Below are 288,358 nucleotides of genomic sequence, written 5' to 3'. Positions count from 1 at the left end.
GAAAAGAAGTGTGAGAAGCAGCCCTATGATACTAAGGTGAGAGAAGAAGGAGATTCCTCTACAGTCCCTGGAGAAGATCATAGTGAATTTGATTGTCCCCCTGCAGCCCATGGACAATGATGGTGGAGCAGATATCTACACTGCAGCCCGTGAAGGACCCCATACCACAACATGTGGATGTACCCTGAAGGAAGCTTCTACTTGAGGAGAGGACCAGAAAGCTGCCTTTGACTTTTAGCACATTAGGGAAGGACACGTGCAAATGTCCAAGGACTGCTAACTCTAATTTACTTCCTTTCCAGTTATGATCATACGTAAGTAAGAAGATAATATATGACTTAGAAACCTAAATATTTAGAGAAAGTTATGTTGAGGCTCCCACTCTCACCACCCCCCAAAAGCTTTAGTTATATATGAAAAAATAATCAACATAAAGTTCTTAATATTTGAGGTTCAGGTTTTGTAGAAAATAGGGAGTACAAATAATTTTTGTTGTTTTAATTTTTTTTCATTTCACAGAACAAAATTAAAATCACTCTTTTCAGATTTATGAAACACTTTACCGGTAGAGGTGTGTCCTGGTTTTGTTAAAAAACAGGTTTCTCTTTTAGTGAATTTTACCTGTCAGCTAAAGCCTTCATATTAGCTGCATTTTCCTGGAGAACCAGACACATGTTTTGGTTAAACCTAGCAATGGAATGCAAACTTATTGATAAGCACAGATGGACATCTCGCGAGAGGGGCAACGAGAAACCGGTGACCAAGAAACTGACCAACCGGTGTATAACATTCCATTCACGTGAATACTTCATATAAAAGTGGGAGATCACGAGGATCTCGTCCCTTTTCCTTCCCTTTTTCCTCATGGCTCACATTAGGAGAGGACCCTGCTGGTTGTCCCTGCGAACTGAGGCCTAGTGACAGACTGAATCCAGCTCTGGTTGGCTACAGAGTCTAATCCAGGACTTTGGGTGCTGGCTCTGCAGTTGCTGAGAGCAACTCTCTGTCCTTCTTTCCCTCCCGATCGCCTGTCCTGAGTGGGAAGGGGGGAGAGGGAGGGGAAAAAGGGGAAACTGGGGGAAAAAGGAGGTTAACAATACGTCTGCCAGGGTTTGATTGTCACCCCACAATCTAAACCCTCGACAAGGTGGTGAGTATGAAGAGCTCTGTACAAGCTCTGTAGCAGGAACACAAAACTTTTAAACAGATCTAGAACACAATTATTACCTCTGACAACATTTTAATATGTATAGTACATTCAGGTTTAAATAGCTCTATCTGCCTTATAGTTATGACTTACAGTTTAGATTTTATTTGAAAAGCAATATTTAGGATTCAGATCATTTGCAATTCTGAAGCATTCCAGTTGCTGACAGTCTTCACTGTCTCCTGAGGGCAGGAAAATAGTCTTTGCACTAACCCTGAAATAAATTATTTGAGAAAATAATATTTTTCTTTGTTATTTTCTGTCTATTCTAACAGACACAGCAGCAACAACACTGCTATGAATCTGATGTTGCACTACCACTCACAGATGACAAACCTGTAGTGGCTGGTAGTTTATTTGTGCAAACTTCTGATGCTGGTTAACTGTTGTGCAGAAGAATCTAAACTATTTTCACAGGAGGACACTCCTGAATTGCTTTGCTTGTTACTGAACCAGAGAACTAAGCTAGCACTGAATTTTTGAGAACTTGCTGTGCTATCCCCTAAACTCATTTCCTTCAAAATGAATTTTACTTCAAACCAAAGCCTTTCATTAATTCAAGATATAAATGTATTCTTCTTAATGTTCAGAATATTATTTTATAACTGTAATAACATATTCCAGTAAGAAACTATAACATCATTTCTATACTAAATAATTGAAATCACTTGGCTTTGGTTCATGGATCGCAACATCTGTAAGGAATGTAGTTTTAAATAAATGTAGACAGTGGGTAACTGACCACAAGTTAGAGATTCTTTCTCAAATTAATTTTGCTTTGGAATTTACTTCTTGTTATTTCAAGTATACCTTTATTAAAGCAATCAACCATTTATTGCCTATGTACCACAATGAAGAACAATAAACAGTATCCTGCGGTTAATCATCATGCAACAGTTCTGATAGAAATAATGGTCTGAGCCCCTAGTGTAGCACATCGTGCCTGTAATAAAGCCACAGATCTTCAGGACAATATTTGTACTGTGCAGCAGTAGTAAGCAGTTTTAAGACAGAAATAATGCCACAGGCTCCTGCATAAGGAAAATTGTCAGGGTAGGGCATACATATTTATCATAACGCTCACAGACTGGTGTGTCTGTGTATAGCCACACAAAAATACAATTCAATTAAAACATTTCATGACTTTTGCTAGTCTGAAATTCGTGTGGCTTGAAGGTAGCTCAAAGACATCTGATCTCCTGTTGATCTGTGCTGTGTGCTATAGCTGTTGAAAAGCTAACCAGAGGAACATCTTGACACTCATCTGTACTCAAGGCATTAGAAAAAAAAATATGAGTGAGTGTACTAAAGTCACAAATTGACGTGTATTTCTTTAAGAGAAAGCAGGAACAATCTTCCCTAAAATAGGGAAATAGCACACCATATGTCACAAAATACATAACAGTTTGATTCAAGGTCAAATGTGATATAGCAGAATGAAAGAAGAAAATATTTGTGATAGAAGTCCTCTTACTTAAGCCTAAATTTATGATAATATAGAAGTATTTTAATATTTATTTAAAACTGCAAGTTTTGGATTGTCTGTGTTTTTCAAAGAAGTCCAGGTCTGGTCTGTTGCATGGCACTATCCTTAAATCATTTATTGTTCTAGAACTAAACTTCGCTGTACCCAGGACTTTGAAACAATATGAGTGACAATCAGTTCCAGGCTTTATGTGTTGCTATTAGGAATGATCTCCAGCTTGCAGTTAAGACACCTAAGTCCTGTGATGCCATTCAGTTACTACTTTTTAACATATTGGCACTGACTGAGATGTCCTGAGTTACCTGAAATGTCCAGGTGGGGCTAATAGGTATGAATGTCTCTCATTCCTTTTTCATGAACTTGCAACAGCACTTAACTTGGATTTACGGGTTCATGTTTTGTTTGTTTGTTTGTTTTCTTATTGTTGTTTAATAACAGCAGTCTATAATTAAGACAGTCCTACTAGAGCCACATTCGTAGTCTACAAAAACAAATAAGCAAAATGCTCCCCCACCTTGCCCATTCCCCTAAAATCTTTGTGGTGATGAAGACTGAGGAATGACAGAGGCAAGGAGGGAATTGGAAGTAAATATAATGCTTTTCTGCAAAATAACAGTTTTAGGTTAACAATTTTTTTTTGTCTTCTTCCTGGTCATATTTAAAGGAAAACCATATTCCAGTTGGCCATTTCTAAATATATGCTTTAGGACAATATAGTCACAAGCCACTGACTCCTCTTTTGCAGAGAGGAAGAAGTCAACGAATTTCCCAAATCTTCGATGTTTCCCAGGGCTGCATGCAATGCAATCAAAGTACTGGATTTGAGAAATCATAGTCCAAAGTGTTTAACTGTTTTCATTTCATATATATGTTTAAGTTAGCATTGTTATTTCTAGTGGCAGTCCTGGCACTTAAATATCAGATATTCAAGGAGTTTTATAATTTCTTAAGTCTTCCTTCCTTCCTTCCTTCCCTCCTTCCTTCCTTCCTTCCTTCCTTCCTTCCTTCCTTCCTTCCTTCCTTCCTTCCTTCCTTCCTTCCTTCCTTCCTTCCTTCCTTCCTTCCTCCCTCCCTCCCTCCCTCCCTCCCTCCCTCCCTCCCTCCCTCCCTCCCTCCCTTCCTTCCTTCCTTCCTTCCTTCCTTCCTTCCTTCCTTCCTCCCTCCCTCCCTCCCTCCCTCCCTCCCTCTCTTCCTTGCAAACTATGAACTAATGACAGATAATGATTCTTCCTTAAACATAATTTTGAAGTATAAAAATGGATGAATAATAAACTGTGAAGACAGAGGCTTATACAGTGATTTTAAAGTGACAATTCAGGTTATATGTGAAAAATTCAGAAATTTCTGTGATATAGATTACGTTCTCAAGGTTTTACAGAACATATCTTCTGAAAAACTCTTTCTTTAGATAGCAAAAAATATTTCCAAAATAAGGAAGTTAATTTATTCAGGTGAAAATAATATACTCTAAATACTCAACATCCAGTACAAGGGATTACCCTTACATGTTTCATATAAGCTTCATGGGGAACTGTAGCTTCACAGGTACATAGAAGGGTTTTCCAATTGACTGGGAAATCCTAAATAAACAATTTATCTTTGAAAAAAAGACTAATAAATACTAGAAAATCATATACATCTACACTTAAATATATGTTCATTACTAAACATTAGATCTGCTCTGTGGTTGAGTGCACTTCTTTGGGTCTCAAATAAGGATCTTTCTTTTTCCTGTTCAATCTGTCTTTGTTCTCACAGTCAAGAGGTATTTTTCCTGGATTTGATGCCAATCAAATTCTTAAAATATTTGCTAACGACAATCCAAATTACACCTCCTTGTGAAACACTCTAAATTGGGCTGCTTGCATACAATTCTTTTCTGAATATAAAATAGCAATTAAAGAATACTGATGTCAATGATATCTCATCTTTTGTAGGAACACATCTATGGTATGTTTAGCACACACCAATAACATTCATTTTTTACTATAGCGATTTTTTCAATAAGTCTCCCTAGATTTATTTTTTCCTATTATAGAATCCTGGATTCATTAAAATAAGTGGAAGAATTCTCATTAAAACCAAGACCTCTCTTTCCCAAATATGTACTGCTGTAAATATATAAGGTTTCTGTCTGGATAATACCTACCCATTTATTTAACTTGGAGATACAAGTATGAAAACAGAATTAATTTTATCAGAGTTTATATTTTTACAAATATCATCCTTATATAAACATCTTACTGAAAATGGCAAGTTGAAGGAATTGAATAATTATACTGTTCAATGTTCGTGTTTCTAGAGTTGATTCCATATATTTTGACTGCTAATAAGAGAAAAAATCAATTCTAGAAATTTACCTAAACTCATTCCCTCTAAGAGAGCCTTGTGTGAATTGGAATTTAGCCAACAACCTGGTGAGAAATCCATTCAGAAATTACTGACTAGTTCAACATGACCTGATCTGACAAACTTAGAAAATTCTTAAGTGATGTTAGTAAAAAAACAGTTTGATGAAACAGCTTTTCAACTGAAGAAAGCACAGGCACTCATTTGCTGGATTTCTGAAGGTTAATATTAGAAACATACGTACTACAAATACAGTGAAATGCATTTGTATTGATTCTTCAGACCCATTAAAATGTCCAAGTGAGGCTTTGTTTGTAAAAGGTATGTAATAAATACACAATTAAATTATAGACATATACGTTTGAATGGACAAATCATCAATCCATCCTCTTGATAACTAGTACATTCATTGTAATAGAAATTATATGCATAATAAATGGAATGCAAGCTGCTTTTAATTAAAAGGTAATAGTGCAAATATGTCACGTATATTTTTTCAAGATCATATTTCAGTGCTTCAGTCAACTAGAACTACCATCAGGAAAGCTAAAAATAAATACCTTTCATTGCATTTAGTTTAACTACAGCAGTTTTCATAGGAAGCATTTAAATAACCAGCAGTATATCAAGATTCATATCAGGTCTTCGGGATTACTACTTATAAATTACTGAAATGTAGGGACCATAGTATAATTTAAAGTAATTTGGCATGAAAAATATGTTGAAGTGTATATGATACTCAGCCAATATTTTATTGTCTGCAGAATAAGAAAATAGACATTATTAAAACCATACAAATTACAGCAGATGAAACATCTATGCAAAACATGCACCATAAATCCAGGTAGAATTTAGGGTCTATTAAAAATGAAAAGGCTGATAACTGAATGGAACAGACCAGATGCTGGGCTGCAGCACATTGCTACAGTTCTTTTGTCTTCAGCAGAAGAACTAACTGGTGAAATGAGAGATCCACCTATGATCACAATCTTAGTTCAAGCAGTGTTTAAGAGCACATACATTTGATTAACCTTCTCCAGGTCTTTCCATTTCTTCTGTGCTCTTTTGGAGTAGAGAGAACTTAAGCTACAGGCTGCAGATACACTGAGCAGTGGCTAAGTGAAGTTGCCTATCAATTATTTAAAGATAAATGTTTTAAAATTCCCTCTATCCCTCCTTCCTTTTCCTTTGGAAAAATCTAAATTTTGCTTATTGAGCTAGTAAATTCCTCTGAAATAGTCAGGTCATCCATCACAATATTCAATATTTTCAATAAATTATGTAAAAAAAATATTGTTCTCCATAAAGTCCTTATTTTACCCTTTTAAAAACTCGCCTTTCAGTGGGAAAATTCTGGCTATAGTTAAAGTTAGAGAAAATTAAGTTCCTCACTTTTAATAAACAAACTGTTAGGAATTCATTGTGAGAGTGTGCATCTTTGATTTGGACAATAGACCATTCTCTGTAAGATAGAAATGTTATGTGCTAAGTAAAAAACTAGAGTTTTTTCTTCCTTTCTTGGAACTATCTAGTGCTGATAGAAAATGAGGGGAAAAAAACAGTGAGCCTCAGCTAGGGTTCTGAGTTTGCTAAGTATTTGGAAAGTGCATTAAATCTATAATTCTAAAACTGTTTAGTAAGACATTTCATTTAAAGCTACAGCATAGTGATGCCTATTTATTCAGGCAAAATGCAGCAATCAAAATCTGCAATCTGATATATTTAAGGATGTTTTATTTTAAAATTTTGTCATAAGAATGAATAAATACTGAAACTTTTATACCTTTGATTCTAAGTTTCAAATAGGTTCTGATTTGTACAACAGTGTATACACACAGACACACACATATATACATATATGTGTATATATCTTTTATTCCATGTTACACAATTTAATTTGGTTTAAACTATAGAGATATTACTAATAAATATTTTCAATTACAACTCATGGAAGCAAGCACTACCACTTACCTCACACAGCAAACCATGTTAGTAACAATGTTCAGACAAAAATACATTTAGAAGAAATATTCTTTCAAACAGATTTTAATACTTTCTCCTCCTTAAACTGCTAAGAGCTACCTTTACATTCTGAAAGATGAATGGAAAAGCTGGAACTGCATAAACTATTGGTTTGGTTGGTTGTTTTTTGTTGTTGTTGTTTGCTTTTGTTTGGTTTTTTTTAACACAACATGTATATATAATTTATAATATTAAATAACAATAACAGAAGATATTTAGGATTTGGTTTGAAACTATATAAAATTTACAACAGTTGTCATAGAAGTTAGTAATTACCATGCGACATGAAGCAGTTACCTGGAAACACATTTTTAATGTCAGATTTTCAAAAAGAAACTATTTCACTGAAAGACATGACACAACTTTGGAATACAGGTACAAATTACTTAACTGGGAATTTTTTGTTTCTATATCACTAAGGATTCTTTTACTTGGAGAGAACCCTCTTAAGGAGAATGGTGTTTCGGAATCTTGGGTTCAATAGAGCACTATAATCTGGATCACTCATTCAAATTAAATTTCTCACCTTTTTCAGATGTCTTTAAGTAACTGTTGGATCCCTTTGTTTCTAGATATTTGGGACTAAACATTTATTTACAATAGAATTATTTACTCTGGAAATGAAGTAATTTTTTGCAAATTGTATTTTGTAAGTACTTTGGCTTTTCTGAAGATTAATGGATATCAAAATCTATAACAATCCGTGTCTGACCATTACAAATGAATGCACCAGGAAAAAGAAGTAGACAGGAGATTAACAGGTGCACTCATTTTTTCAAGGTCTAGATTCTAATTGATATGGGAACTGCCCTTTCAGCAAAATGGTGGAAATAAATATATTAGCGTGTTCATCTCAAAAACCTGGATGAGAAGCTCTGCATTGATAAAGTGTGAGTGTGTTCTGGGATGCTGGAACTAATTCAAAACTGTCTTTGATTGATGGCTGGAGAAACAGTGTAAGCATAATGGGAACTGTGACTTATTCTATGGCTTTACCTTCTATACACAATAACACAAATTATTAGAGCATGCAATTAGGTCATTTCTGGAAATTTGTGCCAATGTTAAGAAAAGCGTATGCAAATATTAAAAAATAAAATATTTTTTTAAGTTTATCCAAAAAGCATTAAATTATAGATTTTAAAGGCAATTAAAAATGCAAAACTTGCCAATGGGAAGTTAATGGATGGCTAGACATGTATCCACCGGGTACCTGCCTCTAAAGAAATCCTTTAACACTAGATGCCTTTAATTCTTTATATCATATTTCTCATCCACTTTGATATTTTTAACATGAATGAAAAACACAATTAAACACTCAGTACATATATATCAGAGGTTCCTCTTATCTATAAGGCAAATATTCTCTTTGTGATTCTCTTTAAGTTCTACTGACTGCACTACACATTCATTTGCATGCTCTTTTTGTCTCTTCCTGTAGTCAATACTGTGTACTTTGTGCCATCTACAGTGAATATGATTTCTTCCACTTAACAATGAATTTAATCTTTAAGTTTCCTTCATATTAAATTGAAAGAAAAGTTTCCTAGTTTCAGCTAGGATAGAGTCAGTTTTCTTCCCAGTAGCTGGTATAGTGTTGTGTTTGAATTCAGAATGAAAATAATGTTGATAACACACTGCTGTTTCAGGTGTTGGTAAGTAGTCAAGGACTTTTCAGCTTCTCACGCTGTGCCAGGCACACAGGAAACTGGGAGGTGTAGGGCCAGGACAACTGGCTGAAACTGACCAAAGGGGTATTTCGATACCATATGACATCATGCTCTGTAATATATTTTAGGAGAAGTTGCCCAGGGGAATCACTGCTTAGGGATGGGCTGAGCATCAATAACCAGGTGGTGAATATTTCCCTTTCTGTTCTATTAAACCATCTTTATCTTAACCAATGATTTTTACCTTCTTTTTTTAGATTCTCTCCTCCAGCATACTCTGGGGGTGGAGGAGCGTGTGAAAGGGTGATGTGTGATGTTTAGCTGCCTGCCAGGTTAAACCACAACAAAGAGTAATTGATTTGTTCCACCTAACATTGATTCTTTGGGTAGAGTTCACCTTGACAGATTATTTTTTTCTGCTAGGATTCAACTCAAGGACTGAAATAATTATGTCGAGATCACTAGTAGGCACTGGAGTATGGAAAGTCTTTCAGCCTCTGGGGATACATATGATAGAATAAAATTATCAACTCTCCAAACTTCATCAGCTGTGCTGAACTCTGAATATAATCCACCTCACACGTAGATACATTAAAACATGGTCAGATGAATCCCACCTCCTGTTCTTTGAAGATATTTGTATTTCTATTGACTGTTTAGTAAACAGATGACTTCCAGATGTCTAAAGTTAGCTGAGAGGCAGCCCATTCTCAACATCTAGAAAACCCTCCCTATAAACAGTTAAACTCAAAATGCACCACTTCTGTAAAGTTTGCCAAAGCAATGACTATAGAATTTAATTAGATTGCAAGATACCTGCACACAGATATTCTTCAAGATACTCACAACATATTCTTCAAGAGATATTCTTCATGTAGGAAGATTTGAACACGTCTTTCATCTCTTCAATGAATGACAAAACAAAATATATAACATTTTGGAATTTCTCATTCCTTCCTGTTACAACTATTTAACTTTGCGTGGCTTAACTAAAAATAGTTCAATCTAGGGAAAGATGGTGTGGAGGCGGAGAGCTCAGCAAAGAAAATTGGAAAGGAGATACTCAGAGTGTGAGTAGGAATGCAGGGAGATAATTAAAGAGTAAGGAAACAACAGATATGGTGACAATGAGAGACATCCGATGTGTTTCCTACTGGAATTACATGTTATTTAATCAGTGACAAAATTATAAGAGCTTGTACATTTGATGTCGCACCACAAGAACATATTGGCCATTGTGCATGCTTATAATTGTCAAAGAAACATTGCGCATAATAAATATACAGAATAACAGAACTGAGTAATAAAACCTCCTAAATAATTGAAATTCTTGTGGCAAATTATTCAAATAACCATTTATATATTATAAAGCAACAGACATAGACAATCTGGTAAACTGCACGTGTGTATCGCTTGTACTCAGAAATAATTTGTAGAAAACTGAAGATTCTAGTTGTGACCAAAAGTTTCTGAATGTCATGTAAGAAAGTATGAAAATGCAAATCAGAGCATTTGGATGGAGTACCAGGATCTAAAGATCAAGAAAGTTGTCAAGACTGAAAATGTACAGCTGAAACCTCACAAGCTAAGCTTATGCTAGTAAATTAAGTATGACACAGACTTGTCTGTCACTGAAGCCAACTCTGTGGAACAACCTGCATTCACACTGTTAAACCATTAAACTCCCTTATGCTCCAGAGCATAATGAACACCTCCACCTTTTGGGGGTCATCCACAATCAGCGTTAACTCCCAGCCTATCCCAAGAAATGCTTTGGGAGACTGTCACTGGCACAAGGCAGAAGCTTTTCAGGGATCATTCTACTGGTCTGACAGAATACGCAATACAGTGTCCAGGGTCATTTACAGAAACTGTTTTATTTACTAATATACACATATCCAAATGCTACATTACTGATGTTGTTTACCATCCCATTTATTTTTTAAGTCTTTACTTCAAGCTTAGGAAGCTTGAAGACATGGTTATGGTTGGACTTGATGATCTTAAGGGTCTCTTCCAAACAAAATGATTATATGATTCCATGATTCTATAAGCTATATAATTTATGTTATACAGTATTGCATAACTGTGTTTTTAATAAACCTCTCTAACTGGTAATTTCTGCATCCTGTGCCTTTGAATATTAAATGTTTATCTTGCATTCATTAATAACATTCATTTTGGCATGTTACTTCTCTGTACATTAAGGTATACTCTTTGGAAACCACTGCCTATCTCTTACATCAGCCCATAATCCTGGACTAACTGGTGTGGTGTGAAGACTAATGTATGGTTCTGGAAGCCTACATCAGAAAGATCTGTGAGTCCAGCACATGATTTCCATTTTATGTTGCCTAGCAACCCTTCCCTGGTATCAATCCCAGTGTACAGATTGGCAAAAGGCTCTACAAAGGCAAAACTGATAATCAAGAAAAGGGTGAGATATCTGAAAGAAAGATCTACATAAAAAGAGATCCATTTATTAAATTTATTTTCAGGAATTTGTGCATACGTGTTTATTTGTGCACTGATTATTAGCAAAAGAGTGAAGCTCTCATTGTGATCTGTGCATCTGTGCACCTTAAGACGATGTCGGGAATTAATGGATTTAAAAGAAATTAGAAAAGGAGAAGAGAAAAGGATGCATCATGACAGCTGTAGACTGAAGGATCCAAACAAAAAAATTCATCCATTGATCCTGTAAATTTCCTGAAGTGCTATTTAGTTGTTACTTCATACTTTTTGGAAAGAAAATTTCCGAGAGTTAATAATAGTCCCATTTGTAATGCTGTCCAGCTTTTTTGCATTGGTATAATTTCCACAAATAAGAAGTTGTAGAGTTCTAGACACATCACTCACTGCAACTGCTCTAAAGCATAGACTCTAGTATGCATCATATTCTTGAGAACATACCATATTCTTGAAATTTAAGACATTTTTAATTTGTTTTAATTTGAATAGTTATATCAAAGACCGAGCTTTCCGGAATGCCTTGCATATTTAAGTGCAAGCATATGCATCTGCTTGCGAGGATGTACTAATAGATCCTACAACGTATCCTGGAATATTATTGAAATGATCTCTTTATGGTGATCTCTACTTTCATCTGGAGTCTGGCAGCAGCACCCACTGAAGTACTGTACCCAAGACAGCATGTGATTATCAGCTGTTTTGAAACAAAGACCAAATGTCATACCTCTCTTTGATTGCCTTTTGATAAAGGCCATTTGTAGTTCCCTTATGCATCCAGCTGGAGCCTCAACGCTTTTAAGTACAGTTTGCACAGGCCTGGGAACAAATGATCTGAATGAACAGTTCTAAGGCACAGAAAATTTCCAGCTGGCTTCAAAAACTTCCTTCTCAGTATGTGACTACTGTGGATCTCCATCTCAGGTGTCCATTCAGTGTACTCACTGACAGTGTGACAAAGTTTTATTATTTTTTTTTATATGGTACAAGACTGAATTTGGGAACTGAAGACAGTGATCAGAACAAGACACCATACTGTTCAACTCTCACACTCCAAAAATTTATACTGATGATATGGAATGGACTGTGAAGCAGAGACGAAAAAGTATAGAAGTATTAAGCCTCTCATAATTTCTTCTTTATTCCTTAGGAATTCTACTTGTCAGAAGGATATAGATTCATTGCTAATAGCTACTGTGAGATAAGGCATAAATTAGAATGTACTTCAATACCACTTTCCTTTCTAAGCCTTGTGTCTGTGTCTCTGATTTTATTTCTCTATCTTGATAAAGAAACTTACACTTTGTGTTAGTATAAATTCTGACTGGTTTTGCTGTAAGACAAGTGAACTCATGTAAACCTAGGTTCATGATGAAGGGTTCATCCTTGTGACTACCTGAAGCAAACAATTCATGCTTAGGTTAGAATGATTCAGCAATGGCTTCTGTGGCTCATGGGCAGTTGCCCACATTGATGTGCCCCTGAGAGCTTGTTCCATATTTCTGGTTAGCCATGGAACTTGAGCAGCTTACCCAGTTGGAAAGATGTTGGCACTACTACAAGAAAGGCTAGGCATTGCTGTCAGATCTGTGAAAAGATTGTGTCATTGTAGAAACCTGTCAGTATTGACTCGTTGCAGTAAGTGTTTTGCATGATAGCATTCATTGCAAGCAGTACTCCTGGCTTCTATACCTTGATCCTGTACAACTCGTGAAGACAATAGCGAAAGTGGGGAACTATGTATATATGTCTTCTCAGAACATCCTTTATATGTCCTCCTTGACACCCCCAGCTGCTCCTAGTTAGACCCCACTCCTCCACTCTGTGTTGTCCTATATCATAGAGGATCTTCCACCTTAGCGGGGCAAAGTGGGAAACACTACCATTCTATACGCCACTCAGTGAGAGAGCAATCTTCAGCTACCAGTGTCCATATGCCCTCACAGCAAGAAACTAAGCATGTAAATCATGAACTGCATGGCATTGCAGCCATCAACTGTAGTGCATGATCTATCTGCTTTAGTTTTGGCAGTGACTGATTGAAACTTTAGTGTCCAAGTGTACTAGCTTTTGCAAGCTTAGTGCTTCTGTCAGACTAGAAGCTGCAACTTTTCTTTCAGATTAGTCTTACAGACGTCTCACATATATATATATATATATATATTTGGTGTCCGTAAAAACTGTCCCTTCTATTTTCTAGATAGTTCATCTAGGATAAGGGGAAACAAGTCCTGCTAGCAGAGAAGGGAAAATAAACTTCCAAGGTTTGGGGTGTTTTTTGAAAAACAGAGTAATGACATTTCAAAAAGGAGCAAGACTGAGGAGAAAGATGGAAGGAAAGAGTGGGAAGGAGGAGTTTTGGTGTGGTGCCCTGCAGCACTTTTCCTTCATGTTGCTGTACTGTCATCTTGTTAAAGCTGAGTCACCTGAATCACTCCAGCTGAAGACTCTCTATCCATTATATCTTCCATTATGTAAATAGGGGAATAGGATGTCTGTCTTTGGGCAGATATCTCATGATTAAATGCAGTTTGGAAGAAGCACTAGCTTAAATTTAGATCTCTATTTTTAGGCATCTGAATCACATCCCAAAAGAAAGAATTGTGGAAGTACACTGAGTGGTCCCTGTGAACCAAATTATCACCCTGTAGTCCCTCTCTCAAATTTTCTACAAAGAATATGAGAATACTTCACAAAAATATGCTATGGTTGATCTGCTATGGAGATTTCAAGGAAATTAATAACAGGAAAAAAAAAGAAGAAAATAATTATTATGACTTTAATAATTAGCAACTGATGGAGGCTTTGTAAAGCCTCTGCATCCTACCTAGATATTACATGTAAGAAGTGTTAGAAGACAATGTTAATTAGTGCATTATAGATGTTGTAGAGCCATCACATATCTTATTATCACATTTTCATTTGCTGCATTTGGCTGGAGTCTGGAACACTGACATTTAAAACTAATCTATTGGGAGAAGCGCTTCCAAGACTAAAATTAAAATTGTGTGCATACCTTTCAGAAGTGCAGTTGGGAAGCATAATATTTTCTAGCATCTAAATATGTGATTAAACAAAGGCTTCTTAATTATACTATACTCATTAACTCATACCTATGACAAATTCCCATTTTTAATTATTTGTATGATTGAATTCATGTTCCTGAATATTGCACTTCAAATAATTTCTTTTTAAAGAAAAAAACATCACTGTGCATATTGCCGTTGCAAATTTAGTGATGTGGTGATAACTCAATGGATTGAAGGGTTGATGTTTTGTTTTTAAGATGGACCACTACAAATTATATTAGTATACTATGCAAAGTTTTATACTAATGAGGATGACCAAAAAATTGCCTTGCAATAGGGAACCATGGGATTTATTTGAGGGGACTGTTCTCATTAAAAAGTCGTTTCAACTTTTGGTCAAAAGAAACCTTGTCCTTGCAGATCTGGAAACTTCTAGACAGGTAGGTGTTTCTCCTGTCTTATTTTTCAGAATACTCAGTCTTATTTTCATGTTCACTGAGGAGACATATTCACGATGACATATTAACAAAGCATTTGATTCCAGCTAAACTGTTCTAATTCCGTTATTCTCATGTCCACAGCTTCAACAGAAGATTTCATTTGATAGTTATCTCTTTTGTGGCAAAAGGTATGGAGTATAATTTGAAAGTTAGATTCAAGTTTGTTCTTTAACTATAACTGCTGTGTAGCTAAGTATGAGTTCTGAGCCTTTGTGCACACCCAGTGCACTTAAGTCATTAATTCTAACGGTTGTCCAGAAATTCCCCATGAAGTTGTCTGCCTGGTTCAGATAATGGACTGGATTGAGATGAGTTTATTAGCTGAACTCCTAGTCATCAACACAGCACTTGAATTATTTGCAGAGGAGCTCTCCAGGTCAGAATTTCAAACTGTCTCTAAGATTTTCTCAGTTGAAATGTTGCGGCCAGACCAGTCCGGCTGTTCAGTGTGTTGACTGACATCCTGGGTGGAAAACATGTCCCTTTCAGAAACTCCCCAGATGGTTCCTGTGCAGAACTGACCAGCTTTTCCATAGATAAGACTCTTGTAAATAGTTAGTATAAAGTGTTTGTGCAGATACAGAAATGGTCACATATGACAAGTTTTTGCACATACTAAGGATAATCGGGACATGTTTGTGTGTGATTTAAGGTAATCAATAGTAACAGAGCATACACGTGCCAAAGTGCTCATGTATGTCAGGGAGCATCAAGAGCTGGGCTGCTCCCTGAGGCAAGACAAGCTGGGAGCTCAGGGTGGCCTCAGCACAGGCCCTGGTCAATACACATCTTGACAGGTGTGGTCCTGAGCTGGGCAAACAAAGCAGGGGCAGTGATAGGGTGGGTGCATTGCTGGAGGATGCAGGTAATGCTGTCATGGCAATCAATACTTATTTGATACACTCAAGAGCCTGAACACGGGCCAGTTGGATGATAAGATTTTATCAGAAGAGTAGTTTGGGGAGTCTTACCTGAAAACTCTGTTACAAGCACTTATCATGGTCAAAACAGTGATTGACCATCCTGTCTGAGATATTTGATTCCCCATGTAAGTTTTACTCTATGCAAAGACTGCAATAATTAGTCTTTTTTTCATTTTTTTTCCTTTTTTTTTTTTTTCCCCCACAAATACTTTATGACTGTCTGTGGAACACTTACTCACTGCTGAAAAAGGTGCTCTATAATAAAGTGCATTAGCAGAGACAACATTGGATATTAACAAAAACCCACCGGAGAAAGCCTGACATGCTATCAGTAATATGTTAACTATGTTAACTAGCTATACGTATAAAGAAGAAACTTGACTTTTCTTTAAAATATTTATAGTTTTTCAGATCTGTTTCTAGAAGAAAAAGATTAAGGTATTTGTTTTCTTTCTTATATTTATATTTATTTCTTGTTAATAGCTATATTTATTTCCTTATGTTTATATTTGCTGATTGTTTTTATACCTCATAGTTAATATTCAATGATTCTTTTATTTATTTTTCCCCATCCTTTCTGAGAAGTAGGGATTCTGTATTTCTACTAGGTTTTTGGCCTTCTGTGTTATTTTTTACTAGACAATTTCCTTCCATCTTAGGATAAAAAATTATAGAATTTTCAGTCTAAATCCTGTGAGCCGATAAGTTAACAAATAAAGGATTCTATGAAGGTATGACACACCAATAAAAGTTATTTCAACTTCTGAAACATAAATTGCTAGTAAGACAATTAATTATATTAATAATTCATATTCTGAAATAAGTAGAACATGACGAGGTTGTTACAGTCAAAATTTTAAGGTAAGATTTCAATAATATCTCAATTATGTAATGTTACAGGTATGCTGTATTGCTAAACCTGTTATAAAGTTGTACAAATAGATCCTACATGGAAGTAGAAAACTGAATAATAATCACTTAACACAACCGAATTTCCTCTCAAATTTGCTTGTTGAAGTTGCATGCGGGTATCAATGATTAGAATTTATATTGTCTTCCAAGTCTACTAAAGTTTTATTTTTGATCCATAGACTAAAAATAGAGTTGAACATCTCAAATAATACATTAAACTAACACAAACTCTGTCTTGGTTATGATGCAAGCCTATCCTCTTTTCTCCTTTATCAGTATGGTACAGTATGTCCATAACAGATTTCATACTCCTCTATAATTTCATACATCTCTATTGTTAGCAATATTGTGTCACCATTCAGACAAATACAAGCAAAATACAAAGCCAAAATGCATCCTGTTTGATGTGGGGTTTCTTTTGTGATTTAGGTTTTCTTGTGTGTTTGGGTTTTAGTTTGTGGTTTATTTTGTTAGGTTTTTTTTGTTTTATTTCTTTTCAGTTAGTGAAACAAAATAAAGAGATCTTGTCAGGAACAAATTGTTATCTGTACTTTTTTTTATCTGCTTCTTTTCTTACTGAGAAGATGATCAGGCACTGCAACAGGCTTGCTAGAGGGATAGTCAATGCCCTAAGACTGTCAGTGTTTCAGAGTCTTTTGTACAATGCCATTAATAACATGATTTAACTTTTGGTCAACCTTGGTCAGGCAGTTGGACTAGGTGATCATTGTAGGTCACTTCCAATTAAAAATCTTCTTCTCTTCTCTTCTCTTCTCTTCTCTTCTCTTCTCTTCTCTTCTCTTCTCTTCTCTTCTCTTCTCTTCTCTTCTCTTCTCTTCTCTTCTCTTCTCTTCTCTTCTCTTCTCTTCTCTTCTCTTCCCTTCCCTTCCCTTCCCTTCCCTTCCCCTCCCTTCCCTTCCCTTCCCTTCCCTTCCCTTCCCTCCTCCTCTCCTCTCCTCTCCTCTCCTCTCCTCTCCTCTCCTCTCCTCTCCTCTCCTCTCCTCTCCTCTCCTCTCCTCTCCTCTCCTCTCCTCTCCTCTCCTCTCCTCTCCTCTCCTCTCCTCTCCTCTCCTCTCCTCTCCTCTCCTCTCCTCTCCTCTCCTCTCCTCTCCTCTCCTCTCCTCTCCTCTCCTCTCCTCTCCTCTCCTCTCCCTCTCTTCCCCTCCCCTCCCCTCCCCTCCCCTCTTCTCCTCTTCTCCTTTCCTCCCCTCCCCTCCCCTCCTCTTCTCCTCTTCTTCTCTTCTCCTCTTCTTCTCTTCTCCTCATCTCCTCTTCTCCTCTTCTCTTCTCTCTTAGTATTAATAATTTTAATACCTTTCTACCACTAGCAGGAATACTTTGCATGGCACATTTTAAACTTTCACTTTTTCCATTTCTGTATTAATTTGGTAGTGTAAAGTCATGGTCGTTGAAGAGTTTTTCTACTGATAAGGTCTAGGATAATCTAGAAGAAACTCATTCTATAGGTCCCTGTGAACACAACCCTAGTAAATTTTGTCCCATTTCTATTACTTTATGCAGGAATATAATCTCATTATTCCCTTATGATATTCAGGTCCAGTTTTCTATTAATGATGTCTCCCAACTCTGTGTCATGAGAAAATTTGCTCAGAACATTTCCATTTTTATATCAGAATCAGTCATAAAAATATTAAATTTGCTTGTTCTCAAGGCTGAATCTTAAGAAAATGCAGGGGTAGCTTTTATATACCTTTTACTCCATGATTTTTATTGTCTCTTTTTTAAAATCAAGTTTTTTGTCTACCTTATAACCTGTAATTAGCTGCAGCTCAACTAATTTTTTTTTTTGTTATAATAGAAGTTTAAGTAGAATAGGTCTATTTAAATGTATGTTTATATTTGAGATTAGCTTGGCATGATCAGCTTTGTCAACTGGTAGCAAAACTGCTACAGATGTGCAGCTTGTGCTGGTTTTCCATATCAAACATGCAGTGTGTGAGTGCCTATGTCCAAGAATAATCCTCACAGAGGACTGAATTGTCCATCCATCATTCCTAGAATTCAGAACTACAGAGTATGCTGAGAAGTCACTCAAAGGCCACAAAGAAGACACAGGCAAGCGCTTCACAGTGATATGTGGACAAGGGACCATGGGCATCTCTTGAAACAAGAAAAGTTCAGAATCTTCTTTAATTTTCACCAATAAAGTATTAGCTTATCTAAGAACTTCTTTTCACTATGAAGACAGGAAGAGGAATAATCTACCCTAAGACTTTCCGTTCTTTCAGATTTTCAAGAATATGTATAAATCCCTAAGTAACCTCACAGCTAACTCTGCTTAGAACAGGAGGTTAGATTAAAGACCGCCTGAGGTCCTTTCCCACCTGAACCACCACAGGATACTATGATCCTGTGATCATCTGACTTTTTTTTTTTTTTTTTTTACATTAATGCTATTTAAACAAGAAAATGAAGAATAGGAAATTGCTAAGGAAAAGCAAACAAACAAATTCCTAGTAGTGGGAGTTTCTTGAAGCACTTGACGGAAATAATCTTTTGTGATAGAAGCTGAAACAAAATAAGTTTATTTTAAACATATAAAACAAGAAGGAGAAAGTGCATAGATTTGTATAGTTTCCATGTACGGCATGGAAGAATATAAGGAGAATAAGACTGTCCAGCAGGTGCTGACAAAAAAAAAGCAGAAAATAGTGGGTCAGATAAACAAAAAATGAAAGCGTCAATTTTAATAAGATAAACTTGCATACAAGCAATGTAACTGAGAGAAATACTGTTTCTATCTCAACTAGGAAATTGGATGTGGTCAGTAAGAAGCATCTAGTGTTGTAAATTCCATTTTCCATTAGGGGATCAGAAACTGAGCACAACCAATATTTATTAGAACACCCTTTCTTAGTTAAGCTGTTGTTATTAATAGAACCAAGCTGTTACTCATAGTAGATAACCATTTTCACAATGTATTCAGTCATTCTCTCACAAAGTTCCCCCTCCCCACGCCTTCCCCTACCCCCCTCCCCACTCTTCCTGCACTCTTAGTTGCATAGCTAGAGCAACAGCTGGGAGGTCAACATCAGCTCAGGAGTGGAGAGTCGTTCTGATCCTCCAATGGCTTCCAGGTAGGTTTTCAGAAAGACCCACCAGGGTTTCCTTGTTTCACCATCTGTGTATAAGTGTATATACATATATACAACATACATCTTTGCCTGCATAGGTAACCACTGCCCTCTTGGATGTGGTCTGAGTTATCCAGCCCACTGTTGATACCAGTGTGTGCTGGTGGTCTTGGAACAGACATGGCAGATTCATGGTGTCCCACATTTTTCAGTTCTTGCAGATTCCATAGGCCTGCTAGTATTGGGAGACTTTCACATACTACTCCCTCAGCACATACTTCTTCATTCAATCAGCTGTTTTCTGGTATCTCTGTACCCGTAGATACCCATACTACACTGACAAAAACAAAAAAAAGAACGAACTTTTATGAAAACGTAAGTCTTAGATATGTTATTTAAGAATCCTTAATATATTTTAACACACTCTTCCTGGTGTTAGGTCTGTTATATAGCATTTCTAAGAAGCATATGGCTTGCATTCATTTCTTTCAGTGCTCTGTCTGCAGATACAGAACAATAATCCTTAGCTCCTTCCTCCATTACTTTTAAAATGTTTAGCTACAGATCATAAGTTGAAAATTCACATCTGAAATAATCTCTTTTCTTATAAATGCAGACTTGAGAGTCTCCTCAGGATAGATTCTGTGTAATTCTTCCTAATGTATTTGATAAATACAAGATCAAGCAGAGAGTCCCTTAAAGGAAAAGCCCTGCTAGGATAAACAGACTACAATGTATTTAAAGTACACAGTATCCTGATTGTTGCCTTGACATCCATCCCACTTCCCTTCCTTATGGGGCAAAGCAGCAGTGTGTGATAGAGTCTGGGATAGGAAATAGCCAAGAGCTGACAAATAAATCCTGTTCTGCAGGCAGGCTGTTTTAGCACCTGACTGATAAACAAGAGGCATCCTTTCCTTATGCACTGTTATTCAGTCCTAGGGCCTTTGTTAAAAAATTGTTTAGGAAAGGTCAAGATATTAAAGTTTGAAAAATGGTTGAGTGGACATCCATTTGCTAGTCCTCATAATTTTTTTGTGTAATATTCAAAAACATTTTATGAGCCTTATTAAAGCCATGTCCCTAGCATTTTCAAAAACTCATATAAAATGTTATGAATGCTCTATAACAGGACTTTTTACAGGAATCAAATAAGATTTATGAAGTTTTTTAATTTTATTTTTTTAAATCTTCATCACCAAATATTCATAGGAGCTCAAAATGTCTCACGAGGCAGACAGTGCAGTCTAGGAGGAAGGTCAGATGAGTCAGCTCAGTGGTCACAGCTGTGTGGTGCATGATTAGGGGCCTGGGCTGTGGAGTCCCCTGGGTATCACTTTGCTGCCTTCTTCTTCAGCACTGTCGGTCCTGCCCTAGGTCCTCTCCCACGTGCCCCTGGAGTCTCTCTTCTGTCAATGTTTGTCTTTCTGTGTGTCTCCAACAGCACCTCGCACAGCATCTACATGTGTCTCCCCACATGTTTTTCCCCACATACCAGGCACCTTTTCTCCACAAGTCTCCCAAACTACCTCTCCTTGATGTCCCCTCTGTGCCCCCCAGCTGCCAATATTTCTTAAGTACACGTGAGCCCAAGGACCTGCCCACGCCACCACCTGGCTTCAGTTTGGGGTGAAATGGGATGTTTGCAGTGGTGTCAGAGCCAATTTGACCCTCATGGCATCCTGCAGCTCCCAGCTACCCAAACCTGTCATTTTGGTCTGACACATAGACATTTAGCACCAGATCTTACTTTATTTTTTGCTTCCCTTCTCACTTTTTCAGAGCTCGCTCTCATACTTTGCTGCTGAGATTCAATATTTTCTTAATGGACAGTCTTTTCCATTGTTTCTATTATATGTGAAATACATACCTTTTCCTACCAGTAGTCAGGTTTACTGTTTTTATTGACTTGTAAACTGGTTACTTCCTGATCTGAAGCAGAAGGATTGCTTTGGATAGTTTTGGTTGGTTGATTGGTTTGTTGTTTGTTTGTTTGTTTATGAGTCTGGTTTTATTTTGTTGTGGCGGCTTCCTTTTTTTTTTTTTTTTTTTTTTTTGTCATTTCTTTTCCTTCCAAACATATAACTTGCCCTAAGGGGACCAAATCTTCACTTTCTGGGACTGTCTGAAGAAGTGCTCTAGGGCAAAATATCAGTAGCTAGACCTAAACCAGGACAAGAGGTTGTAGATTGTTAAGGTTTCTATTGTCATTAACTATTCTGCAGATACTTGAGTGGGATGTCTTGGCTTTTTTTGGGGGGGGCTAAGATTAACCTAGACATATGCAGTACTACTAATTTCTTAATCATATCAGATGGTTCTTTTTTATAAAGTTTGTGTGTTAAGATATAATTTTTTTTAAAAAAAAAAGGAAAATGGGAGAAGTCTTGTTAGGAATTGATTGGAGCATGATAACATTCATAGATAATCACCATATTTATTAGTTTCTTATTTATAATTTTATGAACAACAAACTCAGAGAAAATGAAAATAAAAGAAGCGGGATAGTATGTGCTTTTCTCAAAAAGTGGTCTTCCTTGCTCTTAATAGTTGTTTTTATTCTGTTTCTGGCATCTGTTTTATTTTTGATGTTCAGCTTATAGAAGCTGTAAATGGCTGACAGGTTCTTTTTACACTTATTTAAGTTCCAGTTGGGACTTTCTCTGTGTATTAGCTCAAGGTCATGATAGGGAGTAAACCGATGATACAGAAATTATGTATAAACCCTTCTACTGAGATTATGTATAAAGCCAATTAAAGGGTCAACAAATACCTGTGACAAAGTTTAAGGAACTGTTACTTTTAGATGCAGCGAGTGACTGGAAAGCTGCCTAGCAGAGAAGGATCTGGGGATGTTGATCAAAAGCCAGCCCATGTGACCAAAAAGACCAACAGCGCCTTGGCTTGAATCCAGAATAATGTACCCAGCAGGACTAGGGAAAAGATCATCTCCATGTATCTGTCACTGGTGAGGCCCCATCTTAAATATTGTGTTCAGTTTTGAGCACCTCATCATAAGAAGTACATTGAGATACTAGAGAGACTGCAGAGGAGGGCAATGAAGCTGGTGAGGGGCCTGGAACACAAGTGTGATGAGGAGCAGTTGAGGGAACTAGTGCTGTTTAACCTGGAGAAAAGTAGGCTGAGGGGAGACCTTATTGCTCTGTACAACTACCTGAAAGGAGGTTGTAGCATGGAGGGTGTTGGTCACTTCTCCCATGTAGCAAGTGACAAGAGGAAATGGTCTCAAGTTGCATCAGGGAAGTTTCAGATTCGATATTAGGAAAAAATTATTCGTGGAAAGGGTTGTGAAGCAGTGGAATAGGCTGCCCAGTGAAGCGGTTGAGTCACTATCCCTGGAGGTGTTTAAGAGGTGTATAGACGAGGTTCTTAGGGACATGGTTTAGTGATAGAGTTAGTTTATGATTGGACTCAATGATCTTGAGGGTCTCTTCCAACCGAAATGATTCTATGATTCTAAGATTTCTGAGTCCATCTATTAAAGAAAATAATTGGTCAATGTGAAGTAGTCTTGCAATGCTTGTCTCTGTTTCCTGTCTTTCTGACTCACTCCAGTTTCCTAGAGAGGCTTAAGACACATGACCATATGGACTTTCCTTAATCTTTCTGTGAAACTCTTAGTTATATCATGAGGATTTAAGCTGTGGATTGAAGGTGTTAACTTTATACACCCAGAAGCTCATCCACCCTAAAGAAAAGACATTTGATAAATCCTCCCTACAGAATGACTGCAACATTCTAGTTTTGAGGTTTTACTCTAAGTGAAAAAGTCATGAAGACATCTAATTTTTAATTAGTTCTCCCCATTTGAGACGTCATCTGATTTTACTGGCAGAATTAGCAAGTGAAATCACTTAAAGGCTGCCATGTAAATGTCCCCTACCCCTAGGGTCTCAGTATATTAAATGAGTACAGTGTTAACCTGGAAACATTATTGATTTTAAATGAGAGCAGCTCTGAAATTTGGAGGAAATTATTAAGTTTAAGTAATTATTTTGATTCCTTTCCTGATCATTGATAAGGGAAATTAGACATGTATATCTCTTTTACGCATAAAAAGGACAATTTTTGTCCCCTTCCAACATTTTTACTAATTATATAATTTAAATTCACTCCAGATATATTTTATAGAGTTTTCTAACAAACAAGATTAAAACCTTGCAGCATATACTGGAGAACAAACAAGGCTGCAAGTTTTTTCTTCCTTGATATTTGTTTTATAAGTTCTTTTGCTAACTTGCACATAGCATGACATTTTACTGAAATAATTTAGAAAAATATTCTGAGATTGTGTGATTAATTTTTCAAGTACCTTTTAAGTACTAAAATTCAGCTATATTTCTGTAGCCAATTTCTGACATTCAATTTGATTACAAATAAAGACCACTTCTATTGTATTAGTATGGAAGCTCGTTTATTGCAAACTCTACAATGCTTATCTAAATTGTGCACGACTGCACCCTGGAGTTATACAGACAGCTACCACATAATAAGCTCAGCCCTCCAAAAGTTCTTGAATAAGGGCCCTAGCCTTGACTAGTTCTGTAGAACTGCAGTTCTAATCACACATTCTTTTACTACTTGAAAACAAACAATGCCTAGAAGTAAGCAGAGATTTGAGTATCTACCTTCTATGTCCCTGTTATTTGCATTGTAATGCTGGTACAAAGTCTCTCTTAAAAAGAATTAAGCATTTCCAGATAAATATTCAGAATTAAAATTAGTTAGGGTAAAAAATAAGTAGTAATAACATACAATTTTTATGTGTGCATATACATGTATATACACATGTAGGCATATGGATTCATATGTAAGTTTTAGAAAGAACACCTTATAGAATAATAAAAAAATACATGCAGGCATAATATAAAAGTATAACTTTCCCAATTCCCTTCCATTCTTTTGTGACAAAGAAAAAGGTGACACATGACTTGTTAAAATAATTATGCATTCTTACATTTTAAAATATAAATTTCTGGAAAAAAAACACTAGCAAAAAAGGGGTTTTGATTTCATAAATCTATTTAAAATCAATGGGGACCAAGCCTTTTAAAATCAGAGAAGTGGTATACAAGTCTCTCTCAATAAAGGAGAAGACTGATTTTAAATGTAAATTTAAGCAGATTGAAAGAGTAAATAAAATCATAGATAAAAAAAAATTGCATTTATTTAAACAAAAGAAAATATAAGAAATAGCTCAAAACTTCCAGAAACTTTGCAGTCCTTAGAAGGATAGAAAACTAGATACTTTCACCAAGGAGGTGGTCATCCATTTTTGACAGCCTCAGGCATATATTCCTTTCTTAATCACTAATGTTTTTTAGAAGTAATGTATAGAAGCAACAATGTCACGAAAATTAATAAGAAATGGAAAAACAAAGCAAAACAAAACAAAAAAACAAACCATGTATTTTTACTTAACATAAATGTTAAGATTACACTTAAAAATCCCAGGTTCAGTTAGAAACTGCATCATTTTCTTAGACAGATTTACTGGATATAGCCCTATCAAATTTAGGGAACCATGCCAATTTTCATTGCAATGGCTTCTGTTATTAATACATTATTAACAGCATTAATATTAATAAAGTAAAACACTTGAGGCTATTCTATAAAGAAAAGCTTTTTATTATTATTTTTAGTACTGCATCTGCTTTCAATGATCAAAATCAATACTCGTCATTAGATAAAACGTATCTAAAAATGGAAATTTGTTTCTAAGAACTGTCAAGAAGGATATGAGAATTCATTAAGAGTTGAAAGACTTCTCTTAAACAAAAGCAGAGTACTTGAAAAATGCTTAGAAATCAGCCTAATGAAATGGATTCTGGAAAAATATATTAGTCAAACAGAAAGGGATAAAATTCTATAGTGCTCTTGATCATGCAGCCGTTTGCAGCTGCAGGATATGGATGTAAATCATTATCATTCTGATATTTCTGAGAATGTAAATTTGTAAGTATACTTAAGAACAAAATCATTGGAATCTGTGATTTTTTACTTCTGAGGCTTCCTTTTATTTATTTCTATTGTTGGAAAAAATAGTATAAATGGAACTCCTTTATCAAATTGTTGGATAATTTTGGTTTGCAAATAAGGCCGAAAACTGTGCAATATTTGGATGACCAATAGTAAATGTATATTTTCTGCGTATTTCTCTGACAACAGTCCTCTTTGCTGCTACTCTCAGATTCTTCTTTATCGAGCTTAAAGAAAGAAAATGTTTTGGCAACTACTTTGCCAATAAGCTTCTGTGAATAATATCTTGGTGAATAATACTTTGGAAAAGATATAAGGAAATGCTATCTGTTATATATACCACCCAAGCATTTTCATTTTGGTACTGACAGCCACAATCTGTCTGATTTACAGGCCGGTCAATATGGTTTTATACAGAGATCGGTGATTATTCGAAGTCAAATCTTTCTTTTCACTGTCTTCATTTCAAACTTGTCTTTATTTTCTTTTACGTTTCCTCACAAAAACTTATACATGTCTAGAAAAGAATAAACGGGAAAATGTTATCCTATTAAAGACATTCAGCTACAAAAGAAAAAAAAAAATCTCCCAATAGTAGGAACTCCTCAAGGTATAATCAAAGAAATGTCTTGAGCAGAAGCTGTTTCAAACAGTTGAAATGTATGGTACAGTTTGTTCACTGTATGTCCTCCACCTTGCTGCTCACTAGTTCCTTTGTTCTTTTGGGTCACTGATTTTCATTCTGTTACGTCAAGTTCCAGCAGAAGTATGCTTTATGAGCCATGGCTATGTTGCAGGACACAAATTGCTATAAATGGGTGCATTGTACACACTTAACTACAGGCTAGCATACTGACAATAACTGTAGTGAATCTTGCTTTTTAAGTAGGTACCATCCTTATGATTCACAAGTTCTGTGAATAAATCATCTAAACTCACTATGTGCTTCTCCAGCTCTGAATTTCCATAGAAGTACTTTGGTGTTATCTCCTGGGAAAACTATTGGTAAAACAGCATGTACATTCCACAGACCTTGAAAAAAAAAAAAAAAAGTATATTTATTTATAAGCCATTGGCAAGACTTGTGACTCTTTTAATTTTATAAAACAACTGCTAGGAGGCAAACTGGAGTCTTGTTTCTATTTTACATTATTTCTTCAGAGTCAGCAGACTGGCCCAGGCTGTCAAAGACTTTCATTTAATTCACGTCTTACATCAAGAGGGTAAAATAAACATCCTGGACTTCCCAGGAAAAAGCTTTAGACACTACACTAACAGATGTTGGGTTAGACCAGATAAATTTTCTTGGTTTCTTCTTTTGAAATGGTGCTGTTATGCAATAAGAATAAGAATATTTAATGTGTTAGGAGAGATACCACAAGTGTGGAAATAACTCCTGTATTTCCTGAAAGCTGGATGATATGAATTTGTTGCTTCTGAAACCAAAGGGATAAATTAATCATAAATTTTGCATTTCTCTCAGCATTTCAACAACTGCACTACTATTGTGCATTAATAAACTAATACTCTACTAATATTCTACTACTACTCTACTGAATAATCACTGAGACAGTGATTATTAATGCAATTTATGAAGGACAAATATGGTGATAAAGTTTTTTTTGTTTTGGTTTGAGATTTCTATATGGGCATTCAGAAGATGCTGGAAGAGGCACTGGATTCAGCGTGCAGCATTGAGGTTCAGGATCTTGGTTGTGCAAACAGATCAGAATGAGACTGCCTACAGGCATGCATGTAAACAAAACACAGTGATACTAGTGATTTTGGTCAAACAGGAGTAGGCTTTATATATTTCTTTTTGCATCACATACTGTAGCCAGATTTTGGGCTTGGGCACAGCCAAATTTCCTGAACCCAAATTAAGGCTTTCAAGACATCTATTGAGTCTTGCTTGTAATCATACTTCAGAGGTTGGCTTCAGGTTAGATCTATCAGTTACTCACGCAGTTACCATTTTGAAAACGCCTCTGTAAATCATTAGTACTTTCCAGTCTGGACACATGGATCTCTGTATCAGTTTGGAGTAGTCAAATCTGTATGCCAGCAAGACATCTAAGAGTGCCCACTGCAGCTAATTCCCACAGCAGATTTTGACAAACATGATTGTGTTCAGTATCAAAAAATGTGAATGGGTGAGAACATAATGAGCATCTTACCTCTACCATTGTAATGAAGAGAAAATATGTCTACTTAATTAAAATGATCTAACTGTAATCTGATGTGGACATTCATTTATCAAAGATTAATTCTAACACACAAATGCTGTTTATAGTTGCAAGTACACTGTTAAGCACAACACAGTATAAAATCCAATGAACATATGGCATTTGCAGAACCAGCAGTGTCACCAAAAAGAACATAACATGTCGTATTTTACTAATCTTAGTATAAACTATCACTGCATTTTAATTATATGAGCAAAACAGTCAGCCAACATCATTATCTGAGCTCCTGTTTTCTTTGAATCCCTTGTAACTTAAAAGTCCTATTGTTTATGAATACTTAATCCTTTTACTGACTGTGAATTATTGAAGGGATAGTGGGTTGTGTTATTCTCCAGTACTATTCCAATATAGAAATTATTTATGTTAGGTATTATTTTTGTCATATTTCATATTGTATCTATTTATATTTAGTTCTTGGCAAGAGTAACTAGCCAAATATTCCTTAGGTAATGAGCTATTAAGTTCAACAAGTGAATTTACAGTGCCCTTGGAAATAAATCATTCACATTTACCTCTCATTCATGTCAGAGTTTAATAATTTCACAAGTTAATAACTTCCATCAAACAGAGATAATCAATATTATTGTTTCATAAGCCAGAATGAACATTAAAATTACCTTAGTAACAGATACCAGCAGCATCTAAAATTAAAAAGAAATCTTTCTCAGTAACTGAGAAACAAGTCACTTCGTAACAATTAAAATACCACTGAACAAGGAACTAAAACCATAAACATTTTAAAAAGGTAGCTCTAACTAAACCCAGAGATATCCAACAGCCAGTGCTATATCTTACCTGAGCTTCATGTTGCAGTGTTGACCACTATTTTGACAAATAATAATTAAAATAATAATACCTCATTCCTATATTACTGATTTCTTCTCAGAAGTAATAGAAATTCAGGAGACTTAAATCTGTTCAGGGTTGTGTGCATAACTTGACAGTGCTCATCTTGCATTTTGTCTCTGAGTACCTTTGTTATTACAATTTAGACATAGCAATTTACTAGTAATTCCTGGGACAAGTTGAGGAGAAACAGAAGAGAGTAACAATAGGTGAGATATTGAACATACTACATCCAAGTGGAAGCCAGGCAGAATTTTGAGCTTATGGGGTAGTCCCATGTGTTCTTCTCTGATAATGCATTGATATAGGCCAAAATTATGTTTTATAAACCCCTTCATTCAGAAGTAACGGGTGCCAATCTGCTTACTAAATGTTAAGCATTTTCAAATTACTTAATTTTGTGTACTCAAATCTATCCAGCTAACACAAAAGCTCAGTTCTCACAGCAGAATCCTTTCTGGAAAGGGCTCTGCAGAGAATTTGTCTAAAATTGAAGGGATTGTAGGAGAAGCTATGGCACGTGCATAAATAAACAAGAAAAAAATCACCTCACTTGAATGAATCAGACGTTTTTGTATCAAAGGCATGTGATCTTTTATCTCAAACTGCATTGATACCAGCACAGATTAGGGGTGGACCTGCTGAAAACCAGCACTGCAGAGAAGGACCTGTGAGTCCTGGTCAACAACAGGTTGACCATGAGTCAACAATGTGCCCTTGTGGCCAAGAAGGCCAACAGTATCCTGGGCTGCATTAGGAAAAGTGTGACCAGCAGGTCGAGGGAGGTTATCCTCCCCCTCTACTCTGCCCTGGTGAGGCTGCATCTGGAGTACTGTGTCCAGTTCTGCACTCCCCAATTTAGGAAGGACAAGGAATCACTGGAGGGAGTCCAGTGATCAGCTACAAAGATGATTAGGGGCCTAGAACACCTTTCTTACATGGAAAGACTGAGAGAGCCAGGTCTGTTCAGCCTGGAGAAGAGAAGGCTGAGAGGGGATTATAGCAATGCTTGTAAATATCTCGAGGGAAGGTGTCAAGAGGATGGGACAAGACTTTTCAGTGATGCCCAATGATAGGATGGTGGGCAACAGGCATAGACTGAAGCATAGGAGGTTCCATCTGACTATGAGGACAAACTTCTTTACTTTGAGGGTGCCAGAGCACTGGAACAGGCTGCCCAGAGAGGTTATGGAGTCTCCTTCTTCTGGTGGTGTTCAAAACCGATCTGGATGTATTCCTGTGTGATCTGCTCTAGGTGAATCTGCTTTAGCAGATGGGTTGGACTAGATGATCTCCAGAGATCCGTCCCAACCACAGCCATTCTTCGATTCTGTGATTGCAGAGGAGTAAACATGGATAATTTCGAAAGAAGTTTTCGTGGGTAGGCAGAGAACTATATCTTAATAACTCATTGGCTTATACTGGACGAATTAAGACACTGCAAAGGACAGGATTAATAGATAATTGGATAAATAAGATCCTCTTCATCCAGTAGCTTATTCATGCTTTTCTCTTTCAGTCAAGACAAACGAATGTCTTCAAGTTGCAGCTTTATTCCACAATAGCCCATAGCTTCCAGGACAACATGCCAAAACAAACAAACAAACAAACAACCCCAACAAAAACAAAAAAACCCAACCCACTATGTTCAAATCTTCCAGGAGATGAAGGACTCTGAATTTCCATCTACTATATCCTAATAAACTGCTGTGTGAAAAAGAATAAAAATTCTTCTTGCTGTGCTCCTGTATTTTAAGAAGGACTGTTAATCATGAGTGAAGAAAACAGCCTCCTTGGCGATCAGTATTGTCTGAAGAGTAATGGCACTGAGTAGATGCTTCTCATTATTAGCTAACTATCAGCTCACCATTCAGCACTCTAGTCTTCTAATCAGTCTCAAATATAGAACTTTGTTTAGGAAGCTAATAAATCTAACAAAAATGATTGGGATTTCAGTCTGTAATGAAGACATCTGAAAACTAGACTTAAAAACTAGGTACTTCAATAATATGCTGCAGTGTCTGAATTCCTTTTGGTATCTAAACCCATATTCATTTCAGACACTTATATTGTTTGTTACTATCTATTAATGGAATATGTTAATCATACTAGAAACGTGTTTATTATAGCAATACTTTGTGACTAGTATTTTTTATTGTTTCAAAATGAGCTACTCATAAACAAAGTATATCTGTAGTAATTATGTCAAACAACAAATTTTGAAACTACAGTAGAAAAGATTTTGCTTTTAACATAATTGAACTAATTTATGTCATGAAATTGGATTGACGTATTTTGGAGTACACAGCCTTAATTGCTTCTGTAAAAGCAAGTAATTAAACAAAAAAAACTGAAACAAACAATCAAGAAGAATAATTCCTAATCTACCCAAGCAATCTGGTAAAAGAGAGAAGAGAGACCTAACTAATATGACTTATCTGAATGACAGCATGAAAAGGGATTTGCGTTCTTTGAGAGCTCAGAAGGCAGTCCTGAGTTCTTCTTTGGACTATACAGCTCTGGATAAATTGTCTGGGATGGTCACAAAAAGAAACATTTGTATGATTGAAAAATGTATTTATTATATCACAATATATATTATTAATTTAAATTTGTATACAGACAGAGTAAATCTTCAGGCAGCTCCAAGAGAATTTTTTTTAAAAATATAATTGAGTGCATTTTTATGATTCTAGGTCATCTTATTAAATGCCAGGCTAACATATTGCAAACCGTTATCCTGTTTTTAATTAAAAAGAACTCCTAAATATATTTCTGAAACCTTCTGGCTAGAAATTTTTATAGGTTAAACCATACTCTTGAAATTAAATTAAAATAGCAGGAAGGAATAACATTCTATAAATCTTCATCATTGAACTCATGACCAACCTTAACAGAAATCATACACAAAATGGTGAAAAGATTTCTTCTCTCTCAAGTCTATTGGCACATTCTTCTAGTTTCTTCCACCGCATTGCCAGGATACCATTCCTAAAAGTGCATGAAGACCAAAAAGAACTTTTAGAATAACAGAAGAAACAAAAACCATTGTCAAACGCCAAACCAAGTGTAGGTTTCTTTTATTTTTTCATTTACCTTCTTAGCCATTCTCCAGCTCATCATTTATATTACTATTTCTGTAGCATCACAGGCTTTCAAACTTACACAGCTCTTACTTCTCAGTTTCACTTGGGCAAAACTAATCCATAAATTATGAAGACATGTCTGGAAGACACATTGCCAAGTTAGATCTCTATCCACTCAGCTAGATTTCCATTGAGAAGGAATGATATGACATGGCAGTGTAAGGATGTCAGGTTTTACTTCAACAATTTATGCTGGACCTTAACTTCATTGAATTTTGAAGTAAGCTTACCTGACTTGTTTGGCTAGGCATTCCTTCTAGCATCCATATAAATCTAAACATACCGGTTACTAAATTACAGGTAAAGAAGTACTGACAAATGAACTTAGTGACTGTGGTGTCATTCAACTTTCAAGTGCAAAAAGGACTCAGACACTACATTTCTCTCTGTCCATATACTACACTTAGTTCAGTTATGAGAGCTAACACAGCATTTAAGAATTTGTTGTGTAAACACATAAACAGAATGCACAGGCAAAATAGAAACTTCTACAGGACTTGAACACACTGTAGCAAGAATAACCTGAAACAGTGCATAAAAAAATCATAATCGGCACTAGTTAATGAAATATGTTAAATATAAAAAAATAGTTATGAGCAGAAGAGAGGCATCTTTAGGTATCATCTTATGCAGCTGTCACTTGAGAAGGGCACAGGGACTGTGCCGTATCTATCATATCTGTCCTATATCTTTGAATGTCAAGGCAACTGGATGGTGCCCAATCTTACCATTGACTGTAACATAAACCACAGTATTTAGCTTTCAAAATCATGTATAATATCTAAGTGCATGGAAATTTTTGTGTCTGCAGTCTGGAGCTAATTCCTACCCTGTGCAACACAGCACTTACTTTATCCTATGTTCTTAACAAATTCATTATTCCGGATGCAGATTTATCCTTAAAAATCTGTCTTAACACCTAAACTACATTTGAAAAGAGATCTGAAGGGATTACACATGGAGTAGAGAGCATAGTGTGTGCATTTGCTCTGTATGTGAGCAGCAAGCCCAAAGAGTTTAACTGTGAGGCACACAAACAGGAGGATCAAGTTCTGGATAATATGTGTACCAGATTTACTGATGTGCTACTTTCACACTTTTAAAACATGTAAATATCTTTTGGAGTTTAATTTACAAATCTTTAATAATTAAATTATCAAGAATGTTTCAGCTATCTTTTCTTTCAGACATAAATTATAAAAAAGTAATATGTGGCTAAATTAGATATCAGTTTTCAGTTCTCAAACTCCAGCAATTCGTAGTAATTTTCTGTATAGTTAAAATGGAGAGCTCAGAAGGAATAATCAATACATCTGAAACTGGAATTGACTTTGATAGCACTTTTTAATTAACTTTTTAAATCACAGTTTGCTCTTAATAACATTTTAACATAATGTAATCTTCTATTCGGTTCATAATGTTCACAACCGTGGACATTTTTTATTTTGCTAAAATCCTTCATTCTGCTACTTGATGGCAAATCTTCAAACAGAAAATACAAAATGAATGGATTACAAAATTTTCAGACACACTTTTGTAATTAGAATTTTTTTCTTAGTCAATTAAACTTTATAAGGATCATTTAAATGAAATGTAAAAGTCTAACAAAATCCGAAAAGAGGAGTTAATTTTTTCTAACAGAAGAGATTTTAAAGTATGGTTTTACAGTATGGATAAATTTCAGTGAGAAAATTATGTCAAAGTTCATAAAGAAACAAGCGATAAGTGAAACATGACAGACTATAATGATGATGGACTAGACATGACAACAGAGAGGTAAACTTTTTTTCGTTAGGGTTAAAGCATTTGAGAAAAGGAATCAAAATGAGACGGTTATAAATAATGCTTATTTGAAGTCTCTCAATGGAAAATACTGTTAATGGTGTTCCTGGAAATGTTAGCTGACAATGGATACTTAGGAAGAGGAGCTCAAAAGAGATAGGCACTTATCACTATTTCAGCTTTAATCAACCTTTTGGTTTTAGTGGTTACCTGTGTTAAAAGTATAATAAAAAGTCTGTACTTAAGTGTCCATAGACATGAAGATTGGCTTGAAATAGCTGTAAAGTTACATAAAAGGTGGAATCTTGTCATGGTTGAAAGACAATGACTAGGCTGTTGCCAAGACCCTGCCCAGAGATTACCTTAGTTGGGTAGGACATGACACAGTATGGTAAAATTCTGGACATGACAGATAACAGTGTGAGAAGCTGACATAAATTACAGAGTGCACCATGAGGCATGGCAGTGGTGCACATGGTTAAGGCAGAACTCCCTGAGAAATGACTGAAAATCACAAGTAATTAGAAGGGAGTATTGGTGACCTTTGAGAAGGCAAGATCTTGCAGGCCAGCAGCGACAAGGTAACCATGTCATCAATAACCTACAAGGCTGAGGTTACCTAAGTAATAGTAACAGAAATATCTGATTTGGATAAGGATGTAGCAAAACTGGGATGAGTAGGGAAAAAGTAATTGAGGGCAGTAGAGAGGAGATTGAGGCAAATAAAGGGAGGTACAAGGGTGGCAAAAAGGAGAGTCAAGATAAAGGAAAAGCAGTAATAAGATATCTTAATCTTGAAATTGGTGCTGTCTGGATGTATCTGGTGGGCAGCCCTGCACTTGATCACTGTAGCATAATTCAGGACCTCAGATGAAGCCTGTTACTATGAGCATGACACAGAAGTCAACCCTGCAGACAGGACGGCTTGAGCAGGGTTTCTCCCTGGCTAACAGGAGCACAGGTGGACAGGCAAATCAATAGCATCTCCAGGTCAGGTCTTGCTCCTGACAGCATCCACATCTGCCCATCAGTTCTAATAAGTATAACATTTTGACACAAACCTTGCCACGCAATGCATGCAACTCAGACTTCATTTTTTTGGCTGCTGATATGATCAAATAAGACAACGACACTCACTGGAAAAATTATATCAATGTTTATTGATCTGGAGAGGTCAAAGCAAGACATCAAATTATTTCAAAAAAATACTGCTATTCATGTTTTGGGATTTCTCCAAGCACAATTAACAATTTGTACTTCTAATAGTATCATGATGATTCCTTCTTTGACTTCCAAATAGTCAGAGATGTGAAACAAGCAAAAGATATCACCAAAGAATGTATATTCAGATTTGATAGATTAAACTGCTAGGGAGAAAAAAAAAAAAAAAGCCTGAGATCTGAGACACTTCATTTCCAGCATCTGAGGAAGAATTTCAGTTATTATCTTGAATTTATTGTACTTAAATGGCACTTTAATTAATGTTTAGTAATGCATACATACACATATACAACATTGCTGCACCGCAACTCTCTTAAATGGTATCAGCAACAAGGCTATAAAACATGAATACATAAAATATACAGATGACAGAAAATTCTGTTCAAAAGTATCCGCTAAATTCCTTATTCTGTTGTTGTTGATGATGATGTTGGTTCATTAGTTGTTTTTTCATGGACTCTTTATGATTTACATGGAGAACTTTCACCATTCAATGACTACTTTGAAAAAAATACAGAATAAACTGCAAAAAATTCAATATACTGAGCTGAGAGTCAAGTGCTACACCTGCTATAGAATCTATTGCTTCAAGAAGACTAAATATGTATTATCTTCATCTTTATTATCAAGTAAACTTCAACAGATCCTAAAAATATTCTGCATACATTCTCTCCCTCCCTCTCTAAATCACATACTTTCTATACAAAACACTTGTGTTCTAATTTTTTATTAATCTAAAACATTTCACATTGTTTACCTTAGAATCCTGCATCTAACTCCACAGAAGACATTAAATTTAGGGAGCAACACCTGATGAATGCAGAGTAGGAAGAACATAAACTTTCAGAAGGAAGCAATTGAAATCTACCCCATTAATGATAATTTCTTTCCTGATTAGAAACAGTTAAAATATATATTTAAGAAAAGGAAAGCCCCCATCTCAGCTTCTATATATTTATGCCCCATTTGGTTCTCTAGGACTTCTGTATACTCAATAAAGAATGAAAATTTATCAAATCATGGAACAGAGAATATTTCAAATTTCACACAGTACAGGGCTAAAAGGCCACTTTGTGATCAAATTGTAGGATAGCATTTAATTGTTTCAAGAGCCAAAAAAAAAAAAAAAAAAAAAAAGAGATAGTATGCAGGCAGATTAAAAAAAATGTTTAAGACATATAAACTCCCCCTCCAAACAAAACAAAACCAGGTTGTTTTAAAAAGATGGACTCAATTTGAACTTTAACTGACAATTATTACAATTTTAATATAATAAAACCAATACCTCCTATACAAATGTACATACAACAAATTACAGTACACTAGTGTAACCCTTGACCAATGGTTTCAGCTGCTTGAGATCAAAGACTTAGTTTCCTGCAGCACAGCTGTGTGACTATGGCACCATTTTGCTGAAAGAAATTAGTTTAAGTGTGTGAAAGCAAGTGGTCTGAAGTTCAGGAAGATAAAAGAAAAAGGCGGGAGGTAGGTGAGAAGTTGAGGTGTTGAGACAGTAATAATCAGCAGGTCAGAGATTCAGTATGCAAAATGCTGACGAGAAAAGGTTTAAAATCTTGAGAAAAATTCAGCCACAGCAAGGATTAGCCTGTTCAAAGAATAAGAAGGCTCTTCCTCATCTGACTACAAACTACCCCATAAACTGAGACTCATCAGGGATCAGTATTAGGGATGGAAGCATATTAATGCTTAGCATGGTAGCTTATTGGTTGCAGCTATCTACCACATGTATTGGCCAATAAATAATTGCTTTTCACTCCTAAGTTGTTCGTCTCTTACTGACAGTCTCTTTGTGATAAAAGGATCCCAAATGAAGTGACCCAGAAAAAGAAGGTTACCCTTGGTAAAGTAAGGCTAACCCAGCCTTCATAAACATCATGCTAAGGAAATTTGAAAGAACTCTACAAACACGGATGAAAACTATTTAGGGTTTTCTACCTTTAAAATGCATTAACATAATTAACATTTCAAGACTTGTAGTTTAAGATAATTCAAATTATAAAAAAATATCTTGTTCGAAGAATTACTGTGATGTGAGTTAGAATTTAACAGAGCTTTAAGTTCTTGAATATAGGTTAGTGTCATGGTGACAGATTTTAATTTGGAAAAATTTTGAGTATTCTTCTGTTTTGTTTTAGGTTTACAGTTTGTTCAATGTATCCTAAATAACATGAAAATTAAATTATAATAGTATAATTGATTTTGTTTGAACTATGCTTTTATACCTCACTAAACATTTCATAAACTTATTTGCTATTACATTATGAACAAAAGACAAAACAAATTTGATCTAATGCCACTCAATAACATTTTTTGATAGAATATCATGTATCTTGCTGCAGCTTTTTTACTTGTGAAGATCAAAAGTATTTTGGGGTTTGTTTTGGGGTTTTTTTTTGTTATTCTTTAAACTGCTAAGAATGTCTACAATATACTTGATGTGAGCCACAATACTGATAAATAGGAATATCTGAATGTGGTTAGTTTTCTTTCACTTTCCCTTTTTACATTAATGTATGTCAGCATTACGTATTGACATTCATATATTTGCAAAAATACATACTGATAGCACAGGCAAAGTCTGCACAGTAACCCCCCTTATCATTTTCCACTGTCGTGTGTAAATTCATATGCTCAACTGGTTTAAGAGTGTCTCTCCAAATAGATAAAATAGCAATTTATTTGCCAGCCAAGAATAGAATAGAATAGATTTCAGTCAGAAGGGACCTTCAATGATCAACTAGTTCAACTGATCAATTAAGGTCTGACCAAAAGTTAAAGCATATTATTAAGAGCATTGTCCAGATGCCTCTTAAACACTGACAGGCTTGGGGCATTGACCACATCTCTAGGAAGCCTACTACAGTGTCTGACCACTCTCTCAGTAAATGAATGCTTTCTCACGTCCAGTCTAAGCCTTCCCTGGCACAGCTTTGAATCATTCTGACATATTCTATCACTGGATACCGGGGAGAAGAGATCAGCATCTCCCTCTTCACTTCCCCTCCTCCAGAAGCTGTAGACAGCAATGAGGTCACCCCTCAGCCTCCTTTTCTCCAAACAAGACAAACACAAAGTCCTCAGCTGCTCCTCATAGGTCATTCTTTCCAGCCCTTTGACCAGCTTTACTGTGGCAGCATTGGTGAGATGACAGTCAGCAGGGACCTTCCCAGGCTCCTGAGACTTTTGGTAGATGACCAAAAAGGGTCCTGCCGTAACATTTGCCAGCTCTTTCAGCACTCTGGGGTTAATCCCATCAGGCCCCATGGACTTGTGAACATTCAGCTGATAGAGCTGGTTCCTTACAATTTCAGTGTCCAGAAAATGAAATTCACTGTTCCCAAACTTGTGGTCCTCTGACTCAGGACCAGGATGCCTGAGGTCCATCAGCATTACTGAAGACTCTGCTTTTTTTTCATCCTATTAGTCAGATGACCCCCTTCAACAAGTATCGGTCCAATGTTTTATTTAGACCTCCTCTTGCTATTAACTTTTTTTTTTAAAGTATCAATTTTTGTCTGTGTGTAATTCATAAAATTGTGATCGTAGGACACATTTTTCCTTGAAGACAGAGTAGTGGTAAAAATAATGTTAAGAAAAAGATGACAAGAGGATAAATAAATGAGTCATGAGCTACTTCAAATGCCTTTTCTCCAAATTTATAATTTTATTCAGATTTTGTACACCACAAACCTTAAACTCAGAATATTACCTAAAATAATGCATTCCTTGAACATTATCAGAGACTCATGTTTAGCATTAAACATAAATAAGAACAACAGGAACAAAATAATTGAGTTGGTTTCATACTTAGAACAACAGTAGAAGAATGGAAATTTAAAAATTTCATTTTCCTGAAAAGTCTTGACCACAGTTAAGAATTTCGGTTCTAAGAAAACAATACCGTTATTCACTTTGTAATTATTGTTTTGATCTGAAATTATTGCAAAACAAATAAGCAAAACCCCTAAAGCCACAAAGAGAACATTATTAGTTCTATTAAAATCAGCAGTATTTGTTAAGTAATGATATTTATCAGTCCATTTTCATGTTATTTCTTCTTCATAATTAACTTCTGTGTACACCTGAACAAAAGAATTGGCTTTCAATTACATGAAATTAAAAAAAAAATAAAAATAATAAAGTTGAAACTTTGGATACAATGAATTTTCTACAATACAGATGTCAGAATTAAAGAAGTTTAAATAACAGCTCCTTACCTTAGTGTACTATTGCAGTTAACAGTGATAACTTCCAGAGATTGGTTCATATCACCCCATACAGATGCTTGAGACAGCTATGAAGAACCACTCTTTGGAAATACTGTCTTCTTCCTACTGATTATCAAGAAAACTCATAGTGACTGGTTCAGACATTATCAGAAAATATTGTAACCTGGTTGCACAGATGAACAATGGCAGGGAAAAGTCAGGGGGGTCAATTACACTCATGGATGAAAGAGGACAAGGGAAAGATTTGTATTCCTGAATGTCTACAATGCTTAACTGCTCTTTTTTGCACATCTGTCATTAGTTATCTCCAAGACTAATCTGTCATTAAAATGGCTAAGTTTAAGCAGTTTTTTTTCCATTTGACCACTGGACTAGTATTCATTTCCTTGCCTTTAGTAAACTAACAGTAGTCAGGATAGCTGAGAAACAGGAAAAATCTAACCAGGAAGTGAAAATATCCTGTCAGTTTATCAGAAGCAAAAGGATAGTAAAGAGAGACTTGAGTCATTACTTAAGGAGCACCAAACACTATTGATGCTGGGAAGGATGAAGTGTTTACACGTTTCCTGCTTCAGTTTTCATTAAGGAGGTTATGCATGAATGGACATCACATCAACATAGACGTAAAAAACATTACTTATCTTAGATGAAATTTCATGAGGTTGATGAAATTTTCCATGAAGTACTTAGAAAAATGGATGTCAAAATCTCATGTTAGCATTGCCTTTGAGAACACAAAACGAATAAATGATCTTCCAGAAGATTAGAAAAGGGCAAACATGATTATTTATTTATTTTTTTTTTAAAGGGGAAAAAAAGGCCACAGTTATCTAAATTCTGTTCATGAAATATACCTTGGTAGAAAGATAGAGAAAATCAAAAGGTGTTTATTGTCAGCCAATAAATAATTGCATTACAAACAAATTTCCTTCAACAGGGCACTTCATCTGATTAGCATCTTAAAAGTAACAGGTATTTCAGATAGTGTCTGGTACTATTGTATTTTCTTAAATGACCTAGAAAATTACAGTTAAGTAAAAACTGCTGCAAGGTGAGTGTATAAATGGCTGGTAAAGTGGACTCAGCTGTTATCAATTGCTCACAGTAGAATAAGAAAAAATGTTAAGCATGTTTATGTATATATTTGTCTTTACTTCAGTACCATTCTACACATTTATCATTTTATAATAGAAAATAAGAGTACACCATTCAATTTGCAGATCACTTCAGACTAGACTTTGGAGACCGCATTAAAATTCAAATGATCTTGAGAAACTGAATTTTTTTCTTTCAGAAAAAACACCCAAACAGAATGTTTGTTGACAGTAATGCTCTTTTGGTTTAAAAAAGTATGAAAGATTGTTGTTACCTTCACTTAAAACTACAGCAAGATTGCAAAACAGCAGATGTCAATGCTTGGGGCAAACAAGAAAATTGCCCAGAAAGTTATCAGAATGATTCTATCAATTAGGATTTTACTCAGTCCCCTTCTTTAGATCATCAGAAATAAAGTTTATTTTTTGTAGGTTCCTTCCTGATCAGTTTCAATCATATCTGAAGATACTACTTTCTACTGCTCATATAACTCCTATTGGACAGGTACCACATGTTCTGGAAATCACAGCAGCCTAATTACTGAACTCCAGTGTTAATTATGCCTCCTTATTGGTTATATGATGTAGAAATCTAACTGCTAAACTCAAGTTATATCAAAATAAATAAAATTCTGTCAGTCCTTATATCATTGGTGACCTTATTAATGTGAGTGAGTGTCACGAGGTTGGAGCCAGGCTCTTCTTGGTGACAACCAGTGGTAGGACAAGGGGTAATGGGTTCAAACTGGAACACAAGAGGTTCCGCTTAAATTTGAGAAGAAACTTCTCATTGAGGGTGACAGAACACTGGAACAGGCTGTCCAGGGATGTTGTGTAGTCTCCTTCTCTGGAGACATTCAAAACCCACCTGGACACATTCCTGTGTAACCTCATCTAGGTGTTCCTGCTTTGGTAGGGGGATTGGACTGGATGATCTTTTGAGGTCCCTTGCAATCCCTAACATTCTCTGATTCTGTGTGATTTACTTGCAGCTACATACAACATATCATATCTCAACTTTACATATATTTTTAATTTATACGCAACTTTCTGTAACTGCCAAGAAATACTGGAATAAAATAGGAAAAATGTGGAATTTTCATCATAAGCATTAAAAAAACCCCAAACATATCCGTCAGAAATAGTAATAGTTCACTCAGCTTTGAGGAGATGGGATTGAAAATTCTTTGTTCTCTAATTCTACACTGTAGCTTATGTGCAGACTTTTCTTGACAAAAAGATCGTCGAAACATGAAGTTAGAATATACTTGCCATGTCAGAAGTTACAGTCTCATGACACTGAAATCTATTACATTCCGCCAGTGTAAAAAAATCTGTGGCTAAGGGGTTAAAAAGATACAGTAGTTCATTAGGTAAAATCAGAGAAAACACAGTAGGAAAACAAATCTACATGCAAGAACAACTAGAAGTATGTAAAACATCAACTATGTAATACTATAAAATACATAAAAAAAAATAAAGTGTCCATACCCTTTCTGCTTTTGTATCATGTGGTTTGAAAGAGGAAATTTCAACCAGTCTGTGATCTTAACTTGTAATGTTAACACTTGTTACTGAAGGTTTCATGGCATTTGGATGGAAAACTATCCTCCCAAATTGTACAAGCAACTACAATAATCTCATCTAAATTAAAAAACATTTTTCAAGGGAAACAAACAAACAAATAAACAAACAAAACCCAAATCACAAACAAAAACAACAGTACACTCACTGGAACACTCAGGTCAACTGAAAATGCAAATAATCAAATTAAAAAATAACATTCTCAAATATCTAATTTGTTAATGTGGTGAAATGCTGAATGTAAACAAATAAAAGACCATAGGTACGCATAATCATAAACAAAGACTCATCTTTCCTGTTCAAAAGGAAAGACAAGAGAAGCATACAAGAGCTTATTTTATGCTAAGTGCTGAAGAATCCTTTTAAAGAAATAACACATTTCTGCAAGAAATACTGTAAATACTTTCTGCAGTTTTGAATAAGTCACCTGAATGTGATGTAAGACAAAAAACAATAATATGCATAGTAAACAAAGATTTCAGTGACATTAACAGTTACTTTAAAATTAAAATGTCATTCAGAGATCTCTACCAGCATTACTCTATGTGCGTTTCCTTGTTAGGTTTCCCAGAAAGGAAGATTGCTCTATTTAACTATGAAGTCAGAAGCTGCCCAAACATCCATCATTACCTGAGAATAACCGAAGCAAAGTCTATGTCACTGCAATGTAAAATTTTCAACTAATCTTACTAATGTAATTACAAGGCTCTTGGCACAAGCAATGAATACCTCAATTGCAACTAGAAAGTTTAATTTTTGTGGGGAAAAAATGTAGCTACCTAAATCTGGAAGCATACAATTTTTCAGAGACTCAGGATCTGTCTATTGAGACCAGAAAATGTGTGAAATATAGGACAGTAGAAGTTTGATGCTAAATAACAACTTAAGGAACAGAACACACCGTTGTGAGGACAGGGGTGTTACATACCATGAGACACACATGAAAACAGTGAAATGCTTCCCCTGTAAGTGCGTGTATTCGTAAGTTAAAGCAGTATGGAAAGGAAGATACACCCAAAGGGCAAGGAGACTGAGCTGGAGAAAAAGTGAGGAGACATCATGATCATCATATATTGCTCATTTTAATACTTCATCTCAATAACAGGCAACAGAGTAACAAGATTTACTGCTTGGGTAATTCTTTGTGAATGAGATGTAGAGGAGCATCTACATTATTTGATTTTATCTTCATGCAGTTAAATTACAGAAGTTTTTCTTGTACTTTTCAATGGCAAAGAAAAAATAGAAGTTCGTTCGTAACATTAATAGAAGTTAATTGTTGTTCTGTACTTCAAAATATTTTACTGGTAGGCTACAGCAGGAAAATCTTTTAGAAGTGCATACAACATTAACACTCAAATAGCAGCATTTTGTTCTTAAGTTTATTTCTGAAATAGCAAAACGCTAATATAAAATTATAAGATTATTACACTTGTTACTACAAGGTGAATCTGAGCAATTACATGCTATTCACTTAGTATTCCTCAAAACAAAACAGTCTACGTGTGTTGTAATACAGTTGATATTTTCTATTTTCCATTTATTTATTTTTCCACTCTGATTACAAAGATTGCCATTTAGAAGGTAAATAATATTGTCAGAGAAGATTCTTTAAAATAATCCAATATCCTGTTACTTGGATAAAGCATTTTGATTTTTAAAGCTAAATTCTATAGGGATAGTATGTTTTCCTATAAAATAAAGCAATAAATGAAATTATAAGTCAGATTTACGAAAAAAAAAACAACCAACCAACCAACCAAAAACCAAAAAAAAAGTTCCTTTTAAAACAACCTATTTACAGAGGGACATTACAAAATCTCTCTTATCAGTTGTGGGGGAATACCAAAAACATGTTTACTGTTGGTCTCAACCAGACAACTTCTTCCCTCCATCCTCAGTGACTTGTCTGTATTCACTTTACTACATCCCAGTGTCTTCTGATATGGATTAAAAATGATGCTTATTCAAATGCTGGAGAAGAACATATCAACTTGAAAAGAAAGTTATGCAAAAGTTAACTTTTCCAGTGATGTGGCATCACAAATCTGCTGTTATCCCAATTGGTCTTGTTCTTAAGAGAAGTCTAGAAGTCTTTTGTTTTCTTTCAAATACTGAAAGGTTTTCAAAGGTGAAACCCCCCTGAAATAATTTGGTTTTTAACTTCAAAAGAACCTATAAACTTAAATATAAGCATCGTAAGGTCATGTCTAGAACAGTAAACAAAATCACCCAGTGCTTGTTCTCTGCTCTGTTCAGCTCTGGGACTCAGGCCAAACGGCATGGCACAATTTACATCCATATGCCTAAACGCTTTTATCCTTTAAAACAATGGCTACACTCAAAGTGCCTATTGAGTATGTTTCCTGACTTTCTAACTCCTGAACTAGTTCACGAGATGCTACTTTGTATAAACCCAAACCATTTTAGAGACAGTGATACTGCCTTATCAGTTACATTGGCTCTGTTTAATGAAGTCTAATTTAATTTACTAGTATATGTGCAGTGGTAATTTCCCAGATATTTCTCTTTTTACACAGCCTGTTTTGCAAACTATGGGTATCTCTATTGTTGTCATTTGCTAATATATAATATTTGAAAGACGTTTTTACTCCGGATTGAAAAATAAATGTTAAATAAAAGATCAGCAGGAAACTGCATCTTTTTTGAACAGAACATGAAAGTAAACCAGTTCTAAGAAGGTTCTGAGTCACAGAAAAAATGATCACAACTATTATTGAATCTAGCTAAGAAAAAATATCTTATTTTCTTTGTATCACCAGAATTTCCACTGAGAAGAGAGACTGATCAAAGTTATCATTCACAGAAGCACTGCTAAAAGCGTTAGATTTAAATCAAAACACAACAACATAGTTATTTTAATAAGAAATTCTATCACCTAAGATAGATAGGAACAGCTTCTATGTGAATCAGCAAATGGGACAGGTGAGCAGCTTCCAAATGGTGAAGTCTAAGGATATAATGTGGAATAAAGCATAGGAGCACAAAGGTGTGTGCTCTGTCAAACCTGTACCAGATGGAGTTCAGCTGTTTCTCTTGACTGTAATTTGGGAAAGAAAGCATGACATTTTTCAAATAAGGATAGTCCATAGCCAGCTTGGGAACTGCAGATCAAAATCAAGTATTTCTCAAGAGAGCTGACAATCATTGCAAACAGAAAACCTGCGGGGACTGATTTTGTAATTGAAGAACCTTAATATTCTATAATTTTCCTACTTTTCTAAATTTAATATTTATTTCTCTGTTTTAATAATTTTATGTTGTCTAGCCTTAGTTTAGTTGTGAATCGTTATCCACGACAAATCATGCAGTGTTCACACTTCTTAAGTGAAATTCTCTGACCATTTAAAAACTGCTTTAGGGTCGGTTTATACAACTGCTTGTTACTGTAATGAAATGGTTTAAGAAGTGACTGTCCCTCAAGCACATATAAGATAACTGACTGTGCTCTTCTAGGCTCCTGCAATGAAGAATGAAACGTATATGTTCAAATCACCACTGCGGGCAATTCATATATCATTATTTTATCTGGCATTGTTAAGGAGGCAGTAAACAACAACTATGGAGAAGTGATTTCTGTTACTCCCTGAAATAAATGCAACTGGTCATGTCATCGCACTTACAGAAATCTATCCTGTGCTTTTCTAACTCATTGTTAATTTTGAGAAATAACATCATTTGATCTTTTATCTTATCAGAAGGCAAAATCATTCTCAAAAGTTCAATTTCAGCTGAAAACTCGCTACAAAGAAAAAAAAAAACAACACAAGAGCTGGCAAGTGGTTTGCTGTTTGCCTGGTTTCTTAATTCCTTTCTTGCATTAGAAAACAATCATATTTAATAATTGTAGATGTAATTACAGTATTTCAAATTTGTCTACCTATTTGTCTATACTGTTATGGGAGGAAAATCAGCTCAACAACTTGAAACTCCCCTTCCAGACTCACAATAAGGCCACAATATTATATGTATACATTATATACAAAATGACACTTCAGTTTCTTACTAGTACAGTATTTTCCCAGTGTTTCATAGTTCACTTATCAAAACCAATTCAGAATATATCTACATTTCATAAAGCTTGTTGAAAGGCTTTATACACAACAAAAGTTTAAAGAATAGGTCTAATACATTATTTATTTGTTTATCACTTAGCATACTAACACTTTCTTCAGCAAGTTTTGATCTCTCAGTGGATGTCCAGTCCCATCAATTTATTTTTCTACTCTCTTTGGCGTGAGTATTCTATGGATCTGTTTCACAGCATCTTTTTAACACCCTCAGATTCTTGCTTCTGAATGTATAATTAACCACTCACAAAATCAGCATCTTTATCGCTGAAGTACCTGTTCATTCACTCATGTGTGAATTCCCACATTCAAGTGAGAATTGTTTCAAAACCATTCATTCTACGATCATCCTTATCCAAAGCACAATGATATCTCTTTTTTTCTTCTTCTTCTTTTCATCAAAATGTAGCGCATTTTGGATTAAAATACATCAGGTTAAAATTTAGTAACAAAATTACCCCTTATACTTTTAACTTGCTAAGAAGTATATCCCTTCTCTTATTAATAGCTATCATTCCACAGTAACACATATGCTTATCACTTTCAGTCTTGCTTTATATCTTTTGACTTTATGTAAATCTAAGTTGGAGACTCACATAGACAAGGACTATTCATAACCTGAAGGGTACAGTTACCAAATTACTTTGCATGTTGGTTCCTCTGTTGCTTGTTTTACCTATCGATAACCACACCTATGTCAGGGAACAACTTAACTTTATTCCTGATCCACCAGCTCACCCTGGGGTACATGGTACAACATGTAAACACCTTAATGTCAACATCTGAAACCTAAAAATAAACAACACTCCAAAGCTTTACAAAGGAAAGAAGGAAAAAAGAAAATGAATAAAATCTGACTAGTTTGGTTATCTACTTCAAGGTTCTTCTTTTTGAAAGAGCTTTTTACTACTTGGAGGATTTATTAAAATGATATATATCCCTAGGCAATTTTTCCTACAAAACATGAGTATAAGACTTCTTGAGGGACATGACTATGCGAATTTAATTCATTTGAAGAGCATTAGAAAGATGAAAACACAAAGTCTCAGGAACCTGACTCATAACAGGGACATAAAGATTAACCACTTTCATCCCTTTGCCTAACTAACAGACAAATAAAAAAGATCCATAAGTACTTTCAAGAAAAGTTCATACAGTTATTCCAGATTTGAATGATTATGAATAATCTGAGGAAACTACAATAAGTGAGGAAGTTCAAAAACATACTGTTTAATAAACAAAACCACGATACGATATGCTATGTTCCAGTGTGCAATCAGCAGACACGGGACAGATTACCCACGTTTATTATTATCTTGGCTGCCCTTTATGGGACATGTAAGGTGCAGATGGAAGTCTGTTAGGCATCAAGATGTTTCCCTTCAACAACTTAGAGATGTGTATTTTCACTTCTGTTCATATGTTTATGTCAACCTCATATGAGTAGACAAGACATGTTTGACTGGTAAGCTAATTATTTTCTTGTAATTCCTATGAGCAAGGTCTCTAGAATTCCAGCAGAGAATCATTTTTGGTTTACTTCTGGATAAAGAAGCAATCTAAAGATTATTATAGTTTATGTGCTAAAATATGAAACAATCAAGTAACATTAAAAAAAATGCTTATAAACAATATATTGAAGAGTTGAGATTTTAATTATTAAAAAAAAAAAAATAAAATCCAAGACTATTTGTTTCAGTTACTGACATAACTGATGTAAGGAAGTATGAATAAGAACTAAAGTAAACTTTTTTTTTTTTTTAATTGGTTGCTAGTTTGTACTGGAAAGCTGATAAAAAACCTGAATCATTTTCTTGGGTGATACTGTAATATGTTCACTGAATGACCTCTGAATCATATTCAGAAAATCTATTTTGTTGGAATGTATTATAATTTATATTTATCTATGTAACTGAAGTAAAGTTAGAAAATCTAACCTATCAGCTGTTCACATCAAATGATCAACTCAAATATTAATGCAGATTGTAAGATATTTAAGATCGATAACATAGCGCGGAAATGACGTACTTCTCCCCAAATCCACATATTTCTGAATGTTCCTTATCAGCAAATACAGAACAGGTAGCACACTCTCTATCTATGTATTCATTGATTAAAGTTATTTCATATGTATATATCCACACCTTTTAGAGCTTGTAACTAGACACTAAGTAACCAGGATTCACTATAGATGGTTTCACATCTCCTAAGAAATGCATTTCTAAAGTCTCTGAAATGATGAAAGTTTCATCTTTCCTTTTCCAGAAGATGACTTTTAGGCTTCTCTTCCCACCACTCTCCCGAGCAGCACATATTTGCTCAGATCACACCCTGGATAAAAATGAACTGTCTTTTCTATTTGCTTTAGAACATTTTTTTGTCTTTTTTTATCACTGAATACTGAGAGCAAAGTCAAGACCCTAGAGAGTTTGCAGTCCAACTGTTGTGGCGTAAATCAATATTTAAAATGCATGGTGGCAATTTTTCTTCCCTTGAAAGTAGAACTTTTGTGTCTGACATTCTTGTTCTGTTAAATCCAGAACTTTACCAACATTAAGCCACAAAACCTAATATGGGTTTGTACCCAGAAGCACTACTTCTGTGATAAACTAAATAAAACAGTAATATACTTCAGTGATCAACTAAATAAAAAAAAGTAATAAAATCGTGAATTAATCTTTGACTTTTGTGTTTCTCTGGAGGAATTTCCAAGCCATAGTGTTTTATGATGAGGAGTTAAAACATTCCAGTTTGCAGGAAAGAATTCCTTCAGCTTTACTTCCTGAATTCACAAAGAGTCAGTATAACAAACTTTTAATAGCTCACAAGTGTATGGGTAAAGCTGGTCAATGCAAAGAGAACCTAGGGGAAAATACAATCTTTTTCATCATTTTCCTAAGGATAAATCTTCTAAACCACTTTTTTTCTAAGGTACAGGTGGATTGCAGGCATTCCGTATATCATGTTATTGCCAGCAACTTTTCATGCATGGGGATTTATGAGCTAGCAGGTGATCATATTCAGTGTATTTTTTCCCCTCTATCTCTCTCCTACATTTCACCATGAATCTTTTAATTCTGTAATTATGTCCCAGATGCATAGTGTACTTCATGACACCCCTCCCAAGTGGGCAGATGTTCCTAAGCATATCTCTCTGTTGTGAATGAACTTCCCTTGGGTTTAGCACTGTCAGACTGCATTAAGAGCAGATATAAAAGGTAAGAAGTAGATGTGTGGTGCTATTTCTGTTTGACACACTGTCCCTCTATCCAATGTTTTCTACTGGTACAGCAACACTGAGCCAACAGGCTAATGAATGGAACCTGCAGAATAAATCGTTAACCTGTAACCTCATCTAGTCTGCATGCAGTCTATTAAGTTTGTACCCTTATAATTCACGCTCTTGTATTTACTGCTGCTGCTGCATTTCCTGTGTCTCTTTATTTTGCTCCCAGCAATACATAGTCTCAGAACCAAAATACCAAGGTGAGAAGACTGGCACTGGAGAAAGGGGAGTAGGAGTCTATGAGGAACAGTTAGTGACCTGCCGACTTACTTGCATGAAGAAGACTGAAGCACCTTTTTTTTCCATCTCTTCACACTGACAGCCCCAGAGAACATCTGCGTCACATGCAGGGGAGGGGGCGGCTTGGTGAGAGGCACTGAGATAGACAGAAAATTGTACAGTGAGGACCTTGACAGCCTCACGGGCGTGATTTTTTTTTTTTTTTCTCTTACGTACAGTGTATATAAAGGAGCCCCGATTTCTATCCGTGCCAGCTCTCAGGCTTTGTCATCCCAGGTAACTGCAGGCATGGGACTCCCCTGAGAAATGGGATGGGAAGGAGGGAGGTGGAGATAGGCTTCCAGGTGACTTTTCCCTCTCCGGCTGCACTCGGTCACGGAGCTCTGAGAGACTGAAGAAGAGCCACCTGCCTCGCAATGTGGCTGCTGCCGCCGCCGGTCCTCTCTAGGCTGTAGCTCCGCTAGCTCCCCCGTTAATCAGATTAGCGCGTCTTCGCAGCATCCCTCACCCGCTCTTCCCTCGCAAGTGCCTGTCTCCCCTGAGAGGTGTCTCTCATTTCTGCCTCTCTCTCCTCCCCTTTCCACTGATCACCGTGCAATTCTCGTCAGCTCTGGGCATCTCTCCCTCTTTCTCTTTCCTGCCGGGTGTCTCTACCTCCTCTCGGCGCTGAGCATCACTCCATCCATCCATCCATCCTGCACTGGTGTTCGCGTGCATCTCCCTCCGCCTGGCGGCTACCAGCCCTCGTCCTGCAGGCGCAGCGCTTCCCGGAGGAGCCGCCGCCGCCGCTGCCGAGAGCGGGGCCGCCTCGCGCTGCCGCTGCCGCCCGGCCCTGCCTGGTCGCCGTGAGTCCCGCCTCAGCCCGCGCCCGTTCCCCGCCCGCCACGGCACCATGTCCGGCTCCGGCAGGAAAGACTTCGACGTGAAGCACATCCTGCGCCTCCGCTGGAAACTGTTCAGCCACCCCTCAACGGCGGGCGGCCCGGCGGGGGGCGGCTGCCTGCCGCCCGACAGCAGCTTCGAGCACTGGGGGCCCAGCCAGAGCCGGCTGCTGAAGAGCCAGGAGAGAGGCAACAGCGTCTTCTGGAAGAAATCCGCCTCCTCTGCCTCCTCTTCGGCCGCCACCATGGCCAGCCCGCCCAACGGGACGCTGCTGCCTGCCGGCGGCCGGCCGGGCGGGGGACTCGGGCTGGGGCACGGGCACGGGCCGGGGCCGCCGCCGCCCCGCACCGTTTTCTACGTGGAGTCTCTGGAGGAGGAGGAGGAGGCGGTGCCCGGCGGGATGGAGGTGGCACGGGAGCCCGAGAAGCCCCTGGCGGCGCCGGAGCGGGAGGAGGCGCCGGGGGGCTGCGCGGATGGAGGCAGCCGGGCAACAGGTGACGGAGACGGGCACAGGTAGGGAAGCGCGGCGACCCCGGCGCAACCTGCGCGGCGTCCGCGGGCCGGGGGAAGCACTGGGAGATCCTTCCCCCACGGCCACGGGGGGCAGTGACGGGAGTGGGAACGCAGATGGGCAAGTGTGCGGGAGGATAGTGGGGCCTGGGAACAGGAGAGCTCCTTCTTTTGAAATGGCAGAGTTTGGGGGCGGAGGGGCGCCCCACTGTGAGGGTAGGGCGGCCGGGGAGGGCTGTCCGGGGGTCCCACGTGAGAACGGCAAGCCTCAGGGTCGGGGTGCCGTGGTGTCGTGTCCTGCCCTGTCCCTGCCCCGCCCCTACCCCTGTTATGCCCCTTCCTGCATTGCCCTTGCCTTGCCCCTACCTCTGTCCTGCCCTGTACCGCCCTGCCCTTATCCCTGTGCTGCCTTTATCCGTGCCCCTACCCCTGCCCTGCCCTGTCCACGGAGCACCTCTCAAAGCTGGCGCTCCGCGCTGGGGATCGTCGCCACACAACTTTCTCAGAAGTTCATTAAAACGCTAGCGGGATGTGGTGGTGTTAGGAGTGTTGGGATGCTAGGAGAAAGCTCAAAAGTAAAAATGCCTGCCTTCCTGGAACTCGGCTACTAAATCTTGTCACAGCCTATCTCAAAGAAAAACAAGAATTTGTGAGTCATGAACTGAGTGACACCTGAGAAGATTTAAGAAAAAGTAAGACACATCCAGGTGCTTGTGATTCATATGAAACTTCACTTCATGTTTAATCGCTTTTCTTTCTCAATCCCTGCCCCCCACCCCTGCTCTCCCGCAGCCCAAACATAAATTGAAATCATTGGAAGAGGGAAATGTAGCTAACATAGAGCTTCCAGAAATACAGTGATGCAGATAATCCTGAAGATAAAACACTTCGTTGCTTTAAGTCTGCTTACCTCTGCCTCCCTATGGTTAAAAAAAAAAAAAAATTTCATTTCCCTTGCCATGTATTACTTTTTCTATGGGAGGAAATGTATAATTCTATTTCTAAACAGAAAAGAATAGCTTGTGTTCTTCATGATAAAAGTAAAGCATATCGTATTAAGTATTTTGTTAGGTAAAAAGATAGCACTGTGCATTTGTTTGCGATAGTATATTATCTATACATGCATGTACATATAACTCTTGAGTATGTTAAGCCTTTCCATAGAGGTCTAAAGCTTATATTATCTTCTTAAAACTCTTCATTGTTTTGTCAATTAGTACAGTTCATTTCATAGGAGCTACACCATTTAAACAGATGTGGAATAACTGATGAATGATTTAGGGTATGTTTTTAAAGAAATGTCAGCGATTCTGAAGTTTCAATGAACATTAGAAGTTATTAATTTCACAAAGAAGATGCTTAACATAGGATTCAATACAAAATGTTAGTAAGATACACTATAAGAACAGGTAAAATAAGAAAAGAAATAATCTCTTCAAGTTTTCTGAACCAGTATATATATAATCTCATTCTATAGATTTTATATTAGGTGTGTTACTAATCTGAGAATCTTCAGAGATCTCCATACTGACAGAAGCTTACTGAATTTTAATGGCACCACTTAATTTGTCCATAAGACCCTGACTTGCTAAAATTAACTTCCTCATCACATATGTACTCTGTGACTATAGAGATCTGATTTGTCCTTACTGATTTTGGATTTTTATAATCCATTTATTCCATGTTCTTTATTCATTGCTACTGGAACAACACATATAGTCATCAGCAGCTCATAGTCTAGTTGAAGCCATATGCTGAAATTTGTTCAGAAGGCAGGGAGATAGCATTTATTATTAATGAAAATGCCACCTTTTGAGATATGAAAATGCTTAAGATAGTTTTAGAGTCTGATACTTTCTCTTTTTTCCATCTTTCATTCACATGTATGAATTTTGAATGCTATGGCAAGAGATGGTCAAGTGCTGCAAAAATGGCAGTGCTGTACTTGAAAGCTCTGTGGTCCAACAATCTTCTTATGAATGCCCTGACAAGTTATGTCTCACTACTTCTGTAGAAATTAATCTTTTTGTAAATGGTGCCTACTTCTTTATTATTGCTATAGGATATGTAAAGTACCGTTCAGTCTGGAACGATAGATACTACCAAATACATAAACAAACAAATACATGGAACTTCCACCAAACCTTTACACATACACCTGGATATTTGGTACAGGGAGTGTAAAATTTTTAATTCCTGGATCTCCTTAATATTTTATCCTGTACGTATTTAGCAACTACTTTAATAGTTTAGGATTATTCAGAAAACTAATCTTTTCTTTTGTGAAAATGATGAGAATTCAGCACTTGGATATGTCCCAATACAGACCACATTCACAATATTTCAGATGTTGTGAACAGGAGATCTCTGGGCAGTATTAGCTAGTAACCCAGCAGTAGGACATAATATGAGAAGCAAGTCTACAAGGCAGCTTTGCTTTTATACTTGGCATTAATAAATTTGTTATTTCTACTATTAATATGTATGTACAAGTGGAAATTACACTTTTTTTTTTCTTGTTCCTTTGGTTTCTGCTTGGGATCCTTTTATCCCCAAAAGAGGTGGGGTTTGTTTGTTTGTTTTCTGGTTGCTCCTATCTGCTTGATACAGTCATCCTGTACTGGAATCCTTTTTCGGCCTATCTCCTGTGTAGAATTCCTGGCTTTGGCTATTTGTGGATTTGTAGTTACTCTGTTTTCACATCTAAGTTAAACATTTAGCTGAATGAACTTGAATTCTTAATTTGACCTTTCATATTCTGTTAGATATTATGGAATTTATATAATGAGAGAGGATGGTTGGGTAAAAACAAGTGTATTCTACTTTATTAATTTAGTTTTGTATACCTCTAAAGAACATCCTTTCATATTTATTGTACAGGTGTACATACATGTAAATAAGATTACGTGCGTAGTCCCATTAGCATTAAGACTGAAGGGTTAGACTATAGGTGTGATATAAAGTACTGACATAATTCTTCTACATTCCATATTTGTAAAAACAAAAAAGTGTTTTGCAGTGAACAATTACTGTTAAAATATTATCTGATTGCTTGAAATTTTTTGCTTGACAACTTGCATAACAAATTGTTTTAGGGTTTGCATGTCAAATTTGGCAGTAACTGCAGTAGAGATTTAAACATAGATTCTATTTTGATCTTAACTATATAAGAAAAGGATGTTAGAAAAAAGTTTCTATATAATGAATTTGCAATTAAGATTTATAAATTGACCACAAAACAGTTCGAAAATACCAGTGCTAAGATTTCCTGTATAGCCAACAGCTCCTATGAGTTCATAATGGAGTTTTTGCATAATCATGATAGCTTTCTTTGTGTGACATATTAATCAACCCTCAACATGAATGGTATTTACTTAATAAGCTGAGTTGGTATTGTCTTTCCTCCTTCCTCAGTGAATGGTAGCATGCTTTACCTGCTTTACACTGTCCAAATCCTATGAAGATGTGATTACTCAGGAGCCCTCAGCATGGTTCACCACTATACTTGGTACATGCCTCACAAACTGTTCATGTGTTTAGCCTTATAACCACCCTGTTTTACAATGAAGGAGCAAAACAGAGTGGGATAAAGCAAAAGAGAGTTGAATTGCTGGTTTCAGAGCATGTAGCGTTTTGCTCCTACTACTTTCTGTGTTCTCAGGTACACCAGTAAATGATGAGCCGTTCCTCAAACCAGTCACAGACTCCTCTGCCCATGTGCAAGAGGAATGATGAACACAAGATTCAATTAATGTTTTGTTTAAGAGACATCTCCAGGAAGGATATAGTAGATGTGACTCACACATATAACACAAGCACTGGCAGAACAGAAGTTTTTGAAAATACAGCTTCTGAAAGAAGGTGGCAAGTCCTCCCTCTATTAGATACTGTATAATAGTGTACTGTAAAGCAAGAAGTGAAAGGGCTGAGTTCTGTCGCTTCCTCACACCGCAGAGTTTCACACTCATATCTTGTTTCACTGGAATAAATAATGAGGAAAAAGCATTTTCTTCTGTTTCTGTTGAATTTGTCACTGGGAAATAAAAAAAAAAAAAAAAAAAATCAGAATTAGTGTGAGTCCAAAAGGTTAAAAAGTGAGAACATAATTTTGTAATGCCAACATTAACTGAGCGATTTGGTTTACAAGACTCTATGCTCAAAAATATTTATTTAACTTATATCAAATCATTATTTGACAAGAAATAATAGTAATGATCAGGGTAGGATCAGGAACATAAAAATGTCTGGTTTTAGCTATAGAATCAAAACTGTTAGATAAACATTTCTATTGTATTTTTCCGTTTCGACCCCTCAAATCTTGTATTTTGATGCTTTTGCCCTTTAGTCTTTCTCACTTACAAGTCTTCCTCCTTTTCTCTTACCAATCCACCACCTTGTGGTTAGAATGCTGCTGTAGAAAGTTAAGAGTTTGAAATTCATCAGGAAGAACAAGAATTTCAGTGCAGATTTCTAATTTAATGAGAAAATATTTTAATCATTTTAGAAAATGTAGATAAAATTTATATCAAAATGTACAGTTTAAGTGCTTGCTTTATGGCTGTATATGTGTCTAGTCTGGAGAGGATTCTGGTTTCTAAGTAAACGGAGTTTCCCGCTTACAGCTTTGACCTCAATACTGGAGACTGCAAACAGAGGGGAATCAAGACACCTTCCCTAGTCTACCTTGTGAACTCTCACACCTTGAAGTATTTTCTCAACTGAACATGGCTATGGCCTTTCTGAGGTGCTATGCTCTTGATACTGTTCAGATATCAAAACATGAACTGTGGGTACTACTGTGATAGCCAGATCCTAGAATTCGGTACTATAGATGCCAAATTTTTGTCTGCTTACATTTTCCATTGACCTGGCTATCTCATATAGACTGCTGTGTCAGGAATGTAATTTAATGCTAGAGGTGGAATACAGATCACACAACTCTGCATTTCTAGGTTATGGAATCCGAAGAGAATAATTCGTTTGTCTTTACCGTAAGCTATCTTTTCAACTCGATTATGAAACATTTAAAAATGGTTATATAATTTTTACGCTTTTTTACTTATACTTTTGCCTTGCACAAGAAAAAAGGCAGAGCTCTTACACAACACAGACCACAGACCTTTCTCCTCCAAAATTCTGATTCATTCTCAGAGGATTTATGCTCTGTGTATGAAATGCAAAACAATCTGGTGATAAAAATAGTACATGATCATATAGCCAAAGACTGTATGTATACATAGATGGCATTCAATTAAATTTACAAAGAAAATCTAATTCCTGAATTTCCTAATTGTGTAGACTTTGGCTTTACTACTATCAGAACAACATTTCTAATGTTGATTGTTTAGCAGTTTTGTTTCTTAACAAAGGAAGCAGAACACACGTCACTTCATGTGCTGTCATTTCTTTTGTCCACCACTAGGATGCAGGACTGAAATGAGGATTCACTGTATAAATCGCTGCCACTTGCACTGATAGAAAACTGAGAGCAAAAGAAAGTTCATATTTCCTGTGTGGATAATTAAACAGTGATTGTATACTCTCCCTGCAGAAAGTCTGGGAAATGTGACAGCTAAAGGGATACCAAGTCTTCAGAATCTTCTGCTACATTTGAGATCCCAGTGGCAAGCACAGACTCACACATTTTAATTCTTGATGCTCCCGAACTTCATTTTGTTTCATACTCCTTAAACTATTTTTTACTTGATTTTGTATTCTCCTTCTGGATCTTATCCTAGCTTTGTTCTCCTTTACAGAGTCTCAAACTATTCCTGGCTGCCTTATTCAAATTCTAGGCTCCTTACTCAGACAGCATTACTTGATTTTACTGACTTCTCTTGCAATCTACCTCTTTGGTTTACTCACCAGGTTACTTACTTTAATGCAGAACTGTCCATTCTTTCCTGTATCTTTTCCTAGGTAGTTTCACAAATCAAGTCCAATTATCCCCCAGTCTTATCAGACTTCTCATTCTTCTGTTTCTCTGCCATTATTTCCCAATGTTTGAATTGCAGTATCCTTTACACCTTCCTCCAGCTCCTTTGTCAGTTTAAATGGAATCCTAATAGAATTCCCATTCGTATGTTTTCTCCCCAGCTCCTAGTTTTACTGTGTTCCTCTGACCTGTTTCCTCACTGCTGCCAAGTTAATGGTACCATTTGCTATGTTTAATGGGTCAGTAAGACACCTAAGTTTGAGTAATTCACTCTGTCAGTGATGGAGATTTATCTTATCTTTTTCTTAGGTGCACATTTTAGAATAAGGTGAATTGTCTTCCAGACATACCTATTTCTCTTCACTGAGTGTAGCAGGAGTCTAAAGTGGCTAGTTCGGATGTAAATGTCCAATTTAATTGTTTAATGTTCAATTAAATTCGACAAAATGAACATAATTTGAAGTCTACATTGCAAATTCAAACTGTTCTAAGAGGACAGACAGAATTAATTAAATCTTGGTAGATTTTCATAGGGCATTAGTAAAGAGCATATCTCCAATCCCAATAAAGGTAAGGGTGCTTTTCTGAAGCATGGGTCCACTAAACCCACTAGAAAACAAGACTTGACAGTTATTTTTCTTGCTGTTATCCATGTACTTTAAACATTGGCTAAACCAACATTTTTTTCCTCCGGACTTATTTTCAGAAATGTTTGCACTGTTTTGCCAGAATATTTCCAAAAGATTCAACATGAAGGAAAGAATTGGCAATGTAAATATCTACTGCACAGAGAGTAGCTAAATCACTAAAATACATCTGAAACTATGGTTGTCTTAAGGATAACATCAAACAGCATTATAAAAAAGAAATGCTGCTCAACCTTTCCATAGTAAGAGAGAAAGCATGTACAGAGAAGAACAGCTATCTCTGGAAAGTCTAATTGATGCTGAATCTTTATAGGTAAGTCTCTGGAAATACTGGTGACCTTAATATCTTTTTTTTTTCCCTCTGATTAAAACAACTTTGTAATAATAATAGTATGGACATATATAGGTCTATATTTACACACAGACATCTAAATCTGTATTAACTGCATTTCTCTCTTTGTATAAACAACATAATACATACATATGTAGAATACATATACATATGCATGCATTATATATTTATGCATATACATGTACTTTTAATATTTGAATTCTTGAACAGTTATTAATAAATTAATTATAGTTGTTTCCCCTATGCTATTTCTGTGAGCAGTGAAGTTCACTTAAATAGTATACATGAAAAAAAATTAGGGCATATTGTTGAAATCTGTGCTAAATTCATAAGGACAGTGCTACTACATATAGGTTAACATATTCTTAGCACGTGATCATTGCTTTCTAAAATCTACTTCTTATCCTTGTGACACATTTTTTTATGCCTTATTGCAAGCAGCTTAAGAGATTGGTCTTTCCTTTTATATCTCAAAGTTGCATTTTTTTAGGTGAAAACTACTCCTTAAATATTATGCTGTGGTGTTTTTGTAGAATTTCCTCATATACAAATTTCCCAGTATTGTTTGAATTTTTTTTTAAGAATACCCTATTGATGACCTAAATTAAGCTATTTGCACTAGGGAAGTAGCTTGATGTATGCCATTGAAAGTTTCTGAGAGGAAATCTCTCCTTTCAAAAGTTGAGAACTGCTGCAGCTTTCACAGAAAGGTAAGTAACAATGTAGTCATCCCCAATAATATTGAAAAAAATGCCAAAATCGTCAATCCTAAACTTTGCCCAAAATATAATTTCAGTAGTGCCTACATTTTCTGATTTTTATTTTAAAGAATCATAGCTTACCAATAATTTAAGACTAATACAGATCCAAAATATTAAAATGTTATGATTTTTTTGTAACTTTTACTTAAGATTGAAATTTTGTTTAGATATTTTTCTAGTAATATTTTTGATATTTTCAAAATATGTAAAAAATTTTAATTTTAAGTGTAATAACAGATTAGAACATTATAATAATATACACTTTTACAACACTAATTTATTAGTAAATAAGAAAAGATTGCATTTTATTCCATAATAAACAAAACAATGTAAGTTTCTCTAAAATTAATGTTAAGATTCATCTGAAAATTTCAATACATATTTTCAATGTAATCAGGTTGGTTTTGCCTGTGGTTTTCATTTATTTTATTACTACAAGAAATTCCATGTTACCTGTAACGTATGTAATTCCATATGTCCTATTTCCACCTTAGGTCTTGTTTATTTGTACCAGCAATGCTGAGGATTACTGTGAATTTAGACAGCGTTACAGTTATATAGCCATAAAGATACATATTCAGAGCAACACAGGTCATTGTCATGTAGAGCCTGGTTTTCCACGCTGCATTGCTATTAACACCTCCTATTTCTTCACTCTTAAGTCCTTTACTGCATATCTCCCTGCCATGTTTTGGTTGTGTCACATGTACCTTTTCTAGCAGTTAGGATCCAGAACCCATCTTTTCACTCACTTAGGCACCTCTCATCTCTATATTTCTGTTTTCACTACTTCATGTGGAATTTGGTCTATTCTACTTGACCCGCCTGGATAGATGTGTCTGGAGGCTTTAAAGTAAAAGATTTACGGTAAGTCCTAGGGGTAACTTACAGAAGTCAGAAGGCACATATCCTAGACTAGTGTCTATATAGAAGCTGCTTTTACTCCAGATTAAGGGTATAAATTTACAGGAGTTCATGCTAATTATATTTTTCACATGAAAAATATTGACTTTAATTAATGAAATAAAATGGGAAATAAAGGATGAGCATGAGTGTATGATTCTCAGAAAGAAACCAACAGAAATGTGCAGATAGAATTAAGACAGTTCAATGTGGTATGTATTCCACAGTTTGGAAATATTTGCTTCAGCTTGTTAAAATTAAACTGAACATTAGAAATTAAGCAATTAAAATTAGATCTGACTGAAAATGAGTTGTTTTCTTTTGGTCTTTGGCATTGTTTCAGCATTTGCCATTATCTCAACATAAGTATTAAATAAAGATGGAAAAGTCTTTTTCAAAAGGCCATTTAAAATTATTTCTTGAATTTAAACCAATAATCTTTATCACATGGAATTGACTGTCCAATCTTAAGGTGTTTTTTTATTGTCTAATAAATGGCTGGGTTCACTGCATGGAATGCATCACATGCCATTCATTCTTTTTCAAAATGCATTGGCCAAGTTTTCTGTTTTACTGTATCTTATCAACATTAAAATGTTCAACCTTTTATAACAGTTGGATTTGCCTGTCATCTGCTTTTATCCTTCTTCCATCTCTAACCATATGCATCAAACAACATTGCTTTGACTGTATGGTATCTTTATTGCTACTATCGTAGTGTTGCTTTGTCCGAAGCTCAAAGAGGAACCCAAAACCAAATCAAATCAAAGATCCTTTGATCTGAATAGGTATAATCACCTACTCATACTCTCTTTGCTGAATATAATCCTAGGACTAAATCCTGTCTTACTCCTAATTCTTTGTAGTGATTCTTCAAGTGTGTAAATGATTCATACTTATATATCGCATGTAGAAATACGTAAAGAGAGAAGATAAAGGATGCATACCTAATGCGTAGGTTTGTTGTACTGAGTGGTTTTGTTGAAACTGTCTCCTCCCAACATGTCTTAGAGTTTAGTGATGAAGAAGATCTTTAAGAGCATAGAAAATGTGTTATATTTCTTCTTCAAGTATGGAGAAAACATGCAAAAAAGACTACTTCATCTGTATTTGGAAGAATATGTGGCACTTTAACTTCAGATACTCTTTAGATAGATTTCTGGCTGCTTATGGAGATGCAGGTTCTTTTTATGTTTTAGACGGATTAGGTGTGTCACTAATCCAGACCTCCATGCCAACCTGGTTTACCACTTTTTCTTAAATTCCTTGTGATTCCTCTACTTATAAATTGAAATCTATAATAATATTAGCATATATCCATTCATTAATAATCTCCACACACACTGTTGTATTTTTATGCTTGCAATTGAAATACAGTAATTTGTGAATGTCTGAAAGATTATTTTTTATGATTTATCACAGAATTTTATAATACTAGTCATCATGCTAAATATGCACCTTCCATGTTTAAGGTCTGCTGGCTTTTTTATGCCAGCTGTTTTGTCTTAATTTTTATTATTAATTTATCCACAATTGCAACCTACTTTTTATATCAATTATCTGAAGTTCAGAACTTCAAAATATACAAGATTCTAAACAAGGAAGGAGAAAGGAGAAAGAAGAGGAGACAGAAATAAAGAATATGCAATAAACTATTCTTAATATTTTCAGTTAGTGGGAACAATTTTAAAAATATTTTTAGGCACCTATGACAGATGTGAGGATTCCAAACTGCTGCCACATGTCAGAAGATTTTTAATAGAAAAAGCTTCAATAATTTTTTGTTAATCAACAATACCTTCACCAACATATTTCATTATAATTAATGCTCTTAAATTGAGTTTTGCATGTCTTAAATCTTGTTATTTTAATTTAGAACATTATTTACTTTTATTTGAAAATATAATAGTTTTGGAAAGGACTGAAGTTTAGATGAAAGTGAATGCTTCTGTTCACCGTTCATCTGGGATGGAATTTATGAAAACTGATATAAAAGGGATGCAAGAGGAAAGACTTGTTCACATGCAAAATTAGAAACAATAGTTGTGTCAGTTGGCATTCTACATATGTTTCTTTTGGGCCCGGTACTTTCATTTTAGTCACTAATGACTAAATAATGAAATAAAGCATATGCTTAAATATGTAAGAGAAGAGTCTTAGAGGATTCATCAATACGTTACAGGAGAGAATTAGAATACAAAATCACAGAATCATAGAATGGTTTGGATTGGAAGGGACCTTAAAGATCATCTAGTTTCAACCCCCCTGCCATGGGCAGGGTCACCTTCCATGAGACGAGGTTGCTCAAAGCCACATCCAGCCTGACCTTGAACACTTCCAGGGATGGGGCATCTACAGCTTCTCTGGGCAGCCTGTTCAAAGTGCCTCACCATCCTCATGGTGAAGAATTTCTTCCTTCTATCTAATCTAAATCTATCCTCTTTCAGTTCAAAGCCATTGCCACTTGTCCTACCACTACATGCTCTTGTAAAAAGTCCCTCTCCAGCTTTCTTTTAGCCCTGCTTTGGGTACTGGAAGGCTGCTTTAAGGTCTCCCTAGAGCCTTCTCTTCCCCAGACTGAACAAACCCAGCTGTCTCAACCTGTCTTCATAGGAGAGGTGTTCCAGTCTTCTGATCATCTTCATGTTCCTCATTTGGACTCACTCCAACAGGTCCATGTCCTTCTTATATTTGATAACAATATTCATCTACTCTTCCTATGAAAGGAAATTTGGAAAAGATCTAAAGAATTTAAATTACACGAGATGATCCTTAAAAAATTGATTCTATGGATACTTATGCACAGGAACAAATTTCCTAGGAGTGGTGTGGACTATTTGATATCCAGGATTAGAAGAACAGCTTAGACATACGTCTGTCAAGCATGACATGTTTAAGCATGACAGCCCATTTGCCTTGAAGAAGGAAAAGTGCATTGAATAATCTCTCACAAACTATAAGTCAATATCTTTCTATGAAAAGATTGGCTACAGATGCTGACAGGGAGTTTTAAAAAAATCCTAACCTTTCATGTGAGGATTAAAAGTTTTTTTCTTATCATCCCATTTTTACAACATTCTTTGAATCTCTTAATTATGCATAACCAAAATCAATCCCCATCATATTAGGCATTTAACAGACATACTGAAAACAATCTTAGAGTTTAAAGAAATTATACTAGCTGGTTAGAGTCTGAGTCCTTAAAGGTAAGACTCTATACCTTCCTCAAATAAATGTTATAGTAAAATAAAATTTATCCATAGTACTCATAAAAGTGATGTTAAAGTGTGTAATCAAAACTTGTGTGTTTAGTTCCTCAAACTCTAAAATTTTAAGTTATATTAAATAGATATGAAATTTAGTGTGTTCCTTTTTTGTGTGTCATCTTCATTGATATTCCTCCAATGAGTCCATTTAATATCCTATTTCTCCTTGTATCATTTTTAAAAGATTGCAGAAAATATCAAGTTTTTTGCTTCCAGAAACAAATAGTATATTAGATACAAAATGAAGACTTAAAAGAAAGACTTAAAAATAGTTTTGTATAGTTTTTGTATAGTTTCCTAATAACACTAAGTATTCTTTAGTACCATCTATCTCCCCACCATCAAAGTTGTTAGGTTGATTTCTCTTCAGGTGACATTGTTTTCATGACAGGCTTCAAGTATTACTAAAGCTCAGAGTTGAAATAAGGTCTTTTTATGTGCTGGATTCTTGACACTTTCATAATTATACAGTACACAGCATTCAGAGTGTAACTCTGGAAATAATCAAACATGCTTTTCTACTCAAGGAGATTACTGTCTGAAGTGTCCTGTTTCCTTTGTAGTGGTGATTGGGAATTACGTAGCAAAAAAGGCAGCAAGTAATTAAGAAATGAAGGAATTTGCCGTGTCTTATGAATCCCTTTCTAAGACGCTTCCTTCTGAAGGGTAAATATCGTCGGAAGGTTTCTTTCCAAATATCATTGACTAAGAATTGATACAGATGTTTCTTAAATCTTTTGTCTGGCATTAAATTTAATTCCTCTGTGCATGACACAAGAACAGTTTGAAAAGATCAGTGAAAAAGTTCAAGATATAGAAGACTGAAAACCAGTCAGATTAATTAATATCACGAATGAATTGTGGGAAGAACTCTTTTTTTTTCTTTTTTTCTTTTTTTTTTTTCCCCCCTGCAGACTAATTGTTGTATTACTACAGAGGCGTATCTAGGCATATGTTATTTTGCAAGGTGAAGTCAAATAACTTCACTCTTCAGGGACTTGTTTTTCTCTCTTGCCTGCTTGTGTAGTCTAAACAGAGCCACCCATGGTTACTGTGCTGTAGGAGAAGCTCAAATATACGTCAGGATTTTTATTTTGTTTTGCTTTTTATGTTAGCATATGAAAACAGCAGTTGAAAAAAAAATACCCAACAGATGGTTTGTGCATTCTGTTACAAGCAGATGATAGGTGCTCTGACTAGTATCACGGAGATAACATTGTTTGCTAGAAGTTTTGAAGGAAGTATGATTGTGTCCTAAATTAAGCAGAAAAAATATCAATATGTCTTTTTTTTTTTTTTTTTAAAGGTGGAGAATCTATGTATTTCAACATATGCACATCTGTATGTTTCTGTGCATATGAATATAGATAGACAAGCTGGGAAACCATGAACTATTCTAATTTCAGAAGTAGTGCTGCCTCTATTCAAATGTCCCAAACTTTTCTCTTGGGGCCACAGCATTGTAATGAAATTGTATCTCAGCATGCTTGAGCATATTCACATACCATGTAGATGGACCCCAGTTGCCTCACTAATTTGTATTTATTTTCATTTTTTAATATTTCTTCATTATTTATCCCATTTTTAACTGGAAGAAATACAGATAATGATATTGCCTTTTTGCCTGCTCATACAAACACTAACTTGGAGGAGACTTTGGTGGAGCTCAGAAAAATACATTTCCTCTTCACAGGCAGGTGAAACTTAATTTATCTAAGATTCCTTACCATTACCGTAACAGGCAGTCTTTCTGTCAGAGACTGAATTCCAGCATCCTTTCAGAGTAAGCAGCAGTTTTAATGATTCCTTTTACATTTTTGTAGATTTTTTTTTCTCTTAAGGGACAGAAAGTGTCTAAAAATGTAAGTTAAAGATTAACCAAACACACACGTCTTGTGTCATGTACAGTAGACAAGTTTCAGAGTTTAAAACTCAGTCTAAAGCTAATCTAATGTAAAAAACACCTCAAAACCAGGTGTTGCTAATGACTATTTCTGTAAATTGTATTTCATATCTTTGTTGTGCTGATTTTCAGAAAATCTTCTAAGGTTAGGTGCCTTTTTGTGAGTTTTTCTGTAACTTATTTATCTGTAATATTAGGTTTCTTTTTAAATTCCTAGAGTTTAAGTCTGGAAAATTTTCACACTGAACTGTGGAAGTTTCAGAATATTGGAAACATGGGTGTAATTGGAAAACCAAAATACAACACACCAGAAATCCCAAGCCAGAGCTTCAAAAATAAATCTCTGACAGCTTCCACTAATTGTATTCTTGACAACTGTTTTAAACATTTGGAAACTATTTTATTTGGGTCAGCTATATGTTATTAAGTTTAAAAGTGTATATACTTTCATGGTACTTGATGTACCATTGAAAACAGCCAAGGATTAAATAGCAGTAATCAGCTTAAATGGATAAATTTTATGGTATGCCTTGCCTTTTTAACAAATATAGTCAGTTGGTCTAATATTAAAGTTTGTAGTTTACTATCAATGTAATATTTCAACCTTATTTTCCATTACTGCTAAGTACTCAGTAAGATGTAGTGTCAAAGGGGAGCAAACCATAGTTGTCTTATATCAGAAATACCATTTTTGTTAAAAGCTTAGTAAGGAAAAAAAAACAGTATTATTCTTCTACTAAGCTTTTTGTCACATTCTGAGTATTGTCCCTGCTGCATGACCTTTAAAAATGGTATTTCTTTTTAAATGTCTGCATTATATTAGAAATTAATTTCAGAAAATAGAAGAACAATTCTTAGATATTATAACTAGGCAACTTAAGAGAAATGACATGCAAGCAAGAGGAAGATTACTAAATTTTTAGTAACCCTCTTCAGACTACCGTAACTTCTCTTAGTATTGTTTTTGTGTATCGTGTTATCAAGTCCAAAAGAATTTAACAATTTTGCCAAATTTTCTTTCCTAAAAATGCAGGCAGTCATCATTGATGAAGCTATTTTAGTCTTTCTTTTAGAGTGATGTATTAGTTTATAAGTAAGATTTTGTCCACTTTAATTTTACTCATTTAAAGAAAGACATGTAGTCCAGTAGTTACCTAGCTAACCTAATGGAATCAACAGCGGAATATAGCTTATCTGAACAAAGATGTGACATATGCTGCAAAAAATGAGTCCTCTATCTGTGTTATGAAAGTTATGTTCATTAGTTTAGAAAGTGAAAACAGAAATTCATTATACAGTCCAAAGAGTTTCAAATGGTTATGCAAGAGCCAGTGTCTGACATTCAACTATTTGGATGAGATTTGGTTACTGATACTCAAACAATACTACTGGTAACCTACTATAGATTCACCACCAAATTGAAGGTGGCAAGATAAGTTTATGAAATAAAAGTGTATGAACATAATACATTAACCACTGAACATTTGGGTGTGTGTGTGCATGTTTTAAGTGTGATTTCCCTTCAAATCACATTTTATACCATCTCAGTATAATTTGCATTGTAGCTCTTGCATCCCAACCTTTTCTCATTATTACCTCAGGAAAAAAAAAAAATATATAAGTACCCAAAATAATTATGGTTATACAAATTCCGTAAACCACTATCATTTGAACATGGCAGCCTACACACCATCACCAAAATGATTTGTTAAAGGATAGAATATATATCTGAAGAGATAACAGAAAATCTTGTTCTAATTCAACTGAAAGAACAAAAGCATATAAAAAATCAAGACTCACTAGCTCTGATGCTCACATATTTGTTTAATTTTATTACAGTGTGATTTTTTCCTGCATATAGAAGAGTTTTGACTTTAAATATTAACAAGCAAGTCTTTATTAAAAACTAACCTGCCACAGGTGTTTGCTAGAACTCTAATGTTTTAATTTGTGACTGTAAATCAGTGTAATGATTTTTTTAACTAAGAAAAAAACAAAAGGACCGGGGAAGTATAAAACGAAACAGCTGAAAAATAGTTGTACGAGAATGTGAACTGCTACTGTTGTCATGGCAGTTTAATTCATTTTACTTTATAGATGCATCAATTTAGGAGCATTTGCAGGGACAGTTATTGTATGTCAGCTGAGAAACAGTAGTATTAATATCTTAAGATAGGTCAACTTATTCACTTGCTACCATCTGCCCATATCCTAATACCGAAATTTTTAAATGTTAAGAGTTTCACTTTATTCAATAAAAGAGAAGAATGAAAGATTTTAGTTGTCCTTTATTATCCAATATTCTTGATTTACATCTAGGTCTGAAAAGTTATGTGAAGGGAGTTGGGCTTGGAAAGAATGGCTTATTTACTTTGCTCAAAAACTTATAGTGAAGAGCTCTGCTCCACACTATTGGTCTGGAATTAAACCAGGATTGTCTACAGATGCTTTTTTTTTTTTTTCTTAGAATATTCTCAGATCTGATGCAGAATATACATTTGGTAAGAGAAGCTACTGACAATTACCCTACTAATTTTGACTAAAATACATTTGAGCTCTAGCGACCAGTAGTGCCTGATTAAATTTTGGGATTGGTCAAGACCAACTAATTGAAAGTTTTGAAAGAAAGTTTGTAACAATTTCATTTTATTGGAACGCAAAGATGTTTTGTTGTTGTTATTTGTTTGTTTGTTTTTAATGTTATGCATTTAACAATAATAAATACAACAAGGGGAAAAATAATCAGAAAAGCATCTCTTTAAAGCAGCAAGATAATATAATGTACATTTCTTTCATTTTTGGTAGATACACTTACTCTCTTTAAAAAAGAACTTATCACAAGCTCAACTCTTGTCTTAATATTTTATAACCTTAAGCCTTATAAAACTTTAACTCTGATATAAAAGTTTAATACATCAGCAGAAGATAGTTGCTGAATAAGAATGTTTTGAAAGGAGTTCTTTAGCACAAAGAAGAAAGTAGTGGAGTCATTTGTGAATATTTCATGTTACAAGAACCAGCTTCAATGTCAACCTTCAGTTTTTTGACAAAAAAGGCCGTCAAAAGGTTAGTTATAACCTTTGGAAAAGGTTACTTTAATAATACCAAGCACAGAACATATTAAATGTTTTCAAGTCTTTGGTTGTTGGTTTTTGTTTTTTTCTTTTCATTTTGCATGTTACTGATGTCAATTAAAAACATCATCACTCAAGGAGAAATACGTTTTGGAATAAGCACTGGTATAATAAAAGCTTTACCTTCAAGAAAGAATTCTTAAGGAAAAAGTATCAGGGTGAAATGATTGGTACGTATCTGAGATTGAAGTCTTTGCAAATCCCATTTTGACATGGGGGTTAAAGGATATCAATTGAACAATTTTTCAGTTAATTCAAACTGTCTCTATGATTTGGCTTGGTTGCAGTGGTCCCACTAAAATTAAAACCAAAACCACAAATGATGACAATAGCAACAAAAAAAAAATTCTAAGGAAGTCTACCTGAAGAATTATCCGTGAGACCAAAAGGATTTGGTCACAGTTGGATGAAGTAGTCCAGTTATGCCAAATTCTGCCAGCTGCAAGTAGGCTGCTTAAAGCTGTTTGATGGTCCTATATTAATAAAATCTTTCCTTGCTAGCATGTATGATTGATGGCTATCCAATGTTTTCGTGTCCAATCCTCAGTTCAGAAAGAGCTTAAAGGACTGAAATGAGAGATGTTCTGTTTTGATTTGTCTTTTCTTTGCTTCCTCTTCATGCCTCAATTGCTCTGTGGTTTACAGTGGTGTGAAATACAGACCACCTTTCCTCTGACTGTGCAAGCATTAATTTGAAGAACAAAGGCAACAGCTTCCCAAAAGATCTTCCTCACTCTCTTCCTCTCACCCTTTCCTCTCCTTTTTCTTCACATTCTACAGCATTGGGCTGTGCTGCTGTCATTGCCTCATGAAAATACTGCTTTATAAACTGCAAACATAATAAAATTGCTAGTCATGCCGAATGACCCAAGTCAGTCTCTCCTGTTAAGTCCATATAATGGCTGTAGTATGTACTGTGCTGTACTGGAAAATAACAGAGTATAGCCTCTACAGGAAGTATACAACCAAGTTTTCCCACAAGTAAAACAGACAGCCACAAATTGTCTTAATCTTTAAGGGTATTCATGGAGTCTTTACTGTGAGCTTTTATGGAGGCAAGTTATCCAGATTTCTGGCACCCTGCGCAGTTTCTGTATACTAGCTTTTTCTTTTATAGAGGTCTGGTTGTTATTTCATTGCATACAAGTTTTCATGGGTGCTTTCAGAAGATTTGATTAAATAAAATTATTAAAAATTGACTTTTCATTTCACACCTGTAAGGAGTGGAGTTGTAAGTTATTAGCAATACCTGACTTACTAAAGGAATACACAATGCAGGAAAAACAGGGCAAGGGATATGATGCTCACCAGGGCATCTGCTCTGCCTCATCTTAAGTCTGTGGCATGTGATTCAAGAGAAGATTGTAAGACATGTTTCTGTTAAGTACAATCAAGTGTGGTTCTATATTATGCATTATAGAGCACATATAGACATGTACACAAAGAGATTAATTTTCCATTATCAAAAAATAAAAGTACTGAAAAACTCTCAGGAAGAAATTGTACCTGTATTTTAAGTTTTTCAAGAAGATAATGACCTTTATTAAGAAAGCAAAGTGTGAATTCTGAAACAAATAGGATCAAAATTAAATCACTATTACATCACCTTTTTTTGAGAAGTTGAAGACAAAAACTTGATGCCAAATAAAGATCTCAGCACCTAATTTAGGAAATGGCTGCTAACATATATTAACATAAGGAAAGAGTATCAAATGTTTTGCTGAACTTCTTATGAAAAATAAAATTATCCACAATGAATCCAGAGTTTTCTTCTAAGTGGTAATATCCAATTTACAATCTACTGTTTTTCATGTGCGGTGATTCTTTTCCAGTCTGCTTAAGTCTACAGTTATGAACACTGAATTTAATCTACTTTTGTTAACATTCAAAAATGTTAGTCAGTCTTGCAGAAATGTGAGATCTTTCTTATACCTCTTTGATCAGGTTAGATTTTATTTTTGTTAATAATTTAAATAAAAGATTTTACATTCTCATTTTTCTAGGGTAAATAATTAACAACAAACCCAGCAATGCAGATTATTCAGGGATGCCTCTGTAGAGGTCTCTTCATTATGAAAAATGACCATTCATTCCAATGCTTTTTCTGTCCTTTAACTAGTTATTAATTCATTAAAGGTCTTCCTCTTCCTTTAAAAATGGATAGGTTCTTTCAGAGGCTTTGGTGGGAGAATTTAAAGTTTTATTGGATAACAGAGTATAAATTGCTAATATCATATTCACATAATTACGGATTCCTTCACATGACTCAACTACAACTTGTAAGGGCAGGATTTCTTCCATGGAAGCCAGTTGGAGACTTCCAGATGTATCTTATATATGTGTGTATATGTCTCACATATACCTCTTATATATGAGGGATATCCTTTATTTTATTTTTATGTCATTTTCACTGGAATAGAATTCAGACAATGGCTAGAGCTTTTTTTAATGCAGATATCACACCGATAGCTTTTGTCCCTTATTCTAATACCAAAGCAGATTTAAGTAATAGCTTAAACTATAGAACTAGCAATTTAGCAGTTTGCTGTGTATTTCATAGAAAATTAGTGGGTGAATACCAAATTAGCTAGACAAGTTATTATTTTCTATTTCATACATTATTCCAGAACATTTTGTTTTAGCAATTTCGTTTTGTGACTACTTGTCAGATTTTGTTTCCAGTAAAAAGAAGACATCTGGTCAGAGAACCTACATGTGTTCCTCTGTGGCTGAACTCTGTTGTAAATAGAAAATGAGATAGAATACATGAAAAAAAAAAAAAACAACAAACCAAAACTGAGTGAAGCATGAGACTTTCCATATTTTTAAAACCTTGATAAATACATGATTTTGTGCAGTTTCTTTTCAGGTATGATCCATTCCTTCAGTGTAGGTTATTACAATATTTCTGCTATCAATTTCTTGTTCTTTGCTAGAGTTATCATCTTTATTTCAAATGAGTCTCTCAAAAAAAAAACAAAACAGGCATTCAAACACATAAAACTGAAAGGCTGTTCACTTTGTACATTGATTCTGTTGAGTCTTTTTAAATGCATCCAAAAAATACCAGTTCGTAATAAGAAAAAAAAAAAATAGAACAGGAAGGTTGACGTTTTTCTATCATAGTCAGTATACAAGGCAAAGTGGGACACATGATAAAAATAGTCTTTTAGTAAGTAAATCTAAAGATTCATTTTTTATAGAAATGCATAATTATTAAATTAGTTATATTTCATTTCTCTTATCAAATGTTTAGTAATGACTGTTAAAAGCTTAGCAAATAGCCTTTTGCCTTCATTAGTACAAAGAGATATTGTGACATCTCACATATAGATCATTTGATGCTCAGTGGAGCTCATTTGAGCTAATGAACTTTTACCATTTATTTACAAAAGGAAAGTATTAACTCCCTCATGATTTTACATTACTTATACATAACAAAGCATCTTTTGGAAAGGAAGAACAGAAGGGAGGAAAATAGGAGTAATTTAAATGCCATTTAAATGTTTTCAGCATTTGGTTGTTCTTCACATGAAAGATCTACTGAAGTATACTGTCTCCTAAGATTAATGTCAAAGTCCAGGAGACAGTCCAAGCTCAGGACATCCAATCAGAACATATGTGTGCGTATTACTGACTTGGTTGGGTATCTAATTTTTTTTTGTTTTAATCTTTTGTTTATTTGTTTGTTTGGCTTTTAAGTTACTTAACAGACATAAATCTGCTTTTATGCCAGAATTCTGATAGATAATACTATTTAACAATATTGTTTCTTGAGTCTTCTGGAAGCTTCTAATTTTTCTTATAAATGCCAGAAATTAGTATGAGAAATTGATTGTCCCTTTTGAAGAGATCAGTTCAACTACTTTGATTATTAATATTTTGATGCCTGTGTTTGTATAACACAGTGATAACTGCAGAATTATAAGAACCTGTAATATGATGGTGAGTTAAGCTGCTAATGAATTCTATGATCAAGATTTTGCTGTGTTAATTTTAGCTAAATTGAACTTAAAAAACCCCACTTAAATAAAAATCAAGACCCTACACTTTAATTTAATTTCTTGTTTTAGGAAAGATTTAAGGAATATCTGAATTATTTGTGAAAGCTTTCATTTATTCTTTATAGGGTTTTTTAATATTATTTGTGCTGAGTAAGAGATAGTAAAGGTCTTAATAAATGTAACAGACCAGATTAAATGCATAATTAGGGATTTATATAATCATACCTCATTTCCAGCTCACTTTTAAATGCACCTGCTAGGAAAAATTCAGACTAACTTGTAGCACACAGCTTACATGAAACATGTATTCAGGCACAGGCAATCTCATTAATATACATTTTTTTCTAGGTTAGTTATTTACTTATATGCATGTATATGTACGTGCAGCCATAGGTGTACATATGATCAGATCATACTTTTTCACTTTATGTGTGGAAACTTTGGATGGGAAATAGGTTTGGATGCAGTAAATGTTCACTTCTGCCCACTAGTGGTCTTTCCTCCACTGAAAGGGAATGGAGGGCTGGAAGGCCGATGACCAGGGGACTGAATAGCTCCATGTGGTTCTGTGAAGAATACGTGAAAGTTCAAGTACATCCCATAATCCATAACTTGAGAAATGAATCAGTTATAGTCAAAACTATTTCTGAAAACTATGCAATGCAATAATACTGTAAACTATTTCTATATCTGGTAAAAAGACAATTACGTTCAATGCAAAAAGTCACACAGCCTTGTAAAGTTTTGAATTAAGAATTAATCTCTACAAAGCCTCACTTATTTCAAAAGAGAGCATAAGCACTGTCATTTCAAAATCAATTTCATATTTTAAAATAGTGGTGTTCTAAAAGACTGAAATATATACATAAAATATCGGAAATTTGTTTGGTTTTGTGCAGTATGTAATATCAACATGTTTTACTGAACATATGAAAGTACTTTAATATATTTATAACATTCATTATTGTCCTGTTTTCAATTATGACAGAACCAATTCTCCTTTCAGTAGTTTTTCCTTTCAGTTAAATTTCTTATAAGTAACTAAACATTCTGAAGTTGACTACATTTTTTTTCCAGTCAGTGTCTGCTCTTAGAATTGATAACACTTGATGTTTACAGTGGTTACTAAGGTAACAGCAGGAAAAGTATGCAGAAAGGCCCATGCTTATACTTATTCCTATAGGAACCCAGGTCACTGATAAATCTCATGTTCCACAAATGAAAGGACATAGAATGGTCGCACATGTGGGGAGGAATGGACAGAACAGGTGACCAAAAATCAACCAGTGGAGTATTTCATCCCATACATGCCATACTCTGTTTAAAGCTGAGGGATTGTGGAGGTTGTGTTCTCTTCTTTCATGGACAGCATCTGTGGAGGACTCTGCCCGTTTTCCTGCCTCTGATCCCAATACGTGCATTCCTGAATCTGGTTCCCACCTGCTGCTAAATCCTGTCCAGGATTTCCAGGGGCCTGCCCTTCAGCATTGGCAGTACCCAGCACCATGGTGTGCAACTTCCTAATCACCATCAGGAAAGCTCAGTATTGGTTTTGTATGTTTTCATTATTTCTGTTCTTATTAGTGGTAGTATTATTAGTAATAGTATCAATATTATTATAGCCTTTCTTATTATTGTTTTATTAAAGCTTTTTAAAATTTTTCAGTGCATAAGTCTCCCTCCTTTTTCTCTTTTCCCCTTCACTTCTGGGGAGGAAAGGGTTAATAGAGAGCATCTGTCATCTTTTTAATTGCCAGACGAGCCTTAAATGGTGACAATCATATAACATCTATTACATTTTGAAAAATTCTAGTTTATATTAGATAATGAAGTAGAATGTTTGGAAATAACACACCAATTGCTTTGATTCTCAGAAAGATATTATTTTATGAATTTATGCCAGCCAAGCAATACTATTTAAGTATCAGTTTGACTTCATTCTGATAAACATTGTTACCTCTACAACACTTTTTTTTTTTAATTATAAAATTCGAATCATATTTTTTTATATTATATTAACTGGAGAAGTCTACTACAACTTTTAAGAAAATTATGGGAGAATGGACACATGCAGGTGTACACAGGAGAGCAGTGACTGTTGATCTATGGGAAACTATGGTCTGACTGATGTAAATCTCAAGTTTCAAGGATATATTTATTCCCACCCAAATATTCAATGATTTTTCAGTCTACCCACTGTTTCCTCTTGTAAAAGCACATGAATTGTTAATAGCAACTTGAACAATATTAACTTGGATAAGTCTATACCACACTGTTCTGCACAACCTGATTTTGTTTCCGAACTTCAAGTTGTTTCAAAAAAGGAAAGTAATTTTTGTGATTGTGTGTAGATGTTCTTGTGTTTTGGACAGACTCAAAAGTTGTGAATTCCAATAAGTAAAACCCACTTTTCTTCTATTTGAAACAATATTTCCTTGGTATTAATATAAACTACATATACCTTTGAAATCCATCACTGAAGAGAAATCAAAAAGCAGAAAAGTGCTGTGTTTACCCTCTTTCTGAAGTCTGAGGCTTCATTCAGGAAATGTCTTCCTGCAAACTTAATGCGGAAGTCCCAACAATTTAAGTAAGTAAGTATTTGCTTTCCTTAATAAGATCTTACATTAATAATATCTTAATTTTGGTTGCTCTGCACTAATACACAGGAAAAAAAAAAAACACCTATCATTCTTTCTAAATTAGATTCTTACAAAACAGCAATGATGTTTTTGGTTTTGCCACAAAAATACTGAGTAAAATTTTACTTATGACTCCTAACCACTGAACCAAACAGAACTGAAGAAGCCAGTCCTCTTCCTTCATGAAAGCTCTATGGAACAGTAGTGTGAAAAAGTGAACAAATAATCGATTGCTTAATGTTTTAAATAGATACTAACATTCAGAGTACTCTGTAAACAAAACTAAAATAAGACTTTACCAGAGAGAGCTCATGAATATACATCTGGAAGTTCTTCTCCTAAAAAAGGTCTAGGAGCTGTTAAAAGTTGCCAATAGTTTTCAGTGTTGTCAATAAGTAAGATAAAATGTGTGTTTAAGTTTGAAGACCAAAAGGAATGCTGACAGTCTTCATTCTGCAAAATCGGGAAGCAAGGGCAAAAGATGTTTCCCTATGATGTCCCTCCCCACTATGTTCACAAAGGAGCCCGTGCTTGGTTCTTAGCCTCAACTAAGCACACCCAGCTATTTTAGTTTGGGCTTCTAGCTGAGGCATAAAGGTGAGTAACATGAGAACTTCCCATACTGATAGTACGGAAAAGTATGTCTAGGTAATCTAACTCATTTTAGCTGCACTAGATGCCACTAATTCAGTGTGATGAGTTTAGCCTTTCCTCATTAGAACCTTCACTATTCTGACTCCTTCAAAGGGAAACAAAAGAAAAATAGGGGAGCATATGGTTGTGTTGTGAAAAGTGTGCAATCGGCCTTCATCTATGGGCATCTGGGATATCACTCCCAGCAGACATTTGCAAGTCTATCCCACTCTAGGCCATTACTCTCAGATCACTTTTAGGCCATAAGATGGGACACCATGTAGAATCCTACTTAAAGGAAGCATACTTGTATACTTGCATAAGTCCAAGATTATTCCAGAAAATTGTATTTGCTGAAGCAATAAATATCTTGTAGATTTCTTTTCTCCTTTTGCCTGTGTTCTATCTCCAGAAAAACATATGACTTGAACATTAAAGAAAGGTGCAAGTAGAATTCAGTATCAGGAAGATTAAGCGGCATTTGGAAACAACTTTATTTTTATTATAGACAAAAATCCAAATAGTTCTAGATTTTTGCCTTGCTAATTTAGAAGCATAAATCTGCTGACCTTCAATGAGAATGTTACTCATGTTACTCATACCTTTTTGAAAAATATGTGAGGTTTTAGATATTTAGAAACAATCTTCTATTTTTTTTTTTAATTCAATAGAACAAATTTGGTGTGTCAGCCACATTTAAGTGAGAGTGTTCTGCATGCATATGAGTTCAATGCTGCAAAGCTGTCATCTGTTGTGACGTTTATTCTTAGCATAATACGAGAATAAACTGAGTCAGTGTGCCTAATGTCAAATGAAAAGGTATTTAGAAGCAAACTGATGTCCTCACACACGAGCATACACAAAGCATTACAAAGAAGGACTCTAAAAAGGCACTCTTTGGAGATTTCCTGAAATGTTGCAATGGTTTTTGCTTGTGTAAACACAGGCTGGCACCCACAATTAAGTATTTTAAAATCAGAAAACAGGTTTATGTACACTTAAATATTACTGAGTTAGTAATTCTAGATCAAGATTGGAAACCCTTGAATAAGGGCCATCAATTAATTTCTTAAAATTTTCTATTCATTGATTGAGGCAAATGAATTCTACCTTCCCTCCTACTATTTTGTTTGCCTTAAGGACTGTTGATTAGTCAATTAACAAGTATTGCCAATACCTCATTACAATACCATTTGTAACTAGGCTGCTTATACTTGAGCATTTTGAGAACTGCACAGTGTTGTACTTAGCCAGCTACACAACAACATGATTTGGTAAGCAGGCATTGATACATCTAAGTCTCTTCAAACATCTCTGCTAGGAGGCTTTAAAAATAACATCACTAATATTTCATTCACCAGAATTAAACACTAAAACATTTGTTGCTATTATTTTACTTCATGGTGTGATTTTTTTTTCCAGCAAGAAAAGCAGCTTTGTGATTCTGACAGAGAGGTTATGCTTTAAAAATATTCATTTATTTATCACTCCCACAAAGTGATGCATGATAAATCATAATATTGCCGTGTGCTTGTTATATAAGACAGCTGATGGTTTGTGTGCCGCTGTCTACCAACTACATGCAAATAACTGTTGAGAAACACACTTGTGTTACTCCCACTTAGGAGATTTGGTGGGACCCTTTCAACTTCAGCAGAGAAGGCATCTCATATCTTAGAGAACATTCATGAGATATGAGCTGTTAAGAGAACATTTATCCATTGATTACCCTATATGTAGCTAGTATAAACCCTATACTCAGCAGTTTCCTAGTTGAAAGGATGAGATGTGGCAATACACATTTTTGCAGGCTTCATACTTTTTTGCAGGCTTTACACAAATCCAAAGCTCTGAGCATGTATTTCATTATTTATAATTCCTATTGCATAGCTGGATGCATGTACCAATCCTCTTCAATGCTGTCCTTGTTTGTTAATTTCATTAAATATATATAAATATATAAATATATAAATATAAAGAGTAAGCTGTAGCAATCTAACTATGAAACTGAAGGAATATAAAACCAAACATTTATTTTGCATTTCATGGTCAAAACAATATGTACTCCAATCCTATCTTCATATATTTTTAAATCTTTCTATGGGCTTTTCAGGAGTAGACTTTAAACTGGGATCCATTTTGCCTGATTTCATTGCCTGTAATGTAGATATTTGAATGTGGTGTAGCAATTGAAGTACACATTATTGTCAGAAGAACAGTTAAGACATCTAGAGAGCTAGTCATCTCATTGGTAAAGTAAGTCCCTATAAATGTCTGCATGAATAGTTCTTTAGTCTCCTGTAATAGATTAGTCAGTTCCCCATGCATGGACAGTTAGTGTCATTTGACATGCACTAAGATGTCTAAGATACGTCCTTCAGCTTAAGAGATGCTAGAGGAGACCATGCTTTATGTGTTGCTGTCTGAAGACTAGACAAGGTGCATGAGAACACCTTAAATTGTTTCAAGATGCCTGTATGTGGGCAGCTGAACTGGTATCTTAAAGCATAAAGAATGCCATAACGTGACATCTTTACATTCAAGGCATAAAGACTTTTGTCAGTGAGGACTAGTTTTGAATGTACAGATTTATCTTCTGTTTACGTAGTGAACAGAGAGTTCACAGATGCACTGCAGAAAAAAATCCTTTCATAATCCTGAGTCTAACAAGATACGTTTTACTAATTTATCTTTATTAAAATAGCATGATAATAAGGTAACAACATAATTCCCAGTTACACAAAATCCTCATTCCTTAGTTAATACTCACTTATAGCAGCCTCTGTTGCTAACAATAATTAAAAAAAAAAAAGAAAAAAAAAAGCATATCAGAGGGAAGATGGACTGTACTGTGATTTATTTTGGACTATTGTAATTTATTTGGGGGAAAAAAGTTATGGACCACATTATATTTTGATTTATGCCCAAATAGCACAACTATAGTGACAAGAATCCATGCTAATTACCAGAATTAGGTACAGTATTTAAGTAGAGAAAGAGAAGTTGTTATTGGTATTGGGGAGAAGAAAAAAAAATATTCCTGAAAATATTTAAGATTCAAATATCATACCTATTTCTATTTCTTCTGTGTTTTTTTCCTATAATCTGGAACCTCTTCTGAAGTTTTGTGGTCAGAAAGCAAAGACATTAATTATTTTTTGCTATACAATTATTTAAATGTTCTAAGTTGTTAATCCTAAATTGATCACTCCAACCTGAAAGAATTGTCTTTTATTTATTTGAGGGAGACTATATTGAACATTTTTCGTGCTATATAGTCACTTAAGATGCTTTGAGACTGCAAATCTGAGGAACACGATTTGGGTGGGAACCTTTCACTTTCAAGAGGCACTGGACTAGAAGAGCTTATTTAACAGGACATTCATTGAATTTGTTGCTTGAAAAGACTCTTGTCCCTTACATCAGGAGTTTGAAAGCAGTGAAGGATTTCTAAGAATTAAATCCAGAAGGGACCATTACATTGACTGAAGTCATATACAGCACCTACAAAGAATTTCACTGAGGTACCTCTATGCAGAATAAATAAACACCAGTGTTATAAGATTGAGATCAAGGGATAAAAACTATCCTCTGATCATCAATAGATGAAGAATAAATCATGTCTAATCAATCTCTTTGTTAGATTGACTGTTCCAATGAATTAAAAACTAGGAAAGATTTTGGTACTTAAGCGTACTTACAAATGAACTAATGACATATGATGGAGGTATAATCAGCCCCTGGTGAGTGTTCAACTGCTTAAAAATCACTCATAGAATAGTTATTAAAGGCTTGTTGTTAAGCTGGAAGAACTTTTAATATAGTTATGACCTAAAGCTTGTTTCAGTCGCAGTTTTAATTGCTTAAATACTAGAACAAAAAACATATGCATACAATCTGCAGGTAAAAGACAGAAGTCTTCAAAAAATATTTGCAAACCTAGATCTGAGCACACATAGATCTTGGATAATTTGGGAAGAAAAAAAAAAAGAAATCTATATGTTGAAACACAAGACTCAGTCACATAAGCAAATTACTCATAGGTACTACTTTAATAATCACAGATGTGTATATCCCAGCAAATGCAAAGCAATTTGAATTAACTTATCCCTCTTGCAGTAAAGAATAAGCTATTTCAGATTTGTAGCATCTGTGGCTAAGATTAGGAATTTTGACCAGCTGATGTGCACTGCCTTTCGGGAACATGTTTGCCTAGAGAGACATAGCTAAACACTGAAAAATATTACCATAGATATCTGTGAATCTCATTCACTAAATTTTGAGTTTTGAGAATTAGGCAGACTTCTTTCAGTAACTGTCTATGTCTGCTTAATTCTAACCAGGCAGGTGGTTAAATAATTTTTTCAAAACTTATTCTATTTTAATATTTACATCATTCTCTGGTTAGTTCTTCTTCCAGTTCTCTTTGAGTTTCCTTTGTGAAATTCCTGAGGAAAAGGAAGCACAAAGAGACCTAGAAAACTGAAGTCTCTCTCTTGTTATTCAGAGATTTTCCTTTGTGCCTCCAAGCAGTTCATCACCTATAGCTATAGCTACTCAGGTACTCTTGAGCTTTCCCCCAGGGAACAATCTCTGTTTCTGGAACACCTTGTGTGCACTGGCTTCACAGTACCACAGAATATTTAGCTTGGTAGAGACCTCTGGAGGTCATCTGGCCCAATCCCTCTGCTTAAGCATGGACATCTAGAGCAGGCTGCCCAGAGGGCTTTTGAATATCTGCAAGGATGGAGACTCCACAACCTGCCTGGGCAATGTGTGCCAGTGTTTAGTCACCATCACAGTAAAAAAGCATTTCTTGATGTTCAGGAGGAACTTGCTGTGTTTCAGTTTGTGCCAACTGCCTTCTGGTCCTGACACTGGGCATGGGTCTGTTCTCTGTATCCTCCTATCAGGTGTATGGCTGGCTCCTCTGGAAGAAAACAGCTAAATTCACACTGTATAAACCCTCAGTTTATCAGTGTTCATCCCATAAACCTTAGTGCGGACTCAGTGACCCACAGGTATCTTCAGAGATAGTACTAAATACAGCGCAGTCATTGCACATCTTTCCTTGTATATCACTTGTATACCACCATGATATTTCTCATTATGGGCTTTATTGTAAATTATTTTTAGCAATTTTTTTGTTTAGTTTTTCATCCTCGTGATTATGTTTGAAGCCCTTAGCACGCAACTGTGCTGTCAAGTTTCTGTCAGCTGTCAAGTCAGATTTTTTGCAGTGAGAAATGGAACTTAGTTTAAGACAAAACTATTTTATAGAACTTTCACAATAGGGTCACATTAAACATTTAAGTATGTATTGCATTTTCTACTTTTATGTGCTTAACTCTGTGGTTTTGTGTGCCTTTACTACAGAATACAATCTGATCAGTTAAAACTATTACCTTTTTGTTTCTCCTCATGGAAACCTGAAGTCCCTCAGAATAATCCAGTCTTCCAGTTCAGATTTTAGTTAGAGAACATTTGAACATGAGTAAAGTGAATGGGGGGAAAAAAATCTGGAAAGTTGATGATGGTAACTTCTGAGTTTTGCTATGGTGTTGGCACTTAGTCTATCTCAGGAGAGCAGCAAGTCACCAGGCTGTGCACTGCTCAAAATTATGGCTGCATCTGTTTCTGCATTTTCACTTTTACACCATTTTTGGTAACTAGTGTCTGAATAATTAAGTGACAGGCTGAATGGACATGGCAGTATGAATTAGAACAGCTCTTTGTTTTGTTATCAGTAAGATGGCACAGAATGGTAATAGTTGGCTTTTTTGGCTCAAGGTGCTTTTCAGCTTTATTAACATTTGTATATTATGTATCCACATATTTGAAAAACTAATAGGAGGGGATATTCAAACAATAATAAACCTGTAGTTTCTCCCTTATAAGTTGCAATTACAAACAGTTATAGCTAGGCTGTCTATACCTTTCTGTTGTTAGCATGGGGTTTTGGGGAAATAAGCAGGAAGAAAAAAGCTACTGTATCTTAATAAAATCTTGTATGAGCAATAGCAAATAGAACTATTATTTACACTACAGTTTAGCTGCTTGTCCCCTATATTGGAATCATATGTCTTCCCACTACAGTTAAGATAATGAGCATATCTAATGTCCCTTTCTTAGCCAAATGCATCGTGACAATTAGCATTGAGCCTGTTCACCAGAACCCCTTTTGAGTTATTCCCAAGGAATGTTTCCTCTGGCCCTCCTGTAGTTTACAGTCACAGAGTCCACCAGGAACAGTAGTGTAACCCCTGTCACCCCTGTTCTGAATTTGTCAGACTACTTAGTGTGCAGTTACACTAGTCTGCCATGTGTTTGTGAATGACATCTGTGTACAAATACTGACTTGTTATCAATGTTATTTGAAAAATATTAACGCTCCGCTCCCCCCAGCAAGCTGATGCCAGATCTCCTAAGCAACCTGCTATGACTCATTTATTCTGCCCGTGCCTTCCATTAGCCTTCACAACCTGCTATCCAAGGACACTGTGAGTGGTGTACTTCTAAAGTGGTACCTCCTGGTGTACAGCTAATGTGCGTGTATGTCTCCTTAGTAATCTCAGGTCAATTTAGAATTGCTCTGTTTACTGATGGTATCATTATGCAAAGAAATGAGCTGCAGCAATAGCATGTGTGAGAAAATAAGGAAATGTGACTGGCAAAACAAATTAGTATCTTCCTAGAGCTTGTTTTGAGAACACAATAGCAGCCTCCCTCTGCTCTGTGTCTTTTCTCATCTCCACATCCCAACTAGCATTACATTCTAGTTTGGTTAGTTTGTGCTGTGCACATTTCACAAGAACTGACCCACAGGTGACAAACTCACAGCTATCATTATTTTTATTAGCCATCTTCCATTCTGAAATCTCAGCTTGTGTTCTGCAGGCTCAACGTGCTCCCTGCCTGTCTACCTCTCAGGATTGCAAGCTGCTACTCAGTTGTCCTCTTCCTTAATGCTGGGTTTCTATGTGCACTTGCCATTAAATGCATGAAAAAGAAGAGCTCATCTTACTGAGCAGGACCCAGACACTGGAACCAGATGGAATCAAAAAAGTGATATAAAAGTATTTAGTGTTGTTATTGTCAGGCTAAGATATTTCCTCATACAATCTCAAAAATGAAAAATGCATTCTCCTTGAAAGTTTGTACAATCCTAGGATCATCCTTAAAAGTCTACCATCTCTCCCAATTTAATGTGCAGTTCAGCACATATGTATCTATGTATATGTACATATGTACACACAAATGTGATACAGAGACAGCCTTTCAGTGTAACTGTAACTAGTTACAAACCATCTTGGCAAAAATTGCTCTCTCCATCTGCATGTGGTCTGTACTGTTGTGGGTTATTTTTAATGAAGGAAAAAAAAACCCTGAAATTATTATTTTTTTTCTTTAAAAATTCAGAACAGTCTATGTAACCAAACAGTTTACCATAAAGTGAAAAACTTCTGCTGCAACTTTGAGAGTATATTCATCTGCTCATCTGCTCTCTCATTCCATAAAGCAAGTGATGATGGAACGTATTTATCAAGAGTATACTGATTTTTTGTAGCTAGCTTTTCTGATTTATTGACATTTTTCAGCTCTGTTAAGGTCAGAGAGGGTTTGTTTTATTTTGGTTGGTTTTTTGTTGTTTTTTTTTTAGCTTATCTCTAAAATCTTTGCAAGAAGCAACCCTTTAATAAACATATAGGTTTCTCCTTTTTAAGATACAGTTAGATTGCTAAGTAAACAATCAATCTCTGGATCAACTGTTTTCTCAGTTCAGCATATTTCCTTAGGAATCAGCATGGTTCCTGCCATAACTGTAGTTAATGAACCAGTACTTCAAAGTCCTTCTATTTATTGTTGTTTTGGCCACTGGTAAGTAGGCCATTCCAACTAAAGCTTAACTGTGGCCAAATCTATCAGAAGAAAAAAAGGTCAGCATAGATGTATGTAGAAAGCAATGAACTTTACAGAAGCTTGAAATCTTTTTTCTAAAAAAATCAATGAGCAAACCTGTATTTTTTGCAGTTGCTACTGTTGTTATATCTATGTTGAATGTTGCTCACCAGTTAAGAATGTAGATCTCACTAGAAATTTAGTTTCTTGTAGCATAAATGCTTTTTTTTTTAATAGGCTATCATTTTCTAACTAGATCATATTAACAACTGTAGATAGTCGTAAGTAATTTATGATACTGCTTGTTCTCATCAAACTCATTACTTGAAACGTCTTTCATCCCTCTCTCTAGCCAGAAATATGAAAAATTCTCATGAAAAATTGCTTTTCATATCTACTCCCTTCCCAACCCCCACACTAAAATTTTGCTATAGAAAGATAATTAGAACAAACTCACAGGATGTAATAAGAACACGCACCGGAGAACAACCTCCAGCTCTGAGTTGTCATTTCTCTCAGAGTAGTTACTTTCTTATGGTCAAAACACAGTTTAAGTGTATGAAGTTCCCTGTGGAGTAGCAACAGAGAACAGGGGACAGTAGAATGGGAAGAATAAAAATAACCTTTACAGAACACTTTTAGATAACTGTGTTTTAGCTCAAACATAAAATGACCAATGGGTTATCTTACCTAATTCGCACCTGACTTCATGAATGGGTCTTCACAAAGGGTCTTATTGTGAAGGTATATCTCATTTTTTGGGGGGAAGCAAGATCAGGGAAGGTGTAGAGGGAGCCAAAGGTGACCACAGTACAGACGGTGAATTCAGTGATGGGACACAGCCCTGCAGTACTTGAGCACAGCAGGCAGAGCCCAGGGCTAGGAGCAGGGACTATTGACATTCCCAACATGGAAAACAATGAGCCAGGGCCAGGATCCTTCCAGGTGCTCAGAAGCAAAAGCAGATGAGGTCAGAGACAGGACTGGAGACAAGGCTACAATATGGACCACAGTGGTGTCTTCCTTCTAAAACAATAAAATTTCATCTTTAACTATTTTTTAAATATGTACTATATTCCCACATGCCTGCAAAATCAGCAATAACTCAGGAATTTCAAGTCAAGCCTATCTGACCACCAGTCTCCATAGACATTATAGGGAAGAATGCTGCCTTAATTCAAATGTTCTTGAAAGGTTCTTGTGGGTCCTTCAATTTACATACAGTCAGAGACACTAGAAAACTGTAGTCAGGAGCTGCAGGCCAATAAAGAAACTTAAAGATATCTGTGAACAATTTTGAGGAGGATTAAGAAAAAAAGGAGACATTCTTCTAAAAACTAGGAAGAAATGTATTTTACTAACATTAGAACTTGATATTGCATATTGAAAACAAAAAAAATCTTATGCATGATGTGGCACACTTGCAAGTTTTTTATTATTGAAATGTTTTCTGATCTGATTTTGGTTTGTGAGGATGTTACTCATGAACTGTTAAAAGTAAGTATTTAGAAAGAAGACATGTTAGCAATATGCACCTTTATTAAAAGTGATAGGTGAATTAGAAATTCCTTGAAGAAATCTTTGAGTTAGTCTAACAAAAAAAAATCAGAATGTTGGGGAAGATCCAGTGGTCTAAGGAAAAGTTTATTTCTTCTAATGTTTAAAAAGGAGGCTACAGGCTAGCTAGTCTCACATGAATCCTAAGATAACAATAAAGTTGATATAAATGAATTAATGCAAAACAATAGGACTTCATGGAAGAAAAGCCTTATCGCATCAGTTAATTATCTTCGCTAAAAGCAGATGGGCACAATCTGATAACACAATAACACATTTTGACACCTGTTAAGATTTTAGATCACTCTTTCATAAGATTAAATTAAACAGAAAGTATTTTTTTCCCAGATAAATGAAGCATAAGTTACATTTATTTAATTAATTTTAGCTACTCTGGACTTTATGCTGTCATCATGATTAAACATGTAATTAGTCTTACCAAAAATATATAAATAATTTATTGATGTAATCTGCAAATAATACAGAAATTATGGAATCATAGTGATACATCTAAGTCGGCATCATTGCTAGTAATGGGATAATGCAAAGCGTGGGAAGAAAAAATAGAGAGAACAATTCTTACTTATCTCTAATTCTTGTCATTCGTTTACTGGGAGACCATAATTCTAATGAAAAACATGGGTCTCAAGCCACTGTACTTTAAAGAGTTTTACTTCTGTTACTCTAGAAAAATATTTAGCTAGGCTTATTCATTCTTATTTGGTCTTAGATAGCTTTGTGAAATACAAGATTTAGAAAAAAAGAAAAGATGGTTCGTTCAGTGAAACATTGTTTTAATACATAGGAGATTAAAGTTCAGTTTTTGGCTTTACCTCAAGCTTTCGATATAGTTTTGTGGACAAGTCACTTAATCTCCAAGCTTCCACATGATCGTCAATATAAAGATATTATCATTTTCTTTGTATTATGCTTCAAGGAAGTTGTTATTCTATTAGTAAGTGATACTTGGCTCTTTGAGAACTGGTTTTGATGTACCTATTATGGAAAAAAAAAAAAATCTAAATCTTTGTAAACTCTTTACATTTTGGTAACCTTTTGTACTATTACAAAAAAAAAAAAAGGATATGTAAAAAATTACTAGAAAAGAATAGTTGTGTAAGAAGCAGTTGCAAACCGGTAAATCCTTCTTTTCATATCAGAGGATTTCTTTAGGATACAGCTGTGAATACTGATGTGTAGATTCAGTTAAGCATCTTGTTTCTGCTCCAGCTTATCTGTTGAAGATTGCTTTAAAGAGAGAAAATCCATAGGATGGTGACATCATGAGTTCTATGAATTACTGGTGAAAGTGTTAATTATTCCAATATATAACTTAACACTGAGAAACATTATTAAGTCATTATGCAGCCCAAACCAATTTGTCTCCAGGAAGTTGTTGGTTTAAATTGCATTTGGTCATATTTTACTTATTTGTCGCTACTCTTTATAACTTACAAACAAATTAGCAAAATATAGTAATTTTCAAATGTGACAGAGGATGAAAGTCTGGTGTCAGTGAAACTGAGGACAATGATTAAACATAACCAGAGGACACTGTCATAATTTTTAAGTGCTGTATGCGTGCCTGCTTTTTGTCCATGTATTGTATGAATTTGTCTAATTCATGTTTGTCATAAATAAAAATAAACTAGAAAGGAAAAACTGGTGTAACATGAGCTGCATCCATGCTTGTACTGGAGAAACAAGACAGAGCATTTCAAGATCCACCAAAATACATTAGAAGGATATTGGAGGGGAGGAATTATTGGGGAGAAATAAAGTAATCTGCTTGTAAGTGTTTATAAATTCATTTCTCCATCTAAATTATTGTTTCCTTTGTTAATTTGTTTTGTTTTGTTTGTTTGTTTAAAAAATAGGTTTTGTTTGTTTGTTTGCTTTATTGTTTTGGTTTGCAAAAATATATATTTATTTTTATTTTAAAAAGCATATTTCAGTCAATGGGGAACACCGCTCAAACCTCACCTCCTCCAAAGAGCAGTGCCTAGCTCAATCTGGTCTGTTGAACAAGAGCACTTGATAAAGGTGTGAAGTCAGACACCCTTAGGGGTGCACCCAAAGAGGTCATGAAGATCTTTACCACTAAGCCATATCATTCAACATTTATGCCAAAACATAATTTTCTATTTTGTTTTTCTAGAGTATCCACTAATGTATTAAAACAGAACTTTGAATTATTTGCATTCTGCCAAAGAATCTTAGGATTTTTAAATATTTAATGATACAGTAATAAGCAAGTCATGTGAGGTAGTTAAAAAAAAAAGAAAGAAAAAAAATATGTGTGTGTAATGTGGCAACTGTGCTGAAAAGTAAATACTAAAGCCATATCTGCTTTAGGGCAGATAGCTTTGAAAAAAAGTAATTGGGAAAAAAGTGTCTTTGGTTAAAGGGATTAAAATGTATTTAAATATGCACAGTATATTAAACAACAAATGTGTCTTTCCAGCATTTGTAAAAAGAGTTGGATTAATTGTTTCCATCAAAGATATGTTTGCTATTGACAAGATGACATGGAACAACTTAAAGAGCTTTCAGAGATTAATTGTGAATACAAGCTTGAATCCTTTAGAATATGCAGCTCATCAATATACATAAAATAAATGCCTCAAACAAACATCTATTAAAAACGCATAAAATGTCGGGGGTAAATTAAACCAGCCAACTGATGGCTGAGGCTTTATTTCTACACAGCTTGAAAGTAATGTATGGACTGGAGTGGGACTGGATGAGGGGAATGCACACTCTTTCAGGTCCTTGGTCTTGAAATGAAGTATCCCAAAAACCATGTTGTTGTCATTATTTTGAGTTTTCTGCTGACAATAATTTGGCATTGTATAGATTAAAATCTCAAGACAATATGTAATGGTAGAGTTGGTAAAAATGCACTGTAATAATAGTTTAATTTTTAAATCTTCAACAATGTGTTTAGGAAGGAGTTTATGTTGACTCAAGACTGTCTTTCAAATGGTTATGGTTTGGAAATGTATAATGAGTAAATGTGGGGTGAAATACACTGAAACAGGCTTTATGTGCTTTGTCCATTTATAAAGTAGGAGAATTATGAATAGATAGCAGAACAGGTGCTGTTACACTTTTATTCAGATAGCTATAATATCACATGTGAATAATACTAAATTTTTAGTTCAAGACTGTATCAAGCCATTAACTGGAATTCTTCCTGCTTCCTGATCTTCTCTAGAGCCATGACTGACACATTTCCATTCCTTGATAAGACATAGTGAGTGATGTGTAGGGAGGGCTTCCAGTCCAGAATGTGTGTTATCAAATAAATAAAAAGCTTTCCTGGGTCAGGCAGCTATAGGTACTAGGTACAGGACCCAGACCTCCCATTGTCTGAACTGGTTCTCCCTGGGGCATTAAGGACTGTTACTCTTCCCAAAGGCAAGTAAGTAGATTAATAACTCCAGATTGGGTATGTATCTATTCATCTCTATATTTATGCTAGTCTGCAGTGGCGAGCAAGGCTTTTTCCGGTCATACAGTATAAGGAAATTCAATCTTGTTCCTTGCAGTGGTATTCTCTGCTGGCTTGATTAGGTGTCTCAACCTCTGGTACCTTAGCTGTTATGAAACAAGCAAAGCTTTTTTGCTTTTTACCACTCCACCTACAGGAAAATTATGTGCACTGCATTAATTTCATTTCTAGAATGAAATAACCATTCTGTTAGGAATCTAGTACAATCTGTGATTGTACTGAACTCTAAGTTGACTTATATCCCTTGGATTTGATTCACCTTGAGGCAGATTTTACCTGGTATTGTTTTCTTCCCAGTTATAGCCCTGTTCAACCAATGAAGTACGAACTGATAAAAGGTTACAATACTTTGTCACTACTCTTGATCCTTAAAATCTGCTAGATGTGTTGTTTTACAGGTGAATCAGGTTGCCTTGTTGCACACATTTGCAAAATTTAAATAAAAGGTAAGTCACTGCTGAGACAGTATTTCCAGGAGTAAAGAGAAAGCGTAAATTTGTGTTTGTTTTGGCAGTTGCTAGGGCATGGCAACAAACAGCTGTTAAGATCATTAGGGGTCATTTCATATACCAGGTTTCGTCTGTGAATGACTATCCATTTGGACAGCATAGCAGAGCTTAATGAGAAGGCTGTATTGGCTCTGTTTCTGTGTGCCTTATGTTTAAAGGGTTTAAAGCTCTAATCTAGAGAGCACTGAAATTTGGAGTTAGGAATTTATCAGTGTAAACTGGAATTGAATTAAGGTGCAAAGCTAATCTTAAAATAAAACATAAATGTACTCTTCTGTTGCATTTGGTTCGAACAGCACAATAGCTGATGATTTGATATGTAAGTATAAGTACCATGCCATGATTAATGTGTGTATGTATTCAAAACACTGTTATGACAATAAGCACATTTTCACAGTAGGCAGGTTCGGGGTCTTTTTTAATTGGAAAAGATAGGTATTTCATTTTGGTTGAGCTTTTTTAATATTTTTTTTTCTTAAAAAGCAATATCTTATATTTCCAAGCATACATATATATATATATACACACATATATATAATATACATATATATACATATATATAATAAAAGCCACTAGCAATTGAATACACATCCATTTTGTCTGAGAGTAGAAATGTTTTGTGTATAATTGTTTTTTCATGACAAAACCTTTAAATAGATTAAGTAACTCTATCATACTTTGAAAATGAAGTCAAATCCTTTTCCAAGGATACTAAGTGAATTAGTTTTAAAAGAAGAATGTACTTCACAGTAGTACAAAACTGTATGTACCTTACAAGTTATCCTGTTGGATTTGCAGCTCTGACATATTGGAATTTTGTTTGTGTGTTGGTCTTAGAATTATGCAAAAATCTATTCTGAGTATGCCGGTTTCGAATTATTCCATGAATCTACATGTGAGATATACGTGTGCCAATGAGTAAGGATGACAGTGAAAAGTGCATATTGGATTGTAAAGGAAAACCTTGCTTCATGGGTTAATGTTATGGGTTCTGAGAAGATGGGAGTCTTTGCTTCCTCCTTTCTAATAACTGTAGCATTCTCTTTTTCCCTTTCTTTCTTGGAGAGACTCCCTGCATGAAGAATGACAGAGTGCCTCTAAAGAAGTGTGAACATTCAAGTATCAGACTATTTTTAAATGGGATAGAGTAAATAAACTATTCTAAGTCTTTTAATGCTATTTAAATGCTTTGATTTTTTAAAATGTTATTTTCCATACATCGCTCGTATTATTGTTCTTTAAATTAGCTCCTCAGCTTAATGTGCTTAAGCTGTTAAAAGTTTGCTTGTAGGCTTTGAAGCTAGTTTGTTTGTAACTCAAAATAATCTACCAGTGTCTTTGAAAACATGGGCTTTCAAGAGCACACAACATGACAGTTCAGATAAATGCTTTTTCTTACAGTAAAACACCCTCAAAGAACTTTCAAAATGCAATCCACCGTGCTGTCAAAAAAAACCAAACCCTACTGCTTCTCACCTCAAGCCATGCTGAAACATGAAGAGTCAGTGTTTTAAGTATTACAAGGCTTTGCAAGACAAGACAAGTGTATTGCTCCAAATATAAATAGCATATATAGAGGTTTAATACTATAACTATTTAAATTGTTCATCAAAATTATGGTAAGAAAAAGAGGGTGTCATTAAAAGAAATACCTTTCATTTGTCTTATTTAAATATTTTAAAAAAGCATCCCATGCTAATAAGTTAATTACTTGTGGGATCTTTCATTTAGCATATTATTTGGAAATCACATTAAAATATAAAGGCAAATTCAGTAGATACATTTTTACTTTCTGTGTGATCTGTGATGAATTTAGGATTTAGTGGGGAACAACAGCATTTGTCTACGTCTGTACTGTAAACAACAAAGATCAAGACACGAACTCAAACAGTTTTACATCACCTATGCCATTTAGTTGCTAGTAAATTTTGTGATATAAGGATGGCCCAGTGTCTCATCATGATGTAAAGAAAAGAGCCCAGGAATGGTTATTGGTAGGGAAAATGACCATACTTTGGGGGGGGTATCAGCTATGCCAAGGATGGATTCTGATATGCTTTGTTTACTAGTTCACATTAAGCCATTTTAATTCATTACATTTGATCACCTAAATTAGATTATTTACACAAAAGAGAGCATTATGCTAAACTCAAAATACCAGTTGGTTCAGTATGGCTTTTATTACTTCATCTTTTATTGTCCAGGCAGTGGATTTTTGGAAATACCACTTCATATGTTGATGAGACAGTTTATTCATTAATAAAATGCAGTTAATAATGACAACATCCTTTTAAGAGCAGTGATGCTGAATGTGGAAAATATGTCTAATATTTAAATTTAATGGAAATATTAGAATGGTAAGAATAGAGTGCTAAGAAATGTCATATGAAGTCTCGATGTGCTACACTAGTGTTAACCCATTTTAGTTTCATGAATAAGAAAATTAAAGCAGACAGTTGCTTACATATTTATGTCCGTCCTAAATGTGTCACATATGAAAATGCATTATATGAAATTATGTGCATTTTTTTTTTTTTTTTTCGGTAATAGGTAAGCAAAAATCTCTGGTTGAGAATAGCTTGACTTAAAATCTGATCAAGATAATCCTGCCATGAGTTCATTAGCTGAACTTGGCTGAACTGATGTACAGTGACTTGCTGGTATCTTCTGAGAACTAATGTCCTAACCATACAATCATTGAGATCCATAATAGCATCTTTAACTGTACCAGGAAGTCAATAGGCAGATGATGCAGTTCACAAAGCAGTTGGGTCACAGTGTGCTGTCTATCCTTGGAAGTTTTTGCTTGCCTTTCAAAGCATTGTTAAGAATAACTAATTATAGCTATCCAGTCTAGAGGAGGTCACAAAGCCAAGCTCTAATCTGACAGCTGTGATCATTATTATTGCACAAAATGCATGTGAAATAGGTGAACTTCGCTGTGAATCACTTGAAACTTCACAGATGATCACTGACCTTATTGAATTCCTCCTGCATGTGTAACTCAGCAATACTGCTAGCACAGTATTTGATACAATTTTACTTTCATTCTTTCTTTTTAATTGCACTGATCATCTTTTGACTTAAATTTAAATTTAACAGAATGATGTGCAATAACAGTTACAATTAGAAAACAAAAATCTGAAATGCAAAAACTTTTGCCGAGTTAATGATATATATGTATCTGTATGTGTGTGTACATGTGTGTACCCATGTATGCGTACATGTGCATGTATATATAAATATGAAAACACACACATACAAAATGTATAGGTATTACACACAAATATATAAACATACATGTTAACAAAATATATAAAATTAATAACAAATGCCTAATGGATTAGAGTCAATAGAAAACACCAAAAGAGAAAGTGTACCAGACTGCTCTCTCTCCATTCAATAGTTTGTTGCAAGTGTGAAAAATCAAAGGTGCAAGGCTAGGTTTCTACCTTTCTTGGAAGAAAATGCAGCGGGTAGCTTCCACATCTCAAGACACCACTGAAAGACCATAAGAATGATGTTAATGCTATATTAGTAAACCTTTTCCTCTATTGCATGAGGAACTCCATTAAGTACAATATGAGGAAATCTGGTGTGTGAAACAAGTACATTAAAAAAAAATAAATGCAAAAGGAGTTAGAGGCCTAACAGTTTCATAGTTTCATCATGTACTATATGTTTGGATGTCTGTTAAAATAAAGTTAGCTAGACAAGCCTTCAGCAAAATGAACAGCTGACGAACACCTCGAACATTAGAGCTTTTGGCCTAAATTAGTGACCACATAAGCCAGTATTTTGTATTTACTCTTGTAAACCTCGGTATGTTTTATATGGCCCTAAAATCCCTGAGCTGGCAGGATACAACTCTCAATGAATGGACTCAGTAGAGAAAATAGCACAACTCTGTCTCTGTTATTCAGGCATGCAACTTGAGGCCTGTAAGATGTCTATGGGTGCAAAAATCTTCTTATGAAGTGCTTATAAAGTGACTGTCACAATAGACTTCTGGGTTGTGGCCAAGGCATTTAGGTAGTATAATACGAACTATCATTAAAATCAATCTTAGATTAAAAGAAGATCAATCTTCATGGGTTTTTACGTATTTACATGTTTAAGTATACTTAAACTATATTTGAGATAGAAGAAGGAAAATAGAATAAAAGTTTGTGAAGTTATTTCATAAAAAACAAGTTTTGGCATTCAGGTCTAGGATATCTAAGAAGATGCTTTTTCTAAAAGCATTGATTGAACCCTGTATTCCCTTTCTCTTTTCAACAGATCATAGAATCATAAAATTAGTTTGAAAAAGACCTTTAAGATCATTAAGTCCAACTATTAACCTAACACTGCCAAGTCCACCACTAAACTATGTCCCTAAATACCACATAAACATGTCTTTTAAATACCTCCAGGGATGGTGACTCAACCATTTCCCTGGGCAGCCTGTTCCAATGCTGGACAACCCTTTCAGTGAAGAAATTTTCCTAATATCCAATCTAAACCTCGCCTGGTGCAACTTGAGGCCATTTCCTCTTGTCCTATCACTTGGGAGAAGAGATTGACATCCACCTCGCTAGTTAGCAATAAAGTCTCAGTCTCCTTTTCTCCAGACTAAACAACCTCAGAGTCCTCAGCCAGTCCTCATAACGATCTCTAGGCACAACACCAGCTTTGTTGCCCTCCTTTGGACACACTCCAGCACATCAATGTCTTCCTTGTAGTGAGGGGCCCAAAACTGAACACAGTATTTGGTACAGTGGCACAGCCACTTCACTGGTCCTACTGGCCACACTATTCCTGATACAAGTCAGGATGCTGTTGGCCTTTTTGGCCACCTGGGCACGCTGCTGTTAATCAACACACCTAGGACCCAGCACTTGGCCTTGTGGAACCTCATAGAATTGGCCCCAGCTCATCGATCCAGCCTGTCCTGATCCCTCCGTAGAACCTTCCTATTCTGCTCCTCCAAGTTAATGTCATTTGCAAATTTACTGAAAGTAATCCTGATTTACTGAAACTCATTCCCTTTATCCAGATGATTGATAAAGAGATTAAACAGAACTAGCCCTAGTACTGAGCCCTGGAGAACACCACTTGTGACTGGCCACCAAGTGGATTTGACTTCATTTACCACAACTCTTTGGGTCCAGCTATCCAGCCAGTTCTTTACCCAGTGAAGAGTATGGCTGTCCAAGCCATAAGCAGCTGGTTTCTCCAGAAGAATGCTGTACTTCTAAGAAAACCATAAAATATTTTCTTGTTTTCTTAATAAAAAAAAATACTATGTATTTCTTGTTTAGTCTGCTTTACTATTATTTGTTGTAATAATAATTAGCACTTTTAGCAGTAATATTAATAATAATAATAGTTTTCAAAAAAAATCATAAGTACAAATACAGTAGTGGATTAGTTTGAAATCTTGATAAATTCCATGTATATTATAAGCTTTCTGTTAGAATTTTGGTTTTATCTCTTTACTAAGACTGCATTACAACATAATCAAAACATTTTTCCAAATTTGTGAGCAACAATTTGATCTTCCAAAGAGTTTTGAGTGCGATTACCATTGTCTTATCTTTAATTAGCTGCCTCTTTTGGGCAAAAAAGCTTTTGCTGATTTTAATTACTGTCAAGATTTTGTTGCTCTGAAAGCTAAAGTTTTCTTTTAAAGTTTTTAAACCCTGGAATTTCTCCTAAGATTATTTGTTTGTTTACAACTTGGGTATTTCTCAAGTTTCACAGTTAAAGTTATGAAATAATACACTAGTCTCCTGTGCTCTATCCCACGTGAATCTTATGGTTTAAAAATTATGTTTGCATTACTTCAAATATAAATATGCCCACTTGATTTCTATTTTTGCATTCTATGTGGTAGGAATTACTTTCTTCTCTTAATCTAAATTTTGAAACATACTTTAGTATTAGAACCAAAGTATTTTCAGATGTTGCAGTTGTATCCTAAATGTAACAATGCAGCATCAGAATTGAAAAAAGCTTGACTGAAATTATTTAAGTATCAAGGTAAATTTGTGATGTGTGATTTACAACACAAGGACATGGAATAGTTACACTTTTCAGTTCATTGTTTAGTTTAAACTTAATCTGCTTTTCAGGAACACCAAAGTATGTTTAACAGAGAATTAAGAATTCTGTCATGTATAAGGGTGACTTCTTGCTAAATACATAAGTGGATTAAATTATTTACTGAATATTTTTATAGTCTGAAATACTTGTGAAATTATGCACTAAATAGATTTTTCTTAATTTCTATTTCAACTGTTTAATAAATCAAAAAAGGTATTCTCAGGGAAACTAGCAAACAAGTAAAAAACCCCAGATACCCTTTTAGTCCTTTTTATTGTAAACAGGATGATATTGTGCATGATATTTTTTTTAGTAACATACTTGTGCATAGCCATACACATGTATGACATAATAATTAATTATCATTAGATTGAACACGTAATGGTAAAGATATCACTAACTTCTTAAGGAAGTGTCGAGGGTTTAGATTGCAGGGTGACAACAAAACCCTGGCAGATCTATTGTTAACCTCCTCTCCTTCCCTCCTTCCCCCTTTTGTCCCTCCCTCTCCATGATTCCCACTAAGGACAGGCGATCAGGAGGAAAAGAAGGACAGAGAGAAGAGAGTTGGAAAAATTAAAAATGTTTTACTAATGCTACTGATAAGAATAGAGAAAATAATACAAAATATACAAAACCAATCTTGAAAGTCTCAGCAACTGCAGAGCCGGCACCCAAAATCCTGGATTGGACCCTGCAGCCAACCGGAGCTGGATTCAGTCTCTCACTAGGCCTCAGTTCACAGGGATGACTAGCAAGGTCCTCTCCTAATGTTGACCATAAGCAGAAGAAAAAGGAAAGGGAAAAAGGGACGAGATCCTCGTGATCTCCCACTTTATATGAAGTATTCACGTGAATGGAATGTTATACACAGTTGGTCAGTTTCTTGGTCACCAGTTTCTCGTTACCCCTCTCACAAAATGTCCATCCATGCTTATCAAGAACTTCGCATTCCATTGCTATGTTTACCAAAATGTGTATCTGGTTTTCCAGGAAAATGCAGCTAATAAGAAGACTTTAGCTGACAGGCAAATTCACTGAAAGAGAAACTTGTTTTCACAGTATCACAGTATCACAGTATGTTTGGGATTGGAAGGGACCTCAAAAGATCATCTAGTCCAATCCCCCTGCTGGAGCAGGAACGCCTAGGTGAGGTCGCACAGGAATGTGTCCAGGCGGGCTTTGAATGTCTCCAGGGAAGGAGACTCCACAACCTCCCTGGGTAGCCTGTTCCAGTGCTCTGTTACCCTCACTGAGAAGAAGTTCTTTCTCAAATTTAAGTGGAACCTCTTGTGTTCCAGCTTGATCCCATTGCCCCTTGTCCTATCATTGTTTGCCACTGAGAAGAGCCTGACTCCATCCTCATGGCACTCACCCTTTATATATTTATAAACATTAATAAGGTCACCCCTCAGTCTCCTCTTCTCCAAACTAAAGAGCCCCAGCTCCCTCAGCCTTTCTTCATAAGGGAGATGCTCCACTCCCTTAATCATCTTTGTTGCCCTACGCTGGACCCTCTCCAGCAGTTCCCTGTCCTTCTTGAACTGAGGGGCCCAGAACTGAACACAATATTCCAGATGGGGTCTCACCAGGGCAGAGTAGAGGGGAAGGAGGACCTCTCTCGATCTACTGACCACCCCCCTTGTAATACACCCAAGGATGCCATTAGCCTTCCTGGCCACAAGGGCACAGTGCTGGCTCATGGTCATCCTGTTGTCCACCAGGACCCCCAGGTCCCTTTCCCCTACACTGCTCTCTAATAGGTCATGCCCCAACCTATACTGGAACTTGGGATTGTTCCTGCCCAGATGCAGGACTCTACACTTTCCCTTGTTAAATTCCATCAGATTATCCCCCGCCCAACTCTCCAGCCTGTCCAGGTCCCGCTGGATGGCGGCACAGCCTTCTGGCGTGTCAGCCACTCCTCCCAGCTTAGTGTCATCAGCAAACTTGCTGATAGTACACTCAATTCCCTCGTCTAAATCATTAATGAATATATTGAATAATATTGGCCCCAGTACTGACCCCTGAGGCACTCCACTAGATACTGGCCTCCAACTGGACTCCGCACCATTGACCACCACTCTCTGGCTTCTCTCTTTAAGCCAGTTTGCAACCCACCTCACTACTCTATTGTCGAGACCACACCTCCTCAATTTAGCTGTGAGGATGCTGTGAGGGACTGTGTCAAAGGCTTTACTGAAGTCAAGGTAGACCACATCCACCGCTCTGCCATCATCCATCCACCTTGTTACATTCTCATAAAAGGCTAACAAAACCAGGACAGGAAGGTACCATCCTATTTTAAAAGTAAGGAAAGTGCTAATGAAATATAATTTTAAGAAGACTGAAGTTGATAAAGAGACAGCATATAATGGCAAAGCATAACCATTGTAACTCAGGGGGTTTTGGGAGTTTAGGTGTACTGATGGAGTTTCAAGGATTAGATTCTTCCAGAGAACCACAAATAGAATAAGATCGAATAAGCACAAGTCTGGAAGGAGCTCAGACTCATAGGCTGGACTTTTTTATTTCATTTTCCCAGCACAACACAAACCTTTGAAATAACTTCTGTTGATGTGCTGTCAATGGTGGTGTTTAAATAGGAAAGGTCTGTCCAAGAGGAATGAATAGTATTTTGCAATGTGTTGCAATTACGTGTTACAATTGAGAGATTTCATATTGTTGTAAGATAAATGGATCCCTCTTTTTGACAGTGAGAAAAAGATTATGTCAAGCACAATGGAAAAGATCCAATGAAATATGATTTCCAGGAAATCTGTGCCCCATCAATAGCATAATGTATACTTGACAGGTGTCCAAATATGACAGCTGAGAATCCCAGAAATTAGTGTGCACGCACATATTAACATTTTAAATTGAACACTCCATCATAGCAAAGCTTGGCAGAAATCAAAGTCGTTAGCAGGTGTAGTTCATTAATAAGAATCAGTCTCACACAAAACCGATATACATTAAGTAACAATTGTGATTATCCAACACACATTTATAAATAACTGCATTATTAAGGTCACACACAGTCTACAGAGAAGATGTACAGGTTCATTGCCCTGTTTATTACTAGCTCTTATTTTACTTTGTGGCTACTAAAATGTAATGATAATTAATATTACGTTTGTCAAAATAATTTGGAAATAAAGACATTGTACTCCACTGTAGCATAAATTAAAAAGTATAGGTGTGCTACCTTAATCTTTCATTAGTGGGGAGTTAAAGATCTTCATGAAGTGAGAAAAAAAGGGTCTAGTTTGGGATTTACTAATGTGGGGGTAAAGATTCTTGAATTTTTGCTGAAAGTGTCAGTCTTTTATTAAGACACCATGAAAGAAATGCAAAATCAAGTAATTAACATTAACATGGTTTCCTGTTGGAAAAAAAAATAATAAAAAAATTGCATAGTGCAATGTGGTAGGCAATTTACCTTAACTTTGGAGCAAGCAGATTGGAGAAAACCTTTGTGTTTGTTTTACAGCACTCCTGATGAAACCCAAGGCATGCTCATAGGTATTGATTTGCCTTCTAAGTTTGTTTATGTAAGTTGCCTAGGTGTAGGAAAAAAGCCAACAGTAAAACACTATTAGCCTGCAGATATTTTTGGCTAAGAGACCAAGCTATAACATTACCTAATTGTCACATTCTGCCCTGAAGCATGTGTAGGATAGTTTGATGTATTCCAGTTATAAAACCTTTTTATACAAATTGGATTTTTAAGTGACAGCTAAATGAAATTAATTCCGCAATCAAGTTCTCTCTAACTATACCTTGTGTAAACTACTAATCTCAGCCAGCAATTTCACTAGTGAAAAATTGTCACATCTATATTGCTTGTAAAGGTAGGCTAGTAATTATGGCATTAATGCCTTCTCTATGTCTTATACCTGCCAAAAATATGGATATGTTTGATCATGAATGGAAATGGGTTTTCAGCAAAATAATCTCATCCAAATAAGGATATATGGCAATAGATAATACTTGCAATAGTTCATGAATATTAGCTATTGAAATAAATAAATAACGAACCTACCAAGACAGTGCACAGGACTAGAAAGGCATCTATACCACTGATAGAGCTATTTAAACTTTTTTCTTTTCTTTTCTCTTTTCTTTTCTTTTCTTTTCTTTTCTTTTCTTTTCTTTTCTTTTCTTTTCTTTTCTTTTCTTTTCTTTTCTTTTCTTTTCTTTTCTTTTCTTTTCTTTTCTTTTCTTTTCTTTTCTTTTCTTTTCCTTTCCTTTCCTTTCCTTTCCTTTCCTTTCCTTTCCTTTCCTTTCCTTTCCTTTCCTTTCCTTTCCTTTCCTTTCCTTTCCTTTCCTTTCCTTTCCTTTCCTTTCCTTTCCTTTCCTTTCCTTTCCTTTCCTTTCCTTTCCTTTCCTTTCCTTTCCTTTCCCTTCCCTTCCCTTCCCTTCCCTTCCCTTCCCTTCCCTTCCCTTCCCTTCCCTTCCCTTCCCTTCCCTTCCCTTCCCTTCCCTTCCCTTCCCTTCCCTGCCCCGCCCTGCCCTCCCCCTCTCCCTCTCCCTCTCCCTCTCCCTCTCCCTCTCCCTCTCCCTCTCCCTCTCCCTCTCCCTCTCCCTCTCCCTCTCCCTCTCCCTCTCCCTCTCCCTCTCCTCCCTCTCCCTTTCCCTTTCCTTCTTCTCTCCTCCCCTCCCCTCTCCTGTCCTTCTTCTCCCCTCCCCTTTCCTTCCTTTCCCTTCCTCTTTTTTTTTTTTTTTCAAGCAAAGACAAAACCAAACCAACCAAACTAGCTAAAAACACAAAAAACCCTCAAAGCAAAACTCCTAAGAAGCTAAACCCACCATTTCAAATCTGCTGATTGTCCTAAAGCTATTCAGATGTAAGTCTAGAAGTGAGCAGTCACAATATCTTTGCATATTAAAAGATTTCTCAGAGATACCCTATGCAAGCACACTCATTTGGGCTCTATATGAAACGTGGGGATACCAGGCATGAAATGATAACTGGTTTTGTTGCTCACTCGTAATAAAAGCAGTTTTATAGTACTCTTATGTCTGTGGATTGACTAGATTTAAAGTGATTGAAGAAAAATTTTAGTTGAGCCTCAGTATTCCCACTCTCTAGATTTCCATGTTTGATTTTTTGAAAAAGCAATTTTTATGTAGGTCTGTGTATCTTATATAAGTAGAACAACTGTTTTTCATCACCATTTTGGGAGCTGTGAAGGTTTATTAAAAAACAAAAGTGAAGCCAGTATACATGCTTAACATTTATTTAAACTAATGTAGGAAAAAATAATCTAAATATAAATCTAAAAGACTGTAGTACCTAGTTTGCATTCTTCCTGATTTTTGTCTGTTTAAGTCCAGAAGGAACTGTGCAGTAGCTTCCTCAAAAAGTCTGAGACACAGAAGATACGCTCTTTGTAGTAGGCAAGGTTTTCCATACCTCCTCACGTGAAGCAATAGCACTAATATATTCCTAGAACTTCACTTATCTAAGTAAGATTACTTTAATCTAAATAGGCTTTAGAATGTAATTTTCCATTTAATTCAGGTAACGTTTAGAATAACTTTTGGTTTATAATATCATTAAGTTGCGTTTATACATTTTTTTTAATGCAGTCAGATGTTGGCTGTTTTATTTGCATTTTAGGCGAAGAATGGCAAATAAATTAATGAAAATCTTTCTAATCTGGTGGTGCAGATGCAGGCAGCATTACAGATATTTTTAAAGTAGCTTGTTTAGAATTACATTTCTATTTTTTTTGTTCTTCACCTTTTGAATTAATATTAGCTTGATCAAGAAAGACTATATAAGTTAATATATTCAAACACACTGTTTTCTTTTATAACATTATTATAATATAATATAATATAGTTAATGTAATATAATTTAATATCTTGTCTTAATGACTAACGCTTGTATAAGATATTCCATATTTTCAGACCTTTTTCTTAAATTGTAGAAGTAATTAAAGATTTAATCTGCAATAATTGGCCATTTTTAAGTATGTTTCCACAGATATTGATTCTGATGGCTATCACATAAATTATATTGAAAGAATAACCCATGATAAAACTATGTAATTGATTCCTGAATAATATAAAGAGTTTGAGAACTTATTCAGAATTTGGCTTTGGTAATCTTATCTTGATGCTATTTGATACCTTTAGGAAGACTGCAGCGTGTGCTTGAAGATGTCATATTTTAAATTAATTTTTTAATGGCTGACATGACATTTAAATTTTTATCTTTTTAAGTGTGGTTCAACTAGACTTTTACTCCAAAGTTAAAGAAATATATAAGTAGGAAAAAACCTGCCAAATCACAGGTCTTAACTACTATTTGAACAATAATATAATTCACAGCTACACTATTCTGTATAGACTGAGTTTGATTCAGATAATTACGGAAAGGAATGCTCTGCAAATTAGTACATATGGACTGGAATTAGCTTGGCATTTGAAGGCACATGTTCAGAGAGCTAAATCAAGCACATTTAATAAAAAAAAATCAAGGCTTTACACTTGAGTAGGCAGGCACATTTTGAGTTGCAAACAGTGACAGTAGATTATCCTGGTTTATAACAAGACTGGCTAAAATAAATCTTTTTTTAATTATAAATTCTCAATTTTGAAGTGTTGTGTCGTTCACTGAAACTAGTTGGAGGTGCATGCTTACAATCCTGTAGACCTGAAAAATTAAGAGATTACATAATTACATATTTTGTTATAGAAGTAGGTGATTTTTCTAACTTTTTACAAGCTCATGAATATTCCACATGTAAAATATAGCCAACTAGTCATTCGTGGGATTCTTTGACCTGAGACAGTAAGGGAATTTGTGTATTTCTTTTATGTCCACAGTCATCAAAAATTTGCAAAATACGTGAATAGTTTTCATCTCCATAAATATGATTTGCAGTCTGTTTCTCTTGTCTTCTATCTAAATAAAATTAGGGAAAAAAAGAATGAGAAAGGCCTAGAAGTACTGCTCTGCTATGACAGACTAAGAAAAAATCAGAAGCATAAGCAGGAATCTTAGTATTGTTACAAAATACTACTGAAGACCCCACTTCATATACATCAGTGCTGCATTAAATTGAATGTAGATACAAGCATAGATGAGAAATCTAGAAATTCCTTTTGTCATTCTTGGAGTTCAGCTTTCAAAGGAGACTTTGTTGCTGCAGTGCTAAGTACTGGAATGCCTAAATATTGGGTACCTACAATTAAAAAAATATACCTAGGTTCCTTAAATCCTTAATGCAAAAAGCTAAGTATCATGAAAGGGTGATCCATAAAAGCCATTACACTGAGCGTGAGACCTCGTGAACTAGCCAGTGTAGGTCAGGTGAGGAAAAGCAATGCCTTTCTTTAAATCTTGCTTTTATTCATATGTATTCCTGGAAGCACCTTCATCTCCGTGGGAGTCACAAGCAAGAGTGTGTAATCCTTGTAAAACATTCGTGTCTGTTGTTATACCTTTGCATATGACTTGTGCAAAATGCCTGCCTAAAACGGTCTGGCTTCTCTCTGCTTTTTGCAGTTAGCTCTGTGGTCAGAGCACTCATGGTCTGAACTTGATTCTTCCTCTGTCTGTGGAGGGGAAGGTCTTACCCACTTTGGGGTCTACAGACTAGTCTGTGGAGTGAAAGTGTCTCAGCTGCTTCAGCTTTCAAGAACAGTTAAGCCACAGACAGAGGGGTACAAAGAATTAAATTTCCTTTGACAGAAACAAACAAACAAACAAACAAACAAAAACAAAAAAAAAAACTGAATTCCAGGTTTTTATTTTAAGTTTGTGTCACACTTTGGATAAAATATGTAGAAAATCTTTAAATCACAAACAGTAATATGGAAAAATCAGTGTATTTTCCATTTTATAAGGTAAGTACTAATTATGCCACAGACTACCCTGTAGCTCTCTGTAAGTGTACATGACATCATGGCTTTGGCTGGAGATTCTATACCTACAATTTTTCTAATTAAGGTCAGTATTTAACTTGTGTGTGTGTGTGTACCTACCTTTTTAACACAGCAGTCTAGCATATAACTCTTATTGCCTGATTTCAGCTTCTGTAGATAATGATTTTACAGATACTGGGGCAGGTCAAACTAATATTAATGGCTAGGTTTTTCTGCTACCATGCATGTGTATGAAAAATTTGTTAGAATACTTTTTTCATAGGGAACATAGTATGAAGAACCTAGCTTAGGTATGTGTAGGGTTAATGAGTGGCAGCTGTTATGGAATATGTAGTCCTTAATTACTTGCTAGTTAAGTTCCCATGGTTGTAGTGATTCTGTAGTGTAGAAACTGAATCCATCAAATTCATCTCAGACAGGATTCAACAAATTGACAGTCTTAATTGCTGTTTTCGAGATTAGCGAAAAATGTATTGGCACTTCAAAACAGTGTGGCAAAATGACCTACCATTTATTCCTTTATTTCAGATGTATGTTTCACAATGGTTTGTAGAGACAGGCAGGCACATCAGGACCATGAAATTTGTGAGCATCACTGAAAGATATGTGACACTCAATAGGGCTATAACAAATAACAGTAAGAAATTGTATGCTGCTTGCTACTGAATGCTGTGCAAGCTCCCTAAAAGCTTGTCTTGCAACAGGAAATGGGTCAAAGCGTCATTCATACAGCCTACTGAATGGGGGCATGGTCGGGTTAGTGTGCATGCATGCATGTTGTGATCTTCCACCTCACCAACCACAGTACTTAACTGAACCAGAATTTTAAACTGAGATTTTTAAAGGTTCAGCTTCCTGTGGTCTTTGACATGATTTCCCTTGCAGTCATAGGGCAATTTAAGCTCTGAGATGCTACCTATGCTGTGGAATATCAGTGCATAGTACAGTAATGCACAGAAATTTTATTGAAATGTATGCTAAATGCAATAGTAATAAAATACTTGCTTGTCGTTTTTTGTATGCCGTTAATATCATTCACATATATGACTCCTTTTTACATAAAGTACCTCTATCATAAATTAAATGCTAGCAGAAAATGTCTCTTAATAAAAAGAGAGATCTGCATCCTTGTATATATTTGTGCATACACTCCAAATGAGTAACTGTCAGCTAATTTACTTGGTTTATCGATATAGATATGGCCATTTGTCATGACAAGATAGTTAACACATGATACTAGCATCCCTCTCAGGCATAATGCAAGCCATCCATTCAGAAAATACAGCACTGGTGTAAGGAAGGAAGCAAAAACAGCTTTAAAGGCATTGGCTGGTGCTGGGGTGGAAAAGCTTTTCTCCTATCACATAACATGGAGTGTGCCCTGCACTTCTTCTCTCTCCTCCCTTATTTTTCCTGTTTTTTGGTGGGTTTTTTTTGTTTTGTTTTGTTTTTTTCCCCCTCCTTTTCTCTCTTTGACATCCCACTGATAAATACAACACTCTTCTTTCATATTCTGAACACTCATTACTCCTGGAGCAGTTATGCGAATAAAGTAGAAAAGGGCTGCTATGTTAGTGACACTGGCGTCAGTTTTATGAAGTTTATGAAGTAGCAGTTGTTGGAGAATTACACACCACTGACAGCAGCAACTGATTTACAGGCAGAGCCACCGGACAGTTATTGGAGCTCCCCCTCCATAGTATATTAGAGGAGTCTTTTAGTCTGTTGTTTGCTTCAGCAATTTCTGAATGTACAGTCTTCAGTGCCTGTATTTGTAGAATTATCATTTTGTGTGGAAGTCTGTGCATAAATGATAAAATGATAAAACCACAAGTTATTTTATGTGCATCACTTCTGAATTAAAATACTAGCTGATGTCAGTTCCTTGTTGTTCCTGTCTGAATCCACTGATTTTAATTGCTCTGCCTCAGTTAAATTGAGTTCAGAGTTATACTGTTTTATGTTTATCATATATCTGTATAGTATAGGAAAGGAAACTATTTAATATTTATTATTTTAATGATAACAATCAGAAAAGTAAATCAATTTAATAAAGTTGCATATATTGTAATATTTGAATGATTTGAAATAATAAAACTGTCAGCGAATGTCATTTTGTATGGTCAATATATATTGTTAAGGCCTTATTATCAAAGGTGGTGAATGTCTTTTAATTTCTAGCTTTTAATTTCTAGCTTTTCACCTTGGTAGTCTTTCGTGTTCTTTCTATTCACTCACTTGCCTTAAAGTCACACTTAGTGAAAGTCTTAATCTTATCTATGACTAAGTAAATATGACTAATAAAAAAAATAGAATCCGTGAAAAAAAATTATGTTTTAAGAATTATTCTGAAATGCTCAGCAGAAATTCTTATTTATTAAATGAACCAAAGTTAGCCCATCCACATTGATTTTAATACTACTGTTTCTTCTTTGTGAAAGTTTTTACCGTTCATTGAAATATCAATTCCAAACAAGACAAAACAAACAAACAAACAAAACAAAAACAAACAGACAGACAAAAAAACCTTTCCATTTTAACTAGCATCATCAGAAGCACATCTGGTACCAGGCATATGACCTGAGTCTCTTTGTACCTGGAAGGGTGGTCTTCCCAGCTACTCACATTTATTCCCCCTTTACAAAGGGTACTAAGACAGATGTACGTAACAATATACATGCACACTTAACTCAGTCCATACTTTATAGCTGAGTTATAAAGTGCCAACACGTTTGGCATTTGCCACCCCGTAAGTGGTAGCATTGAGGGATAAGGGAATTATTTTAATGATGTAGGAGAACTGTTTTGGTATATTATGTTTGGCTACTTAAGTAATTCAAAAAGGCTCAGTGCAAATTGTCATCTGGAATAAGGAATTATGACAACTGGACATCAAGGAAACTGTGAAAGTCGATGTTTTGTAAGATTGCAGAGTCTTTTTTTGCTAGCACTGCTCAGCTGGTAGTGCACAGTGATACACAATACAACATCATAAATTTTTTGAGCTATTAAGAAAATAAAAGGAATCACCTCTCTCTCATTTCCACTATGGCATCTGCTTTTTTGTTTTCTTCCTGCACCTGTCTGCTTTTTGCTGCATCTCAGCCAGAGGAATTAGTAGTCATCATAAGCACTTCACACCTGCAAGAAGATGGGAAAATACATCTCCAATCTGTCTTGTTTAACTGCTCAGGCTGGTAACATCAGCCTCCTTTCCAACAGTGTTTACCCTTTGTCTTAGTCTCCCCAGCTAATAACTTCCACTGTAAATGCCACAGTACACACAAAATTCTTTCTCATCCAACTTAAACCTCATTGGTGGCTTTGTCTGCTACGAACAGCTGCCTCATGAACCTTTGTTATTTGCCTACATCCATTAATGGATAAGATCAAAGAAAGTGGATAATCTGTCCTAAAGGAATTAATGTAGATTATTATTAAAAAAGGTATTAAAATAAACTACAGAAAATTTCATGTATGTCATGAACAATGCAGAAAGGATGTAATTTTGGTGTTACATTTTAGAAATGGGAGGACTTCAACTTTTGCAGGGAAGTAGAGCTTAGGTTAAAACTGCAGTTTTTAATTTCTGAGTCATAATAATATTTTTCATTCAACTTCCGGTTGGTAGAAATGTGGAATCATATGTGCCAGAAAATATTTCACCAAAGTATCAAAAATATTTTGTGATGACAATCTGTCTTCATAATGGAGCGTTTTCCTATTGCATTACTGATTGGTTAATTAAAGTATGAATGTACTGTAAATGCATTGCCACTGCTTTATGTTTATGAGAATGCAAGACACTTTCCTTTTTTCTGTGTTTATCTGCAATAAGAGGCTTGGAAGACTGTAAATGAACAATAATAAAATAAATAATAAAATAAAAATAAGCAAATTTAATTATTTATTTATTAATATTAGGGAGGAAGAAGTCTCAGAAATATGAGAGATTTAATTTGTGCAGTGGCACAAATTTAGTTATTTACTATTTCTACTTGGAGTAAAAATCTTCATTAACTGAAAATGCACAGTGAATGAGGGCAATTATTTTGATCGGGTTAAGAAGGAAGGATAGAAGAATGGCTACCTGAAAAAATAGTAACTTTCATCCTGATCTGAGGTTAGGCTGATTCCTTGCAGTAGGAATTTTGTCTACTTCTCCAACAGTAAATGAAAGAGAGAAGGGAAAGAAAATGAAGAAGCTGGGTCATATTTCAGTGAACGAGGCTCTCTAGAGTTTTGAGCTACAAATAGAGAAGAACTGCTGACAGTAACTTAAGGGAAGGTGATTGTGCTTCTTGGTTGTTCTCCAAAGGCATATGTATTTAAAAACTGAGATCTCCTGCGACATTGTTCCTGGTTTCTATTTTCAAGAAGAATGGCTCTCCTCTTTTCAGGAGGCTGATTCATTATGTATATTTATATGCACCTAATATCTGTTTGCAGGGTTTTGTAAGCTCCTATATCCTCCAAGATACAGAAAATAAATTCAGACAGCAAGATCCAATATGACAAAAAGTTCTGTTAGCAATATGTGAATGTGGAAAATATACCAGTAAGTTTCCAAGTCATTGCAATATGTCTATGTGTATCTAGGAGAACTATAAGTTCATGTAAGTTAATTGTTGGTTTTCCAAAAACAGCTGGAGCAAACTGCTCCCCATATGTGGGGATACAAAGCTGAAAATTCCTTGAGTACACTGTTAGCTGTGGGTGGTAGAGAGTAGTTTAGCAGATAGTGAGCATTTTTTCTCTGTTGTTGCATAGCAAGACTGTTAAGAGGCAGAATAAGTCAAAGATATGGAAAAAACCAGTGTAATTTGTCAAGGAAGTAAGAAGGCTGTTAACTCATGACAGTGGTTAGCAGTGGTGCAATTAGTACTATAGCTGCCAGGTGCCTTGTGTGACTGGGATCATGAACCTTAAGAAGTCAGATCTACTTCAAAAGTTTGCTCTGGATTTGAGGAAATGGTGGGAACTTGAAATAAGTTTTATATAAGGTCTGTTGAAATCAGTTTTGGAAAGGATAATGAGACTGATTTTAGGTATGAATGAATTTTCCACTGTGTTACACTGCAATAAATTGTATTTTGACATGATAAAAAACAGGAGGATGTTTTAGTTATGTTTCAAAGACACCTTAAAAAGCAATATATAGATTTGGTAAAGAAATGCATACACTTTTAATCATTATTATTTTTTTTTTATCCTATGAAGATGAACAAAATAGATTTTAAAAAATTAAAAAAAAAAAAAAAGAAAAAGGTAGTATCTTGCTTTGATTGTTGGAGGTTGTACAGAACATAGACACCGTGAGGCAAATCATCTGTTAGGAAAAAAAAAAAAAAGTTTTATTCTCTGTTATCTATTATTTTTTAATCATGATTCGGAGGTTTTCGATTTTCTAGGGAAAATAGAAACAGTATAAAATGTGTTACTGTTGTATGGTGCAGGATGTGTGGTCTCTTTCTGCCTTTTGCCATTGCAAAAGCTCTCAGGCCACCAGACCTTTCTTTCTTTACTCTTACCCTATCCCAGCCAGGCCTCTTGCAATGGACAAAGGAATCAGACTTTCCAGCCTGCGCTTAACTGAGTGATCTGACATTCTTTAATGTATATCATCTGATAATTTTTCATTGTTATGGAACCACTGTTTCCTTTTAGTTGTTTTATTACTACATTGTCTCTTTTTGTAGTTTTTTTTTCTGAATGATGTCTTATTTGAACCAAATCATTCATCTTTCAACTGACGTTATCTGTATACGTGGACATTACTGAAAGTGTTTGAATATCAACGTCATTTACAAATACTTATAATTAATACTTAAATATAAAATTATAATTACAATTGTTAAAATAAGTATGGAGTTCTTATTTGCAGATGGTGAGAGTTTGAAGAAATAACTTTTAAATTAACAACTGTCAGTTATTAAAATCTGAAAGAACATGAACTAGTCATCTCATACAAATAAAATCACGTGTTTCAAGAGCTGTTAAAAAGGAATCTGACATTCTTAAATTAAAAAAAAAGTAAAAGAGTGATGCAAATAAATTAACATATACAAAACCAAGTGAAGTCAGTTCTACAAACCTATTGTTAAATGGTTTGTTGGGAATTTTGTGTAACTTGAGCAAAACCAATTGCTAACAGTTTTTTTGACATGGAGGGTTATATAAAATGGATATTTTGTCAGTGATGGCACCATTTCTGTCTGAGCTACCTTTCATTTTACTTCTTAGAATAGCTATTCAGGAAAGTAAACGTAACCAGTAGTAGCACAGATCTGGCATTTTTCAAAGGGGCAACTTCTATATCAGAATAATTTTATGTATTACATCTTCACAAGAATGGAATACATAAAGTTTCTCATAAGTGGATATAACTGAAACAAAGCTTTCCTTAAGAGATAAATATTTTGGTATGCCTTTTAAGACAGTTTATAGGTATAATATAAGACAATGATATCAAAATTAAGCTTTCTAACTTTGTCAAACAAGAGCATTACAATGTTGCATTTTTCAGTCTATGAGGGAAAAAAACCCACCATCCCAACCCACTCCCCACCTTTTTCTTAATTAAAAAAAAAAGTTTACACATATTTAAATTTTTTACAAATAATAGTTTATGTAGTTTATATTATTTCAGTATTTTTCCTGAAGTTTAATAACAGTCTGTTAATATTTGTGACTGCTCAATCTCAATCTTTATTTAGAAATTCCATTTCTTGACTCTCAGTCAGGGCTGTGTTGGACTGCTGAGCCCATTTAGTTGTTAATCCGTGGAAGAGTACCTAAATTGCTGGAAGCTGTAAGTATTGGAGAGAGAAGCTGAAAGTAAAATTGACAGAAGGTAGAGCACAATATTAGTAGGCAGGTACTGGAAGTACTAGAGAGAGGTAAACAAAAAATTAAGTAATTTTTAAGACTGGACAGACATGACTGTGGAGAAAGAAGAGATGAAACAGAAAAAGTCTGAAGTAATTGTGTGAAGGACTGTAGAGGATGAAAGGTGAGAAAATGAGAAGAAAGGATCAGTTGAACAGAATACTTAAAACACAAACTCCCTGTTAGTTTAAGTGGTTCCAAGGGCATAGGACATAGAATGAACTCATGTTATTAATAAGAGTAGTAAATTCTGGAAAAAATCGGGAAGACCAAAGGGAAGATAAAACATTTGTCAATAATATAACGGAATTGAGTAAGTATTTTTTTGCAGAATCATGAGATTTTTCACTAATTGTCCATAATTGAATTAATTTTCTTTAACCTTTTATTTTTATCAAAAAAACCCCAAAATAATAAATTTTAAAAGTACTTAATGAATAAAACCCAGGTATTTAAGGAGCCTACAGAATCCATACATATGTTGGTTTTTCAACACTGACATTAAAGAACTTGTAGCTTATGTTAGATAATTAACTGATGAAGGACAATAAATAAGAACAATTCCAACTGAGAGTATTTTGAACTTAATTAAAACAAAAGTCTTCCCTTGTATATTTTATTAATAACCTGGAAAAATCACAGTCTGAACGAACACTTCATTCTCTCACCCTACTTATACTTTTTTTCTATCAGCTAATAATAAAAATTTCTTCTCTATAGTAGCAGTTTAGTATAGCACAGTGGTTCCTTCTTTTTGTCCTTCTGTTTCTGAAGAGCTGTTTGATTTGTCTGAGGTCACGTGATAATCCGGTAGATTATATTTTGTTTATTGCAGCTGGTAATATTCTTAAGATGCTGTTGTGGTTTAACCTGGCAGGCAGCTAAATATCACACACAGCCATTTGCTTGCTCCCACTCCCCAGTGGGATGGGGGAAAGAATCACAGAAAAAGGAACAGCTAAACCTTGTGGTTTAAGATAAAGGCTCAAAGGCTGAATTTTTTCATCAGCACTTTCGGACTCTTCTTAAAACATTTATTTTTTGATGACAGCATGGTGTTCTAAACACTGAAAATTAGCCTGTACAAAGTTGCTGAGGTGGATTTTTTTTTTCTTTTATTAATGTGACATGCACTCTGGCTTGTTATGTCATAAAGAAACATTTGAGATTATGTTTTTTTTGTGATGTTGATAGATTTTGTGAGCCTTTTAGTTTTCTCATCCTGTAGTAATACTCTTCAGTAACGTTGTTATAATCTTGTGAAAGGCGAGGGGATTGGACTAGATCTTTCGAGGTCCATTCCAATCCCTATAATTTTGTGATTCTGTGTTTCCTTCTTTCTGTCCTGTTAACTAAGGCATTTAAAGCTGAAGTGTTCTAGACTGAACAATGCCCGAATGTTTGAAATTCTCACAATAAATTGTGGTTTTGCACTTGCCAACTAAGAAAGATTATGGAAGAAGCCCTTCTGGAGGCTGTTGTATTCACTGATTGCAGGTTTTTGAGGTACACAAGTGCTAAAAAGGATTTTGAAGGACTCAGGGAATTTTCAGGTGCAGTTGTGCTGGAGTTCCTTCAGCATGCACTCAACAAGCATCTCACAGCATGTGTGGTTCAGGTTGCCAGCACTTAAAAAGACCTCCCAATATATGCAAGCAGAAAGTGTTATTTTTCATTTTGCTAATAGGTCTTAAGTACCCATATGCTCCTTTCATGAACTGGTAGAAAATAGCTGGTATTTGCCGGCTGAAGCTCTGTTAGCTAATTTGTATTTTAACACGCTGCTGACTGAATTTAAAGTGTTGATTATGCAGACAGAGCATTTGTGATGAAAACGACGTAGCTCCTGAATAGTATGAGTAGAAGACTTTTTAACTGGGCTTTCTTAGAAAATAAATACAAGATTAACTTATTGTATTCTACTAAGCTTGTTACTTGCCCGTTTACAGGATAGTGATTTAAAATGTGCTTGGCCTTCAGGGCTTGCATTTAAATAGTCATTTAATGACTTGCTAAGTGATAGATATACTGATGAGTTTAAGGGTGGAAAGGGTTTTTTATAAATGGCAATCATGAAAGAGGGCAAAATTTGTGGCAAACACTGTCTAGTCATTCAAGAACAAAATAGACTAAGCTCATTTCAGCCCAATCTGTCTTTGTAGGACTAGTATAAATTCTGTCAGGGTACTTGTCTTTCTCTGACCTGCAAAGTGCAGCCTGTTTTGAATAGCCAAGAAGAGGCATAATTAGTACCTTATCTGTTCAAATGTAGACTGACTTGGACCTAAGTTCTCAATTAACAAACAATATGAACCCATTCAGAATTGCTGTTGTTGTCACTTCTGAATTCCCCAGGGGAAGGGAAGAAATGTGTCTGTTTAACCTTAGCAACCTCATTTATTAAGCGCTGATTTATTTCTTGTAAATTATGTGTCATTCTACTTCTTCAGCAATAAAAGCAGCCTGCGTAGGGCTACATTCAAAGGCAGGGAGATGGGGGGCGGGGGGGAAATGAAAGAAAAAAGCTGAAATATCTACCCACTACCCATACTCTTGAGCTTAGCTCAATCTTTATAATTTTATGTGAAAACATTTGTTGATCATCCAAAGATATGAAAACAAATTTGGATTTCAGATCAATATGGTTGGCAGTCCGGGTTGGATAGCATCACACAAGTGGATTATGTCACACAGAATTAATATGTTTGTTTTATGCTTTTGGAGGAGTTTGCAAGAGGCAGCTAGCATGAACTACTTACTGTATAACAAGATCGAATATAACAGAATTAAGGAAATTTTCCTTTCTAAATCACCAATTCATAACTGTTTTTGTTTAGGAATTATGGTTAATAAAATTCTGCCAGTTCAATTTCCTATAGATAGGCTCACACATATTGTAACCTTACCAGCATACAAATGGCAATATTGATTAATTTAAACCAGCCGATGGTTTCTTGGGATCCAATTTAATGCTGCACAAATGAAGTTACTGTGGGTAATAATTTTAAAAGGTGACTCATTCTAGTAAGTTAGTACCTGTATATAGCATAGTATAGATGGTGGAGTGAGATACAAGGTAACGGAGTTGGTTCTCTGTAAAATTATCTGCAGGCCATTTTCAATAATTCAGGCTTCCAGCTACTTTAAAGTCATGCTGTGAAGCCTAGCAATTACTGAGATAAAAAGATGGACCATCCTCTCGCTTTCCTTCTGGACCTTTGTACAATGACTGTAGGAGAGTATGCGGAACACTTCTGGACAAAAACTAATTTGAAAGTAAATCACTAGTATATGTCAAAAGGCAATACTATTTTTCTGAACTATATTTTACTTTACCGAGAGTCAACAAAAATACTAAAGTTGTTTGTTTTATTTTTGTTTGTTTGTTTGTTTTAAGATAATTGCATTTCATTTCAATAGCTGATTTTTTAATTAATATTCTCCCCTCCTCCCAGTACAAGGAGTGCAGATTGTGTTATCTTACAGATCTATTAATATTATTCTTAGAATATAGTACCTACTGAATTTAAACCTCATATAATGAAACTGTTGTATTATTACTGTGAATTAACAAAATGTGCTCTTTAATATTTATCTTTCAGTATAAAAAAGATTGGTTTGAATGAATTGATAATGTCACCTGAGATGCTGGACTGAAATATGTTCTCCGATGCTCTCATATGGATTATATAAGCCGTTTTTAATGTACCTAGTTGAAGTAAAAACATAATCAGCTTCCTCTATAAAATCCTTCACTTTCAGCAGCACAAGATACATGAAATCTTATAGCTTTCATTTGAAACAGTCTCATGACAATTTTGTAAAAGAAAAGGGTATTGTCTTTGTTGTGAATTATTTTGAAACAATAGCATTAGTTTCCTCAAGGGCTAGTACTTGCTGACACATTTTCTTATTTTCAGTAAAAGTCTGAACAAGAAATACTGAGCAGAGTAAATCTGAACTAAAAATATACAGACAAATATATTGAAAAAATATATTTGTGTTTTTTTCCTGTTTCTTATGTTTTTTTTTTTTTTTTATTATTTTAGACATCACTGCCTTTGTAAGCTAAATACACTTTGAATTAATCAGCCTGATAAACATGCAGTTTATCATAGTGGAATATGCCCAATCATTACAAATTAAGTAAATCAGAGTTTTATTTTTGTTTCCCAAATGGTGGAAAATAAATGTGAATTTGAATAAGTAACTTGAGTAGGCCCTCTTGGAATCATTGGAAATATAGGATTGTTTTTTCCATTATTTATTTTGTGTGCTAATATTAATATTTAAGAAAAATAAATAGTTTATTTAATTCTATAAAATAATTTTCCTCTAAAATGCTTAAAATTTAAAGACCCCAATCATAGTTTAATAATGAAAAACATAGCTATACTATTAACCTTAACATGAATACACTAATTTATGTTAGTTGTTCATATTTATATTTTTAATAACTTTATCAAAGAATACAGAAATCTATTACTCCATGTCTGTGCCAAAAAAAAAAAAAAAAAAAAAAAATCATTTCAGTGCTACAAGACTTAGCATTCTAGTTATCCCTCTGAAGGCAGTAAGATTTTTCCATCTTGTACATGTAGTTATGGGAACTGGGAAGGATGCACTGATTACTTACAGCAGTTTCTAGGAGCCTGTGACGAAGTCTAGACAACTGGCCACATCTTATCAACGTGGAGTTTCTCTTGTGGTTTACAGACTGTCGGGAGCCAGCCACCCCTTGCCACCCCACTGCGACATGGATTCGTGTAGCTCTGAGGAATTCTACCAGGCTGTTCACCACGCGGAACAAACCTTCAGAAAGATGGAGAGCTACCTGAAGCAACAGCAGCTCTGTGATGTTATCCTGATTGCTGGGAATCGCAAGATACCTGCACATAGGTAGGATATAGACATAAGATATTGAAACTATGAAAGTAAATGTTTTGGGAATGCTTATTTCCTAGAACAGTGCTCTTCTGTGGGCCCTTATGCCTGCTTCCCTCTTGCTTTAAACATCACAAATGTGAGTAGCTGGCAAAGATGATATTTGAAGGCTGGGCCTTTGAATGTGTTTTTTCTTTTTTGTACAGGTTTCAAAAGTTCGAGTAGCACTCAACTAGCAGACATTTTATTGTGAGTGTACCAAACATTTCTCTCTGCTGTGACTCTGTCATATGTAAGGAGAATGGAAACTTCTGAAATGTGATGCTCTACAGCTACACTACACAGAACATCTTTTCTAACTTAAGATCATGGTAGTCTGATCAATCTGTCATACAGTCTTTCAGACACTTATAGTGGAATGATACTGAACACTATAAGATTCTCTGGTGTTAAAGCAGCCAGTATAAATGGAACTAATCTTGATTTCAGATTGAATTAGAACTTAAAATAGTTATTCTTCATTGAGATTGTGGTCTTAAGTATAGCTTTTGATTTAGTGCATGCAAATAAATAATCCAGTCCTAGAGTTTAGATTAAAATACAGAGAATACTTTTGAGTTTCCAGGTTAGCAAGTCTTTTTTTGCATTTGAACTCTATATAAGGGTGCAAACTAAGGGTTCCCTATTACCTGCTTGTGCCCTGATTTCTCTGCTGAGGTACTAAATCCAGAACAGGGCTATGGCTCCCCAACAAGAAAACTGAAACACAGCCAATGTATTTCTGAGTTACTAAATTAACTTTCTGGTGTAGAGGAATACTATAAGGTCGTCTTGGCAGCTTGGACATTACAAAGTTTTTCTGCCATAAGTGAAGATGGACATGGAGACTATTCTTTTTTTTCTGTTTTAGAGAAAAGTTGCGTATTCTGTATTTCAATTCAAATTCCAAGAATAATAGTAAATGTGTAATATGCAAGACTGCAAATCCAAAGCTGTTGTTCAAATACTAGTAAGTAAAACCAGGCAGAAACTTTCATTACAATATTTAAATTGCTTCCATCTTTATAACAAATGAAAAAATGACTCCACTTAAGCAGTAACAATTAGATTGATCTAGGTAGTTTGCAACACATGTGAAGCAGAATCCTTTTTGTGTCAGATTAGTATCTGTAATAACCATAGAAATCTTTCTCTTATTTCAGCTTTTTTCATTCTTAATACTTTGTTTCTACTCTCCTGTCTTCTAAGAGCTGCTGGTTTTGATGTTCCTCCCTTGCCTTGATGTACTTGGGTTCTCAGATGCCAGCAAAGTCCCCAGCAATTTCTACCCACTGTCTTGGCAACTGACACAACTTCTGTGTTCCAGGGTTTTTGCCACTCTTAAACGTATTATGCATCTGGCACTTTATGCACCCCTGGTGGTTGTGTAGATCTCCCAAATTAGAAGGGAGATCATAAAACATAATCACCGAGCTCTAGTTCCCCACTTGGAGGCACCATGCCAAACTCTCAATCTTATTAGAGCTGCTTTTCACTGTTCGGGTGACTCAAACAGCTTTGAAATTATAATGTACTTAAGACCTTTGTTGTCTCCTAAACATTGTGTTTGTGTAACCTAATCTTCCACTAAATAGGTTGCAGGTATAATATTTCAAAAGAAAGAATAGCAAAAGGAAGTATAAGCCAACCAAGTATTGTAATGATGAACAAGCAACCAAAAAGGATACTGAGAAAACAGGAAGACCTCTGAAGCAGGCATTTCCAAGGTGCAAAGCAGCTGACATTTTAATTAGTTTGAAAAATTTAGTAAACCTCAGGGTTTGGTTGTTTTGTTTTTGTTTTTTGTTTTTGTTATAGTGCTGTAACGTGTATAGATAACAATCAAATGCAATAATGTAAAATACCTTAAAGACAGAAAAATGCTAAAATAGTAATTTTCCTTAAGCTGTTGCACTATTAACAGATCATCCTAATTTTAAAATGTTATGAACATGGAGTTTGTAGTTTCTCCGCTTGCTCTGGAGATTCATGCTATGTGTATTTTTCTCATTTTCTGTACCTCTCATCTAGAATATAACCTCTTTAAGACAAGAAACATATTGTAACTTCACAATGCCTGGAACAGAAAGAACTCAAGCATTGCTGTTATAAAAGAAACAATTGAATAAACCCAACCCACTATAATTAACTCTCCTTTCTTCTATCCAGCTTACAATCAGCCACATGCAGTGACCTAGAAATCTAACTAATCTGAAGGTAGTAAATGTCATGTGAAGCACAAAAACATGGAAGTAAATTTTATTCAGAACTATAGTGACATGATCAAAGCAAGGTAGAAGAAAAGTCTTAATCAGGTAATAAAATGAAATTAAATATATTTATTCACCACAAATAATTTTGTTGTTTTGAGTGAAGACAACTCACTTGAGTTACACTGTTCTTAAGTACAATAACCGAAATACCATACAGCTGCTGAATAAACATAAAAAAATGCTGCAAAGAAAACAGCCAAAGTCAATACAAATAATAATTTGTACTGGAGAGTTCATTAAAACTTCTAGCCAGGATTGTATAAATATACACAGCTCTAAGTTGAGACTAAGGTTTAAACCTTAAGTTGGATTTTGACTAGGAATGTGCATGTAGCAATATAGGAAGTCAGTGTTGGAGTTAAAAAAAAAAAGTTACATAAGGAGAGAGTTTATCTGTCCCTATTCAAGAAATACAAAAAAGCTCCTATTTAACAGAGACCAAATTACAATAAACCAGAAAATTCATTACAAGCAGAAAATGCAAAAATATAGGAGGAGAGTTACATCTGCAACTCGCAATTCTGACTTTCATTGCATTTGGTGAGAACCGAAGATTGTGAATGAAAAGAAACTGAGAAATCTACTTTTGTAGTTATTTTAATATTGTCAAGTATAGCTGAGTTTATAATGAGAAATCTGAGTTCTTTTTTTGCTGTTTTCACTTAACATCAAAGAAACATGGGCATTATGGTTCATTGTGATATTCAAGATAAGGGTAAGGGAGGATTCTTTCTGTGGTGGAAAAGGTAGCACAAATGAATAGAAAATTACCAGTTATGTATAAAACAGATACATTCTTTAGTCTCCCCATGTCCACCTGAGAAGGGGGAGTGACAGAGCAGCTTGGTGGGCACCTGACATAGAGCATCCTGATAAATGCTGGAAGACTACACATCCAGATAAATTTGATAAAAATCTTTCAGCAAAGTATAATTTACATTCCCTTTTTTAGGTGACAGAGGCCATCCTTTTCAATGTATTTTGTACTATAAAAAAGGTGCAGTTTAAGAAAAAAACAGTGTCAATAAAATGAAAAAAATGAACAGAGCTAAAAGGAGAGATGAAAGAATAAAGAACCAGGCAGAGAAGGAAAGATAGTGTAAAGGCATGGGTGAAAGAAACAGAGTGCACAATATGTGGTCCTAAGACTCAGCTTATTTTCTTGAATTAGTCAGTAACAGATGCTCATGTATAAACAGTACAACTGCCCTGTGTTCACTCCCGGATATCTGTAATTAGGGTTTGAGGAACTTCCTGAGTCAAATATTGCATCTAAACTGTGGTATTTAACACAACCTACTGTCCATGAGTTTAAAAACAAATTATTCAAGTAATATGGTTAGGACAGAACAACAACAACAAAAAATCCTGCTGTCATAAGGAAAGTAGCAAGGCAATTTAGATAAGCTTTTAATATTAACCTGGATGGTTTTTTTCCTTTTAAGAAGAAGGAGTAATAGATCGAGCATATTTCCTGATACTGAGAATAGGATTAATATTTTAAAGGCAAGTTCTGTGATCTCCACAAGGAACTCTTCTGGTTTTATTTGTACCTCTTGAGTATATACCACTTAAAAATTTTGCACATGCAGAAATGAGCCTTGAGTTTTGAAGATCATTTGCGATAATTTAGATTTGGTTTTGACGTGGTCATGTGTCTGATCTTGTAATCAATGGAGCTCTATAGCTTAAGTTACATAGACACCTGTGTCTGATTGTGGTGTGTTGACCTTGGTTGGTTACCAGGTGCCCATGAAGCTGCTCTGCCATTCGCTGTCCTCAGCAGGACAAGGGGAGAAAATAAGATGGAAACATTCATGGGGCAAGACAAAGGCAGGGGGATCACTCACCAATTACCATCAGAAGCAAACCAAACTTGACTTGGGAGAAATTAATTTAATGTAATACCAGTTAATAGTAGTATACTTAGAAATAAAAACAACAATAAAAACACATTCTCCCCACCCCTCTCTTCTTATCAGGCTCAGCTTCACTCCTGACTCTTCTACCTCCTCCCCCCAAGAAGCACAAGGGGACAGGAGACTGAGGTTGTGTTCAGTTCATCACATGTTGTCTCTGCTGGTGCTTCCTCTTCACACTCTTGCCCTGCTCCAGTGTGGGATATCTCCCACATGAGACAGTCCTTCACTAATTTCTGGAGCATGGATCTTTCCCACAGGTGGCAGTTCTTCACGAACTGTTCCATTGTGGGTCCTTTCCATGTGGTGCAGTTTTTCAGGAACAGCCCGGGAGAATGGGTCCTCTGTGGGCCACAAACCCTGCCGGAAAACCTGGTCCAGTATGGGTTCCTCTGCATGGTCTGCATCTCCTGTCAGGAGCCTGCTCCACTATTGGCTCTTCACAGGCTACAACTTCCTTCAGGCACATCAACCTTCTGCAGTGTGGAGTCCTCCACAGGTTGCAGGGTGGATATCTGCTCCAGATAGGACACAAGGAAATGGAATGAAGCTGTATCGGGGAAAGTTCAGAATGGACATAAGGTAAAAGTTCTTCACCAGAAGGGTGGTCTGTCACTGAAACAGGCTCCCCAGTGAAGTGGTCAGATCAGTAAGCTTGTCAGAGTTCAAGGAGTGTCTGGATGATGCTTTTGGTTACATGATTTAGTTTTAGGTAGTCCTATGAGGAGCAGGAAGTTGGACTCAGTGCTCCTTATCGGTCCCTTTGAACTCAAGACGTTCTATGATTCTATTAAACCAGAGTACTAATGCTATTACTTTATGGAGTGTACATAGGTGGAGTAACTGAAATGAACCTTGAAGGGTGAAAGAAACAAGCGTGAGATGTCTTAGGAAGAAAGTAAAAAGCAGTGTTCAGCTGCCTCCTTTCTCCTGAGATGCCTTGGAGTACCCTGCCTGGCTTTCAGTATGTGGTCCAGAAGAGTGCAAGGTTTGCATTGGTCTGCATCAGGCCTATGCTGATGAATCAGATACTCCAAAATCTCTGAAATTGACCCTTGACATCTATGTTTAGGGGATTGGTTCCCCTTTCAAATTGAATGGGTTTTTTTAAACAAAATACAACAACAACAAAAAAACAATAAGCAAACAAATAAAATCAGGATGACAAAGGAGGCTGTACAAGAATAGCTTGGGTCAGTCGGGTCAGCAAGAACTGACAGCCCACTATCAAAAAAGGGGTTAAAGATCACACACAAGGGGTTGACCAAACTGAGCTCTATGGAGGAGTGAGCTGTGAAGATAAATTGATATTGATGCTCCGTTATTTGTTTTTGTACAAAGGAGTACTAGAATAAAAGATAAAAATGGCCAATAGACCTTATAAAAAGTCTAGATATTTAAGCAGTCACTTATTCTAAATGCTTTAAAGATCTATCTCTGTACTTTCATCAAACTTGGGTTTCTGACATTTCTCCTGATAGTTCAAAGGAGCTAAAACTGAAATTTCCTCCTATTGAAAGCTTTTTCCCCCCTTTTTCTTGTGGAGTTACAGTGAATAAATAAAATCATTAAGCCCACAAATAGAGGATCACAGTTGATTGTGTTGTCTTTCTACATCCAAATGTGTATGCTATATCCGAATATGTTTTTTCTTCTGGAGAAAAGTACTGAACTCTCTTTTGTATTTATATTATGATGGATCTTCGTTAACTCTTATCTCCATCACTGCCACATTTTGCCTCTCCTGCCCATTCCCAAATATTTAGAAGCTGCTTGGATTATATTTCTGTCTATTTTTTTTTTCCATCTTCCTACTGATTCAAAACAGCATAGAGTTCAAAATACTGGCCAGCACCTAAGCAACACACAGCTGCTTGCTTACTTCCCCCAGTGAGGGAAGAGAATCAAAAGAGTAAAAGTAAGAAAACTCATGGAATGAGATAAAGACAGTTTAATAGGCAGAGCAAAAGTCGCATGCACAAGCAAACTAAGATGAGGAATTGATTCACTACTTCCCATCATCAGACAGGTGTTCAGGCATCTCCATGAAAGCAGGGCTCCATCACATGTAATGGTTACTTGGGAAGACAAATACCATCGATCTGAACGTCTCCCCCTTTCTTCTCCCCCCAGCTTTATATTCTGAGCATGACATTATATGGTATGGGGTATGCCTTCAGTCAGTTGGGGTCAGCTGTCCTGGCTGTGTATCTTGGCTGTGTAACCTTTTGTGCACTCCCCACCTTCTTGTTGACATGCTGGTAGGAAAAGCTGAAAAGTCCTTGACTGCTTAACCACAACTAAAACATCAGTGTATAATCAACATTCTTCTCATACTAAATCCAAGACACAGCTCTATACCAGCTACTAGGAAGAAAACTAACTCTATCCCAGCTGAAACCAGGACACAGTCATACATATGCCTTCATAAATATGAAAATTTTAAAAAGATGCAATTTAAAGTTTTAAATTCTGAAATAAATAAAAAATAATTTTCAGTGAAAGGTGTAATGATTCACACAAAGAATGTTTTTGAGAAGTCAGTTGAATGCATGTTATTATTGAGACTTAGTTGCTTTTGTGTACTCTTCAGATGACTGATACATAATCTGAGCTTTTTGTCACTACTAATTGGGCCTGTTATTCACTTGTAGTCTACAGATACATGTTTTCATCAATTAATGTCACTGTACAAAGTTAGAACGGGCAGTTCAGCTTTTCTTTCTAACTGCTCAATGTTCAATACTCTCATGGTTTGCAATGGGATAGCATGTATTAGGTACACCATGTTTTCTTTCTTACCCTGAGATACCACCTACGTCCTTTGCCTGTTTACTCTGAAAAGTAAATTATTTCTGCTTTGAAGGAACAAGTAATGACAATGTAAAAAATTGATGTAGCTGACAGTTTGTTGGCAAACATGTCTGAGACCAGAGGAAAACTCAGAATCAAGAAGGAATGGAATTGTTCATGAGCAAGCCGGCGACAATGGGCAGAGTAGACAATGAATGACTGTACATACTCTTCACAGGCAATAGAAATGAGCAGCAGATGCTTTATTAGTTCCCAATATTCTTTTACCAAGAGTAGTTTTTGGATTCCATATCTTCAAACATAGAGAGTGTAAACACTTCAACATCCACTGGTGAATTTTGTCTCAGCATCTTCCAAAACAGAGGTGATACCTCCCTACTATTGTACATAACATTCCTTCCCTGACTACATTGTTGTTCCATAGAAATTGAGTACAATTTTTGTTTTGAAAGAAGATAAACAAAATGTGAATCCTGGAGAGACTGCATAAAGGAACATAAACACTCTTTTAATCTTATTTTTATTGTGTTATCACTTTGGAAATTCCTGAAAATGTCTCTGATCCTCAAATTAGTCAATGAAATGAAAAGTGGCTATACTAATCCACAGGAGAAGGAGGGAAAACAGTCTGTGAACAATGCCTGTTAGTACAAAGTAAAACAAAAGCTTGCAATATATAAGTGGTCAATGGAATACTTTTGTTCTCCGAGACAAGATACACAACATGATTAGAGGATCTTTTTAGAATGGGCAAGCATAATTTATGATGTATCTCATGTCTTTCTTTGCGTACTTACAAATTCAGAGACAGTTATAGCAGTAATAAACCCGATTAACATGTCGGTGTCCTGACTGCAAAGAAAGAAAGGTAGATGGCAAAGAATTCTAGATTCAAAATGCCGACTAGATGACAGGTGGAGGTAGAAGGTACACGTAGTGGCAAATTCCTCAACAGAGAATGGATAGTACACATTTCATGCTGTTCTTAAGTAAAGTGAAATAGGATCTAAAGAACATAGTTAACAGATAAGAAAATAGAAATGAAAATGTTGCAAAACAAATAAATTACCATTGTTAAATATAGAATGGATTAATACCTCAAGGTATGAATAGCTTTTACACCAAACACTATGCACTTACTTTTGCACAGTCTGTTAGGGTACTCCCTAGAGCAATAAGATTTAGGTTTGTGCTGTATTACTGAATCTGAGTTGAAAATGACACCATTTTGTATGTTATGTGTATTAAAGCCAATTGTAGTAGTGTGTGTAGGAAAGGCTGAGTGAAAAAAAACGGAAATACATTGCATATCTGATTCTGAATTATGGTCAACATGAAAGTCAGTGATCCCAATTAACTACAAATTAGAATTCTGAGATTGGAAATGCCAATTTAAAGTTGGCAGGCAATATTTGGTCTCAAAAAAATATTGGCATCTGGACAATTTTTCTAAGGATCTTTGGTACTGAGCAGGAAATAATCTGTGTACTAGATTAAATTTACTGTTAGCTATATTTTTGCAAAGCTCTTATAACTTTTTCTGTGTTTGGTAAGCTGGTGAGGAAGAGTACCACAGTTATGAGGAAGGACACTCACAACCTGGTGTAATGCAAAACAGTTGACCTGTTCCACAGCTTGCTCCTTTTTTGTATTTGACTCAAAAAAGATGGCAGTCTTGATTGTACAGGCAGTGTCTGCTTACTTTTTTTCCTGTATTTTTTCAAGTTCATGCTTGGATATACCTTAGTTCTGCAAGTCCTAAAATTTAAGAAATCATGACGTCTTCTCTATATGTACAGTAAATATTTGCTAGCTGTAAGAAGAGCTGTAGAGCACCACTACCAGTAAAAACACCCAGTGTCAGCTGGTGTCCTCTACAGAGAAATAAATCATATTTAAAAGCAATGAATGTTCAGCTCCTATATGAAATAGCACAATGTGTGTGGAAAAAGTTGTGGCATGTCTATGAGTTTTCAGTCCAAGTAACATCTGAGATTCTATTCGCTTGTCAGTAAAATATCATTAGAACCTGCTTAAAGAATATAAGTGATCAAGGTTTATTTCTTTTGATTGTTTGTTTCTTTAAATTTCTAAACGCACCAACAGGGTTAAGGGAATTCTGTAATCAAAGGTATATGAGAAAACAGTTGTGAAAATTGCAAGGAAATATTCTGCAATAGAAGAAAACAAAATCATAGGACAAAAATGGTCACAACAGGAATCAGTTATATGCTATATTATAAAGTAAACCAGAAATATATCGGGCTGAATTTAGTTGTAGTAAAGCTAGAGAAGTCCCTCAATCTGGCAAAAATCTTTTGGGGTCCATGAACTCATTTTCGCAATGAGTTACCTGCTATGATTTTCAAGGAAGAAAGAGTTTATTGTGTATTCTCACTGCCAGATCAGTAGTTGAAAAAAGGTGACATCCTGAAACACCTGACCTTTCTTGATGAATAGGTCAACATGCCTTTAAACCAAGATTTAGAACTGTTTAGTGCCTTCTGAGCTACAAAAGCAGCAGATCATTACAGATGAATTGATCCCTTTGATTTCTCACTTTTCATTTTCTATCTAAACACTGGAACACAATTAAGATTTGCAAAAGGTGTCACCTTTCAGAATTAAGTTCCCTTCAGTTCAATTTAGCCTTTGAAGCACTTGCCAAGGAGAAAGTTTGTGTCACCAAATAGGTTAACTTTTTGGTTATATCCAGTTGAGGAAGTAGCTGATTCATTATTTCTAGTAACTGTTGATTAACATAAGGGGCTTAAAAAAAACCCCTGCTCTTCCTTTATCACTGTTGAAAAACTTGTATTGCTTGTTTAGGTGAGCTGGTACTTGTCAGAATCTTTCTGTTCACTTAAACCTTCTTCTTCAACAGGTGATGCAAACTGGTAAGAGTAAACCTTAAAATAAAATGGGTAGTGAGGACTTGATATCTGCATTACATGTTTTTCAGGGTTTTTCACTTCACAATGGATCTTGTCTGGTCCTGTAGACTGAATACTCATTTGCAGCTGGAATCCATTAGATAGCTTCTTTGAGATTCCTCACCCCAGAATAATCCATGAGACAAAATGCAGAAAATCACAGATTTTTGTAGAAGTTTGTGAAAGAGATATAATCTTTCTGTTATTTACTTTCTATCCTCCCTTTTCTATTTTTTGAAATTTATTTTTGAGTTGAGAATACATGGATAAGAAGTTTATATAAAAAAATGTTTGAACATAAATGATATAAATTACAAACCTCAGATAATACAGTTTAAAATATTTCAATTTATCATTGACTGGTCTATTAGAACTTCTGTTAATTAATTTGTCCACCAGTATTGATGCAGCAACAGGTTTTAACTTTGTTTTTATCAAGTGACCAAAATGAAGACTCACAGTTGATTTTAAATGGTGGTTAATAAATCTGAAGCAATAGGTGATGCAAAATGCTCTCAAATGGAAATCTTCATCAGAAACCTAAATTACATCTCTGCTAGCTGTGAGAGATTGTATCTCATAGAAAATAATAATTTTGTTGTGGTTTTGTTTGTTTGTTTTGTTTTTACTGTGTTGTGTTTGGTTTTTATTTTTTTAATTTAAATCAAGCATTTAATAACAGTGAATCGAGTCACTTTTAAATAAGCGGTCAGAACAAGCATTTGAGGAAGTGTCACGAGATTTTTATTTTTCTGGAATTCTACAGTTATCTTGGTTGACTAAAGACATACTTGTGATACTCAGTTGAGATAATAAATAGAACACACATAAAAGTAAATGTTCTTCAGTGGTAAAATAAATAAATAAATAATGTTTTGGATGTCTCTAAAGGTAGCAATGAAGTATATTTCTAAATTAAACTTTTTATAGACATCCTTTGTTTTTATTATTTACATTAACATGAATGTGAACTGTTTGTGAATTAAGAGCCTTACTTCTAAAGTTTGTTTTTGCTAGAGTTTAACACAACATCAGAAATGATAAATCTGTGACACCTAATTAGTCATTGTCCATCATTCATGGCAGAGTAAAGTTCATATATCTGTTCTCAAGCTGCCCTACTTGCAGGAAAATATGGTAACTTAAAGCACTGTGAAATTATGAAGCCAATTCAAACTGTCATATTTCACTTTGCTATTGGGGTGAGCTAAGAGAGCAAAAGCAATCAATTACCTCATTGGCTGATAAGCAGTAACTTGTTTATTTTTAGCGTTTGGTTTGTTTTGTTGGTGGGGTTTTTTTGTTATTGTTTTTTGTTAATTTGTTTGGTTTTTGTTTGTTTTTAATTAATCTAAATCAGATCCCTACAGAAGTCATTCACATTTTGTAAGAATTTTGAGATTATTTTCTTTTAGAAATGTTTCTTAACAAAAACATTGCATTAGACAATGACTTTCTTTTTTATAGTCAATAGTATGTTAAGCTATTAACAGTTTTATAGAAGGTTGAAGGATTGTGTAAAGTTTATGAAAAATAGGCCTTTAAGAGCAATGAAGAGTACCTCTAGAGTATGAAATGTGTTTCACTAATAAGTAGTCTTTGATACTGAGAGGTTATCTGGTTAATAATTGGGACATCTGCATGACTTGAAAATTAGCAGAAAGATTGAGCACTAATTTCTATGTCTGTTCTACAGTCATATGCAAATGTACCACTTGGTTCACATCACAGAAAGCAAAAGCAAATTAGAATTAAATGTCATGATGTATTTCGCTGCCTACTTGCATTGATAATATATTGCTCCTGTTAATTTATAATTACTATGAAAAGATTTTTAAAATTTTTTTAACATATATACAAAACTTATAATACGTAAATCAATGTAAATGAGACCAGTTTCTAACTTTTTTGCAGACTTGTCCTCAGTTCTGTCTCTGACTACTTTGCTGCCATGTTTACAAGTGATGTTTGTGAAGCCAAGCAAGAAGAGATCAAAATGGAAGGCATAGACCCCAATGCACTGTGGGATCTTGTTCAGTTTGCATATACAGGTATTGTACTACATACATTATACTTTGTATAGAGAAATATGTTGGTAGTGTTGTTTGCTGAATACCAATGAATTATATTAATTTTCTAAATGTGTTTTCTTTTTAGTCTGAATCAAAACAGTTATATACCATTTCTAGGGGTGAATTCAGATTGTTATCCTTTGTTTCAAAACTGTTAAATATTTCAGGCTTGGTGGGTACAAGAAGGCAGTCTAGGAAGCAATATATATTTGTTGGTTTTCAAATAATTAGACTTCCCTATATGCATATGATTCAATTTACATGAGGTCATTGAAGGAACAGCTGTATTTTTTTGAAGAATAGCCCTATGTTGCTGCCTTAGTAAAATTTCAGTTTAAATAATTACATAAATATTTTAAAATTTTGAATAATAAAACATTTGAACTGGACTTCGTTACTTTCATTTCCTGTTATAGGCTCTTACTCTGTTGTGTAAATTTATGAATGACTCATAATGCAGAGTTAATAACTCAGAACTTCCTTCTGAATAGTTATTATATTTTAATGCGTAATAGATTTGGCTTTCATCCATCTTAAACAAGCTGTTATGCATGATGTATCTGAAGTGCATTAATATGAAACAATAATAAAGTTACAAAATAAATTAATTAAAATAAATGTCAATAATAAGGTTTGCACTCTGAATTTGTCTCCCTTTTCCTATGAATCACAAAAGTATAAAATATAGGCTGGTTTATATTCTCTTTCCTAAAAGACATAGTCATATGTTTAAATTAACAAGATTTTATCATGATGTTTCTAGTGAATATTTGAATTTAGCTTCAATTTAAATGGATAGCCCATACCCTGCAGTTTTAATCCTCTCTAAATACACATATATTAATTCAATCACAAGTTACTGTTTGCTTTGGTATATTTAATCAGGATATTTTATTTTATGACATAATAGCTCTACTGTCTTAACAGGAAACAGAAACTGCAAATAAACATAAATAAAGTTAAAAAGTGTAATTCCAGTGTTTTCTAGTTTACTTCATATGAATTTGAATAGGTAATGTTCTTTCTTTTAAACTGTCATGTGAGACCAAAACTACCGTAAAAATGGTAACATTATGTGACATCATAATGTCACCTTGAAGAATTAGAAACTTAAGATGACAACAAAGGGCTCTAATTTCTGTTACCCGCTGTGATAATCCATCATTATCCTTTTAGTTCTAACACATTTTGGAGACCAATAAAGCTTAAAAAATGTCTTATTATGTTTATACTTGAAAAAGAAATTTCACAAATACTTGCTGATAGGAGAAGAGGAAACGAGTACATTTAGCATGCTAAAGAAAACACATATTGGATGCGATGCATCATTCTGTTTGGATTACTTTGTCTTGTGTTTCTGTTCCGTAAGGGTCTTTGTCCTGACTTTTTTGATTTATCCAGATTTATTCTCACCTTGTGTCCTTATCTCTTGAAATTCATGTTACATTGTTTCTTTCTCTATTCCTTTTCTCTATATCAGATGGCTTATGAAACTCCTAAATTTCCTAGCTACAGTTATGATAGTAAATTTCCTGTTTCCATCCTTGTGCACAGGGCAAGAGCATTCAACACTACTATGGATAATTCAGTGATAACTCACAGGTCACCAGAAAATTCTTAGAATATGGTCCCAAGCTTGTTCAATTTATTGAAATTAAACAGTCTTTACTCCTTGGTTAATCATTCTGTTTTCCCATGTTCTTTGCCAGATCAAAACCTGTCCCTTTAAACCTTTTTTTTTTCCTTTCCCTATCTTTTCAACCATCTCTCATGATTTATCTATCTTCATAATTTCTTATCTCTTTTCTTGCCCTCTGATTCCTTATTTACCACCAGTCTACTTCATGCCCCCTTTTCTTTTGAGTCAGTTCACTTTCTTCAGTAGAACACTGAAAAGTAAAGGAAACAGGCATTATTCTGATACCCAACCATGTAGCAACCAGCAGAAATTCCTGTTCAGCCTTTTATTCTGTAAGCTGGAGCATAGATAGTCTAGACAGAATATCTGGAGAATCTGTCTGCCAAATTCCATTTACTGACCTCGTAATATATGAAAAAGTTTTCAGCAACTCATGTCTGTGCCTTGTTTAGCTCTTTATTCTTTTACCTGAGGGACAGCAAAACATTCTGACAATGGACAGTTATTCACTCTTCCATTTTCTTCCTCCTGCCACTACCTTCTAGCTCAAGGAGATTAAAATAAATACATAAATTCACATATAGTTGCTGCTGTTAGAGATAAATTTTCCCTGGAGACAAGTGAACATTTCAGGAAAATACAGTTGAACATGGGCTTGTTTGCAAAAACTTAGAAATTAAGAATATTATACTGCAAATATTTTTAGATGTGATTTTAAAAAGGAAACAATTTCCACTCTATGTTACCTCTAATTCAGTCAGGTTTAGAATTTTTGGAATCTAGTGAAATTGTTATTTATTTTTACTATGAATCATACATGTTAAGTAATAGTTCAAAAATGCAAAACATACATAATTATGAAAAGTATTGCTATAGATAAATGTATCCTTTACCAATACCAGACCCTTCCGTTGCAGCAATAAGATCAAATACTGTTGTAAAATATCAGAATTGAAGTTGAGACATGGGGAAGTTTTGTACATGAGAGACCTGAAGAAAAATAGGTTTTTTTATCTGAAAGGAGAGTTGTTAACATCTGCCATATCCATTGGTACAAAAAAAAAAAAAAAAAAAAGAGAATAATATTGGTTTGGTAACTAGTTACACTTTGCTTTGTGTATCTTTAGTCTTTGCTTTTAGCTCCTATTAATTAAAATAGTTCTTACCTGTCCTTCCAGAAATATCTTTATGCTTCCAAAAGGACATGATTTTCTAGACAGAATTTCTGAAGTCTCTCTTCAATACCAGATATTCTGTCTAGACTGTCTATGCTCTGTATTACAGACTAAAAGGAAATGCTTTTGGACCTTTTTCTTTTTATTTGTTTGTTTTGTTTTGTTAAAGAAAGTCACAGTAATTAATTATATTATGAAAGGCTTTATACAATGGTAAATTGTTCTAAATAATTGGAAAGGTAGAATTGCAAGGTGACCAGTAAAGCATTGGTCTTGTACAGATGTCCATCAAAGAGTAGTAACAGGAAGACAGAAAATTAGACTACCAGAAATATAGGTTTAAAGATAGTAAAATGTGCTAAAGTTTTGTGAAGAGGCAGCATGATTAATTATAAAGTTGATGTGATAGATGTACCCATAAAACACAATTTGTTTAAACCTGAAAATATGAGACGTGTAAAAATATGTACTATAAACTCTATGTTAGATGAACTTTGGGGTTCTTTTGGAAGTAGTTTTTGTTTTGTATATAAATATTATAACTGAATGACTTAAATTTGTGCATCGATTAATAAAATAGTGGCTGCATATTGTTTTATCTGACATAAGTTTTGTAATTGCATATGCTAAATTAGAATGTAATTACAAGTTGTGTTATTCAAATGATATATATATGATGTAGATTTATGAGTGAATATAGCATCAAAATCCTGTGCTTCTTGTAGTTTGCATAGATTCACATGGGTAAACCACAAAGGTTTTCCCACTGTTTTTTATATGAAGGACATATCTGGCCAGTAAAAAATATACAATTTCAATACAAGGTAGAGGTTTAATCTCTCCACACATTGCTGCATTTGGCTGGGTTATATGAATAAACAAAGGATGATTCATCTGTGAGATAACAGAACTATAACTTAAAAGGAAATAAAGCTTCCTCTTTTGCATGTCAGTTAAATGTTTCATGTGAGCCAGCTGAGAAACTCTGAAGCCAACACTTTTATGCAATGGCTAAAGTATGTTTCATTTTTCAAGCAGCAAGACTACTGATGGCAGAAAATCTAGGACTAAAATCCTAGTGCCCTGGGATACATGGATATGTATTCTTTGAACTTTTAGAATTCAAGATAAGCAGTAATACAGAGGAGTATTTCTTTACCTCACTTTCTTAGGTAGTGCTTATTTCTTGATCTTTAAACTTGAGTTTTCACTGTTTTCAATTATACTTAAATGTTTTAGGTAGGACTGGAACTAGAGATTGAGCTTCTGGCATTTTACTGCAATTGGTGAGTCTGGGAGCCTTCCTTTGAAGTTACAACAGAGCTGTGAAGCTACTGTAGATTTTCTCAGACTGCATCTGTCTATCTAATTAGTATGCATTCCCAACAGCGATCAGAAGAACAGGCTCGTGCTTTCATACCATTAATGAAACTGAAAGAGCAAAAATCAGTTAACTAATAGAAAACAAAAAGTCCTTGATTTATTTATGCACATCTGAAAAAATGAGTATGGATACTACATGGAAGAGGTTCAAGCCTCACTGCATAGATTTTAATTAGATTTTCTTTGGTGGTTTCCTTAATTAAAGGACTGTCAAGTGTCTTCTCTGTCAGTATTATATATAATAACACACAGGGCAGACAGCAGGGATGTAGCAAGAAAGAAGCTGCCTTTGAGCACAAGGACCCTTGGGTTCCTTCAGAACAGAAGCTTTATTAATCAAATATCCCAGGGAGGTTTGTTCTTTTATTTTGGTTTGGGGATTTTTGTTGTGGTTTTTGTGTGTGTGTGTTTTGTTTTCTTTTATTGCTGAAACTCAGTTGTCTATACAAATAAACGGTTAGAATGATACTTAACAGTTTTTGCCTGTGCCTGTTTATGCTGTTCATGTAGTCCATGGGTTGTCATAGCCACAGGATTGTTTTTCAACATGCAGTTTGAATGTAACTACCACAATTCAGAGGACAATAATTTGGTGTACAACTGAGATAATTTCATTACAGTTAGCTTCAGTGATAGAGAGAAATCCCAAACAAGCTTAACTTAATAGATATAATGTAAGGCTGTATGTATATTATTAAAGGCATCTTCTCAAACAGTTCTTGGCTTTTAGGTGATGGTAGCTTGTTTACAGTATGTCAGGCTACTTCGCTCTAGGAGATACTCATCACATTGAGAACTGGAATGACCCCTGGTACCTTCTGTATTGTGACGGTCTTTGCCTCTACCTCTGTGACATGTTAAGTAAATCCAAGAGTTGTTTGTTCTGTGGTATCATATTAGAGACCTCAAGGGAACATGGACCACCTCTATCTAACACTTTTTGCAGGAGACTGTTACCTGCTGCTGTCCCACTATATTTGTTCTGCCATGTACTTGATGATTGACTTTGCACTTTCACGTTTCAATTCACTTCAGATGGGAGGTCAGTTGTTCCAGAAAATCCAGAATAGGTAATAAAAGGACACTTCCAAGATCGTAACATACCTCTGCTCCAGTTACCTTTCTTACTAGTGTTGGAGGCATTGACAAGATTCATTTTTTCCTGTAGTGTTCCTCAATAAGTTCTTATTTATGCATCCACAAAGCCTTAGCACAACATCGAGGATTGTTCCTGGATTGAATTATCAGCTATACTGTCCATATGTGCAATACTAGTTCCTCACTGTAACTGTAGAACTAGATTGTCATTGTCCTCCACCTGTCGATGTCAGCTTACTTGGAGTCTAATGCCTTCCTACACTGAATGACTTTCTGATACTGAAACAAACTATGGGCTTTCATGTAAATCTTGTCTGTGGGAAAGATTTTCGTAGACCCATTTAGCTTAAAGAACTGCAGAGACTGCCCTTTTTTTTTTTCTTCTTTTTTTTTTTTTTATTTTTGAGCAATCCCTGCTCTGACAATCTTGTGTCCAGCCGGAGAAGGTGTTTTCCAGTCCTGTCACTGATACACTGAGTCCTTGCTCATTTCTGGAGTTATACAGTAGAATGAACTGTTACTGTTCCTCCTTTTACTCAGGATACTTCATTAAGGGACAAAATTATGGGAAAAAAATAGGGATTGCAATTATGTATTAGGAACCAGCTGTTTTCTCAGTCTTTTGATACTGTGCATGAGAATTACTTGGAAAAGAGCTCTGAACTGGATACCCATAAATTTTGAGTATTTAGAATGATTGAGGCTGTCATGGTGACATAGCTAATGACTGTTTCCTTGTACTGTGGTGAAACCTGCTGCTCTTAAGAAGTCAGTGGGAATAAATTCAGGCAGACTCAGGGAAGCAGTGAGGTTAGACTGAGTGCACTGCAAGGTGCATTTTTAAATGCCTTCATCTCCAAAGAGGGAATAAACCAAGTGCTGAATGTTAATATAGGATGTGCCTGAAAAGTGAGAGGGTTTATTTGAGTCAAGTGCCATCCCCCTGTGTTGTCATGTAGTGCATGCCATGCTCTTGCCTAAACAGCACCAGTGAAGTGATCAGACCGGCTGATACAACATGGGCTACCTCTTTAATGTGCATTTCTGGAGTTCCTGCAGTGGAGATGTACCCATATGCACTCTTCTGAGCTCAGCTGCCTAGCTGTGTAACCACAGTTCCAAAAGAAAGCAAAAACTTCAGAAAAATCACAATACAGTTCATGAAAGAGGTCCTCTCCTTTCCCACAAATCTCTTCTCCTGTCACTGCATTGTAAAATGTACCTTCATTCCCTTTCTGTTCTGTGCACATGACAGAGACTGTGCTAAAATGTACCCACAGAACAGGATGCAATTGTAATATTCTCTTCTCCCGGCAGTGGAACCCAACCCAAAGCAAAGCAGATTACATTGGACTGTAAGGTGGACTCATAAACAAAAATCTTTTGCTGGCAACAGATGCCTCCATCTCTGTAACCTTTTGTTATTTGCATGTCGATTTGAGTTGCCAAATCATCGCCTGAAAAGTTGAGAAGATTATTTTGGCAGAGATGAGTATTCCTGCTTCTGACATAGCTCCAGATATGGAGAATAAAATACTGCTTCTTCGAACCTGAAAGCTGAGCTCCTTTGTCCTTGGGAGATTTTTTTTTTTAATTTATTTTTTTTTATTTTTTATATCTCCCCAGAGATCAGGGCTTGATTGTGTTCAGTGTGTAGAAAGGCTGTATCTCATTGAGATATAGATACTTAGAGTGTGTATTGTGTTATTTTGATTGCAGCAAAAGGGCTTGTTTGAGATAGGTCGTTTGGGATAGTTCTGGAAATCTGTGTAGTGCGGCTGGAAGCTCAAGGTGGTACACTCCCCTTCACACAATCAACAGAAAATGATCATTGGAATAAAAACTCCCTGAAATGTACCTGCAATACGGCACAGGTCTCTTTGAATGAGATTTCTCCACAGTCCTCAGTATGGGGTTTGCTTTTGTTTACAAGTTGAATTTCTGGAGTGGTTTTCAATGCATGTGGCATGGTGGGCAGGACCTACAGTCTAGGAGCAAACCCAAGTATTGAAGTCCATCGACTAAAAAGAATAAAGGGAAACTAAGGCCTTACATCTAAAATGGGCTTTGGGAATAATTCATGTCATCTCTGACCCTATTTGGCAAATGAGTGTAAGATTTGCACTGTTGGAAATTTAGTTAGTAAATCCTCTTTATATTTGTGTATATTTGAGGTAACCTTTATTGTGAGATTTTTTTTCTTTGTTTTAGCCAGTGAGTTTGTATTCCTCTATTTATATGTAAAACTAAGCTTAAAATTTTCAAATATGACTGTACTAGTTGAATCTTTGGTGATGTAATTATTAATATATCGATCATCTATGCAACTGCAAACTTTAGCAAATAATATCAACAATGAAATCTGTACTTTAACATTTTTTCCATAGCCATTGGAAAATGTATCTTCGAGTGTGTTTCAGAGCACTAACATGTCTTTCTTCACAATTTTTAAAGAGGTTTTATGAAGATTAGACTCACAGCTAAAATTACATAATGTTTTTGCTGCTGTTATTTGTATGTATATCTTACATGCGACTAAGTTCAAATATCTAAGGTGAACTAAGGCACATGGATGGCAGTTACTTCATAAGTAGAAAGTAGTGTCTTAATGTCTCCCTCTAGAAAGCTGATATTTATACCAGCAGATGTATTTTCTTTAAAAACATGACATTTCAATTATGCAACAGAGATGTTTTGTTTGCTTGTTTTGTTCATGTTCTTTCAGACCAAGAGATGAAAAAGTACCACATCATGGCATATTTTGACTAATATACTTTTCTGATCTTTAGCCAGACATTTACAAGAAGGTTTCTGCTCAGGGCATATTTTAATTTGTTAATAAGAATTTCTTATCACTCTATAATATTATAATTTTCCATGCCATTGAAGTACAGTGGACTTTGGCAATACTCAAAAATAACCATGTGATTATGCCAGTTTAAGCAGTTCACTCAAAAAAAAAGTAGGAATAACAGGGTGTAAATAATTGTACATTTTTTTTTAAGTGAAGCTATTTAATTTATAGAAACTCTCATTTTATTGTGATTGAGGAATTTTCTTTCATTTTGGCAAACTACGTATTTTTATGGCTGCAGAATAATTTATGAAATTATTTTTACACATAATACTAAAATACAAAATTCACATACAAATTATTTGAAATTGCAGATTCTCATAATTTTGAAGTCATGTTTTGTAGTGAGTGAAGAGTTTAAAAAATAGCACCATAACTGATAATGTAATTGAGTATCTAATCATAGTCAGAAGTTATGTATCTGAATCAAGAGAATGCTTTCCTGGTATTAACTTTAAATGTTTTTTTAGAGATTATTTCATAGAAATGTAAATCAAAATGTCTTTTTTAAAAAAAAAAAAAAAAAACCACATTAATTCTCCTGTGTGAAGAGGAGACAAAATAAGTTGTCCTTTTCAAGAGCTGAATTTTACCCAGGAGGACTGGAAAAAGAGGTGTTGTATGAACAGAAAATCTGTTCAAATAACATGGCCCAGTGTAGTTTGGAATTGAGGGGGACTGCAGTTGTTCAGGACAGGCAAAATTTTCTGTTAAGAAATTTTTTTTTCCACTGGGGAAAAAATAATTTTCACAGTTAAATCGTATGGTATAACTAATTTTTTATTTATGGTGGCTGATGCCAAAATTGCTGCCAAAGTAATCAAGTGATTAATCATCACCCTCAAGTAAACATATCTTTGGGTCATACATGGTTTTTGTGTTAATTTGTATTTGATTTAGCTTTTGGCTGCTCGTATGTAAGTTGAATAGTCTGATAAGAGGGAGTGGGCAGATCCTACGTTTTTTTCCTGTTGAAATTGCACTATCTGTTTGTGTAGGAGACTACTTACTCCCTTTTGTGGTAGTATTTATTTGTTTATTTGGATTTCTACAGAAAAACGTGAGCTGCCTTTCTAAATTTTTACTGATACTAAATGCCAAACTGTAAGGAAATAAACACAGTCAGCCACAGAGTGCCTGTCTTACTCATTTGCAGCCGATGGCCATGGTCTGCAGCAAATAATTAACACAAAATTAAGAAGAGTTTGATCAGGAGAAGTCTCTGCAAAGTGAATATACTGTCCGTCATGTTTTCTTTTCTGAAAACAACTTCACCTTTTTGAAAAGTATTGGAGATGATACAATATAGAATTTATCTTTTAAGGCACAGGTCAAAATCAAAACCTTAACATTCACTTCAGAAGTCAGACTAAAAGATGTTCTACTACAGAAAAAAAACCAAACAATAACAAACAAACAAACAAAACAAAACAAAAAACCACAAAAACCAAAACAAACCAACAACAGCAACAAACACAAACAAAAAAAACCACAAAAAACCTCAATCTTCTATTGTGTTTTTCATTGGTTACTATTCATAGATGGACATAAGAGGTGATTGCTACACATTACATCATTACTAGGAGTTGACAGTAACAGAGAGAGTGATCATCGGAATTGGCCCCAAATTGTGTTTAAAGGGTGTAAAGTGTTTCAAGACACTTAATCACCTGATACCTTATGATTTTGATTATTCCAGTGCTGTATGTTGGGGAGCAGATGAACTGAATTCATATCAGCAAATATGAATATCAACATTGTCACAGTAAGTCAAATGAAGGTGCTCTTTTCGGAGTTAAAAGCAAGAAATAGCGACTTCTAGGGAGTGATTCATCTCATTCTAAAGTAGTTGACTAAACCAGGGCAGGTGAAAGCTGCTCTAAAGCCTCATGTTTCTCTCAATAGACTGTAAAAAGATATCTCCAATGATTAGCTCAGATGGCTACCTGGAAGATACCTAAGATTTGGTAAGATTAATGATAAGCAATGCCAAAAATGTCTGTTATAACTATACGAAGCATAGCAACTTTTTATAGGCTTTTTCTAGTCTTCACTGGAATTTGATTCTCTTTCCAAAAGGCAACTTTTTCTTGTAACCATAACTGTAAGAGACTTATCTACTATACAAAATATAATATCATTTACTGCCTTTCTTTTTAAAAATTGAGACTTCATAGACAAAGTGCATTCACATGACTGGTTAACCTATGGAAATAATTAAATTCAAAAACTCTTCAAAACTGCAACCCAGCTGATCAAGACACATGGAACATAAAGGTTGAAATTATAAATACTTGATTCAAAGGAATTACTACTAGCTGTTATTTCTAATTCCTTGACACTTCCCATGACTTCATGTGCAATCTTACAGCTCTCTTAAGAATGTTGAAGAGGCTTGCTATGGATGCATAAATGTGTAATTACAAGAGAGAAAAATACTGTGAACATGAGGTAAAATTATATTACCATGTGTTACAGATCTGGGTTAAAATTTATTGCTAATGCACAGAGCAAGTGAGCAGTACATACTGAATGGTCCCACCATATTTTATTGATACCTATTAGTTAACAGCTGTGGGAGACTGATTCCTGTGACACACACTGACCTTATTAACATAATGCATTTGTATCTATTATCTCTGCTTCACCTTTGGTAATGAGGTAATAAAATTTATGTATTCATTCTAAGAATTCATCCTCAATATAAGCATTTCAATTTCTGCATAAGCAATGCACAGCAATACACATAAAATTTGTCACAAATAGAATTATATTTAGAATAACAATTAGCATCTGTTAAAGTTATTTTGTTTTTGTTTTTGTTTTTTTTTAATCCTAATTAATGTAACACAAAATGAGATTTTAAGCTTTGGTTAATTTATTTTGCTCACATTGAAGTACTGTGCAAGCTCCTTGTTGCATAAAAATGTGAAGGGGAGGTAAATTGAAGAAGCAGTAATAAAATTCCCCTTTGAATACCCTAATAAACATTTTTAATAGATGTATGAATCTTCTAATTGTCCGTATGAAACTATCTGAAGAGTTAATATTGTATAAACTGAGCCTCTTAGTAGCTTTTTTTGGAAACTTTTACCATGGTAAACACTTGATATCCCAGAGAACTTGCATAAAAATGTCACAGTGCTCTTCTAAAACAGTGAATACAGCCATCGTGACCAAACTTGCGAAGGAGTCTTGATGTTTAAAAATGAAGATAACTAAGACTTGGAAAGCACTGAGGTGGATTAGATACTTATTGAAGCTTATGCTTTGTAAAAACAGGATCCTGGAGGGCCCTATCTTACTTCTTATAGTGTTTGTACAGAAAAGAAAAAAAAAAGGAGGATTAGACAGTTCTGAAAGAAAAATTCACAGTAAATTCCTCTATAGCTCAAGTTGAGTGTAATTTTCTAGCTCTTATCCTGGATATATTAAGTAGTAAATTGGTGTTTCTGAATAAGTCAAGCTATAATGTATTCATATCCCCAGGTGTCCCAGAAACCATTGTAGGTTTGCTCCCTTGATTAATATGTAAGGCAGAAACTTTACTCTCTTCCATAAAAATGTGAAGGATCTTCTTCAAAATGATCATGTTGGTTACATAAAGAAACATATAATTTATAAAGCAGATAGCAATTTTTATTGAATTAAACTTATTTTAATGCTACTAGTACCCAGGTTTTTCTCACAGAAAAAAATCTTCGATCTGAAAATAAATAGATTTATGTGGCTTCAACTGTTTCCTTTGTGTTCCTCTCCTAAGGCTACATTTAGTGATAAAAGACCAAACTGTGACATTATTACCTTTCTTCATAAAGGGTGGTTATTCTTTCGAACTTCTGTCATTCTGCAAATGTTATCTCAATCAACTTGGCATGGCCAGAAACTTCTCTGAGCTTGTTGTTGAAAAAATAAACAGCATATAAGAAAAGCAGGTGTTTGTTTTGGGTTTTTTTTGTGTGTGGGTTTTTTTTTTTTTTGTATGTGTGTGTGGTTTTTTTTGTTTTGTGGGTTTTTTTTGTTTTTTTGTTTGTTTGTTTTTCTAATTTTGTTTCCATCAACACATTTCTCGATCAATCTGCTTTTTGTGGCTTTTTCACATATTTTCATTTTTCTTCCTTTTGGTACTGGGTCGATCAGTTTAAACCTGAAAACAGGTGGGTTTTGATAGCTTCTACATGACACAGTGGAACTACATTCTAGATAATAGTGTGTTGAGCCAGTGGTTACCTGCAAGCGTGCAGGAAATGTGGGAGTGTCATTGATAAATGGGTAGTGAGGTGGACTGCGAACTGACTGAGGGAAAGAAGCCAGAGCATCATGGTCAATGGGACAGAGTCCACTTGGAGGCCAGTATCTAGTGGAGTGCCTCAGGGATCAGTACTGGGGCCATTATTCTTCAATATATTCATCAATTACTTGGATGAGGGAATAGAGTGTACTATCAAGCAAGTTTGCTGATGTCACAAAACTGGGAGGAGTGGCTGACACGCCAGAAGGCTGTGCTGCCATCCAGTGAGATCTGGACAGGCTGGAGAGTTGGGCGGGGAAAAATTTAATGAAATATAACAAGGGCAAGTGTAGAGTCTTGCATCTGGGTAGGAACAACCCCAGGTTCCAGTATAAATTGGGGAATGACCTATTAGAGGGCAGCGTAGGGGAAAGGGACCTGGGGGTCCTGGTGGACAACAGGATGACCATGAGCCAGCACTGCGTCCTTGTGGTCAAGAGGGCCAGTGACATCCTAGGGTGTATTAGAAGGGGTTGGTTAGTAGGTTGAGAGAGGTTCTCCTTCCCCTCTACTATGCCCTGGTGAGACCACACCTGGAATATTGTGTCCACTTCTGAGCCCCTCAGTTCAAGAAGGACAGAGAACTGCTGGAGAGAGTCCAGTGCAGAGCCATAAAGGTGATTAAGGGAGTGGAGCATCTCCCTCATGAGGAAAGGCTGAGGGAGCTGGGTCTCTTTAGTTTGGAGGAGACTGAGGGGTGACCTTATTAATGTTTACAAATATATAAAGGGTGAGTGTCACGTGGATGGAGCCAGGCTTTTCTCGGTGACAACCAACAGTAGGACAAGCGGTAATGGGTGCAAACTGGAACACAAGAGGTTCCACTTAAATTTGAGAAGAAACTGCTTCTCAGTGAGGGTGGCAGACCACTGGAACAGGCTGCCCAGAGGGGTTGTGGAGTGTCCTACTCTAGAGACATTCAAAACCCGCCTGAATGCCTTCCTGTGTAACCTCATCTAGGTGTTCCTACTCTGGCAGGGGGATTGGACTAGATGATCTTTTGAGGTCCCTTCCAGTCCCTAACATTCTCTGATTCTGTGATTCTGTGAAATACATAGGTCAGCCAAGAATCAGCTGCTAAGTGTGCTTTCTGCCCATGTTGCATAAACAAATAGTGAAAAGAAATAGTGAGAAAATGTCAGATAGCATAAAGAGAAACTCATGTGACATTAATAGATGTATAAAAATTACCAGAGGAAAACCATGAAATTACGCTGTGTACTTGACCTGATGCTCTAACCTTTCCAAAAGGGTGTATTATAACTAAATATAGTAAAGTGTAACTTCCCAGTTTCCATCTTATATTAAAAGCTCCAGATACAGTGGAAGAAGGAGAAAAGGTTGGATCTTCAGTGGTATGGTTATTGTATTTTGAGCTTGGTATTGCAGTATTAATACAAAGCAGCTTTTCTTTTCAATGGCATTCTGTTGTGAATTTTAGAACTGCTCAATACCATGTGATGGAACTATTAAGATTAGTAGATTTCTCTTTATGTGTCAACAGATACAAAATTTGTGTGAGGAGAAGAGTGAGTTTATATAACAGCTGAACTATACTACTTCGAATAGAAATATCAATATACGCTTAATCCTCTTGTAGATTGAAATTATCTTTCCAAGCACAGCAAAATAAAACCAGAAGTGGTAGTTTCTTACAATTTATATAATATTTGCACATTTTAATTTCCTATGCTTTTTTTATGGTTCTCCAAGTGTGATCTTTGTGATCTCTAATTTATAGTTTCTTAAGTTATCAATGTAAGAGAATTTGAAGAGTTAATTCTGTAAAAAAAAAAATTGTTTAAAAATGACAGGTCAAGGGGTGATCATGATGACAAGAATAACACTTATTCCTCACTAAAAGAAATTATTTTGAAGTTTATTTTGTCTGTTTCACCTTCAGTTTATTAAAGTGTATCAGCCTGCAAGATAAAGATAATTTGTGAAATTACAAAATGAAAATATAAGTATTAATGGAATATAAATATTATGCATCCATATATGGCTTTTTAGCTAATATAAAGTCTTTTTGAATAACTATATGCTGTTGGGGTCCTGCCATATATTACTCAGATAAAATGAATCCCAAAGTCATATTACAAATAAGCAATACAAAGTTTGTAGGTCTTAAGGGTAATTTAAAGATAGTTGCATGGTTTTAGTCATACTGCATTAGCCAGTTATTTGATTCTTTGCAGGGAGATAAATGGCTGTGTTTTGCTCTGTAGCAATGTAGATAATGCAAATTTTGTCACCAATTTCAAGTCAAAAAAAATCACAGCCAGGTTGATAGGCAGATAGCCAGATTTTAGTCTCACTGTAGAAACAAAACCCCTTTTCCTGAGGCTTGTCTTCTTTTCCCACACTTTACAGTCTTCATTTGTATCCCTATTACATACTTGAATTAACAGCAGTAATGTTTCTAATACTTTAATGTTCAGGACACTGAGGAGTCCAGTCAAAGAATCCCAGAATCCCAAAATCACAGGATGGTTGGGTTTGGAAGTGACCTCTGGAGATCATCTAGTCCAACCCACCTGCTAAAGCAGGGTCACCCAGAGCAGATCGCACAGGAATGTGTCCAGGTGGGTCTTGAGTGTCTCCAGAGAACGAGACTCCACAACCTCTCTTGGCAGCCTGTTCCCTGCTCTGGCACTCTAAAAGTAAAGATGTTTTTCCTCATATTCAGATGGAACCTCCTGTGCTTCAGTCTGTGGCTGTTGCCCCTCCTGTTGTTGGGAACTTCTGAAAGGGGTCTGGTCCCATCCCCTTGACATCCATCCTTGAGATATTTATAAACATTGATGAGATCCCCTCTCAGCCTTCTCTTCTCCAGGCTGAACAAACCCAGCTCTCTCAGTCACTCCTCATAAGAAAGGTGTCCTAGGCCCCTAATCATCTTTGCAGCCCACTGCTGGACTCCCTCCAGTAATTCCTTGTCCTTCTTAAACTGGAGAGCCCAGAGCTGGACCCTGTACTCCAGATGCGGTCTCACCAGGGCAGAGTAGAGGGGGACGATAACATCCCTCAACCTGCTGGTCACACTTTTCGTAATGCACCCCAGGATCCCATTGGCCTTCTTGGCCACAAGGGCACATTGCTGACTCATGATCAACCTGTTGTTGACCAGAATTCCCAAATCCTTCTCTGCAAAGCTGCTTTCCAGCAGGTCCGCCCCTAACCTGTACCGGTGCATGGGGTTATTCCTCACCAGGTGCAGGACCCTACACTTGCTCTTGTCAAATTTCACCAGGTTCTTCCCTGTCCACTCCTCCAGCCTGTCCAGGTCTCGCTGAATGACAGCCTTCTGGTATATCTGCCCTTCCTCCTGGTTTGTTATCATCAGCAAACTTGCTGAGGGTGCACTCAGTCTCTTCATGCAGGTCATTGATGAACAGGTTAAACAGGACTGGTCCCAGTACTGACCCCTGGGGAACCCCACTAACTACAGGCGTCCAAACAGACTCTGCACCATTGATCACAACCCGCCGAGCTCTGCCGTCCAGCCAGTTCATGAGCCTTCTCACCATTCATTCACTCCTGATAACCTTTTTTACCTCCACATGCTTGGAAATGATGTTCAAAATGAGCTTTTCCATCACCTTTCCACAGATGGAGGTGAGGCTGACTGGCCTGTGCTTTCCTGGGTCATCCTTCTTGCCCTTTTTGAAGACTGGAGTGACATTGTCTTTCCTCCAGTCCTCAGGTACCTCTCCTGTTCTCCAAGACCTTTCAATGGTGATAGAGAGTGGCTTAGCAATAATATCTGCCAACTCTCTAAGCACTCATGGCTGCATCCCATTGGGACCCGTGGACTTGTGGATGTCCGGTTTGTGTAAATAATCTCTAACCTGGGAGAGAGACTAATGCTCCGTCTCTTCACTTTTTTCTAGATATTTATCTAATACTCGGATTATTTATAAAATAGGATTATTTATAAAAGGTGCTTTGATACTGCATGTTTTGTGAATACCAAGTAAATAAATTAGCATGTATTATCAATCTTTTTTTTTTAGGCTGCCTGGAATTGAAAGAAGACACCATTGAAAATCTTCTAGCAGCTGCCTGCCTCCTCCAGCTCCCACAAGTAGTAGAGGTTTGCTGCCATTTCCTAATGAAGCTTTTGCACCCATCCAACTGTTTGGGAATACGTGCGTTTGCTGATGCGCAAGGATGCACAGAGCTTATGAAGGTGGCTCACAACTACACCATGGTAAGGCAGTTTTAGAAGATCTGAATTATGATCTTTTGAATTCTCTATATCTTCTGTAAGCAAAAGTATCTTGTTACTTTTCTGCTTAAAATTGTTCTGTACTTGGAACTTTATTTCATAAATGATCCTCTTGAAACCATAGGAGTGGTGACTCCTCTCAGCTCCAGTATAGTTGTGTGAATTGTCTTGCTACGCTGAATGCACCATCTGCTGAGTCAGAAAAGAATATACCTTAATTAGATGCATGTCCACATACAGGTGATATTATAATAGGAAAATTGTCTCTAAATCCTTAGGATATTTTAATCACTGTTCCTTTTTGTTTATCTTTAGAGAAGCTTTTTAACTGTTGTAGTGCATGGGAACAATATAGAGGCAAGTTTTGGTTGGTTTGGGGGTGTTTTGTTTTTGTTTTTGTTTTGGTCAAGAACTATCCCTCCTTATATTCATTTGTGAAGTAAATTCAGACAAAAAGTTGAAGACATGAAGAATTTTATCTGACAATATATAATTTTTTTCCAGTTATACCTGACAGAACAGGTAGGGCATTAATACTGAAAATTAATCAGAATCAATGAAATAAGAACATGCTACGTATTCAGAAACTAAATCATATTGGTAGCCATTTCATTCTGGATAGTTTGACAAATATACAAACTTCTGGCTCATGAAATTAAGCTTACATATAGACTAGATTGCAAATAATTTCTAAGAAATAATAGACCCTTAAGGTCTCTACTGAAGTTATTATTGAAGCAATATAGAAAGTTTCAATGAATCTGCTTTGCTTGTCCAGCATTTATATCCTTATTTTATTTATTCTTTTCAGTAATTAATACCATATTGTGATTCACAGTTTAGCTGTGTTTATCTTGCCACTACAGCACGGGTAGTTATATCCATTTTATACTTATGGAGCTAGATCTATGGCTGGTTTTAATTTTTTGTGTATTTAACCATCTAAAATGTAGTTTCCCAGGTCCAATCTAGTCAGTTTAACCTCCTTCTGTCAGTGGAGAAAAATAAGCTGTCAGAGCAGAATTCATATGATCTACCTTAGAATGAGATTGCTTTTGAAGTGGGTAGATATGGGCTGAAAAAACTCAGCCTTATTTATCGATATATTTTTATGTTTATATAGTACTTTGATTTTTATGAGTGAAAAGCAATATAATGAAACAATAGTCAAGATAATGAAACAACAAGGAAAAAAAATTAAAACACCTAATAGAGAAAAAGCTTGAGTTTAAAATATTCTCATTATTCTTTAAATCAATTTATTGAAATAATTTTTGGTGAATGAAATTACTAATTACAATACCTTTGACAACTTCTGACATAGTTATTTGATGCATCACAAAGATTTGTTCCCATTTCTAAGATATTAGATGTTCTATATAATCTATTATTTTTTTAATGTTTGTGTCTAAAATCTGAATTATGTGTAATGGATGAATCACCAACAAAAGATGGTGGATCAAAAAGGAAGTCAGTAGAAATTAATAAGCAAGTTCTGACATAACCGCAGTTATATTTGTAAGCATGCACAATAATCACACTTTCTTTTAGCTCTCATCTATTGAACTATGCAGTTATGCTATTTTTTCTTTACGGGATTAAACTTCTGACACAGTCAAAACATAATCCTAAAAGTTAAGCTTCATAGTGCATGATATTTTAATAGGCAGCATGTTATTGCATTTAAGTTTGAGGCAGCTCACATCTATTTGATCTACTGTTTGGTGTCAAACGCTGTAGGTGAGCAGTTGCGAGTGGAAGAAGGGTGCCTTATTGCCTGTCTTGATTACAACACTCTAGATCAGAAAGAATCTACATAAGAGAAAAGTAAATATTTTTTCTGCATGCATGTATAACTGGGAAAAACTTCTGGAGTGCAAGGTATATACCCTGGAGACTGTGGTAAGGAACAACAAAGACCTTGTAACGGAAAGAAAGGGTAGGAAAGTAATGAGCAGAGCCAAGAGCAGAGGCACAGTCTCTGAGGTGACAGAAAGCTTTATTTTTTCCTTCAGACTCCAGGGAAATAGTGATGGAACTGTGATGAGAGCAAACCTAAAACTAGGAATCCTCTGTCTTATGCAGAGGATTTGAGGGAAAGCTCTCTTTAAAAAGGATGGGAAAATTTGCTTGTAAAAAAATTACAAATAGTTAAGAAGTTCCTGATATGAAGGCAAAATAACAGATTCGTGAATACAACTTTCCAATTTTGGGTGTTTCTGCTTTCTAAGGAAAAATAATTTTTGTCCCTGAAAATTTGAAATGTAAAACAAGCAAAGGGAATTTGCCAATTTTCTTAAATAGTTACTTCAAGTAGTTTTAATATAAATAGTGGACTTACCAGAAAATCAATCTTTCCGATATATGAAAAGCACTTTTAGGGAAAAAATGTGGAGGAGAGAGAGAAGTTTTGACAGCATTTGAGTGAACTCTAATGGTTTTTGAAGAGTGAAATAATTCTTTCTACATTTCTTTTAGTCTTCAGTAATATTGAGTTTCTGGATATTTAGAACTATAGCTCCAGAGTCTTTTAGTGATATATCAGTTCAGTGAATAGGGAATTATAGCTGACTATCTGAATAGCCTGTTCTATAATGCTAATCATCATAACAAACATTTTTTAACAGAGTACAAAACAAAGCTAATGAAGTAGATATACTTGTCCCCAAAGTAGAAAAATAATGGAGGAAATGACTGAAATTATGTACCTTTTGTCTTGTTCTTTGCATCTAGAAAAATATCTACTCTATATTAAGCACAATAAATTATTTTTTACCCCATCAGTTAAATATTGTAGCCAAAACTTTCAAAAAAAAATCAACTAACCATAATGCTATAGAGAATATAGGTATGCCGGATCAGAAATAATAGTGCTGTACCATAAAGTTTCCTGGGATTAAAAAAACCAAACAAAACCACAAACAAACAAAAAACAAACAAACAAAAACAAAAAACCAAAGACAAACAAACAAACAAAACCCCACCAATAATTCTGCACATCTTACAAAAATAGATTTATAGACATTGCATATGCTATAGAATACGTAGTAATTTTGATATATGACTCAAGTTAAATCTCATATTGGAAGTATTTTGCTTCTTAGTTAATTACATAGGTGAAATCAAACATTAATTGATTCCTAATTCTCTGTAGCCCGCAGCTGAGGTACTCATTTAAAGTGGCTGGAACCTTAGCATAAGTCTCTGACTTAATCGTACCTGGCAAATATCTTACACCTTTCCTCCACCAATTATTTTTAATTAGAAAGTCATTCACAGTTGCCTTCACAGTAGCATTTTAGTGAATGTCAATGTATTTTCATGAAGATGGTTTGCTTCATTGAATCTCCATAAATGTTCTTCATTTTTCCAAAGAAATTTTCTTACCTAGTGTCAGAGTTGCTATTTTATAAAGTCTAAATGACGGTGGTGTTCATTAAATAAATAATTTATATATATATATATATATATAGTGTGTATATATATAGTGTATATATATATATCCAGTTTGCTTTGGGCTTTCACATAATGTTATGAGGACAAGACTTGAGGTTGGAATTTTCTTTATATTGAAGAACAAATAGCTGCTGGAGAGCAGATCACTGAATTTAAGAATCCTATTGACTTCAAGAGATATATCATTTCCAACACATGTGTTTTGTCACATTAGATAACTGTTCAATTCTGCTCAACCATGAAATCTGTGGCAGCCATGAATACAAATTTTTATTTGAATAGTTGACACAGGTATGTCTGAATTTAATTCAGATGTGTGAAACTTTTTTCAAAATGCCAAGAGTCATTGTTGAGCCTGGAGAAAGCTTCTAATGGAAGTAAAATTAATTAACTGTACAGTTATATAATCCTTTCTGTAAACAAAAGCAAAATATCCCTGGTATTTATTAAGATATTTGGTCTTTTGTGTCAAATATCATATCGTTCTTTTGGAATGCAAAATCTAAGTGAGGAAAATAGAATGTGTACATGGAGGAAGAGAGACAATAAAGAAAGGAAGATAAGAACACCAGTGTAGGAAAACCAGTGAACATTTGAAAAATCTTTAGAAAATACACTTGCCAAATAAGAAGTTATGAGGGTAGTGAGGAAAGAAGGGAATGTAAACTTAATAAAAAGTTAGTGAACAAAGAAAGTTGGAGATTTCTATCTTTGCATTCCCTGTACTTTTTATAAATGGAACTTGGATATCAGCATTTTAAGTTAGAGCCTTAGAAGACAGAAGTTAAAACAAGAGAAAAAAATACAAAATTTCATTGATTTATTCTTTTAGACATTTAGCTGTGGGATTTTTTTAAATTTTAGTTTTTATTTGTGTATTTATCTATTTATTTATTCATCTGTTTGTTTAAATGAATCCAGCAATTTAAATGGCAGCACAAATATGTCTCACTTGATTTAAGATTTCTGTACTTCTTAATTACAATCTGGGTTTTTACTAGCTTCTCAAGTTCTGTGAATTTTCAATCTGCAAAACCATATGTCTGATAACATTAAACTCCTAATATATTGTCAGAGTTATATGATAGTACAGTGTAATGCACATGTGATGTCTTTAAATAAAAAGCAGCAAAACTGAAAATATCAATAAGCTAAAGCAAATGCTTTCTTTTAACACATTTTTAGTGACAGTTCTTTATTCTTCTAATTATCAGGTGTTTCATCTGTAGGGAGGATAACCTCTGAAGTCAACAATTTATCTGCTTGTCATACTTGCTAGAAATTAGAGTTGTAGTGTATGATCTTACCTGTCTCTTTATAAAACAGAATGAAGTCTAATTCAAAATTGTCATGGCAACCTCATCAAGATGCAATTCTTTTTAGAATATATGACTTCTTATAATGTACTTTGAACCATTATGCATTTATTCCTGAAAGTTTGTAACAGACCATGCTAGTTTAATGAACTCTGTGACTTTAATGTACCATTAGCCTTTCTCACGTCAACTACTTTTCTACATTAGTAAATATTGAGACATGAAAGGTTTGTAATAGTTTTCCTTAAAGAGATAATTTCAGTTTGATTTTAAAGCATGGGAAATTCTTAAAAATTTTATTCATACCTGGTAAGGTTTTGAATGCAACTGTAGTTTGCTTTCTCTCTTACCATAAAGAACATGGTTCTGCTTGTCTTATGACATATAGATTATGCTTAGAAATTTATGGTGTGACATTCCAAGTTATGCTACCAGTTACTTCATCTCAATATCAAGCCATTTGACTGCAGCCAAATTGTTTTAAATGGGAAATTGAAATACCTCATAGATACATGTATTTAATCTGTCAGTGTTTTACCTCTCAGGAAACTCAAACCTCAGTGATCATTTTGCATCTTGAAACGACAGTTTGACAATTGAGATTATAGACCTTGTTCCACATTTTTATTTCGTCATATTCCAAGATCAATTGCCAAACATGAACTTGGAAAATCTTTGAGTTACTTTGAGGCATCAAGTAGGAGGATGACCATAAGTAAAATTTCCTTGTGCAGAAGAACATATATGAATTAAGTGAATGATGTGTCTGTAACCCAGTCAAAATGCAAAAAACAATATATAGATCCCTAACTTATGTTACAGTTCCAAGCCTGGGAGATACAGAATGTTTTCAAGTACCTTACAATGAAGTGTTAGAAGGTGTTTAGTCTCTCATAGATGCAGTTCTGTGCTTCACACTGCAAGGGTCATTAGTCTTAGCAAAGTAAAATATTATTCAAACTTAATTATAAGCACATGACTAATCTCAGTGACATGTACTGACTCTATATAGACCCTTTAACTTACTGAGAATTCTGATTATACTCCAGATGGAGCAACCATTTCATTTATGTGAAGTGTGTGCCTTATGCAAATTTTCAAATGGTCTTTTATGGTGAAAAGCTTCAGTGATCATGTTATGTTTATTATCTAAGCCACAGAATTTCAGAGTTAAAACTTGGTGGGGTGGGGAAGAAGTGATATAGAAAACCTTTCATATCCAGTTCCATTTACAACAGCTCATCCTGAAGCATATTGAAATATTGTAACAAAACTCCATATTGAAATTAAGAAAAATATTATTGAGATATTGATAGATGGTGGTGACAATCATTAATGAGTTGTGGTTGTACATTCAGACATCTGCAGTTTCTTTCAGTGTTAATATGGCTTTAACTAAGGTCAGATAACAAGTGGGGCAAGCAAACTCTCTAGTACTGTAATTTAAGAGTTCTTTAACATATACTGTTTAATAGGATTTATACATAGGGTCATCAGTTGGCTTTCTACTATTTAAAATAGCTGACCAGCTAACAGCTTTGCTAACTTCATATCATGCTTTGTTTTCATGACCTTGACCTCCTTATCACCACATTCATGATATATGGATAACTAGACAGTAAAATGGGTGAAAAGCTGACTGGACAGACAGGCTTAAAGAATCATGATCTGTAGTAAAAAGTTCAGCTGGTGACCAGTAAATAGTGATGTTCTTCAGGGATCATTCCTGTGTTCAATACTGTTAAACAATTTTATTAATTATCTAGATGATAGGGTGGAGTTCTCTCTTAGTAAGTTTGCAGATGTCTCCAAATTGGCAGGGGGAGATGATCAATATTGGAGGACAGAGATGCTATTTAAAGGGCAGGCTGGAGAAATGAGCTGACAGGAACATGATGAAGTTCAGCAAAGAGAAACACAGACTCCTGCAATCTGGGACAAACAACCTGAATGCACCAGTGCAGTCTGGAGAGCAACTGTGCAGGAAGCAGTGCTGCAAAAATGACCTGGGGATCCTGATGAACACCAAGTTGAATAAAAGCCAGCAATGTAGCCTGGCAGCAAAGAAGGCCGACAACATCCTGGATGTATTAGTGAAAGTGAGCAAGTTAAAGAAGGTGACCCTTTCCTGTTTGGCACCCATGACACCACATACGAAGTGCTGTGTCTACTTTTGGGTACCTCGGTAAAAGAAAGACATGGATATACTGGAGTGAGACAAGCGGAGGCCACCAAGCTTGTTGGGTGCTGGAGTACATGGCATATGAGGAAAGTGGGGGGAGCTGGTCCTGTTGAACCTAGGTAAGAGAGGGCTAAGGAAGACCTTACTCCTCTCTATATATGCCTGATTGGAGGATACAGATAAGATGGTGCCAGACTGTTGGAGTTGCAGAGTGGTAAGCAGCAGACAGACATAAATTGGAATATAGAAAATCCTGACTGGATATTACAATTTTTTTTTTAACCATGGGAATAGTCAAATACAACCAGTGGAGTTTTTGGGACCTGTTCCTGGAGATATTCAAGACTTGACAGAAAATGTTGCTGCACTGAGCAGGCAGTTTGACTAGATGACCCCAGAGATCACTTTGAAACAAAATTATTCTATGAGGCTATTAAATATGTCTCCAGAACATTTTCAGTGGTCTTAGATATGAGCTGTGTATCCAGGGTCAACATGAAGCAAAAGTTCAGATATTTTTTATTTTTTTAATTTTGGTTTTTAAACAATATGCAACAGATGGGATTACCAGAGGTAACATTGAATTGACTTTTAGTATCAACAAGCTATTTGTAACATGCTAACAACAAGTTAGCACTAACATACTGAAAGTTTAAAGCATTCTGTGATTTTCTGTTTCTTATGCTCTGTCAGGCATACATTTCTGAAATATATTATTGTACAAAATGTCTTATTTGCACTGTAAATAGCAAATATAAATCTGCAAGAAGGCCTGTGCAGCCTGTGTTCAGACTTTATGGCATCCTACACTTAATGGATGATCTGTAAGATGTTTTTTCTTAAGATAGATAGTGTTCATTGAAAACTAGAATGACTCCAGACAACAACAGGCTTTTTTTTCTTTTGTTTTCTTTTGTGTTTTATTGTTGCTTCTTCAAAAGACCCATTTAAATATTTGTCCAGCCATCTGAGAGGATATTGTGATAGATTACTATACTTGAGTGACTATGGAAGAAATTGTGTCACAGACAGGAACATGACATTGTTAATCATATTGCTGGACATTTTTTTTTAATGTAATATATTATATTATTAATACTTGGAGGAAGAAAAATATGTTTTGAGGAAAATAATTAAATAATTTAAGGAAAAAAACATAAAAAAACAAAAACACGGAAAGAAACAAATCAAAATAAGAAAGTACCAAACATGTTAAATGGGACATTTCCATCCAAAGCAGTATTTATTTGTTTTTTACTTGGACTAATTTATTGCTTACTCAACTGGAAGTGTTTCAGATACTGTAGTGTCATGAGAACACTGTTTTTAGTGCACAATGCATGCACTTTTAAAAGTGAATTGGGGTTTTAAGAACCGTTTAAGCTTTTGAGATTTTCAATTCAAGTTTAATATAAGTTAAGTATGTGCAAGAAATTACCTTAGGACATACTGGTTAAAAAAAAAAAAATCAGTGTAATTTAATTGGAAAATAAAATTACTCCATATACCTATGACTAAAATGGACATACAAATCTATTTTCAAGGGGAGAGAGTATTGGAACCAAACTGTAGAAAACTGTTATTGTTCAGGTTTATGCTTTTTACCTTGTGGCTTCTAATCACAATTTTTGAATATTCAGTATTAAAAAAATAATGTACTGTAAAAAGTTACACATATTCTTAAAGACTACATATTTGTACACATATACAACTTACTATTTGTTTCTGCACCACCACCAACAGAAGTGAGAAGAAAACCTTTCTGAAATGTCACTGATAATTGAGTCTCTGGGACTCTTTCTAAATTAGTAATTTTCCTTCTTTTACACACGGCAAGGTGTCCCTGGAAAATAAGTTATGAATCTTATGCGTTTTGACATAAGGACACAGAAAAGTATGGCTTCCTGTTTTCAAATTGCTTCTATATTTTCCTTTCAAATGAGTTAATTTTAAACACACCAGCTTGGAGTAAAAAGTTTAATTAAGTTTAATTATGTCTCTACTTCTTAGGTCTACAAAGAAGAAATCAGATTCCTTATCTTTTCTAGTTAAATTCTGATTATTAAAGTTGTCATTTTTACACTTTTTTTTTTTTTAAGCTCCTTTCTCTTTCTAACATCCTTTGGACTAGTAAAATTAAGTTGAAAATATTCAAACAAACAGGCAAACCAGAATAGTTGAAATAAATAATAAAATGAGAGATGCAGAGATGAGAAAGAAAAACATCTTTAACTCACTGTATCACTTAGGTCTTACCTGGAAGTATATTTTCTGAGGTTTAGAATTTTCTCCATTTCAAGACATTAAAGCTATACTAGCAATAAATAAAAGTGAAAAATTAAAATATTACAGATCGTATGTTTTGTTTTGTTTTTAATTCATTATATTAAACTTTTATTATGACTATTATTATGACTCTTGCTTCCAATTTCTTTTTTCTTATTTGCTTATTTGAGAAGAAATTGAACTTCACAGATAACTTTTCACAATTCTGCTCTTTTGTAAGATGCTTGCTTGAAAGTAATAATCAGCACTTAGCACAGTGTGCTGCTTTTTTATAAGTTCTCCTTAATACAGCTGTGACATGGCAAGTTACAGTACCACTCCATCAAGACACAGTAGGAGAAGAAAAAAGTAAGAGCATTTCAAGAACTAGCATATGGACAACAAGATAATTAATAGGAAATAGAGAAGACAACTGCTGGTAGTAAAATGCTGTGAAATCTACAGGAAAATAGTGAAGCAAATAGTCTATAGTGCATTAATCACAATTTGATGGCTTCTTTATCATCAGGAACTTCCATTTTATTGCCTAAATGCCACATTAAAAAGGTTAGTACGGCAGAATGTTGTATTATTCCTAGAGAGTGCTGCTATGAAAAGTAGCACTCTCATATGAAGGATCTTTTCGCATTGTACAGAGGACTCAACAGTCTCTATGGTTTTAATTTATTTTTCAAGTTTATCCAATTTCCCAAAACGTGAATATTCAGCAGCAACGTTAGTATCCCATCGAACTAATACTTACTATGCTTCAGAATGCTAGCAGAAATGTAATTTCATGTTAGGGTTACTCTGATATGTCTCTTCTTTCATCAGTGGTTCTGGTGATGGTTTGACTGTCATGTCAGCAGATCTACATCTTAATCTCTCAAGTGAAGAATATATCAATTTAGAAATCCTGCTTCATCTCACTGAGCTGTAGGCATAAATAGAGGTCCATAGAGGTAGCTCTGGGCAAGCAGACTCTTAACCTAAAAAGCACTGGGTGGGTGCCTAAAATCAATTAGCATGAATCTCTGTCAGCACGTATATCACACTAAAAAAGCACTCCAAAGACAGTGGATTTTAAGGAATTTTCTTGGCATTCCTGGAAAACTGTAAAGATGAGAATGGAGACAGCTGAGCTCTGTAGCTGTAAATTCAAAGCCTTTGAATTCACAAACCAGTGTAAAATCAAATACCTGACATTTGCACATGTCTTTGGTAAGACTGAAGGATACATCCCACTACTGGGGATAAACACTCTTCATTTTCACAAAAAGGTATCAAAGAGTGATTAAATTTAAAAACCCTCTAGAATACGTAGATTGTGTTTATAGTAGAAAATTAGAAGTTGAGGGCTAAATTCTTTGAAAATATATTGAAGTTCCAATTCAGGGGTATGAAGAAAGCATTGACAACCTCTGAATGCATTTTCAGTCTGCTATTCCCAATACTTAAGGATTGAGAAGAGGTCTTTTAGAGTAAAAAGGAGGCCCACTATTGCTTTCTGTGGGCTTCTCAGCAGACGAGATAACCTAATGGGAACACACAGATGTTTGGTGAGGACAAAGAAATAATGTCAGACACAATGACTGAACTGAAAGCTCTGGTAGGAAAAGCAGAGGAAGGGAAGACACAGGAGTGGGACATGATAGAAAAGTCGATCTTAGGCATTAGGTGATGATTGAGGAAGTAAACAAAAGAGTATATGACCAGTAGAAATCTTACTCTTCAGAAACTCCATCACCAAGTTTCTCATCTTTAGTCATTGCTCTGCTTTCTGCAGTCACCAGTGACTTCCATTTTTAAAATGGTGCATCTTTAGAGTGTACAACTTAGTTTTAATATTATTTTCATTAAGCTTTGATATACAACACTCACCATTTACAAGATTATATCTTAAGCACTAGGAGGTATACTAAGGATTATTTATTGTCAGTCAGGATGAGGCCATGTGATTTGTCTTTTGAATGTGAAAAGGCATCTTGAGTTACTGATTCAGAGATGGTGCTCCTCATCTCCAAGGGTAAGACATATCTATGGCTAAGTTTTGGTGATAATAGCAAAGACTTCAGAGTGATGGAGTATTCATTCTGATCTTGTCTGACAGTAATGTTTTCAGTACAATGCAGGGCAGACATCTTGTTCTCTATTGACTAAGTTGAGAAAAATAAAGACAATAAAATCTCCAAATAATGATATTTTTTGATGCTTTCAGTTCTTGGGGGAAAAAAAAAAAAAAAGAGAACAGTTCAAAGTTAAGGTTAAACAGGTGAGCCTTGCTCTTCCCTGAAGCAGAATCAGAAACTGAAGCTTTACAAAGCTCAGTCAGGTGCCCTTCAATAAAATAGTGACAGATATTAGAGAATCATAATACAGAGATACTGGGGAAAAAAATATCATCTGCAAATATTTCTTTCTAACTGGAGACAGGGGAACAGAAAGGTCCATGTTCTCACTTAGACAATCTATATTGAAAATATATATATTCATTATTAATAGAGAAGACATGTATCTTTCCATCTCATTGGCATGTTACTCCAGCCTGAGCCTTAAAATTGTTGTGAATGCTGGTTCATAAAATATTTGATTCCCATTTAGAACATTTATTGTGGTATTGCAGACTTTCAGAGAGTTCGAACTTCTGTCATGGAAACATCACAACCTTGCCTTAATAAAGAGTTGTGGGAATATAATGAGCCATGGCTGACAATACAGCACGAACAAAGACAGAGTGTGATAAGCCATGGTACAAGCTGTGGGGCAGCAAGCAAGGGGAGAGCAAAACCCCAAAGTGCTGGAAAGATGCATAACATAATCATGGACTGATTTTATTGACAGGCTCTGCGATACCTCCCCATTAACAGAGATTGGGACTACAAGTGCAGGGGAAGGGGAGTATTGCACAGAGATGAACAGTGTGCTGGAGCAGGTGTTGCATTTCCCCAGGCTCCACTGTGCCAACTCACATTTAGGTCCAGCTTCAGTAACTGGAACTGTATGTGGGTGGTATGTGTGGGAGTGTGAAGTTTTTCCTGACACAGCTTATCCACTGCTTTGGTTCAGTTATTAAATTGAACTTTGCAGCATCACACTGCCTGGTGCTCTTTCTCCCTGCCCCCTCCCCCTTGACAACTGTTCATCATGCTTTTTTCCTTGGCAGTAGGTCTTATTGTCTTATTTTGACTGTAAATGTTCCTTATCAGAAATAATTTTTTTCTTTATTTTTTCTTGATTTTTTCTTCTTTTAATGGAAATATATGATGAAAAAAATGTTACATTTTTAGAACTTATTTAGATTTAAAGGTGTTAAAGATGTAATAGCGGATACCTTTGACAAAGTGGGCCATAGAAAAAAAAATGTATTTTGACATATTCTGAACCATGTACTTTTATTTAAAAATCAGAAAGGCACGATTACCTCTTTATTAAGAAACTCATCAACTGCATTGATGGAGTTGCATTCTTCATGCAACCAGTTCTGGAAAGGAAACAATGAATGTATACAGACAGCACCAATAGGATCAGCATGTGATTTTTATATAACAACATTAAAAGTAATAGAGAAAAGGGTAGACCAAGAATTCTAGCTATATCTGATGAATTACATAATTTCATTTTCTAACTCTCGCTGTCTTTCACAATATCCTCCTTACTCTCTCTTTCCTTCCTTTATCCCTTTCTCCCCCTTTCCCTCTCCTTCCCTTTCACCTTCCCTGTGTCCCTCCCTCCTTCCTTCTCTCCTCTCCTTTCTCTTCCTGCTTTCCTGCCTTCCTGCCCTTCTGCCCTTCCTTCTTCCTGGTTGCCTGCCTTCTTTCCTTCCCCCCTCCCCTTCTTTTTGGTTTCCTGTCTTTACTCTCCTTCATACATCCTTTATGGATGTTTCACCTCTTGGTCACTTAAAGTAGCAATGCACTTTGATAATTATGTGTCGTAATTGTGTGTTACAAAAAGTATATGTAACTGAAACCTTGAACATTAAGCTGGAAAGGCAGAAAATACAGAGAAATCAATAAGGATTACTGGCAGTTACAACATTTGCTAACTTCACTGTTGGGGTATGCTGTTCATTCATTGCCTTCTCTCCTTTATTCTGCTCTTTATGGTAGGTTTTCATTGCCTACATCAGTTTCTTCGGAACTCCAAATGAAATCAGTGGGATTTTTCAATTATCTCTCAATAGCGATGATGCCTTATTTTGAGATTTTCTGGGCAAATATTGATCTTTATCACTATTTGCAACTTGTACACTTAAAACCAAACAGAATTATAAAAAGGTGTTAAATTACTGCATCTCCCCATTATAGCTGAACCTTACAACCTTACCTTACGCCCTTAGTAGTATTTAGTTAAAATCTCAATGAATTAATATAAATACAAGTGGGTATTTTTAACTGAGTGAAGACAAAACCCAGATACAAGTAATTAAAATTACTTGACTTAATCCCATCAAATACTAAAGAATTCAAATATTCTTTCTGTTGAAGTACCACACACTTTAAAAGATATATGACCTCTCATTCTACTGTGACTTTATTCACCTCTTGTGGTTTAACCCCAGCCAGCAGCTCAGTCCCATACAGCTGTTCACTCTCTCCTGGTGGTATGTGGGACAGAATCAGAAAGGTAAAAGTAAGAAAACTTTTGGGTTGAGATAAAGACAGTTTGATAGGTAAAGCAAAAGCTGTGCATGCAAGCAAAGTGAAAAAAAGGAATTAATTTACCACTTCCCACCAGCAGGCAGGTTTTCAGCCATCTCCAGGAAAACCGGGTGCCATCATGTGTAACAATTACTTGGGAAGACAAATGCCATCCCTTCAAACATCCTCTTTCTTTCTTTTTTGCCCAGCTTTTTATTGTTGAGCATGATGTCATATAGTATGTAATATCCCTTTGGTTAGTTGCGTCAGCTGTCCCAGCTCTGTCCCCTCCTAATTTCTTGTGCAGCCCCAGTCTACTTGCTTGGGGGGTTTGTGTGAGAAACAGAAAATTCTTTGACCCTGTGTAAGCCCTGCTCAGCAGTAACTAAAACATCCCTGTGTTATCAACACTGTTTTCAGCACAAATTCAGAAAACAGCATTGTTCAAACTGAAGAAATTTAACTGTATCCCCACCAAACCCAGTACAACCAAGAAGTTTCTAAGTTTCTAAAAGTGTGTGAGAAACTACTTAACCTCATCACTTAAAACAGTCATAAAACTGTTCCAGAATTTTTTTGTAAATATGACCCATGCTGACATGGAATGAAAAAAGTAATTATTTCTCTTGCAAGGGTTTACATTTTCCAGAGAATGGATAACTTCTATCAGTTAGAGATAGCTCGCATTCCCTTTGGGAGAGAAGACACTTTTCAACTGATAATTACAGCTAATCCCTCCTCCCGTGTCTGGAGATTTGTTGTCTTTCTTCATGATGAGGCTTGTTTTATCACTTTATGATCCGCTTTATATGTGACCCCGCTTTTGTGACACCCAGTGAACTTGCAGCCTAGCAGCAAAGAGAAATTGTTCAATAGCAAAAGAGAAGTGACTTAAAAATATAAAAGGAAAGAAAAGAAGGAAGAAAGACAAGACAGAAGAAAAGAATCTTTGTTTATTTGAGTGATGCCCTTAAATGATTTCTAATAATTCAGAATTGCATTTCCAAAAGCCTGTTTGAAGATGACTGCTTCTGAATTACTTCAGAAATTAAAACATTTTTCAAAGGAAGGAACATGAGTGGCTTCTTAGAAGGAAATATGCTTACTTGATTTTGAGGTCACTATTACATCAACTACTAAAAAAGTAACTAGAGTAGCAAAAACCATTTAGTTTAAACTGACATGATTTCATTAAAGTCATTAGACCTATGCTGGTTTATACCAGCTGGCATTTGTACTTCTGGAATCACTCTGTTTTTAAGATTGGTTCAGCTTTTTTGTGTATTGTATATTCCTTCATAGCTCTTCATATATTTTATCTTTGTATGTAACTCCTGGAATTATTTGTTCAAAATGGTGCCATATAAACATGATACTTACAGTTAACTGATTAAGCTAGTGGTTTATAGTGTTGAATTTATTGGTATAATCTGAGTGTCTTCCACAAGGAAAACACTGCCAAGAGGAAGATGTAGAGAATTGTTGGGACATTTCTTATGGCTTTTCTTTGGTATGAAAATGTTTGGGAAATCTACCACTTAGCACTGATGGTGCTAAAACAGGAACATATGAGGATATTTTGTACCACTGTAATGCCCATGATAAAAGACTGACAGTTGACTTTTATGATTAAATTTAATTTGCTTTAGTAATTACTCAAAATTACTCATGCTACCAAAGATTAGAGTCAGTATCAGATAGTTGCATTTCATTCTCACCATACCAGTTTTGGAACACTAGAAATTTCGACTTCAAGTTGAATCCATAGTTACTCAACTCTCACTTTCTTGTCACTAGCTCAACTAAAAGTTTTAGTGCTCGATAGAAAGTGCAAATTATGGCAGTTGCATATTGAAGCTCTTCTTCAAAGGCTTCATGTTTGTTGTCAGTACTCCTATTTTATTAATAGAACTCCCTCTAGTGGATCATTTAAAATATGGACATACTTGATTTATTTTTTTATTATAACAAAAATTATCTCTGAAGAATATGACTCTAGAGGCAAATTTTATGACTCTAAGTACTAAGAAGTTTTCAATTAGCATTTATATATATATATAATTTATCTTGTTAGTGGTTATGATCTAACTTTATAGTAATTCTCAGAATACATCTGAGGTTTTTTGCATATGTATAATGTTGGTATCCTCTACCATGCAAAGGAGAGTTTATTTAAAAACAAACAAACAAACAAAACAAAAAACAACAGACAAACAAAAAAAACCCAGTTCTAATAAACAGAATAATCTAACTCTAGTAACCTGCAAGTAAACTGAGGTACTCTTGACTATGTTTAAAACTTGGTGAAGGCTGATCTTTCATTGATGTTAATGACTTGTTCTAATTAAGGAAAAGAAAGACTATGCCTACTCTTTATGCCAGATTCCTGTTTCTCTCTATCCTTTTCCCATCATACAATTTTGTCTCCATTCCTGCCTGATTTGACAGATAGCAGAGTATTGACAGAAAGACTATTTCCATCCATTACATTTTATGATTCTAAGGTCAATAGAGAACTAAGTTCCTTGAGAGAAAGTCCATTTGATTTTGGTTCTAGTCAACATCTTCATCATCTGTAATTTGGAAGAGAAGTAAAATCACTGCTGATAAAGTCTATGGATGATACAAGATTGGCAGGGCATTAAATAATCATGGGAAACAGCAACCATTGAGAGCAGCCTAGACTGATTACTTAACACTAACTAATTATTTTTTAATGTTCCCACAAGTGTGTCATATACCCTAGAGCAGAAAGATGAAGAATGAAGGGTCTGAATTTGAAATGGAAATGTAGATAAGAAGGGCCAAGTGAAGCAAGCTAGAACATGGGGGATTTTAATGGATAGAAACTCAAATTCTAGTGATACATAATTATTTATGTACCAGTGTTAAGACAGAGCATTTCTCTAGAAAAGCTTTTATTAATTCATGTGTGAAACTAGATTTGATATAGGTAAACACAACTTGTTTATTGTGCACATCTTCCAAATGTGTGAGAGGGTATGGCTTATTCATTGAAGAAAGGAAGTGAGAAATAAAAGTAATAAATGGGGTGACAGGCAGGGAAATAATAAGGGATAGCACATACAGAACAGGTTCTGGTAAACTTAAAAGGGAAGAATATTAAAGTAGGGAAAAGCGTCTGTTAGAGGCTAACAGACTAGATTTGTAAATGGATGCTGTTGTCTGTTAAATTGTAAAAGTGAGAGATGTTAGGGGTTTTCATTATGGAAGATTTGAACTACATTAATGTACAAAGTGTAGGAAATAAATATTGCAGATACAAGTGGGAACCAGTCATTTCTAGACGTAGTAGCTGTCATGTTTCTTTACCGAATAGTTACAAGGCAAATAAATTCATGACCTCATGATGCAGGAGCATCATTGAAACACAAGCTAATTGATTCATATGATGATGAGCAAACTTTACTTAAAATGAAAGATAAATAAAGTGTGGGTGGTACTTCACATTTTTGATTGCAAAAGGAAAAAAGTTATAATAAACTAGTTAACTGGATTCAGCAGATTAAGGACTAAGATCTTGAGGAGATTAAGATCTTTAAATTTTGTACGTATGTATGTATACTCATGCCATATACATATTTAGATGTGTGTATGTATAACTGTACGCATATCTATGTGTGTGTGTATATATATATGCATTAAATGCACAAACACACGAGGTTTTTCAAGGTGAGATCACACCAAACATATTCAACATCTGTCTCTGAGATTTCTTTGAAAAAATGAAAACAGAATAGCAATAATGCATTTGGATTTCAGTAAAACGCAATATGTGCTGTCTGGACATTTTAGCTGCAGAAGATCAAGTGTGGTGCTGTGGCAAAAGAAAAGGCTTATGTCTGGATGTGACAGTGGATTTTGAAATACTTTGTCTAGTTCTTATGTCACCAATTTTAAATAATGCTTGACCTTTAGACACTGTGAAGAAAAGAGACACAAAGGATTACAGGACACGTGAAAATGTCTTGCAACGAATGTCTTAGAGTGCTCAGCCTATTTCAGCTCATTAAAAAGAAGACAATGTACTTGATTTCAGTGTATCTCCACAGGGAGAAACTACTGAGAACTAAAGAGCTGTTTAATGTAGTTGAGAAATCTTAGCAAGAGCAAATTCAGTTTAGACAGATTAGAAATAAGGTACAATTTTCCATCAAGGAGAACATTTAAACACTGGAATAAATGGGAATCACTGCAGAGAAAAGTGTTGAATTCTCCCAATCTAGATATAATCATCTCAAAACCAAATGCATCTGAATAAAATCTAGCCAAAGCAAAAATTTTGCTTAGGCCCAGAGTAACTGGTAATTTTTATGTGCAGAATATATTTAATACACAATAAATTAGATTAATGATTCAACCAGTCTTCTTGGCTTTAATTCTAAATATGTGACGTGCTGATCCATTTGTTTTCTTAGTAGTGCTTGATGTATCTTATGTCCTGTTAAAAAGGTGCAACAGAAAAGCAGACTGCCTTTTTGTTAGTCATGTGTACTGAAAACTGAGTAAAGTGGAGCTGGGTGGGACAAAGGCCAAATTCTCCTTAACAGGTAACTCAGCAGAGGAAACATTTTGGAATCCAGGGTCTCATTAGAGAGATTTTGCAAAACAAGGAATCCGCAGTATCAGAGGGGACAGAAAATTCCTTAGCTGAGTAGGAAGCAGATAGTCACCTGAAGCAATGCATAAAAACCTTTTTTGTCCCAGGAGACATGTGGAATTTGTTGCAGCACATATGTTGCAGTTCAGTCAACAGAAGGATATTTTATTTTGATGCTCTTACTAAGGGAAAGATGCAAGAAATTTAACTCAATGCTCTGCTGATTATCTAGCCTTTCTTACTGTATGACCATTCTTTTGAAGCCTTCATTGCCAAGCTTTCAGTACCACGGAGGTATAATACTCACGCATATCTTATGTAGCTTTAAATAAGCTAAAAATCTTATTCAGTTTAACAATAATTTAATACATGGGGTAAGAAACTTTGGTACAGATATATGTAAATTCATATAAGTCCACATAAGGCTACTACCTCTCCAAAGAATAAAGGATTGATTTTTATGTAAATAAAACATCAGTCTTTCTGATAGTGAAAAGTATCAAAACATATTTAGCACAAAGCTATGAACCAAAGTGGTGGTGATGCTCCCATAATCATGTCCAACTGAGGAACATACCAGACCAATCAGAGCAGTGACAAATATTCCTTAGCTGCCTCCAAAGATGAGAACTAGAAGGCCAACCACCTCAAGGATACACATGGTTGCGGTAGATCTTTCTGCACTCCTCATGAGAAACCTGCATGCCTGAGTAATTCCCTGAAGTGTCTGTACACCAACGTGCATAGCATGGGCAATAAACAGGAAGAATTAGAGATCTATGCATGTTCACAGGGCCATGGTCTCATTGCTATTATGGAGACATAGTAGGACAGCTCACATGGTTGGAATGCTGCCATGGAAGGCTATGCATTTTTTAGGAAAGGCGAGGTGGAGGAGTTGCACTTTTTGTGAAAGAGCAACTCAAATGTCTTGAACTCAGACTTGGGTGGGATGACGAACAAGTTGAGTCCTTATGGGTAAAAATTAAGGAACAAGCTAACAAGGGGGACACTGTTGTGGGTGTTTACTACAGGCCACCTCACCAGGACGAGGAAGTTGATGGGGCTTCCTACAGACAGCTAGAAGTAAACTCATGATCACATGCCCTTGTTCTCATGGGAGACTTCAATCAACCTGACATCTGCTGGGTGGGCAACACAGCCAAGCGTGCACAGCCCAGGCAGTTCCTACAGATCATTGATGACAACTTTTTGACACCGATGGTAGAAGGGCCAACAAAGAGAGGCGTGCTGCTGTACTGTGTCCTAACAAACCAAGAAGAATTGGTTGGAGATGTCATGGTTGGGGGCAGCCTCAGCTGCAGCCACTCTGAGATGGTATAGTTCTGGATCCTGTGCAGAGGAAGCAGGAAAATAAGTAAGACTAAAACCATGGACTTCAGCAGGGCAAACTTTGGCCTCTTCAAGGTCCTGCTTAGAAGAATCCAGTGTGATAAGGCTCTAGAAGGTAGGGGGATCCAAGAGGCTAATATTCAAATATCACTTCCTCCAAGCTCAAGACTGATACATCCCTATGAGGAAGAAACCAAGTAAAGGGAGTAGGAGGTCAGCATGGATGAGTAAGGAACTCCAGTCAAATGTCAGGTAGAAGAAGGATGTTTCTATAATGTGGAAAAAGGGACAGGCCACCTGGGAGGAATACAAGGAGGCTGTTAGATTATGCAGGGATGTGGTGAGGAAGGCCAAGCTCCACTTGGAAGCAAATCTGGCCATGGATGTTAAAGACAATAAGCAGGGTTTCTTCGAGTATATCAATAGCAAAAGGAAGGTTAGGGAAAATGTAGGTCTGCTACTGAATGAGGAGGTTGCCCTGGTGATGGATGACACAGAGAAAGAAGGGTTACTGAATGCCTTCTTTGCTTCTGTCTTTACTGCTAAGACTGGCCCTCAGGTATTCCAGACCCTAGAGACAGAAGAGAAAGTCTGACCAAAGAAGACTTTCCCTTGTTTGAGGAAGAGGTTAGAGTTCGTTTACACAAGCTGGATATACACAAATCCATGGGCCCCGATGGGCTGCACCCATGAGTGCTTAGAGAGTTGGCAGATGTTATTGCTAAGCCTCTCTCTATCACCATTGAAAGGTCTCGGAGAACAGAAGAGGTACCTGAGGACTGGAGGAAAGACAATGTCACTCCAGTCTTCAAAAAGGGCAAGAAGGATGACCCAGGAAAGCACAGGCCAGTCAGCCTCACCTCCATCCGTGGAAAGGTGATGGAAAAGCTCATTCTGAACATCATTTCCAAGCATGTGGAGGAAGAGAAGGTTATCTGGAGTAGTCAGCATGGGTTCGCTAAAGGGAAATCATGCTTGACCAACATGATAGCCTTCTATGATGGTATGACTGGCTGGGTAGATGAGGGAAGAGCAGTGGATGTTGTCTACCTTGACTTCAGCAAGGCTTTGAACACCATCTCTCACAACCTCCTTATAAGCAAGCTTAGGAAGTACGGGCTGAATGAATGAACGGTGAGAAGTATCATGAACTGGCTGTAAGACAGACCTCAGGAGGTTGTGATCAATGGCGCAAAGTCTGGTTGGAGACCTGTAGTTAGTGGGGTTCCCCAGGGGTCAGTACTGGGACCAGTCCTGTTCAACCTGTTCATCAACGACCTGCATGAAGAGACTGAGTGCACCCTCAGCAAGTTTGCTGATGATAACAAACCAGGAGGAAGGGCTGATACATCAGAAGGTTTTGCTGTCATTCAGTGAGACCTGGACAGGCTGGAGGAGTGGACAGGGAAGAACCTGGTGAAATTTGACAAGAGCAAGTGTAGGGTCCTGCACCTGGTGAGGAATAACCCCATGCACCGGTACAGGTTAGGGGCGGACCTGCTGGAAAGCAGCTTTGCAGAGAAGGACTTGGGAATTCCGGTCAACAACAGGTTGAACATGAGTCAGCAATGTGCCCTTGTGGCCAAGAAGGCCAATGGGATCCTGGGATGCATTAGGAAAACTGCGACTAGCAGGTCGAGGGATGTTATCGTCCCCCTCTACTCTGCCCTGGTGAGGCTGCATCTGGAGTACTGCATCCAGTTCTGGGCTCCCCAGTAAAAGGAGGATAAGGAATTACTGGAGGGAGTCCAGCAATGGGCTGCAAAGATGATTAGGGGCCTAGGACACCTTTCTCATGAGGAGAGACTGAGAGAGCTGGGTCTGTTCAGCCTGGAGAAGAGAAGGCTGAGGGGGATCTCATCAATGTTTATAAATATCTCAAGGTTAGATGTCAAGAGGATGGGACCAGACTCTTTTCATTGGTGTCTAATGACAAGATGAGGGACAATGGGCACAGACTGAAGCACAGGAGGTTCCATCTGAATATGAGGAAAAACATCTTTACTTTTAGAGTTCCAGAGCACGGGAACAGGCTGCCCAGAGAGGTTTGTGGAGTCTCCTTCTCTGGAGACATTCAAGACCTACCTGGACACATTCCTGTGCAATCTACTCTAGGTGTACTTGCTTTAGTATGTGGATTGGACTACATGATCTCCAGAGGTCCCTTCCAAACCTAACCATTCTCTGATTCTGTGATTCTGTGTAATGTTCTGTAATTTTTTTGCATAATTTAATCATTTAGGCAAAACCTTCAAATACCAAGCCACATAGAGCATGTTTGGATTTACGTTAGTTTTTTCAGCTGGTTTAGGTACAGTCTTAGAATTTGGTAGATGTGGATGTGAAACCACAATTAACATCGAACCTCCAAGATCATCAATGGGTACTCTAATTATTATATAGAAGATGGCTTCCACATCCTGATTTATGGAGAGGAGCGAGCACTGGTAGTTGCTCCTGGTAGTAATGATTCATTAAATGCCTGCATCCAGATAATTGATAAAAATATTGAAGAGACCTGTCCCTAGAATTGAACCATGAGGAACACCACTGGTGACCAGCCACCAGCAAGATGTAGCCCCACTCACTACAGCTGTTTGGATTTCACTGTTTAGATTGCTAGGTACACATAGAAATTCTAAACATCAACCACAAGCTTCTGGATTGTTCTCAAGGTCCCAGGTATTTAAGAAGTTGCCGAAGTATTTGAGTTCTTTTCAATGTTTTCAGATTTTGGTGGAAAAGGCCATTCTTTGAAACAAAGATTTTAAATTCTCATGATGCATATAGTTCTACATAAACAAGGACAGTTACTACATTTTCATTAGTCGAATAAGCAACAATTTCTTTCTTGCTATTGTGATTTAATATTTATTCAGCACATGTATTTGTTTTGTAAGGGAGCAGCTTATAGCTTCACTCATTCTTTTTTTTTTTTTTATAATAGAAAAGCTCTTGTGGATTGATTTAAGAAAAGTGAGGTATAAACAGTGTCATGTATATTACATTTTCGATTGTCAACAGCTGTGTGTAAAGACTGTACATTGATTTAGCTTAGAACAAAAAATATCCTTTTTATTTCATTTATATATGTCTCTACACAACATACCTTAAATAAACACAAATGTTAGCCAATACCTATAACACAGTAAACCTGAAAAATGTACAGCTATTTTAGGTTTCTTTTCTTATTATTAATGAGATTTCTTTTTTTCAGTATAACACTGTTACATGGTTTATAATTATGCAAATTTTATCTAACAGGTTTCTAGCATGCTGAGATCAGAGATGCCTAGGATGAGAAAGCTTTAGGAGGGAAGATTATGGGTTTATTTAACTAATGAATGCGAGACAAAACCTTCTGTATTAGTTCATGTTAATGTAGATTTAATAGATAAATGTAAACAAGAACTTATTTCCTAGTTGTTCTTTTTCATAATTTTCTTTCTTGTAGACTGTGATCTGTTCTAGGTGGTGCTTCTTCAATGTCATTGTACCAACAAAATATTTTATTTTTACATTGCCCAGTGTTGATTTAATTCTAATTTATGAATTGACTCCAGATAGAATTTTAATTTATGGACTATTCTGTGCAAGATTAAGAGTGTTAATTTGTAAATAGATAAATTCTGTTCAAAATTTTTCATTTCATTAATTCTTTTTGTTATGGATCCAATCTACAGTCCTGGTGCAGAGCTTCTGTCCACTAGAATATTTCATCATCTTTAGATTAAATAGGGAAAAAAGACTCAAAATTCTACCAATTTATTCTATGACTACATGTTCATTAAATTATTTTTTAAAAGTACTCTTTTTCATATCACAATATTTTTTTCTTATTTTTTTAATTTCAGTTCATCAATGATTTGCTTAGTGAAGTCTGTAAATATTTGCAAAGATAATAATGAAAATGTGAAGCAAATTCAACTCATCTTTCTAAACCCCTCTAAGAAGTGTGGTTCTATCAATGTGTGTTGTATTTTATTTTCTTACAACTGCAGTAGGAATCTGTAGTCTTCTTTACTTTCAATGAGTTGCCTAGACAAGGCTGATCAATAAATTAATCTGATATGATTTATAAAATAGAACCTACGAAGAAGACACATATTAAAAATCACAAGATTTTAATCTATTTTTATTATGTTAATTTGATGTTCAGTTGATTGTGACATATTATGTTATACTTTCAATAATTTAAATCAATCTTTGGAAATGCAGGAGGGTTCACATGTATACTCTTAACTTCTGACATAACTACAGGTGTTCTTATGTGCTTATGTGCAAAATTGCATTTTGGAGCGTGCTAGAGAATTCTTTTTATCCTCTCTGGGAGGGTGTGACAAGACAGAACTCTGTTCCAAAATGATTCCAGAACCAGATAGTTTAATAGAATTGCAGAAACTCTTTTCCATTTGTGAAACTAAGGTATTTCTGGCTATTTTATGCATTACTTCCTATTGCAATTAAGGAGTTGAGGTGTGACTTCTGTTTATGTTAGATAACTTAATAAATAAATAAATAAATAAATAAATAAATGAATGAGGTCCTGTAAATTAGCAGAATGTATTTGTTTAGACCTGCGTATTCACAAAAATTAATTGTGCCAGTGGCAGTGATGGATTAATACAGCCTAGTGCAAAGTCTTCAATAGGCCTAGACCTGTCAGATTTTTTCATCATTGTAAGAACAATGTTTAGCGCTTGACAGCAACATAATTGTTCAGAAGGTGAAGTATTGTGCACTGCTAACATTAATAAAAAAAGTCCCACTTTTCAACCTCTTTCACCAGAGTTATGTCCAGTCAGTGCAGCTGCTGTTTGCAGTAGGGTTAAACACAGCAGAGTGAAGTCTTTATGATGCTGCTATCACAGCTAGATGGGTGAGGAAATTGCTTCTCCCAAAAATATAAAGATTAAAAAGAATTAATAGTTTCAATTTTGTTTCATTAAAGATTTCCCTACAGGTAGTGTAGTCCAATCCCCTTCTTCTGTTTTCTACACAGAATTAGGTTTTTAAGACTTTTAGTTACAAGTTCATAACAACAGAATCCATCGCAGTTGGGCACATTCTGTTGTTTACATAAGTATATTTAATATATTTAATAGCATCAGGTAATACAGGTATATGTTTAAATTAGATGACCTTCTGTACAGAAAATATGGGGGACTGCCTTCCAGATTGTATATAACAGTTTTAATAGAGCCCTGTATTAGTTGTTGATACTGTGTTTTTTTTTTTTACATGCATACTGTCCTGAAAGTGTTCTAACTTGACTGATGTACAACAAATAGTAGTAAGTAAGTGGAAAATATATTGACTTAACAGGATAAGCTCTCTTTACCCAGCACATCAGAGCTTTTTAAAATGAATGAGAAAATAATGAAAAAGAAAATGAAAGAAGGTTGCAAGGGCATTTTCAATGGCAAGACAATCTGTTAAGCGGCCTGATGCATGCTTTAGGTTAGGGTAGCTCTGAGATCACTCTAATGGTCCGGTGTTAATTTGGCATCTGAGACCTGTCAGGCACAGTTTCTTTAATTTTGCCCATTTTAAGAGAAGGTTAGTGGAAATAAAAAGACTGATGAGTTTGATTTAAAATTCCTTTCCAATGATTTTTTTTGTTGTTGTTTAGATTGGTTTAGTAATATTGAGGGTTAACTTCTATTTTAGATGAACATGAACTGATCTGCTTGGAATAAACATGTAAGGAGAGAATTTCTCTCTATACTGCACTGGAAATAATGAACTTATTTGGTGCATTTCCATTTTGCAACCATACAGGTCAGTTATTTTGTTCTCTGTTTTGCAGTATGAATAATTTTGGTGGTGTTTTACCTTCAAAGATTTCTACTGAAAATTGTATTGACTAAAAAAGAAAACAAGAGTGTTGAGGTTACTCTTTAAAGTTTTGGGTGTTTGTTTCCATATGTGAATGTGTGAAGAGTGAAGACATTAGGAAAAAATCAAAATAGGACAAAAATAAATAAGTAGGAAAAAACGCAAGACTTTTCTTTTTATTTTTTGCTGCTTTTTGTTTTACCTTTTTTTTTGAAGTGAAAGTAAAGAAAATTTACGTTTTGTTTTAACTATGTTAGTTTTCATGTGGATAGCAGAAAAGCCAAAAGATAATAAAGTGATATGGTTCATGTTACTGAAATACAAAAAAAAAGGGAAAATAATACAGAACTGTGGATATGGATTAAGTAAATTAATAATTGCAAAGGCTTAACCTTGTTTTGGATTAATTCCTTTCTGCATACACATATATGTATTTACATAAATATGTGACGTGTATAATCTCTCCTGTTATTCAGACAAATATATCCTTATTGTGGCATCTCTTAAACTTGCAGTATGTGCCAAGAAGGTGCTGATGCATCATTCCCCCTATATATTTAATTTGCACAGCAGGTTGTTTATTGCCCTGCAGTAATGTTGTAGTTTGCTATGAATAAATTCTAGCTGAGTTCAGGATGGTTTTCTTTTATTATATTTCAGGTATTTTTATGCTTGTTTAGTTGGTTTTTGTTGTTGTTTTGGGGGTTTATCTTAGACTGCTCTTACATAAACTATTTTGCTCTAAGTTTTGATTTAACAAAAATGTATTATACAGGTCTTTATGTTGCCAAATGAAGAGCAACACAGTCTGCAGACCATGTGAATGACATGCAACTCTAGTCAACATTATCAGTTTTTAACTGTGTAGGCTCACTACTGGAACTATTCAGAATTTTTCTTCTGATGAAATTTTGTGTTGCATTTGTGTGAAGACTATACACTCAATTGTATTAGCCAGTGGATTGAAATAAATAATTATTCCCCTCTACCCAGGATGGTGCCTTAACTGGAAAGCATTTTCCAGCTGGTGGCATTTTAATTCAAGAGCAAATTGAACCAGCTGTGCAGCTGAAGCAGGAAGCACATAATATGTGAAGAGAACCTGAGAGGACATTCATGAAGAAATCTAAAGGGGACAGAGTATTTGCAGCTACCTATCAGAGGCTGTAGAAAAGATAAGGTCATTTTCTTCCTGAAGGTACACAATGAGAGGACATTAGGCAACAGTCCTGAGTTGCAATTTCCATGTGAAAAACATTTGTTTACAGTGATAGCAGTACTCCTAGCAGCTTTCTCAGAGAGGCGGTGGAGTCTCTGTGCTTGGAAATACTCAAAACTAGACTCAACAAGGCTGTGAACATCCTGACCTGTGTTTGAAATTAGCCTTGATTTGAGAAAGGGTTGGACCAGATGACCTCCATAGGTTTCTTTCTACCTGAATTATTTTATGATTCTGTTTCATCAGTCAACCTGATGCATTAAGTCTAAATTTACAGTATTTCATTGCTGTCCAATCAAGGCCAAATATAATATTCTCAAAATAATCAGAATTAATTTTTGTACCATTTTGTAATTCTCAATTTTCAATAGAATTTATTCTGTCAGAAGATACCATATTTCCTTTTGGCACATTCAAAGTAGCATCCTCTGTACTGTACAGGATTTTGGCTTGCTGTTTAGTGACTGACTTTGCACATGCACTATGTAGCCAAACCAGTTTGGCTTTTGGATTCTGTGCTTTTCAAAAACATTAAAACCAAGAATATTGACAGAGAATCTTTAAGCTTGAGATAAAACGGGTTTAATATGAATGTTTAAGGCAGCTAAGGTAAGATTAAGAAATTTCGATGAGTTGTTCACATTCACATTTGCTACCGAGTGTCTTAGACCATAAATTAACTTTTTTTAATTAACACTTTTTTTTCAGAAGTAGATAAGTCAGAATGATTATCTCAAAATGATATGAATGCTGACAGATCACTAAGACCATATGGTATTGACCTAAGTATTCTGAAGGAAGTGTTAGCTATGATATGTAACCCAACATCTAAGTTGCCCTTGGTGAGAGAAAGACAGAAGCTGAGAAATGTGACAGCAGTGAGGGAGCATAGAGGAAAAAAAGCAAGAAAAGTCCCACAAAGAGCCAGACACCAGTTAGCTTGATTTCTGTATAAATCAGTTATACTGTAATAAAGGAAAACAGACAGAAAGATGGATTAAAAAGTGTAAAGGAGTGAAAGAAATTTTGATAGGGCAAACCCCATTTCACAAGTCTATGAGAGTCTGGGGAGAAATTTCCTATTTTGTACTTGTATTTCCAGAAGTCTTTTGATAAGTCTATTATTGGCAGCTCTTAAAGAAATGTAGCCATAAAGGCATGAGAACAAAGATGCTGCTGTGAATTACGATCTGGTTAACAATTAGGAAATGAAGGATCAGAATGAATGTACAGATGTCACAAGGGAAGAATGTTGTGAATTACTCGGTTAAAATTTCTCATAAATCGTATGGAAAAAAGAGTAAATAATGAAATAAAATGACTTTATGGGCAGTATAAAATTACTGAGGATAGTAAAAGCTGCAAACTGTCTCTAAGAAGTTGCAAAATGATCTTGTCATGCTAAGTGTGTAATGTCAAATAAAATATTGATAAGGTAGAAGTAATACAGGTGAAGTGATAATCTGCAGACATTTAATGATGAGATCTTAACTATCTCTTATCAGGGAGGGAAAAAAATACAGACAGCTTATATTCATTGAGATCAATTGTCTATTTATGAGAATGTTTGCTGAGCACCTAGGGTGCTTACAAAAGAAGGGTAGTGCTAGTGAGTATAAGGAAAGAAACATGACAAAAGAGGGAACAACAAATCCTACTCTATGGTTTGTTTTCACCTTTAATACTGCTTGTAGATCTAGTTATCTAATCTCACAAATAAAGTATGAAAACTAAAAAGCACTAAAAAAAGGATCGGTGATGATTGTCTGAATCCTCTGCCATCCAGATCAAATATCCTGCATCCTAGATTTCCTTTTCATGGGGGAAGCATGTGAGGTGAGGCTGGTTGGTGTTCTCTCTCCTTGGATCACCTGGAGTGAAGTTATGATCTTGGAGTGACATTGTTTAGTTGTAGCTAAGGATAATAACAAAAAAAAAAAAAAAAGATTAAAAATGTGGGAAAGCCTCCTATCTCTACAAGAAGAAAAGTGTTTTCATGGTGGTGGTGGATTTTCTTGTTGCTGGTGGTTTTTTGTTTGTTCGTTTTTTTTGGGGGGGGGAGCATTTGTTTGTTTGGTTTGGTTTTTGTTCTTCAGTTTTTGGAAGTTTTTAGTTATTGGTGGGTTTGTTTTGGTTGTTTTTGTTGTTGTTGTTTTGTAATGGGAAGCTATGACTGCTAGAGAGGTTATTATGGACACAAAAGATATAAATGGCATAAAAAGGGAGAATGGGATATTTCTCTTATTTCAAGAACTGAGCATTAAATGTATTTGAGTGAAAGATTTAAAAGCAAACAAAAGGAAATACTTACTTTTTACAGCTATGTGCTTAAGTTCTGTAGTTTACTGCAAGGGATTCTATGGAGACTGAACCTAAATAGATTTAAAGTGCGATGTAATAAATTGAAGTCAACAAAGGCCTTATAAACACCTCATATAGAAAATAACTAAAATAAAAAATTTCCAAAATCTATGTTACCTAGAGAAGATATAACATTTACATTTTAAAATTCCTTCTAATTGTCAAGTGACAATGTTTCATGACTGGTCACAATTGGACCTTTGCTTGTTCTAAACCGATACAGCTCTTTTTCTGTTAAGTAACTTCTAGGTACCTAAATTCTGTGCAAGACTGTATCAGCTATCAAGATGCTTATCTGAATAAATACCATATTTTTAATGCAATGAGTACCTTCTAAAGCATTCAGGTACCCATGTTGTTTTAAATTCTTAATCTTCAAGAATATTTATAATTCTGTTCTGCTTCAAAGTCAGCTGTGTGAAGCAGCATAATTTCATATGTAAATCTCATTTAGTAGTGTTCTGTTTATGTCCAGAAGAAATTATGTGTTTATTTGTGTTGATTAATAAAAAAGACAATAATTAAATTAGATTTTAGAAGAGTGATATATATTCTAGGTTTATTTATTTATTTATTTATTTATTTATTTTATTACATAGGGAATGTTTAATTATGTAAAGAAACACCACTTTTGTAGTAAATAGCTTGGGAAGTTGAGTCTGGGCACAGTTTGCTCAGATTATTCTTTTTAAAAATATAAATTATTTTTTAAGTGGTGGATTTTAAAAAGAGAAGAATGATAATGAATTTAGATCTTGAACACAAGCTAATGAAAGTGAAATAAAACAGAAAAAATGCAAAACAACCAACAGTGAGACACAGCTAGAAAGTTCTCTTTGCCTCCTCTCTCTTCCTAACAAAGAACTGATGCTAAGAAATTACTGTATATTATAGTTAGTTGACAGCATGAGATTATTTGATGGCGACATGAAGTCTTAGAGAGAGTGAAACATAATGTCTGTTCCTTCCAAATTTGTAATTTCCAAAACACCAATAAGAGGAGAGTAACTGTCAGTTTAATCAATACTATGTGCAGGATGACAAATGTTTTACAATTTCACTTCAGTCTGATATTTGCCTATTGGGATTCTCACAGTAGGTTAACGTATTTTCAGCATTCATTTACCAGGTTTTTTAAGTGTTCTATCCAAGACAACAACTTAATGTGACAAGTTTTCAGCAGCCTTGCATCTTGACTAATTACTTAATATCTAAATACAGTGTTAATTTTACATTATAATATGTACCATTGTTTTATTGGAACGAGTATGGAAATCAACATTGTTAATTATCAGATATCTTTGTGTGAATTATTCTATTTTCTGAAATACTGTGGACTACAAAACGTTTCTGTTGTCTAGGGGATGGGTGTGTGTGACTATTTTAATTAACTTCTTAGCATAAAATTGTGTCTTTAGAATTAATCTGCATATAATAATGTTCTTGAAGGCTGTAAGTGCTTCAGAAAGTAATTACCATATGAATTTCTTCAAACCTGCTTATGGAGTGGAAGTCATTGGAAGTTCTCTTTACATAGAGAGCCAGTTCTCAGAATCCTTTTTGTGTTCCAGTGTTTTTCTAATTTGGAATATATTCTCTTTATTCATAGTAATTAAGACTGTCAGGAATGCTTCAAGTTATGCTAGATATTAGTTGAAAGGTAGATTAAAGTTAGGCAATGAAAAACAAACTGTGTGAGAGAATGATTCAGGCATTTCCTGAACTTTGTATGTTCTCTATGATGGGCTATATGTTTCCTAGAATGCTCTGGAAAGGTATTTACTTTTTCAATCCTTTGATTTGCTGTAAATTAATCAGAAATGCTGAAGTTTTCATGTGTCTCTGATGTGATTTTTTAAATATTTGGTTTAAGTTAAAATGACTACTGAATCTGAAGTATTAATATTAACATAAACTTCCAGTTTTAAGCATTTCACTCTTCAAACAGAACTGGAACAGAAACGTTCTTCAGCAACCACATACCGCATGTGACACAGAACATATATGCTTTGAGATTGCTGATTAAGACAGAAGAAACACACTTGCTGCAAACTGCAGACAGGAGAGTAATAGAACAAGGCATTTTTCCTCTGTGATCATGCAATTCCCCATGGTTCGTTAGATGCATTTTCATTTTAATGGCTCCTTATTTTTAATTCAAATTTGGAGTACCGGAATATGAGAAAAGATTTCACTCTAATGCTCTGACTGAGGTTTCAATTTGCCTTTTGGAATGTTATCTTAATTATAGTATTTATTAATAATTTATGAAAGTAGAAGCTTTTTTTTTACAGATATGATTTTGCATATGCCTTCAGCCTTTGCTTTGTGCTGTATTCCATCACATTTCACAGGCTAAGCAGGGTCATGATAGGTCTGAATGATTATGAGATTGCCACTGAATTTGTAGGTGCTACCACAAGAAACAGTATTAATGATTAAGTATCTTATTTTCACTCCTGAACATTACAACATGGTGTTACAGGGCACAGTACTGTGAATTAATTGTAAAAACAAGGCCATAACAACTTGACCACTTTGAATTTTTAAAAACCAAAGAGATGATTTTGAGTTTTTGAAGTTTTGGTTCTAATAGACTCATTAATCAGAGTGAGAAATGCATGAAAATACCCAATATGTGTAAGTGGAAGACAGAAGAGTTCAAATGGGAAATTAGACACACATTTTAGTGTTGAGGATGATTACTTCTGAAAGCTAATGCAAAAGTGGCAAATTATCCATCTCCAGATGTTTTTGAGATGATACCTTTATAGGAAGCAATCTTCAGTGGATCAGATGTTATTAGGTTCGACAGAAGGGTAACTGGATTAAAACAAAACTTAAAGAGATGCCAAGGCAGTTTGCTGCTGTCTGGGGAAACCACCTCATGTAATCCCTTTTGTAAACAGCATCTTTTTTTTTTTTTTTTCCTTTCAGATTTTCAGCTTTCTTTTAATAGGATTTGATTTTGGTGAGGTTCCTGTTAGGCTTATTACCCTCCATTTTCCTTGTTTTCCTTTTTTATGCCTGTGGTAAGAGTAAACAAGATGGGGCCTCCATTAGGACATAAAAATACTTGCTTACCTTGACATAAACGTTAAAAGGTTACTCTTGTTCCTTTCTGCATCCAGACTTGGTTAGTGATATGGTTCAAAGGCCAGATTACACAGGTTGTGACACATCTCTGTAACTGAATACCAACATCCTCCCTGGTTGTACATTCTGCATAATGAGCAGAGTAAACTATAGCACAGTGTCTGAAAGTATTACTGACTGGTTTTATTAATCCACAGGCCTTGGCTCTGGCATACACCATGGTCATGCATGGCAAATTACATTAAATAGTGAAAAACATTTGTAACCTTTGTTGAACAACCTGATGCCCAACAGTGCTGCTTCTAAGACTTCTCTAACAGTAATTTTGTTTTTACTCATCTTGCTTAAGATGCTATAAACCACAATTCCTGACTCTTGGCCACAGCCATGGGTGATCTGATATGGTGTGCTGCCTTACCCAATTTGATCAATATGGGCTAACAGTTGCTCTACCTACTACAGAATGTGTATTCATGTATGTTCCCATCCTGACTGAGTTTTAATCTATCCATGGATAGAGTATTCCAGCAATGGCCAGAAGCTGTGGGGAGTGTTCATGAGGCCCTTAGTGGAAGATATCCCTCTTCCCTAAGCTCATTAGTTTACCCTGGTATTATCCATGATGTTGTAAGTGATGATCCTTATGTCCTCCTATCCTACAAAATGGTTCTGTTTCTCCTCTCAGTACCAGTTCTGGAGTGGTTTATCTCCAGTGGTTGCTCCAATGATTGCTTGGGCATTTTTCATATAAGGAGATGTTGAGAGAGTTGGGACTCTTCAGCTTGGTGAAGAGAAAGTTATCGTGTACAAATGCCTGAAGGAATGGACTAAAGATAAGGGAGGGAGCCTCTTCTCAGTAGCACCCACTGACAGAACAAGAGGAAATGGACACAAAAAACCACGGAATTCCATCAGAACACAAGAATACACTTTTTTACTGTGAGGGTGGTCAATCACTGTAATATATTACAAAGAGAGGCTGTGGAGTGACCTTCTGTGTAGATATTCAACACACAACTAAACGGTCTTGGACAACCTACTCTATCTGAACCTGCTTGAACAGGTGCATTGGACTAGATGATCTCAAGAGGTCCGTTCCAAACTAGATGGTTCTGTGATTCTATGACCTGAAGGTTAGGGAAGCTACTGTTGCCAGGCTGTAAATTGGATGATAGTGCTGGATTGGGGCAGCAAACTTGTACCAAAACATAATTATAGGAGCAGGGTGGGGAGGAAAGAAAAGTCATGCTAGGAGAGGGAGAAAGTGCGAGTGTCATGACCACTTCCCTGGAGTGTTGCAATTTAAACCCAGAAAAAATGTTGTTCTGTTATCTAGGTGAGAAGGGTTGCATTTCTGCTGTGCAAACAGCACAATTTAAAATATTTGGCCAGCTCATTTCTTCCAGATTTGAATAGTGTCAAGGGTACATCTGATACAATTAAAAGCAAAACAAGGCAGGCACCAGAGTCAGCACAAGTGTGTATCCACATTTTATAATACTGCACCAGTGTGACATTTTGCACTGTGAGTCTCTGGTTTTGGCCACTTTTAGCTTTTGCAGTCCAAAATACCACAAAATATTCACAGTGTTAGACTCTTTTGCTATTCTCTTGAAACTGTGCTGAGAACCCTTGCAATGACGAGTATCTCAGTCTTTGACAATTCAAGTCATGGAAAAGAAACATTCCAGTATTTTAGGTCCCCAAATTGTCCTCCCTGGTTCTATTAACTTTCTTTTGGGGAGGATAAAATAACATTAAAAATTAAAAAATCAAAAAAAAAAAAAGAATAGGAAGAAAAGAAAAAAAAAGAAAAAAAAAGAAAAAAGGAAGGTAATGAATAACAATATAACTGGTTTACAGGCTACCAGTTTTTCCTAAATACCATGCTGGGGTGAACATGTTATTTATGCACTGGGGCTTAGCACTTAGAAGTTCCAGGCTTTATGGAATACAGGACCTTCCAGAACAGTGTTGGAAGACTCTTTCAATCAGGGAAAGCAAGGTGTAGATGTCTTCATCCATTTAGCAAGTTGTGTCTGTTTTGTATAAAGGTTTAGGCTTTTGGATCTTCTTAGATGTGAAGAAGAATACATGCAGTATGTGTGAGCCAAGATCCTTCAACAAAACAAGAAACAAATATTAACCACTTTGACACAGTTAAGAAAATCTGCAAGATTAAGACTCTCTAGCTTGAAAGTTTTAACCAGTTTACTATGATAAACCTGCATATTGGCAAACGTCTATGATCAACTGATTGTTAACTACATTTAGGCTGTGGTATCTCAGAATGCCGCGTGATACTGAAGATGATTTAGACTATAATCTGGTTAATTCTGCAAACTGATATCCTAAAATATGAAAATTTTGGGAAAAAAAAAAGAGTAAAAGTGGCAAATGAAAAAGGAAAATATTTAGATTGTCCTAATCTAACTTTGCTGGTATCCATAGTCACAGTCTCTTCTGTCCTAAGCTTCCTGTGTGCTCTCCCCAAAAAGCAGCAGTTGCTGATCTCCCCACTGACAAAGCGCGAAGGAGCATACATCTATGTGATCTCTTTCTAGTAGCTGCCAATACTTTGAACACCCCTGCCTTTATATCCCTTTCATGATGGCAACATCAGGTTAGCATCTGATACTGGAAGAGGCATACAGATTTTTGGATTACATAGGGCAGATGGAGCTCACTCTCAGATGAAATCTGGGATTTTGCTGGAGAACCAGACCATAAGCATATGGATAAGTACTGGTCCTTTGTTTAATGGGAGTTCAGGAACCTGAAAAGCGCATTCTCCTTTGGAAAGAAGACACACAGTAGGATAGCTTTTGTAAAGGGGATATGATCTTGTATAAGGAATGTATGTCTGATAAGGAAACTGTAGGTACAGAACAGGAGGGTTGAATTCAATGTAGCACAGCAACAATAATTACAAACTGAAATATTTTGGGGCTTGACTAAAATCAAAATTGACTTTCAGGTCCTTGGCATATTAGAAAGTATAGTATCTGATTTAATATGGAAATTAGATGTTCTGTTTATGCATTAATTTAAATGGTCTCATGAAAACTTAGGTTCTAAAGTAAGAGCAGTGTGGGCTTAAAATGTTCATTGACACTAGTCATGTACTATTTAAATGAAAGGCTAGAGTATAGATATCTTTTTCTTTCAGCATTATTTTATGCATTCCTCATTTTTTTATTGGAAAGGCCACAGCATCAAAATCAATAGAATAAAATTTCTTAAGGAAGACCCCAAAATCCAAAACCAAAAAACCTGCTGAGAATTTCATTGCTATGGCAAGTCTGATGTCACACATTCTAAATAGCACCCTTGGAAGATGATGTTCTTTCTCAAAGTATAGAATTATTTCATATTTTTTCTAATACGAAAAAAAAAAAAAAGATAGGTTCTTCCTTACAATTCATACATGCTGATTAGTGAAATCAGTGATGTAAACATCAATGACAACTAACTTTTACAAGATAATTTGATTCCATATGAAATAATGATCATTACAAGTCTTGATTAAAAAAAAATCAAATTGATTTGTATTGATAACATGATTATAAGGATATATGTAGTAGAATTTATTTTTATTAAATTCCATTTGAGAAAACTTTAATTTCATTAGAGCATTTATGTTTCTATGATGCATAATCTGTCAGAATCAGATTTTCAGGTACTTGCTTAAATACAGATATGTTTTGTTTACATGACTCTACTGTGCTAATATTTTTTGGTCACTTAATTCTAATCCTGTGTGCTGCTGAAAAGGTTTTAAAGTGAAACAGCTCTACCATGGAAATACTATGACCCCACAGCAATGGTTATTAGATGACCATTTTGAGAAAGTGGAAGGGCAACCAAGTGAAACATAGCTTTCTCCAAGTGGGTTCAGAGACTTTCATACTTCCTACTGTAAGTTACCTTTTGTAATTTAAAAGAAAAATCCACTACTCCACTTAATTAAAATGTTAAAATCCTTGCTGAAGGGAAAGGCTAAGTGAATGACCCATGCAGGAGAGGCATTATTCACAGCTCAGTTGATCTTATGGGACTTATGAGACAGTGAAGAGCAGATCTGCAAAGCTTCTTGAGTATCAGAATCAAAAGTTACAGGTCCTGAAAACTCACGCACCTCTGTCACATAAGCCAGGACTCGCTTAAATGCTGAGTACCCTTATTCTCAAAACTAAGGTTTCTCAGCCTGTGAGGACCTAAGCATTTCTAAAAGCACTTCACTAAAGGACGACTGAGTAGCTCAACTCCTATCTTGCACATTAATTTCAAGATAATTTAAAATTTCATTTATCCTGAGAATTTTGACCACTAGATCACACACGTATTTTGTAACCTGTTTCTAAATGCAGAAATTAAGACCAATTATATTTTAAAAGAAAGGCAGATATTTTTTCCACAAAAAGCATATAATAAATTATTTCTGATAAACCAGCAAGCCATTGAAATATGCTTTACTACTCCAAATGAAATGCATCTCAAGAAATTAGAAGGTGATCTAGGAAGTTCTAAACATTCAATAGTTAGTTTAGGAAATGCTAAATACCTGAAGGACAGAGTTTTTAGCACTGAACCTGGATTTTGTGGCTATTTTAAAACATGTATATAAATATACCATCCAAATATATATATATATGCAGAAGTTGCAGTTACATAATTTTTATTAAATATCATTTTCTACAATACTTGACCCTGAGTAACGTCAAACCAGAAGTTTAGAAGAACAGATTTGAGCTCATATGTTTTGTCTGCAAACTTTGTTGGATTCTACTTTCAGTCAATTGCAAATCAGTACAGAGACTGGAATATGTTCTCCTTAAGCATATATCTAAATGAAAAAAACAAGTAAAATTTATTAAAAAACTTAATCAATCTTAAAAATATTATTCTGAATGTAGAGCCCCTGCTCTGAGTGTTATTCAAAATTAATTAAGTTCTGTGAGTTCATAAAAAGTATTCCACCATCACAATGCTTCTCAATAATATTAGGTCTTTGGATTAATATGCTATTGCAAAGTTTGATGCTGGTTCCCATTAAGAAGTAGAGTTATATTTTTTTTTCATAAAGGGATTTATTGTCAGTTTAACCAGTTTTAATTAAACTTTGGCTTATAAATAATTTTATTGAGAAGTGCAATGAAATTTTCTGAGTTTTACAGCTTTTTAATTAAAACGAATTAAGCCATTTTGTGGTTAGGTGCCTGCAAACTAGTTCCCTTACAATTCCAAGCCATTGTAAAATGTTCTAGTCACACAGTTTAGACTTTATCAGGAGTCATCAGCTTAGGCCATAAAAATCTTTTTAGGTACCTATTGACATTTAATCAAGCAATTTTTAAAAAAGAGCTGACTCAAGTTTTTATCTAATTATCAGTCATGTAAAGACAACTAAGCAGCATGGCTAATACAGACGATGACCATACATATATCTTCAGTTGCCTGTTGTGTCAGCATTCTGTTTTGGGTGTTTATGTAGAGCTAAAAAATTACTCATTGAAAGTTAAGTTTTACATGTAAATGTATTCACATTCCTAATAATAAGCATCAATTTCAACTTTATCTAGTTTATTCTATTTGCACATATGTTTTTAATGTGTAATTGCATTACACATTTAAATTAATTTCTGTCATGATTTTATCATGTCTATGTCTCTATTACTCATCTCTGCTACCTTATACAAAATCTTATGGAGTTGATTTTCAATAAATCCTTTTAAACAAAAACTTAAAAATATGACTTTGGAAAAGTAAAACAAAAAATTTTATTGTATTGCATGAGGCAGGGGGGAAGACAACATGTGATTTACTAGGGCCAGAGTATAATTCTGATGTTTTAAGTCTTGCAACATTTTTTTTTTTTCTGTAGAAGTTACATTGTCTCAGTAATACTGTGTTACTTATATTTCCATTCCAGTAATACAGACCAGTCAGTATTTCCCCTGGCCCAGACTCAAACAAGCAATTATAGACAGCGTTAGTATAAATTTTGATATGCTAAGACCTGAATTTAGTGAGAGTAGCGGTGGAATTATCCACTTCCCTTGATTTTGATGTTCTTACAATTAAGTCCTTGACTGGCCTTTTGTCATTCCTTCCCTGCTTCTCATCATGATGTCACAAAATATATCCAAAATATCGTTATGAAGTTCATGATTATATTTTGTCTATCAATCAGAAATTGTAACTTTCTTCTCCCTTCAACACATTTTACACTTCTGTTTTATGTCAAAAGTTAGATCTATTTTTCCAGGAGGAGGGTCTGGTGTCTCCAGTCTATACCTACTTTAGTTTTTTCTTACACTTCTGTATTAATCAAGAATACGAAAACACGTTTGCTGTTTCTCCGCAGAGACTGAGTACCCTAAAAGAAATATTTGGAGAATGATTCCCTGCAGAACTATGATTCTGTTGTGTCCTGGTAATGTAGGGTAGGTAGTTCAGAGAGCACTTAATTCAGTCCTTAGGATTCAGCCAACTAAATGAAACATTTTTGTTTAGTTTATGTAGCTTATATGTTTTATATAGTTTATATAGCTTTTTATAGTTATAAGCATTGTAAATTTCAATACTCTGAGATTAACTGCTCTGTATATTTTGCATGTTAGGTGGATAAGTTTGAGAAATAATTCTAAGTTCATGGAGTTGATATTTGTCTCAGACTTGTCATATGTATAGACAGTCATCATATGGATATCAATAATATAACTGTATATGACTGAGAAGTTATTTAAGAAATAGATCAAATAGTGAAAAAATACAGTATGGATATGCAAAGATTTACGGTATATTGAATGTGCTCAATTACAACTGAGTTTATTAAAATCACAAATAATATACAGATCTGCCCTAGACTTTGTTAATTCTGACAATTTTTAATTACAATATTACCATATACTCTTCATATTGTTTTCTGAATATAGTAATATATGAATTACAGCTACACCTGTTAAATTCTAATAATGTTTGGTTTATTTTTCTTATGAGATGTAAGAGGGCCGATTATAGAAGATATTGACAAATCCTATGGGTGTATTAGCTTTAACAGCTGCCTTTATTTTCTTTCGGTATTACTGAATCTGACTTACTTTTTTCTTCTCAGGAGAATATAATGGAAGTTATAAGAAATCAAGAATTTTTACTTCTACCTGCTGAAGAACTCCATAAACTTCTTGCTAGTGACGATGTGAATGTTCCTGACGAAGAGACAATTTTCCATGCCTTAATGATGTGGGTGAAGTATGATATGCAGAGGCGATGCAATGACCTAAGTATGCTACTTGCTTATATCAGATTACCACTGCTTCCACCTCAGGTATTCTTTTTTCCTTTTTCTTTTTTCTTTTATTTTTTTCTTTTCCTTTTTTTTTTTTTTATCCCTAGCAATAACGTCACCATTATTGTGAAAATGCTTATGAATTTATAATCTGCAACTGCCAAATGCTCTGGGTGTTTAAATGCAAAACTGTTCAGAATTATAAAAAATGAATAACAGCCCTTCATCTGGAGTGACCTCAATAAACTTGAGGATTGGTCCAACAGATACTCCAAAAGTGCAGAATTGTCAAACTGAAGAGGAGTAGCTACAGCTATCGTAACATGCTAAAAAAGACACGCAGAATAGTAAATATTGTGAGAAAAAAATCACTGGGGGTTATGACAGATACCCAGCTGAGTAGGAACCACCAACATGAGCAAGGGAATCTGTGTATTGATTTACATCAGGAAAAATTGTCAGCAATCCACATAAAGTCATTAGTCCTACAATACCTGCTGCTGCTAAGGCTGCAGCTGGAATATTGTTTCCTTTGTTGCACTCCGCAGTTTGAAAGGCATAGCAAGAAACTGTAGAAGATCCAGTGATGGGCTACAAAGATGGTATGTAACATAGGAGAGATGAGCCTGAGGAAGTGGACTTATATAATCTGGTGAAGAGAAGGCTAAATGATGAACTAATGACAACTTAAGACTTCTGAAGGGAAGATCGTGGAATCAAATTCTTCTTGAGAGCACCACAAAATATAAGAAGGGGCAAATGCACCAGCTTGTAGCATGGACATTTCAGATTCGACATTGACTGTCAGGGGAAGTCACTTGGAATGCATTGAACCACTGCAGCAAATTTTTCAGAGGTTAAGCGATGTTCTTCATTGAAGGTTTTTCTGAGTTAGCTAGATCAGGTGATCAACCAATCTAGTGTTGGCATTAGCTGTGATTTGAGTGAGAGTTTGAACTAGTTGACCACTGGAGGTCCTTCGAAGCTCCCTTCCTATGAATGTTTCTGTGATTCTGTGATTCAGGTTTCAGTTACCTCCTTTTTTCTCAGATAAGTAAATAGTAATTTTCTTCTATTTAATACCTCTAGATAATAATTCTGTTTTCAGCTGGTGTACTGGGTCTGGCTGGGGTGGAGTTAACTTTCTTCAAGGCAACCTGTGTGGTGCTGTGCTTTCCATTTGTGGCTAGAACAGCGTTGATAACACACCAATGTTTTGGCTACTGCTGAGCAGTGCTTACACAGTATCAAGTCTTTCTCTCTTCCCTACCCCGCTACCCCTCCAAAAGCCAGTAGATCATAGGCTTATAAATGTATCTGCATTCCTCCAATCAACAGAGATTTTACTTCATCTAGGCATCACATACTTTGCTTGCCTCTGCACTCCTAATTGCATGTAAACCAGTGATCCCCACATTAACAAGCTGAGTGCTGTAGCTCTTAATCCACAGTGTTAAAGGCAATTCCCTTTGTAGTTGAGTAGCTATGACTACACTCCACACTGCTGGTTTTCCTCTCTGTCTCCAATGCATAAGAATACTCTGAGACACTGCCAACAGCGCTGATGTCACTCATTTCTGAAACTGAATTGTGCCCACTTTGTTATACATCATCCTGGATACCTTAAGTTATATGAAGTATCACTGTATCCCATGTTTAGCAACAGATTTAAATCCTAGATTTCTACTGCCTATCATAGATAAGCATCACAAATGTAAACATGTATCATTGGTATTTCACATAATTGACACCCACCTATAAATTGCTAAAACAGTTGTGTTAACCTCAAACTTCCTTCCATTGTGTATTTTTTTAGAAAATTTCTCATAAGATTTATTTATTCAGATTCAAGCCCAGCTTTTAGAGAGAATGAATTTCTTTCTGAAGAGCCAGGAAGCAGGTAATCAGTGAGTAGAGCAAAACCAACCAAACAAAACAACCCAACAAAACAAAACAAACACCCACCAAACCAAAAGCCAAATCAGTAGTACTTTCAAAACTGTTTGTAAGGAGTTTCAAAACTAGTTATTTTAGAGTGATATATTTCTGGCAATTCTAAGTGTTTTTTGTCCAGTTTGATCTGAAAATTAACCCTTATGCACTGGTGCTTGTCTATAACTGAGTACTGCATCATAGAAATATTTTCTATAATGCTAAAAAAGTATTCTAAAAGTGTTTCCAAATTAAGATACAACAAAGTTTCAACAGAAAATTATTGAGAGCTGAAGGTAAAAATTTATTACTTATTACGAAAAGGTGAATTTTTTCTTCCTAGAGTTTATATTTAAGTGTACATCAAATAAAACACACTATCATCACACTATCACACTCCTGAAAATTAACTGAAGAGCTCTCTGGAGAGAAGCCAGGTGAAAATTAAAAGCTATTCATTGCACCTTTGTGAAAACAAAACAAAACAAAACAAAACAAAACAAAACCAAAACCAAACTACTTGGATTCCTTACTTTTAAATTCACTAAAAAAGATGAAGTCATAGACTGCAACAATAACTAACAGATTGAAAATATTGTACTGAGATCCCCTTAAAATTAAGGCTTAAATTTATAGCATGAGTTTTTATGATACCTCATTTCACTGTCACGGTGCAGTAATGATATTGGCAATGTAGTCAGACTTCCATAATAGGATATCAAACAGTGTAATTCAGAATTCAGTAGAACAATTTAGGGGAAGCCAATCATTATTAACATATTAAAAGTATCATGGAGCTGAAAATGAAATAATAGAACTTACAACACGGCCATAGAACTTTATTTTTGCTCCTTTGATTTGCCTGAAACTGTCTGCTAAACTGAACCAGTTCATATTCCTTCATTCAAGTGAAACTAGAAGAGGTGAGATTTAGTGACTTCTTTCAATAGGTCTTCCAAATATTTTGTGTTGATTTGTATAGAAAACATATAAATTTAGTATGTTCATTTTCACTCATAAAGGATCCAGGGGAGTAAACATTTGGAAGTACTCAAGTATTTCAAATTATTTACTTGAATTGTTCAATTATAAACTTATAATAAATATTTTTCTCATGATTTTTAATAACATTCTTCACTAAGTTAACAAACAAACAAGTTAAGAAACAAATAAAAAATATCGTTAAGGTGACATTTTTTCAACTGTGCAAAAACTCTATGAAGTTACTTTTTGTGGCTGAAAGGCTAAAAGGTACCACAGTTGCCCTCAATTTTCAGCAGTATTTTTAAATGAAATTTGAATAAAATAATATTAATCTTTTTAAAAAATCAAACAAAAATGATACATGTAAACAAACCAAATCCTCTAAAGACTGTTTGTGGATCGCTTTTTTGACATGATGTGATATGATAAATACATACGTAATTACAGAATCACAGAGTGGCTGAGGTTGGAACGGACCTCTGGAGGTCATCTCGTCTAACAGCTCTGCTCAGGCAGGGCCACCTAGAGCCAGTTGCCCAGGACCATGTCCAAATGTTTTTTGATGCATCCAAGGACTGTGTCAGGGCCCAGTCACCCTCACAGTATAAAGGTGTTTCTTGATGTTCAGACAGAACCACTTTTCCAGCATATATTGGTGCATGCACCTGCACATGGACATATACATAAACATAAAAAATATTTATTTCATTCCTTTATAGTAGAATATTCTTGTGAACCTTTTACTTAGGTCTGAAAATATATGTTTGTGGAAAGATATACACATTAAAGTCTAGCTGGAATAGCTAAAGGTGTTCTCTCCTAGTTCTCTGATGACTGTCCTGACCCATCATCTAATCATTACTTTCCTGATGATGTGTGATCTAGTGATTACCATCCCCACAGCTCAGGGAGCAAAATGGTTCATCTGAATTCTCACTAATTCTATATGGACAAAAGCCTAACCTTTTCTGCAGTTGAAGCTAACACATTAACTTCTGACCCTCAAGGCAAACAATATAAAAGATTTTACATCACTGAATTCTCCTTGTCTTTCTCTCCTCATTTCCCAAAACAATTTTTTTTTTTTTTTTCTGTGCTTGTACTTCCTATTCCCTGACTCAAGCTATACCTGGAAACATTCAATGCAATCAGTATGTTTGACCCTCTGCCTAGCCCCATTTTGTTTACTACTAATGTAATCAAGGACAACAGAAAGAGCTTCTTCAAATACATGGCAGATAAAACCAACGCTAGAAGCAGTGCAGGCCCACTGATGAATGAGGTGAGTGTCCTGGTGCCAGAAGATACAGAGAAGGCAGAGCTACTGAATGCCTTCTTTGTCTACACTGTCAGAGGCTGTCCTGAGGAGTCCCATACCCCTGAGGCCCCAGAGGAAGTCAGAACAATGGAGGAGTTTGCCTTGGTTGATGAGGACCGGGTTGGGGACAATCTGGACATCCATAAATCTGTGGGTCCAAATGGGATGCACCCACGGGTGCTGGGGGAGCTGGCTGAGGTCATTGCTGGACCACTCTCCATCATCTTTGCCAAGTCTTGGGAAACAAGAGAGGTGCCTGAGGACTGGAGGAAAGCAAATGTCACTCTAGTCTTCAAAAAGGGCAAGAAGGAGGACTTGGGTAACTATAGGCAGGTCAGCCTCACCTTCATGCCTGGAAAGGTGATGAAGCAACTTATTTTTGGTTCCATCTCAAGACATTTCAAGGATAAGAGGGACATTAGGGGCAGTCAACATGGCTTCACCAAGGGGAAGTCATACTTAACCAACCTCATAGCCTTTTACGAGGACATAACCAGGTAGATAGATAATGGCAAAGCAGTGGGTGTGGTTGCCTTGACTTCAGTAAAGCATTTGACACAGTCTCCCACAGAATTCTCGCATCTAAAGTGAGAAAGCGTGATCTGGACGATCGGGTAGTGAGGTGGACTGTGAACTGGCTGAAGGAAAGAAGCCAGAGAGTCGTGGTCAATGGGGTGGAGTCTAGTTGGAGGCCTGTATCTAGTGGAGTGCCTCAAGGGTCAGTACTAGGACCAGTACTATTCAATATATTCATCAACTACTTGAATGAGGGAATAGAGTGCACTGTCAGCAAGTTTGGTGATGACACAAAACTGGGAGGAGTGGCTGACATGCCAGAAGGCTGTGCTGCCATCCAGTAAGACCTGGACAGGCTGGAGAGTTGGGCGGGGAAAAAATTAATGAAATATAACAAGGCCAAGTGTAGAGTATTGCATCTGGGCAGGAACAGCCTCAGGTTCCAGTATAAGTTGGGGAATGACCTGTTGGAGAGCAGTGTAGGGGAAAGGGACCTGGGGTTCCTGGTGGACAGGAGGATGACCATGAGCCAGCACTGTGCCCTTGTGGCCAGGAAGGCCAATGGCATCCTGGGGTGTAGTAGAAGGGGGGGTGGTTAGTAGGTCTAAAGAGGTTCTCCTTCCCCTCTACTCCGCCCTGATGAGACCACACCTGGAATATTGTGTCCAGTTCTGGGCCTCTCAGTTCAAGAAGGACAGGGAACTGCTGGAGAGAGTCCAGTGCAGAGCCATAAAGATGATTAAGGGAGTGGAGCATCTCCCTTATGAGGAAAGGCTGAGGGAGCTGGGTCTCTTTAGCTTGGAGGAGACTGAGATGTTAATGTTCAGGCTACAGCATGAACCAAGAATGTGTGCAGGTTCCATTGGGTGAAACATTATTTTTATGGTGTTTCTTAAGAGTGTGAAAAGTTGCTAATGACAGTTAAGCTGCTAAAGGAATCTACATGCAGGAGGTAGGAGTTAACACATTATACTGAGTGCCTATAAGAGCATGACTAGTAAAAAATGAGCATATTATATTTATGTTTTAATTTTTCTCAGCAAAGATGTGCATGATAAAAAGAGAACAAATATTTACTTGCAGAAATGGTTAAAGATAACTTGTACTCCACCAGTGTGCTGTGTTTATAATGGATGTTTTCTGCAATTGCTTGTAATAGTAAATCATTGGTTAACTATGAAAGCTAAAAAATAGCATAGGGTAAAGCCTTGATATTATTGACTTTCTCTCTGCAACAATTCTAATAATTTCAGTTTCGGAGGCTTGCAAATCACATCAGTAGGATCCTGCGTAGTCTTTGATTATTAAACACACTGTGGCTTAGAGCCAGTGAAACTAATATAGGCATCTAAATTAGGGCCCTTGCCCAGGGGCAGAAACAATTGAGGCCTTATAAAGTGCTTAAATACTCTGTAAGTCACTGGAGACAAAGTGAACTGATCCACCTAGGTTCTTATTTTATTTATACAGAGATGTTGTAGGGAACCTGTAGGAAATGCTAAGCCTCTAAATCCTCTCGGAAGGCACATATTACATCTGGACATACATGATTTTTAAAGTGTATATGAATTTGGATATAATAATCAAGCAGCAATCCTTTAAATCCTAGCTTGGATGATCAACATTGTGAGACAAACTTGTGAATTCCTTCCACAGCTCAGCTGTCATTTGTCAAAGAGGTATTTCTCCGTACCGCTAAAAAAACAACCAGACAGATGTCAGACTGAGGTTGATCAAGTTCTGACCTTTTCGGTATATATTGGGCTAGATGAAACAATTGAAGGATCCTTTGCTCAGCAAAACCAGAGAGTATCCACTCTCTGTCAGTCAATCTCTAACTTTCCCCTTCAGAGCAGTGTGATTGATTATATGAAGTTATAACCTTTTTCAGTTCTCTAACCATCTGTAGAATCACTGAAGAAGTGCAGCTGATGTGAATTCACACCAGATCAGAGTTCTAGGTTTTTTAGATTGGTTCTCACCTATAGGTCTAGGCTAAGTGCTCAGCATGTGCATATATTTAGTTATTCTCTACAATATTTTGTGAATTCTTTGAATAATTTTTAAATGAATTGGATGACAAGAGATTAAAAGTTGCATCTGAAAGGACTGAAGACATGATTCAGTTTCCTATTCACCTGTGGGTGTAGGTTTCTCCACACCAGCTAGATTTCTGACCTTTCACTGTAGACAATGAAGATCTAGTGCAGTTCTCAGTACACAGGAACAGAACCATGTGCTGATTTGAGAAGTGCCATGAATTATCATGCTGCCTGGCTCCCAGCAAATTTTCTGGAAGTGCTCCCACATAAATCCAGTGCCTTATTTACTGGCCCTGTGTGGATTCTTAGATGCCATGTAGCATCTCAGATGGTGCTAATTGCTGGTTTTATGCAAGTGAATTAAGCAATAACTCAATTTGAATGTCGGCCGATATCAGAATAATATAAATTTGGGAATGTGAGGATGTTTGACAATATTTTTAATGTAATTTTTATGTTAACTTCAAGTAAATAGAAATAAATTAATTACATTGAGAATTAGTAATTTGTCAATCCATAATAATAGGAGAGTTCAGGCAAGCTTGTAGAATAATCTCTGTATTCCTCTGTATAGTTTAATATTTAGATGTATTTTAGAAGGATCATGTAAATGTTTGGGTTGGAAGCAACCTTAAAGATCATCTAGTTCTGCTACCCCTGCAATAAGCAGGGACACCTTCCACTAGACCAGGTTGCTCAAAGCCCCATCCAGCCTGGCCCTGAACACTTCCGGGGTGAAGTGGTGAAGAATTTCTTCCTTCTGTCTAATCTAAATCTATCGTCTTTCAGTTTAAAGCTGTTAGCCCTTGTCCTGTCAGTACATGCCCTTGTAAAAAGTCCCTCTTCACCTGCCTTGTAGGCTCTTTTGAAGTACTGAAAGGCCTCTTATAAGGTCTCCCCAGAGCCTTCTCCAGACTGAATAACCCCAACTCTCTCAGCCTCTCTTCATAGGAGAGGTGCTTCAGCCCTCTGATCATCTTCATGGCGCTCCTCTGCACTCACGCTGACAACTCTATGTCCTCCTTATATAGGAGTATCCAGAGCTGCATGCAGTATTCCAGGCGGGGTCTCAGGAGAACAGAGCAGAGGGAAAGAATCACACTGGTCATGCTTCTTTTGATACAGCCCAATATACGGTTGGCTTTCTGGGCTGAAGCTCACAGTATTGGGTCATGTTGAGCTTCTCCTCAACCAACAACCCCAAATCCTTCTCAGAGTGCTCTCAATCTATTCTCCACCAACCTGTATTTGTGCTTGAGATTGCCTTGATGCATGTGCTGAACTTTGCACTTGGCCCTATGGAACTTCCTGAGCTTTGCATGGTGCCACCTCTCAGACATGTCCAGGTGTCTGTGGATGGCATCCCTTCCATCCAGTGTGTCAATTGCACCACACAGTTTCTCATTTGAGGATTTCTTATCCATCCTTTTTACCTGTTTCAAACACTTGAAGATCCTGTTTGAAAAAGGAGAACATTATTTATGGAAAAGATGCTTCTTTTGTATTTCATTTCTTCGTACTTATTCTCTTACAGGAGTTTTATGAAAATGACATCACTTTTGGTAGACTTCAGTTATCTACAGTTAAAAATACAAACCAGTAATTTTCAAATGTAGGCTATTACCTATTATTGACTGAATAACATTTGTTTTCCATTTGCTGACATCTCTCATGCTTTTACCTAATCTTCTACTCAATTTATCACTTTTGAAAGAAAAAAAAAGTAATTTGATTCACAGGAGCTTCAAATAAAAATATCTGCCTTTGAACAAAAGGAGATCAGAAAATAAGAATATTTTGTCAGAGCTCAACCTTTCCGTTACCTGTAGTGTTGGGTGTTATCTCTAGTGTTGGGTTATTTTTTTACTTTTTTTTTTTTAGTGTCTTTTTTTTTTTTAATCATCTCCCTTATGAATGCAGTTTGACCTTTAGAAGTTTTCTTATTTCTTATGTAGTATTTTAACACTATTGCAAAACATGTATGGGTCTCAGAATTATTATATTACTTTTTTCATCAAGGATTAGAGAAGAAAAAATACAAATACTCTGAGATTCATCTCACCTAACATCTGGAAAGTAAATGTCGAACATAGGAGATAGGTATTTGCTTTAAGAAGGCATTTATCTTGAAATAAATATATTTTTCTTCATTTGCTAGAGAACCTACCATGGTGAGGTTAAATGTAGATCTCTGCATCAGTGTAATTGTGTAAAAAGCTTGTATCTTAGATTTTGCACTCCTTATTTCTGCGACTATGTAAAATGCATAGATGGCTAGAATTGTGAAGAGACACACTAGAGGCAAAGGCTGGCTAGGGAGCAGAATAAAACAAACTGAATCACACTTTAATCAGTAACACATCAGGGTGATAAGTAAATTGGTCAAATAAGTTTCACTTTCAAAGACAGGCCCAGTAGTACTAGCAGTCCAACAAAGGTCAGTATGTATGCCGAAAAAGTGTGGGTATATTTATAAATTGAGTTAAAATTCAAACAGTATGATAAATAATAACAAGGGACCACTTATAGGAAATAATATTGAAGAATTTAATAAATGAGCTCATTAAATCATAACGTTTGGGTTCCACATTAATGATGTGGAAGTGATTTCAACACCACAGTTTAATTACTTTCCACAGATGCTACCAATGAATATTCCAATCCCATTACTTAGTTTATTCAATAGAGCTGGGAAAAAAAATCAAGTTTCTTCATTTTTATATCAAAAGTAAAACCTTAGAGAATGTGTATGTGTATGATTATTTGTTTATCTAATGCATTCGTTTTGGTAGCCTAATGATAGGTTAAGGAAAACAAAATTAAACTATGCTATCTTATGTTTTGTTTGTTTTGCTTTTTGTACCCTGATGTTGGGGAGGGATAATGAGTACTAAGGATTACAACTGAAGGGTGAAAGGCCAGTTTAAACTTTCTTCTGAATATGAAATTATTTTAAGCATGTGGGGAAAAAGCTGAAATTACATATCAATTAAACACTGAATACATTTCCTCTGCCAGTGACTGTGATCACCAAAAATACCAGTTTAGTAGATGTCAGAGTTCAGTTTTTAGACAGAAAACACAATCAGATTTCTTTCAAAAATTCCAGTCCAGAACCATTCACTGTTATTGCTGTGTGACTGATGTCTTTGCAATACGTTATCACCTGCATGCATACACAGATCACAGACATAGTCTCATGAAAGTCTGTTGTGTCTAAGTGGTAAATATTAATGTAAATTGTGACAGAAATGATTAGCAGTATGTTTCAATAAAGAACTAGCCTAGAGTTTCTTAAAGATCCTGAAGTCTGCTACATCTCATTGCTGGGGAGAAAATTACCTTTCTCTGAGAATACAGAAATAAGAGGTATTTAGTATAGTCTCTTTTTTGTGAGTTGGTTGAAGCAACTGCCTTGACTAACTCACACATTATGAATAATTAATTCCATGAGTAACACAAATATTGATTTTCAGCTACTGAATATTTGTGTTACTATAGAAAAATGCAAAGAAATCATCTCTGAGCTAAAACAGGTTTACTGAAATCATTAATTAAGCGTTAATAAGTTAGAAAGAATTCCAAACAGATCCAGAACATTTGATGAGCTGAAAGAAGATGGTAGAAAACAAAGCAAAATGAGACATTCTAGACTAGAGAACTTATTAATTGCAAAGACATTTCATTATTTTATTCCTAAGACAATGGTTGTTTGAAAAACAAGTAGAAACTCAGTAAGTTAGGTATAAGCATTATTTACAATTTCAGTTTAAGCCTTCTAGTTACAAAACTGTCAAGTGAGTAAAGCAGATGATTATGTTGGATTTAGCTCAATTCATTCAATTTCTAGCAAAACAAAAAGTTCTTTAAGTAATATCAGTAAGGTTCAGTTGGATAAAATGGGATTTAGAAAAGGAGTTTAAACTTCAGCTCCATACATGATCAGTTCACGACCTTGTGATCTCTACATTTAGGAGTCCAGATAAGATAACAAACTTTGCATTTTCTAAAAGACTTAAAGAAGAGACTGAGGGAATATTTAAGTGATTTAATCGACTTCAGTTAAAATCTATTTGAGAATCAAGGGCTGGACAAAGAATAACACTGTTGGTAATAGCATAGCCTCAAAGACACAAAAAATGGTGGAAAATAATTTTATGACTGCAATACATTTTTATTTTCCTTTCAAAATATACTAATTTAAAATTAAAAGAAGTGTTAAAATGTATTTGGAATAAATTTATAAGATTCCTGAAGCTGTTCATTTTGCGATCCAAAATTAATTGTTTTTGTACAAAACTGGCACAATTTTCAAATTAATATATAATTTCTGATGTGTTTTTCTAAGCAATACTCTAAATTTTAACTGAAATGTGAAAGTTTTCTTTTACTGTATTGTTGTCCTCTGAATATAAAATTTAAACATAGTAATAATGCATGCTTAATTAATAACCCTAAATACTTTCAATATAAACAGTGCAAATGTGCTGTTCTCATTCTTGCTTAGTATTTTTTAATGAAAAATTAACTTGTTATGGACAAAAATATTTTTTTCTTTTTAGAAAATATTACTGATGACTTCAATATCTTACTTGTTTTACTTTAGAATAGTTAATAGTAATAGTGGAAACCATTTTAAGTTGTAATGCTCACATTTAAATTAATATCTTGCATTGTCAAGAAAGTCGTAATTCTTGCTTACTTAAATCTATTATTTTCAAGTACTGATGCTAAGCAGCAAATTCACTCAATTTGGTGAGAGCAAAAATTAAAGTGAAATTGAAAGAAGCAAGCCAAACTTTAGCTCCATTCCTCAGTACATTTCTGTAATTAATTTCACAACTATCTTACATTTTTATCTTGGACAAAGGAAGAAAATTATTTTAGAACTAACCCATAGTGTTGGAGAACTGTGGATTCTGAGATGCTTTTATTCACTTTTTCAAGCATATAAGCACCCTTGTGCAAAAAACTATGCAGTAAGGATCTTTTTATTGGAGAAGGTGGTCAGGAAATGGGCTGTAAATTTTCAAATGAAACAGGAGAAGTAAGAAAAATTATTAAAAAGTGTGATATATTTTCTGCAGAAAACATAAACAAAGAACCAAATCACCCACTAAAAAAATGCCCAGCCAAACAAAAAAACATGTTTTATAGAAAGTTTTGATTCTGAAGATATCAGTCCAAACCTTGAAAAACTGTTAATTTGAAAGTTCTATTTTTTTCATGGAAAATGCCTTTTGTCTTGGAGAGAAAAAAAAAAAAAAAAAAGTTTTCTTTCTTCTTTGTAATATATGGAGTATTATGTATATCTTTTCAAGGCTTTGTCTATGAAAGAGATAGTAAAAAAGGAAAATAACATTTTATTTTGACATACTAGGCAGGCAGAGTTTGATACTTTTTGATCTTGTATCTCATGTCGTTGTAAGCCTATTCATTCATCTTTCTGAGTTCCACAAAGAGTGTCTACATGTACACTTTCATTCTTGGGTATGTGTCAGGGAGTCAAATAATTCAACTGAATCTGCTTGTAATGTCTGGTACATCATTACCATAAATGTAAAAAAACTTACATGACCTCTTAAAAATGTTTGTGAAGACTTATTAGTAACTAGTTAATTCAAGATTACTTATAGCATCATACTTCCTAGCAGGAGGTGCTGAGTTTTCTTTCTCCATATTATGTTTATTTTCAGAATTTTCAGTATGATTTTCCTTCTATATTTTGTGACACTAAGTAGATAAAATTATTAGGATAAAGCTTAACATATTGAGGTTTGGGAATCATCTGGAACGTGTTAATCTAGATAAAAAGTTAGGACTTCTATATCAGACAAATCAAATTAATTCAAGCAGAACCTCTCATGCCTTCCAGAAAAAAGGCAACACCTTTCATATGCATTTCATTTCTCAACCTTATTGGACTTTTAATGAAAAACAAACAAAAACCTTCCATCATTTCTAGAAAAGAAAGTTAAAGTGCTTTATTATCTAGATCATTATGAGCAGCATTCATTCTTTTCTAGCTAGTTTTGAACAGGATTCATAATAATATGAGATCACAATTTAAATGAAACCCTATTATTCCTGATTTAGACCTTCTTAGGGAGATTAGCATTTAAATTATCTGCCCTCAATTTCATTTAAGTTTTTAATAATGGCTGATATCTATTCAATACATGTGGACTAAACCAAAGATCTTGTTCACATCAGCCATCATTTTAATCCTAGAGAAGACATAGATATTTCAATTCAGTCAGAATCCTGAATTAATTGATGCATGACCAAATGTATTAATAAAGAAGTAGATCCATTTGGTATGCTGTTAATGTTATTAACTCAGTATACTGTTGTTTCTACCTATAAGCTTTAGTTTAAGTGGCAATAATTAAGTCTGACATCAGGCTGTTCTTGGAAAAATAAATAAGAAAACTATTTACAATCATTGCAGAATTGTCCTGAGAAACATACTGTCTCCAAGATCAATTTACCTATGAAAACTGTACATGACAATTGCAGATCAACTGCCAGTTGCAGAACCTACATTCAGCTCTCTCAAGGAAGTCTACAGAAATTTTTTTACAATGGAGCATTCCAACAAACACTTAAGATAAAACAAACAAAGAAGTAATTAACTCACTATTTTTTATCACATTGATTCAAAATATTTTAAATAATGATATGAAGTTTAAACATTATTAAACAATAAGTCTTTATAACAATAGGGTTTGTATCCAACAGAAGTAGCTCAGAGATTATTGATTTTGTAAAAAACAAGTAGCATTTTATGGGGGACTTTTTCTTTTTTTTTCCTTCATGTTTTCAGTGGAGCATAAATAGCCTAACTGATATTTTTAAAAATGGGTATATAGAATTTTAATCAGAATAACAATGAACTAAGTTGAAACATGCAGTAGTATTTACAGGCATTTCTTGCAGTTTTCTTATAGACAGAAAATACAAATTGTCAAAAAATGTAGTCCTTTCACAACATCAGGTAACTAAAATACTTCCATTCATTGACCAATGAAATGCTGTAGGAATAATGGCTTCATTTACCAGCTTTAGGCAGAGAAAAATTATTCTAGTCAGAGCTCTGGCTAAAGAGCTACAGCAGCATAAGCATGGTAAGCCTTCGAAAGTGGACTGAGAATTTTTTTAAATAGAGTTTTAAAGCAGGTTTTTTTAATACTTACCAGGAATTCATGCAATCCTTTTATTTGTTTTTCATTTTAATCTGTACAAAGAACAATCATGACCTTACATTTCAGAATCCTCTTTTCTTTCCCTGGTAGCTGCATTACTATGATCATCATCAATAACCAGCCATAACAAATCCATACAGAGAAGACACATAAAAGGCCAATGAAGGTTAATCAAATATCTCTCTTGAAAACCATTCAATATGCAAACTTTAGGTCATTCCTTCTTCAGATTTTTGTTTCATATGGTAATGTGCTTCTCTGACTCAAGGTTGTCAAGTGATTTCAGATGCATTTTGGATCAAGAAAAAGACTCATGGGCTTTGTTAAACAAAATGTACCATAAAAATCTACATATCATTTATTCACAGTTCATTTAAGGGATTTTAAGCTTTTTGTTCTTCTGTTATGATTATTAATACTATAAAGATAAGGCTAATCCTGGATACCACATAACATTGGCATATAAGTTTTCTGAGAACACAGGACTCTAAGGTTTTTTTGAGGGAGAATGCATCCACATACTGGGAAAATTTGTAAAGAACTGGAAATTGCTTTCTGGATATGATAAAACTGATGTGTTAGGGGTTTGAAATTTAATACTGTTCAGGGTAAACAATAATTATGTTTTGGTAAGGGCTATTCAGGATTCTAAATCACAATAAATAAACATGGGCAGATAGAGAACACATAAGCATGATTTTGAATGGTTCTGTGCCATTTTTGGCACTATCACTTTAGATTAAAAAGAAGGTTAAAACTTTTGCAGGTGTTTAGTATCTTACTTTGGCATACAGGGAACACTTTCTCACTTTGTTCAGTTTTATAGCCCTGACACCTGTCCTGGAGGAGCACTGTCCTGAAGAAGCACCTGTTTCCTCCTCTCCCCTTTTGGGTAACAACTGTATCTGAGGCACGTACCAAGGTGGTGGAATTTGAGGTTTAGTTCACCCTGACTGAGCAAATTTTGTCACATCTCACACTTTTCACAAGGTAGAAAACTCTACCTAAGTAACCTGGATGTGTTCTGTGCCTCTTCAGAAGGATGGAGATACTATGAATGTTTTGGTGACATAGTTCTCTGGCTCTGCCATTGTATAACAGGCTCTTCTATGAGTGGGGTACAGGAAAGAGGAGAGTGGTTGTTTCCTTTTCGAGCAGGAGGTATCCTCTTTTTCCCTCATGGTGACTGAATTTCATCCTAGGTGCCACACTTACAACAGGGGAAAATGAGACCTACCACATCTGTCAGTTGATCATTTATATAGAATATCTGAGATTTAACTTAATATCATTCAAATCAAGTAATCAAATCACTAATACCGTAAACAGCATTGTAGCTGCAAATCTATAGGATAAAAGAGGGGCTGCGAACATCTATCAGGAAGCAGCAAAAGTAGAGATGCTCCCCAAGGAAGGAAGATTGGAGCTGAAGGTCACAGCAAGGCAGCAATAAGGGTGCAGTCCCATGGTGCATCCACCATCAGTTACTGCACCAGTACCGAACTCCTCTTGTGGTCATTGGAGTTGACTTTCCTCTTTGGCAATACTTGAGTTCTTTTCACTCCAGATCTCAAATTGAATGTGCTTCACTGAGTTACAGAATCACGGAGTCACAGAATGGTTGGGGTTGGAAGGGACCTCTGGAGAGCATCTAGTCCAACCCACCTGCTAAAGCAGGTTCACCTAGAGTTGAAGCATGCTTGCTCTCTGCAGCATGGTGTTGAAAGTAATTTAGAAATACAGCTCAGAAAGGCCTTGGTGGGGGTTTTAACTGGGGAAAATGGAAAGCATGATGACACAAAGTTGTGAAAAATTCTCAGGATACTGCTAGTCTGAGAAGTTCTAGCAGTACTAGAAGTAACTATGCTAAAGTAGCAATGACGTGCATCTTCTGAGAAGGGACAGCTCTGTGAGTTTCTGTGGGTTACAAAACCCAGAAATCCTAATTTAATGTTAGATACAATTCACTCTTAATGACGTATGTCATAGCCATGGAAGAGCAAGCTAAACATAATATGGTTTCCAAGGAAACATCCTTATTAACTGAATTTCCTGATCAAGTCCATCCTGATTTAATAAAAATGTATTGATTATTTTGATGTAATAAGAAAAGATAACTATGGAGTAGAAAAACATTTATACAACATGAAACTGTTAGCTCTATATGACTTTGCTTCTAAGCTGCAGGTTTAATTTCAAATTTTTTTTTTTTTTTTTTTTCCTCACAGAGTGTAGCCGTTAGAACATTTAGAAATAGAGTACTTATCACAAGTGAGCTCACGTGTTAAAATAAGTAGGCAGTAGGGAGGGATGAATAATGAATAATTTTCCACGAATTATTTTTCCCATATCTTCACAATTGGGAAAAGGCTTTGGAATAATCCATAAGATTTTCTTTCATTTAATTTTATTTTTATTTTTGCTGTTACTTCTTTGGTTAGTTAGTTGGTTTAGGGTTTTTTTGAAAAAAAAAAATGATTTGGCCATTGAGAATTCTTTTTTTCTTTTTTGAGAGAAATGAAAACAGATTTCTGTATGTTTTTAAAGTTTTGTTTCTTTCTTTTTTTATTTTTAACTCTAGTATTAATTTCTAAGAGGAAAAAATGAGATTCTTCCTTTATTTGTGGTTGGTACATGAAATATCAGAATTTTGGAACAGACGGTGTTCACTGATCAATACGTCTTTATTTGAAGCACCTGAAAACTCAGTTAGAAGATCTCATAGAGATAAATATTTGCTTTAGGAGCACAGTTTGGAACATCAGAATAAGGAAGTAGCTGTCTGATAGGAAGTTGCCAAATATGACTGTTGGACTTTGATCCTCACTAATGTAATAAGATTGCCATAAAAACCCGTGTCATCAATTCCATTAAGCATTAGAAAGTATAGATAAATTATTATATTACCTCAAATTTGTGCAGGAGAAACTGATAATTTGATTTCTCAGCTTTCTTGTGCCTGTATTCTATTAAATTAATCGTTGTCAGAATATACTGATTGGTTCAGTAGTCCTAAATGTACATAAAATTGTTTTGCAAGAGAAGAAATCATCCTGCCTAAACCCTGAACATGCTCACAAAAAAACCACAAAAAAGTTATATTAAAAATCATATTATAAAATATAAATTAACCTAGTATTATGAAATATACTTAATGCTGTTTTCTTATTAGGATACTTTAATGTTATTATTTAGTAACATTAGTTGTATAATAACCAACACCAGAACACAGACACACATGCACACAAATCCTTATCATATCTAGCATACAAAATTGCTTGGTTTTTATTTCTTGATAATCTGAAATTTCTGAGCCCTTCCTTTGATGTAAGGGGTGATAAGATTATAAGGATACACTCTTTGGAAGTTATTAAAAATAATAGCTTAAATAGCTTCTGGATAATTGTATTTTCCTCTACACACTAGGGAAAGTAAATGAAATTGAAAATAAATTGGACTTTAATCATAGGCTCAGTTTTCCTGGTCCAGAACCTAGATTAAGAAATATAATAACAAATCAAGTGGTTGTTCTACTATTCTTCTATTGACCCTAGCTAGGGACATTCATGCATTCTTCAGCAGCTGTTGAAGTCCAGATGAAGTAGCTCAGAGTACTTAAAAGGAATCTAGATGTCTGTGTTTAGGCAACTGCAATAGGTTTGCATGTATGTGTCTGTGAGGGAGATACTTCCTTATAGACTCTGGAAATTAAAATTATCCTGCTTCCTGACCTTCAGCCACTTCTCTGAAAATGATTTGGTCTCCCAAACAGATGTTCTGTAAAATCTAGAAATCTACCAGATTGTACAGATATGCTGCCATATGCAATTAAAACCTGCTCTAATTTGATAGTCAGCAGAATATAAAGATCAGCATCTAGAGGTAATACTCTGCTGCCTAAGCATAAACATTGAGAGCTTGAATTCTGATGCCTTAGGATATCTGAAATATCTACATGGGTCTGGCAGGTATGGCACAAAATCTGCATAAGCATTGCACTCTTCCAGCCTGACATCAGTAGGATCAGAGAATCACAGAATCATTTCAGTGGGAGAAGACCTCAGGAGGTCTCTAGTCCAACCTCCTGCTCAAAACTGTGTCAGCTAAGAGGTTAGACCAGGTTTCTTAGTCCAATGGGATCTTGAAAAATTATAGGGTGATTTACAGCATTTCAAAAACTCGTAGACAGGTACATACAGGAAAGTGAACCAAACACTTAAAACTTGCTGCCTTCTTCCTTGGAAAAGTAACAGAATATTCTTTCAGCTGTGTGCACTGAACATCTCATTTGGTCACTACTGATTATAGGGGGATTTTTTTATGTCAGTTGTGAAGATAGGTATATTATCTGGATTATTAATCCTTAATTTTTCCCAATAATACAGCAGAACAGTATATTCAAATATTGTACAAGCAGGTTCCTTTGTTTTCGTCCTTGTAGTTGTTGTAGGGGTTTTTTTGATTGCTTTGGTTTTAGAAAAAAGGTGTTCCTGGAAACTGTTACATAGAATACTGTAGAACGTTGTTTTACATTGCTTTCAAGATCCTTGCAAAGAGATGCCTTTGGATCTTTTCAGCGTTATGTTGGAAACCATTAAAAATAAGTCAGTCTGTAGCCTACAGGTCAATACCTAATATTCTTCAATGTCTTCAGTAAGAGAGTAGTCAGATTGTAGTCTTAGGGGATGGTGAAACAGTGATCTAAAAGTTGTCTTCTAAAAATCAACTGAATATTTACTTCCTGTCCCTTCTCTAAGAAAAATAGCCCTGCAAACATCTGTATTCTACAATGAAGTGATATACTTATGATACCAATTTTGTGATCTCTCATTGCATGATATTGCTTTTCTACAAAATTCCTAACTTTTTTGATTCATTATCGTGTCATTCACAGATACTGGCTGACCTAGAAAACCATGTGCTTTTTAAGGATGACCTGGAATGCCAAAAGCTTATTCTGGAAGCCATGAAATACCATCTTTTACCGGAGAGAAGAACTCTCATGCAAAGTCCAAGAACTAAACCTAGAAAATCTACAGTTGGGACACTTTATGCTGTTGGAGGAATGGATAACAACAAAGGTATTAGAGGATATTACTTACTTTATAAAAGTTATATTTTGCATTTTCTTTATTAGAAAATACTGCAGTCACTTTCTATTCCAATAATTGTCGGGGAGTGTCTAAATCAGTCAAGAAATGCTGCCAAGACCTTTAGTCCGATTAAAATCTACCGATATTTAAGGAAAAGTATTGTACTGTTAGAGAAAAGAAACTGAGTTTTGTGTTCATTCTTTGTTCAAAATGATTATAATTTCCAGAAAGAATATATACAGACAGTGACATTCATTTACCTTAGTTTTAGCTTTCTAGAAATGAAAAAAGGCACTTTGTTATGCAGTGTATTCCATCTGAAATATTATGCAATATCATGGTCTTCCAATGCAGAAATTTATCAATATTGTAGAAAAAAAAAACTATACAACTATCTTAAACTAGATTACTATTTTGTCAACAGCTAAAGGAAGGTAAAGTTATCCCCATTTTACTGTGACGAAAAGTAGGAAACAGTGGCAATTTTATTATTTTGTTGTTATTTCTTGGGGATAAGAATTATGATAGTGTGCTTTAATCTCTGGTAGGAAGTCTAATCCATTGATTTCTTTAATGGAATGAAATAAAACATTTGAACTAAAAGCTAACTGTGTTATAAGCCTATATACTCAGAAAGACTGCTTTTTTCTTGAAATTCACTAATAGTTCTACAGTATCTTACATTTTCATGTCCATATTTAGAATGAAGAATATGCCTTCAGAAAAATTAGTTCTAATATAAAATAGATTACACTCTAAAAATAAAGTATAATATAAAATTAGATATTCAGCATTTCACAACTCTGTTTCTAGATATAGTTATTGCACGGTTTTTTCACTAAATAGCTGTGGCAATATCGTCTGCAAAAGGACATTGCAAGTTTTTTCCCATAAAGTTACACCAATGAGAAAGATGTATGACATCTGTGCTTGTGTGAAAAAGAAATGTTGTGAGAACAGGAAAATGTTGAGGAAAGAACCAATTTGTATATTTTCTTATTATAGCTGTGGATTATTTTTGTTCTTTTAACATTTATAAATGTTTCTGTAGCTAAATGTTAGGCTTGGATTTATACAGAAAATTCCCTTTGGACCATAAAATACCTCAAATACAAATTTTCTCTTACTTTGGACAATTTATGATAAACACTCTAAGTATTCAGGTAGTAGAAATGACCATAAACCTAATCTAGGTACATCTGTATTTCTTCTAGCTTTCTATACAGATCTGTTCCTTGTTCGTATAGCAAATCAAAATATATAAATATTTAGGGAGACAGCACAGAGTTCACCACCATTGCACTTCAACACACAGCCCATTTTACACATTCAGGTCAGGCAGAACCAGTTCATTTCTATAGCAGCAGGAGGGAATGCAGCGTGACAGAGGTTCAGCCCTCTGTCAATGCAAACTGACTGAAAATGAAAGTAACGGGGCTTATATGCATTTACAGCAGAAAAAAAACCCTGCTTTGTGAGGGGGCCTGGTATGACATAACAGCATGTGCATAGTAGTAGCCTCTTTTATAGCCAGTGTGACATTCTGGGTAATTCAGGATCTGCAATTGTGTGGCCTCGACTTGCATCTGCTCAGCTCATCTGTCTTGTGATGCTGCTGTGTCCTTGACTAGCTTTTATGCCCAGTGAGTTCTGCTTCCACATGCCAGATTGGGAGACCTGAGTGCTGGTTGCACGATTTTAAAAGTCATTGAGTCCACAAAGCACACTTCAATATTTGGGCCATGAGATGAGACTGATACTGTACTATCTCTCCTCATTTTTTTTTCCCCACAACTTTCTCCACTGAAATGCTGACATGGATGACTGAGTTACACAATGATGTATTTTTAATGCCTCCTGGTGCTTGCTACCAAATACGAAACAGTTACATATAAGAACTAGATGAGCTGAGGAAATTAGCAATTTATTAGCTAGCATATAAAACAGTGGCTAAGTGCTAGTATTATGAAATTATTTGAAGGTTATGTGTGCCACCACATAAAAAGTAGCCTAGTATGCTAAATCAAGTTTCTTTTGTAATCTGTTCTGTAGTTATCTTCCTTTCCATAAAAAAAGAGGTGACAAACTCCAGCAGTCAGTGATTATACCTGATGTGAAAAGCTAAGGCAGCACAGTACTAACTGGATAGAATTCAAAGGAAGAAACTTAAGTAATTTTAAAACATTTTCTAAATGTACAAAACCTTATTTAAATATCTGTTTCCACACATCTTTGTTATTTATTTATTTTGAAAGGCATATATAAGAAACAGATTTTCTTTATATTTTTACATTCATAGAATGAGATGTATTAATAGATTAGAGGTATATGCATCTGACAAAGTTCCATTCACGTAACCCAATCATATCATTACATTGACTTCTGTAATTCCAATTAGTGGGATTTAATCATCTAGTAGTATACAAAATCTGTCTAAGTCTACATATAAAGGAGCATGCTAGACTGAAGTAAATGAGTAAATGCAAGAACTGCACATGCACCAACTTGTAAGAATGGTAAAACACTGACTTATTGCAGCCATCTTGGAATCCCAAATGCAGAACAAAAGCCATGGGACAGAACATAATATATATGGTCTACATGTTAGACAGTATTCTGGAAAATTAACATGAGGAAAATATACTTGCAAAGCAAGAGGAGATTGGTATAAATAATTGAGCAGTGTTATACTGATGGCAGAGTGCTGATTGATCTCTCATGAGCTTTTCTAACCTGTCTCACTAGTGGTGTGGTTTAACCCGAACTAGCAATATAACCACGATAGCCACTCACTTATCCCCCTCCTCACCCACAAAACAGGGGAAAGAATCGAAAGGGAAGGGAAAAACTTGGATTGAGATAAACACAGTTTAATAAAATAACAAAATACTAATACACTACTAATGTATGTATATATGTATAATAGAAATAGAATATTAAAGATACTCAATGCAATTCCTCACAAACTCCACCTACACCAAGCAGTCAGTCTCAGGAAGCAGCATCTGGTCCCAAAAGGCTGATCCCAAAGAGATAAAAAAGGAAAAAAAAGGCAGAAATGCCTAGGGTCCTCTGCATGGGTCCTCCCCATGCTCCGACAAAAAGAGTGAAGAAAGCTAAGAGAACGTGAGAGAGAGACCGGAAGATCCCGACTCTCCTTAAATATGAAGCATGATGCTAATGGGATGGAATACTCCTATTGATCAGTCTGGATGCCAGTCAAGCTCTGCCCCATCCATGCCCCCCATTCCTCGATGCCTTACGCCTGTGGGCAGAGCGCTCAGAATGTCCTTGACTTTCAGACCAGAACAATTAAAAATATTAACTCTGTCCCAGGGTGTTCTCAAACTAAGTCAAAATGATGACTGTGCTAGCTATGAAAAAGAAAGGTTTCTAACTGCATGAAGAAAATTAACCCATTTTCATTCAAACCAGCACAACTAGCTAGCAGGTAGAACAACAAGGGACAAGGAGATCTGCAGAAAAAGAAAACAAAAGAAAACAACAGAAAACAAAAGTGTCAGGCTAACCATGATTCAAAAACACTGGTATATATTACTTTTGGAATAGTCCTAGATTAGTTCATCAAAGTCTTAGAATAGTTCATTATTTACAGTCTTACATATATACAAGGGAAAAATAAATGAAAAATTATGTCAGCAAGAAACTCGTCCATAAAAATGTGACACGTCATTAACAAAGAGAACGAACAGTTGATTTACTGAAAGATTGATATTAAATGTGTGTTTTTCATTAAACTTGTGTCTAGATATAAAACCTATCACAAAAATTGCTCTGTTGGTGAATAGGTGAGGTGCATCATTAGTCTTTATCAAGCAGTATTAAGAGTCCTTTTGTTATTATTTAGATGCATTTTAGGAGGATCATAGAATCATATCAATGTTCGGGTTGGAAGGGACCTTAAAGATCACCTAGTTCTGCCACCCCTGCCATGGGCAGGGAAACATTCCACTAGACCAGCTTGCTCAAAGCCCCATCCAACCTGGCCTTGAACACTTCCAGGGATGGGGCAACTTCTCTGGGCAACCTGGTGAAGAATTTCTTCCCTATATCTAATCTAAATCTACTCTCTTTGCCAATGTGGTTTATTACTTATACGTCATTGTTTCACAGGAATGTCATCTAACATAGCTAAATGAAGCTTCTCTTTCGCTCTGGTGATTCAAAGATGTCCTTATTTTACTGGGCTTTTTTATTTTGTCAGAGTACACTTCACCTAAACTTATTTTAATTTTATATTTTTCATTCACATATAGACATACTTTTTATATACTGAAAGAAATATTGTACAGCCTTTTGTAAATATTGTAAATAAAGGCAAAAAAATGGGGAAAGGTCATGTTTTTCCTCTTAGGTAATTCTTCTTGCTGTTTCAAATATGTGTCTGAGATGTCCATAACTTGAAAATATATCTACCTCCTTCATCTTCAGTTCAGTGTGAATTAAAAAAAAAAAGTAAAATTGATCAAGACTTTTTATGGCATTTTGCAAGTTGTGGAAATTACTACAAACTACTTTGTCTTCACATACATAAAACATCTGAGAGCATTCATTATCTATTAATTTGATGTACATGACTATCTATCTTGAGAAAACGTATTATCTACACCTTACTTGCATTTTCATTCACAATATGCAATGTAGAGTAACAGAGTTTAATTTTCAGAATGTAAGTGCTCATAATCCTTGTATTTGTATAGTGTACAAACAGCAAAACCTACTTAAGAAGGTATAGTATTTTCTTTTTAAAGCAAAAAAAGGAAAAAAAATGTCCAATGTGTTTATTACAGAACATTTCTTCCCGGTGTGCTTTTCAAAAAGTTTTATATAAGTATGAATTCTTGTAAGTATACATAGATGTATGTGTGTATATATTCATATATATAAGTAATATGAATTATTGAGGTGTTGTCTTAAAAGTTTGAGGCTGTATTGTCACACAGTATCACAGTATGTTTGGGATTGGATAATCATCTAGTCCAATCCCCCTGCCAGAGCAGGAATGCCTAGGTGAGGTCGCACAGGAACGTGTCCAGGCGGGTTTTGAATGTCTCCAGGGAAGGAGACTCCACAACCTCCCTGGGCAGCCTGTTCCAGTGCTCCGTCACCCTCACTGAGAAGAAGTTTCTTCTCAAATTTAAGCAAAACCTCTTGTGTTCCACCCTGATCCCATTACCCCTTGTCCTATCATTGTTTGCCACTGAGAAGAGCCTGGCTCCATTCTCATGGCACTCACCTTTATACACTTATTGACATTAATAAGGTTCCCCCCTTAGTCTCCTCTTCTCCAAACTAAAGAGACCCAGCTCCCTCAGCCTTTCTTCATAAGGGAGATGCTCCACTCCCTTAATCATCTTTATGGCTCTGCACAGGACTCTCTCCAGCAGTTCCCTGTCCTTCTTGAACTGAGGGGCCCAGAACTGGACACAATATTCCAGATGGGATCTCATCAGGGCGGAGTAGAGGGGAAGGAGGACCTCTCTCAATCTACTGACCACCCCCCTTCTAATACACGCAGGATGCCATTGACCTTCCTGGCCACAAGGGCACAGTGCTGGCTCATGGTCATCCTATTGTCCAGGTCCCTTTCCCCTACACTGCTTTCTAATAGGTCATTCCCCAGCCTATACTGGAACCTGGGGTTGTTCCTGCCCAGATGCAGGACTCTACACTTTCCCTTGTTAAATTTCATCAGGTTATTCCTCACCCAACTCTCTAGCCTGTCCAGGTCCCGCTGGATGGCAGCACAGCCTTCTGGCGTGTCAGCCACTCCTCCCAGCTTAGTGTCATCAGCAAACTTGCTGATAGTACACTCAGTTCCCTCCTCTAAATCATTAATGAATATATTGAATAATATTGACCCAGATACTGACCCCTGAGGCACTCCACTAGATACTGGCCTCCAACTAGACTCTGCACCATTGACTACCACTCTCTGGCTTCTCTCGTTAAGCCAGTTTGCAACCCACCTCACTACTCTATTGTCCAGACCACACCTCCTCAACTTAGCAACTAGGATGCTATGGGAGACTGTGTCAAACGCTTTGCTGAAGTCAAGGTAGACCACATCCACCGCTCTGCCATCATCCATCCACCCTGTTACATTCTCATAAAAGGCTATGAGGTTGGTCAAGCATGACTTAGCCTTAGTAAAGCCATGCTGACTGCGCCTAATAACCCTCTTATCCTTGATATGCCTTGAGATGGCACCAAGGACAAGCCGTTCCATTACTTTCCCAGGGGTGGAGGTGAGGCTGACCGGTCTATAATTACCTGGGTCCTCCTTCTTGCCCTTTTTGAAGACTGGAGTGACATTTGCTTTCCCCCAGTCCTCGGGCACCTCTCCCGTTTCCCAAGACTTGGCAAAGATGATGGAGAGCGGTCTAGCAATGACTTCAGCCAGCTCCCTCAGCACCCGCGGGTGCATCTCATCTGGACCCATGGATGTATGGATGTCCAGATTACTTAATTGATCCCTAACCCAGTCCTCATCGACTAAAGCACACTCCTCCATTGACCTGGCTTCATAGTAAAACACACCACCTTACGTGCTGTACTTAAGCACTGTACTGTACTTAATACATCATGCAAATGAATTAATGGCTTAGGCTTCCTGCATTTAAAGATAATTCTTAATATATTTTTGTAAAGATCTTTTTGTGTGTTTTTAATAAGAAAACAGTACATTTTCTTATTCCTGTTCAGATACTAGAATGCAAGTAAATAGTTTCATTCTTACAAACTGCTAAGGAAGTTTGGAGCAACCACTGTCTCCAGCCACCCCAGTCCAGGACCCTCCTGCGCATTTGCTGGAGCCCAACCTGGTGCCTCTTGCTACCTGGGTCTCTGCTTGGGCTGAGGAGTGCATCTATCTGCTATTTTCCCATTAGTGGGTTCAACCAGAAGTGAAGTGTGTATTCCAGAGACAGGCACAGACACACACACAGGACGTGGATATGGCCAGTTACACAGGTGGCCACAGAAAAGGCACTGCCTCCAGCAGCCCCCACATTCAGGACTCACACCAGACACAGGCACAGGCAACCACATCTCCTCCGCCTCTTGGGCTGGCAGAGGCAAAAGTTCACTAGTGCAGCACACACACCACACTCTCCAGGTTCACAAGCACATGCACATTTGCAGATCCCCAGAGCACCAGCACAGCCCCTCTACCCTCCTCACACTGGTCCCCCCCAGCATCTGGTTTTTGGGACACAGCCCCAGTGGCTGGAGGTTAAAGACCCCACTGGTTCCAGTAGCTGACACCACAGACCAGGAATGTCCACAGTCCCTGTCTGGCTCTAGGAGCAGCTCCTATGAAACAGGAGCATAAACATGCTGTTACTACTCATGAGATAAGTAGATGCTCACAGAAAATGAACTGACAAGTGAGAAACGAACTGTCCCTTTTGCAATCTCACTCTTTTTATTGATAACATCATATATCTGTCCACTGTATGAGGCTCTTCTGCCTTTAGTGCTAGTTGTTTTTCACCTGTGTGTTTTCCATGAGGGCATTTGTTATGTCAAATTAAAGAATCATGTAGTCATAGCCTTAGAATACCTCATGAGGATAAGCCAAAATAAATCATACCTCTGACAGTCCAAGCAGCTGTCTGCCTAACACTTTTATTCAAGTATCTACAGCTTTCTTCTGAAATCTTGCCTGCTCTATTTAAGTAACAGTTCTGTCTCAGCCACACAATTCCAGTGTTTTCAAATATTGTGAGTGATTTTACTGAGATAGATGATTGTAATTTGACATTTACTCAGTTGCATGTAATATATTTTAGTATTCTTTCTTATACTTTCTGGAGTCCATTTTTTTCTAAAAAATGAACACATTTAGATTTTTGAGGGGATTTTTTGTTGTTGTTTTTAAATAGAAATAATTGTTGGTATAATTCAGTGTTTTCCCAGCCATTCTCTAACTAGCAATGGGAAATAGTTATAGCATAATTTACATCAATTGTAAAATGCAGTAATAAACAAGTAATATTCCATTAGTTTTAGGTCAAGACTGTGTGCCAATGACCATCTCTGGAAAAGAATAATGGAATATATAAACAGCAACAAAAAATGTCTTGCATCAGAGTCATCAACCTAACAGTAATGAGATTGTCATCATGGTGAATTTTATTGAGAAAATTAGAACACCAAGTTAAGAGGAAAGCAGGCTATCAGTATGAATAACTGTGTTTTTCACTGTCTATGTTGCAACTGTGCATTAAAACTTACTTTTCATTTTATGTTGCTTAAGTGGAACTGACAAAAATTAGCTGTTTGTAAAAAAAAAAATCCACTAAGAAAACAAGACAACTGAATTTAGAAGCCTTAGTTTATCTATTGCAGATATTTTCAGTCATTTCAGATAATATATTCTGAGAGTTTGTCACTGGATATATGTTTGATAAACTACAAAGAGATTATGATTTTAAGTTCTATTCACACAATAATAAACAGAAACTGAAATTAACTGTTTCAAATCCTAAGAACTACAATATATGTTATTTCTAGCTGGCAACACAACATTCTGGAGAGAGAAATCATGATTAATTAAATAAATAATAGTAAGTAACCTCATAAAGTTCAACATGGGGATGTGCAAGTCCTATACCTGGAGAAGATCAACCAGTATATGCTGAGGGCCATCCAACTGAAATGCAGTTTGACAGAAAAGGACCTGACGTCCTTTTGCCCCCTGTGGCAAAGACCTGCATAGCAGTTGTTCAAGATAAATGGAAATGCCAAAAATTGCCCATTCAGGTGTGATCCCTGATAGTAGACCTAGGGAGCAGAGCAACCATACAGAGCAGCCACCCTCTCTGTCCAACTGTTTGAGATATGGCAGAACTTGCCTGGTGAATTTTAAAGCATCTGCTGCCTTCAGAGAGGAAGACATGGGGAGATCAGTTTCTCTTGAAGGCACTGACGAAGATTTGCCCTGATACTCACTGTAGAGGTGTTCCCAGCAATTTCCCCAATGGCATGTGGCAGCATATGAGGTGAGTTTACATACCTCCCTATTTACACAATGCAGTGCACCTCTTTGGTGACTGAGACTAAATGAAGAATAAGGAATCAGTCTTTTCCTGTGTAGTTATCAGAAAAAATGTTGGGCAAAATGCCTCTGTTTTCAGAGGCATTGGGTGATGCTTGGCCTGTTCTGCTGAGTGAGGGGTATAGAGAACATGCATTCACATATTCTGAGAATTACTGACTTAAATTCTGCTGTCAGAGAGTCAAAGTAGTAATCAAAGTTGTCCATTCTATCTTGAAGCACAACACCCGGGACCCATAGCTTGTGGACATTAAGGATAAGATCACAGCAAATTCTTCGTGTAAGGTTCTTAAAATCATTCTTTATCAGCCTTTCATTGTGCAGTTTGATACCTTTATTCCAACTGAGCTTGAGATTATCCCTCTATCCCTTCTCTCTTCAGCCACCAAAAAACTTACTTTTTTCCCAGTCTGGTCAGATCTCACTGGAAATACTTGTCATTCCTTTAACAGATCTGACCTAATTTCAAGTCTTTAAGAAACTCCCCAAGGTTGGCCTTAAACTATCTTGCATGTATTTAATTGCAGCTTCTGTTACAGAGAGATTTCAAAGGGTCTTTAGATACCTTTAAGATGGGCATCAGTGCTGATTCAGGCATGCAATTCTCATGGAATATTGAGGTATTTATTTGCATCTTTGGAGAACTATACATGTGTATCCCATATACTCCCAGTCATAACAAGATTCACCAAGTCCAGCCAACTTTCTTGACCCTCTAAATTGTGTTCATGTGCCAAGAACCACAAGCCATCCAACATACCAGATAGTTCAAGTGAATGAAAATTACATGGGTGATTCAGCCTCTGGAGATGGAAAAATCAGGACCTTACCAAGGATCCCTGCACACTGATAAATTAAGGGCATAGATTTGAGCACTGACAAGTAGGTGACTGAGCTTGAGCGGGGGAGTTGGACAAGATGACATCCAGGAGTCTTTTTCAACCTCAACCATTCTGTGATTTCTGTGGGTCCTGGAAGACACCCAAGTTGAACAGGACTCAGAAGTGTTACGTTGCTACAAAAGGACAAATGATATCCTGGGCTGCCTTAGGCAAAGTATTACCAGCAGATTAAGGGAGGTGATCCTTCCCTTCTCCTCAGCACAAGCAAGGCCACACCTGAAGTGCTGTGTGCAGTTCTGGGTTTTCCAGTATAAGAGGTATAAGGAGCTACTCTAGAGTCCAATGAAGGGCTGCAAAGGTGGTGAAGGGACTGGAGCATCTCCATTATGAGGAAAAGGCTGAGGGAGCTGGGACTGTTTGACCCATAGAAAGCTCAAGGCAGGGATCTCATCAATGTATATGAATAGCTGAAGAGAGGGTGCATAGAGGACAGAAACAGGTTCTTCTCAGTTGTGCCCAGTGACAGGACCTGAGGCAACAGGCAAAAACTAAAAGACAAGAGTTTCCTTCTGAACATCAGGAAACACTTTTATACTGTAAGGGTGACTGAGCCTATGACCCTGCCCAGAGATTGGGTGGAGCCACCGTCCTGGAGATATTAAAAAACTGTCTAGACAAAATCCTGGATAACTGGCTGTAGGTGTCCCTGTTTGAGCCAGGGGAGATGAACCAGATGACCTCCGGAGGTCTTTGCTAACCTCAACTGTTTTGTGATTCTGTAACATGATAATGTGATTGCGTAATTCTAGAGTAAAGGTGGAGCTTGGGTAATTACTTCACCAGAGGAATATGAAATACACTGGCTAATGACTAATGAGATACTTAAATGTATGCATCACACTAAAATTCTCTTCTAGTTCTTGTAAATATTAACTTTATTGTTTGCTTCTTTTCACTCCTGTGAATTTCAATATGTTCCAGAACATTCAGCCTCATAGGGCAATTTGCAGTTACAGTACTTTGATTTACCCGTGCATTTCTGTATAGAAAAAAGTCCAGATTGTACACCATCTGGTAGTTTTTCAGTACTTACTTTACATCCCTTCATTTCTGTCATTTTTTCAGTGTAGTTGACTTCTGAAATTGCTGATTCAGTTACAGTTAGAAATAAAGAGAAGAACCTGAAGTGATCTATACTGAAGCCTCCACAGCTTCAAATATAAGAGAAGAGCCAAAGTTACCACAGAGAAGATAAATTTCATCATCCCACAAACTTCCTGCCTTGCCAGTCTTGGTATTTGCACTAGTTGGTACAACCTGTGGAGTCAAGGAGACAGCACAAAAGGCTGTTGCCCTCATGAGAATATTTGAGGGATTATTCTCCCAAGAACACCCTTGTGTCCCTCCTCATTACTTCCCCACTAACTCTATTTTCTGACATTTCCAGTACAGAGATTTTATCACTGAGTAAAGTATACAGAAAACCAAACAAACAACAAACAAACAAACAAAACAAACAAAAACCACAAACCCAATATTTGATATGATCTAGAGAAGACACATGCATGGCAGCTAGGTGATTTAGAGAACCTCTGCACTGACAGAAAACTTAGCTTTTTCCATACACCAAACAATTTATGTCCCCTGATCACTCAAGTTTCTTTAATCACTGTTACTACTGGGGTTGGCTTTGCAGTAAAGCAAATTATTTCTTTCAGCACAAATTCTGGATTTTGTTCTGGAGGCAGTGCACTGCTGTAACCACCCTCAATAGCCAGCATGGGTAAGACTTAAAAATGTTGGTACCTCCTGCCCTGTGAAGTCCTCCAGCTCTGTCTTCCACCTTCCACCACCTCATAAATTTTCATGCTGAATTCTAGAAAGTGCTCCAAAATGCTGTAGTTTCAGGCATAAGAATGTCCAAGTAAGCTTCACTGCACCTTTCATTTTGTTTTTAACACTCTGAAATGGAAAATGAAATAATCACATCTTTTCAGACTAGAGAAGGCACCATTTAGAGCCAAATGGATACTGGGCATTGCCTGGCTCCTATGCTCTTATGCAGGTTAGGGAGAGCACCCTTTACAACATGTTTACCTTAGATGGAAGTGATTGCAACCAAATAGAATCTCCCAGGAATAAGCCAAGAGCTAAGCAGTGTGCATGAGCCTCTGTACAGCTATCATGATAAGTGATCAAAGAAGGCTAGGAGAAATGGAAAATTGATGCTGTTGCAGCGCCAGACTGCTCAGTTGACATCGTTTAAACCAAATCATGATCAAAACAGCTTATTGATTTATTTATGATACATAATTAACTGGCAATCAGATGAACTATGTGCTTAGGATCAAAAAGAGTCACGCAGTAGAAAAACTGCAGTCCCAAACACTTGCAAAATATGAATTTTCTTCAAATTTCTGAACACCCTTCTTGAGCAAAGCTCCAAAAGTTCTAGTCACAGACACACACACGTGTTCATACACAGACACAAACACAGATATATGCACCCTGTCTCTCCCAGTTTGTGCAGGTTACCGTCACCCGCTCCCCAGCAGTGGGAGCTCTACAGGGTGCACACCCCTCCTGTAGGAGATGCAGTTGTCCCAGCATTTGCTGCTTTCCACATGTAGAACTTCTCTTTTATTGTGCAGACCAACTTATTTTCACAAGTTCCAATGGGAACAGAACTGCTTTTAAAGAAGAGGCATGTGTTATGTTGATAAGCAAAAGTAAACTAGCATTTTGGATTATATAAATCATTAATAAAGGGGACTTTTGTAAGTTTTAGCCTAGACAAAAGCAGAAAATAAAACACGAATGTTTATGTTATTAAACATAACACTGTATTATAAAACAAAACACCCAACACTAAAGGCATTACCTAAAATCATTGTCAAAAAGGTGTCATTTCCAGTAGTCTTTAATGTATAAACATTAGTGGAAAACGTTTGTATTAATTTTAGAGAGTTCTGATAATATTGAATAACTGAATATTCCCGAAGGCTTTCTGATATTTGTTCATGCCACTTTATGGCAAATCCCTGTGTTATTTAATTTTTTTTTTAGTGAGACAATGTAAAAATTCTTGTGTAGAAATTATTATTTTTGAAGTGCTTACAGGAATTTCTTACAGCTTAACTAAAGAGAAGAACTGCTACCCTGTTTTCTGTATAACTCTTTCTTTACCAAGAAATTCTTCTTGATATCTGTGTCAGTAACCTATTTAGGTCACATTCATTCCTCTTGAGTAACTATTTTTTCAGTTCAAAATGTAATGTTGCAGATCACTAGATCAAGGTCATTGTTTCACACCTACTCATAGCAGCAGCTCTAAATCTTGAACAAAATGGTCAAAGTACATGTCAGCAACAGCTTTAGTAATAGCAAAATCAGCAGAAAGTCTTACAGGGAAAAAACAAGTAGAAATTTTGTGATGATAAATATAGAACTCTCACCCTTCTTCCTGGGCTTAAATACTGAATCATTCTAGCTGTGAGAAAAAAAATTAGTGCCTACATTGAATACAAAGGTGGGGTCTGGGGCAATGAGGAGATGTTTAAGCATTTGGATATGCTTCTGAAAAAAAAAAATTTTTTTTATATAAAAATTCCTGCATTTTTACTTAACTGAAGTGAATGCATTGCTCTTGTAGTTGCAGACATCCTTCATGAAGTTTATCTGACTTCATGCAGCCTACAACAGGTTGTTCAAAAATACTTAAGAACATAATCAGAACACAGGCTCTAGATATTTCTGCATTTGACTTAAAACACTGAATTACAAACAATATTGCAACGCATTTATTCTTTTTCATGCAATGACTTTGCTATGTGTTTTTTCTTCAATAATCAACTATGCAAAAATATGAGAATAACAATGAGCTTTATACAAAATTCTTTATTTACAAATCATTAACAAGGAAATATAATATGCTTAGCTTCATAAAAAGAGTGTTATAGAAAGATAGCTAAAAGATCACTTGAAAATGTTCCACCAAAACAATTTCACAATTTGCAACTTCACAAATGATAACTAAAACAAAGAATAAAAATTTGTATTTTGCAATGGTGTACTGATTTGTAGATGAAGGTAGAACTATGAAATCTGGTACTTTATTGTTTCATCAGAAACGCTGGATGGGAGAATTACATACACCCCTGCTGCATACACATGGGAGTTGTCAGCAGCAGTTGGACCTTCGTGCAAAACTACCCTGATCATCTACACTACTTTAATTTCTAAAGTCTTTCTTTGTGAATCTCTCATTACTACATAAACCTTGATTAATCAGAGTTTATAATGCCCATGAAAGTGTGCACAATACACAGAATTAATCTCATTCAATACCCAGCAGAATCCTAAGTAGAATTTAAGTTAAAAAAAAAGAAAAAAGTTGAAATGTATCCAGAACATCGAGAAAAATACTTAACTTCTTATCTGAAATAATTTGTGCTGCCACAGTCATGGTATAGGTTTTAAATTTACTGCACATCACTGTTCACCATGCCTATATCTATTAAATGAATTCTGTTTCACCTGTCTATGTCTTTTTCATATACTTTGTCTTCAGTACTGCTAACTAAAATAACTCAGACTTTTTTAGAGAACTGTTCATCTGAAAACTAGGGGTTTGTATATGTATGTGTATAGAGGAATTGTCTGAATGCATAGTATATTTATAATAAGAACCTCAATATTCTATGTATTTGCCTTCCATTTATCATGGCATTTTCATATCCAATAGCTTAAAGGCAGTTGAATAAGTCATGTTTTTCCTTTTATCTTTAGATGACTAAAAAACCACTGGAGTGGTACATGAGTGAAATAAACTATACTAGAATACTTCTTTAATGTAATTTCACATAATTCTTTATATACTTAGCATTATTTTAAATTGGGCCTCTGTCCTGTGTAACCCCATCTAGGTGTTCCTGCTCTGGCAGGGGGATTGGACTGGTTGATCTTTCGAGGTCCCTTCCAATCCCTGACAGTCTGTGATTCTGTGATTCTGTGTGTTATACTGTGGTATTCCATCTGGTTTGTTTTATAGGAAAATATGTCTAGCTCTGCATAATCAGCACATACACTGCAGCCAAAAATGAATAATGATTTTTTGCTGTATTTAGTTTATTCATATCTTCACATTAAACCTGTATCTCTCACTTCCCTAAGAAAATATAGTGTCTTCCCGGCTGATTCTTTCCGTCTTCCTATTATTAGGAAATTGGATCTTCTGGTTTTCTGAAACGTATAATCATAATTATTTTGGTTCGTCCATGGGGATCAGGAAAAAAAAAAAAAAAAGTAGTTTTCTATAGATCTCTAACATGGGTAAGAAGACATCCTATCATAGCCTGTATAGACTGGGGTCAGCAGTGTTAAGCAACATTGCTCATTTCTTTGAGTTTGCATAGCTTGGAAGGCCCTTCAGTTAGGAGTAGGCTCTGCTGACTGCCATCTAATAGTAATGGCAGAGAGAAGATGACTTTCTGATCTTAACTGGGGAAGATGCTGTTAACTTTTGGTTGTCACTGGAACCAGCATCTCCCTGAGTGACTGTTCCTCTACTGTGCAATGCCTGGGTGGTTTAAAAAAAAACAAACAAAGTTGTTTGACTCTAGGTACTGATCTTGCCTTAGAAGGGGTGAATGTGAATGAAGAGAGGATTCCTTCTCTCTATCTGCTGTCTGTCCAAGGGATGCTGTGTAGTAACTTCAGGCAAAAAGTGTCTCACAGCTCAACGGTGCATACCACACCACAAAACTAGCCTTGTGGCCCTACAGTGTAACTGTTGGTTTATGTATACACTTGTTCAGAGTTAGTGAAATAAAGCAAAGCCTGCATCATAGACAACTGGAATGGTGGGGTTTTTTATCAGGTTTTGGATGTTTAAATTTGCGTAGAGGTACTTGAACTTGGAAAGACTACTAAAAATCTACTAAGTGTCTGGGACAACTGCAAAGGCTGCTGTAAGACGGAAAATACAGACAGGGCATGTAAAGAAACGGATGGGAAGAGAGGTTAGACAGCCATATGCAACTTACAGTTATATAGTTTTTGGGCCAGTAATTAATCAAATCACATAGATTTGCATAATTTAAAAATTATACAACTGTGGGTCAGTAATTTGTGAATAATATCTATGTACAGACTATGATAATTTTATTTGGGGATAATTCTAAGTAATGTTTAAAACAATGTTAAATTCAAAGCCATATTCACTTTATAGCACAAGTAGGACCGTCGCTATGAAGGGTGGTATTAATTTGAAAGTAGAAGAGTTGTGAAATATTAACAAATATGTTTTAAAATTTGCTATGAATTACACTTTGCAAATTGCATACTTGCTTTAAAATTTAGGAATAATTATAGTCACCACTCAGAAGGCAGGGTTAAACTTTCCAGAATAACAGCTTTTCAGCACAGAAAGTTTATCTTCAAGTTCTTTATAAAGCACCTTCCAAATGTTCTGTGAGGTACTGGGAATGAGCAGTCCATTGACCCCTGGGAACCTTGGGGAATTAAACTGGAGAGGATACTGCAACCTACATGTGCAAAATATAGTCTGGAACATTTCAGTTCTCTAAACCAAATAACTACCCCTCCTTTAAAATTAGATATTTTGAAGATGCATCTTTATATCTTATTAATTTTTCGAAGGAAACGTTCAGCTATAGCAGCACAGGAAGAGGGAACATGCTACAACAGCAGACAGTTAAGGAGCTTGACAAAAAACCATTTTATTTTCACACGTTGTAACTGTTTCAAACAAGAAAATAAAAATCTGCAGAAAGTGCTAATGTTGGAATTGTCATGGGTTATGAATACTGAAAGAAAATGTTAAGTTGGTTGCTTTAGGGAACATACAGCAGTGATACTGCATAAAAATGTTATCTAACAATTTGTACTTTGTGAGCATTTACAAATACCTGAAACTGCAGATACCTCCGTTTCATGTTTGAAGCTGTATCCTTTCCCACTCCTAATAGGATGAACAGAATCCATCCTAGTTACCAAACACAGCCAGGAAATTGAACAAAGGAAGAAACCGTGTCTGTTTAGAAAATATTATAGCACTCTGGCTGTAGTGGAATATTAGCACTCTATTATTATTCTTTAAATTCATCTTCTACCTGTCTCTGTGTGTCACATTCCTGTTCTGCAAAAATATGTCTGTTTCCACCATCATCTTATTTGCGCAATCTCGTTTTCATCTATCTGCTTTTATCCTTTTCATTTTTTCCCAATTAATTTACTTATGCCTAGTTAAATCAACTGAATAAGCATATGACCATAGAATAAACCAATATTTTCTGCTCTCACGTTATTTCTTTTGTATGCCTTACTTCTTCTTCTACCTATGTCTGGTTTTCAGTCTGTAATATATAGAGTTGACTTTTACATTAATTGTTACAGCACAACAGGATGTATTTGTGAGTAGTTCTTTACATACTGCCACGGTAAAGGTGGTTATTAATGTAGATAATTCTAGTCCTGAAATCCACAGCCTGTTTAAATCCTGCATTTATTTTGTTTTGTTTACTTAAATCAAAAGTAATGCATTTACAACTGTTGACAGTTCTAAATGCAACACCATATCATTATTAAGACAAGAAAATCACATCAGCATTACAGTAAATTCAACAATAAGCTCTTCATTGATCATTTTGGTTTTCTGCAACTTCAACATAGTTAAGAATCTCTCTTTTCTCTTACAGTTAGTGTTGAATTCATTTATTTTTGTTTCTTCTTTTTATTTCTGGTCTTTTTTTTCATATACTTCTGACAGATTTCTGTAACATCTGAGAAAATCATAATTTCTTGAACCTGTGGCTTAATCTAACGTCATGAGGCCTCCAACAGAACTATCACTGTGATGTGTGCCTAAGTTATTTAACTATACTATGAAAAGACTCCTATGAGATCATATATGTGTGTGTATATTACTGTGAAAAGCCTACAGAGAAAAAAAAGTTATAAAGTTGGTTAGACAATTATAGACCCTTTATGACTTGTAAGCACGTTAGACCATTTATGATCTGTTTCAGTAATGTTTCCAGTTTCCTGCTTTCTTTCTGATATCATACTGGTTTAGGAAGGGACTTGCTTATTTCTTCTTTTTTTCCAGTTATGTAAATATTTTGTTAGTTTCTAGAGAACAAATTTGGTAGTTGACATGACAACCAAGCAAAGGACATGCTTTCTGCCAAAAACAAAAAAGGAACATATTTAAAGATGAACAAGGGACTAAAATGATATCAACTTTCTACTGACAAGTAGGGAGATGGAAAATCAATAAAAAATTGAAGCACATACAAAGGTTAAGTTTAATGTGACTCATAATTTACTCTTAATTACTTACTGATTGCTTTCTGTAAAGATAGATGTTCATCATAATCATTTTGACCTGCATAATCCTGTAATACTTATAATACCACTGACTGCCTAAAGTCACTGGGTGTCCCTTATTGAGAATATATATGGAAGAATGTCCCTCACAGTAAAATGATGTAATACCTGCCATATTTCATATTTGTCTGAAATTCTTACATTATTTTTACTCGTATAAGTACACTTGCAGTCTGTGGTTACTGCTCCACTACTCTTTTAAGTGATAAACTAGTCTTTTGTAAATATTTGTTAGTTTATTATCTAAAGTTTTTTAGGAAAACAAGTTACACTTTAATCCATGATGACAAAGACTATGACCCGGAATTTTATTGTATCTTTAAGGATGTATTTATGACTGGTATACTTTCCTAAAGCTTTGTGCAGTGAGCTTTAGCTGCAGTGTTATGCTGCAAGTTGACCATCAGTTGGACTGATGAGTAACTCCTTTTCTGTTTCATCTTTTTTTTTGATAGCTCTAGTCACTTTAGTATCTCAGGGACTAGACATCAACACCCACTATCAATTTTGGAAGAAAAAAAAAATCACAATCAGGAATTGCTCTTATGACATTGTCTTTTAGGAACTCTTATACTCCCTGTTGTTATATTACCTAATATATTTATCTCTGAAATACAGACTTAAAGGTAGACAAATACTCTATTCTACTTTCCCTGTTTTATTTACAGATGAAAAATTGACATGTATGTTTAAAATATATATGCATATATCTCTATATAAAATGTGTGCTTTATATACATATATATAAACATATGTATATATATATAATATTAATCTGAACTCATGTTTGCATTCAAGTTCAAATTTTCACCTACCTGCATGTCTACACTTGATAAGAAAATGTAGCAATGGCTACATAAGGGTCTTCAAGTTAAGCAAAGGACTTAATGTAGTTCTGTTGAGAATGAAAGCTTGAAAAGGATTGTTAAGGTTTTAGTTCATGACTATGTATATTTTTCAAGTTTAGTTGTTTGTGTAAATAAATAAATAACAATAAATTAAAAGAAATATAGTGGAAGATGAAGAGGATTTCAACAGTCTTTTATTTAATATTTCATTTCACAGTGTTAAATAAAACTGTATCATAGATGAGGTTTTCTCTTACTTAAGGTTAATCATGCCTAGGGAAATAAACTCATGACCACAGACTCCATTCCATATTATGCAATCAGAAAGTCACAGGATGATTCAGATTGGAAGGGATCTCAGGAATTCTCTAGGTCCAACCTTTTTCTCAAAGCAAGGTCAGCTATGAGAGCAGACCATTTCCACCATTTCCATTTGGGTCTTGAAAGCCTTCAAGGATGAAGGCTGCTCAGCCTCAATGGAAGAACTGTTCAGTTTTCTTGATCATCTTAATTAGTTCGTTTGTTTAGACAAGCCCATATCCAGCTGTGTACTAAGACTTCTTTATGACAGGACTGATGTGTTTAGAGAATAGATGTTACTGCAGTTTGTGGTTGGGGTTATAAGCAGAAGTCACAGCTGCTTCATTAGTTGCTGCAGGAACAAGGGAGGCACTGTATATGTTTCCTACGTGGCTATATTCTGTTTAGACTTTGTTGTGTACAGCTGCAGCAGGTGGATTGTTCTGCAAGGTTTACTCACTTTAAAACTTGCAAGCTGATCAATCATGCTGAGGGTTACTGAAGTCAAAGAATGAGATTTTTAACTTGGGTCAATGTTTTTGGAAAAATGTCATGAGAATGCAATACTGATATGAAGTGATGCAGCTGACCTGAATACAGAGTGGTATGTACGCCTGTGCTGTTTAATGATTTCTGATAAGAAATTCTAGTCTTAAGAGCTCTTCCTGTAGGAAAACTGTCATCAAATACTTAAAAAGATGTCACTTCCAAATTCTTCTTCATGTGATCATGCATCGGTGAAGAATCTATGGGCATTCCAGTGCTGGGATCTGAACTGACTGGAGTGCATGAAGAAGAATTCAGCCAAAAAACAGATTAAGAGTATACCTTTTTCCCCATTGGCAAAATTTCTACAATGTTTTAGCTGACTCAATTACCTCTTCTTCATCCATGAGCTGATTTCATCCAGAGACTATGGTAACTTGACATATCTTCTGTTCTTATCCACATTTCAGTCTGAAATGTATTATATTCACGTTCCGGATACTAAGACAATTTTATATGACCAGTACCTATTCCACTTTGTATTATTCTTATTCTTTATTATTATAGATTAGCAAGGCACCTTGCTGAATAAGCAGAGTTCAGGAACTACAGGAACTGTTGGATTAGATGCTCAATATGTAATTTAATAAAAAATTGTGGAAAATTCAGACTTAACCAATATTAGAAAATACATAGTTGAGCATAATTCGAAGACTGTATTTGTTGTGTTATTAAGATTTTCTGGAATCGGAATGACAAAGCTTTTAAACTGTACTCTTTACCATGGAAGTATACAGTGATATAGAACTCTCACGCTACAGTTCTAGCTTTCAAGAGTAATAGATTCCACATATAAATTTTTTCAAGCATTATAACATAACTTTATTAATATGCATCATTATAATATGCCCTGCAGCACCACCAGACAACTGTATCAAATAATCTGTATTTTTGTTCTTTCTAACCTAAAGATTAATGCTTTTACACAGTTCTCAATTTTAAATTACGGGCAGAAAGATAAATAAATATGTCTCTCAAACAAATGCAAAAGATTGCTTCATATATCTTATAGCTTCATAAAACTAGCAGGGGATTTAATACATCCAGTTGAATTGTACATTATTGCCGCTCTGCTCCACTTAGATACAAATTGAATTTAAATAATATTTCTTTTAGTTCAATTAACAAAAGCGTTGCTTTCAAGATGTTTGCTTCCACTTGGTTCACTGCTCTTCTGTTCCAAAGAATGAATGAACCCTAAAAGAATTGTTTCCCATGGAATTCTAACCTTTTATTACAATTCAAATTATTAGTTGCAAAAGCTTAATACTTTTATTGATTCTTTCTGTATGGATATTTAAAAGTTAGAAATGAAGCACTGTTATGTGTATGTAAAACTAGGGGTTACATTTCAGATGAATTATCAAGTATCTCTCTTAAGGATTAGTTTAAACTCATCATAAATATTTGTGCTTTTGCTTTAAATTAACCTTTCCCACACTCATATTACAATTAATGGGGTGCATTACTCTTTCACTTTCTGGACTCTAGTTAAGTCAATTATGCTTCCTTTATCATTCTGTGTGGTGCGTTGACCTTGACCTTTTTTTTTCACCTTTCTTGGGGAGGGAAAAATATTTTTTATATATATATCTGTATGTGTGTGTATATACACATATATATACACACACACACACATATATATATGTGTATATATATATTTAAGTATATATACACAAACACATATATATTCCAGGGACTACTTTATCTAAAGAAACAGAAAATATTTGTCAAGATGTTGGAAGTAATAAATAAATAATATTAAAGTTTTGACTCTTCTATTAAAAAAAAAGTGAGCCAAAGCCAATTTTATATACATTTTGTTTACATTATCCTATTTTGTCTCTCCAGGTGCTACAACTATTGAAAAGTATGATCTCAGAACAAATATATGGATCCAGGCTGGAGTGATGAATGGCAGGAGGCTTCAGTTTGGTGTTGCTGTCATCGATGACAAGCTGTTTGTCATTGGAGGCCGAGATGGTTTAAAGACATTAAACACTGTTGAATGTTACAATCCAAAGACCAAGGCTTGGACTGTGTTGCCACCAATGTCAACACATAGGCATGGCTTAGGTAAGAAAAAAAAAAATATTTTAAAAAGACAGCAAATTTTCCAGATATGTAATTTGTAATGGAAAACTCGGAACTTTTGACCTAACACAAACACATACAAAAAAACCCCAACAACAACAAAAAAAACCATCACCACCACCACCAATGAATAAGTAGTAAAAGCAGAGGAACCAGTAAAGAAACCAGGAAGATTACACAGGTTAGTGAGAAAATTCAGGTTTGTAGGCACTGATTTTGAAAAAGGACATCTCTATTTATTGAACAATCTAGATATTATTTGCTTTTAATCAAATATTATGTTTTTTTCATTTATCCAGTGTGACAGGAAATAAAGGCTATAAAAACCATGTCAGTGATGGACTGATGAACTTTACAAAATATTTGTAACAAAAGTTTAATCATGACTGAAAGCACATTTCTCCATAGCCTACTTTCAGATAAGTTTTGGTGTTATTTATTTTTTTAATGGTATTATCCATACCACTGTCAGCGTTAATCAAGACACGTTGTATCCCTGTTCTCTACTCAAAGAAATACATGTTTGGTTATTTCTTTTTTTAATTGTTTTTAAACTAAGCAAAAGAATATTATATTGTTTCCTTGAAAAAAAAATCTTTCTATTATCAGTATCATATATATACAATAGGAAAAATGTCTAACTTATTACATACATTTTTTTTGATGTTTAAAAAATACCGTTTTTTATTTTAACTATGGAGAGATGAGAGTTTCTCACTTAAAAATAAAGGAACTTAGAATCTACAGAACATACCCACCAGAATATAACTTATATGAGGTATAGAAAACAGAACTGTTCATTCTCTGTTCCGCTAAAACCACCTGGTGTGATAGAATGATAACAACATCATAAAAAATAGATACGGAAAAGACATGGTAGGTTATCATGTCCATTCCCTTGAGTTACAATCAGCAGCAAGCCCTTTAATATACCACTGTATCTGTATCTCACAAAATGAAGGTGCTTTCCATACCTCCTTCCCCCCACACTATTTGGCACTTACATCATAATATGCATTTGTACAGTGGCTAGCATAATGCATTTTTGCTATTAAACATGTTTTACGATAAAAAGTAGTGATGGCAAGCTGTCTCCAATGGCATCAGGTCACTAAATAGCTCTCTTATTGGAAATTGTTCCCTAAGTTTAAATTTAATTATAATGCTACATAAACACACATAATGTCTTTTTTTACCAGTGTTCCAGAATTTTACAGAATCTATTATTAGTTTCAATGGTATTCCCAAGGGTGATAAAAGTGCAAAAAACTTCATAACACAGGAAAGAATTAATAAAACATTAGAGAGTTCTTGATAGAGAAAAAACTTTTCCCATGACAACAGAGATGGCACTATGATCAAAAACTCCTTGTGATCAGTTCAAAAAATATGCATCATTTTGGACTGATAATTCCACAGATGCTTTTGATCAATAGCTCTGGATGTGCTCATTCCACATTGTTTATTTTAAAAGAAAGAATCAACCAACCTCAATAATCACCCTGAAAATAATACAGTCTTTCGTGGCTGTATAGTACAGACCAAATTCTACTGCATTAGGCAATGACATTCCATATTTTCAGATGTGTACAGCTCAGTTGTTGGACATATAAATACTCTGAGCAAATGAGCATATCTGTTCAAATCAAGCTTAAATCAACAGAGCTGTGGGTTTGATCTATTCTATACATGTTAAATCTACAGTATATTCTTCTCATGCAGGAAACCTGAGATGCTTTTGGACCTTGACATATTGACAGTCATACTTTCAGTCATGAAGAACACATGTGTATATTGTATATCTGCTTCATGAGTACAAAGAAAATGTCTGCCATTTTGTTATTTGTGTAACGTGAAAAAACAGTTCCTATCCTGGATCTGTCCTTTCTTCATTTACATTGTTGTACAAAAGTTTATTCACTAGCAATAATTTAATAGTATGATGGGAATGGAGAACAGATCAGGCTCATATCTGGTCACGAAAAGTTTCTTTGAGTCAAGATTGTGTTGGAAATATCTTGCTTTTATGCAGTGGTAAATCTTCCTGGATACATCAACATCTCACAAGGCAATCCTATGCTAGAAATGTGTGATCTCCTTCTCTATGTGGTGGTACCTGTGCATAGCCACAGATATGAAAACAAAACAAAACATAAACATAAACAACAACAAAACCAAAACCCCCCCAAAAAATACAAAAAAACCCCACCCCAAAACCCAAAAATGAACAACACAACCCAAACCTATAACCACTTAAGCATTAAGTAGAGTTCTTCAACATAGACAGCACAGCAATGGTGTGACATAGCTGTATCGTTTATCTTTTCAGAAGCAGCTGTTTAGAGAATAGTTTGAAAATCTTTCTATTATGCAATATTGACTAGTACCGTGTACCTCTACATAGTTAAATTATTGTTATTTGTTAATGTTGAAATCTCAGGAGAAATATGCCATTCCAGCTTTTTCTGTTTGTTGACAGAAGACCTGTGTCATTTAAAGTGTTTTCTGTGCAATATTGATTTGCATGTATATTAGGCTTTTGCTTTGGATTTTTTCTCTTAATCATCAGGAGTATTACGGGGATTTTTTTTTTTTTTCTGAATTATTAAGTACCTTGTGCACCCTTAGTAAGTAGTAGATCATGACCTAATTCGCTAAAGAGCTACAAATTGTAGTAGAAACACTTATAATAATTTCTGAGTCAGGTTCTCTGGACAGTAGCATGACAGGGTTGAAAATCTGGTATCTGATCTACAAAATTGAATGTAAATAAAGAGGCAACAGTAGGCAGATTTTTATTTCTGTACCTTTGCATTATGTTAACATGTCAGTATAATACTGTCTGACCCAAGAGGGCAGGGGTGTTTTTTATAATTCTTTTAATAAGCCTTGATATCTCCCTGTGAATAAACATAGGAATAGGTATTTTCAACAATGTGTCACGGAGTATTCACCAAAAAGGTTAGGTCAGGTCTAAGTTCTCCAGCTTATCACATACCAAATTCTCAGCTTGGCTTATGGCAGCCCTGTATGTAGCATCCAAAGAACTATACTTGTATTTCACACCCAGTTACGATTATGGTTGTGGAAATTTTATTTTTGTTGACAACAGTAATATGGAAGAAAAATGGTTTAAGACTTAGAGAGGGCAGGAACAGAGTAAGGAAAAGCAGCAATGTTAGTTATGATTAGTACAGAATTGTCAAAGTATGCTTCTGTGGATGTGAGTGAGAAAGGAGATTTTTATACATTTACAGATACCTGGAAGCTAAATAAATGCAGAGCTTAAAATGGTGAAGTAAAAACTGGGTGTTACTTAATCAAGTTTGATACTCACTGATTTATTTGTCTCCATACCTTCAATGTCATGATACAGCATATGTCTACCCTTTTCTTAAAAGATAATTTTCTTACTTAAAATATTAGTTGATGGATAAAAGTTTATCCTCCCTAGTTAAAATTCTGTGTCTCTACAAATATCAAAATGCAGAGAATACAGTAAATCTAACACCATAGAATTTCTTTTCTTGATCATTTCAGATCCAAAATTGTCAGTATGAAACTATATTTCCTTTTATTTTATAAAAACTGTCACTTTTAAAAATTTCACTGTGTGAAATGCAGATAAGGAAATGCAGAGTTAGAAATATTATAGGCAGTATTCCAATGTTTTGTAGCATCACAGCAAAGTAATTTAAAAATCCCATTCCAATCTCCAAGTATAAATAATTGAAACTGTACAGATCTTAGCACCTAATTAGACATAATAGTTTTTTTGCTACATAGCTTTGTGAAGGCAATCGAAAGGAAAATGTCTCACATTGCATACTGGACAGTATTCATTTTTAGATCTCATTTAGCTACAAAATAACACTGTTTGCTTTCATAAATTCCTATATCTAAATGCTTAGGAGAATAATTTTCCAGGTAAAAAAAGATTTTCTTCCCAGTATATAGTAACTACCATGGTGGTGCTGCAACTTATTATCTTTATTTCTTGTGGTTTTTAATTTTTTGGGCTTTTTTGTTTGCTCGTTTGGTTGGTTGGGGTTTTTTTGGTCTGTACAATTTGATTTTTTGTTAGTATTTTCAGCATTTTTTTAGTTCAGGAATCTGCCAGTTTCCAATTGTATTAATGAACAGCAATACGTTGAGACACAATTTTGCGAGGACCCTTTTTAATTAAGACTATACATATTCCTCAAAAGAAGCATCTTTATTCCTGGAAATAAAATTTAATAGGTACTCACTTCTTTATGACTGGATAAATAACAAACGTTGAGCTATTAAGGTTTTCACTATTTTCAAGGAAAAAATTAAGATTTCTTTCTACTGTATTTATTGCACCTAACCGATCAATATATTACTGAAAACAAATCTCCCATTAAGAAAAAAATGTTATTTCCTTTCCTAGTAGAAATCCTCATAGCGGGGTTTCCAGTCTCAGCATTCCAGTCACTGTATGCAAACTAGCAAAGCCAAACTGTTCAGAATGTCATGAAAATGAAAATAATTCATTAAAGATGGATAGGATAAATTAGTCCCTCATTGCTAGAATTATTATTTTCTACAAATAAAAAAATGCAAGATCTGATTCCACCAATTTCCAGTTTCTTTATTCAGATAAATGTAATGTAATTCTCTTACAATAAAAGTCTCCCTTTCTGCATGTATGATTGCTTTTCTCAGCAAACAACAATACAGCATGAGTATCATGTGGAACATTAAATCCAAGAGGATATATTTATTTTTTTACTTAAATTGTTTTTCTCAAACTGTTGAAGATGAGGTGCAGGAAGAAGAGCTGCGAGGGCCTTGTGTCCTTTCTCTTCTCTTAGTAAACAGTTGTGAATGAGATGACAATATCATTCTTGTGCGTATTTTGCTTAATGACAATAATTCTTCAAGTGTCAGCTGGAAATTTTCTCATTTAGGAACAGAAAAAATCTGTTCTATAAAATATATTTTAATAAAAACATATACATTCTGAGTGTAAATCTAGATGGATATTTATTATCTAGTGGGTGTAGAACACAGAAAATAAAATTATGTACTCTGACATCTGTTTAGTGTAGGACACTTAGAGTGAACATGGGAGCCTGTTTCCTGAAGTCAAGATAAATAGTGATCTTCTAACACACTGGTCAGTATCTTGACTACAAGATGAATAATCTCATCTCAAGAGAACATGCAGAAATTGGCTGCACCATTTAGAAAAAATGAAATGTATATAGAGTTCAGTACCTTTGCTCTTTAAGAAGGAGGAAATGTACAGTGTGCTAATAGGATTGGAACTCTGACATTTCAACATAGACTACTTAAAATGAAATTGATTTTTTTTTTTTTCTATTAAAACAAATGACCTGGAACATTCAGAAGAGAGAATAGTCTTGTTTCATCAATTTTACTGGAAAATATTTTGCTTTCTGAGCTTGGTAGAATGTGTCCCTCAAGATTGCTATTGTGGTATTGCCATTTGCGGTTATCATGGACTGTTCAGTAACTTCTGTACAGGTTTTGATACAGATGTGAGATGTACTGCCCACAGTTTTGTGTGATGGAAAGTCTAAGAGAAACACCTTTTGGACTATTCCTAAATCCATATGTGTGACATAAAAATCACATAGAAATTCTGGCATCTAAGCTCTGAGACCAAACCATAAGTACCAGTAATGCTTGAACATTGAATTCCTCTTACAAGACACAACATGGTCTTGAATTCTTCATATATGACACAGTGTGCTGTAATGTAAAGGGTGTATTTATTTGTTTATTTGCTTGGGGGTGGTTATTACCTTATCACTACTATCCATTGTATTTTTTTTAAACATATGGTGTAAACACTACCTAATGGTGAGACTGAATATTGCTGTGTTGCTTGGAACTTCTGCAGCTTGGCTTCTTAGAAGACATTACGCAAGAATCAGACTGTGGGATTTCATAGGTAGGTGGGTCTGAGCACAGATAATAGAAGCAGCCAATGGATTCAACAGTTTGTGCAGCAGCTTCCACAAAAGTGGCCCAGAAACTCTACTGAGGGCAATATATGTGGGCTCCAGGGAATACAGCCCTGGGGAAAAGAGTGGCCCAGGAGAGCTGGTTGATTTTTCAAGGATCCCCTCCTTTAAGCTCAGGAAAGTTCCCTCTTGATGTGCAGAACATTAAGAAAAGGTATCAGAAGGCCTACATAGATGGATTGAGGGCTCCTGATTAAACTCAAACTGGAAAAGGAGGCACGCAAGAGGTGGAAAATGGACAAGTCACCCGGAAGAAATACAGAGCTTGTAGGCACCAGGTTAGGAAAGCCAAAGCTCATTTTAATTGTATCTGGTGTGTGGCTGGGAGGTCAACAAGAGATGCTTCCTCAGGTCTTTCAATAGCAAAAGGAAGACTAGGGAAAATGTGGTCTTGCTACTGACTGGGGCAGGGCATCTGGTGAGAAACCACAGAAAAGGCTTAGGTACTCAGTGTCTTCTTTGCCTCAGTTTTTAAGACTGAATTTGGGAATCCCAGGTCCCTGAAACCAGAGGGAAAGTTTGGAAGCAGGAAGACACCCTCAGTGGGGCAGGATCAAGTAAAGGCTGGAGGCTAATTGATGGGAAAGCAGTCTGCAGAAGAGGTCTCAGGGATCCTGGTGGACAAGAAGTTGGACAAGAGCTAGTAATGTGTGCTTCCAACAGGGGCAATGAACTGTATCTTGTGTTGCATTAGGAGGAGTGTTGCAAGCAGGATGAGGGAGACAATCTTTCCCTGCCTCTCAGCAGGGAAGAGACACACCTGGAGTGCTGCATCCAGTTCTGAGCTCTCCAGCACAAAAGAGATATTGACTTACTCAAGTGAGTCCAGCAAAAGGCCACAAAGATGATTAAGGGACTGGAGCATCTCACACACGAGGAAGATCTGAGAGAGCTGGGACTGTTTAGAATGGAGTGGAGAAGGTTCAGGAAGTTCTTATCAATGTATATAGACCTGATAAGAGTAAGTAAAGAAAATGGATCCATGGTGTCTTCAGTGATATCAAGTGAAATAGAGACTGATATACAGCAAATGCCGTCTAAATGCAAAAGACATTGGCACAGATTGCCCAGAGAGGCTGTTGAGCCTCTGTCCTAGGAGCTATTTAAAAGCCATCTGGATGTGGTCCTGGGTAACTGGCCGTAGGTGACTTTGAGCAGTGAGGTTGGTTAGACAATCTCCAGAGGTGCTTGCCAACGTCAGCCACTCTGTGACAGATCTGCTGTAAGTGATTTTAGGAGTCTTCAACTACCATAGGACAATGGGAACAGAATTAAAGCCCACTGAACACCATGTTTCTCATGTTTCAATCAGTTTTCTTTTAAGACTGATGCAAGATCAGAAGACAGTAATACACAGGACTTCGTCAAATTATGATTTTTGTCAGTTTTAACAGTATATTTAAATAACTTCAGATGTTGCTTGTTGAAGACAATCAGTTAACACGTTTCATAAATTTTAGTCATTGTAACTTATACTTAGCACCCATTCTTAAATAACTATTTCATTTTGAAGTGCATCACTGAATCTGATCAGTTGGTGATGATTCAATGAACCAATTTGTTTTCTTAAATGAATGTCATCAGTAATATTGGGATTTTCATTTTCACATTGCTTTATTTCACTGTTATGGTTTAATTTAAGTAGTTCCACACTTAGATTAAAAAGGGTCATCTCATTTAGCAGTTTTTAAAATGTATTTATTTATAATTTGCATTTTGGTGTATTTACTGTAAAGTATTAAATACAAAACCAAAAACATATGTCTCACTAAATCTGTGAAGCTGACTTCATAGAATTTGAGGGACTTGTTGGCCTCATTTCTTCATTTTAAATCAAAATTGGTTCATCAATTGAAATGAAGTTTAGATGTTGATTTTTTCAGTATTATATTTTCATTCTCTCAGAATGGATTTTAGATCTGGTCAGGTAATGTGTCATTACCCGAGAAATGTGTAGAAATATCCCCTGGCTCATATGGATGAGAGAAAGATGATAGAAAAGAGGTGAAATAAAATGAGTGGAGAGGATGATGATGGTAACAGAATTGGCAGAGAGATTTAGAGAGGAAATACAGATTTGTTTCAGCAGCCTTTAATGGTCTTTTCATTTTCAGCATGCTCTTTAAGACTAAGTTGGTATCATCTTAGCATTCCCATATTATATTTGTATTGAAAAGTAAGCTGAAAGTGGTTGAAAGTAAACAAGCTACTGCTGCATATAGAAGAAAGGGAAACTGGTCCAGGTAGTCCAGTCTTTCAAAATGTAACTGCCTAATCTGGAGATGTTTCACTTTCTTAACCAGAAAGCGGAGTATATTAAGGGTTCACAGTCAGTATTTCTCCCGTTTCCTATCATCATCATGAGTGAATGTCTCTTTCTGGGCATTCTTCCTTTTAGGAGAAATCATCAACAAACCAGAATCAACATCATCAGCTTCACTCTAAGAATGGGGGAAAATCAAGGAGACTGTTGTGACCTATGAGACAATAGGCAGTCCTCTGAGTAAAAAGTAGTTGAAGAAATTAATGGTGCCTCATAGCATGACTTACAAGGAATACAAGGAATACACTTTTCGATGTGTGATTAGTGTTTTCATACTGTTTTTAATAATTGTAAAAAAAAAAAAAAAAAAAAAAAACAAGCCAAACCAAAACCAAAAATATATGAGTACCTAGAAAAACAAGAGAAAAAAACCCCAAACATTTCTATCGAAATAAGTTACTGACTGATGAGAATTTGCCTGATTATATTTGCCCTTGGTTTTTACTTGGACCTTTTTCTCTTTAGCTGCTTTTTCTGTCACACAGGCATAGCTGTCTCACATATGTATGAAGTAATTTTTTTCCACCTCTAAAACTATACATATGTCATTATTTGTTGTTATTAACAAATATTGAATATCACTTTAATAGTGAAGAGGTAATGAAAGATTTTTATTGGCATCACAGCACAGGCATAACAGACTTTATTGATTTTATTTTATTAAAATGACCATCAAGTTATTTAATAAAATTATTATTTTATGATTGAAACCATGTATTTTATACATGATTCATAAAGCAAATTATTGGTTCTTTAAAGGAATGAAAGCATATACTAGGGAAAAACACTTATCTTGAACACTCAACTCTACTTTCCTAAGTTTTAATTATACCTGTATATGTATATCCCATTAATAACAAAAATCTGTAGGCATACAGCAAACTCTACAGCAGCTCTGCAGTAGCAATGACCTGAGATGACAACATTTTGAGAGTGATTATTCAGTTTCAATTTTCTGTTGTTAAAAGGAACTATTAATAAATAAATTTTAAAATAAATAAATAAATAAATAAAAGACATCTTAAACAAAATCAATGGAAAAATTATTTTTGGCTGCTTCCAAATGTTGCAAAGTCTAATCAAGAGTACTTGATTCACCAGTATTGCAAGGTGTATCTTAATTTATTTATTTACTTGACTCTCGTAAAGATGTCTAGAATTTAAGTACAATGTTTTTGCTTTGGAAACATTAGAGCTGTCTCTATGAGTCACTAATTTTTCCTGTAAGATTTACTGTTAAATAAAAAGAAATTTAAAAAAATATTATGCAATTAGATTCACTATAGAGGCCTCAAATCTCACTCTCTATGTCATAATACAGTAAATTATGTGCTAAATTTTACACTTCTGTCATTTCAACCTGTCATCAATAGTCCTTCTGCGATTATCAGTTTGATGGGTTTGTCTATCCAGCCTTCAGAGTAATTGACTTGGGAAAAACAGACAGATTCCATCCAGAACAAATACTGAAAGTTAAAGAGACTGATATCCATTCCAAAATTTAGCAAATTTATATAGACTCATAGATTTATGGCCTGAAGGTACTGCTGTGATCATGTAGACTGACTTTCTGCAAGAGAAACACAGAATATCTCCCCATCCTTTTTGCCTTGAGGACGTGCCGCCTCAAGGAGTTTGAGCATGTCTGTCTAAAAGTGTATCAGTGTAGATATGAAAACTTCAAGCAACCCAGAAACTGGCACACTCCTAAATTCATCATTCCAATAAAACCTTACCAGGTTTATTTAAAATATAGAATATTGTTCCAAGGCTTAATTTAACAGGTTACTAATTCTAGTCATTAGATCTTATCATTCATTTTACATATAGACTGTTAATCATACTTTTTTTTTTTTTTTTTTTTAACGCACGTACTTATACAATAGGATTGGGCTATCTCTTGGAAAAAATATCTTTATAAACTCTATATCTTTTATGCTTCTTAGATATCTGATATCCAGATCTGGACCAGCTCTTAAGGAATAAATGTAAGGACGTCAGTGTATTAGGTATTCTATAGAGAAGATAATTAAAAAGTGTAAACCCATAACAAACTAGTATGTACTATAGTCAGCAGCATAGATTTGTTTTGTACAGAAGCCCTTCTGTCATGGTCCTGCATGGAAAGAATGATTTTCCTATAGATTTGACAGTAAATTTTCCTCTTATAGGTGCTATGCAAACTGGCAAACTCAAACAGCCAATCTTATATTGAATCCTTTAAAATTTTCCAAGCAAAATAAACTTCGAGATTTCTTCATATGTGTAGCTGTAACTATATTCACTTCTGGCAGAGGAGCATGACATGAATCTCACATCAAACTATCATTTTTATTTTGACAATTTTCTAACTGCAACATTTCCTTGTGTTAGTGTAACATTAATTTATGTGGAAATGGAATTGAACATCAACATTGCAAAGTATGTGGAAGTTATTCAGGCAACCTCAGAGAACACTCTGGTGAACTTTAAAAGCCAGTTGAATTCACAACAAAACAAAAAGTGGTAAATAAAAAGTAGAAGATATAAGGGGAAAATTCTAAAAGAATTGTGCATCTTACAGGGTTCTACATGCATTGTATAAACCCAGTAAATTTCTCATAATAGAGAGGTCGCTAAAGAGTATTTTCTATATGAAGCCTGTTTAAAGAGTACAACAGGAAATGTGGAGAGAAAAACCATTATAGCAATGCAGTGAGCTTATCAGTTTTCATTGTCATTAAAAAATAAGGCTAAAAAATCCATGAAAACGCAGGAAAAACAGTATTAAGAAGAAAGCAAATTGTCTACAAAAAGTGACTGGAAAAATTGGGATGTTTTAATTTACAGAAGGAAAACAGCTGGGAATAAAACTCAAATACAAAAGGACATGACAAAAAGTGTAAAATAGTGAATGAAATAAAAAGAGTAAATTGAGGACAACTCTTCGTGTTTTAATGAAAGAGCAAACAAGCTGTTCAAGGAAGCAAAAGTGAAAATTTCAAAACTGATTATGTGTTTTGATATTCATAGTTTCACTTTGAAATTTGGTGCGTAAGAGTACAACTTTGCTGATGTGTGAAGGTGAGAGAGTTTGTGTGTTTATCTAGACACTGATTACATATGCATGTGTGTGTATAGAAACATTCACATACCTAAACTTTATTTGAATATTATTACTTTGTATTAATTATTTATTATTATTTATTAATTATAATATTAATTATTTATTATTATTAATTAAGTGAAGAGTATATACATGAAAAGCTAAAGAGTACAGTGTCATTAAAACAAATGGTAGCAAATACCTTTTTGACAATGTAAATGGCTTTGTTCAGTATTTAAGTATATTTCTAGCTATCAGATATTAGGGTAAAAATAAACAAAATTAAAACAATCAGAGAGAAAAAACAAACAAAGAAACAACCCCCAAACAACGTCCCACAATTACAGCATATTATCTCCCATTTTACAGTGTGAACACAGATACATCTTCCCATGTTTGCTACTGGTTGTGTTCTGAGATAAGATATTGAGCTATATAGATCATGAGTTCAATTTAATATCTGCTTTAATATTCTGGAAAAATGATAGCTGAAGCATGTGATTGAATAAAAAGCATTTATAAGCTTTTTGTACCTGAAGAAACTGGGGAATGAGTTTGCAGAAGCTGCTACAGAAAAAAGATGAGAGTCAGTCTTTATAAGAAAGAAAATTTCAGTAAGCGTTAGTAGTTTTGTTTGTTCCCAAGTTTGAAACAAAACAAAACAAAACTGACACTGAAAGTGCAAAAACACTTTCTGTCATCACTGAGATAAGACTTGTCCAAACTCATTGATAAATACAGCTTTTAATGTCAAATCAAGTGTGAACAAATGACTTTTCTGAAATAGAATAAAACACAATTCTGCACAGAAAATAGAAACTTTACATTGTTTTAAATGAAAGATTATTCTGTGGGAAAAAAATAAACCCATTCTCTGAAACTGTTTTCTGACTTTTTGATAAATTTGAATCATGTGAAATGGAGTAGGAAAAAAGAAAAAGACACTGACTTCAGAATAGGATTGGATTTAGCCTGAGTTTTTCAGAACAATGCTCATTTGAAATCTTGGATTCATAGAGTGGAATTACTGAGCTCACTGTATTGTAACAAATGAGGCTTAGCTATAATTTATTTTCCAGAGCTTTCTAAGCTGAAGATACTGTGAGATAAAGAATTCATCAGTTCCTTTGAATGGGTGATTAAAAACTCTCATAGTTAAAAATTTGTTTCTTATTTAAATGTTTCCTACTTCAATTTCCAGTCCATTCTGTTTTACTTTTCTTCACTAGACAAAAGAATCCTTATATATTCAACATTTTTTTTTTTTTACCTGTGAAGGTAACCATTCTCTTGTTATTTCATTTTTTGGTAAGGAAATTGATGAAGCAGCTTAAGTTGCTCGCTGCAAATTTCATATCAAGCCTTTTAATATATTTTTTGAACTTGTGTCAGTCCACTAAGCTTCCTGATAGTGAAAAATTGTATATTTTCTTCTACATAAGTGATAAAAAAGCTGAAAATATCAGACTTCTTTCTTTTCCCTGTGAAACTCCAGTAGAAGCAATTCCATTCAGTGAAATGCCCCTGTAGGTTGACAATAATTTGAGATCTATCAGGTATCCAGTCCATAATTTATTTAAAATGTGCTCTACTGATATCCTAAAGAGCTAATCCATAATCCAAATGTTAGGAGATATTGAGTTAAACAGTATACAGCAGGGGTGTCAAGCTCGTTTTCATTGGGGGCCACATCAGCCTCGCAGTTGTCTTCTAAGGGCCAAATATAATTTTAGGACTGTATAAATGTAACTGTTCCTACATTTGCAACCTCATCTAGGTGTTCCTGCTCCAGCAGGGGAATTGGACTGGATGATCTTTCAAGGTCCCTTGCAATCCTTAACATTCTGTGATTCTGTGATTTATACAGTCCTGAAATTACATTTGGCCCTTTGAAGACAACTGCGAGGCTGATGTGTCCCCCAATGAAAATGAGCTTGACACCCCCAGTATACAGAAATCTAAGACTATCACATCACTGACAGGTTACTATGTGAAGCAATCAGTCTTCTGAAGGAATAAAATTAGTTTTGTTTGACAAGAGCTATTTTTCATAAAGCCATATGGAGTGGCATTAATTTTATTCCTGTTTGTTAATCCTTAATTAATCAAATCTGAAATCAGTTTTTACATTTTCACTTTGAATATGCAAGTTGTTCACTTGTTCACTGCAATTTGAAAATATATATATATATATATATATATTTATATATATATATATTTTTAACTCTTTATAGAGAAAACTTACTTTTACCGTCTCTCACTCCCTTTTCCATTTCAGGAGTTACAGTGCTTGAAGGGCCTATTTATGCAGTTGGAGGACATGATGGTTGGAGTTACCTGAATACAGTTGAGAGGTGGGACCCTCAAAGTCAGCAGTGGACATTTGTGGCAAGTATGTCAATTGCCAGAAGCACTGTTGGAGTAGCAGCATTAAATGGCAAGTGAGTAGGGTATTCTTATACAGTTGAAGCACATTTCTTAGAGGGATGAATAACTGTGACACACAGTAGTTAGTAACTTTTAGCGTATTGTAATAGAAGGTATCTTTTAAAATAGTTGTGCATAGCTTCTTATATCTCATGGCTCTTACATTTATTTGAAGTAAGTAATTTATGGCTATTTTTCCACATAATTTTTGTTTAATATTTATATCAAATGCTTAAGAACATAGACCTGAAATTTCATTGTGTATGGTATAAACCAATTCAGGACAAATTTTCAGTTGATTCATCTGACTTCTATGTGTTGTATATGTCAGTTCTAGTTAACAAACTGAGTTTATCCATCTCATATAGTCATGTACCAAGTGATAAGATTTGTTGTTTATACAGCTTGTACCTTATTTCAGCTAAATATTGACCCATGAAACCTTTTTTTGTCTGAGGGCAACCACATTCACACAGGAATTAAACAGAAATTTGATCCTCGTCAAACCAGTCAGACTGCATTACACATGTAATTCTAATTGTGTTCAGACTCTAAGTTTTGGTTTCTTTTTAATTTTCCATTTCTAAAGTTTTAATGTGACATTTATTAAAACTCATTTTACAGTAATGTGATATTATGTGTTGCTGCTTATTACTTTTGAAGTACTTGCTCTTAGCTATGCAGCTAAAAGGAATATGGTGTGAACCACAATAATTTAGAGATAGGGGAGGAATTAATCACACCTAAATTCAGATATTTTTGTATAGACATCTACAATTGATCCAATAGTCCTAAACTTGCCTTATGGTCAATGGAGGAAATACACACTTTTAGGATATAATTTGTCTTACTTATTTGAGACATTTATGTTAGGACAACATGAAATATGCTCTGTAAGTGCCTGTTTGTTTCCACTAACTATATAGGAAACCTGGAGACTCTGTCTCAGATTCTGACTTCTATGGCTGTGATATCTTAAGTGGTGAAGATGAAACCCCTGTAGACAACTAAACATAAATAAAAGGCAGTCTGTAAAGGATCCCTTGGGAATGGTAGGAGCAATGGAGTAAGGCAAATTTTTGTAATCTTATATTCCACATACTTTATTGCTACTGAACAGCAAGGAAGAAAGGATGAGAAACAGCTGCAGATGTGGGATGGAATTAGGGTAAATGACATTAAAAAATAGTTAATAAAAGTTAGATTAAATGTACCTAGGTAAAAAAAAAAAGGACTTATTAAGGCTATTGGGTTTCTTAGTAGACCATGCTATTGCACAATTCAAAAACCCACTAAATTTTGCCCTCTCGATTTCTTCTAGTTGCACATCATTCAGTTTTGATTATACAATTGGATAAACTCTCAAAAATCTTTTCTATTAGGTTGCGCTTAACACACCTAAGATACAAGCTTGAAATAAGTAGGCTGAGCTGATTTCTGGGATTGTCAGACTCTTTCCTCTGACTGTACAAGTTACTGAATATAAAAGTCAAACAAGGAGCTTAATTTAGCCCACAAACAACAGTTACAAGACCTGTAGGAGACAGTGTACCTTTCTGTAGCAGCAGCAGGATGCCTGACAGAATACCCATAGCCCTATCATTGTGACAATAAGCAGATTTTTTTTCCTCTGTGTGTGTGTAATCTCAAATTAATTAAAACTACAGGCTTTAAAAGTATTGGCTAATTTTATAAGTTTATCATATTACAATTGTGCCCTACTTGCAGAGTAGCTCTGAATTAAATAGGCTTTACCGGATTCATGCATTATTAATATTATATTATTTAATTAATGGTATCATACACTCAGGTGATCTACTTCTCATCCATGACAATAGGAGTTAGTTTTATGTTGTGAAATCATCTGCAAACCACTGAGGCTTAATTGTCATTGCTTTCTGTTACAAGTCACCATGGCATTGAAATGTTCTAGAGCGGATCAAATGGACAAAGCTCTTTTAATAACCCTGTTAGTCTGAAAGAATCTGGTTTCAAAAGTGTATGGGCCATGTAACAAACTAGCAGAGACAAGATCTAGACAAATAACCCTGCAAATATAGATTTAAAATTAGGAAGAGCTCTGTGTGATTATGTATATGTAACTCAGGTATGTTTCTTTTTCACAGTTTAGCATGCATTTAATGCTTCTCAGTTAATAAGTGCTCAGTTGAGTTTTGCATTACTTTCGTAGCAGACTTTTAAATTAAGGCAGTTATCTGTGTCTCAGAAAGGTGAAATGGACACCACTGAAAACTGAAAAGCAGTGGTCTCACTGAAGCAAATAGCAAATACACTACTGATTTTTTATATATATATATTTTTTATCTGAATAACCATCTTTAAAAAACATCCCATATGTCAAGAACTGAAGCTTGAAAACATATGTAAGGACCAAACCTTTCAACTCTCTGTTGCTATTCTTAACTACACTGCTGTTCCACACAACTGACATATGGTGCATTCCTCATCTGAGCTTTTCACTTTGAAATAGGCAAAGAGTTATGGATTTTTTTAAAGTAAATTCTACTAATATTAAAAATGGATCCCTCAATGCAAACAAAGATGTTGTCTTTAATATTAAACAAAGGAGAAACTGTTTTAGAATGGGAGTTCATAGGAGCCTTTTCATGGTTATTCCTTAGGTTTCTTTTCTTCTGCACTGAGTTAAATGAGTAGATAAATAAAATGCAGAAGGGTTAAACTATATTTGAAGTGAGAGAGCTAGAAATTATTTTATGTGTTTATCTCCCACACTGCTTTGACACTTTACATAAAAGGGGTACTATATACCAAATATCTCAGATGTTAACTTCTTTAATAGTTGAATAATGTAGTCTCTTTTGTGTTTTAATGCTGAAAACTATTCCCTTCATGATCATCTATACTGCTATAGACTGCTTCATTGGTTTTCCAGTTAAAACCATTTTAAGCAGAAAAAATTGGAACATTTTAACATAAAACGGGATGAAAATTACATTTTTCTATACATAAAAAATAAACAACAAATTAAAAATAAAACAAACAAGCCCCCAATAAACAAATAAAAACAAATAAAAACTTTTAGATTCTCATCTCCTTAGGCTCTGGATGATGGGTTTTTAAGTAAATGCTTATTAGTTTTTTCTATATTAAACCCTTTTATGCTTATTTATGTATTTGAAGCCCACTTATATAGTCTGTGCAAGTAAAACATCGATTATTTTGCTGCTCAAACAAATGGAAAATGATGTGATCTGAATTTGACAAATAGAAATATATGTTCTTTCACTGAAATACGTTTTTAAATTCAGGCTGAAAATGCTATCAAAATATTTCAAAAAACCTGAAAAGGATTGGTCAACACATGCATCATAATCCAATCTGAAAAAAAAAAAACAAAAAACTTTTAACTGTTGAAGTTACAAAATCTTGATCTATTCAGAAAAGAGAAATATCTGAAGGTTTTGTTTGTTTGTTTGGTTGGTTGGTTATTTTTTAACATTTAGTCCCTTTGACAACATTATTTTGTATAATCCAGTTGCATTATTACATTTTGAGGTTGCAATGCAATATTCCTTAAACAGATTTCTAAACCTAAGGTGCAACTAGAAGAAATAATAAAAGGGATAGGTGGTTTTCTAGATAAAAGTAGGGCACACAGCACATTTATTCTACCAGAATTTCAATCAAGCAGCTGATCTGCTGCTACAAAGGAAAAAATAGCTAAGATGGAAAAAAAGATGAATAGTACAGGGATTTTAAGAAGAACAGAACTGCATGTGACAACTAGGACATCACAAAGTTACTGCTGGAAATTTTAAAGATCAGCCTTGGAATAAAGGAGTGTAACAGCAGGAGCATGCTAGTTAAATTATCAGGCCATTCAAAATGATATGAAAGGGAACATTATCATATGGGACGTTGATCTATTCTACAGAAGTATTTGGATGACCTCAAGAAGCAATACAAATGGGATATTTAGTGGTTTATATGTGAATGAACAAGCTTTGTATTTGAAGAAAATTAATAGTATAAAGTGGCAGAAGAGGGAAAAAGTCTGTACCTTGTTAGTATAGAAAAAGGAGTAGGAGAAATCTGTGAAAAAAGGAAATGCAACTGAAGAATACATAAAATTTTCTTCATTCTGGAAATATTTATGTTATTTGGATTACTGTGTTCAATTCTGGTCATGCGTATTGAAGAAAGTTTAACTGAAAATGCAAAGTTTGAAGAGTTGATTATAAAGGATACCTGTCATACCTAAGAAAAGCAACAGAAGTATTACAATTAGCAAAGGAACAGATGGATACAAATAGATAACATTCAGATGGGGAAGTAGAGATAGAATAACAATGATAGGGAGTAAAGAGGGTGTACACAAAACTCTGTTTAGGTTCTAAATGCATGTTTATTGGTTCATATGAAGGATTTATTGTCTATTTTCGTGTGACACCAAAGATTGGAATCCAATAATTTACCCTTTTAGTAACATGTCTTTGTTTTCCCAAATCAGCAATTGGTGCTGTATAGCAATGATCTGTATTGAGATTTTGGAAATTCTGTCTCCTTAATCTTCATACCTTTTTTATAGTTAAACAATAAGGGAAGTGTGAAGGATGTTAAAGATGTTAGCCTTAGTGTATATATACATATATTTATAAAAAAACAACCAAATAAACAAAAACTTGATGCCTATATCAATTTTTAACATGTTTCAGTAGCTATTGTAGGACTTGCCATGACTGCAGAATTTCCTGGGAGGAATCATGGTCAGTATCTCCTCCTGATGTGGAAATGCAATCTTTTCTGCCTTGTTACTGTTAACAACCCTGTTACATAGATTGGAAGAGAAAGAATGCATGAACTCTCTCACATCAGCAACAGCTATGGGTGTTAAAACATTAATTGTGGACTGGAGACTTGCACTAACTTAGAAGTTTAAATAAATTGGGAAAGGATGGTGCTTTTTATATATGATAATAGGACAAGTCAGAAGTTGGAATGATTAGTTTGAATAGTTCTTTGGGGACTGCCATAAACAACATATAACTAGTATGCAGTATGTACTATGTAACGCTAGTATTCCACAGTTTACAGAATATAATGCTGAAGCCATAGTACTTTTCTGCAGGGTAAGTTAGAAGCACCAAGGAGCCAGAAGTACCAAAAAAAAAATATTGTACTTTCCAGAAGCTTTTAAAAATTGTCATTTACTGTTTCTATTGTTTCATTACTATGTCTTCATTTCTTCATTTTTCAAACCAAGAACAACAAAAAAATCTAGTTGGCAGTTTCAATCCAATAAATACTAATCTTTTCAGTAACTTAAAATGTAGCTGGCTCCAAGACTGCAGTAGTTATTTACTATCTTTCTATTAACAAGTCTCTAGTATATGAAACATGCATTCCCTAAGAACACTGAACCTTTACTCTACTTTGTGATGCAATTTAATTTCAGAACAAATTTTATTCTTAATGGGGAAACTGTAAATAAAAATGAAATTAAGTTTACAAACTTTCCTCTGAAATATATACCTAGAGACTTTCTGTATCATATAGATTTATATTATTACAAATAATTGTGTGACACAACCACAACTGAATCTTTTTTTAGATTTTCCTATTATATGGCCCTAAAAATGAAATTATAAAAATAAACTCCTGAATTTTTACTTGTATGTTGGAAATTATCAACATTCTTTTTATGTAACTATAGTTTTCTCAGCAGAAAGTTTGGCCCTTTAGTCTTGTTCTCACAGATATCAATAAATCTGTGCTACAGAAGGAAAAATTACTCAGCTGTTAATATGATCTGTGGATTGACTTTAAATGGTAGAACATCACAGCACCCCACTGAGTTAAGCATCAAATATAATGACTTTGGCACACATTGGGAAGCAGTTCATTCACATGATAACATCTTGTGGAACCAAGGAGAATGGAGCCCTTTATTAATCCTCAAAGATGTGCTTAAGTGAACTTGATAGTTCCACCTGCTGCTGTTGTTTATATCAAATATCATACCACCTCTTCCCTGGGCAACCTGTTCCAATGCCTGACAACCCTTTCCGGGAAGAATTTTTTCCTAATATCTAATCTAAACCTTCCCTGGTGCAACTTGAGACTATTTCCTCTTGTCCTATCACTTGCTACCTGGGAGAAGAGACCAACACCTTCTATGCTGCAACCTCCTTTCAGGTAGTTGTAGACAGCAGTGAGGTCTCCCCTCAGCCTCCTTTTCTCCAGGATAAACAGCCTCAGCTCACTCAACCACTCCTCATCAGACTTGTGCTCCAGACCCCTCACCAGCATGAGGCAGCTCCAGCCTATTCTCATAGGGGCCCCTGCAGTTCCCCTGCCAGCACCTGGGTGCTTGCAGCCAGTAAAATTGCAATATTGATTTTTCCACACTAAAACATGAAGTATTTTCCACATACTGGACATCTTTGTGTTGAGTTAGGAGATCAAGTTTCCTCCAAAATCTTGTCTAGATAGACCTTGGAAAATAAAGGATTATTAGAAAAGAGTAAGGAAGCCATTTAAATTAGGCAAAAGTAAAAGAAGAAGAATGGGGATGAGCTTCAAGTACCCAAGCAGCAAGTCTACTCTGGGGCAAATGGACGGCTCTGGCCAGGATTCACCTTATTTTTATAGCAATTTTGAAAAAAGCTAAGTTGAACACTTTCAAAACATTGAAGCTTTCAGGAAGCTGGTGCCAAAGCTCTATCAGTGATTCTTGTTTCATAAGTTTGGTACCAAAGGAAACAACCAAATGCTCAAAAACTCTTGAAGAGGAGTCACAATTTATGTTTTCAAGAAAGATGTCAAAATTATGACTTCTGATTTTTTTCTTCAAGCATGAAAATGCAATGCAAGTACTAAAGGCAAGATGCTTAAACTGACCCAGAGGTATTTTCTTTTATAGGAACAAAACCCTGAATATAGATACTCTTAATCCAATCCAACACATTCAACATTGGAGTTGTTTGGGAAGCCTCATCTTTCTCCATCAATTATGTTTCCTTCCTTTTTCCTGTTTATCTTCATCACTGATATTTGAATGTATTCACTTTTCTTATCTTTATTGAAAGATAATCCAACAGTAAAATGTGATTTGGTGTTTTGTCCTTTATGAAATAATTTTTTATCAATTGGCAATGTCAGATTTTGTCTGTTGCTTGATTGTAACTGATCAAATTTAGAATAGTGTCCACATTCTCTGGATTCTAGATAAGCATTCATAGAAATAGAGCATACTAATGATTTTTTAAAAAATATATATACATACACATATTTACTATTTTGTCCCTTCACATCTATGCAAATTCATTTGTTATAAGTTTCACTTGTTATGGGGAGAAGCTTTAATAACATCTAGCTTTATTAAAAAAAAAAAAAAAAAGGTTTTATTTAATTCAGTTACATTCATTCCGTTACACCAGTTTTGCAATAGTTGAATTCATTTAGTAATGGATTTCCATAAATTTGATTATTGTCTTAGCAGTACTTTTCCAGCTATTCTCTTTTTCATGTTGAATGGGGACTGGCCAATACAGATGTTGGCAAATGTGCAAGGAAACATTTTGTTTTCAGGTCATTTAATGAAACAAAGCTGAAATGAAACTTCTGTTATTTATATCAATATTGTGCCTGTGGTAAATAGCAATTGCTTTAGTTTAATGTGTCCCTTTTGACTACTATGCATTATTACAAAGTGAACATCAGAAAATTTAGCTTGCTGAACCTTTATTTTCAAGAAAATAACAAAACTCAAACTAAATTAATAGATGCACAAGAAAGGGTTTCAAAACTGTCTTGTAGCAAGTCACTCATAGGAATGTATTTGCTCTGTACTGACCTCGGAAAGGCATAGGTTAATAATTCCACAAAGTCTTTAATAGCAGTTCAGTGTTTGACACAAGAGAATTAGCAATGTATTACATTCATATAACCACCTACAAAACTTGATTGCGTGGCTGATTACATACTCCTCCAGGAGTTCTGCTTCTTTGCCTTTCATGCATCATATAATAAACTATCTGTGGCATTTTGTCTTAGCAGAATCATTAAGGCTTATTACTTATTCAGTCATGGTCTGATCTTTTGTACTTTTGCACACAAATTAGTATTTCCTATGTGGGGGTCCCATGCAGCTCAGTGAATGTACAATTCAGTTAAATATGCATCATATTCTGTCTTTTTCAGACAAGATTTAACTTTGTTTTTTACATCCAGCTTGTAAACTAGGAGTCTCTACAGAGGCTTCTTTTTATGTGGCTAGACTAGCATTAATAAGGGCTAGAACAGATAAGAGTTAAGTAAATATATGTGAGTCTTAGAAGAGGACAATGAAAAATCATTAAACTTTACAGTAAAACTGATATTTTTCCAACAGTCAGAGGCAGACACATATGCAGACTTCTGAAAGTCTGACTTTTAATTATTATCTTTAGTGGGAGATGAAGTATGAGAATCCCAACCTGTCTCAAATATTACCTAGTGCCTATGTACTGGGACCTGAAGGAAGCTCTTGCTCAGTGCAGTTGGAGAAGTCTAGAGATATTCCCCTGACCAAATGTATGCATTTACTCAAATTACATACACACATACATCCGTGTGTGTATACACATGTGCATATACTTACTTTCTTATTTCCACATGTGTGTAAATCTGGAAGGTTATTTAAACATCTAAATCTTACTGAAATTAAAGAAAGCTAAATATCTAATATGATACTCAACTAAATATCTTTATGGACAACAGCCCTTACAGCAGCTATCAAAAATCTGCTGTAGTCAGCAGAACAAATATCCTGTCATCTCCACTGTTAACTGATATTTCAGTTTTTCTAATTTGAAACTTGATTAACTTCTTAATAACTAATGTTGGGGTAAGATGAAACACCTTTTGATTCAGTAGACCAACTTCAGCTGGATCTTTCACTATTGGTCAAATTCATTGAATTGAGAAGGATTTATTCATTGTGAAGGTCACAAACTAAATGAGCCAAGACATTTTTTCAAGTCATCCATATAATTTCAATGCACTGATAATTTTCATACTTCCGTAAAAACTAGGGATCTGGCTTAACATTATTAGATAAATTAAGTATTAATATGCTGTAATAGTGATTTTTAAAGCTGAAGTAACACTTTGAAATTTCATGCCAAGCTAACAAGATAGAAGAGTATGACTGAAACAATTCTATTTCCCATCAGAACAGGTATTTTATGTTTTGGTTTGGTCTTTTTTTTTTTTTGCTTGAGGGTTTCTTTTCTCTTATGTCTTATCGATGATCCAGTTATTCTTTTACTAGTCCATTTGAACTAAGAAAAATATTATACTTGGCATACCTAATTAGTCATGTGAAAAGAGAAAATGTTTTGTACTTCATGCTTTTTGCCCACAGTATTCTTACTGACTACAAATAACTTTAAAATAAATATTTTATTAATTAATATTTTGTCTTATACTGAAATATGTCAGTGCTTTCTCTTGTTGAAAAAAATAATGCTTTCCCATCTCTGTGTGTTTCCATAACAGATCTTATGTTCTCTACTCAACTAGAGAATAACATGAAATTTGACTTACAATAATATGAATTTCTTACTATGTATGTTATAAATTTAATTAATTTTACAAAACCCTTTTGCAATGGGAAGAATGACAAATTTCAAGGACTAACTCATCAGCCTTAGAATGTTTTTGTAGAAAGTTTGAAAAATCTTATCACTGTTCTTACTATATTTTACTCTAAATATAACTTGACTTATACGCAAAATGTATACATTAATTTAAATTCTATAGAAGTTATTCCAGGTTATTTTATGACAGTTTTGACACTGCTGCTGTTTTATAAATGTGTTGGTTTTATATGCTGTTTTTATATGCTGCTTTTATATCCTGTTTTTATATGCTGCTTTTGATCAAACTCTCTTCTCAAAAGCAGACATTCTGCCTCCTGCTATAGGGAAGAGGGGACATAGGCTGAAAATATTCTTCCTTAGTTGTAGAAACTACAAAAATATGTAGATATTTTTTAACAGTTTAGTCAAAATTGTGCAATAAATTGATACTGAGGCAGAACAAAATGGAACAGCTGTGTGGTCTAAAATTATTAAACCCACAAAGAAGACGAATATTATAAAGACATTAGCTCAGTCTAACACAGAGTAATTCTGTTATTTCAATAACAATTTGTTATTTAATGACAGATTCTCTATTTTTTAACATAAATAAGAGAGCAAATAAAAGTTCTTAAACTCATACTGTATTAAATATTCAATTTACAAAGACTCTTTTACCTCACTGTCTTATGGCCTGATACAGTCAAGAACATTTTTAACTGGTGAAATCTGCATTCAATAATTGGTCTTGCAGAGATAATTTAGTCCATATAACTCTGATTAGAATTGCATTTACTTGAAACAGGTTCTTTCTATTAGGAAACAATACTTTCAGTGTAGTGTAGGAAGGAGAAATTTGTGTAAATATTATCCATGCAATGTGTGTTTTTCTCTTCCTTTAATGGTTACTATTTCTTTAATTGCAAGCACTTACCTTATGGCTTTTTTATCTTCTTTTTTTTTTTTTTTTTTTCCTTGAGCCAAACTGTATATATTTTTTATTTACTCCACTACTGCATTCCTGCACCAAATGCATGAAATACCATTCCACATTTACACACAGAAATAAGACTTTAATGCTTTCCATTCAGAAAATCATTGGTTTTTTCAACTTTCACCAGTGAACTACTGTTTATTGGTATAAGTAAGGCAGCATGGATAGGTATCTTTCCTCTCCTACAGTCTGACTCCCAGATCAGGTATGGACTGATTGAGCAATACAGAAGTCCAGCACCAATTACAATTATTACCTTTCCCTCACTTCTACCAGGCAGATATCCTTTGTGCAAGAGCAATTCTCTGTTGCTCTTTCAGGCATGCTGAAAGGGCAGAAAAGGGTACAAAGGAGCCTAAGGAAAAGACTGGATATGCCCTTTGATATTCACAGTGCAAGAATTTTGAAAGGTAAAACCTCATTAAGAAATGCAGCAAAGGCATCATTCACCTGTTTTCACAAGCCATACTACCTCACATCAAAGACAGTCTGGTCTTTTGAGGTTGACTTGTCAAACTGAATTTAAAAATGGTTTTTCTGATTAGTTATCAAAGTTTTGTAATGATAGCAGTGAGATAAGTGCTTTTGATCCAGTTGGTGATGATTCCTCCAAATGTCTCAAACATCTCCTGCATTTTCTAACCATTTTATAATATATAAACACAGAAATATTTAGGAATCTGTATCCATCTTAATGCAAAAAGAAGTGACCAAACCCTGAAAAGACAAATTTCCAGCACAGAGAAGGCTGAGTTTGGTCAAAATTAATATCTATACACAGTGTGTGAATAAGATGAAATATAGACCATTGGAGAATAAAAATCTATAACATCTCCACAAGCAAAAAATTTGTTGTGATCAGTACTCACTACTGGATGCTTTCTTCTTCATGTAGTTCTTCCCCTCTAAACAGTGATAATTATAGTAGAAATCCCAACAATTTTGATGGCATACACAAGGAGGTACAATTAAGTTGACAGAATATTCCCAAGTCAAAAATGAAACAGTATAGGTATTGAAAAGCTATTAAGAGAGATGACCTCTACAAGAAGTCTACAGACATCAGTAATCAGTGAGAAATAGAAAAAATTTAGCTATGTGTTTGATGCTAAGTTAGATTTTTGAGGATCATATATATATACTATCCTGATAGTAGATGTACAGTAAAAGAACAGACAGAAGAAGTACGTAAGGTAGGGTAAAATTACTAAGATAATATTGTAAATTAACAACATCAGATTAACAAACAAAGTAAAATTTGAGGAACCTGACTTTGCTAAATTCAGACTCACTGGATTATCTATCATGTCTGAATTCTGTAAGTACATGGACATGAAAATGAAAGTCTACTTATAAGTATTTTCAACAAAACATTCAGAGCAGTGGTAGTATCTGATAACTGAAGTTATAGAGTTGAATATAGTTAAGATGTCTAAGAGTAGCACTTGCAATTGCAGGACTGATATCTGATTTCAGTAATTCAAGGTTTTTAGACTTTCTAGAAAAATACATTATAATTTTCCCTTTAGAAAAGTTTATTCTAAACTGTTACCAAGAAAGACACAGCTGAAAAAATTGATTCATTCCAAGTCATCTAATAAAATAGGAGTTTGAACACTAAGAAGGAAGTAAGGCTACTAAATATCTTTGGATGCAAGTGTTGCAAATGTTTCCTTCAGCTGTACAGTATCCTGAATATTCAGCACTGGTTGCAGAGGTGTTCTGCAGCAATTTTTGGCGTTTGTGACTACGTATTGGGAAACTCAGCTTAAGAGTGGAAGTAATTCCTGACTGAGGTGTTCAGGTTCAGCCACAACTGTATCCTTTGCATTTTTTCATATTGTATGAAGTGTTTAGGTGTCCAAATATTTACTTAGAAGTCTATGTGGAAACCTCAGGCTTGTTAACCATGATCTTTATTTTCAGAGATTAAGTCACTTATCTACATGTAATTGTCTGCTGCCATTTGGATGGCCTTAGGATAGCCTGCTTGACCTCTCACAGTTGCTCCTTCTTCTCCTGTGTGGTCTTTGTCATATCTGTCAGCTTGCAGGGAATATCACCATACCCTAGATGTCACAACTAACATCTGATCGCTGTCTTTGGACATCTGAACCAAGTCCCATCTTTGAAAATAAAGATAATATCCTTGCAGACACCTACATGTAAATGCATATATTTACATTACTATTAATGTATAATAGATGTATTTGGGTCACATGCTCAATTTTTTTTAATGCTGTTCTGCACTCCTGCTTAAGAAAAAAGTATAGTTGTGGCTGGTGAACCCAGTCATTCTTTAGGCTAGGTTGACTACCCTGAGCATAGCAGAAATTTAGACACTGCAGACACCCAGGGATTAACACTTACGTGTAGGTGTCTTAATCTCTAAGTACATCCCACCTGGGGCCACAGAAATAGTTGCAAAAAATTAGTTGCTTTGACATCTCTTAAAAAGGTACGTGGATTCTCCTGACTACTTTAGTTGGAGCACAAGTATATCTGTCAGGCAATACCAAAATGTTCTATGACTTCAGTGATATATTCAGTTATTGTAATAGTACTTCCTTACTCATCAGCATCCATGCCAACAAAACATAATGGTAAATGCACATTTAAGTAGATCTGAATTCATGGAGTACTTAGGACAGTAAAAGCTTCCAAATAAATTATTGCTTCACACAGTCAGCCTTTGCATCCTAAATTGCTCAGTGGTTGGACGTGAAAGTAGCCTGTGTTTCTATTAGTTAACCTCCAGGGACTGTAGGAAAGGCAACAGACTGCAAAAGAGTTCATATAAGAAATGGATGCAAGATGGCAATAATGGGAAAGAACAATCATAACCATTTATTCATGGAAACCATTATAAAGGGAGGAAGGAAAAAAGTTTCCTGCCTGCAGGTAGTTACAAATATAACATTTTATTTTGTTAAACCACATTTTTGCTGTTTGGAATTAAAAATATTTTCCGAAGTTTTCAGTGACTTCTCTGCAGAACTCAATCCTCATAATATACTCTGATGAAGAAAACCAACATGCAGTGCCTGGGGGTGTAATTATCTTACTTGCTGAGCAGGCATGTTAGTGTGAGTGTGGGCAAGACTTTCCTTCAGTATAACCAAGATCCTTGAAGCTGAGGTAGTACCTTTTTTAAAATCCATATTTAAAACATAATGGGATATTATTTTCTGCAATACACTACATATTTGAACTCTACAGCAAGTGTAAAATTCATTCTGGACATGAGCGTCCTGTTGACAGTTTTCTGTGTGGAATAGGCTGAATACTAGAGCAAAGACTGACTATAGTTTTCAGTTTTTCATATACTTAGCACTTTACCATATGGAGCTCATGCAGTACCTCTTTGTTTGTTTGTTTGTTTGTTTGTTTGTTTTAATATGGAAGAATCAGAAGTTTGTGAATCTACTCAGTATTTAAGAGTTATACAAGATAGAATATTAAAATACAGGACAGTAGTTGTCAGACTAATTCCCACTACTTTGATGCACAATAAAAACACAGAGAAACTATAATGAATGGATTGCCTATTTCTTGTTTGTCTGGTTTACCAATTAGAGCTTAACACTTTCACTTCCACCTCACAGATGATGAGTGGTTAGGAACCAACCTTGCTTGCATGATTTATAAATCTATAGAGACAAATCTGCGTGTCACTTATGGCACTCTTGGCAGTATATGCTGTAATTGAAGAATGAAAATTTCCATTACCAGAAAGAAAATATTGCTTTTTCTATTCAGGTGGGCTAAGCCCTAAGTAGTGTGTGAATCTGGTAATAATATTATAATAATCTATGTTTGCTGGCCATATGAAATTCGTATGATTTTGAGAGGTTATATTTTTTTCTTTTTCCTATTTGCTGATGTCAGATAAAAAAACCCAGATGCTGCTAGTTTTTACTTCTACAGTTCTGAACTCTTGTTCTCTTAACTTTTTTACTTGTGTGGACTTCCCTAGGTTATATTCAGTTGGAGGTCGGGACGGAAGTTCATGTTTGAGTTCAATGGAATATTATGATCCTCACACAAATAAATGGAATATGTGTGCTCCTATGTGTAAGAGAAGAGGAGGTGTAGGAGTGGCTACATGTGATGGCTTTCTTTATGCAGTTGGAGGCCATGATGCTCCTGCTTCTAACCATTGTTCTCGACTGCTGGACTACGTAGAAAGGTATCCTATTATACATGCATTTTTTTTAATATAGAATTATGTCCAGTAGCATCATTTTCTTAGACAATTAATTGTAAAATTAAACAGATGTTTTACCCCATGAAATGCCAAATCATTATTTATTCAAAAAACTTCATAAAGGTTTGCAGAAGACAGTTTATTTGAAGGTTATTTTCTCTCTTTTTCTTCTTTTTTTTTTTAACAGTGTTATTACATATTACCATGGATACAAAAATTCACTGTTTTCACATCTCATTTAAGAAATCATTGGTTTTAAGACATCTTTGGTTTCAAGACGTAATATTAGACATTGCACAGTCATACACTAAACCTTGCAGAGATAGAAATATGGTCTTGAAATAATTTTATAACACCAGTATTTTGTAATTCTAAAAACATAGCTGCGCAAAGAAGAAATAGAGAACTGCTTAAGTGATGGATATTTACCATACATGACATCGCTTCCTTTAGCCACACTACCACTTCCTGACATGTAAATATAAGCATTAAACACTGTATTTATAGTACTCTGAATTTTATAAGTCGATATTCTACAAATTCAGGAATACCTAGAGAGGTAGTAGGGCACAGTTGGAGTGATTATAGCTTTCAATTTGAAGGTACTCTTCAAATGCTTTATGAAGGCTCGAGATTTTTATGTTTCTGTATGCTTTAAAATAGAATAGGGAAAATATACTCTCTAAATATGTACATGTTCCAAAGGTTAAAGTAGATATGTTTGAGTAGTTGGTTTATCCTAACAAGTAAAGACAGGCACTGAGAGAGATTTATCTATTTAATTATTTTCTAAAGGGGTTAAACTGTAATTAAATGTCAGTTGTTGCTTCTGCTGAATCTAACTTGTCATTTACTGATTACCCCATATGCAATCCAAAAATTATACATAAAATTTACTCCTTATGTTATCCACATGATTTTGCTCAGTCTTAGACTCATTCCCATCTCTATTTGTGAAAGCAAAGATCATAGATCTGCCAAATACTTTACTTCTTGTCTCCAACAGATGGAAAATTCATCAAAGAAATCTGATGATGTCTGTACTTACAGGTCCTACCCTCATGAGCTTCCATTTATAAGAAACAATAATCAGAATTTTCAATTAAATAAATGTATTTTAAGACTACTGGTGACAATATTAATAAGTATAGAATCTTTCCAACTACTTCTGCTTATTGATACTTGTAAGGGAGGTACTCTCTTACTTTTCAGCCCCTGAGAAGAAAACCTTCCTGGTGTTGAAGACAAATCACATCCCATCACATTTGTTCTTCTCAGGGAGGATTATAACAATGAACTATACCACATATCCTTAAACTATTTCATATACTGGTATCTGAATAACATTATACAGTGTTCCTCCTCTAGGTATTCTTGCATTTTTAGCAAAAAATGTGCATAATGTGCTGTATGGGCAGTTAGCTTACACACCAAAAGCTGGGACTACCAAATCAAATCAGAATTTGTAAGGCTATTAGCTAGCATAGAGTGAATGTGAATTAACCACTGGACTCCACTAAAATATGAAAAAACTCTCAGGGGCCTCCAGTGATTTATAAGTCTATAAGGTGGCTGGGATGTGGTTTAGTGTGTCTATTTTTACTTTCAAAAATAATGCTTCATATTCAAAGAATAAAAGCATCTCAATAACTTAGGAAACTAAAGACTAGTAAGTGATAATCAGATCTATTATAGTAAGTTAATTTATATTTCTCTGAAAGTTTTGCTTTCTGTAAATATATAGGGCATCTTTTTTAACTAAGTTTGTTCTTCAGGAATGAGTCTCTGCTTCAGTAATTTTGTCATTCTGATACATCCTGATAGGATGTGCCTTATTCAAATACCAGTTTGTTTCTGGAATATTGTCAAGCCAGACATAATGTTTAAAAATTTATTTTTGAGATCATGGAAATCTAATGAGGACAGATCTGTGTGTTTTAAATGCTAGTGCTGAAATACTATGGATTTCCTATGGATTCAAGCATTCTAAAATAAAATGTTTTTTTGCTCTTCACAAGCTGGGAAAGTACAACATTGTATGCATTTTTAGAAGTAAAATAACTATTTCCTTTTGAAGAATTATAAATTTTTTTAGATCTTTTTGAAGATTTTATAAACTAGATTTCTTTTCCAAATGTTAATCAAAGCTTGACAGCTATAAAAAAAAAAAAAAAAAAAAAAAAAAAAAAAGCAGGTGATGTATAGTTTTTCCCCTCTGTCTCACCTTGATTTCAAATTGACTTCTTTCCAGATTCAGGAACTTTCATCATAACCCCTCTCACCCTAGGGCATACCTGGTTATTATAAAGATGAAATGTACTGTTGTTTTTAGCAGACAAAAGGATATAAGCTATCTCAGACATTTTCCTAGCAATTACAAAAACAAGTTCTTGTGCAGTTCTGTTTTGTTGACAGCAGAGGGTTATAACAATTCTGTTTAGCCTTGCGTATCTGTTTATTAAAAAAATAAAAAGAAGGCCAAACATGTCAATTGTATTTTGTTTCCCTGCTTCTGCACCTCCTCACCTTGGCCCTTGTAATTCTAGATCAATGTATCAGAAAGCCTATTAAAATTTATTGCCTTCAGACAGGTGAAGATATAATACATGCTGGTGCATTTTTCTGGTTGGGAAACTCTCTCAGTTAGAGGCCTACAATGCTATTTTTGAAAAAGTCATAGAGTCATTGAAAAAATCCACTTGACTTTTTGTTTTTTTGTTATTACTTATGCATTTCCCTTCCACATATCTAGATATTTACTCAAATCTTCTTGAGAAAAGACAGCAACATGAAAGAATGTGAATAAATAAAATAAATTTTAAAAATATAATAACACAAACAATTTAATGGGATTTTGAACATAAAAAGTTAAACACAACATTTTAAAATCTTGTTTTCTGAGAAGTCACTATAAAACCAGAAGGATTAGCAGCTAGTAGATGCAAACAATATTTTCCCAAAATGTTTTTAGCTGTCAAGAACAATTTAATAAAGGATAAAACCAATTCTGTTATTGCTCAATTTGAAGGTCATGTTTATGAACCAAAAGTCAGTTACAAGCTAAGCGCTGTAACACTGTTGTTGCAATATTTATATTAAAAAATTTTAAAAAAATTCATTGTTCAAATATCATTTGGGACTTCAGACAGCATTCCTACTAGTTGTTTTTTGAAAAAACAAATGACAGAAACAGTTACAGGTGCTCTTTAGTCAGCCTTCATAGTGAAAGTGTAGAATTTTCCTTTTTGTAAAGCATTTGTATATACAACTTACTGTAGGATTATCTACTTCTAAATAAATATATAAACTTATAAATAAATAAAGTTTAAACTACAAGAAAATATTTGAATGAAATTGACTCCCCCCCAAAAAATGAACTTACACCTAACACTGTCTCTTAAAGGTGCAGAAGAAAGTGGTTTGATGCTTAATTTTATATGAGTATATAGTTAAAGAACTTCTAAATAAAGAAGATTTTCAGCCATTGTAGGGTTCCTTTATAGTTATTTTAGAGAAACTGTCATGGTGTGCTCTACCTTACACTTAAGAAACTGACAAAAGTCAGTCAAAGGATTTGTATCCTTAAACTGTTTATCTACACTGATTGTCAAGTTATTTTACTACATAGTAGAAGTGCTTAAGGGCAGATGAAATTAATTCTCTCACACTGTGATACCGTATTCTCTTTTAGTAATGTTCATCATCTAACAATGAAATAGCTAGTTTAACCTTATACTCCAGACATCTTCTGTAACAAACCAAGTGGCACTATCAAAAGGCAATTCATTTCTATTTTACAGATGTCTAAAAGAGAGAAAATTAAATGGCTTCTGAAATTAACTAATTTTTACGTTGCTAGTGAATATCTAAATTAATGGCATAGGCCAAATATTTAATTTTTAAATGACTATTTTTATTCAAAAGGAATTTTGCCCTCAGTTTTAAAAACTCTTTGGTGATTACACCTTAAAAACAACAGTACTACTCTTTTCATGTGAGGAAATATCAGAAGAGGAATCTAATTCTAATGCATTTAAGCATAACCGCTGAATTCTTTAGCTGTTTTTCTGGCTGTGAAAGTTGTATAGCATAATTTTAGAAATTAAAATATAGTGTAATTAAACTTTAGAAAGAATATATTCTGTTTAAAATATATACATTAAAATGTATACACATGGGAATATTGCTTGTATATCCTTTTAAAATCTATTCTTGTAACACCTTATCCCACAGAAACCTTAGTTTATTACAAAAGGTTATCTGAGAAAAAGTTCCCAGTCAACATGTAGGGATTTGAATTGGTAACGCAATAAATCTGAATATTTTATTTTTGCTGTTAGGAAGACTCTTTTTGGACAGAATGCTAAAGGATTTTTTTTTTCTCCCAGAAAAAAAAGAACCGTATTCAAGTGAATGTGAGCATGAATTTACACTTATCTTCTCCCTGGATATTCAGTTTCTTTTCTCTTTCCTCAGGTACGATCCGAAAACTGATACATGGACAATGGTGGCTCCACTGAGTATGCCTCGAGATGCTGTTGGTGTCTGTCTTCTTGGTGACAGGTTATATGCAGTAGGTGGCTATGATGGTCAAACATACCTCAACACTATGGAAGCATATGACCCTCAAGCAAATGAATGGACACAGGTAATCATAAAGTTGGTTTTTTTTGGTTTGGTTTTTTTTTTTTTTTTTGGCTGTAATATATTTTGCCGGTTGTATATAAAAACTTTACTTTTCTGAAAAAAAAGTATAGTATCTGATGTTGCCATAGCTGTAAAACTAGTCCTAGTATTTTATCAAGTACTATGTCAGGAATTTCCTCTGGAGACAGGAGAGAATTGGATCCAAAGAGACTTGAAAAAGACAGAATAAGCAGTCATTAGAAATATTATCTTGTTACCTTTCAGACAAAATTCTTGTTCTGATCAATTTCTATAGCAAATTAGTTTTTTCATCTTTCTTCGTGCAGAAGAAATGTCATTAAAAGTATCAAAATGGACCGGGAATTTTATTTGGTAACCAGCATACCCTGAAAAGCCTTCATATGAAAATTTGTTTATTTTATGTAGAGAAACAAGTTTTCGTTTCATTTCATTCTTGAATTCCATTTTCTCCCCCAGGAAGCTGGGGACTAGTGATTTGGTTGTAGAAGGAAGGTACTTTATTATGTCACAGTAGTGCTTGGAAAGATTTGGATTTATAGTACAGACTTAAATGAAGGATTGATTCAACACCTTCTTTTACTAATTCTGTTTTAAGACTTTCTGAGAAAACTATATCTGAATTAGTCACTCTAAGTTGCCTTTAAAGTTAATGAAGAAAAGTACATACTTCAGAAGCATGAGCTTATCCTTAAATAAGCATTTAAAATAGGCCAGATGTATTATTCGAAAATGCCTGTTTCTTTTTATGATTGTAAATGGGTTATTCTGTTGTCAAGCTTAAATGTAGACATACATGGTATAAAGTTAATGCAGAAGCCCACCTTTTCTTATCTAATATTAACTAAATGACAAGAGACCTTTTTTATTACATTCTGTAGGAAATAAGAAATCAATTTGGAAAGACTCTTTTCCCAAGTCCACCAGTCTACATGAAAAAAACAGCCAAACAATCAAAAAACTCACCATGAATAATCGTTTGGTCAGATAGTTAGGAAACATGTAACAACTTTGCTTTGATATGTATAGTACCATTAATTACAGTGTACTATTGTTACTATTATTACACAGTGTATAAGCTTACTCTGCTGTGCTAGTTTCAGCAATATAGTACTTGTGTTGTCTTGAATAGTGTCTAAAGCTACCAAAATTATTCTAAAGGACACTTGAAGTTGTTCAGGAATATGGGAACCATATAAATTTGATATTGGTGCCTTGACCTTGCCTCAGGGACCAAGGTGGAAGTATGAACCTAAGCTACAGTCTAGATATTTTACATACTCCTTGCATATCAAGAGTTCACAAAATTGATGACAGGTCTAAAAACACTGTTTTTTTTCTGTTCTTACACTTTCAAGTGAAAAATGTCAGATGTGATTAAGTAACTTTAAAAATACAGTACTAGGAGATTGTGGGTTGTATTTATTTTTAGCAGTTTGTATTCCCATTGGTTTTGACCATTTTAGAATCATGTTGACACATCACTTTGGCAACCTCTTGCATGGCTTGTTCCCGTTCAGTTATTTTGTATCTTCCTTTTTTTTTTTTTTTTTTTGCAGATGGCTTCTCTAAATATTGGAAGAGCTGGTGCTTGTGTTGTAGTCATCAAACAGCCATGAATGTCAGCACTGCTTAGGATTTTACCGATTGTGAATTTTTTTTTTTTTTAATCAGACAACAAGAATGGCAACTTCATGATAAGGATTTACACAGTGAATACTCTGTTGATCACAAACTTGAAGAAGTTTGGCAGTGAGACGGATTAAGTATTTATGTCCTATAAAGTCATAAAAACTGTTCACATTCAGTGAACAAGAAAAAAAAGTCAAGCTGTTGTAGGCACAAATATGTGAATGTGGAGTAGTAAGTTCAGGTACTGTTCTCATGAATGTGTCCTGGAGAACTCAATAATCAAGGAACAGCAGTGGGAAGGAATACAAGAACAGTTTTAGAGTTTTAACATGGAGTCCATTTAATCACTTTTAAACTGTGTTTTTTAAAAGAAAAAAAAAAAGTAGATAATAATATATTTTTTTTCTGTTCAGGTCTTGTCTTCAACTAGGTTATGGCCTTCTCATTTCATCAGGCAGTTTCGTTCTTCCTGAAGGGAAGAGCTAGAAAAGTCTGGCTGTTCAAGTTTCTTTCATAATGACTGAGTTGTTGCTCTGCAGCACGAAGAAGAACAAAACCTCTAAGATGACTTTTTTTGTAACTTCAGATTGTACCTCCTTAACAGTGTTAACACATCTTATAAGTAAGTCTACTGAAAGGGAAGACTCTGTTAATCTAACTACACACAAACTATCCTTTGGCTGCACTGGGGCTTTGTTGCAAATGTGGGAATCAAAAGAAGTTTCCTAACTCTTTCTTGTATTCCATTTAAGCATGTGGGCTATGATGTCATTGTATAATGCATCTTCTGCATGTTGGAAGCTCATGAAAAGCTGGAAAATTGATACTGTTCCTTCACTGCATCATGTAACAGATGAATCATGACCAGAACAGTCTAGAGAGCCTCTTCTGACATGTCAAGAACGGTAAAAGTCCTACGTTTTATTCCCTTCTGATGCTCATACATACACAACTTCACCTAATTAGACTTTCTACTTATGACTGAGAATAGCTGCAAGTAGGAAATTCAGAATAAATGCAAGTGGAATAAGGAAAACTAGACCATTTGATCTACTGAAGTTCATATGATAAATATAGTAGTGTCATTTGTGCTTTGCTTTAGGGCTGATCATCTCTGACAGTAATGATACTTTGAACTTTTGCCTTGGCAGTAGATTTGACGTTGATGGTTTCTATCTGCTCAGCTGAATCAGTTAGCATCCTAAGGACACTAATGGATTATGAAATTCGACTGCTCAGGGAGGCAAAGGCTCTGGGAACAGGATTACCAAGTATGCCTCTTCTTTGAAGTCTTGCTGATCCTCTAGGAAACTTTTCATGGCCCAAAAGTAGAAATCTCACAGTCCTCTATGAGTAGCAATTTTGGGAAGGAATTCTGGTTGTAATTAAAACGACTTTCCTAGTGGAAACCTTTGAAGACACTTGAGATGAAAAAATACGTGCGGCCTCCTACTTGGGACATTTGATTTGAAGATGTCTTTCCTTCTAACAACATCAGCATGCATGGAGATCTTTGTTTCCTGGTATAAAGTGGACCTCAGTTCACTGGTTTAAATCTTTTCACATGCTTCTCTGTCCTAATTAGAAATAAGCCACAAAATATTCAATACTAATTTTCCACAGTCAGTTGGCTTTTGAGTTGTAATTAGTCTTTCTTCCACAGACAAGCATGCCCATTTTGCCCAGCTATTACAACTGCTTGAATAAAAGATGTTTCTCTCTACAAATATTACTTCACATAAACATAAGCTTCCGAGACCAAAACGAGAAAATTCTATAATATAATTGCAGTTAAATATAGACAGTAGCTTTCAGTTCTACTAGACAGATACCTAATGAACTTAGAAATTGAATTTTAATTCTGTTCCCAGAACTTCCTTTTGATTACATTCATACACAGTAGTTATGATTATTTTACCTATATACTGACCTTCAAAAAACTTCTGTTAGTTGCAATCCATGGTAGATTTTTTATGTGCCTTGATTATTTTTATCTTAAATTTATCCTCAATTTTATTTATATTCTCAGTTTCCTTTTACACAGTTTCAATTTGCCTTTATTTATCCAAAATGAAACAGTATTGTCATGTGAAAAAATTCAGACTACTCCTCTTATGCTGAAAGAATAAAATTACTAACTTGTTTTATTTAGATTATGTAAAATCTAGCCAGAATAAGAGCTAAATTTGTCATTCAGTTTATTTTTATACACCTACATCAATAGGTTCTGGAGATTCTTCTAAACAGAATTTAAGGATCATTTTTTTATTATTTTTTTTCTTGCCATTGTGTTTGCTGTTATATAAAAAAGTAATACTTTTACTTCTGACTTCAAAGGGAATGGATTTAAATTGAAATGGTATCTAATCCTGGTTTCTGTGATCTATTGAGATCCTTTTTATGTGTATGAGTTAAAATAACTTCCGATAGGCTAAGTTGTGCTAAACAGTGTTACATTTACAGGAAAACCAGCTGTCTTTTCATAAACCAGATTATCTCATCATTGTTAATTTAGCATGGTACCTTTTCTCTCCAGTAATTCCTTTGGTTTCACAGTATGAAAGTAACAGTGGAATCAGATCTGCAAGAAGTATTAATTTTAGTGAAATCAACAATTAAATTTCTCAAAATGCTGCTTCTAAATTTTGTAGTTTAATATTCTAAGTATGTTCTAAAATTTTAGCATTTTCTCTAAATTTCCAAATTTTTATTCATTGTAACTTTATTTTCTTCTAAAACATCAATCAGTTTTACTAGAAAGTCTTTGTTTCACATTGGCCTGTCATATCCATTTTTTCCTGCTGTTACCCATTCTTATATATGAACATCTTCTGTATTTATCTAACATAAGTAAAAGAATTTAAAATTAAGCTCCTCTGTGGTAATTAAATTTAAGGTCCTCTGGAACTACTGAGAAGCCTCACATTTCTTTGTTCCATGTGTCAGAAAGTCCTGTTTTGTTTGTTTTTATTGTTTATTAGATATTTTATTAATTTTCTTATTGCTGCTACTGGTTTTGAGATAGGAGCAAGGTTAAGCACATGATTGTTAGAAAAGCTGCTTTTAAATGAATGAGTCTATATGTATTTTTATATGAAGATAAAGAAAACGATACTGGCAGAAAGTGGTCATTCTTTTGCCTAAGGATTTATATTCAAAAGCTTGGATGAATGCAAGTTTCCCTCCCCAACTCTTTTCAAATACACTGGGACATTACAGATCAATGTCAGCCAGTTGTGATGTAGAATTTTTGTTTTGTTTTTCTTTTTATTTATTATTTCTCTAATGAAAATGAAACATTTGCTGCTCACACACACACAAAAAAAAGGCAGCACAAAAGACAAAAGTCTCCTAATTGCTAATAGAAATAATATCTAAAAGATAAAACAAGTGGGTTCCCCACAAGAGGGAATAAACTAATCAGTCTTATGGCTGTGGCAGTTCTGTTAGTGTTTATTAGTACAATTATTAAAGAAATCATAGAAGAAATTACATTTTTGCAGAATTTTGATTGGTTATTTAAGAAAACAAAATCAAGAAAAATAACATATGTCTCTGTTTTTCAAATGAATTGGTCTTCCTGATATAATTCCTTTCAAAACGCTAGATAGTTAAACTCCAATAATATAGTTTTCTGGAGAACGTTAGAGGCTTTATAAACATGATATAGTAGAAGTTGAACTCAATACATAAACTAAACAAGCAAAATAGGTAAATATTTTCGTATGACTCTAAGGGTGCCATTTTTTCTACCAACATAGTAGTGTTAAAAAATCCACTTTGCAAAAGAAAGACTAATATTTTGATCCACTATTGTTTATGGAACTGTTGATGACCTTGAAGTTTTGGAACTTTCCTTTAAGTTTCTTTTACATTTACAGTTTTTATTATTGACAGTGAGGGATGCTAGAAATATAACCAGTATTAGTAAAGATCTACAAAGACAAATTTAATAGTCATTATTGATAGACCTCTTTGTTACTGACATTTTTTGGTCCAATTTTATTCAAAAGTTGTGCACTGAAATCAAAGTTACATATGAGGTGACAAAAAGATCTGAAGCTAAGACTATTGTTACTTTTACTTCGATGATATTTGTTCGACATATATTTGTATATGTGTCCCTTGCAATCAAAATACCAATATTGTTTAAAAGCAAAAGTAAATTTTAAAAAATCCTGTTGCACATAGAACAGACTTTCAGTTACATGAAACTTCTCAAATTATTGAAGCAATTTAAGGCTTCTTTCAGGGAGTTCCCTGTCTCCTAACGTTACTCTGTTAAGCTAACATTGATTGTCGTAAGGGTAGCATTTTGGCATAGACCAAGGATGACTTCCTTTAGTGTCATTCTATTCTGCAGAGAACTGCCATCAATTTGCCATTATTTAAAAAGTTGATCATGTTATAATGTATCTAGAAAGCACTATACATTATTCAGATTTTTTTTGTATGTTTAGATGACACAAGTAAATTGTCTTGAATACATTTGTCAATAATGTAAACACTTTTCAATGACTAATAAAAATAATTCACACATAATTTTAAAGTTATGCAGGTTTTAATGGCTGAGACCTTATGTCTGTGACTAAACAGTGGAAACACTCTGAATTGTGGTTATGAATGAAAAACAGGTTTCCCACAACAGAATTCACACTCTTTCCTTATTACTGTTCTCATGATGAACTGGGAATAACAAAATGTATCCATAATGTATGACTTTGCATTAGTTATTTTATTAGGAATAAATAGAAAAGACATTTCCGCAAAAGCTTAAAAGAAAAAACAAAGTTATTGTAACTGTAATCAAATAGCTATAATAAATTACGTTATTAATTTTGTAATTTTGTGGGAAATGTAGACATTTGACTATGTGCATGTATGGAATTTGATGGTACAAAGCCAAGTATAAAACTATTTACCTATTTCAAATTCTGGATATAGAATGGTGCACTTTGTTGCCATTGACATCTCCCATACATACACTTGACTTTCGTGTTCTCACAGTCCCGCTTTGCATTGGCTCTTTGTACAATACCACTTTCTCACTTTTCTTCCCTCCCACCTCCAGTTTCTGTTGACATAAAAGAGGTTTTCTACCATTAGGGACATTTTCCCCACAAAATTGTTTCTGATGGAAGCAGCAAGTATAATAGTACACCATACTGGTAAACAGCTCCTTATCCCATTATATACAGAGTGGATGTGCATGACATAAAAAGGAAAGGGTTATTCTTCTTTTCTGAAGTAAACGTTTTGGATATATCTTCAGTCTTTTGAAGATATGCACACTGAAAAAAAGAAATGTAAACTTTCTAAGAATGTGAACATTTTTGATGGAGCGCTTCATATACCACTCCAGCTTCACAAAACTGTCTTTAGCCATACATATTTATGATCCCAGTGCTGGCATCCAGATCTCTTGTAGATGTTCAGGTTTGTGAATGTGTCTCAATGTCTCCAATTTTTTTCTAATCCAAAGCACATCTCCAGTTGAATAAATAAAATATAAAATGCAATATTTACAGCTCACATTTGAAGCTTCTATATCGTATGCACAAATCAGAAATGAGAATCCCAGATTGCTCACAGAGCATGTTTTCAGCTTTGGTAGGAGTTTATTTCAAAGTTAGCTTTTCTACCAAATATAGCATCCAGTGTAATCAGTATAATGTTTATCAAACTATCAGAATAGAAAATATTATGTGAAGGATAATAAGTAGAAAAACAGTAGCTCAGAAATGTTAAAAAAAAAAAAAATAAATAGGGAAAATATGTTTGTTACTTGCAAGAAGACATTCCCCAAAGGTACTATATTTTATTCCCAACAGAAGCAATTTGATTTTAGGGAAAAAAATTTACAACCAATCTACTGGCTCATAAATTGAAATGCTATTTGAAAGCAGTCATTTCTTATATCCTTTCTTGTAAAACAGGGACTTGAATTGTACATTCACAATAAAAGAAGAAAAATTGTTATTTATGCCAAAGTAAAACTTAAAATGTCAGTAATGAAAAACAGTAGTTCAGATGTATCTTAGAATTCAGTAACTAGTTACATAGTTAAAATTTGGAGATTATCAAGCTCTCAGACATTTTTGCATCTACTGTTCCAAGCGAATGTACATATACTAGTTAATACAAGTTCACTGCCAGCTCAGAAAAGAATCTCATTATGTGAAAGTAACTTCAGAAGTATTTATGTTTAAAAATAGATTATCCTTGCAATATATCTGTCCTAACTTAAATGAGAATGTATAAAATATTCAACAGAATAATTTTTCTCTGGCCTTATTCTAAATCCAGTGTAAAGCTGCTCAAATTGGCATAAACTTACGTTTCATTGCAAATTCCCTCATTATATTTCTGCTTCATAGCACATGGGGATCAGGTACACTTAGGGGCAAAGAGACTGCTCAAAATCCTTAAATCAGAAAAACTTTGATTTTCATGTGCAGGACTGCAGGTGTTGGAAATTAAACCATGAGGAAAATTACTAGCAAAGGTAAGAAATGCAATTACAGGGATCAATACAGCCTGTAGTCACTGGCTATCCACAGCTTCCCCTTGCAGATCTATGGGGAGTCCAAATCCATCACCCTCTAAGGGAGGGGTTCAAACTCATTTTCGCCAGGGGCTACATCAGCCTCACAGTTGCCTTCAAAGGGCCGAATGTAATTTTAGGGTTGTATAAATGTAACTACTCCTGCATTTATACAGTCCTAAAATTACACTCAGCCCTTTGAAGGCAACTGTGAGGTTGATGTGGCCCATGACAAAAATGAGTTTGACACCCCTGATCTAAGGGTTTCAAAAGCAATTAATGATGAGGTATAGGTAACTTAGACTTCCATCACCCCATATTTTCCCAGATTTTCCATGATGACATGATGCTTAATAAATAAATAAAATAAATAATAAATAAAATTTAAAAATATGTTCTTGCAGAATTCTAGTACTCTTCCGAATTAGGTCTGTGAACCACGATCATATTCAGTCTTCTTCCCATGGATGGCTAAATTGTGTGTAAAGTCTGATATTCATAGTGAACTATTTCAAATGCCTATCCCCCAAAAAAGTCACTGGAGAGGGCTGCCTTTGAAGGCCTCCAGGAAGAAATATTGTTCCAAAATGGAGATATTTAAATTAAGTATATGAACTTTCAGTTTAGTTACCCCCACATAAGTGTTAAATATAATCTGAGATGCCCCAGATTATCTAAGACCTCAACACCAGGCTGGCAGGTGTGACACGGATGCAGTTTTGGAGTGGCAACAGAAGTTCAAATGGCAAACTCTAATGTATCCCAGATGATATTAAGTTGTAGGCAATTAGAATCCAATGTAGGCTTATGTGTAGGCAATTAGAATCCATGATCCCTCATATATATATGTATATACATAAATATATATATATATGTTTTTTTATATATGCATCCAATGTCACTAGATTGAAGGTGGCAACTTCCAACCCACTTGGGTGATAAGAAAGGCTGAATTTAAATATGTCTTACTTCAGTTGCTTTAGTGTGAAAATATTAACATTGATGATCCAGTGACTGATGCATGTAATGAACATAGCTATGAAAGCACAGTCAACTAATACCCTTCAATACTGGCATGATAAGTATGGGGAATGCTAACTTGGAGATATTCTCTTTATCATGAAAATTAGCTTTTGTGCATCACTTCAGTCAGAAATCTATTCTGTAAGAAAGTAATAGGTAAGTTACCCTTACTCAGCAGTTACTATTGCCTAATGTAGAGTTCTTTGGTTTGTTTTTCTGTTTAATGGTAAAATGTTTCTGAGTGCGATTCTGCAAAGGTTTGGATGGTCTATTTGGTCACATAGTGGAAAATCTCATATGTAGGCATAGTGTGGAAAGAGAGTATATTGAGTTTTAGGTTTGTTGGTTTTGTTGTTTGTTTGGCGTTTTTGTGTATGTTTTTGTTTGATTGATTTGGTTTGGTTTAGATTTTTTTTCTTGTTTCTACATCTGTATACTTTCCAGAATATCAATGGATTTTAAATGATCATTTGTCCCATATGAAAGCAAAAAAGATAAAGAAGACTTGCAATAGCAAACTAAGTGAATATCCAGTTTTTTATTTCATTAAGAGTGTTCTTAAATATAGATATGTACTGTGTAAATGTCCACATAAGAATTATACATCCTAAGATTTTTCTTTTATGAATAGCTAGAGTAGCAAAATCAGTATTTCTAGAACACAATTCATATCATTCTAAAGGTGAAATAAATCACACTTTAAAAGTGTGTTTGTCTCCATTGACTGTGAAAGGTGCCTAAAATGACTAGTTTGATGCAGACATTCACACTGTGGACACCTACATTTCTGAAGATAAATATTTAACTTGGGTGATATGAATCTATAAAATCTGATAAATGCCTACAAGGAACTGGTCACACAAACATTTATTTCAGATAACTATGACAGAAATTCCATTTAGAACATAACTGCAAGACTCAGCTACATACTGAACAAATACCATTTCCCTGCTCTGAAATCAAGCAATGCTATGGTCTTCAGAGAGTGGATAATTTTGAACTGCCAAATGACATGCAAAAGAACACATAGTCTTTTAAAAACATTTGATATGGCAGGAAAATAAGATATCTTCGTTTATGTTCAGCTGACGTTGGGGAACTGAATTAGAGGTGTTAAATTATAAAGAAGATGAAGCCAACATCTTTACTTGCTTGACTGCTGTCTTTCCCTTCTTCCTCCTAAAAAGCAACCATAAAAAAAACTAACCAAAAAGACCCCCCAAATAATGTCCTTTTTAATGTCGATGTATGTTCACTAATTTATATTGTCATAAATCATAATTAATTGCAAAATTAGAATTAGACAGAGGAAAAGCAATAACTAAAATGGCAGAGAAGTAACTGTTATACATAGAATGGAGATATTCATTAAACGGAAAAACAAAACAAAACAAACAAACAAACAAAAAACACCACACGCCAAACCAAACCAAAATCTTTTTTTCTAGAATGGTCAAATCAACATACAGTGTCAGCAGGTTTATGCTAATGGATGATTTATTCTTTAACTAAAGAGCTTCTGCCATCACCTTGCATACCAAAAGAGTTTGTATCAGATGATGGCTGCTTGCTCTGTGTAAGAGGCTGGAAACTGAGGGCTGAGTCTTCCCTGCAAGTTAGACATAGTTGAAGTAGAAATGATGTGATTAACAGTGTCATAAATATGAACTTCCCAGTGCTGTCATACAACAGTGCAACTGTTTGCAGATGTATTATATGACTTTCATGTCAAACTAGTCCAGTCAGAAGTTTTGAAATTTTAGTTGAAAACAAAACTAGTATTTAAGAAGTATCTTGGGTATAATTAGTATGGTAAGGAACTACAGAGCAAAATAAGTGTACAATGGTTTGGAATGTGAGAGAATAAATACATTATGAAAATGTACAAATATGGTTGTAAATATATTAAATTAAGCTGTCTTAAGTTTTGCAATATTTGCAGAGCAGTTTACTGAATGTTATGCTTTTACCATGATTCCCTTATACCTTGGACATGTGTGTATAGAATGCAAATGAAGAGATAGAGCACAATGTTAAACTTGTAACCTGGCTTTGTTTGACACAACTTGTTTATAAGAAATTTGAATCCTGAAAATGTCACTGTGCAAAAATAAATATGCCTGTTTTTATGTGTTGCAGAGGTGATTCTTTTACGTGGATATAGTAACACAATTAGAGTTTTACCTTACATGTTTTAAACTCGACCATACAGATCATCAACAATTCAGACTTCCAACTTTTTTTATCTCCTTTTACTGGAAATATAATTTAAGGACTCCTCAAAAAGAAAAAAAAAAAGTCTACATGCACAACTATGTGGTCCAGGACCTAATTACAGTAAGAGACATGAACTACAAGTCAGTCTGGTTGCTGTTTAACATGATGAACAATAAGAAAATAAATTCTAAGTGGCAAAAAATATACCTGTTCAGGCAAAAGAGCTAGCTTGAATCATGCACAGTTGGAATGGGTCAGTGTAAAAATATTAACCTGGGGTATAAAACAAATCTGTGTTATAGGATATAGGAGTACTTCGTATTTCTTTGATCAACCTGTACCATCCAGATCTATTCTGACTTCATCCTGCAGTGAGAGCCAGCTACACTCTCAGCTGTATGGGTAGACAGTTTTGATGGTTGGACAGTTCAGACTGACCAAGATTAGATATATTTGTTTTCTCTGTCTTCATGTGTAGCCTGGAAGAATCATGTATTCCTTCTTCTTAAAATACCCACCCCGTGAAACATGAACCATACTATTTATTTCACATACACAGAATTCATGAGAAGATATTCTAAAATATGTTGACGAAGATATGAGAGAGATGCATGACAGATAGACTAAAAGTTCTGCTAAAGTTAAATTTGAATAGAGGCTCCTGAAGCATGAAGAATGCATATACTAGAATTTGCATTAAGGGATTTCAGACTCCTCGGAGGGACAAATACTTTAGACATGACTGCATCAATAAGCATGAAATTTAAATAATGGACATCAGACTTTCTAAGGTGAACAGTTTAAATGCAGAAACTTTGCTGAGAACATACGGCTCTTTAACATTTGTCTTACTCTATCTATTATAGACGAGGGTTGAAGTGTCTTTTTTTTTTTTTTTAAGATTTTAGAAGATATTTAAGCGAGGAATTGTCTCTGTGATCAGCTGAGTTTAACTTTTGATATGATGAACCTTTGCCAAATAAATATTTTTTCTCATGAACTCAACATTTCTCTTGAGTAACATACAGTCAAACAATTGGTAATTTTTTATAATTCAAACTGATGAACAAAAGTGGCCATAAGCTACATTCTACATCCTGTTATTTCATGTAATTTTGGATTTACCAATAAACCACCTGGTCAAACATGTCTGGCATGCTAACATAACTTTCTAAAAGTAATGATAGGTTTTGAGCCCTGAACACTGAATTGCAGATCATAAATAAAATCATATACCAAGGGTCTTAGAATCTGGGTCTTGGTCATATACCAAGGGTCTTAGAATCTGAGTCTTGGTCATATACCAAGGGTCTTTAGAATCTGAATCAAGGGTCTGTTATTGGAAGACAGCTTTTATTTATTAAGCAAGACATATTACATTATTTAATACTTTGTGGTTCAAGACTAAGTTTTGAATCCTTGCATAGAAACGTGAGTCCTGGAAAAAAACAACATTTGTGCTCTCTTATGATTTACTTCTTTAGGAATCTTTTCTTCCTTTTCTTTATCCATGTTACATCCTACTCTCACTTCCACTTTCCCATTCATATCATAATTTTCTTCCTTGTAATAGGTTATACTGGTTTCTATTTTCTTCCTGTTTTCCAATCTTCTTCTTATTGTTGTGTTTTACCCAGCCTCCAGGAACCTTAATTTTCTTACTGCTTACTGGAGCTCATAGCTTTCTTCCTCTCAGTACTTTTCTTTTAACTTTCTCTTGTTTGCACATATATACTTCATTAAGTCCTGCTTACTTTGTATCAGAAATGGATGTTACAGCTATTTATCCTTTAAAAACCTTTCCTTTTCTCCTATTACAAGCATTTGAGAATTATATTTATTTTAATAAAGATTAATTATTTGTACTCTTGACCTACAGAAAATGAAAATAATTGCTAAATATGCCACCATAGAGGCTTTTTCTTTTTTCTCCTACTGTTCAGAGGTCGTGGACCGATATTGCAGAACACATTGCATAATTTCCTTGTCAGAAAGATTTAATATGTGTAAAGAACAGTTATTACTGTATCTGTACATTTCCCCATCTGATAATTCATGTTTAACAAACTATTATTTCATGCTGCATCAGTTGCAATGGGGTGGAAAGGAGGATTCAGAATCCACTGTATGAGGGGTCATTGTTGAGTACAGTGAGATTGAGATAGACTATGACCATGGACTGCAAACGGAAATTTGGAAAAATGGATAAACAACAGAGAGAAAATTATTTACAGGATCATATTGGGCATGGAGGGAATACATTTAGAATGGTTAAGAATAAACTGTAGAGAAAAACTAAAATAAGATGTTTAAGTAGGAGAAGACTGAAGATATGGAACTACCTTCTAACAAGAATGCTTAGAAGCTAACTGAAAAATTGATTCGTCAACTCCATAGGGTATATAACACACCCTCTTACTGTCTCAGAGCTCCTTACTCCTGCTACCACTAAGCCAATTTCTTACCACATTTTGGCCAGGCCCCCAAATGTCCTGAGAGTACTCTTATCACTTTGCAACTTTGAAAAGTAAATTATGAGAATGAGAGATATCACAGAATCACAGAATGTTAGGGATTGGAAGGGACCTCGAAATATCATCTAGTCCAATCCCCCTGCTGGAGCAGGAACACCTAGATGAGGTTACATTGGAAGACGTCCAGGCGGGTTTTGAATGTCTTCAGAGTAGGAGACTCCACAACCTCCCTGGGCAGCCTGTTCCAGTGCTCTGTCACCCTCACTGAGAAGGAGTTTCTTATCATATTTAAGTGGAACCTCCTGTGTTCCAGTTTGAACCCATCACCCCTTGTTCTCTCATTGGTTGTCACCGAGAAGAGCCTGACTCCATCCTCGTGACACTCACCCTTTATATATTTGTAAACATGAATAATGTCACCCCTCAGTCTCCTCTTCTCCAAGCTAAAGAGACCCAGCTCCCTCAGCCTTTCCTCATAAGGGAGATGCTCCACTCCCTTAATCATCTTTGTTGCCCTGCACTGGACCCTCTCCAGCAGTTCCCTGTCCTTCTTGAACTGAGGGGCCCAGAACTGGACACAATATTCCAGGTGTGGTCTCACCAGGACAGAGTAGAGGGGGAGGAGAACCTCTCTCAACCTACTAACCACCCCCTTCTAATTCACCTCAGGATGCCATTGGTCTTCCTGGCCAGAAGGGCACAGTGCTGGCTCATGGTCATCCTGTTGTCCACCAAGACCCCCAGGTCCCTTTCCCCTACGCTGCTCTCTGATAGGTCATTCCCCAGCTTATACTGGAACCTGGGGTTGTTCCTACCCAGATGCAAGACCTTACAATTTCTCTTGTTGTATTTCATTAAATTTTTCCCTGCTCAACTCTCCAGCCTGTCCAGGTCTCGCTGGATGGCAGCACAGCCTTCTGGCATGTCAGCCACTCCTCCCAGCTTGGTGTCATCAGCAAACTTGCTGATAGTACACTCTATTCCCTCATCCAAATCATTGATGAATATATTGAATAATATAGGCCCCAGTACTGACCCTTGAGGCACTCCACTAGATACAGGCCTCCAACTAGACTCCACCACACTGATCACATCTCTCTGCCGCCTTTCCTTCAGCCAGTTCGCAGTCCACCTCACTACCCGATCATCCAGACCGCACTCCCTCAGTTTAGCTGTAAGGATGCTGTGGGAGACTGTGTCAAATGTCTTACTCAAGTCAAGGTAGACCACGTCTAACACTCTGCCATCATCCATCCATCTTGTTATGTCCTCATAAAAGTCAATGAGGTTGGTCAAGCATGACTTACCCTTGGTGAAGTCATGTTGACTGCCCCTAATGACCCTCTTATCCCTGATATGCCTTGAGATGACACCAAGGATAAGTTGTTCCATCACTTTCCCAGGGATGGGGGTGAGGCTGGCTGGTCTATAGTTACCCAGGTCCTCCTTCTTGCCCTTTTTGAAGACTAGAGTGACATTTGCTTTCCTCCAGTCCTCAGGCACCTCTCCCGTTTCCCAAGACTTGTCAAAGATGGTGGACAATGGTCCAGCAATGACCTCAGCCAGCTCCCTGAGCACCCGTGGGTGCATCCCATCTGGACCCATGGATTTATGGATGTTCAGATTGCCTAACTGCTCCTTAACTCAGTCCTCATCAACCAAGGCAAACTCCTCCATTGTCCTGCCTTCCTCTGGGGCCTCAGTGGTACGGGGCTCCTCAGGACAGCCTCTGGCAGAGTAGAGAGACCAAGAAGGCGTTCAGTAACTCTGCCTTCTCTGTATCTTCTGTCACCAGGGCACCCACTTCATTCATCGGTGGGCCTACATTGCCTCTGGTGTTAGTTTTATCTGCCATGTATTGGAAAAAACACTTTCTGTTGTCCTTGACTCCTCTCCCCAGGTTTAATTCTAAGGAGGCCTTAGCTTTCCTAGTTGCCTCCCTACGCCCTCTGACAACAACTTTATATTCTCCCCAAGTGGCCAGCCCCTCCTTCCATGATCTATAAAATCTCCTCTTCCACTTGAGCGTACCCAGCAGTTCCCTGTTCAACCACACAGGTTTCCTGGCTCCCTTCCTTGACTTCCTACATGTCGGGATGCTCTGATCTTGTACCCAGTAGAAACAGCCCCTGAACACTAACCAACTATCTTGGGCCACTTTACCTTCAAGCAGCCTTGCCTATGGGATTTCCCTTAGCAATTGCCTGAAAAGGACAAAGTTTGCCCTGCTGAAATCCAGAGTTGCAATTCTGCTTGCTATCCTGTTCCTTTCACATGAGATCCTGAACTCCACCATCTCATGGTCGCTGCAACGAGGGCAATCCTCAACCTTTACCGCTTCAACCAGACCCTCCTTGTTAGTGAAGATGAGGTCCAGCAGTGCACCTCTCCTAGTCAGCTCCTCCACCCTTTGCATCAGAAAGTTATCATCAAGGCACTGGAGGAACCTCCTGGACTGTGGCTGTCTGGCCAAGTAGTCCTTCCAACAAACATCAGGGAAGTTAAAATCCCCCACCACAGCCAGGGCCTGTGATTGTGAGGCTGCTCTCAGCTGCCTGTAGAGGCTTCATCAACTTCCTCACCCTGATCTGGTGACCTATAATAGACACCCAGAATAGTATCACCCTTGACAGCCTGCCCCTTAGCTTTCACCCATAGACTCTCAACTCGCTCCTCATCCGTGCCTGGACAATACTCGATACATTGTAGTTGCTCTCTCACATAAAGAGCAACTCCATCACCACTCCTGGCTGGCCTGTCTTTCCTGAAAAGGACATAGCCATCCATGACCACATTCCAATCATGTGTGCTGTCCCACCATGTCTCCGTAATTGCCACTAGGTCATAATCTCCTGCCCTAACACAGGTTTCTAACTCCTCCTGCATATTCCCCATGCTGCACGCATTGGTGTACAGGCATTTCAGAGAGTGAGCTGAGCACACCAATTTCACCCTAGGGGTATGGGAGGCCTCCCAGCCTTCATGAACTCTAGAGTGATGCCCTACTGATGCAAGCCCAGCTACAACCCCATCCCCTTTCGAGTCTAGTTTAAAGCTCTCCAAATGAGCCCTGCTAATTCCTGTCCCAGGAATTAGCAGGTACCTAAAACTGATGACATTCTTTACAAATTGTAAAATTAAATCAAGATTTGTAAATAAATATAAAAGCTAGTAATCTCCACAAAATTATCTGTTGTCCTCTTTTCACAGCAACATAATAATTCTACTCAAAGAAAGAAGAAATAAATTACATTGGAAATTTGATCCACAAATTCCTTTGACCCAAGGACTGCAAAATGTGTTACTTTTGTGAATTCATGACGTAATATTCTCTCTATAACCTCATGTTTAACTTTTAGAATTGCTATACCTATCAGCTTTGTACTTGGTTCACAAACTATGATTAGGGGATTTCAGAGAACAGAATCTATACGCTGCTGCAAATGTGTCATTAGGCAGTAAAGAATGAAAGGTTCATTGGGCCAGAGAAAAAGAGGATAAGTACAAGTGTGAGAAGAAATATGGCTTTCTAATCTATTAATCTGGGCATTCATCATACAAAATTTCTGGGTTTTGGCTCTGCATAAGATGTTTTATAGATAACATTTTGTAGTTTATGATCCTTTAACGTTAAAAAGTTATTAGGCAAAATAGCCATCAATGAAACAAAGTCCTGGATCTTCCCATTTTCAGCATTTCATCTCTGCTAATTCAGATAGTTCTCACCTGCATGCTCATTGTGTTTCTACACTGCAGTTTTAGCCTAGATTCCTGATCCTTGGTAGCTCCAGGTTCATGAGCTTTTGTTTACACCTGCCTGGACAGATATGTTCTTGCTCTACTTTTTCTACAAATTACTTAAAGCAAATTGATGAGCCTAAACATAAATATTTGACTTTCAGGAGATTAGTTAGTAGAAACTCTAGGGCATTCTAACACAATACCACAGACCTGCACTTGATCATAGAAATTTCATGTACACACAATACATATTATACAAATCTATTCTTAGCAACCATCATCCAAAAAATCTGTCTTTCATTGTAGATGTGAAGTTTAAAGTTGGTATAGTGTTATATTAAGTAGCCTGACAAATTCATAAATGGACAAACACAGGGTAAAAATGGCAGTTTAGCAACAAGTAGTCCTCTTACATGTGTAAAGAAGTTTCCAAGAATTTTGAAGGCCTAAGAAAATTGTGGGTAGAGTTCTAAACATAAATATGCTAGCTTTGAAGTGTTGGAAGTAAATTTCCTTGACTTTATCCAAAGTAGATGAAGGTAAGACCGTGTTTTGTACTCGTCATGCTTTCATGCATTTTCTAGCCTACATTACTATGACCAGGAGACTGGTAAATCTCTAAAGCAAAGAAAGATTGTTTGAACTATAAAACCTGCATAGCAGTTGAAAAAAAAAAAAAAAAGTTACAGAAATTGAAGTTCTTAATTTCTTTGTATTAAAAGCTATGAGTTCTCTCAGCTATAATGGCGTCCTGTGACCCTCTGTGAGCCAGAGGGCTAAATGGGTATCGGGGTTATTTTTGGTTCTGTATTGTGTTCTATATAGCCTAACTACTTATGTTCCTCACTCACGCAGGTGTTATTTGTGCTAGTTTTAAAACAAAACCAATTCTTCTAATTCAGCACATTAAATGGGATAAAATTGGTGTGTCTTTCTCTCCTCTCCCTCTCCCTCTCCCTCTCCCTCTCCCTCTCCCTCTTCTTCTTTTTTTCCCCTCTTCTTTCTGTCACGGAGGCACCCCAAAGTCAGTTTTAGGAGAACAACAAGTTCCAAAACAGACTTTATTTTAGCCAGAAAAGTTAAGCAAATAAATCGACTAGAAACAGGGTTTATACAATTAGTTAGCACTCCGACAACATAAAATACAGGTTGGATATGAGTTGAGGAGATTATTGGGGTACAGCAAAATAAGAATAATGAGGATCTACAGTGTACATGCACACATGTATAAAACAGAGCCCTCTGACTCCAGGGTACCACAATAAATAATCACTCACCTGGGCTAGGCAAGGACTCATTCAAGGATATATCCAGTAGATAATCACTCACCCAAAGAAGGAGGTGAGGTGCTCTCAATCCCAGGAAGCCTCCTTAGGTGATGTCCCAGTCCAAGGAGAATGCTACAGTTCACAGACCAGCTGTCCAAGAAGACCGCTCCAAAGGGGGCCTTTGGCAGGAACCCCGTTTATAGTCTGGTCAGATCTGGCTGTGGGCATTACAACATGGTCCAGAAGCTTTGCAGCTACTCTGGGCACCTCCTCTGCTAACGACCCTGTCAGTTGACTCAGAGTCCCATTAAGGACCCGGTCAATTGACAGAGGGTCCCACCCCTCCTGCCCCATCAGCTGGTGAGGGTGAAGTCACACTGCCCCGGGGTAGGGGAGGATGTGACTATCAACACCTTGGTACCACCCTAGGTGTGTATGTGGCCACAGGCACAATGGGGCACAAAAGGTGCTAAAAGAGCCATCAACTGCCCCATTGAAGGATTCAGATCTCAGGGGGATGTGCAACTGCCAGACTTTCTTTTCCTTTCTAATATTACATTGCAAGTCAAGGACCTTCGTCAAACAGGCAGGCACAAGAGAGAGGTTGTCTGACCACAGGCAAAGAAGTGCTCCAGACCTTGACAAATGTCTTCATCTGATGCTTGGTACCATTGCACCAAAATATATTTGTGGGACAAACTAAGAACACAGTCAAAGTTCAGACTCCTTCAAACTACTTTTGAAGGGTTTGAAGAATCCCATGATTGTATAACGTAAACACAATAGTGATTGCTAAATTATGTCAGAATTGCTTAGTATGATGGCAGGAAGGTGTCTAGACCTTTACTGAGTAACACAGTCCTGTGTTGAACAGTTTACAATAAACATCAAAAGACATCTGCTGATGATACATCTGTATTACTGGTAAAATACAACAAAATTTCCTTATACAGTGGCTCAAGTGTATAAGAAAGAATGAAATGGAGGGCTTCCTGTTGTCTCAGAAATGAAAATGTAGGCTGTATGATGGAATAGTTAGATAGATGGATGGATAGTTACTTAGATGGATAGTTAGAAATGCACCATCACTGACCTTCAACAATACTGAATGTTTAAAAAAAGAACAAAAAAAACCCTGCCTGTCAGAACACAGAAATAGCTGCACAAGTTCTGCTGGAAGGACCACTGATCTCCAAATTTTACCTTTGACTAGTGACCACCAGCAGCAGTTTCAGAAAAAAAAAAAAAAAAAGAAAAAGTTTATAGGGTTATATTCTCACCTACTCCTGCCTAACCTCTGCCACTGTCTGATATTTTCAGTGAACAATCCAAATTCTTGTGTTGTCATAAAGGAATAATTCCTGTGTTGTAATAAAGAAAGAATGAAAAATCTTTCCTTGTCCTCTCAGTCTCATTTCATTTTACAGCACTCATTATTTTCCATAATTCACTATCTTTCATCCCTGATATCTTTTTTCTTGACTAAATAGATATATTTTCTTTACATTGTACAGTAACTATGCTGTAACTTCAGTTATCTTTGTCAGCCTTGTACTACTTTTTCAAAGGGTGTTTTACTATCATATTAGATATCACACTTCCTGAACTGTATTCACTATTCAAAATTTAAGTATGTTCTGAAGGTTCACAGCAGCATCAGTATGTTTACCATTTTCTTGTTTATTTCAGTAGGAATCTGTAACATATTTACTTGATGCCTATGGCTACACATTATGCTGATGCTACTACAGAGTTGTTTATGAATGGTATAAGATTTCTACCCTAATACTAGTTAATTTGAAAACTTTCATTGTCTGTGTGTAATTAATGGCATTTTTTTGCACATCCATGATATGCATGCCCTGAAGCTAATCACCATGGGGGGGTGGACGTGTGACTGCAGAGAGTAACCAATCTTAGCCTGTGTTTTGTCGCATGACCACTAAGTAAGAGTATATATGTGTTGTTAGAACGTGCATAGGGGGACACTGATATTCAATGTGTTGTTAAAACGTTCATTAAAGGGCATTGATGTTAAACTCATTGAGTCTCTGTCCTCGCCCGTCCACCCGTTGCACTCAAAGAGACTTACTGTGCCAAGCTCTACATTCTCCACAATCATTCACCCATTATTCTTTTTATCCCTGTCAGGTTCTTGGTTTTATCCCATGATGACTTAGTTTCTTTAGTAAGTTTACAGGATCTTCCTAAAAGGTTTTGGAAATCTGGGTACACTTTATGTCAAAGGTTTGTAATTTGTCTGGTGTGACTTCCTTTAAAAAAAGCTATTTTGACTTTTCCTCAATTTTTTGTCAATCTAATAATTTTATCCTTGAATACAATTTTTAACAATCACTCAATCACTCAAAAGTCAGACCTAATGATGTGCAGATAACCTTATGCTCCCAAGCCTTTTTATTAGTTTATGTTTTATTTTCCACATATAATTCCCCAAGGTCAATTAAAGCCACACTTAATATTTCAATATATTTGTATCTGGATTTATTTAATACTCTTGGATGAATACCACTTGCTTCTGGGAATCTGTGTGTTTTATTCTATTGATTAGCACTTATTCTATTCTGATGACATGTGTTTAATGACAGTTCCCTCCCAGTAAATGAAGAATTCAGTGTGAAAAATTTCTAGAACTCCTCCACAACAAATGTAAAACATTGAAATAGTTCCATTTTCTAGAAGTTTAGTGTTTGGTTTGTGGTTTTGTTAGTTTGCTTTTGGTTTGTGTGGTGTTGTTTTGGTTTTGCTTTTCTTTCACTTTTCTTGTATGTTATGTTATACTATGATCATCTGTACACTCAAAAAATTATTTTTATTATTTTTGTCATTATTCATTACTCTGCGATGTTTTAATTTGTTTTTACTAATAGTTTAAAATTTTTGGCAAGTATTTTCTCAAAATTTGTTCTGATCACATTCATTAAGGATTTAGATTTAATTGTCTCTACTGTTTTCTTTGTTCCATTGTATCTTTTTATTAAATGAAGATTTATTTTACTTCACACACATACTTAATTCTTTTGTTTCACCAGTTTAGATTTTTTGAGTTGGTTGATATGAGTGGTAAGCATTTCCAGTGAGATACCAGTGTAGTGTCTCTAATAATACATTTCACTCACCAGTATTTTATCATTTTGGTTTTTGCATTTTATTTTCTTTTATCTGCTTTGTTGTTTTGTGGTAGTGGTGATGGTGGGTTTTTTGTCTGTTTGTGGTTGTTTTGTTTTGTTCTTTTTCTCTTTCCCTTCATATGTGGCTTTGGGTTTTATTCACTAGAGGATTTTTTTTCCTTTTAAGGATGTTGACTTTGAGTTCAAATTGGTCATACTTGCATAGCTGTTTCTCATTAATTATATGGTATTAGGTCACTGCAAAATAATTTATGAAAGTATTTTTTTCTCATTCTGCCACAAAGGGCTGATGAATATCAGGACTAGTGGATGCTCCTTCATATGACCTATGAGATACTTACAAAATGTCAACAGAAATAGATAAAAAGGTGATTTGTATATTCATTTCATGAGATTTACTCAGCATGCTGTAATTTGTGAAGTCATATAATAGAGTTTTTCTGTCCGTGTTAGTGCTTTTCCTTTTCTTTGCAATTCTGTGAAATTCTCCCGTAGAATGACGAAGATATTGCTTGGTTCAAATTAGTATGATGTGCATTCAAAGATCTTGTATAGCTTCAATTATGTCATTTTTTTACACTTTGATTATGCCATCTTTTACACTTGTGTTTTACTTAGAAAAATGTGGTAAAACATAAGTACCTATTTAAGATTAATGACGTTAGTGCTAGCACTGACGATTACTGTTTCAAAGGAAAAAATGAATTTTTTATATTAGGTCAAGTGTATGTTGATTTCAAGGGGCAGAACACTGTAATAGTCACAATGGTTCCATATATCATTGGATCAAAAAGAAGAAAGTATTTTATTTAATTTTATTTCAGCAAAAATTATTAAATCTTACCTGCAATGTAATATGGATGGCTGAAGGTTTTTAAACCCTAATACAGAACAAATACTGCAGCATAGTTATGATAGGCTTTACTATCAAAGTTAATAATGAATGTTGAAAAGACTTCTGATGCATGAAATGCACAATACATAGAATTTTCATCTCATTTCAGTCAGTTGACTTGAACCAACAAAAGAAAAATATGATTTGAGTAAGATAACCGGACTACTTATCCTGTATGTGAATATGAGCAGAGTATGACGTTTTATCAGAATATTTTCAATATATAGGCTTATGTAAAAACTTGTAAGACCATAAAAATGAACTTGTATTTTCAGAACTTAGAGACCAGTTTCTTAAAATGAATAGTAAGCTATCGGATAGGGGTACATCTGGTACTAGCACAGTAGAGGTAGAGTCAAACAGCTCATATTTTCGGTCTAAGTGTGGGTCTGATGGATCAAACGGAACTCTTAGCATTGGAACAGTTTTTAGATATTTTTGTGAAATATACAGCAGATCTCAGAAAAACAAAATTCTTTCTGCACAGCCTTTTTCTTGAGACTTTCTGAATCATCCTGAAACATTGTATTGGGTACAGACAGTAGATAAAGCGTTATAGGAGATACAGTGGGTTATCAGGAAGTGTGGTTATTTTAAATAGTTATATATTAAACTTTTTTTTTTTTTTTGTTAGACCTTTTAGACATGTTGGTCATAGACAAAAATCATTTAAGGAATTAATATAATAAATTAAGTATTTTAAAATGTAAATGAAAAATTGCATTGCTATGCATGTTTACTATTTAAAAAAATCCTATGGTGAGAGTTCTATTGAAGAAGAAAAAGAGAAATAAGCATGCAAACAAGTAAACTGAAATAATTTTATTCAATGACTGTCTTTCTTTCCACTCTCTACACAGCCTTCAACAGATGACCCCTTTTCACAGTCCTTCTCAGTCTTATGTTCATTTTCTCTGTCGTTCTCTCCCTTAGGTCATCAGTCTTCCACTCCTTCAGTCCCTCTTTACCACTAAAGGTAAAGTTCCTGTATTGAAATGCCTCCAACTTATATTTTGGTCTGACACTCCATATTCCACAATAATTCTCCCTTCTTTTCCTGTTCGTTTTACTAGTGTTTCACTTTAACTCTCTTCAGCTGTATTTTAATTCCTTAATGTTAAGGTGTGGAGGGAAAGTATATTTTTCTAAGCAAACTACTTTTATAGTAACAAGAATATTTCATATTTTATGAAGGCTGTCTGAGGGTATTTTGTTGCATTAGGCTAAATAATTTAGCTAATTAAGAAAAGAGGAATAATATTAGAATTCATTCTCTTTACTAGTTATAAAGGGAGCCTAATTAAGTAGCTTAGATATGAGCTGTACTGTAGACAACTAAACCTAAGTGAAATCAATACTGCATGAAATGTCAACTTTTATCCTAAGGTTCAAATTTAAAAACAATATAGTGGCTATCTTTAATAATCAAATCCATTAAATTTGATAGTAAATCTCTTGACTCAGAGAAGCTTATGACTTCAGAATCATTTACAGTAATGAAAGCTGACAGTCATAAAATTAGTTTCCAGAAATGTTCATTAGAGTAAGATAACGGCAACAGGAAATTTCTGTGCAATTATTTGTAAATTCATGTTTCTATGAGTTGTACGCAGTATTGCTCTGTCCTTGATGTTCGTTCCAGGCAACGAATGGCCCAGCTGCTACACTCAGAGGACAAATACTTCTGATGAAAAATTTTGCCGTAGCAAGCAAGTTTATTACATGAAATTGGTGTATTTAAAAAATACATATATACCTCAAAAATAAAACTAGAGTGTAGTATTATTACATTTCCAAATCAGGGACAATGTGTTGTATCTCTTTGTTAGCAATCAGGACACATAACCACGGGCGTAGTTATATGCAGTGCTTTATTTCAGCACTGGGAAACCAGGGGTTCGCACCCAAAGCTGGCTTCAGCGGTCAGTTTAAGTTGCACAGTATTTATACAGTCCATTCACATACATATTCATATATTCATTAGGATCATTAGGATATGTAATAGTTACTCAACATTTATTGCAACATCGATTGCAACACCTTGGAACTACTTTGGTCATGCGCAGTGTCCCCTGGTGGTCTTGCAGGGGGGTCTTCAAGATGAAGTAAGTAGTCTTCATCGCTTCTGTCCTTTTCACCTTTGGGTACTACACATGCGTAGTACTCTATAATTGCATAACTGCTGACTTGTTCAATTTCCAGAGATACTGTATGTACTTCTTCTCATTCTAGGCATATTTGGGTTAAGATAAAAGCTAGGTTGATAAGATAAGAGTATACTCGAATCCCTTGTTAGGTAAAACACGATGCGCTTTAACATCCTTTCAGGACAGTTTGCAAAACTGATTCATCCTTTCAGGAACATTTTGTAAAACTGATTCTGTTACTAACATCTTCATTAGAAAAGGGATCAAAGCAGTCAGTTTTTTTCTTGTAAGAGAGATAGAAACAGTCAGACTCCTTTATGGAGACACTCTGCATTGGTAGAGACAGTAGTGCAAGCGACAAAACACAAATCCCATTGGGAAGAAAAAGGAAGGAAGTTACAGCGTTTAGGACATGCAAGTGAAAACCTAGAAGATGCAGACATGTGAGACCCACATATGTTCTGAAGAATCAGGATATTATTTTACTCAAGAAAGAAGAGAATATTTGGAAACGATTTTTTTTTCAGTTTAAAAGCTTCCACCCTCTCTGGAATTTCAGTTTAAGCTATGGTTACCACATATTAACTTTTCACTTGGAGAATGAAGATGACAACCAGCAGTAGAGGATTTAAAGCATGGCTACTCATCCATAATACAGAGATGAGAAAGATGTTATGTAAAGAAGTCTGAAAAGCAGACTTATAACTTCTGTACTGCTCCTGTAATAGTCTCATTCTCCCCACTGCTGTAATACCATGGAGTCTCACAAGACCAGAACCCTGAAAAACTTGTGCAACAAAATACAGGAGTGTCTCCTTGCTATGCCTTCAGTAGGACCTTGAAGTACTGGTCAGATGAACACCCCCTGAAAAAGGTTAAAAGGTCAGAATTGGTGTTAATTCAGACACTGGTCTGGAATTATTTGGGGTTTGCTAATATCCCTGAAACTTAACATAACAGCAAAATTTTAAAATAAATATAAGTAAAGAAGTAATTTATTTGCAGAACTCAAATACAGATCAGACAAATATTTGTTTCTAAGATGGATGCAAGGGTATATGATAAAAAAAAACATGCTTAAATTGGCCCATACTTTAGATCAATACCAAGAATTTCGGATTCCACAAGTGTCTTTCCTGGTTGAATTTTGATGATGTGTCTCACTTTCCTTGTACAGATTTACAGAATATTTAAATACAATTTTTATATATGTATTATTGTTTTGTATGCAACTACTCTTTATACATATGTGTATATATATACATAAGACTATGGGTTATAGTGATTCCAAGGTGCTGGCTGAAACATGAGTAGCTGCATATGTAGTTCCAAGGTAATCTCACATGGCTCCCTGTGTCAGCTTTGGGCTGTCCTGATTAATTTTCAATGACTCCTAATAGTCATCCTTATAAGACCTAGCACGGAAAGTTTTAAGTGTATGTAGATGGATGCACTGTGTCTGTTTCTTAGTTGAATTTCTTACACAAATTCCATAAAGTTAAAACCAATGCTTGTATCATGAGAATTTTTTAAGGAAAATCTTCATTTTTTTGTCTGAATTCCTAAAAGAACTGAAGATAATTCTTTGGAAGATATTCTGAAACCATCCACAAACAACAACTCTTGCTTATCTGGGGAAAGAATTTATTTAAATTCTATGACATCAGGTTTCATCTGAAGATGGATATTTTCTTCTTGGCCTTTTGGTTGGTAAATAAACTGACAGATTATAATCTACTATGAAAAAAACAGATTTATGGTTCTATATTGATTTGATGTGTCTTGGAAGCCTTTTAACTTGGATATATAAGTAAAATATGTTGTTCAGTAAGTACTTAATAACTGACAATATTTTATAATGCCACATTTAGCCTTCTATGTTCACATATATAGAATATACAGTAGCTCAAATAACTTGGCAACAGGCATGCAAATTCTAGAGCCTTCAAACTCATAATTACAAAAGCATATAATATTTGTTAACATTTTTAAATTTTGTGTTTGTTTGTTTTTCTTCTCTAACTGCCTGAGGTAAGATATTGTATCTATATCACATAATATCTGAAGATTAACAGACTCAGGAACAGCACACATACACAAAAGAAAAATTTAACAATGTCAGATAGGAACACTACAACTCCGTAACTCAGAGAAAACCAAATTGTGATAATTACTCTGAACAGTCATGTCATCAAAATTTGTATTCAAGCAAGACAGGTGACTACTACAGTAATACACTTCTTAACATGAATACTTGATCTTCAGTTATGCTGTTTTTTATTATATGGATTTCCTTCTTCTTTCTGTATGTATTATGCTTAGTAAGTTCTCAGAGGCAGTTGCACTCCATAGGAGAAGAGCTCACAAATAGATCAGATTTTCAAAGTCAAAACAAGTGAAACCAGTGGAACTGCAGTGGAACAGTTCCCTGCAGCTCTGTCCTCACCTCCCTTCATTTGCTGCCACATAAATTCTCTTAATTTTACCTTTTATTACTTTTGTCCTTCAGACCCTTTATCTCTGTGGAGAAGCACATTCTCATTTAATAAGGAGTAAAAACTGAATACAGTCCCTGTGAGTTCCTGATCATCCTGGATATAGCCCTACATATAAATGTAGATTTAATGCTGCTGCAGTTCACTGAACATCTGAAAAGAAAAGATAAATGTTCCCTGCTTAGACTACTGTGGTGACTTTGACATTGCTGGACATACATTTCCCCAGTAGTGACATTCACTGAAGAGACAAAAGAAGGATTAAACATTATAATTGTACTTTGACAAGAACATATGACTTCTGGGATGGATTAATACTTCTGCAGAGGATTTTACTACTATGTTTGACAATACTTCCTTGTGAACTTTTATTCTGGGTGTCTTTTTTCTTTAGCAGTAAAATGACTCATGGACTTCTCTGGGCAAACATTTATCTCTCTTCCAAGGAAAATATACTGTTAGTTTATGAAAGGTTATCCAGAATTTTCCACTGCTCAGCAGAATTCGGTCATCTCAGGTGACCTTAGAGTACGTCATAGATTCTTACTTTTTACCCTAGGTGACCTCTTCTGACTATAATCTTGGATAACTGAAACATAACTTTTTTTTTTTTTTTCTTCTTCTTCCGTGTAATTCTGAGTTGGAGAAATCCATGATAGGGTCCATTTAGATTGTTGACCAATCTATGGGTACGCAAAGTCTTTCTGGGCAAAATAATCATGTTTATTCTGAACCATTCCAGGTGGCCAGATTCATGTCTTCCAGAACAGTGACACTACCTTGACTAATTTCAATGAGAATCTTATTTAGCTGGAGCTTTAAAAAGAGATCTGTCCAGATTTTTTCTTGGAGGAGTACTCCAAAATTACCGAAAAGGCTTTAAAACTAACCCCTCTCCTACCACCTCAAACAAACAAACAACAAGAAAAAACAACAAAGAAACAAAACAACAGAGTAAAAAAACCAGAGTAAATCCAACAATTTTTGCTATATTGTGGGAAGGGAAATCACTGTTTTCAGAGTAGCTTTGGTTTTAGTGTTAGTTTCTCAGTGGCTTCCTGAATGGAAGCTAACTCTACACAGTCCCACTTGCTTCTTCTGAAGCCATCTTCTGTTTGCTATCAGTTCTCCAAAGCCCCTTTGTCTGCTTTATTTCTCAGTTTGTGGATGATGGGAAAACTCTTGGTCCTATGCTGAAATCTCCCCATTTTCCTAGGAAAACCTTTCCCCAGGCATGCTAAAATGTCTATAGAAATACATCAGGTTTCCTTGGACACCCAGGAGGTTCACCTGATCTCTCATTTTTTCCTTACGGGAACACAAATAAAGAAGTAATTTGTCGTATTGATACTGCAACAGTGCCAGTTTGTGAAAAAATGTGCACATAGGAATAGCACTAAGAAACCTTGTTGATACCTTTTGAATCTCATGGAAGTAACTAATGTGCACTTTAGCTCAGTAAAAAAAATAAAAATATTACCAGCATTTTTTATATCTTCATATATTAAATGGTACCTACTGGTCATATGAATTGCAATCAAAGAGTGGGTCTTGAAAGATGCATCTGTCTCCGATTAACTTCAATTTAAGTGTTGCACTTTGCATAAAGGAAGATTTTCTGATTTCTATATTGCTCTGAATTTCAATGGAATTCGTGGGACTACTATATAAGGTGCCCAGTTGCATTACTTAAGTACTTAATTTAATTGGGATGAATTTGAGGTTTACTTTATCTATTCAGCTCTAACACATGCATTTCTTGTGCAACCATGCAATTATGTCTCATTGGAGAGGCAATACTGCAACATTTCATTAACTTTGTTGTAGTTTCAACAGTGTGTCAGGAAAATAATACAGTTGTCTAGTAAGTCTAACACACTGGTAAATTGCTAGAAATGAACTCTTACAAATAACAAATTCAACAGTAAAGCAACTTACAGTGTTCACTGATCAGCTTAATATAAGATTTTTGACTTCTGCATTTTTATGCAGCATTTTTTTAAAGTGCTGCTTCAGTATTTTTTGCTTTTAGCAATAGAAATGTTTCAAACTATCGTAAGTTGGAAAATTCTTAAAACACCAATGCTTACTTGATATTTCCTAATGAAAAACACTGACTTTATATCAGCAGTTCTAGGTAATAAAGCCTTGGATTAAACTTACTACCTACTCTAAAACTCTATACAAAGAAGTGGTCTTACTAAATCATGCACCAAATGGATCCAGTCAATACCAGAACCCAAGTCTGTTCTTCTAGAAGCTTCCAAAAATCTTTTTCTGTAATACTGATGGACAAACTTTCACTTCGCTGTGAAGAATATAATTTTGGGAAGTTTTATAGTTGGAAAAGGAAAGACATGCTTTAGCCTGATTCGGTTTTGTTTGCTTCTGTATTTCTCTAAGAATGTCATAATTCCTTCTTCTCCAGCACCCTACCACCGTTTGCAGAGAACAAGAGCCAAAAAGAATTGGGACACATTATGCAACGGTAACAAGTGATCTTATTTAGGTTTAATAGCAACTGCTCCACCAGTAGTGGAGAGATAGAAATTATTTTTGTCTAAACTGCTACGGAAGTTTTCATTCTAACACTGTCATGTATGTGTAATTCTTAAATGAAAATTGTAATAAAACAAATTTTGATACATCTTTTTGGACAGTGATTCAGAAAAAAAACAGTATGGCCAGCTCTTGTTAGTAAAGTAGCTATAAGCCTTACACTGTATCTTAACTTTGCAAAGCGCCAAGGCTCCAGTACTGGCCTCTTAGGTTTGCTATGACTTTGCAATGAGAATATACTGCTGAGTCAGAGTTTGATATTAGGTATTTTTTGCTATGGTGTGAAGTTGAATTGTAGGACAGTAGCTGCGTCATTCTTTGAGGGTATTGATTTCCTTCCTTTGCTGATAAAAAAGACTATGTGACTAGTTTCAACTTGATTTACATTTAGATGGCTTACATTTAGTGAAACTCCCACCTATACTGAGCATAGGTTAGGTTCTTCACTGAGCCACAGAAGACATTCAATCAGTTTCCTTCTCTTACTGAATATTGTAGACTTGACCTGTCGTCCTGAATCACTGAAACCCAAATAAATTCAAAAATACTAGTGAAAAATTTTAAGATTTCTTTACACAAACCTGTACTAAATCATAAGCTGCTTAGATGGATATCAATATTAGTATAGACACTACTTGTCCACTTTATTGTAAAGGAGCACATAATGTGTAACTCTTTACCACGTTTTTCACATGATTCTACACCAAATATGGTACCAGGCTTCTCAACCATTTTTCTGGAGAAGTCAATGGACTGGACAGGTGAGGTGGTTTTATGTGTTTTTGTTTGTGTTTTTGTAGTTGTTGTTTGTTTGTTTGTTTTTACTGAGAAAGTATGAATGCTCCATCTCTGCAACTGTTCAAGGCCAGGTTGGACAGGGCTTTGAGCAACCTGATCTAGTGAAAGATGTCCCTGCTCATTGCAGGGAAGTTGGTCTTTCCAACCCAAACCATTCTATAAATCTATGATTCCATGATTCTATGATCACTTGTCTTTGAGTCATGCTGCAAATGAACCATTAATGCTTATTTACAAACAGAATTGTAGGTAAATGTTTACAT

General features: G+C 35.3%; 1 protein-coding gene across 1 annotated transcript; it reads left to right on the top strand.

The window, feature by feature from the left end:
• Positions 1–49,666: 49,666 nt before the first annotated feature.
• KLHL1 (kelch like family member 1) lies at positions 49,667–263,468 on the top strand. Its single transcript, XM_065832465.2, has 11 exons — positions 49,667–50,843; positions 114,093–114,275; positions 126,153–126,289; positions 142,767–142,963; positions 182,446–182,658; positions 201,511–201,697; positions 223,588–223,812; positions 237,534–237,696; positions 252,258–252,470; positions 256,965–257,136; positions 258,713–263,468. Exons 1-11 carry the CDS (start codon positions 50,341–50,343, stop codon positions 258,770–258,772), a joined length of 2,253 nt encoding a protein of 750 aa, XP_065688537.2. The 5' UTR covers positions 49,667–50,340; the 3' UTR covers positions 258,773–263,468.
• The last annotated feature ends 24,890 nt before the right edge of the window (positions 263,469–288,358 follow it).

Source organism: Patagioenas fasciata, chromosome 1 (genome assembly GCF_037038585.1).
Source record: "Patagioenas fasciata isolate bPatFas1 chromosome 1, bPatFas1.hap1, whole genome shotgun sequence".
Classification (NCBI taxonomy): domain Eukaryota; kingdom Metazoa; phylum Chordata; class Aves; order Columbiformes; family Columbidae; genus Patagioenas; species Patagioenas fasciata.
Note: the sequence above shows the minus strand (reverse complement) of the source record. Positions and strands in the feature narration are given on the sequence as shown.

Bases quoted from the DNA above. Each gene is read 5' to 3' on its own strand.
- KLHL1 (XM_065832465.2), top strand. From the start codon at position 50,341: ATGTCCGGCTCCGGCAGGAAAGACTTCGACGTGAAGCACATCCTGCGC. The intron at 50,844-114,092 runs GTAGGGAAGCGC...TGTGGTTTACAG, and splicing joins GGTGACGGAGACGGGCACAG to ACTGTCGGGAGCCAGCCACC. The intron at 257,137-258,712 runs GTAATCATAAAG...TTTTTTTTGCAG, and splicing joins AAGCAAATGAATGGACACAG to ATGGCTTCTCTAAATATTGG.